The sequence below is a fragment of the Rhinichthys klamathensis genome, unplaced genomic scaffold, assembly GCF_029890125.1.
Source record: "Rhinichthys klamathensis goyatoka isolate OS25496 unplaced genomic scaffold, OSU_Roscu_1.1 h1tg000111l_1, whole genome shotgun sequence".
Taxonomy (NCBI): domain Eukaryota; kingdom Metazoa; phylum Chordata; class Actinopteri; order Cypriniformes; family Leuciscidae; genus Rhinichthys; species Rhinichthys klamathensis.
In genome coordinates, this window is record NW_026606649.1 from 7,944,493 (window position 1) to 8,232,850 (window position 288,358).

General features: G+C 40.7%; 2 protein-coding genes across 3 annotated transcripts; both read left to right on the plus strand.

The window, feature by feature from the left end:
* Positions 1-36,271: 36,271 nt before the first annotated feature.
* Positions 36,272-193,058, plus strand: nlgn4xa (neuroligin 4 X-linked a). Of its 2 annotated transcripts, XM_056254404.1 has the most exons (7): positions 36,272-36,630; positions 42,494-43,256; positions 64,394-64,453; positions 88,543-88,695; positions 158,857-159,042; positions 173,766-174,555; positions 191,284-193,058. In XM_056254404.1, exons 2-7 carry the CDS (start codon positions 42,794-42,796, stop codon positions 192,170-192,172), a joined length of 2,541 nt encoding a protein of 846 aa, XP_056110379.1. In that variant the 5' UTR covers positions 36,272-36,630; positions 42,494-42,793; the 3' UTR covers positions 192,173-193,058. The 2 variants fall into 2 exon arrangements, with proteins under 2 accessions (XP_056110379.1, XP_056110380.1); XM_056254405.1 differs by lacking the exon at positions 64,394-64,453.
* A 78,067-nt stretch (positions 193,059-271,125) lies between these two features.
* On the plus strand, positions 271,126-283,032 carry LOC130087773 (uncharacterized). The gene is made up of 9 exons (XM_056254250.1): positions 271,126-271,245; positions 271,555-271,654; positions 277,172-277,225; positions 277,361-277,389; positions 278,163-278,294; positions 279,758-279,829; positions 281,877-281,951; positions 282,375-282,446; positions 282,925-283,032. Exons 1-9 carry the CDS (start codon positions 271,126-271,128, stop codon positions 283,015-283,017), a joined length of 747 nt encoding a protein of 248 aa, XP_056110225.1. The 3' UTR covers positions 283,018-283,032.
* Positions 283,033-288,358: the final 5,326 nt, after the last annotated feature.

Genomic DNA, 288,358 nt, shown 5'->3' on the forward strand with positions numbered 1-288,358 from the left:
TTAATGATGATTTTGGCCTGTCACACCAACAAGGTAATGATGTCCCTCACGGTCGACTGCCGCCACACACCATAAAACAACATAACATAAAATCAGGCCTGTTCCTCTCTCGCTCTTCACTGTCATCGCTCCTCCTTTATGCCTCCGCTCCTCCGTGAGAGATACGAGACCGGTGCGTCTCACAGGTGTCGCTCATCATTAATCACGCCACCAGCCTCGCGCCACTCTCTCATGGCACTTGGTCTCGTCCTGCTCGCCACACATGACAGTTACAACAATTTCAAATCAACCATTCAAAAGATTACGCAAACTATAAATATCCACATTCAAATCTTTAAAAAAAGTTGCTATGACAACGTGATTAGTTTAGATCTTCTAATATTCACACTACAATGAGCAGCGTTGCCGCTCATCACACATGTATTTGGTTGTATAAATATGGAAGCGGATGTACGCACCACTTTTCTTTCGCTTCGGAGCTGTAGCAAATTAGCTCTATGAAATATTAATTATCAATCATAACTTGTTATAATTGATTATGAATATTTGGATCAGTTAATCGGGTTAACTTGATGTAGCTACATTAACATTACAACCAATTACTCGTTTCATCCAGTGAATACTCAATATTGGTTATTAATTGATTGATACAAATGTACATTTACGGGGCATGGGAAATGCCTTTCTTACTGTACTATTCAGAGCCTGTAGCCAGAAATCTATGATTAGTGACTCCAGATATGAGCTTGAGACATTGACAACTTTACGTGTGATATGAACAAGACTTTATTAACTAGACTAAACATTTAAACTACTCTAACATACACATACATACAGCATACAGTTTACCAAGGGAAAGAGAGCTGAAGCAGAATACAGGAAAGCAAGAAGTTATAGCATTGTTTGAAGTTCAGCAGATCAACAGCCTGAGCAAACCATCAGTTTAGTTCTAACACACCCTTCTTAAAAATGGGTAAGGAATGTATCAAATAATGAGACTAAGTTTGATATTTGCATGTTTCGCCCATTTGTTGCAATTTGTTGAGGCTCTAGTTGATCTTTGCTGATATGGTCTTGATGAGAGAGAACCAGTTGGAGTCAGAGGATCTTTGGTGAATGGAAAGACAAGGCCGCAGCCTGGCACAAGCTTGGGGGTCCTTGGGGACTTCTAGTTCAGCATCATCTTCACATTAGGACTTCTCATGAAGGACCAAGAGAGTAAGAGAGCAAGAGAGCAAGAGGCTAAGAGAGCAAGAGAGCTAAGAGAGCTAATCTTGTGATCAGTGATTTTTAAAGCGTGAAGATGTCACACCCTCTGGAAGTGCGTGAGCCAATACGAAGCTGTCCCTTGGGGGTGGGGGAGTTTTTACGACCCTTTGTGTTCTAGCATGGCATTTGCATGTTTAATTTGATTGGGTGTTTACAAAAAGAATCTTCAATATTCTTATAATACTAATGCATCATAAAGTTTGCAAAATGTAATGTAAATGAACAAATGGGGGACGAAGATGGGAGTTTATAGAGACTAAACATGCTACACATATGATTTTGGTTAACCATAGTATGAAAGTACCAAAATAGTTTAGAAGAGAGAATGAAGACATAGGCCAAACCAGAGAAAAGGAAAATCATGAGATGGACAATTAGATACATGTTAATACATTTATCACATGGTTTTATATAAACCATGTAACAGGACACCGGGTTCTGCCAGTGGGTAGGCTTCATTTGTGATGTTAGTTTTTGGACAAAGTTTCACAGACCTTTGTTGGGAGAGTGAGTTTGCTGGATTATTCATTAAATATAATGAATAATTTGTGTGTGTCTGATTGGTCCAAACGCTACAGAGCCGATCAGATGTCGATGTCTCTGAAGAGTGTTGGAGTGTTTTTCAACGAGCGAGTGTGTCGGTGCTTCTTCTGGAAGTCTTTCCCGGTGCTGGTGTGTTACAGCACGAGTGCAGCAGTGATCAACTGCTGTTTTAACAACATTCTTTGTGTTTGTTTGTTCTGACGGTTGGTTAGAGGGCGAAGAGGGTGAGTGCTTCACTGGTACAGGCTGCACCATCTCCTGTCAGTGTTGCCACGGTCCTTCCATGTCCACTGGTTGAGAGCACTATTTCCTGAAAGAGCAACACGGGTATGCCTGCGTCTTTTTCAAGATTCCATTCCACCCGTGCGTTTCTGGATGTGGTCGTTCCCTGTCCCCAGCTGACGGTCACAATAGATGCATAACGTGTTTGGGCTTACACCACGCTGAAGCAGCTTTTGTGGATGGTTCAAGTTCCCATTGCGGAAACATGACTATCTTGGTGTTGAGATCGAGACTCACCTTCATTCGTGAAGGTGGAGTCCCCATTCCCATGCCCCGTTCTAGCGTCCCCTCTGGCCAATCCCAGAGGAGGTCCCTCTGTAGTGGACCGACCAGCCGTTTCGTTCGGGGCTCCTCCTGAGGACAGGATGTCGATCGCTGCATCGGATGGGGAGCTGGACTCTGGAGATGACGATTCAGGGACGATTTCACTCTGGAGCTGTCTCCTTCTGGGAGAGTAGCATTGCCCGAGTTGGATCCAGAAATGTCAGCTATGCTGAAAAGGGCCGATGAGATGGTCGGGCTCGCGTGGAACCCTACACCGTGTCCCGAAACATCTCGGTTGGATGATTGGTTTCTCGGGGCGGGCCAGGCTGGTCCTCAGCCCGCCGCCCCAGTGCCATTCTTTCCAGAGGTGCATGAGGAGGTTACTAGGTCGTGGACGGCACCTTTTTCTGCCAGAAACCGCCTTAGTACCTCCTCCCCCCTCACTACCCTTGATAGAGGAGTGGTGAAGGGTTATGAGGCTATCCCTCCAGTGGAGCTGTCTGTCGCGATGCAGCTGTGTCCGGCGACCGCTACCTCTTGGAAGGGTGATCCTCGTCTCCCTTCTCGGGCCAGTAAGTTCTCGTCCGTTCTCACGGGCAAGGCTTACAAAGCCTGTGGGCAAGCCGCTTCCTCCCTGCATGCCATGGCGTTGCTGCAGGTCCACCAGGCCAAGGCACTCATGGACATGCACGAGGGTAGTCCAGACCATGAGCTCATGGGTGAGCTCCGCACCGCAACCGACCTTTTCCTCCGGGGTACAAAGGTTGCGCCTCGTGCGCTCGGTCTGGCGATGTCCACCCTAGTGGTCCAGGAGCGTCATCTCTGGCTCAACCTGGCCGATATGAGGGAGACCGACAAGTCTTGGTTCCTGGACTCCCCTATTTCCCAGGTTGGACTCTTCGGCGACACGGTGGAGAACTTTTCCCAACAGTTCTCCACCGCAAAAAAGCAGACGGAGGCGAGCCGGCACATCCTGCCCCGGCGGCCCGCTACTTCCTCCACCTGTCAGCCGGTGGCAGATCCTCCGCCTGCTCATTGCCGGGGGGCGTTCCCCTGCCGCCACCTCCCCTCCCGCTAGGCCACAGCAGCAGCCTTCACCCAGGCCTCAGCATGGAGCCGGCCGCAGGCAGGGCACCCAGCCCGCCTCAGGTGCTGCCAAGCCAGGTGGCAAGCGCAAGTGCAAGCGTCCCTGAGACGGGCCACCCAGGGATGGAGGAATGAGCTCTTCGGGAGATGGTGACGAACCACTCCCTCCCCCCTGCGGCGAGCCTGTGTCTTTCCCTTGGCAGAGCCCGCTCTGCCATCTCTGACCGGTGTTGTCTCCCCCCTCCTTAGGCCGGAGCCACCCCAGTGACACTTCATATGTTGTACTGCCCGGAAACGCCCAGTCCATGTAACCTCCACATGATAGCTCCCTACGGGCAGGATGTGGCTTCCGCAGCGTCTCCCTTTCCAATGAAAGGGCACGCTTTCCCAGTGTTATCCAAATCTGTCATGAGTGGGTCATGCGGAACAGCAGTGGACATCCCTGGCCTAAGCCCTGTCCCATCTCCACCTCAATAAATGCGGGGGAATCAGGAGGTTTCCGCTAGGCACTGGAAGGTGGCAGCACTAGGTGGCGTTTTAATTGGGATCCCAATCAGTACAGTACGTCCGACTACGTCGAACTTGCCCGGACTGAAAGGGAACATCTCGGTTACGTAAGTAACCCTCTTCCCTGAAGGAGGGAATGGAGACGTAGTTCCATCGCCACTAGTGCTGGATCACCGCTGACCCTGGGCTCCGCTCGGCTCCTCAGCAAAAAACAAGTGGTGCGTGTCTCGCACCACAATCTCGCACGACAATGTGCATTGGCTCGTTTTTTCAATACACAAAGATGACAGGCTCCCTAAGCGTGCAAGATTGTGGTGCGAGACACGCACCACTTGTTTTTTGCTGAGGAGCCGAGCGGAGCCCGGGGTCAGCGGTGATCCAGCAAAAAACAAGTGGTGCGTGTCTCGCAACACAATCTCGCACGCCAATGTGCATTGGCTCGTTTTTTCAATACTCAAAGATGACAGGCTCCCTAAGCGTGATCCCAATCAGTACGGTACGTCCGACTATGTCTCCGTTCCCTCCTTCAGGGAACGAGGGTTACAAACGTAACCGAGACGTTGTATGGAATAAAACATGGAAAATATTACTGATGTAGTTTAAAGCTTCCTAATTTGTATGTTCTAAAATGTTTTCTGAGAAATGTGTACAGCCATCCTATTTTTCCATAAAATCACACACTGTATTTCTCATTAGGATAGATTGTTACCTTCAATTATTCACACTTTCATGTTATTGACATAGCAACAGATATAATTTGTTGTACTGAAATATTTAAAGGATATGTAATATATTATCACTGTACATATCTTATGGTTAGATCATCAGTCCAATAATGTTTTCTTTCATTTTGGAGTTTTTGTTGGTCATGTGTTTCTGAATAATATTTGGCTTTGGGCAAAGTTCAGCTCTCTAATATATTAGACTATTTTCTAGTAGTTAATTAGTGATGTGAAGACAGCAGAGCTGATTGTGTTCTACTTATAGCAGTGAGCATGAGCACACAGAAGAGTCATTTAAACAATGACTTTTGGGCAAAACCTAGTCTACTTTTGGCTGCCACTGAAGAAATATGAGGACACTTCACTTTGACTAAGAGGTATTATACAATTTTGAAGTTGAAAAGTGGTACAATGGAAACTTTATGCAAGGGAATTTTTCTTTTTCTTGCACCTCAGATCACTTAAAATTGCATTTAAACCATTTCACTGAGAAAAAAAAAACAGCTTCACTGTCTTCTCCTATCCTTCAGACGAATACGAGTAGCAGAGGAGCTGGTATTTGACCTGAAATAGATTTTAATTTGTGATTTATGCTGAACAGCTGCAAGCCTCACAGTATGGACTGTAAGGAAATAGATGATATTAGCCTAGGGGCATTCGATAACTAATTTAACCCTGGGCACTAATGCTGAGTCTGACAGATCAATCTAGAATGTGTTAGATTATTTGATGCTTATGATTCATTAAATGGAACTGACAGCATTAACAGACTCAATCAAACATCAAAAGGCACAGAAGTTAATTTTAGCTCATTATCGTGAATTCCCTCCAAAAAAAAAAAAATGGTTTGGTGGTCTTAGTTAGTCTTGGACACCCCTGGTCTCGGTGGTCTTTTCAAGGTGTTCAGCTGATCTAGCTAGTAAACCATCTGCTACCAGTCTTCCAAAACCAACATCTTTCGGTTGAATATAGATGCTGTTTCTTCTTCTTCATCATGCAGGGTTTAGGCCAAATTTCTTCCAAATTCATATTACAGAGGATGCCATTCGTAGATACTGACTCAAGTGAGTATTATGTAAGATACTTCTTGGGGAATGTAAATTTAGGACGTGTGAAATGTGCTACTGTATTTATCTCAAACTTTGCTATCATTTCCTTAAATTCATCTGTGACAAATTTGCGACAATACGGTTTCGGGAAACTGTCTTGACTAGCTAGTTGATTTCTTCAACGATGCCTCGTATTATGCTAGCTATGAAGCAGGCTACGTCATTGTACGGAAAGCACACCCCCAATTGGTTGATTGGAATGTTGTTGGATCCACAAAGATGAAAATCCAGGAACATATTGCACTTGGTGAAATCAGGTTCTGCATTATGTACACAGTCACAGACACTGTTTGTTGATAGCTAAAAACTCAAACATTGTTTCTAGTCTCAGTCTCTTTAGACATTTATATTTATCTGCAGACAATGACGAGAACACAGTTGAGAGTGAGGGGAAAAGAGCAACATTTTTCTTGTATAGTTTTCCCTCAAGTTTTTCTTATAGAGCTGTCACTGTAATAGTTATGAGTTCTAACACTTCACTTTTTATCCACTGACTGAGGAATAAATTGTATAAATTAAGCATGTGTCAGTATATGTCATGAGTTATATATCATGTTAAACTTGAATTTAAATTTTTGTCCTGTATATATTTCACATTTGTAAACAGACACTTACTGTTACTGTCACCTTAATCAGTTAGTGATTATGTATAACATATAGGTCTATGCATTATTTCTAACTGGTTGAACTGGAGGTGTTACAACCTGCTTCGGTCTTCCCTATTTGGATTATGGAAGGCCTAAAGTACTGAAGCTACGTCAACATTCTACACAAGATAAATACCTATTTATTTTCCAGCATGTTTTCTTTCTTGGTAAACACATCTCTTTATATCTTACCATATTGGCTAAAATATGGTTAAATTTTGGGAGGGTCACCATGGAGAAAACAATAATTGCTTCCCATCAAATGGTCTGAATTTCTGTAATTAAATGGTTGTCAATATTTCATATTTTACAAGAGGCACACTGCCAACCACTGACCTTGCTCTTTTCCATGCAAGTCATTGCTTTTCTTATCTCAAGTGCAATAGGTTACAATGTTTGAAAAATAACTCTCTTGTACAATTGAACAAATCCATTATTGTCAGGAAACAAACAAATTACATAAAATTGCCATAATGAGATACAAGAATGTTTTGCTGTCTAGAAAAAGGGAGGTTGTTTTCAGTCCTGCTGCGCAGCATGCTGCAATCTGTAAGCGCTGATTCGCAAATCGATTGCAGGGCGCGGATAGCTTTTTGATTAAGAACCTCAATATCTTTCTCTCTCTCTCTTTCTCTTTCTCTCTATCTATTTCTCCTTCTTTCTCCCCATGCTTTTACTTTTTCTTACTATTTTCTTTCTTTCCTCTGCTCCTTCTCTTTCTTTCTCAAACTCTCTTTCAGTCTACCTTCCTAATCTTTCCTTCCACTCCTGTAAGAGGAAGTTGTCCTCGCAGACAAGGAGTATTGCTCTTGTGAGCACTGCTGTCTGGAGAAATGCATGGGTTTGTGATGTAGGGAATGCACTGAGCACAGTGTTATAGATGGGCTGCAGGTCGCCTATTGATCGGACCCAAAAACTCATCAAGTCATTCCAAGAAAATGTCCCATGGATTCAACATCCTGGACATCAGTATAGAGCACGTCCCTCTCTCCTTTAACTGATGAGTCTGTCCCATCCTATTGGAGGCCGAAGTTGCAGTCTAACATTCCCATATGTGTCTTAATGAGATGCTAATATTTTACATCTGACAGAGTGGCCCTGAATTGACCCTTTGCTAACCCCCACCTCGAACACATTACTGAGTGAGCAATCCTACTTTATATGCTGCCATCCACCGTTTCTCAGACTATCTTTTCTAATGTAAGTCTTTGAGGGATCTGTGAGTTTTTATAGTGTTAAATGCAATTTTATGTAAATTCTAAATGATAAAACTCTTTAATGTGGTAAAACAAATATTTAGAAATACATGCTGTGAATTAAACAGCCCTCTTTCAAACATATAACATCATAAGGCCACTACATGGTCTCCAAGGTAAATTAATGTAAATAATTAAACACCATTTCATTTACTTATTGATTCAGGTAATTGTAATGTCAATAGTGACTAAGTGACAAAGTTCACAGTAATGTGTTGTAGAAACAGTTCCCTTTCAAGGGAACTTCGAGCTGCGTTTGAGACGCGGTGGGAACGCTCTGCGCGATTGCGTCATGAAGCACGTGTAAAATCAGTCCAATGGAAGCCCGATACGTCATGGGTGACGTCATAGACCAGGAAACTATAAAGCACCCTTGAAAACAGACCGCGACAGCTTCTGTTGTCTTCAGCAAGCGCTCTCTGTGATTCTGTCCTTGTCTATTTATTGTTGTTTGTCAAGCCCAATATATATATCAGTATCTATCATTATGGCGAACAAAGCAATATTATAGACGTTGTGTTGTTCCCTGCCCTCGTTACATCACGGTTGGGGACACACATCAGCTTTTTGTTGCTGTTTGGGAGTGGAGCATGCAACAGTCATTTCTCGAGGGATCTGACTGTGCATTGCGAGAAGCTGTCCGTGAGGACGCTCCGCTCCCGCCGGGCGTTCTTCGAGGAGGACGGTTCGGTTCGCGTTCCCCGAGCGGGTCTCTCTGTTGCCGAGGCTCGGAGACGGCTCGTATTTCGGGGTTCGAAAACGGATCTGACAGCGGAGGTTGGGACGGGCTCCGCCCTTTCTCAGCTTTCACATGCCAGATCTAGTGTGCTGCGATTTCCAGTTCCGAGGAATTGGTATCGTTAGTGTTTTGTTTAAAAAGAAAGAGAACAAAACAAATACAAATCTTTATAAAAAGGCAGATGTTTGAGTTTTCAATGAATACATTTTCCAGCTCATAACTCTGTTGAATAAAGAGGAGCTTTTTTGAAGAAAAAAAGGAGGTTTTATCTAGTGCTGTTGCCAGTTAAATATTTACTGGCCAGCTGAACATTATGAGATTGACAATAAAGAAGAGTTTGTTAGATGAACTGTATCTTAAAACAGGAAAACTCTGTATCTCAGCCTCCTCGTCGGGGACTGTGGTTTTTCCCTATCTCCACACTGAGGTGTCGAGATCGTGGAATAAACCGGTTTGTATTTTATGTGTTTAATCCCCAGATGTCTGACTATAGTAATGTTTGGGTATTAAGTATCATAGTATGACATTGCCTCGGGTTAAAGAGACGCTTGCGAGCTTTCTCTCTCCCGAGTCGGCGTTATCGTTATTAACCCCGACGTTACCCACCAGCCATCTTAATAATGAATACATTTTTATTAGGCAGCGCTGGTGGGTAGAGTATATAAGGACATGGATGAATGTGAGGGGCGACTCTCTGAGGAGGGTCGCAGCGCTGCCAGTTCGGTTGTTTCCTGCTGGTGGCCGCAGAGTGATATATATGTATATATATATAAGTTTTTTCTGATATAAAGATAAAGGAAAATAAAGATATAATTATGTCTGTTCTTCTGGACGCTCCGCTTTCAAGAAAACTAAGAAATAAACCATTCAGCGGCGTTCCAGAGGTTTCTTCCTCACCAATCTAATGTTCCTGAGACGGCCTATTAAGCTCCTCTCAGCACAAAGTGCAAAACAGAGCGTCGCCATTCGGGCTCCTCCGCAATTGAGTGGTACCTGGGTGGCGGTCGCAGTCTAGCCAGTTAGAGACATGCAAGATCTGAGGACTGTTTTATCTCTAAAATAGCTTTGACAAAGAAGAAGCCCTGACACCGAGGCGATCAGGCTTCTAAGGGTGGTCCCCTCTGGGGTAGGGACGGTTTTGAGAAATCGTTTCTCCTCAGCGCCCTTTGGGGTGCGACTCTCTGAGGAGGGTCGCAGTACTGCCAGTTCGGTTTCCCTGCCGGTTCGCCGTTTCAGGGCACCAAGGTGTCAGTGTCCCCAAACGAGCCTTCAAATAAGAAAAAAGAAGAGCAGTCAGTTCGGTTTCCCTGCCGGTTCGCCGTTTCAGAGCGCCGAAGTGCCTGCTTTTTTCAACGATCCTCCGAGGAGGGTCGTAGGAACTAAGCTAGTTAGAGGTAGGCAAGATCTGAGGACTGTCATCATCTCTAATAAAGCTTAGACAAGAAGTCCTGTCGCAAGAAAACGAGGCTATCAGGCTTCGGAGGGCTCCTCCGGGGCAGGGACGGTTTTGAGAAATCGTTTCTCCTCGGCGACCTCTGGGGTGCGACTCTCTGAGGAGGGTCGCAGCGCTTCCAGTTCGGTTGTTCCCTGCCGGTTCGCCGTTCAGGGCACCGAGGTGTCAGCGTCCCCATACGATCCTCCTCCGAGGATCGTAGAGCGGTCAGTTCGGTTGTTCCCTGCCGGTTCGCCGCTTCAGGGCACCGTAGTGACTGTTCAACCAAGGGACGGTTTTGAGAAATCGTTTTTCCTCTGGGGTGCAACTCTCTGAGGAGGGTTGCAGCGCTGCCAGTTCGGTTGTTCCCTGCCGGTTCGCCGTTCAGGGCACCGAGGTGTCAGCATCCCCATACGATCCTCCGAGGAGGGTCGTAGAATGGTCAGTTCGGTTGTTCCCTGCCGGTTCGCCGCTTCAGGGCGCCGTAGTGACTGTTCAAACAAATCCAGAGGCCAGTCTTGAGAGACTGGTTCCCCTAGTAAATTTCTGGCAGCGTGGAAACTACTGCCACATATTTCTCAGTGGGTCCTGCACACTATAGAAAAGGGTTTCAGAATTCAGTTCGGTTCTCGTTCGCCCAGATTTCTAGGGGTCCTCCTCTCATTGGTGGACCCCGAGCAGGCTTTGGTTATGGAGCAGGAAGTACTGTCACTTCTGCAAAAGGAGCTGTAGAAGGGGTTCCTCCTCCCAGCAGACAGCCATTACTTCATTGTTTCCGAAAGAGGATGAGGGGGGTTCCCGAGGTTTGCTTTCGGGGGCGAAGCATACCATTATCGGGTTCTTCCATTCGGCCTAGGTTTATTACCCCACACCTTTACAGTATGCGTGGATGCAGCTCTGGCTCTTCTGAGACTCCAGGGCATTCACGTATTATACTACATCAATGATTGGTTGTTCCTAGCTCAATCTGAGTTTATGGCAGTTCGGCATCGAGATGTCGTTCTGTCTCATTAAGGATGTTGGGGTTGCCTCTCAACGCCAAGAAGAGTGTGCTCTGAGGACCACTTTTCTAGGTGTAGCAATTCTTACAGCCGTAATGGGGTATATCTAGGCCAGTCACTCACTGTGAAACAGTTTCAGACGGGTGGGTCTCATGGCAGTTGCGTCCAACATATTACTTTTGGCCTTCTGTTCATGAGACCCCTGCAGTGGTGGCTCAGGACCAAGGGGTTTTCTCCGAGGGGAAATACGTTTTCGCATGATCAAGGTCCCGCGGCTATGCCTTCGTGCTTCGGTCATGTGGAAGAACCTTGGTTCCTCGCCCAGGCCCAGTGTTGGGGGCTTCTTGTCGACGCATATTGCTATCGACGGATGCTTCCCTCACAAGTGGGGGCGATCATGAGTGGTTGCTCGGCGAATGGCGGACAACACACTGATGGTCTCGTATATCAGAGCAGATATCCTGTTGAGGCAGGGGCTGAGGCCCAGGGGATTGGAGACTTCACCCCGAGGTGGTGGAGCTTTTTAGGGAGAACTTTGGTCTAACTAAAGTCAAGTCGACCTTTCACATCGTTTGTACAATGCATTGCTCTATATGGTTCCCCCTCACGCAGCCAGCTCTTCTCGGACTGGATGCGATGGTGCAGGTGTGGCCGAGGCTGCACCTGTACGCATTTCCCCCGATATCTATGCTCCCGGAGGTTCTGGAGAGGGTTCGCCGGGAAGGGGCTCATCTGCTACTAGTAGCCCCATACTGGCCGACTCGAGTTTGGTTCTCGGACTTTGTCTCTTCTGGACGGCTCTCCCATGGAGATTCCGTTCAGGAGGGACCTGCTGTCCCAGGCAGGGGGCACGATATTTCACCCTCGACCGGAGTTGTGGAAACTGTGGGCCTGGCCTCTGAGGGGGCCAGGCTCATAGAATCCAGTCTCTCGACTGAGGTCGTTGAGACATTCTCCATTCCAGAGCTCCTTCCACGAGAAGACTGTATGCACTGAAATGGAAATTATTCTCCACCTGGTGTGGTGAGCGTCAGTTAGATCCTGTTAACTGCCCTGTTGGTTCAGTTCTCGATTTTCTGCAAGACCGTTTCTTTGCTGGATTATCTCCTTCCACCTTAAAAGTTTATGTGGCGGCTATTTCGGCCTATCATACCCCTCTGGGGGGTACTTCTATTGGGAGAGATCCTCTGATTACTCGTTTTCTCCGTGGTACATTGAGGTTGAGATCTGCACTGCACTCTAGAGCACCGGCTTGGGATTTAGCCATTGTACTTGAGGGTCTGGCTCTGGCTCCCTTCGAGCTTATTGAAGAGGTTTCAGAAAAATTCCTCACTTTGAAAGCTTTATTTCTCCTTGCTATTTCATCTATCAAGAGAATTGGAGATTTGCATGCCCTGTCGGTTGCTCCGTCATGTCTGGAATTTGCACCTGGTATGGTGAAAGCATTTCTATACCCTAGACCGGGTTATATTCCTAAGGTCCCAGTTAATGTTGGGGGCCCAATAGTGCTGCAGGCCTTTTATCCTCCACCTTTTAATACCCCAGATCAGGAACAATTGAACCTGTTATGTCCAGTTCGGGCATTGGATACCTACGTTCACAGAGCTGCCCTGTGGCGTAAGTCAGAGCAATTATTTGTATGTTTTGGGTCACTCAGAAGAGGGTGCCCTGCATCTAAACAGGTTATGAGCAAATGGATAGTCGAGGCTATTTCATTGGCTTATGAAGCGGCCGGTCAGCCTTCACCTATGGCTGTACGGGCCCATTCTACTAGGAGTATGGCGGCCTCTACGGCCTTAATTTCGGGTGTTTCCCTTCCTGATATTTGTAATGCGGCAGGATGGTCCTCTCCGCATACTTTTGTCAGGTTTTATGACCTTGACCTCTCCACTCCAGGGGCGAGGTTGCTTGCTTCTTAGTGTGCGCAAGGACTTCACACAGAACGGGCATTTGTCACTATGGCGTAGTGGGTATGGGGTTCCCACCGCGTCTCAAACGCAGCTCGAAGTTCCCTTGAAAGGGAACGTCTCAGGTTACGTATGTAACCCTGGTTCCCTGAGAGGGAACGAGACGCTGCGTTTGCCTGCCATACTTCCTGCATACCCTGATCGACTTGCTTCAGACTTTTTCAGAAGCTGTCGCGGTCTGTTTTCAAGGGTGCTTTATAGTTTCCTGGTCTATGACGTCACCCATGACGTATCGGGCTTCTATTGGACTGATTTTACACGTGCTTCATGACGCAATCACGCAGAGCGTTCCCACCGCGTCTCAAACGCAGCGTCTCGTTCCCTCTCAAGGAACCAGGGTTACATACGTAACCTGAGACGTTCTGTATACCTTACACTAATGTTAGCACTTTGAAATGTGGCTTTTCTCTTTTCAGTTGACTATGTATAGTCCAGTCATTTTAAGCCAAAATGGCTAGAACAAATTCAAGGCGACCAAGCACATGTGCTGCTCTCAGTGAGCGCAGATTGTGCTGAGCCCAGACCAGGAGGCGTTACGTCAGCCTGTAAAGGTTTCGGGATCTGACGCCGCCTGACGATTTATGTAGGCTACCACTGACATGTTGTCCGAGCGGACCAGGACGTGGTGACCTTTTATTCGGGGAAAAAAGGGGCCTCAGCGCGCTGTCGACTGCCATCATTTCTAGACAGTTTATGTGTAGGAGCTTCTCTCGTTCTGACCATTGGCTGAAGAACGGTCTGCCCTCGTGCAGCCTTCCCCATCCCGAGGTGGAGGCGTCTGTGGACACCACCTGCACACTTGAGGAAGTCCCCAGGTTTACACCTGACTGGTAACCGTCGGTCGCTCTCCAAGGTTTCAGAGCTGCGACGCATTTCTAATCGACCTTGAGGCGAAACAGACCGGAAGCCCAAGCTCGAGGCGGTACTCGTGCTTTTAGCCATAACTGCAGTGGCCGCATGCGAAGCAGACCCAGCTGGAGTACTGATGATGCTGAGGCCAGGAGACCCAGCATTTTCTGAAACCTCTTGAGCGGGACTAAAGTGCCGCAGCGGAAGGATTTCGTGATGCACTGAATGTTCAGTCTGCACTCTGGCGACAGTCGCGCTGTCATAGATCGAGCTAGAATCAGCCAATCGTCCAAATAGTTCAAAACTCGCATGCCCCGAAGTCTCAGGGGTGCGAGAGCCGCGTCCATGCACATTGTAAATGTACGGGGTGCAAGAGACAGGCCGAACGGTAGGACTGTGTATTGATATACCTGGCCCTCGAAGGCGAATCTCAAGAATCGCCTGTGACGTGACGCTACTTGTATCTGGAAATAAGCGTCCTTCAGATCTATTTACATAAACCAGTCCCCTTGGCAAATTTGCGCGAGGATTTTCCTGGTTGTGAGCATTCTGAACTGGCGTTTCATAAGCGCTCTGTTCAGCTGCCTTAGATCTAGAATGGGTCTGAGACCCCCGTCTTTTTGCGGTACCAGAAAATATCTGCTGTACAGGCCCCTTTCGCTCTGAGCTTGAGATAACGGCTCAATTGCCCCTTTGCTCAATAGTGAAGCTATTTCGGCTTGAAGTAGATGGGCTACTTCAGTTTTTACCGTAGATTCGACGCACGCCGTGCAGCGGCGGGGACGTCGAGTGAACTGCAGCGAATAGCCTCTTTTTGTAGTGTTCAGCACCCATTCTGATACCCCGGGAAGCTGTGCCCACGCGTTTGCATGAATAGCTAGGGGTAGAATGAGATCTGGGCTCTGGTCGCGACATAGTGGCGACAAGGGAGCTCTGGTGTGCTGTAACGCAAACACTGTGCTTGCAGTGACTGAGGCGGGGGCGCGCCGATCGCGGCGGGCAGCCTGGCCGCGCTCGATACCCTTATAGCAGTTTGCTGAGAGAGAGCGAGCGGGGGGAGCCCCGTGGGGCTTAACATGTCTGTGCGTGAATGTGGGCGCGGGACAGCGGGCACATTTACTGCACTGAAAACACCGTCGGCCTGAGCTGACTGTATGTGTGTTGGTTTCGTTTTTACAGAAACCATGGGACATGCGGTGTGTAGTGTTTGTGGGCACTGAGTCGTGGGCACATTCACTATATTTAATGCACAATCGAAATGAGTGCGAGCCCTGTATTGTGGCAGGCAGTGTCTGTGTGTAGAAATTAACACTGGGTTGTGGGCATTTTTATTACACTCATAACACCATCAGCCGTGGCCGGAGCACCAGAAATTACACTCTTTATGTAATTCATATGGGTCGCCGTAAAAACGGCGTTTGTGTGCAGGCAAGCGGGCCGTGGTACTGACTTGTTCACTGCAGAATACACTGGAACAGTCGCATTTCCTGGAACTGAACGAGCGAAAAGTTTCAGTGAAAGTCTGGCCGCGGCGAGACTTGAACACCGTCGTTTTCCTAGGAGGACTAGGAAGACTTTGGAGCCTCGGGCTTGATCTCAATCTTTGGCCGGGGCCCGCACAGCGGGGGGCAGCGGCCAGCAGAGCGAGAGCATGGTCTCTGTTCCCAGGCCTGGCGGTGCTGTGAAGCGGCGGGGGGCTGCGGCTGCGGCTGGGAGCTTCGAGCAGACGGCTGTTTAGGGCGGCCTGCAGCGGAGCTAGAGTGCTTCAGAGCCTGTGACGTCTTTTGAACCTCTATGAATCTTTCCGCGAAATCTTTGACGGAAGATCCGAAAAGGCCAGTCGGGGAGATGGGCGCGCCGAGGAACACAGAGCGCTCCGAGTCCGGCATCTCCGACAGCGTCAGCCATAGATGTCTCTCAGTGAGAGAAGCCATGGTCCGCCCAATGGCCTGTGCAGCAGATTTCGTGGCGCGAAGAGCCAGGTCTGTAGCGCTCCGTAAATCCGGCACGTTGATAGCTTCCGGGCCTTCCTCGTCTAGTTTTCGGAGAAGGTCGGCCTGAAGTATCTGCAGTATGGCCATCGAGTGAAGTCCCGACACAGCCTGCCCAGCGGCGGTGTAAGCGCGGGAGTGCATGGCTTAAGTGGTGCGGCAAGCCTTAGATGGCAGCGCCGTCTTAGCTCGCCGTCCAGCAGAGGGTGGGCAAAGATGGGCCGCTACGGCTTCTTCCACGGGAGGAAGCGAGTGGTAACCTCTGTCTTTCGCACCGTCCACCACGGAGAATGCTACAGGGACAGAGGAACGCACTCAGGGCTGAGAAGGGGGCGTTCTAGGACTTCGTGACTTCTTCGTGAAGCTCAGGAAGTAAAGGCGTGGGTCTGGAAGGCGGTGGGGCGCGGTCCCTTTGAAGGAAGCACCCATCCAGTCGGTTGTGGGCAGGCTGCGTGGGCGCCTCCCACTCGAGGCCGAGGCTCGAGCGAGCTTTCGCGGGCTAGAGAAGGCTCAGGGACCCGTTGAGTACGGCGCTTTAGCCGCGCGGTACGGTAGCGGGTGGAAGTGCAGACTCAGAGAAGGATGCCAGGCGAGTCCTCAGAGTCACCATAGGCAATAGCTCGCAGTGAGGGCAGCCGCCGTCGGCGAGCGCGAGAGCTGCATGATCCTCTCCCAGGCAGGAAACACAAATCACATGGCGTTCCCCGTCGCTAAATGTGGGGCTCGGCACGAGCCACAGGAGGATGGCATCTTTAAAAAGACGCAAGCTCTTTTAGAGAGTAAAAAGTGTGAGTCGCAGCGGCGAACACACACTTATGCAGAGTGTAAAGGATATAGACGCGGATAGTAGGGGTGTAACAATACATCGATATGGATCGATGCATCGATCAAACGTCTAACAATACGATGCATCGATACCACACATAAAATATCGATGTACGGTACCTTTATTTTGACACACTCCACATCCTCCCGTAACTTTTTTCCACTGAAATAGACGCCTGACAAGATTGACTGAACCCTTTGTCACAAAAGCCAGTATTTTCCACTGTCATCGGGAGTTCATGTTTTACAGCAGAAACAACAAGCCCCGAAAAGTCTGTTTTAGCAAATCAGTACGCAGTATTCAGGTCAGGTGACAAGGCTGCTTGTCACTTTGAAAAGACGCGCTAGCTGAGAGGAGTTTTGTCAAAGCTGACTAAAAGTGATCGAGGATGGATTTCAGCGAACTTGATGAACCCGTGATATCTTCTTCAGGGCGTAAAAGTAAAATAAAACCTGAAACTTTGTCACGGAATCTTTTATTTAACGTTACAAAGATTAACCAAGTGTTTTATTATGTATCATAGCAAATACTTGGCTTTGTTTAACTCTGAAACATGAAATGTGAAGTTATCTGCTTTTGCCACATATATATATATATATATATATATATATATAAATCCTTTCAATGAACTTTAATATAACAGAAGAGTTCATTTGCAAAAACAGATAACTCATTTTCATATATCATGTTTTTTTTTAAACTTGTAACAAACAACTTGTAAATGTCCGAATTGGGAGAGGGTGTGCGAGTTTAAATAAACTTTCTTGTTATATATATTTGGATGTATGGTGAGTTAATAAACGTAACTGGTTGTGTACACTTGGCACATAATATCTAAATATCGATTAATCGATCGATATAGCCCTGAATCGAATCAAATCGTAATCGAATCGTAGAATTTTTTGAGGTATCGGCAAATATCGTATCGCTGGCTGAGAGAATCGATATCGTATCGTATCGTGATTAAGTGTCCGATTTACACCCCTACCGGATAGCGTAGCAGGAACGGCGACTGAAGGCGGCGACATGAAGGCCAGCGGCTTGAGGTGCAGAGGCTCGTCCCGCAGAAGGCTTTTTCGACGGCGGGGCTTCTCACTCCGGATCCAGCGATGCGTAAGCTTCGCTGAAGAGATGAAAAATCAGTGATATCAGCCCATCGAGCTATATTTATAGGGCTAGGCCATGCCCGCTTCGGTGGGAAGGTGACGCAGTGGGCGCGAAGCGCCCCCATTGGATCGTCACCAAAGGGCCTCTCTCGATAGGCTGCTGCAATTGCCGCAGGTCAGCCAATAGGCACGTGAGCCGCCTTGCCTATGTCTGCATGCTACCGCAACGCGTTTTACATTATTTTTGGCTTCAATATCTCGAGGAAAAGAGGTTTTCCCCTAGCGTAAGATATTACGCAGTACGAGAGAACCTCTCGTAAGAGAACTCAACTGACTTAGTATCCTCAATATGCCCTGAGTAAGGGAAAAAAAAGCCCAGAAGAATCCCATTAGGGAAAAGTTTAGAAAAAGACCCAATTATAGCCTATTCATATGCCTATTCATTCTTTTTTCTCACGTGAATAGGGTAAACATTTTTACATTTAGATATAATCCTGAAAATTACTGAGTTGATTACTTTCATCAAGACAAACAAAAAATGTATTACAAGTTTTTTTTTAATTGTTTGTTAACATGGGCAAACGGTGCATAATCTAATTGCGTATGTGCTAATTTGCATAAATAACACAACATATCTAAACATTGGGTATAGCCAGGTGAAAATGTCTTGTAGAATCTTGTTGACATCTTACAGTAAAAGACTATAGAGGCAAACAAATATCACCATAAGGGGTAGATAAGGTCCACTCAACTGTCACTAAGCTGTCACTCAGGTAAGAAATATTTCCTTTTGTTTCTCCTACATGGATTAATTTGATTGTTTGATCCAGCCACTTTTTATTTTACCTACCTTGTGTCTTCTGCATTATCCTTACCTGTGTCTCCTGTTCTTCCCTCAGACTCATCCCCCAGAAACAGTCCCACGGACCCAGCCCCAAACCCCATCTCTGCAATAATAATTAATAATGGCTGGTTTCTAGAGTACTTCTTCCTGCCTCTATGTATTAATGCTCATGGGTAGCCTAAATAAGTATTTTACTGTTATATAACAACAAGATTCAACAAGATTTTTTTTTTCTTACTCAGGACATATTGAGGATACAAAATCAGTTGAGTTTGCTTCTGTTGCAATTTGTTCTACCTTTTTTCATGAAATGACTGGACTAATAATGATTAGTAGTCACTGCAGGCATTCTATAAAAGCTATAACTAATTACTTTTTACACATTTTTACCAATTACTAAGTAACTGTCAGGTGTGGTAGTGGTGAAATGAGCGATGACTCATGTGCAGAAATGATGGGCCTTTAATGATTATAAAAAAAAAAAACAGACAACAAAATCTACCCCGAGGGGGAAAACAAGACAGACTTGACTTGGTGATGTGATGTGCTGTGTTTGACTTGACTTGACTTGACTTGACTTGACTTAAACACACAGTGTACATACGACGACGAACCAGCACAGGACTGAAAACACAAGGAGAATAAATAGGGAGAGCAAACCAAAGCAGGTAACGAGGGAGGACAGGTGGGGCAAATAAATCAATAATCAGGCAACAAGATGGGAGGGGCTAGACAATCGACAGGAGAGGACATGGCACAAGGAAACAAATGACAAGCCATGTGCTCACACAAAACGAAACATGAACACGCAGCCAATGAGAACACGCATAAGCCACGTGTTCACACAAAACATGACAACATGAAAGCACACAGCTAGTGCAAACACAAGCTGCGTGCTACACAGCACAAGACAAAACATGACATAAAACTACATGAAACAAGGCACACAGACAAGACAAAACAGGAGTGTCAGGGCTCTGTCACAAAACCAAGAAATAGACTAGACAGAAGTGACAGAACCCTGAAACATGCCCAACACTGTCCATAACATATGCTTTACATGACCACACACACACACACACACACAAAAATGTTGGGTTCCCTTTCGTTGTCACTCCGAGTTCCGTCGGATGACGACGAATGGGGTTTCGCTTAGAAAGCCTATCGACTTCGAGTATACAAAAACGAGCCAATGGCAAAGAAATGCCATGGGTCTGCGGAATTTGCCTAGCGTAACTCCGCCTCACCTCGTGGGTATTTAAGGAGAACACTCCAGCAAATGTTGGCATGTTTTCGCTTCGGAGAAAAGAGTATCTCTTCACTCCACAGCCATTTCTGACTTCACTCTACGAGACGAGCCACTCTCTCCGGTGTTGGTGTGACGGCGATCTGCAGCGAGTACACATTGCCTGCTGATCTGTGCAGTGATCTGCCAATGAGTGTGTTTCTCCCTGCTCGCTTCAACATCGCGAAGTTTTTTTCTCCTCTCATAAAAGAGCTTGCACGCGTTTTTTTTTAAAGACGGCTCGCCCGTGCATTTCTGGTTGCGGTCGACTCATTTCCGATTTTGATGGGCACATTCTCTGCTCTGTGTGCTTGGGCTTGATCACGCTAGAGCAGCGTTTGTGGATGACTCACGTTCTCCCCGCAGGGAACGTGACCATCGCGTCATTACGGTCGAGACTCAATGATCTCGTTAGAGAGAGAGTCCCCTCATCCACACCCCGATCTAACACTCTCCACGTGAGGTGCTACTTCGGCTGGTGGCCAGGGTGACTCACAGTGTGAGTGTGGAACAAATCCGCCGACTGTTTGTCCGTGGACCACGCCCCCCTCTTCAGTGACGCAACCCCGCGAGTGTTCAGGGGATTCCCCGGGTCTATTTTCGGATGCCCCGCGGGTTTCCCTTGATGCTCCAGAATCGGATCAGTTGTCCATCGCAGCATCACAGGGCTGGCTAGAATCTTCAGGAAGTGAAGATTCGACAGTGCTGCCACTTTCGGGTGTGCATATGGCATTTGTCGAGTCAGATCCTGAGATGACGGCCATGCTTTCCCGGGCCGCTGCGAGCATCGGACTAGAGTGGAACCTTTCACCCTGTCCGAGCGCTCGCTGCTGGACGATTGGTTTTGGGTGTGGCCGCTGACTCCTGTTGGCGTCCACTCCAATGCCTTTCTTTCCGGATGTGCATCAGGAGATCTCGAAATCCTCGAAGACCCCCATGTCTTCCAGCGATCCCTCGTTGATCTCCTCCGCCCTTCCTTCCCTCGACGGGGCCGCTGCCCATGGGTACACTGGGGTCCCCCCGGTTGAACGCTCTGTTGCGATGCTACTGTGTCCTCTGAGTGCTTCCTCTCAGCGCGATCCTAAGCACCCGTCCAAAGCCTGTAGTTTTTCGTCTACACTTGTGGCGAATTCCTATAGCGCTACAGGACAGGCAGCCGCCTCACTGCATGCCATGGCCATTCTGCTGGTCTACCAGACCCAGATGCTCACGGACATGCACGAGGGCGGGACTGACCCAGGGCTCTTCAATGAGCTGCGCGCCGCCACTGACCTTGCTCTCCGAGCGCCGAAAGTGGCCGTACGCTCCCTGGGTCAGGTGATGTCCACCATTCTGTGGCTGAACCTGTCTGATGTGCAGGATGTTGGGCGGACCCATCTGCTTGACACCCCCATTTCCCAGGTCGGCCTCTTCGGCGGTGCGGTTGAGGGCTTTGCCCAACAGTTCTCAACCGCCCACGAGCAGACTGAGGCTTATTCTGCCCCGACTGCCCCGCCGTCCGAGCAGATCCCTTGGTCTGCCCACCGCCAAAGGCGCCCTCCTGCGTTCACCCGGGCTGGCTCTGGAAGCCGCAGGGGGACGCCACAGCCCTCTCCAGCCCCGCCCCCCGCTATACGCCGGGTTAAGCGGCACTCTTGAGATGGGCTGCTCAGAGATGGGACTCAGTTCTTTCCAGGAGCTGGTAGCAGGGCCACTCCTTTCCCTGGTGGAGGGCTGGGGAAGAATCCTTATTCCAGAAAGAACTGACTCTCCCGTCTCTGAGCACGCAGAGTTCTCGGACGACACGGTGCGCCGCCCCCGGGCCGTGCACCCCTCGTCCTCCTCTGTCCCAGAGCCGGATGACAGTGCGCGCCGTCCCCCGACCGTGCCGCTCTTATTCTCCTCTGTCGCCAGACCCCTGGCAGAGCAGACCCCCGTGGAACGTTCGTCCTTCCCTGGTCTCCTCTGTCAGGACGCGGTCTATGACTGTACCCCCACACCGGGCCGCTATGCCGTCCACGTCTGGGTCAGCCATACCGCCTCGCTGCTCCACCGACGGGAAGTCTGTGGTTCGCATGACCCCGCTGGTACAGTCCTTGGGAGCCTGGCTAGAGCTTCCCAACCTGTCCCGCGCGAACGATCAGGCTCGGCTACGGGGGAGGGGAGCTTCAGGGGAGTCCGCTCCACTTTGGTCGGTGGCAATGCCCCTATCATGAGAGCGGAGGTTGCCACCCTGCTGGCGAAGGGTGCGATCGAGACTGTCCCTCCAGCCGAAATGAGGACCGGCTTCTACAGCCCGTACTTCATTGTCCCGAAGAAAACCGGTGGGTTACGGCCAATCCTGGACCTGTGCGTTCTGAACCGCTCCCTTCACAGGCTGCCGTTCAAGATGCTCACCGCCAAACGCGTTTTCGAATGTGTGCGGCACCAGGATTGGTTTGCAGCGATCGACCTGAAGGACGCCTACTTTCATGTCTCCATTCTCCCTCGACACAGACCGTTCCTGCGGTTTGCTTTCGAGGGGCAGGCATATCAGTACGCAGTTCTCCCATTCGGGCTAGCCCTGTCTCCTCGCGTCTTCACGAAGGTCGTCGAGGCAGCCCTTGTTCCCCTCCGGGAACACGGGGTTCGCATTCTGAATTATCTCGATGACTGGCTAATTCTAGCTCACTCTCGAGATCAGCTTTGCGAACACAGGGACTTGGTGCTCCGCCACGTAGCCCGTCTGGGCCTTCGGGTCAACTGGGAGAAGAGCAAACTTTGCCCCGTGCAGAGGATCTCTTTTCTCGGTATGGAGATCGACTCGGTCGCCATGTCCGCGCAGCTTACGAGCGAGCGCGCGCAGTCACTGCTGACTTGCCTGAGACAGTTCGAGGGCAAGAGTGCGGTTCCACTGAAACTTTTTCAGAGGCTGTGCAATGGACGTGCTGCCGCGGGCTCCTGGACAGGACCCCACCGCCTATGGCACGTCAATTGCCTCGAGATGCTGGCTGTGCAGCTCGCCCTGCGCCGCTTCCGAGCCGTGCTCAGGGGCCAGCATGTACTAGTCCGTTCAGACAATACTGCGACCGTTGCGTACATCAACCGTCAAGGTGGTCTGCGCTCCCGCCGTATGTCGCAACTCGCCCGCCACCTCCTCTTATGGAGTCAGAAGCATCTGAGGTCGCTTCGTGCCATTTATATCCCCGGAGCCCTGAACTGTGCAGCCAACGAGCTCTCACGGCTTCAGCCCCTCCCGGGAGATTGGCGACTCCATCCCCAGTCGGTTCAGCTGATTTGGGACCAGTTCGGGGACGCACAGATAGATCTGTTTGCCTCTCACGACTCGACCCATTGCGCCCTGTATTATTCCCTGACCGAGGGCACGCTCGGCACGGATGCACTGGCGCACAGCTGGCCGCGGATATGCGTTTCCCCCAGTGAGCCTTCTTGCGCAATTCCTGCGCAAGGTCAGGGAGGACGAGGAGCAGGTCATTCTGGTCGCGCCGTACTGGCCCACCCGGACCTGGTTCTCGGAACTCATACTCCTCGCGACAGCACCTCCGTGGCCGATTCCCCTGAGGAAGGACCTCCTCTCTCAGGGACGGGGCACCCTATGGCACCCTCGTCCCGATCTTTGGAACCTCCACGTGTGGCTCCTGGACGGGACGAGGCAGGTTTGAGTACCCTACCACCAGCGGTGGTGGCTACCATCACTTCCGCTAGAGCGTCGTCCACGTGACACGTCTATGCGTTGAAGTGGAACCTCTTCGTCAACTGGTGCTCTTCTCACCGAGAAGACCCCCGGAGATGTTCGATCAGTGTCGTGCTTTCCTTTCTTCAAGAAGGGTTGGAGCGAAGGCTGTCTCCCTCGAACCCTCAAGGTCTATGTCGCCGCTATTGCCGCACAGCATGATCTTATAGAAGGTAAGTCGGTGGGGAAGCACGACCTGATCGTCAGGTTCCTGAGAGGAGCGAGGAGACTGAATCCTCCTCGGCCTCCTCTCGTACCCTCTTGGGACCTCGCAGTGGTCTTAACTGCCCTGCGCAGCGCTCCCTTGAGCCTTTGCAGTCGGTCGAGCTTAACTTCCTGTCAATAAAGACAGCGCTTCTGACTGCATTGGCCTCCATCAAGAGGGTAGGGGACCTGCATGCATTCTCCGTTGACGAAGCGTGCTTGGAATTCGGGCCGGCTTACACTCACGTGATCCTGAGACCCCGGCCTGGATATGTGCCCAAGGTTCCTACCACTCCCTTCCGGGACCAGGTGGTGAACCTGCAAGCGCTGCCCCGGAGGAGGCAGACCCAGCCTTGGCACTGCTCTTTCCAGTACGTGCTCTTCGCATCTATGTAGACAGAACGCAGTGTTTCAGGACCTCAGACCAGCTCTTTGTCTGTTATGGTGGGAAGCTGAAGGGAAAGGCTCTCTCCAAGCAAAGGTTGTCTCACTGGATAGTGGACGCCATTGCTTTGGCATACCAGCAGCAAGGTCAACCGTGCCCCCTTGGTGTGACCGCACACTCCACCCGGAGTGTGGCGTCCTCTTGGGCTCTAGCGCATGGCGCCTCGCTAACAGACATCTGCAGAGCTGCAGGCTGGGCGACACCTAACACATTCGCCAGATTCTACAATCTCCGAGTGGAGCCAGTGTCCTCTCATGTACTCGCTTCAACCAGCTAGTACCGGACCCGCTCATGTGTCTTCGCTTGCTCGCCATTCCACTCCACGGACTGGATACGTGCGATATTCTCCTCAGGTGAGCTTCCCCGAAAGCCCTGAGTTCCTCCAGCACTGCTGACGCTGGCGCCAGTGTCTATTGCCTGCGCGTCGGCTAGGTGCCTTCCGTGTGCATGGTACCTCCTCTGAGCTACCCCCACATGTGTATTTCCACTGTAAGCCTCTCTGAGCATGTGTCTTTCCCTTAGCAAGCCACCTTGCCACCCCTGGGGTTGAAATATTCCACCTGCGGCTGGACACCCCAGTGATTCCCCATATGCATCCCTCGGGTCATATGTGTATTCTTAAGTCCCCCCCTCTGGGTTGGCAGTAATTGCATATTCCCCCAAATCTGGGATATGCTCCCCAGTGTACCTTGGTATTCCTGTGCTAAATAGGAGTCCTTCGTCCGTGCTAGTCTCACGACAGGGATCACAGATTTACGCAGGGCACTGGAAGACAGCGAGAAGGTGGCGTGATTAGACTGGATCTCCATTCGTCGTCATCCGACGGAACTCGGAGTGACAACGAAAGGGAACGTCTCGGTTACGGATGTAACCCTCGTTCCCTGAGTAGGGAACGGAGACGTTCCGTCTTCCTGCCACTTTCCGCTGTACTGCGGGGATCGCCTGAGCTCAGTCTTGGCTCCTCAGCGAAGAAACATGCCTATTTGCTGGAGCGTTCTCCTTAAATACCCACGAGGTGAGGCGGAGTTACGCTAGGCAAATTCCGCAGACACATGGCATTTCTTTGCCATTGGCTCGTTTTTGTATACTCGAAGTCGATAGGCTTTCTAAGCGAAACCCCATTCGTCGTCATCCGACGGAACGTCTCCGTTCCCTACTCAGGGAACGAGGGTTACATCCGTAACCGAGACGTTTTCATGTTTTATGGGGACATTCCATTGACATAATGATTTTCACCCATCACAGATTTTTACCCTACCCATCACTATTTAAAAAAAAAAAAAAGATATATATAAACTCTTTTCCTCATAGGGACCTAAAAAAATTCCCCACAAGATCAAAATTAATTTACTGATATTACTTTTGATATTACATTTGGTCCCCATCACCTAGGGAATACCAGTTACACCACACACATACACACACACTGCCCCAGCAAGTAAGCTTGTCAGAGTTTGTTCTATCCCCTCCACACTGTGAGATGGAAGGGAACAGAATGTGAGTCAGAATGCTGTCTGTTGCTCCACAGACCTTCCCCCCAAATTTCTGTCCTTCAAAGGGCAGATTAGAAGATTCATACTGTGCACATTTGGAATTATTCCTGAACCCAAGACCTCAGTGTGCAAATCCAAACCCTGGCACTTGTATGGGTCAAAAAGACACTCTCTGAGCATGTCACATTTTTCTGTCTGTTATGATATTTAGTCCATGGGGTTTCAGCAGTAGCTGTCCCATTGTGCTGATCTGAGACCAGTCTTCTAAGCTCTTTAATAACCTTTCAGTCTGGAATCCCCAAGCAACGAGGAGGATGGTCCTGGATAAGATGAAAGGGCAACTTGTACCTAGAGCAACAAAAGACTATGGTCTGTCATGTTCATGAGAGGACAATATATCATGAGATCAACATCGATGGAAGCCGATGTTGATCTCACAGTCCTTTTCATTTCCGCTGTGACAGAATTAATTTACTGTATACATTTCTATATTGTCTGGCTAGATAACATGGCAGAAGACCAGTGTAGTTTAAAGACCATCGCGGTTCTGATGAATGAGCATTATTGTATTTGTGGAATTCTGGTTCGGTCAAGGTTGATCAGTGCATAGATGACGATAGAATTGTATTTTAAGTCAGCTCTGACTTGCTTTAGTATTTTGTATAGATTAAAGCATTTGTTTAGACTAAATGCATTTGGGTTAGGCCAGTGGCGAAACGAGCCAAGACCGGGCTCTTATGCAGGATTATCAAAGTGGGCCCCCCTACTACAGCCTGACTACAGCACGTAACGACGCAATGTCCACGAGTAGGCTGCCATGAATAGGACAGGATAGAATCATTGAGAAACAGCATATAAGAGATGAGATGACTGACAAAATCAGGAGTAAAAAAAAAAACACTGGTGAATGCGCACCATACTCATGAAAAAACACTGCTGGTGACGGCGCACCATAACACATGAAAAAGCTGCTACTACCAACGGTCGCTTCAGGTGCTTCACTCTCTTGCTCCAGCTCAATCTCGATCTCACCCTCCTGTGCTATCTTTTTAAAGAAGCTTCCTATTTTTGGTAATTTACTCATTAATTTCTCCAATTCCTCTTTTTGTGTTCACTTTTGAAAGCCACTTTTATGTTTGTAATTTGACGACGACTCCATATCGATATTGTCTGTCTCAAGTTCAAAGTTTTTACTGTTTTGCACGCAATACGCATGTTCACTTACCATATCCGGGATTCGAATTGGGACCCGGGGATTCCCCAGTCCCAATTCTCATGAAATGGCGTTTGTATGACACGCCAATTCGTATTTCCATTTTTGGCGTGCTATCAACACCCATAATCGCTTTTCAGCGTGTTTATCAACGCCTTTGACTTAACGTTATATTACTGTATTATGTATAAATATATGACCTACCCCAACCCCGTCCCTAAACCTACCCGTCACTGGGGTTAATACCATTTATGAGTCTTCTCCTACCATCCTAGGAAAAGAAATATCGCTCCACAGATATAGATATAGATTTTGCTTCGTTTCGCTCGGACATTTAACGGCGTACACATACACGCGGAATCACTCGGACATTTAATGGCGTAGACATACACGCAAAAGATTTCGGCGTGGACATACACGCGGATAGCTCAAAATGCGTATAGATAACACGCCACTTGAATTGAAAGTGGCGTGTATGTTTACGCAAAGTCATGATGTCATGTTGCAATTCGAAACAAAGTACACCAAAATCCATCATTGTTCGTTTCAAACATTAAATGACCAGTAAAATATGTTGTTGTCATTATTTATTCAAATAAATTTGCGATAAGGTAAAATGCGATCAGACTAAAAGTAGTAAAATGCGATAGGGGGCCCCGGCTGTCAATCAATATCTTCCAGTCACGAGGACCCCTGATTGGTCTGGGCCCATAAGCAACCGTGTACCCTGCTTACCGATAGTTACGCCTGTGGGTTAGGCATTTATATTAAGTCTAAATGTGTATGGTATAAATATAAACAGAACAACAGAGACAGAGGGATCTATCTATCTATCATATAAATTGCTATTTCTATTCAGTAATGACACAATAATTTAATATAAAATGACAGTAAAGAGTGTTTATAATGTTACAAAAGATTTCTACTACAAATAATAGTTATATTTAATTAATATTATATAAATATTATATTTAATATTATTTTACAATATTGATGTTTTTTTACTGACCCCAAACTTTTAAATTGCATCCGAAAGTGAGAACAGGAGAGTGAGAAAGAGAGAACGAGAGAGTGAGAGATCTATTGAGATGCTGTACCTTGGGTTTGCTGAAACCATTTTTCTAGCTGGTGGTGTCAGCCCTGAGAGCACCTATCACCCTCCGAACAACCTTGTGCTTGACCTGCAACATTTTTTTCTAGCTCCTCCTTCACTGCCTGGTACATCTTGCACTCATCTGGCTTGTTGTTTTCATCACTTTCTATGGAGCTTCCCATTTAGACTTCAGGCTGTGTCCCACGTACTTTAGGTGATCCATCTCATTGACCTCTTTGTTTCTAATCAGTGAATGCTGTTAATGTTGCATTAGGAGCTGGAGGCCTCCTTGTACGGTCTGCACTTTAGGTATTTTTCTCTATTGATCTAGTGCTTCCATGAATGTATACATGATGTATGCAATGCATAGATGTTTGCATTTCATCCTTTATTGGCCTTGACACCATAAATCCTGCCACTTGTTCTTTTCAACTTGTATGCAGCTTCTTGATACTTCAGGTGCAATGCACATTTCTTTCTGTTGGCAGAATTTTTGTCTTAATGTCGACTTCTTTCAGTTATTCTCTTGTTCAGATTACTATGGTAAGATGACTGGCAGGGCATATAAATTGTTCCTGTAGCTCAAAAAGTAGAGCGTAGTGTTAGCAACATCAGGGTCATGGGTTTGACTCCAAGGGAATGCATAAACTGATAAAATGTATAGGTCTATCTTGAATTGCAATGGATAAAAACACTTGACATGTAGTCTTGAGCCTATCCATTAGTGAAGCTGTGCCTGAAGGGTTTCGTGTCTATCCAGATCAGAATTGGCTTGCAGCCCTAACACCTTGTGAAGTCGCCATTTGGTGATCTTGATTTGGCCTTTAGGATCATTAATTCCTGATGAAGGTCCGAAGTGTTTTCTTAACCTTATTGTAACGAAGCAGGCAAGAATGAAGCGGAGAGATGAATCCAATTGCAAGCACATTTAATAATAAAACAAACAAAAGAAACTCAGACTAGGACCACAGAAAAAAGCAACCATTACAACATTAAGAACTCACAAGGACTGAACTAAAACACAGGGCTTAAATACAGAGGACCGGGTGAGTGAAACAAGACACAGCTGGGCAATTAACTAAGAACACAGGTGGAAAACATGAACACAAACGAGGAGCGGGAAAACTAGAAAGGACTAAACCAAATACACAATAATGGGGGGAACACAAGACAGACAGGAACAAGACATGAACCCACATCGTGACATAGCCCCCCCCCCTATGGGCGGCTCCCGACGCCCATCAAAACAAAAAAAATAGTTCAGGAGGGTGGTGACGCGGAGGTGGTCCCGGGGGAGGGATGGAGGGCCAGGCCCGCACAGGGGAACGGGACCAGGACATAGTCATGGTGGACCTGGGCCATGGAGCGTGGGCAGACCAGGCTGTGCAGGCGACCAGGGTGGAGCAGGCAGTTCAGGCGGCCACGGTGGAGAAGACCCTCCGGGCGGCCAGGGCGGTGAAGACCCTTCGGGCGGCCAGGGCGGTGAAGACCCCTCGGGCGGCCAGGGCGGTGAAGACCCCTCGGGCGGCCACGGCGGTGAAGACCCCTCGGGCGGCCACGGCGGTGAAGACCCCTCGGGCGGCCACGGCGGTGAAGACCCTTCGGGCGGCCAGGGCGGTGAAGACCCTTCGGGCGGCCAGGGCGGTGAAGACCCTTCGGGCGGCCGCGGCGGTGAAGACCCCTCGGGCGGCCGCGGCGGTGAAGACCCCTCGGGCGGCCACGGCGGTGAAGACCCCTCGGGCGGCCACGGCGGTGAAGACCCCTCGGGCGGCCACGGCGGTGAAGACCCCTCGGGCGGCCATGGCGGAGTAGACCCTTCGGGCGGCCATGGCGGTGCGGCCTTCACGGTCCCATCCAGGGTCCTACTGCACCCCCCCAAAATTTTCTTAGGGGCAGCCATGGGGTCATCAACAGGAACAGACACCGGCGCAGGATCAGCGGGCTCTGGCGCAGGATCAGCGGGCGCAGGATCAGCGGGCTCTGGCGCAGGATCAGCGGGCTCTGGCGCAGGATCAGCGGGCTCTGGCGCAGGATCAGCGGGCTCTGGCGCAAGTGTGTGCGCAGCCCACACACACCACATGGCTGTGGCCATAATGGCCAGTGTTGCGGTCACTGTGGGCTCAGGCAGCGCACGCGTGGCGTGAACAGTCTCTGGCTGGGCAGACGTGATCTGGGCAGTCTCTGGCTGGACGTGGCTGACGTGAAGCTCTGGCTGGACGTGGCTGACGTGAAGCTCTGGCTGGACGTGGCTGACGTGAAGCTCTGGCTGGACGTGGCTGACGTGAAGCTCTGGGCTGGACGGAACCAGCGGCGAATGGGGCCCTGGGCTAGACATCACCAACCCAGGGTCGAAGAGTGGCCAGCGTGGAGAGTGGTGTCGGGGCTCCTCTCGACCACCTCCTCTACTGAGGCCTCCACGTGTACCACGAAACTTGACCAACCGGGTCCCCTCAAAAGAGTGGCCTCTCCTCCGCTCGGTGGCTGGAGAAGAGACACTGGCGAACATGCTGCTGGATTCAGTGTTGGCGAGTTCTTCTGTAACGAAGCAGGCAGGAATGAAGCGGAGAGATGAATCCAATTGCAAGCACATTTAATAAAACAAACAAACAAAAGAAACTCAGACTAGGACCACAGAAAAAAGCAACCATTACAACATTAAGAACTCACAAGGACTGAACTAAAACACAGGGCTTAAATACAGAGGACCGGGTGAGTGAAACAAGACACAGCTGGGCAATTAACTAAGAACACAGGTGGAAAACATGAACACAAACGAGGAGCGGGAAAACTAGAAAGGACTAAACCAAATACACAATAATGGGGGGAACACAAGACAGACAGGAACAAGACATGAACCCACATCGTGACACTTATAGTGCCAGGCCTTCAAGGATCTGTGTGGCATGAGTCACTTGCTTCCCTTTAGTTAATCTGGGCTGAGGTTAATTTGGTTTGTCTGGTTTTGGGGACTTGAGTTCCTGCTCTTGCTACCATTAGCTAGTGCTTCGAGCCATGTGGTGTCTTTCTCTATTTCTCTTAAAAAATGTTCTTGTGCATTCAATGCAATATCAATTACTGTTTCTGTTTTCAAACTATCAATTTTTCTCCATCCCAAAAATAGTTCAGACTTTTGCCATGATATTTTTCTTTATTATTAATGTCATTTGCAGTTATTGCACTGAGAAATGGTGCCTCTGAGTGAAAATAGTTGTAGAGTTGTTATGCTTCTTCTGTAAATGGCCTATTATAACTAATGTTTAAGCAGAGATTTATATAAATAGCTATGTACATTTTATGTATTTAAAAGTTAAATTTGTATTTGCATTATTTTGATCACAGCTGTCTAAAGTTACGAAAAATATTCCGTACATTACCTTTATGAAGGGGATATAGAATTGTGAAATCATGATAATTCAATTTTGAACAATATTTTAGACTTAATTCTTTTAAAAAGGTTTCTTAAAAATACCTTTTTTACACTTGAATTAAAATGATGACAGTGAGAAATAAAATTACGTTTATATTAACTGCTTTGAGGCTCAGCTGAGTTAAACAGCTACAGAATAATTTTGCCATAAAGCACAGGATGAAAACCTATTTTTATGTTCACATGCAATCGTTTATGCATGCACATGTCTTCATGTACAGTGTGACTACCATGCGCAGATAATGTTTTTTTTTTTTTTTTTGCCTGGGAGAATAATCTTGCATTTAAGATGCAAGTGTGTTTATGCTTTTGGTGTGGGTGCATTTTCAGTGGGGTCTTTGTCAGGTATATGCGGAGCCAGAATCACCACATCTGTAAGCAGGTCAGTCTCGGAAGCTCCCCTTGAGGAAACCTGAAAGAGTTCTATACCACCTCTAATGATCCAGCACCATTTTTTTCAAGAAAGTGGAACCTACTCTCCTGACCTCAAAAAATAAGAAGCAAATACAAAATCTCAATTAGACAACTGGCACACAATAGCCTGCTATATATTCCCTAAAATCAATCATAATATCAAAATAAATGCTATCACCAAAATAGTATTTGCATCACCTTCAAGATAATAATTTGGTTATAAGTTATAACCATCTCATTTGCCAATGTAAGTTAATATTGTTGTTATATATTTGCTAGAAGGCAAAACAAATATGCACCCATGTGAAATGAGAATAGCAAATATTAATGCTTCACTGTGGAAGTGTTACACAAGAATGTTTTATTTATTTTCATCTGATATGCCTGATTGAACTGTGTCAACAAATTCACATGAGAGTCAGTGAAAAAATATGTTGTGTCAAAATTGTTAAACATGCAAACTATGATACGCAGTTAAATAGGCATGGAGTTACTATCTTTCCCAGCCTTTTTTTCTGAATTCATAGCTCATTCACTGACCATCTTTAAATATCTTATTAAATCATCAATAAGCAGATAGACAGACTGATAGAAAAGGAAAGTGTAAAGCAGGGATGCAATTATTCATACCATTATAAGAGGCACTTTTGAACACAAATAATTTCATCAGTCTGTAAATTATTAATGGCTCTCAGGTCAAACCACATCATCCTTATCCATCAACACGTTCCGTTTTGACATTGATCTTTTCCCCCCTTTGCCTTCCGTATCTGTTGCCTCTGAAGGACAGGAACACTCCAGTGCTTATTTTAGCTGATCTCTGAATATGAAGATCCTTTAGAATTGGACCACTCAATCTGTCCATCAGCCCTTGAGAGACTGGCAGATGTCACAGAGGATTCATATCAAAGTTTGTGCATGGAAGTGCAATGTGGAGTGCTTCTGTCTGATCTGGGAAGATTGAGACCCTGTGGTCAGTGTCTGGGCAAGGATGTTCTGTGTGGGAAAGATTGTATCCTCAGTGTGTCATTTTGCACCTTACATAGCCCTTTTTTAACTCCTCATGCCCGTGTGAGTGACTGTGAGGTGATCTATCACTCACACCTCAGAGTCACAGACATATTATACTTTATTTCATTTTATTAAAAAAGCTTAAACCCCCCCCACCCCCCCACATTTTTCAATTACCCTGATACAGAGAGCTGTTGAAACCTTATAATGTTAAATGGTGAACAGGACAAAGATACAAAAGACAACCGATGTGATCTTTCATAATAAGGCTGTGACATTTCATCAAATTACATTCTGCTGTCTCATTTTACAATAATGGCATTTTCTTGAAATTGAAACTTGAAAATCATCTCATCAAGGCATATCAATGACTTGTCACATAGTTTTTACAATTTACCTCTTGTTAAATTCATACAGAAAATTGTTGAGGAATTTGTTCTCAGAAAACAAATATTGTAGAAATGTATCAGGTCAGAGGAAGTTAATAAATGATTATTTAGTCATGCATACATCAATATTTAACTGCCACATTAATATTCATTGTAGACTAAGAATCCATATTTATCATATATGTATTAGAGATAGGGGAGTAATTTATCTTAAAATCATACACAAGAACATGCTTAACTTCATCTCTCGCTCAATCATCTTAAAAAAAGAAACAAAAAAAATCTTTATATAAATATTAGAATTTTTGATTTTTATTATTCTACCTATTTTCTTACTGGCCCCATTCAAAACTAAACAATGATGTTGTGTATTTAAACTCTCACCCTTGAACCTTGCTTAGTTAGATGCTCTCTAACAGTGCACTTTTTTTCTCTATACCACAGCCAAATGTAATGCGTAATATAAAATCAATACATACTGTGCTAAATGTCAAATACAGAACATACATTATTAAAGAACAGTCGTCTCAGTCTCTCTCTTACTCTTATTCCTTCTGACAGGCACACTTCAGGTGTAAAAGCTGATATGCCATTCCATACTGCCCATAGCACTTGGCCAGCTCTCAGCAGCCATTGATGCGGGTGTCAAGTCCGATACATCACAGGCTTTCCACTAGAGACGTGGCAATTGTTACGTGACTGCGGGATGTGGCCAGATTAAATGTGTAACTAAGTTTGGGGTCAGCGGGCACTAGACAGATCCCTGCTATTAGACCAAGAGGAGGGAGACAGTGAGGGAAAATGAGCTGCATTGACTCTTCAGCACGAGAAGTGAGACAATCTGAGAAATGAGAGACGTGGAAAAGTTTCTCAGAAGGGAAGAAGCTGAATGCTGTTGCTGGGTTTCTCAAATGTAATAGTCAGAGAGTGGACGAATGGGTTGGAGCCTTAGCACTGACTTGGAAACTAGTGAGAGTGTTTTGTCATAAGATTTATGAATTTATGAACTCAGATTTATGAAAACCAGTTTTTTACTGGTTGTTGTATTGAAACAATCTCTTTGAAAAGTCTTTTTCAGTCTCAGCCAGAGGCTGAAAATATTTATTTCCTCAGGCTTTCGCTGGGGAGACAAAACTATAAAGTATATGGTATATTATTATCTTTTAAAAGTACTGTTTTTTTTTAAACAGATATGAAGAATAGGGAGTAAACAGTGGCAGGGATCTACTCACATTAAACTCGCGTGGGCCCTCGGCTGCCATATAAATCCATTTGTTGCCCTGAGGCAACAAGCTTCATCTGTGCCGGGAGTTTGAACGCCTGGAGAAATGAGCGTCCATGGTCTTTGATCTAAGTCTCTCGTGCATGATTGTATCTTTGCAATCCAATGCACTTTGGCATGCTCTGTAAATTACACTATAGCCACAGCACCAAAGTGCATCAGCCACTTTTGGCAATTGTACCTTTTTTACACAAATTACATAACGAATCCCGTTTTTAATCTAAACATCCAATTACAGCCGCAATCAGTAATAATAATAATACTAAAATCATAAAAAGTTGATAAATGACAGAAGCTTTTCTGAGAAATAGAGATAGCCCTCCTGAAAATGACAGTCTTCCTTGTCATCCTATAAAGTTTAATGCCGAACTCTGTCTGCTCATAGTAAATGTAATGTTCAGTGTCTGTTTGCCAGAAAAAGGGATCAGGGGAATTTATTTTTATGGCCCCCTTCAGAAAGTGAACTATAAGTAATGTTGCACCTACATGTCAACTAACTCTCTTTATAGTATGAATAGATTATTAGTAGACTGTCTGCTTAAAATATGCTAACATTTAGTGTCATGGTCATCCAACAGACATTTATACTGACAAAAAGTCACTTTTCAAGTACATGTCAACGTATTCTACAAACCCTAACGCTTATTATACGAAACCTACCCTTAACAGTTTACTGATACTCTACTAACACTCTAATGCAAGTTATTTGACATTTAGGTGCAACGTTACTAATAGTCAACAGAATGTTTAAAGTGGACAATCAAAATAAAGTGTAACCTGGATCAGCAATATTTCTGTATGTAAAGGGATTTTTTGTGTGTATGTTTAAGATACTCACTATATATATATATATATATATATATATATATATATATATATATATATATATATATGCTTGTATCCAGCCTACCAGACAAGAATATGCGAGCATGCGGGGAGCATTTATTTAGAAAGTTGCAGTTAAGTATGATCACGTTAGCAGGAAAAATGGTCCATTGTCAGTATATATGATGGACAGCTCACAAAGAAATCACTTTCAAACCAAGCAGCTTTCCATTGGTCAACACTGCAAATTTGTATGACCAATGAAATCAATGTCGGGAAACTGTCTCCCTCACACGAAAATCACGACTGTGTGGGTTCCTATTGAAATTACTGGATTTGACAAAATAAAAACTTGCTGAACAATGGTAAATGTGATTGCACCTTTAGAGTTTCTCATGCAGAGAATTTTGTGCTTTTAAACAGTATGTTGAAAGTCAGAGCATCTGTAAATTTTCCCACTTCATGAATGTTTGGAGTGGGGTTTCTCTCTACAGGAAGAGAAACATGGAAAACCTAGTGTGGAGCTCGAGCTAAGTGATAACAGAACAGTTTGAGTGGAGGACGGAAAATCATGTAACTCTGCTCCACTGATAACGTACACTGTTCCAGACTGCTTTCCAATCTGTACATTGCTGTACATTTTTAATGCTTGGCTTCTTTTGTAACTATTTTCATTGGCAAATGAGAAGTATAGAAAATAAATGGCATTTTTTGTTTGAAAAGTAAACTACTGTACATGATATTAACTGGTTAAGTGTGGCATCATGACCATACTTCCATGTTGATATTCAGTACAACAGCACACACATCTTAACATAGATCTTAATATACATCGAAACAACTTAACCACAAACACCCAGCAATTATAAAGGTAATAGCAGCTGTTTAAAGGGTGATAAAGTGAATGCGGCAATCTATTGGTTGTGGGCATTGTAAATTTCATTCAGTGCAGTCCAATGGCAACTAGAGAGAGAGAGAGAGAGAGAGAGAGAGAGAGAGAGAGAGAGAGAGAGAGAGAGAGAGAGAGAGAGAGAGAGAGAGAGAGAGAGAGAGAGACGCCTGATACAGCCTCAGTCTCTTTCCCTTTAATCTCTTTTTTTCAGTCAGTGCTGCCTCTTTCTATGGAGACAATCAGATTATCTACAATTTACTGTTTCTCCGCAGTGATTTCAACGCATTACCTTAATCTATGTGGGTCATTTACATCAGATATGTTGCCGCGTCTCTGTTGAACAGTCTCCGGTGAGCCACCTCTCTTTCGGACGGCAGCATCACGTTGGATTTTAACAGGGGCAGAACGGAGTTAGATTTTTTCCCTTGTGTGGCACATACATTTTGACCGTACCCCAGGTAGTCGGGCGTCAGGACAGAAGCCGTACAATGCAGATACTGCAAAGGTAAGACACACGAGCAGCCGTGGAAGTTAAAGTAGCCCATCTCTATTTTTACACAGTTGAACTGTCTGACGCCGCGTACACGGTTATTTCCCGCTGCTTCACAAGATTTTCCCCCTCTTTCTCTCGCTCTCTGAAAGCTTCATCCATCCGGACTATGCAACGATTTTGCTTTTGAGTGTTTAATTCGCGCCGGCTACACGCGCTGCATGATTTGCATGAAAAGGGCTGACCGTACAACCTGTTTCAGTAGTTTTTTGGGCAATAGTACATTTTGCATTTCGATTTTTTCGTCATCGAAATAATAAGTAGCCTATGATCATTAAAACCCTTATATTCTGCTTTCCGATATTAGTGGTATCCACATTTAGAGTTGAAAAGCAAGTATAGCCTTCTGCACGAAAGAGTCTTTCATATGCGTCATGGGAAATGGGCAAAATGTACGCACTTGGACAGTCAGCATATGAGGGGAAATGGCTTTAGAAGGGGAATCGTGTGGCAGAACTAAGTGTTTCAGTAGGCTATAGCACTACTTACCTGTGGCTAACCAAAGCTCGGTACAGTGAGATATGCTTCATGATTGTTTTCCTCACTAGTGCACATCCATGTGTGTTAATCAGACACTCGGCTAAAGATGTGGTGGCGATAAATCGTTCGATATTTCGTTTCTCGAGAGTCATAATATTCGATCAAGCTTTGAAAAAGGCGAGGTTAGACTACTTAAAACACATAATATAGTCGCGATAAAATACAATATCAGTCTGAGATGGGACACTTAAGGTGCGCCCTGATTGAAGAAGATTTAGTTTAGCGATATGGTTTGTTTTGTTACTTAACTCTGGCCTATAGCTTTGCTGTTGGCTACAGAAGAACTACATTCTCCTCAAAAGATGCGGTGACTCCGGACTTTCATCACAGGGACCACTGTTTCAGTCCAAGCTATTCCGCTTATGCAGCGGTGAGCCACAAGGTGGTACTGTGGACATCTCCATGCGTGTTTGGGCGACGGAGTTGGCCGCCTCTCGAACATTCGCACTGTACAACATTTTAACCTTCACTACTGTCAGGATGCGCGGGTGAAATAATGTTCATACTTAAGGATGTGCAAACAGCTTCAATCATTCTAATTACGTTAATTAACTTTATGCAGGCCTATGTAATTGTGTCCGTAGACCCGAATAGTTTGACCTGTAACTTAGGCTACTAATAAAAGTTTTGAACAAATTTTTTATTTGTATACATTTTTGTATAGGCCTACAATTTACCACGTGGGGCAACTTTCTTATCTATAGTAGTATGGGATCTTGGTGTTACGTTTTATTAAGTTTTGGGCAGATATATTTAGCAGATTTAGGTGGTAATAGGATGTTGATATGAAGAGGCCCGGACTGATCATGAGCTTGAGAACCTTTTTTTTTTCACTGTTGATTTAATTAAGCTACAAATAGAATGCGATTAAGCTACCTTTGAGTGTTTAATCACATGAATTGAATATTCTAATTTAAAAATAGGCTGCTGCTTTTAAGAGCAATATTTATTCTGGTCCTAGTCGTTTAGAGGTGCAGTTCAGTATACGTTTCTCTTTCTCTCTCACTAGCTCATAGGATCAGTGGTTTGTCTTTGAATACATTTTCACTCTCTCTCTTTGCTTACTGGGGTTCCTGTCCACACTCAGTCAACTGACAGAAATATAGAAAGAGAGAATACAGCTTGAGAAAACAAATTCCAGCTGACTTGCTAGTCCAGACGCCATGTTGAATAAGTCATAGCAGGTGCATTTGCAGCGGAATCGCCCCACGTTTATCCGAAGTTCACCCAAAGGTCACAGCGGTTTCTATGCTTTATTTCTTGGTCTATCGTTTGGACCGAATCAATACACTATCTCCTTTGCATCATGAGTCACTATTTGAACAGTGCAATTGTTAGAGCCTCCTTCAAAAAGATCATTTATTATAATTAAAATGCAGAGAGAGACCCGGCACCTTCATTGAGATTCGCGTGAGTTATCTTCAGTGATCACACAGGCAGCGATTCTATTTTCTCTCCGTTTATTCTCCTTGGTGTCTTTCCTTCTTTTTATTTTTCAGACTCACCCAAAAAAAGTATTAAAATTCCAACCAATCACCTTTATCTAAATGTAACTTAGACAGATGTGGCCGTGGGGAAAATTATGATTTTAAAATGTTATGCATTTAATACTAGAATAGGGGGAATACTCATTTTTATAATAAGTAAATTGAGATCATCACTAAACTGGTTGAATATTTAAAAATGTTATTTACTGTATTTATTCATTTACTTACGTTACCATTTAAAACAAAACATCACATTTTCTTGATGCAATGAAGGAAGAGTTCACCCCAAATTAAACTCTCTTTTTGATGCTCAAAAATTGTATGACTTTCTTTCTTCTGTGGAGCGTAAAAGAAGATATTTTGAAATATGTCACTTTGAGTGTTGTTATTATTATCATTATTATTATTTCCACCAGACAATGAGGTCCAATGTTGTTTTGGACTCCAATGACTCTTTTATTGTGTGGACAAAAACTCTTCAGAACAATAAGGAGTTAACCAAAGGAACCTTTCTTTTTGGTTGAACTATCCATTTGGGCTGATAGCCAGTATAGACACATATATTCTTTGTACTTGTTTGTTGCAATAGGGTATTTTGGCAGAAAGTGCCTTCAAACTGAGCCTCTTGAATTTAAGCATTGCTTGAGGATGTAGCAATATTGGTGTAAAGTTATTGAATAAATCCCTCTTGGCTGATCTAGCTTGGACACCAGACGAAGAGTGCATACAAACTGGTGGATGTTACATGGCTTTTTGTCTGCGTTGGAAATTAAATTGCTGGCCAGACATTCAGACCCATCTGCTTTGGAGGACAAATATGTACGTGAAAGGTTTTCTGAAAGCCCAACTCAATGTCAGGATATTTGATGATCAACGGCAAAGAAAACAAGGGTTTTTAAATTAGTAGGACTACAGAGCAACAAAGGCCTCTTGATGGATAATGGTCTTAATTCTTAATCGTTTACCAGTCTATTAAAATGTGATTAATTTTTTTAGAACACTTTCTTTTTTTTTGTATCTCTTCATAATGAAGCCACTGCAGCATGTACAACACAAGCCTTGATGTCTGGGCTAAATTATGGTTTTAATAAAAAAATAAAAAAAATAGAGTAGACTTCAAACCCCAAGGTGTCATGAGATGGGTTTTTCTCAGACTACCAATACAGATCTTTTAAAGCATGTCATGTGTAATGTGTACAGGGACTCAATCCTTATGAAATTCTTACTCCTTCATTATATTCTGCCTTAGAGGAATATCACCTTTCAAATGCTCTTAAATCCCTGTAAATGTTAAGCAGAATAATATTTTACAGTCATTTACCATACCAGGGGATGTTTTCTGCATTGTATAAAGGAGATAATGCTTCTTTGTTGTTTGTTTTCTTGTGCTTTCATGTTTTCTCTTGTGACTGTCAGTGCTTTAAAACATCCTGCTGTTGTAAAGCGTTCTGTTATGAAGTGGAGAAGTAGAGATAACCCTAATCCTTTTGTAATTTAGCATTGCTCAACACCAATTTAAGTTAATGTGACTGTCTCAATGAGTCTATTATATCATCACTGCATTGTTCGCACAATTAACTTTCCATGGGTTATGCTATCTACTATCTGATCTCTGCTGAAATTGCTTTTTGATATGAGGAAATGAAAAAGTTGTATTAATCAATCTTAGATTCTTGAAGAATTATTTAGAAAGGCTTTGAAAATTACAATGTAGATAACGCTGGGTGTGACATCTGTTGAACACACCATATTTTGAAACTGTTGGCAAAATGATGCCTTTTTATATGTTGAGGATTTCAATTTAAATAAGAGGTACTGATCCAAGAACAATCTCATAAGAAGCTTCCCCACTTCGGTTTCACTGACAGAGCTATTAATGGAGGGATCAGAGCGAACAAAAGAGTTCATCAGTTGTAGTTTTACTCAGGACTTAAGTCATTAAAGTTTCCCTCCAGAGGCTCCAAGGAGTACAGCTCAGTAATTTGAGGCAAATGTGCATGAACAATCCATAAGATGATCTTGAACCTTATATAAAGCTAAACAAATCAGAGCTGTGGTGTGTGTTGTACAACTGTGTTGAAGTTCAAGAGTATCAAAAGCACCAACCGATGAGGATCTTCTCAATTCTTTTCACACCCACTCTCTTCCTCTTTCTTGTATGTGGATGAAATGCATAGAGCATTCATTATTCAAATTCTCTCGCTGGGTAGCATTTCTTTTGCGTTATCTGCTCTCAGCTTTGTGTGCTTCTTCTGTTTGTTCATTCAGGTGGAAAGATTATCGTTTTTTCAGACAATAAATGTGATGCAGACATATCGTTTTACTATTCGCATATATTTAAATCAGTGGCAAATTTGTATTCACATCTACTCCAATATATGTCTCTAAGGAAATTTATTTTGAATGCTTTTTGATTTATTCCAGAGGATCTTCCTGGAAAGATTCCTGAAAACAGTGACCTTTAGTGTTTCCACAGCAAGAGGCGTCTCAAACCAATGTTTTTCTTGTCATTTATTCTTCTGTAATCCTGTACGAATGGTTTCCTATTGCTAAATTCCCAAATTTGTACTTGAACAACATATCAGAGTCAAAGGATAATGGATAAATCTGTTTAGATTTGTGTAGATGACTCAGCCAGAGACATGATGAATTCTACTCTCTGGGCATGCTCATTGCCTTTATATATCAGGCTATTATTGATGATGATTCTGAAGAGTATTCTGTAGCTCAAACAGCTGAACATGGTGGTAGTGCAATGCAAATGTCATGGGTTCGAATCCCAGGAAATGCCTGGACTGATAACATGTTTGCTTTGAATGCAATGTAAGTTGCTTTGGATAAAGGTTTCTTTCAAATACATAAATGTAAATATGACAAAAAACAACACACATCCATATTTCAGGATTTGGAATATCAGAATGAAAACTAATAGCATTCATTACTGGATCAAGCCATCAAAATACTTCAAAGTCTCAGATTGGTCTTTCCTACATTAAATGGATAGTTCACCCCACAATTAATAATTGATTCACCCTCAAGTTGTTCCAAACCTGTATGATTTTTTTTCTGAACACAAAAGAAGATATTTTGAAAATGGTTTACCAAACAGTTGATGGGCACCATTGACTTCCATAGTATGGGAAATAAATGTTATGGAAGTCAATTGAGTCCCATCAACTGTTTGGTTACCAGCATTCTTCGAAATATCTTATTTTGTGTTCAGCAGAAGAAAGAAATTCACACAGGTTTGGAACAACTTTGCATTTTTGGGTGAACTATCCATTTAAGTAATGAGAAGGAGAATAATGTATAGATTGGACAGAATTGTAGTTCTAAAAAAATAACTGCTCAATCATACAACATGTTTCAGTCACAGATAAACAGTTTCTAGGCAAATAGATCAATATATTCCAAGCATACGTTTTCAGTACAACTAACCTCATACATAAATAGATATAATATATTTTGTGTTTACGCAACAATTCAATGCTGACAGTTATTTGAGCCTATCAATTTACCAGACCACTTACTTTATAAATCGTGGCCCAGTCAATGGAAACCTAGAGTCATATTTCATTGTTTGAATCTAGAGTATAATGATGTCTAAGTGTTAGCATTTATTTGTTATTTGAGTCTATTCATGTATTTTTTTTCCCTCTTTCAGTGCAAGGTTACCTTGGCATCTCTGATGCTTAATGCAAAGCATACACATTAATAAAGGAAATGGAATTCCTTTGTTTTTGTTTATGACAATGAATGAAAATTTACGGGCTGTTCTTTTTTTCACACAGGCAAACCAATAAAGGAGGAATTGAAAGGAGGGAGTAATTACACCAGAGGACAGCTCAGGGAAGAAGAGCCACATTTTGTTTCTCGTCAAAAGGATAGCAGTTAAAGAACGACAGAAATACAACTGAGATCCAGAATCGCCCTCATGGCTAGGGGGAATGCCGTGATTGTTGATTTGATTGGTGGGAGTGCTGTCAATCATCTGTCCGTTGCAGCCTGAAGGCCGGTTTCACCTTGGCTGTGGGAGAAGGGAGGAGTGGAGGACTGTGAATTCAAATAACTCTGCCAACCGCAGCTGGACCATGTCACGGCTCAGAGGAACTCCATGGATAACACTCACCATGGTTCGTCCGCTGGCTACTCTCCGTCTTTTTTCCTGGATTGTGCTTGCGGCTGCTTGGCTAGCCATTACACAGGGCCAGCAGCAACCCATTGTCACGACAAACTACGGCAAGCTAAGAGGCTTGAAAACATCTCTGCCCAATGAGATTTTAGGGCCTGTGGAACAGTATCTGGGGATTCCCTATGCCCTCCCGCCCACGGGAGAGAGAAGGTTTCAACCCCCTGAGCCCCCCATGTCCTGGCCTGGGATTCGAAATGCCACACAGTTTGCTCCCGTTTGTCCTCAGTTTCTGGAAGATCGGTTTTTACTCAATGATATGTTACCTGTATGGTTCACCGCCAACTTGGATACCGTTGTAACCTACGTACAAGATCAAAGCGAAGACTGCCTATACTTAAACATTTATGTTCCCACCGAGGATGGTATGTAATTTCATTACCATAACATAATGTGATGTTTGTCTTTAATTTTTTCTTCTCAACAAGTTTCATCATTGTTTGTTTGCTAATTAGGTTGTAGAAATGACATCTTTTTAGTTGTGATAGACCATCTCGGTTGTTTTACAGCACCGTCTGTTTAGTTAGCATCATCACAATGCGACCTTTGAAGATTTTCCAAACTCAGCAAGTTGAGAATTCCCAAATGGCTTTTTGTGTGTTTGTTGCTGAAACTCTGAAATTAGATTTGACCATATTTTTTTTTTAGTAAGATACCCCATCACATTTAGGTTATTGAGCAAGCTCATGACTATCAATTCAAAGTAAACATTTTTTTTCTCAAAATCTGGCTAGTATACAATTTTATTTCTTTTGGGAAAAATTTTGACCATGAATGTTTTGGATGGTGTATATCCACTTATGTATTTTTTAATTGATGTTATTTAAATTTAAATTATTTTAATAATTTACAGATATCACTCAATTGTTTGTCCTATAGGCTTCAGCTGCATGATGGTGAGTTAAATTTAGCTTGAACACTAGATTGACATTAAAAAAGTAAGAAACGGGATTAACTTGCAACTGAAGTCACTCACGGAGGTTAATTAGCCATATTTGTATCATCAAATGATATATATATATATATATATATATTTTTTTTTTTCATTACTATAACATCATGATGATAAGATATTTAGTCAGGGATGTGATTAGTCAGTCATTTGGGGAGGGAAGCTATGAATCTTGCTCTTTATTACATTTATTACTTTGTTACATTACTCTTTATTTATAAATATAACCTTTGATAAACAGAAGTATGTATTGGAACCTGAATTCTGAAATCTATATTGAAATTTGGAATAACTGGAATAATTAGGAATATTATCCATGATTCTGACCTGAAATCAAAGTTACTATATTCCTTCCTATGTATTCATGACTAGGGCTGCAACAAACGATTATTTTGATAATCGATCAATCTAACGATTATTAGAACGATTAATCGACTAATCGTCGATTATTCCGCAGACTAATCAGTAAGTTTGGAACGATTATTCAGCTTTTCCAATTAGTTAAAACATTGAGTTATACATATTCTAACTATAATATAAAAAAATAAAATCACTTCAGCTTTTGAAATAGTTGTTTTAATGAACTTTGAGCCAAATAAACAGGTCATTCTCTTTAAGTTTTCAGATTTCGGTCCAACTCAAATCACACACAAATGCTCTCTAAGCATTGTTTAATAGGCCCACTGCTTTTCTTAGAACTGAAACAGAAAAAGGGACATTTACTTCAGGACACAAAGAATGGTAAAATATTAAAGGGTCATGAAACCCCCCTCTATCAGCTCAAGTCTAGCTCATAATCTTTTTGAAAAATGCAACTTAAATGGGCGTGGATGGCTGTGAGAAGAAGGGAGGGAGTGGGTGTGGCACGGCAGGGGAGAGGGGGAACTGTCATCAGCCAGCAGTGTTGCCAGATGTACGATAATTATCGTATTTGTACAATAATTTTGACCTCTGTACAATGTACGATCAATAATGAACAATAATCTCAGAGTTTTCAGTCGTTCGTCCAAACACACATCCTACCGCTTCTCTCTCTGACCCCGAATCATTTCGCAGGCTCGCCTGCCTGCACGTACACACACACACAACACGGTGTCGCCCGGCCCGCACGTCAACACTACACATTCACAAGTCTCCCGCATTAAGCATACAATTGATATATTATCGAAATATCTAAAATGTTCATAACGACCGCTTATTTAACAAAAGGCAAGTAAAATGACCAGGGTTACATTTTAGACACACACTCTGAAGGGATAGAAAAGTCCTCAGGACTTGGTACCGCATTACTCGCAAGACGTAACTTGCATTGGTCATCGACAAGGCCGAAGTCCACCATTCTCCAATTCTCGAAGCTCTCTCGGGTAAAATGTTTGCGGCACTTGCGTCCCATGATGGTCTCTCTCCTTTACTACGCGATATCACAGTTTGACATGTCTGTGGAAAGATCCACGTGGTGTCATGAATAAGTAAGAGACCGTGTCTTCTCATAGGATATAAAAACTCAGTCTCATTAATAATTATGAGAGACCGATGAGTCATCAACGCACTACACTGTGCACTGCCACGTCACAGCCTGCGATGAAGATTTTAAACCCGGAAGACGAAAATAGCTGGAAAAAACTCAAATTTAACCATTTTCGCCCTACTATTAAATCTAACAGATGCTAACATTGTCTTCAATGTTGTTCAACACACATACCTCTGTTAAAATCTCAGAAAATTTGGTTTAGGGTTTCATGACCCTTTAATCTGCAAACAATTATTATAAGAATAAAATTACAATCTTTTTTTACATGACAATTGAGCTGACAGAGATGTTCTCATTCACCTTTTAATTTATAGTATGATAAAGTAACTGCCATGATATTCTTCCTATATCATAGGAAGGATATAACATCTCGTTTTGTAAGTCTTCATGATTATTGAACAAAATACAGGCAAGTGATAAGACTATAATAATACCTAATATACTAATAGTGTTACAATAATAAAAACAGCCCTGACTCCTAAGCTCGATCAAGCTTTATTCTATGCAAAATAAGTCATCACATTACTGTAATTATATTACTATTGATAATATTATTACTATTATTAGTAGTATTGCATTCTCTAATAAAGAGAGATTTACCGCTGGTTAGTAAGCTGGAGAACACTCACTTCTCACCGGCTCCTCTTTTGCCGGGATGTTTCCTCTTGCACACGTGCATGTTGTGCTCCCGTGAAAAGCAAGTTCCGCCTTGCATGTATTGAACACGACAGCATTCTTGATTTGAAGTTTTGTGAAACTTTCCCAAACCTAAACCTTGCTAGTTCGGATTCGTTTGCACTGTCATAATTCGCGCTGTGTTTTCTTCTACCGCAATAGCATTTGTAAGGGCTGCACTACACTCTAGCGCTACAGCGCCGTAGCGGTCAAATCACGGGATTGCAGGCCCTTACATTAGGTCACGTGAGATCAAACGACTACTCGACAACAAAGATATTTGTCGACAAATATTTATTGTCGACGTTGTCGACAACGTCGACTAATCGTTGCAGCCCTATTCATGACTGTTGCAATGCAGTAAATTTCCAACAGAATGTGTCAGAAAATGTTGACATCTCACAGTTGTGCTTTAAAAAAGTCCCTCCTGTGATGTTGAAATTCAATCCTCCTTTGTGTCATACTGAAGATGGTCATCCCCTGTTAGCTTTCAAACGCTTACCGCCCATTATGCCTTGGCTCTCCAAATTGCCCTTTTCAAAATCCTGTGTAATATGGGAACATCCTGGTATTTTTGACTCAAAGAGGGACATGCTCTGAAGTTGTCCCACTGTTGAAAGAGGATGCCAGATATAAAAAAAGCCCTTTTGTGCCATATCAAAAGAAAAAAGCATGATGTTCAGGGCTAGAATTGGAAAACCTGGATCACCTCTTCCTGATCTGTAGAAAACAGGCTAGAGACATAAATTCTCTGTTTTAGTTTCCTGCATCTTTTGTTAGCTATACGCACAAAAGAGACTACAGTCTGTTAGTGACAGAGTCAGCTTTATCTTTCAGTGTTACGAGTGAAGGCTGTGGAGGTGGCATCCTGTTTTGTTGTGAATTAATCACAATGAATGCCTCAGCCTAAAGGGACGGTCTTGGTGAAGAAACAATGCAGGCTCCCTTCCATTCTTTAATTGGGAAAGCTAACCAATTTTTTTTCTATTAGACTATTCAAAAAACCCATTCAGAGAAAAGGAAAGAAGTTGAAAAGAGGCAGTCATGACAAATCAGTGCTTGTTACCCTCATTGTTTATCTCAATGGGTGGACTTCTTTAACAAATGAAATCCAGTCTTGTTTTAAAGGTAATTGAGATCTACATGTAGATTGCAAATGGGTAACTGACACCTATGATCATGTACTGTAATTAATCCCACTCCCTGCTGCACAGCCTATCAGCCTATATATAAATTATATGACCAGACAATTGTATGCCAGACAATATTTGACACACTTTTTACTCGTGCGGATACATTATTTATTAATTGTAAATAATTTATTTAGAGATTTATTTTGGGATAAAAAAAATTTTAAAAATAAAAACACGAAACAATTACAAAGTAAAACAATTATAATAGCAATATATAGCCACAGTGATATGGTAAAATATTAATATGTTACTAGAAATACTAGTCATATTAATTATTAGTCTTAGTCTTATGTCCTACTTCACATGGATGTGCAAAACTTGATTCCATCATTTGAGAATATTACAAATAACTTCAAAGCAACACAATCTATCCTTTTTTTACCAAAGAGTTCAAATTTTGTCAAATGTGCTTATTTGATAAGTAAAAAGTGAAGAATCATAAGTATTTCTTATTTATATAAAGCCGTAACATATATATATATATATATATAAATATATATACATATATATATATTTTTTTTTTATCGCAAAACTTTATTTTCACCTTGAAGTTGTTTTTTGAATCCTAGACTTTCAATCTCATCTCATTCTCTTTCACGCCACTAAATATATCTCAGAATACAGTACATCTGAGAAACTGCTGATCTCCTGGGATTGCCACACACAACAGTCTCTTGAGTTTTGAGAGTACGAAAAAGAAAGGACGAAAGAAAAACATCAGATGAGCAGCAGTTGGTGGTGATGCTGGTGAAATTGCTTCGTTAATGAGAGGGTTTGGAGGAGAATGGCTAGAACGGTTCAAGCTGTCAGGAAGGTGGCAATAACTAAAATAACAAGGTATTACAACAGTGCTATTCCGAAAAACATCTCTGAATGCACACTTTGAACCTTTAACTGTTTGGCGGCAACAGCAGGCAAACACAATATGTTCCTCTGTCAGCCAAGAACAGGAGGCTGAAGCTACAGTGGGCATATGCTTGCCAAACTGGACATTAGATGATTGAAAAAAAAAAACCATCCCTTTGTCTGATGAATCATGATTTCTGATGCGATGCAGATGGTAGAGTCATAATTTGGTTAACCACATGAATCCATGGATCCATCCTGCTCTTTATCAACTGCTGCTGGTGGTTAAAATGACATGGGGAATATTTTTTTGGCACACTTGAGGTCCCTTATTGTCTTTTGAGCATCATTTATTCCACGTTCAACCTGCTGTGTTCTGCAACCTTGTTGACTGTGTGCATCTCTTTATGGCAAGAGTCTACCCATTTTCCGAGTCTCCAGCAGGATAACATGCCATGTCACAAAGACTGGTGATGTCATTGAGTTTAGTGTTCAATGGTCTCCTGGGAACGGCATGAATGTGAAGCTGACGAATTTGGAGCGAATGCGTGATGCTCTCATGTCAGTTTGGACCATAATCTTAGATTGTTTTTACAACCTTGTTGAATCCATTCCATGAAAGGTTCACCTAATGTGGCCAATGTGAATAATATAATTAAAATGCCTCTAATTGTGATTGCTGTCTTATTTGAAATTTGTTGAGGATCTAAAACATGAATGAAATTACATTTAGCAAAAAAAAAATTTAAGGTGAATCTTTGAGGTACCTGTAATACAATCACACATGATCATCTCTCATTTTGTGCCCCCATTGTGGCTATTAATTTGTTGCTGTCAATCACCTCTGAATAATTGGCCATTTCTTTTGGTTAATGTGTTTTGTGTGAAACCTTTATTTGAGCTGTGCGGATAGTATCGACCGCTGGGTAATGATGAGATGTCCTTTTATGTTCAGCCAAAAAAAGTGTTCAAAGCTAGTTTAACTTAGTTCTTCATATTCTTCAGGTTGAATTATTAATGAATAAAATGTAATGAGCTTCTGAACTAAGGGATTAATAAATGTGCTTCGTACATGCTAAAAATACAGATTCAACCTGTGCTCAGGAGAAGAAGAAAAAGTAGATTAATACACAGGATGATTTGGAAGTGTCAAACCTGGGCATACAGTGTTGGAGGGTTTCCCTGTGAATTTTTGTGGTATGCATATCATTAGTGTGGTGTGTCAATGTCCAACACTCTTCCTGAGCACATTCCTGTTTTATTAATTATTAATTAGTTACATTTTAAATCAAGTTAGTTTTTTGTTCAATAAAAGGTTACTGCATTGGATTTAAATATAGAGTTACAGAATAAGTATACAAAAATATGTAAAAATAGAGATATATATCTAAATAACACCAAAGTATGTAAATTATTGTTTTATTAATTCTGAACAATCAAATGTAAATAGCATACAATTAATATCAAATGTATTTTTTCTATATATTATGACATTTACATGTGAAATACAGTTAAATAATTGTAATATTGTAATATCAAACTACATTTTCATAAAATTGGAAACTAAAACCATAAAATAGAATTCCAAAAATAACATTCCATTACTTGTACTATATAAATATTGCATCATGCAGAATCCATTGTGCCATGTTTCCAAATGTAATTTCATTCATGTTTTAAATCATCAACAAATTCCAATTAGACGGCATGGTGCTAGAAACTTTCCATGGAGATTATGGTCCAAACAGACATGAGAGCATCCCACATTCGCTCCAAATTTGTCACCTGCACATTCATGCCGTTTCCAGGAGACCATTTGAAACTAAACTCAATGACATGGCATGTTTTCCCGTTGGAATGAACAATCAGAAAATGGGCAGACAGTGGCCATAAAGAGATAGACACGGTCAGCAAGGGTTGCAGATCACAGCAGGTTGAATGTGGAATTTAAATGATGTTCAAATGGCATTAACACTAAAAAAAGTGAGAGAGAACGGCAGGAAGTGTGTTATGCTATTATCATGGCAACCAAATACATTGCAAGCTGATTTGAAAATATATTCTATGAATGAAAGAATGTGCAAATCAGCTTGCAACGACAAATATTAATTTCCTTCCGTGTTATTTCATCCCACTGAGAATGAAGAATGATACCAGAGACAGCAGGAATAGGGGTTTCAACATTTCATATCGGAAGAATGGACTATTCACCATTTAAAACATTCTGTTGGCATTGGTAGACCTATTCAGGAAAAACCTTGAATAGCACTGAAAATCCTTCTGTGACACAAAAGTAGGATTTCCAGTTATGAAATGGGACATGTCTTATTTTGTGTGGTATCTTTCATTTGGTTGACAGCATTTCAAAATCATAGATATGAATATTTAGCTGTTAAAAATGCTTTTGCGACCTCTGAATGAAATTCTCCTCAGTCTTGACATTAATTAAATAATTTTATGTAAGCACATCAAGCTAATCTGTCTAAGCCAATGCAACCATAACATCACTTATACGGTCATTTATGTAAGGCTAATGCTGAAAGACTCTAGCGTAGTGAATACACATTTCTAGAATATTTTGTGTACTTTAAGCACTAGTTAGAGTCGCCTTCGGGTAATTTTCTGTGCACCTTTTTTTTTTTTTTTAGGTTATATTAAGAAGGTATTTCAGGGTATTATGTATTTGACCCAACTCATATTTTAATGTTCATTCCTATTTTTTGTAGGTATATTGTGTTTTAGTAGTATTAGAATTAGAATAGTATGTTGACATGTGATACAATGTAAAAACTAACTATTAGAATGGACACCTCTAACTATTTTGCTGGCCATAGGTTTGTTGTAGTTGTAGTTCACCATATTCTGTTGGCATTGGTAGACCTATTCAGGAAAAATCTTGAATAGCACTGACAATCCTTCTGTGACAAAAGTAGGTTCCCTTTCGAGGGAACTTAACACTGCGTCGAGAATCGACTCTTTGGGGACGCTCCCTTAGCGTGCGCCTCTGAAGTATGAATGAAACTATTCCAATCCTGATTGGTGTTGCGTCATGACGTAACATGTGACGGCATAACCGGATGCATAAAAGCTACGCCGGAACAAACACAAACTAGCTTTCGCTCTTCAGCAAGCGCTCTGTGTTGAAAACTGTCTGTCTTATTTGGTGTTGTTTGTCTCAGAAAGTATTGTTATTATGGCCAGCGAACAATTTAAAGCTTGTGTGCATCCTTGCCCTCGTTTCATCACGGGTGGGGACACACATGCTTTATGTGTGAATTGTTTGGGAGCGCAGCATGCACGGGCAGCTCTCGAGGGAGCTGCTTGTGTAGACTGTGAAGCACTTCCCATTAGAGTGCTGCGCTCCCGGCTGGCGTGCTTTGATGAGCACGGTCAGGCTCGCGTTCCCCATGGTTCTGGTCCCGCGTCCGTTGAGGCGGCGCGGCGATTGAGATCGTGGGGTTCGCAGCGGGATCTTGTGGATGAGATTGAGACTGCTGAGGCACCTTCTCACTCTTCATCCGAGGATCTCGTAGCCCCTGAGAGTGGTGCAGGAGCCTGCATCGCGGCTTCTCCTGCCCATGATCAGTTCCCGATGCTTGAGCTCTCTGCTTCCGAGGAAGTAGATGTGCTCAGCATTGATGCGGATGACCGTGATCTAGGCGCGCCAGTTCACGGCCAAGGTTATGAGGAGCTGGTGGAGGTTGTGACTCGTGCTGTGGCCAGACTTAACATCAGCTGGCCACATGATGAGCAGGGAACGCAAGTGAGAAGCAAGCTTGATGAGCGTTTCCTGCAGCACAGATCACAACCTCAGCGCCGGGGTTTGCCGTTTTTCCCCGATCTCCACAAAGAGATCTCGAGATCGTGGGATAAACCGCACTCGTCCCGTGTCTCCAATCCCAGTATGGTGGATTATAGTAATGTTATGGGGGCACGGGATATGGGTTATGGGAAGATGCCTAAAGTGGAAGAGGCTTTAGCGGGTTATCTTTCTCCTGAGTCGGCATCTTCCCTAAAAACCCCGGCGTTGCCTAGTAAGCCCTGCAGAGATACATCTGCATTAATAGGCAGGGCTTACATGGCGGCAGGTCGGGCTGGTTCATGTCTGCACTCTATGGCACTCTTGCAGGCATACCAGGCCGACCTCCTGAAAGATTTAGATGAGGGGGAGGGGCCAACTCCTGAGGATATTGCGGAGTTAAGGAGAGCCACAGATCTGTCTCTTCGGGCCACAAAAGAGACGGCCCGCGCCATTGGCCGCTCTATGGCAGCTATGGTGGCCACGGAGAGACATCTGTGGCTAAATTTATCTGGCATGAAGGAAAAAGATAGATCCTTTCTGCTGGATGCGCCGCTTTCGCCTTCTGGCCTGTTCGGCGACGCCGTTACATCGGTCGTCGACAGGTTTCAGGAGGCGAAGAAACAATCTGCGGCGTTCCAGCAGTACCTCCCCCGTAAGGCAAAATCTAAATCGAGTAGGGTGGGGCCAAAAGATCAGCCCCAGCCATCAGCCGGCTCCTCACACCGAGCAGAGCAGAGAGAGAGCGTTTCCTCTAGAGCCCCTCCTCCTGGAGCTTGGCAACAGAGGAAACACTCTCAAAAATCGAAGTCCTCCAACCAGAAGGGCGACCTGAGGGACGTCATTCAGGCTAGGAGGGCTTCGGGGAAGAGGTCCTAACCGAAGTGGTAGGACCTCTGAGGGCTGTCCCCTCCGCTGTAGGGCAACCGAGGTTGTTCTCGCAGCGGAGCCCTCTAGTAAACGATGTATGTTGCCCGCCGTCAACGACGCTTCGGGCCGCATCTCTTTCCAGCGAAAATATTCTAATAAAGAAAAAGCATCAATTATGGTCACAAAAGCCGTATCGACTACACCCTGCCGGTATTCCGCTTCAGGGAGTCGAGAAAGATGCTCGAAAAACACCAGAGGCCAGTCTCGAGAGGCTGGTACCCCTAGTAGATTTTGTAGAGGCATGGTATCATCTTCCCAACATATCTGCATGGGTCCTGCATATAATAAAATCAGGGTACAGACTGCAGTTCGCGCGCTGCCCCCCCAGGTTTTCGGGGGTAGTGCAGACTACAGTGGTTCCAGAGCAGGCTCAGGTGATGGAACAAGAGGTACAGACTCTGCTGCTAAAGGAAGCCATAGAACGTGTTCTTCCTTTGGACAGGGAGTCCGGGTTTTACAGCCGGTACTTTATAATTCCAAAGAAGGATGGGGGGTTAAGGCCAATTTTAGATCTCAGGGTTTTGAACCGGTCTCTGAGGAGGTTCAGGTTCAAAATGCTAACCATTCCTGCAATCGTGAGTCAGATCAGATCCGAGGACTGGTTTGTCACGATAGATCTAAAAGACGCTTATTTTATTTTCTCCATCCTTCCATGTCACAGGAGATACCTGAGGTTCGCTTTCGGGGGCGAAGCTTACCAATATCGGCTTCTTCCGTTCGGCCTAGCACTCTCTCCCCGCACATTCACCAAATGTATGGATGTAGCCCTTGCTCCACTGAGACTTCAAGGCATTCGTATATTGAATTATCTCGACGACTGGCTCATTCTGGCTCAGTCTCGGGAGATGGCAGTTCGGCATCGAGATGTCGTCCTTGGCCACATTCAGAAATTGGGGTTGAGACTCAATACAAAGAAGAGTGTGCTAGAACCATCCCAGTGCACGATGTTTTTGGGAGTCGTGTGGAACTCGATTACGATGCAGGCACGAATGTCTCCCGCACGTATCGAGTCAATTCTGGGGATGGTATCCAGGTTAAAGCTAGGCCAAGCCATCACTGTAAAGCAATTTCAAAGAATGCTGGGCCTCATGGCAGCGGCATCCAACATCATTCCTTTGGGCCTTCTACACATGAGGCCCCTTCAGTGGTGGTTAAAAACCAAGGGGTTTTCTCCCAAGGGAAATCCGTTTCGTATGATCAGAGTAACGCGCAGATGCCTTCGTTCTCTACAAATATGGAATAAACCTTGGTTCCTGTCCCAAGGGCCAGTGTTGGGAGTGTCTTGTCGCCGGAAAACCGTTTCGACAGACGCCTCCCTCACTGGCTGGGGCGCGGTCATGGACGGCCGCTTTGCCAGGGGTCTGTGGCAGGACCATCATCATTCTTGGCATATAAATTGCCTGGAGATGATGGCTGTGTTCAGGGCTCTGAGGAGCTTCCTCCCAGACATCAAAGGTCACCATGTATTAGTACGATCAGACAATACGTCAGTGGTAGCCTATCTGAACCGACAAGGGGGACTCAGATCGCGCCCTCTGTGCAGACTGGCGCATCAGATTATTCTTTGGTCCCAGGGGAAAATACTGTCTATCAGAGCAATGTATATTCCGGGGGTTCAGAATCAGGGAGCAGACATCCTGTCGAGGCAGGGGCTGAGGCCCGGGGAATGGAGACTTCACCCAGAGGTGGTGAAGTTAATATGGGAGAGGTTTGGACCGATGGAAGTGGACCTGTTTGCGTCTCGAGAGACGTCCCACTGTCCACTTTGGTTCTCCCTCTCACATCCAGCCCCACTGGGGTTGGATGCCATGGTACAGGCCTGGCCGAGGCTTCGCCTGTACGCTTTTCCCCCGATCGCTCTGCTTCCGGGAGTCCTGGAGAGGGTCCGTCGGGAGGGCATCAGTTTACTTCTGGTTGCCCCAAGGTGGCCGACCCGAGTATGGTTTTCAGACATAATATCACTCCTGATAGCTCCGCCATGGCAGATTCCTCTGAGGAGGGATCTGTTGTCTCAAGCGGAGGGCACAGTCTTCCACCCTCACCCAGAGCTGTGGAAGCTGTGGGTCTGGCCTCTGAGGGGGTTCAGTACCTAGATGCTGGTCTATCAGCCGGAGTGGTTGAAACCATACTTAGTTCTAGGGCTCCATCTACTAGGAGATTATATGGCCTCAAGTGGAATGTTTTTTCCGCTTGGTGTAGAGAACAGGAGTTAGATCCAGTTAACTGCCCAGTGGCTTCAGTTCTGGAGTTTCTTCAAAATCGTTTCTCTGCGGGTCTCTCCCCTTCCACACTTAAGGTGTACGTGGCTGCCATTGCGGCTTTCCATGCACCATTGAGTGAGGGGCCTCTGGGAGGCACCAGTTGGTCATTCGGTTTCTCCGTGGTACTCGGAGGATGAGACCGACAACCAGGTCCAGGGTTCCTACCTGGGACCTGGCAATAGTTCTTGAAGGGTTATCCCTGGCCCCCTTCGAACCTTTGCAGTCGGCTTCGCCTAAGGACTTAACGCTAAAAGTGGTATTTCTCTTGGCTATTACCTCACTTAAGAGGGTGGGAGATCTCCAAGCCCTGGCAGTGACACCAGCTTGCTTGGAGTTTGCCCCTGGCAGAGTAAAAGCTTTTTTGCACCCGAGTCCGGGCTATGTGCCTAAAGTTCCATCTAATACGGCTCGGTCTACAGTCCTTCAGGCATTCCATCCTCCACCTCATGTGTCGGCAGAAGAAGAGAAGCTTCATTTGCTCTGCCCCGTCAGAGCTTTGAGCGTGTACCTTGAGAGGTCCTCTTCTTGGAGAAGGTCGGACCAATTATTAGTATGTTTTGGGTCACCTAAGAAGGGGCTCCCGGCATCCAAGCAGACTATTAGTAATTGGATTGTTCAAGCTATTACTGAGGCTTACAAGGTGCGCAACTTGCATTCACCTTTAGCCGTGAGGGCTCATTCAACTAGAGGCATGGCTTCCTCTAGGGCCCTTCTTTCGAGTGTACCCCTACAGGAGATCTGTGAGGCAGCCGGTTGGGCTACTCCACATACTTTTATTAGGTTCTACAGTCTCCACCTTCCTAGTACGCCTGGTGCACACGTGCTCAGTCCTCGCTGAGTGCCTAGACAGTTTCACTCCGGGACAGGCCTATTTCGGTGCGTGGCCTAGTGGGCACTCGTTCCCCAAAGAGTCGATTCTCGACGCAGTGTTAAGTTCCCTCGAAAGGGAACGTCTCGGGTTATGACTATAACCCTTGTTCCCTGAGAAGGGAACGAGACACTGCGTCGTTCTGCCACGCCCCTTAAGGCCTGAGAGCGGCTTGCTTCATCGCTAGGCTAGTTTGTGTTTGTTCCGGCGTAGCTTTTATGCATCCGGTTATGCCGTCACATGTTACGTCATGACGCAACACCAATCAGGATTGGAATAGTTTCATTCATACTTCAGAGGCGCACGCTAAGGGAGCGTCCCCAAAGAGTCGATTCTCGACGCAGTGTCTCGTTCCCTTCTCAGGGAACAAGGGTTATAGTCATAACCCGAGACGATTTCCAGTTATGAAATTGGGAATGTCTTGTTTTGTGTGGAATCTTTTATTTGGTCGACAGCATTTCAAAATTATAGATATTAACATTTAGCTGTTAAAATTGCTTTTGCGACCTCTGAATGAAATTCTCTGTCTTGACATTAATTAAATATATATATATTTTTTTTTCTCCTGATGACTGGCATCAGGTTGAGCCTGGCACTGGTGGCTACTATTTAGGACTGGGGTGGTCTAAACTGAGGTTGGACCCACTCCTGAAAAGCTAGGTGCAGCTTGCTTTACTACGCAACCTCAGGGCGTTCCATTTAGCGTCAATGTGCCAATATCTAGTTTATTCATCAACTCTAGAGGGCGCAGGCACATCATTACCACATGGCTCAAGCTGATTGGCCTCTGTTGATCCTGCTGCCAATGTGATTTAAATCATCTGGTTCATTGTTTTTTGTAAGCTAGCCCTGCAGCGCATTATCAGAGTTCCTCTGAAACCTTCCACCTGCCTAGATCTGCCATTGTTGTGTCTATTTATGGATCAGCAGCATATCTTATGTGCTAACAGTATGTCTGTATATCTAATAGCAGTAGCAAGTCCATACTTGCTCAACAGCAGCAACAACAGCGTATAGCAGACCTAGTCTGCCAAGAGCAAATACATTAACATTGCCATATTCAATAACATGCTAAAACTATTCAGAGTTTTCATGATTTAATTTTTAAGCATATAACTCTTCAGTCTGGCTGTGGAAATCAGGTTAATGTGTAAAATATCTGTGAAAGGAGTGTTGGTGCTCCAGGTTTAGCTAAGAGCACAAAACGTCAGTTGGTGAATGTGTCCGAGCGATTACACAGCAGTGTGTAGGGCTGCGGGCAGTGGATCTCCAGCCCGTTCTCATCCTTTGGCGTCATACATGTGACGCTTTGGACATTTCGTTGAAATCGTACGCACATGGCATCCTTTAGCGTGAATATGAGACGCAGATCCCAAGGCGTCATAACCGTACCCTACCCCAGACCTAAACCTACCCATAACAGTGCGTGTTATATTGACGCTAAAGGATGCCATGTGCGTAAGATTTCGACGAAATGTCATATGGCGTCACCTATATGACGCCAAAGGATGAGAATGCGTTGGGATCTCCCTCCTCTGGTAGGACGTCAGATGAGTGGAAAGACCGGGGTACGTGTATGTGGAGCCATAGAACCATAACTTCACCGCTGGGTGACACAACATGTGGGGTCATGTGTTCATAGACACATTCATACACACTCGCATCTCAAATATATATATATATATATATATATATAAATATTTTTTTACCCAATTACACATATATATGCACATGTGCATGGGACCTCTTTTGTATATTTTTATCTGCATTGCCCATTTACATGGCTCTGATGTACTAAGATCAAGTGTGCTAAATCACTTGTACAGTCAAACAGATTGAGTGTAAGCTTTATGGGCATATTGCTGGTGATGTACTAATAACAATTGCACACAAAGCCAAATGTGCGAATAAATTGGACTCATAATTAAACAATGGCGCATGCAATAATGCCAAATGTTATCCTTGCATGCAAGTTTTGAGTATGACATTTTATGATTGTCACATACATGCCAAATAATTGAATGTGATACAGTACTTGTGTATGACAATCTTATATCAGTTTTAGAAAGGTTGTGGAGATGAATACAATATAGCCTGAATTCACAAAATAATAACAAACTGGAATCGACTTGCAGTCTTCCAGATGGGTGCAATTTAATCTATTTGCATGGTTCTGTATTTTGGCCTTTTTATGGAGACTATATAGATTACATATTTAGTGTGCATCAAAATGTTTTATTACTGATATACAACAGTTCTGGCTAAACTATATTAGTAGATAAGCTTTGGGATATTTTTCATGCAATCAACGTTTTACATGTTTTAATACAGAAAAACTTTAATAATGCAGGGCTTATATTGGGTGCAAAGGCATTTTTGTGGACCTTTAATAATGCATTATTACTTAATCAGTTTAATTATTAGCAAATCTTTAATAATTGATCATTTGATTCACATAATTAATAAGCATGGCCCATCATCAATTTCTTTTCCACCAGGTACATATTGACATAGACAGTTAGCCTTCAACTTAATTACTGAGCCACCAGGGCACTACAGGTGCAAAACCCTTGGGCTTGCTTTATTAAAAATCTGCCTTATATCTTCCTTTAATGAGGAGGTTATAAACAAAAAAATGAGAGAGACTTGTCTTATTCAAGGCACAGTCCTGCGCCGTAACTATGAGGTGACATATCTCATCCAGTATTTAGATTTAATGAATAATATGGGTATTATTCTTCTTTAACTTTTCATCTTCTGGAATCTTGTATATTTAGTTATGTCCTTGACACAATCCCTTGTCACTAGAAATGGCACGTCATTTTAAATTGTGCAACACAAACAAACTGCCTCCTTTACATGTCAATTAAATTCCCTGAGGACCTGAAGTTGACGGAAATATCATAGTTAGCAATTGCATGCTTGGTTTAATATTTCAGTGACAAAATAAGAAGTATTATTACTATTAATTTCAATCAGTAATACTTCAGCCCATGATACCTAGCTAGAAGTCACAGCAAGATTATACCACTTCATAATATTTATGTTAAGTAAGTCATTAAAGGAGCTGTATGTAAGATTGTGGCCAAAACTAGTACTGCAATCACTGTCAAATTACTGTAGAGTGGTGTATCCCCTCCCCCTCCTCCCTGACTCGAGGTTGCCAGATCGGCTGCAGGATCCAGCAGGAACGTGACGAGCTGCAGCTGTGGTAACTAGAGCAGAGCTGGCAACCCGGATGCCGCAACACTACTGACTTTGTGATTGGTCGATAGGTGGAGGGTGGAGCATCAGACCAAAACACAACATGACAACATCAACATCAGTTGAGGGCTGCAACTGCACTTTTTAAATGACAATATCCTGGCCGGACTACTGTTGTCAGTGATATAAGTATTTGAAATGTACATGATTTCTTAATGTCTAGTGACATTTCAGGGCCATTTTATGATTAATTGAAATAAATTTCTTACATACAGCTCCTTTAACAAACTTTTGATGCTGGCAGATCAGTTCATGAATGTCACAATATAATCTGAAAATGTATAAATCAAAATATGAATGTAGACTAAATTAAGTAATGAACTTAAGTATTGTAATTTTTAATATTAGTTCAGAAGTGTTGCCAGATGACATTTGACAATTATCTTATATATAATTAATGCCATGTACAGACTTGTTATGATTGAACTCTCTGTTTGATTCAAATGAAAAATTAATTTGACAGCATTACATCTTTTATGCTGAACATTTTACGTTTGCATTGTGAATCTACTTTACAATTAACATTTACAGATTATTTATATTTAACATATTATTTTGAACTTCTTAAATGAAATCAATATTTGGCAGGATTTAGGCAGCACTGCATTACATTTATTCTCTCAATTTACTGAATACAAATAAGTGAAAACTGGATATTTCTAATAATTAAATTCAACATTATTTATGTCAGTCTGGCATTTTTTGTTTCTTAAAAACAATTCTTAAAAATCAAAGTAACCTCACATTTAAAGTTTTAGCTTTAAACATGAATGACAAACCAATACGGGAGTGAAATGAATATATTATATTCATTTATGTACAGTTCTTGAATTATGCATTTGGTTATTTTTGTTCAGTGTCGGTTCAAGTTTTAAGTTTGCACCATAAAACCCTGTGAACAAACATGAAGAAAAGGTGAAAATAAGAGGCCAAATTCAACTCATAGTGGTATTTACTCCTATGGTTTGCTCACATACAGGCAGTATAAATCCAGTGAGAAACGATTTGGTGCAGAATTATCTGTTATGAGCCCCAAATATCTCTGTGATTTAAACTAGTTTACTGTAATAACAATAACTGTAACCATTGAGATTATGTGTATATTGAATAATGTAATGTTAGCACAGTCCTGTATATTGTATTAAATGTATAGCATAAGTAAGGGAATATTATACATTTTTGACATTAAGTTATTGTAGTTTTTTGCATTTTTATTTTTACAGAATGTTTTTAGGCTACTGTTTTACAAATGCCATAGATTTATATTAAATTGCCTAAAGTTTCCTAATGTTGTTTTGGAGTCTCCTATAACTTACATGCATCAAAGGTCAACAAACTGTTTCATTTCCTCAAAATATACATTTGAACATCACCACATTTTTCAATGATTCTCAAACAACTCATCAGATGAATCAATCTCTCTAAATTCCTCCTTTCCACGAGCTACTCTGCTCTGATTGGCCAGACAGCTCAGTCTACCACGTACAGCGCGCTTGTCGAAAAAAAAACCCTCCCATATAGCCATAACTGAACGCCAGCTCAGCGATTCTACACCATAAACTAAAGACAGTAATGAATAGTGATGGGAAACCGAGGCTTTCTGAAGCATTTGAGGCTTTCATCAAATAGTGCCAAAAAAAGGTTCATTACTCAAAGCTTTTAACACAATGCGCATTAGCGACATCTGGGGGTCAGACTTGTTTTCTCCACCATATCTAACAAATCACAGGAGAGCAGAAAAAGCATGTGACCGAACAAAGCTTCGGAAGTCCTTGACATACAAGTGTGGGATCAATACAGTTCTATCTAATCTCATCTAAATTAATTTGTGCCAATGAAACCACAACTCATGTCATGTGTAGCCCAGTCAACGGATTCACATATTGATCAATTATATAAATTATATAAATAAAATAAATATATATAGATAATTAGGAAGAACTAGTTATTCAACCCGAACCTCCATAGCAAGGACGACTCAAGATGTTGCAACTGTAATTCCTCACCATCAGCATTAACAAGTGCATGTCCATCAACAAACCGATTATTTTACTTATACTTATACCAAGTATTTTTCTAATTTATTGCGGTGAACATGAGGGAACTGTATCAATAACAGTGCATACATTAGCCGAGCTCTAGCGTGAATGACTGTAACATAAACGTTGGTAAAACAAATCTTGCTCCATGCTTAATCTTTACTCAACAGTATACTTTTTAGCATGGTAGTGAGGAACCATGCATGGTTTCAGTTACCATGATCCACAAACATATAGATACAATGAAAGAAAAATGGTGACCTTCAATAAGTGCAAATAGTTGCTGTCGGGCGGAAACCTTGTATGTCCAAAACAAACCGCTACTTTTCAGCGAATGTAAAAAACACAATATTTTTTAGATAATGAAACACCGTGTTGACAAAGTTTATATTGTGGCTTTATTTGGTCAGACACTTTCATAAAGTTTCAAAGTTTAGTGTAGCTTTGTGGACACTTCTGTCATTTGGCCAAAATCTAATGTTATAAAGATGAAGTGCTACGCACAGGCTATTTAAGACAGCACTGGCTATACTAGACTAAGACACTCTTCCCCTCTCCCCAAACACATAAAAAAAGTGCATTAAATATATATATACTGTATATATGTATGTGTGTGTGTGTATGTGTCTGTGTGTGTGTGTGTGTGTGTGTGTGTGTGTGTGTGTGTGTGTTTCTTGAGTAAAGAAAATGGTGTACTATATAGAAAACATTTTCTTTATTTAGGCTATCCTTGCATTGGATTACCTTTAAACATGCAGAGACAGTCCAAAATGTGTGCAGCTCTTATGGGGTTTTACCGACAGTTTGAAGTTGCTTTTCATTGATTAAATATTTGCAATAACCACAGACAGACATAAATGGTGATCAATAGTAATGATTTATGAAAACAAAGACAAAATATGGAGATATGAGGTTTCTGCCTGACAGCGACTAAATAAATACAACCTAGGCTGTGACTAAATAAATTCAACGTAGGCTGCGACTAAATAAATACAAAGTAGACAGCGACTAAATAAATACAGCGTAGGCTGCGACTAAATAAATACAGCGTAGGCTGCGACTAAATAAATACAACGTAAGCTGCGACTAAATAAATACAGCGTAGGCTGCGACTAAATAAATACAGCGTAGGCTGCGACTAAATAAATACAGCGTAAGCTGCGACTAAATAAATACAACGTAAGCTGCGACTAAATAAATTCAACGTAGGCTGCGACTAAATAAATACAACGTAAGCTGCGACTAAATAAATTCAACGTAGGCTGCGACTAAATAAATACAAAGTAGGCTGTAAAGTGTTACAAGGGCTTAGAGTGTTACAAAATATGTAAATGTTTACCTATTAAATTTTACACATTTGTTAGTTTACACATTTTACAGACGTTCACGATGGCTGAGCGAGCTCAATGCACTGCAACAAAACACAGCACATGTTGTCAAACTGATGAAGATGTTTTCTTAATTTGCATGTGTTTTCTTCAGTTGCAGTGCGCCGAGCTCTCTCTGCCTCCGTAGATGTTACTGTTGTTAATATAAGTGAATTTACATCTACTCATATTAACCCATTCCCAACCCCTATCTGTGTAGAATTTGGCTCAGATAGCAAAGCTGTCATTTGTTATTCTGAAGCCATACAATGTTCATTTTTGTGGCTGCAGGGAACACATAAAGCTGCACCATAGCAGAGCTTTGTATAATACAAGCCTCTTTAGGAGGATGGTACAAAAGAAGTCGTTACTCAGAAAGAACCATGTAAAAGGATCTCTGGAGTTTGCCAAAATTCATAACAGTGATGCAGTGGTGATGGGAAAGATTTAGAGTCTAGGACAGAGCTGTTTAGCTAGAAGTCAAATAGATCTGTGTGGTGCAAACCTAACAATACACACTACATCTACAATGAAATATGGCGGTGGAAGCATCATGCTGTAGGGCTACTTTTCATCAGCAGGAACAAAACATCTTATTACAAGAAGGAAAAATGAAAGACATAATGCAGAGAAATGATGCAAGAGAATATCATTCAATTTGATATAACATTGAACTTTGATAGTTCTTCTTAGAGCAAAACAATGATTCCAACACAATGTCACATAACCTAAATAAAATATCTAAATGTGGGGATTGACATGTGCTAACACATTTTGAGTACCTAAATACAATTTTACTGTAGGATTTGTAATTTTGTAAAAGCACAAACTTTGTGAAATCGTATCTCTGCAGGAAAGCAACTCTCTCTCTCTCTCTTTCAATACTTGACATTTACTGTTAGGGTCATAATTCATATAGGAAAGGAGAGTGAAAATGCATACTAGCAAAGTAGCTAATCATTGGGCATCCAACTGTATCATGCCAGGAAATCATGTTCTTAAATTCAGCACTATTTTCACAGGTTTTATTTATTCATCATTTTTTAGCTAAAAAATAAATATAAATAATAAAAAATCCAATCAGCTGAAAAAAGTACTGTGGTGCATTATTAAAACACAAACTAAGACAAAAAGAAAAGAAAAAAAAGACAGAAGAAGTGTATAATTATTCAATATCTGTACCGTAATCACCGCTTGGCAAAGTTATTACATGTAATGTTCTACAGTCCAACCTCATAATCCCTGTGGTGTAATGCTTATGACCCAGCATGGTGGGTGTGTTGTTCACACTCTAGTGATTTACATGCTACTTGCTTTTGTTTATACAGCTTGACATCCCACAATCCTCTGCTAACAGAAGAAATATTGGAACCTGCATGATCTCTCAGTGTGAGCCAATGCTAACACACAGTGCTGTATATGTAATGAGCCAAGGTCATTTACAGAAACAACTCAACTCATTTTGCATTTGATAAAATATTGCTAAAAGTTTTTTTTTAATATTTTTGTGGCATAGACACTTTATAATTCCCCCTCATTTGCACACCAAAATGGAAGACTCATAAGTATTGTTTTTATGTTATAATAGGAAAATAATATTTGTAATTATCTAAAAAAAGTACAGTATTTATTAATTTAGAAAGCCCCAACGATTAATACTCAATGTGTTAAAGTAGTTGTTCTACCAGATTTATATAATCATTTTCGTTTATTTAAGCTGCTGTTTTAAAATCTGTTCCCCCATTTATCCTCTTTACCTTTCCCCTGTTGTTGACAGTGGGAGCCAACACAGTCAAAGGCGATGATTTCACCAATAATGAGGGTGGCGAAAATAAAGGTATTTTCCCCCCGTCTTTTCCCCATTTTTTTTTTAAGACAAACAAGATTCTAGCCTGAAGCTTGCATGAAAGCATTTTTTTTTCTGTAATGAATTCTTTAATTTAATTTAACTTTGTTCTTAACTTTTTTGGCCATTGAAGCGCACCATCATAAAGCACACCTTGGACCCCTTTTTGACACCTCTTTCTTCTTTGGAGATTCCTAGCACAGAGCTGAAGGGCTGTGTGAAAAGGCTACCATTTGCCTGTGCAGAAAATTCAATAACATCCATAAAATAACACTTGTTCTCACATAAACATTACCTTCTCCCAGTGCTGCAAAGTGAAAGACGGTTGACGAAAGCCTGCATGCTTTTTTTCCTCTTCTCCGTAAAGAAATTATTAAACAGTCATGTTTTTTCTCAGTTTTGCTATTGTTTTTCCTTCATTGCCCGGTGAAGCATGAACACTAACCTGTGTTGTTTTGACAGTGGAAATCTGTTCATTTGTAACTCCTAGATGCTGGGTTGGAGAAACTCTTCTCACTGTAATACTAATAGCTTGCTCTTTTGCATCCCATTAGACTTGGACAAATAGCACTTTAAAACATGATGCATTGTAATGCTGAGAAAGGGTAGAGCCGTGTGAATGAAAGCAGTGAAGTATGTCATATACGTCGTATAAGCAACATAGAGCATATGGTAATTTAATTGATATATATTGGGCACAGGATGTGTTGTTCTCTTCAGGTTGCTCTTGACACGTCTGATAAATTGCTGCAGTGGATCTCACTGTTGTTTGTGGCTGGCAAGGAGTCAGCTGTCATGATCTCTGAGTGATGTGTACGATCATTGATTGCTGCTGTCCAGACATGTTGTACTTTTTGATTGCCCTCTGATACCTGTATTATGGAAGAGAGCAAACATGTGTCTGTAGATAGCTGGGGCAATACTACAAGAAACATTTTCGAAGATCCTATTTTTGCTCTTTTTCCTGAATACTATTGCTCACAAATCTTGTTGAAATATGCTGTTACTCCTTCTGTGACCTGTGTAATCACATAATGTTAACAGTAAAATCTGTAGAGTGACAGTGTGACATTGGTCCACCAAATTAGTAAATACAATTACAAAATGTACTTTTTGTCTAAGTTGAGTTAACTGAAAGGGATGGTACACCCAAAAATAAAATTTTATGTCACAATTCACTCACTTTCATGTCATTTTAAACTTTCTTTCTTCTTAAGAACACACACACACACACACACACATGATGTTTTATTAACAAAGTTCGGGAGGAACACGTTCAAATTATCTATCCAATCATCACGTCATTTCAATAATCATCATTCCAATCATCACGTCATTCCAACCTGTTGTCAACAATCAGTAATCAACATGTCTAATCAGCAAATGAGTGGAGACCTATACACAGTCGACTCACCTATGTTCCTCGAGAGTTTTCAGCATCCCTCTTCCACCCCGTCTCCTCACACTCGCCTGGTAACTTTCCTAACTAGAAATACGGGGGTAGTACTCTGGGTTCGGGCCAAATTCTGAGCTCGGAGCCCTGTCCTCCGACAGCACGCCAAATATGCATTCTACTTTACTCTGATCTGATTATTTGTAAGTGTGAACTCATGAAACACACGTTTTTGATTCCATTGACTTTCATTATATGGAGAAGAAAAAAAAAGAGACATTGTGATATTTCTCAAAACATCTTTATATTCAGGTTTGGAACAACATACGTAAGTAAATTAAATGAGTAAATGAATGACCACATTTTCATTTTTGGGTGAACATTCCTTTTAACTTAGCTTTCTAAAGATTATAATGTCCTCATGTGCTGTATAACTCAAACTTGTTACGGTGTTAAGGAATTATTAACTGATTTAGAAAGAAAATATATTTAGAAAAAAAAAAAGTTTCTCATCTGGTGACAAATATTGAACTGGTAATTAAATAAAAATGTATAATAATAAAAGTATAAACTATATTATAAATAGCCTTGGACTTTGGACTGAGTTGTATTATATTCAACATATTAAAGGGTTAGTTCACCCAAAAATGAAAATTCTGTCAGTAATTACTCACCCTCATGTTGTTCCAACTCCATAAGACTTTCGTTCATCTTCGGAACACAAATTAAGAGATTTTTGATTAAATCTGAAAGCTGGATAACTCCTCCAGCCTTCTTAAGGGATCGAAACTGGCCGGCCCAAAAGTTTTGAAAGACATCGTTAACATTAGGGATGGCCCGATACCATTTTTTTTCAAACCGATACGAGTACGAGTATTTACATTTGTGTACTTGCCGATACCGATATTTCTACCGCAAAAGTAATAGGCTCCCAGAAAAGAAGACGACTATTTTAGAACACAGGTTAGAAGACTGTTTTAATTTCTTCTCTGCTTGTTTTAACAAGTCTAAAAATAAATAAAAAATATAGCTGCGAGCAGCGATTACGGGCCCAAGCCGGTGGCACCGCAACACCGGTGCCTTTAGTTACCTAAAGGCACCGGAGTGGCGGTGCCACCGGCTTTGGCCCTTCATCGCTGCTCGCAGCTATATTTATATATATATATACAATATATATGTATATATATATATATATAAACAAGCCGGTGGCACCGCCATCCTGGTGCCTTTAGGGTTACTGTGCATGACGGGCAATAACTTAACCCCGCTTTGACTGTTGAGAAGATGTGTACTGTAGAGCTTGCATTGGTGTGGGCTCTGCAAAAGTGTGCATTGAGGGCACATATCATATGCGTGATCAACCTTCTGAAACCTAAAATGAAAAATGAGACACCCTACGGTCTCATGGACTTAATGGACACATGAAATAAGTAAGTTATGAAAGTTAAATCAATTGTGCCAAGACAGAATATTACTTGCCTGATCTGATTAGAAAAAAAGTTTGTTTGTGTGTGTGTGTGTGTGTGTGTGAAACGTGATTGAACAATGTAGACATAAAAACATACTCCGTCCTTTTGTTCATACAGGACATTATTCAAACTGTAAAGTGTTTACTTATATTTGTGAACAATCGCAATAAAACACAACATTGTGCTTTTGTCAAACTGTAGACTACAGCTGTCACCCAACCAAAATCTCTTTTTTATTTTATACAGAAATAAATAATCTATCTTTCAGATGAGAATAAAGTTAGTGTTAGTTCAAATTTTAAGGAAAACTCTGAAATATAGCACATTCATTTAAAATTCATTCAGGTTCAATTACCAAACATACAAATCTTAATGTAATTTAAAGCAAACAATACATTTAAAATATATGGGTTGTATGCCTATTTTTTTTATATAAAAAGATATATATCCAAAAAGACAAGGCCTAAACTTTAACAAGGGTTAAACAATCACTGTAACAGACACAATCATACACACACAGACACAGACACAGACACAGACACACACACAAGTCAAATCACTTACATTTTATATGCAATATTGACTTTTTTCTGTTTCAGCAGTGAAAATAGTTAAACAAAGATCACAGCAGAACCATCGAGCATCTCACAGCAACGTGTTTTCTCATTACTGAATGATTCAGCATTTTGAACGAATCGGTTGACTCAAAGATTCAATGACCAATCCATAATCTGTCTCATTCATGAATGACTCAGCCGTTCGAACGAATCGTTCGAACAAATGAATCAATGACTCGCTCATTAAGACGGTCGCCTGGCGACACCTAATGACGGTTTAGTGATATGTTTAAAAGTATCATTCTTTCAAACGATTGTTAATTAAGTCATATTTGAAACATAAGCTATATATATATACACACACATATATATACACAAAAATAAAATAAAAACACATTTGAAGCGTGTTTGCTTACTAAATTGTGAGCAGAACGAAAGTTGCAGCAAATATCAGCAACAGGAGTCAAATTTCATTAATCACGAGAGTGAAGAGCTGACTGAAAAGATGATGACGGAATAGGCTATTTTATGTAAAAGCGCCTATTTAAGCGAATCTGTCATTGTACTCTTTTGTTGTTGTGTTTTCCGTGAAAAATAATAGACTATTGAACTCACAATTCAAGCAATTGGCCCCCGATATTGCACTAATTTTAAAGTGACACTAAAAAGTATGCGGCTGCAGTGGCATTCATTACGGTGCGCGTCCATGGCGACGAGCGAGCAAAACAGAGCGAACGTTTTTTCATTTCTACTTCCATAGAAATTCATTCGAGCGCACTGCGAGCGCCACCACTATAAATGTCCTTACTTTACTATCACTTTAACTTAGCGATATAAAAGCCCCCAGCGGTGTTACACGTCAAATAACCGGTGAGAAAAAATTCTCGGAGTCACATAGCAGCTACCTATATTTAAATACAACAGGCCTACCTGATTTTGAACACAAGAGAGCAGTATAGCCCTATGTATTATTTGATATATTTATTTTTTAACTGAATAGTGCATCCTGGCTGTTTTTAAACTTGTACATTATTCTTAAATTGAAAACAAGAATAAAATGGGTTTAGTTCTGATATTTGTATAATTTTATCTAGAAATAAATGGTGTATAATTACATTTTTAGAAGATATGAGGCTTTTAGTGTTTTTTTTTTTTTACATGACTTTAATCCCTCGCCATAGCAAAACAATTAGAGATATTCAATAGATATTCACAATTATGCTTCTTTAATGTATTTTCATCATGTTGAAAAAGTTTGGTGGGAATAAAATAAACCACTTAAGAGGAGTGGGTAAAAATGTAGAGCCTGGTTTTGCAAAACATCCACATTAAGACCAAAATAGCCCACTTCCTGTTGGGCTGGCTTAAAGTTGTTTGGCCCGATGAGATCTATATGAGTACCGAGTTTCATAATATTACATGCAAGTGTGTTTGATTTATGGACCAAATTTTCTGACGAAGTTTATGGACCAAGTTAATTTAATTAATAAACTAATTATATAAAACTATTTTCAATGCACTACAATTCAACTGGTTATATGCCTTTACTTATTAATACAACTTATTTAAAAAATACAAGGCGTAAGACATTTATTTTCTTTTTTAATGCAGGCCAAACCACACAGCAGTCAAATGGTTAATCTAGCCCCCCTCCCCCTCCCCACACTCACAGACACACACACACACAGAGACGTAGGCTCAGAGAGAGAGAGAGACATAAAATGACCATTTTCAAACCAAAATATCTGACTTCCTGTTGGTTGGAGCTATTGAGTGTAAATTAGAAAGTTGTCTGGCTCGAGGAGAACAATACACACACCGATTTTTATTACTGTAGATAAAATTAATCCCCCCACTTTTGACAAAAGGTGGCGCTACTGAGTCCCTGCACCATGCCCGTTTCTGAAACTTTGCACATGTCTACTGGCTAATAAATCTGATCTGTCTGTCGAGTTTCATGCAATTTCAAGCAATTTCAGGCATGCTAAGTCTCAAAAGCATAAAAAAAGAATATTCAAATTTGATGCGTTGCCATGGCAACAGTATCTAAGATATCAAGAATCCATTCACAGGTCTACATCTGGGGTGTGTTTACATTATAGTAGTGAAGTTTGAAGCAAATCGGGTAAAAATAAGAGGGTGATTTCAAAGCATTTTGAAAGTGACACACTTCCTGCTGCCAGTTGGTGGCGCTATAACTTTGACTCACAATAGTCACATCCATGTGATCGGCCTCTTACAGCAAACACACTGCTGAAGTTTCATCAAGATCAGTTAATGTATGAAGAAGTTATAACACACTTCCTGTTTCCATTATTCGCCAAAAATTCGTTTCCTCGCCACGGCCACACCGTTCGAGATATCAAAAATCCGTTCGCAATTTGGGATCTTCAATGTCTTCACTTCATGTACACCGAGTTTGGAGACGAACGGCGGAATTCCCTAGGAGAAGTGTTTCAAATTCCTGAGCATGCGTTTCCAAACAACCCTAAATAGCCGACTTCCTGTTGGGCTGGCGTAAAAAGTAAGAGCATGAAGGATATATGAACCGATGAGATCTATATGTGTACCAAGTTTCAAATTATTACATGAAAGCGTGTTTGATTTATAGACCCAGTTTTCGGACCGCGTTCCAGGGGGCGCTGTCGAGCCCCCCTGCCACGCCCGGGTACCATCTTCAGCCCGGCCCTGATGGCCGCGGGTTCTGACCCGTGTGCAAAGTTTCAAGAGTTTTCGAGCACGTTAAGGCCCCCAAAAGTGCCCGAAAGGTTGATAGAAAAAGAATAATAATAATAAATATAGCTGCGAGCAGCGATTACGGGCCCAAGCCGGTGGCACCGCCACCCCGGTGCCTTTAGTTACCTAAAGGCACCGGGGTGGCGGTGCCGCCGGCTTTGGCCCTATATATATAAAAAGCCGGTGGCACCGCCACCCTGGTGCCTTTAGGGTTATTGTGCACGACGTGACACAAAATATCAAAATATCTGCTCGCTATCTGCCGAATGGCTCTGGTAGTTCCGCTTCAGCACTGATGATGTTGTAGAAATAGTGCGCTCTGGTTGGTCTGGATTATTGGGGATTTTTTATTTTATACAGAAATAAGTTATTTATAATTCAGATGAGAATAAAGTTAGTGTTGATTAAAATGAAGGAAAACAAATATATTGATCTGAAATATAGCACATTAATTTTATATTTATTTAGGTTCAATTACCAAACATACAATCTTAATTTAATTTAAAGCAAACAATACATTTAAAATATATGGGTTGAATGCACATTTTGTAATAAAACAAATATATATATCTAAAAAGGCCTTAAAGGGTTAAACTCTTGTCACTGTAACAGACACAATCTCTCTCTCTCTCACACACACACACACACACACGCGCACACACACACACACACACACACACACACACACACACACACACACACACACACACACATCAAGTCACTTACATTTTAGATGCAATATTGACTTTTTTTAAGTTTTAGCAGTGAAAATAGTTAAACAAAGATCACAGCAGAACCATTGCGCATCTCACAGCAACGTGTTTTCTCATTACTGAATGATTCAGCATTTTGAACGAATTGGTTGACTCAAAGATTCAATGACCAATCCATAAACATCTGTCTCATTCATGAATGACAACAATTCGTTCGAATGAATGAATCAATGACTCGCTCATTAAGACGGTCGCCTGGCGAGACCTAATGATGATTTAGTGTTATGTTTAAAAGTATCATTCTTTCCAACGATTTTTAATTGACTCATATTGAAAACAATCTCATAACATTATTTAATGCATTGTTATTTTTCTGTATAAACGATTTAATTTGATTAGCCCTACCTAGGGTACCAGCCAATAAAAAATTTTTTGATTTATTGATCAAATTTACAAATTAAAAATAAAAGATGAAGCATACATTTAATAAGACTGGACTGGGGTGCCCTGTATATATTACAATATGCAGATTTAAATATACCATTGCCCCCCACCGTCAGTTTGATGTGTGTGTTTGTGTGTGTTTGTGTGCGTGCGTGTGTGTGTGTGTGTGTTGTGTGTGTGTGTGTGTGTGTGTGTGTGTGTGTGTGTGTGTGTGTGTGTGTGTGTGTGTTTAATAAAATCATTTAGTCACTACAATTAAAACCTGAACGTGTTTGCTTACTAAATTGTGAGCTGAACGAAAGTTGCAGCAAAGATCAGCAACCGGAGTCAAATTTCATTAATCACAAGAGTGAGAGCACGCGCGCGCACACACACACACACACACACACACACACACACACACACACACACACACACACACACACACACACACACACACTCCAGCATTGCAATCTTGACATCGCAGCCTGTTCATTATGCTGCGTTATGCTGCATCACACGGGCATTCATAACGGTGCGGGTCCACGACGATGAGCGAGCAGAACAGAGCGAACGTTTTTTAGTTCATTCCTACTTCCAAAGGAATTCCCTCGAGCTGCTTTTATGATACACTCAAAATATTCAACAAGCAATCATTTAAATTCAATGATATTCAGAACAGAACAAGAATAAAAAAAACTATAAACAATAAAATAACCGAAATAATTTAAAGCGAAAGTGAAAGTAAGCTGTGTTGGGCTCACATTACTCTCTCATTCGAATCAAATTGTTTTAACATTTGCGATGTATTTGGATGCTAAACTATTCTTTATTATAGGCTTTGTACTTCACTCACGTTCCAATATCGACAGAAAAAACATCCACATTCAGACCAAAATAGACGACTTCCTGTTGGGCTGGCTTAAAACTTAGAGCACGAAAGTTGTTTGGCCCGATGAGGTGTATATGTGTACCGAGTTTCATATTATTACATGCAAGTGTGTTTGATTTATGGACCAAACATTCAGACCAAGTTTATGGACAGAGTTAATTTAATTAATAAACTAATTATATAAAACTATTGTCTATGCACTACAATTAAACTGGTTAAACGCCTTTACTTTATTAATAAAACTTATTTAAAAAATACAAGGCTTAAGACATTTATTTTCTTTTTTAATGCAGGCCAAACCACACAGCAGTGAAATGGTTAATCTAGCCCCCCTCCCCCTTCCCCTACACACACACACACACACACACACACACACACAAAACAGGCACAGACACAGAGATATGGCAAGCCATTTTAACATTTAACAGCTAGACTGGATATGTGTTGCAGATATCTGTAATTCAGTATTGCCTAGTCAAAAAGAACATTTCAGATATCCGCAACTACATTTTTCCTATCCATAATTGTCATTTCAGATATCCACAAAGACATTCTTCCTAGGACAAATGACATCACTTTTGCCATTCATTTGTATGGGGTTTATCAATACAGATATCTACAATTCAGTTGGAGATATCCACTATGTGACTTACGGATATCTGCAACTGAATTGTAGATATCTGTAATTCCAGTTTGAGATATCTACAATTTGATTCTGACTAGTCATAACTCCAGTTCAAGATATCTTTAATTAACCTAAATTCAAGATATCTACATGTTCCTTTTCAGATATCTTAACCTGTTAAGCTTCAAGCCCATTTTTGAAAAATCCCCAGATATGGCATTCCCAAACTGAAACAGATACAGTTCATGAACCCTTTGTACTAAAAGCACAAGTAAGATCTCATTTGAAAGCTGACACCTGGAAGTTTATTGTAAATGTAGAATTAATTATTGTCATAATGAAAAAAAATAGTTATAAATAGCTTCAAAGTTTTGTAAAGTTATTATACATTTATTTTTATGAAACATCTTCATGAAAATAAAATTGAAGTTGGCATTGTAGCAATCTAGAAATGCACTGCAGCTAAAGCCACATGTCTAACCATGTTATATTTAAAATCTGAAGATGATAAGTCTAAAACTCTGTATTTAGTTCAATGTTTTTCAAGATCATGTCATTTGACTTTATTTTGATTAGACTGGTGTTTATTGTCATCTTATAAGCATCTATTCAGTCTATTGCCTCTATTGTTTTGTGATGCAAAAACGAGTCCCATTCAGTCTCAGGCTCCCCTGCACATATTCACACCTCTCCAGCCTGTTTATTGCTCTAAATATGCTTTTCTTTTGTCTGCATTATAATCACTAACGACTAGCAATTCACAGTTTCAATCCCTCATTTATTTTATAAAAGTTCTCACTTCACAGTGAAACTGTATCAAATGCCCTTTTTGAAAAACGAAACATTTCAGTAAGCATTCTTATTTAGAAAAAAAATCATAAAAATTACATCGAAGTTAGGTAGCAGGTGCTCAGTACTAGCTAGCATGTTAGCTTAGCACACCCTCAATACACGACAATTTATGAGAATAAAACTATGTTTGTGCTCCAACTTACTTTATAGCGCAAGTCGAGTGTTTTAAATAACTTTCTGTAATCTGATTTGGCTTCAGATAAAAAAATCAGATAGAAAATATATTATTTTATTGTATTCTGCACAATTTGAAAGTCTATCTCGATTAGCATTACATTATACATATAATCTATTATTATGAAAATACCTGACATGACTCGAAGAACACAGGTAAATCAAATATCATTGCAATCATGTTTATTGTCTTCAAAACATCTTTATCTGCACTTTACAGCGATCTCGGATAGCTTTGTTTATGTATCAGGACTTCCTGAATGTCACATGATTATGGCTCTTCTTCATGTGATCCATATATGGACTTTACTGTGCAACAGCGCCCCAGACTTCAGTATGAATGGATAACACAGTAAATCAGAGTATACAGCGCTCAAAATGATTACATCGACGCATTTGGGTATAAATTCAATAAATATTATTCCTGTCTATAGAAGTCTGATGTAAACCTATGAGAATCTATCAATATTTCTCCAAATCTGCACATGTTTGAGCTAAAAGCCCTGAGGGACGTTGTTTTGTGAATCGCTGTCATGACGATCGCACGGGAGTTTTTTTCTGAATGAGAGCAGCTGACGCTCATAATTCATATTAAAGGTAACGACTCATTTTTTTATTTCATAACTCCTGACACAAATTAAGACATATAACTGTCACTATAAGTTTCACAGAATACAATAGTGGTCAAATACTGAAACTTGAGTCTTATATCGTTTTAATGATGTATAGTTTGTCAAGTTAATCACATTAAATATGATAGTAACTTTGAACTATTTAAAAAAAAAAACGCTTCAGAGCGCCCACGCACTGGTGACGGTTAACAGGTTAAATTAAGTTTTGACTAGGCGAAATTACGTTGTAGATATCTGTAACTGGAATTATGACTAGTCAAAATGGCGTTGTAGATATCTCAAACTGGAGTTAGGGATAGTCATAATTGAATTGTAGATATTTATTATCAAGTTATAGATATCTTGAAATTAATTTGGATTGTCATTTAAGATGTGTGACGAGTTGAATGTCGTTTTCAATGACGTCATTGCAGATATCTGTAATTCAGTTTTGCCTAGTCAAAACCGAATTACAGATATCTCTATCTGTCGTTTCGACTAGTCACAATTACGTTACAGATATCTTAAATGATAATACAAACTATCCAAAATGTAATTACGACTAGTCAGAAAGACGTTGTTGATATCTACAATGTTAATTCCGGATAGTCAAACTTAGCTTTTAAATATTAAAAGGGCTTGCCATACAGAGATGTAGGCTCAGAGAGAGGCTCACCATATTCAAACCAAAATATCTGACTTCGTGTTGTTCGGAGCTAATGACTGTCAATTAGAAAGTTGTCCGGCTCGAGGAGAACAATATGCATACCGATTTTTGTAACTGTAGATAAAACTAATCCCCCCACTTTTGACAAAAGGTGGCGCTACTGAGCCCTCACCACGCCCGTTTCTGAAACTTTGCACATGTCTACTGGCTAATAAATGTAATGTGTCTGTCGAGTTTTATGAAATTTCAAGCATGCTAAGAGTCTCAAAAGCATCAAACAAAAATATTAAAGTTCGATGCGTTGCCACGGCAACAGTATCTAAGGTATCAATAATCTTTTCACAGGTCTACATCTGCCGTGTGTTTACATTATACACATAAAGTTTGAAGCAAATCGGGTAAAAATAAGAGGGTTATTTCAAAGCATTTTGAAAGTGACACACTTCCTGCTGCCAGTTGGTGGCGCTATAACTTTGACTCACAATAGTCACATCCATATGACCGGCCTCTTATAACGAACACACTGCTGAAGTTTCACCAAGATCAGTTCATGTATAAAGAAGTTATAACACACTTCCTGTTTCTCTTTTCGCGCCATAATTTCGTTTCCTCGCCACGGCAAAACCGTTCGAGATATCAAAAATCCCCTGGCAATTTTTCATCCTCAATGTCTTGACTTCATGCTGACCGAGTTTCGTGCCGTGTGTTTGAATTCTCTAGGAGGAGTATTTCAAATTCCATTGCATGCGTTTTCCAAACAACCCTAAATAGCCGACTTCCTGTTGGGCTGGGGTAAAAAGTAAGAGTATGAAGTATATATGAACCGATGAGATCTATATGTGTACCGAGTTTCATATTATTACATGCAAGCGTGTTGGATTTATGGACCAAGTGTTCAAACCCCGTTCCAGGGGGCGCTGTCGAGCCCCCCTGCCACCCCCGGGTACCAGCTTCAGCCCGGCCCTGATGGCCGCAGATTCTGATCCATGTGGAAAGTTTCAAGAGTTTTCGAGCACGTTAAGGGCCCCAAAAGTGCCCGAATAGTCGATAGAACATTTTTTAAAAATGTATCCTAAGGAAAACAATAGGGCCTTCGCCCTTTCAGGGCTTGGGCCCTAATAATAAATAATCCTTAGGAAAACAATAGGGCCTTCGCCTTTTCAAGGCTTGGGCCCTAATAAATAATCCTTAGGAAAACAATAGGGCCTTCGCCTTTTCAAGGCTTGGGCCCTAATTAGTAAAATAATAAATGTATTAACACACAAACCACTGTTAATTTAACATAAAAGCAAGCAGCTACTGCGTGCATGGTCTGGCATGACTGAATGCGCGCAAAGTGCGCTCCCTTAATAAATCCTAAAAGCTGACAGTTCATCGCGATCTCACACATCTCTGTTATTATCAATGAAGCTGACTGCACAATCAATCTTTCATAATATCCACACTTTGTTTGTTATAATTAGAGGATTTGCCAGCATACAGAATTCAGCACTGAACAAAAAAGTCCGTTTTGAGCGGTGAGGGGAGTCTATCTGAAATGCTTCTGATTGGCCATTGCGTTCAAGAAATCAACACATATGTCTGTGATTGGCTACATCGCTCAACGCTGTAACCATGTTATGAATAGAAACTCTGGCCTGTAAATCGTTTCTATTTTGTTGTAGTTGTTCTTGTTGCTTTTCTGCAAGAGATGAATAAAAATCTTTTAGTTTTTATGTTTTATTCATAGATATTTCTAGTTTGCGGGAGTCCCGCGAATCGTTTTATTCTCCCGCACCCGCACACACAGAGTGAGTGCATTACCGCCCGCGCGCGCGCTCGGCCATCAGATCTATGATGCGTCTTCAGATGTTTAATTAGATTGCTGGTGTTAAACGATGTACTTTCTTTCCCTCCTCTCGACACCTTAGCTGAACATAACTCACAGTCTGCCTTGCTGTTGTCATCATCCCTTATATTGAAATGAGCCCAAACCGCCGACATTATACTTTCCTATGCCTCAGTTCACCTCGACAAAGCACTCGCGGCGGCCAGTTTCGTTTTGCAAAATGTACGTGGTATCGGTGCGTGGTATCGGCGAATTTTTATGAGTACGAGTACGAGTATATTAGGACAGTATCGGCCCGATCCCCGATGCCAGTATCGGTATCGGGCCATCCCTAGTTAACATAGTCCAAGTGACTACAGTGGCTCAATCTTAAGTTTATCAAGCGACGAGAATACTTTTTGTGCGCAAAAAAACAAACAAAAATAACGACTTTATTCAACTAATCATTTCCTTCTCTGTGGGCCATGATATTTCATATCAAGTGATATTGCGCAAAGCTTCTAGGTTGCACGTCACACGTATAGGCTCACTATTGGCCGACGCTGGTCATGTGTGTGATGCGTGACGTACAAACAAGAAGCTTTGCGTAGTTTCACTACGTGAAATATCACGGCCGAACAGAGAAGGAAATGATTAGTTGAATAAAGTCGTTATTTTTGTTTGTTTTTTTGCGCACAAAAAGTATTCTCGTCGCTTGATAAACTTAAGATTTAGCCACTGTAGTCACTCGGACTATTTTAACGATGTCTTTCATAACTTTTGGGCCGGTCAGTTTCGATCCCGTAAGAAGCCTATGGAGGAGTGAGCCAGCTCTCAGATTTAATCAAAAATATCTTAATTTGTGTTCCGAAGATGAACGAAAGTCTTACGGGGTTGGAACAACATGAGGGTGAGTAATTACTGACAGAATTTTTGGGTGAACTAACCCTTTAACATACTCCTAGTTAATCGCTGCATTTTTAAATCAGGCTACTTTAAAAAGTCTTGAGTCTTGTAAGTACCTCCACCAAATACTTCTTGTGCTGAAGAGACGAAGATGGTGTTTTCAGAAGGGCAGGATCGATGCTCTCCGTCTGTTTGAACATCTGCAGTGGCGATGAATTACTCTTCCTGGCTCCCTTAAGGTTGTACCTATGCCATACGACTCCCCTGCAAAATCACCCTACAGCAATGCACCAGCCTCCGCAATTCCCTGACACCTTTAAAACTCACCCAGTAAGACTCTTTAAATGCATAAAAATGAAAGAGAAAGCTGCTCTCTCTGTCTGTAGTCCCGTTAAAAGGATGACACTCTTTAGATTAGGTCTGTACAGAGAAAAAAAGCTTTTGTTTTGAAATGAATGAGTGAAAGAATATTACTTGTCAACCATGCCTTAATTGGTTAACATGGGCTCTGAATGGAGGGCCTACGGCATTGCTTTAACAGCTTTATTAAAGGTTGATGTTGAAAGCTTACATTTGAGACCCAGTAGCAGTACATGAATATCAAATACGGTACATGTCCAGAAGCCACAGTTGACTTCAGCTTGATGTGAGGCCAATAATCGGCATACAATTGTCTTTAATGATATATTACAGCCAAGTTTTTGCTTGCGTGCCTACCCTGTATTGCTGTGCATTACAAATCTGTGTTACAGCTGAACAGACTGACTGAACAGCTCAGCATTGTACAGACTGCATGGTCTTTAACAGCCATCTTACCCTACTAACACTTGAATAGATTATCCAGAAATAAAGATTCTGTCATTATTTTCTTACCTTTCGAAAACCAGTTTGACTTTGTTTCTTATTTTTTTTTATATGTTAAGAAAATAATATATTTTATAACTTCTGTATACATAGTGCTTTTGTGTCCATTGTGAAGCCTGAACGCTCGGTAGAAGCTTTGTGGAAAAGAGTGAATAGTACATTCTGCAAAATATTACCTTATGTGTTGCACAGAAGTCATACAGGTTTAGGAAGACATGAGGGTGAGTCAATTATGACAGAATTTTCTTTTTTGGGTGAACTATTTCTTTAATAAGAACTGTTGAGTCTAATGAAGAATTCAGCTCTTTCTCTCTCTTTCTTGCTCTGTATAAAGATGAGTAATGTGTGCAGTGCTGTGCAGCACATGAGGGAATATATTATCCTCCTCGGCCTGTCCTGGCAATGATGAATGTCCAGGGTGTGTGCACTGCGGAGTCACCCCCACTCACTCTCTCCTTTCGTTCCTTCCTCCCTCCCCTTTCTCTCTATCTCTCTGACACTCTCTCTATCGTTCTCTTTTATTTTATTTCTGTCTTTCATGTTCTCTCATTGTCTTTACCTGCCTTTCCTTGTCACAGCACAGTTCAACAGATAAAACCAGAAAGGGAACTTTTATAACGCAAGTGGGCCTTGAGATTTCACGTAGTGGAACTGCGCAAAGCTTCTGTGTTGTACGTCACACGTAAGCTCACTATTGGCCGACGCTGGTCATGTGTGTGATGTACAACCTAGAAGCTTTGCGCAGTTCCACTACGTGAAATCTCAAGGCCCACAGGGAAGGAAATGAGTAGTTGAATAAAGTTGTTATTTTTGTTTGTTTTTTGTGCACAAAAAGTATTCTCGTCGCTTGATAAATTTAAGATTGAGCCACTGTAGTCACTCTGACTATTTTAACGATGTCTTTCATAACTTTTCGGCCGGCCAGTTTCGATCGCTTAAAGGGTTAATTCGCCCATTTAAGACATGAAGTTGTATGCAATCCTTACCAGCACTATAGTGCATACACACTGACCCACTCTGTTGTCACCTCCCTGGTCAGAGTTCTGGCCGCTGGAAGTTTTTCAATAAAGTACTCCCGGTTATTTTCCGGGGTCACAAAACTGTGCGTTTTTACGTGAAAAAATGATTTGCATTTCAAAGCTTGATTAATTTACCACACAAAAAACACGCCGGTCAAAATTCATACCTCAGTTTTAATCGGCACTATTTTCGATCCATTTCTATCAATCCGCGCTGCTGTCAACGTCAACAGTGCGCACGTTCCGATCGCGTGATTTTTTTTCCCCAAACCACTTCAGCGGAAATCCCGCCCTGCAGCTGATTCTAAAGTTGTCATTGGTCATGTCAATCACTGTACAGATTGCCTACACCAAACACTGATCCCTAAACCTACCCATCACTGTAACCTAAACCAATGAAATCGGCTGCAGGGCGGGATTTCGTGGTTTGGGGGGAAAAAATCACGCGTTCCGATCAGCTGTTCCATAGTGTTTACACAATCGATTGACAACGACGTAAAAAGTATTAAATTAACAATGGTGCGAACTTGTAAATTCCCAGGCTGTGACCACAAAGATGTGCCGGGATCAAAGTTCAGATTCCATCGTTTTCCTGTTTCGAATATAACTATGAGACAGCTTTGGCTGGTTGCCATCGGCTACTCTGCGGGAGCTAAAATATCCAGAATAAAGGATTTTTTCGTGTGTGTAGTGCTCACTTCAGCGAAGACGATTACATCCCCAACCAAGGCGGAAAGGGAAATTAAAGAGTTTTGCTGTACCAGTACCACGGGTAAGCTCTATTTACTAGCTTTATGATCCCATGTCTAAACTGTACGGTAAACAAGCTGATGTTTAGACTCCATTATAAAACACGTGAAAAGATGTCTAATATAAAAACAGTATATAGGGATATTGGTTCAATTTGCTGAGAAAACTATTTGATTGAACACACACACAATTGAGGTTTTGTGTTGCAAACATTGTCGTTGTGCTAAAATTACTTTCATCATCTGATCCGTCTGACATTGTGCTAAAATTGGTTTCATCATCAGAAGTTTCGCAGTCAGACATGTGGCGCTATCAACAGCTGATCTGAACGTGCGCACTGTTGATGTTGACAGCAGCGCGGATTGATAGAAATGGATCGAAAATTTTGCCGATTAAAGACCCGCTCCGATGAAAATAATGTTTTTCTATGTGTTAACATGTTCTTGTGGCATTTTTCTGATGTTAGAGGACATAGCTTGAGAAAAATCAGCTCAAAGTTGTATTTCTGAGTATTTCTACATTCAAATGGCTGTGAATCAGTAGCAGACGCTAAAATGCCGGCTAAAATCGACTGGAGTTCTGACGTAGTAACTCCACTGGGCGTCTCCACACGCGACGTCTTGGAGTGAAATAATGATCGGTGATCGGTGATAACTTTGATTAACTTTGGATAATAATAATTAACGTGTATATAATACTGTTGCCCCACCGGTATTGGGGATGTAAGCTAGCGGGAGAGACAGAGCTCTCAGCAACGGGCAGGGGGAGGGTCGTCTCCGTGCCAACGGCTCCGCCCACAACGCAGAGGCGAATTGCTAATGAGCTACTGCCGCTCTGCTGAAGCGAAGTCCCAGAAAACGGCACAGGTTTTGTGATTTTGGCTAAAAATTGCATAATCACAATTTAAAGACCACTGGGAATGTTTAAAAATAGCTCAAAATATGATCGGAGTGGGACTTTAAAACTGAGGTATGAATTTTGACCGGCGTGTTTTTTGTGTGGTAAATTAATCAAGCTTTAAAATGTAAATCATTTTTTCACGTAAAAACGCACAGTATTGTGGCCCCGGAAAATAACCGGGAGTACTTCATTGAAAAACTTCCAGCGGCCAGAACTCTGACCAGGGAGGTGACAACAGAGTGGGTCAGTGTGTATGCACTATAGTGCTGGTAAGGATTGCATACAACTTCATGTCTTAAATGGGCGAACTAACCCTTTAAGAAGCCTATGGAGGAGTGATCCAGCTCTCAGATTTAATCAAAAATATCTTAATTTGTGTTCGAGAGCAAGATGAACGAAAGTCTTACGGGGTTGGAACAACATGAGGGTGAGTAATTACTGACAGAATTTTCATTTTTGGGTGAACTAACCCTTTAACTTTTTGAATGGGTCGTTGAATCACTGACTCACCTGATTTATTCAAAAACAGTGAATCATTCAAGAACGAAACACTGTAGATACTGTAGGGTTCTGGGAGATGCAACATTTCTTCTTTGTTTGGAACTATTTTTACTGGCAAAAAAGAGCAAAAACAGTCAAAATTGACAATTTTGTGTCCAAAAATAGTCAATTCATATAATCAACTTATTGTTTATTGAACTGTTGTATAAAATGAATATCACATTTTGTAATCGTGCTGATAGCCTATTTGAGAAAATAGCACTCTTGCTCATGTGCTATTGCTTAAATATATTATGTTATTAACACAACATACAAGAACTCATACAAGAGCAAATTAATATCTTGAATTTTTTTATAAATTTTGGTGGCAATTCCGACCTTGCACAATGCTATTTTACGTCAACGCCAGACTAGCTTGCTTGTTGTTAAGTTTAACAAGTTAGGCTGGCTGTATTGTTTTAATAGTGGTTTAATTTCACAGCGGTGACAAACAGTGACAAAATTTAGGGCAAGCACAATTGTTAACTGGCTGTCACCACTAAAGGCAGGTCCGGGAGACGTGGATGCTGCTCGCCTGCTCTGCAGAGTGCTTTGGTGCTTTGGTGAGTGGGAGGGGCTTGTGTGGTCTCGCAGAATTATGAAGAATAAGTTATCGGGCACACGGTGAGAATTGATTGAAAAAATATAATTAATTCAACAGGTCAAATTTAAACAAAACATTCTGTAAAAACTGGGCACTTATCTTGTTAGAGGCCAAAAGGTTCATGTGCTTGAGCACCACTTAAGGTCTACAGTATCTGTGCAAGTGCTTGTTTAGAAGGATGTCTTCAGCGATTATGTTGCATCTTGCCAACTCTGTCTCATGGTTCTCACACGTGGCACCAAAATAATGTTGTGAGGTTTTGGTTGCATGTTACTTAAAGGGATAGTTCACTTTGAAATAAATTTTTGGTATGTTTTAGCTTACCTCAAGGGCATCCAAGATGTAGGTGTCTTTGTTTCCGCAGTAGTTTCAATTTTGATATTTTTAGGTCAAACCGTTCTTGTCTGTCAGTCATATAATGCAGGTCCATGGTCACCACCTCAAAGAGCATGCACAGAGAAGTCCAAATTAAACATGATTTAATGACTCGTAAATGTAAGTACACATTGATGGCCTAAGACACGAAACGAGCGGTTTGTGTAAGAAAACGAACAGTATTTATATCGTTTTTACCACAGCCACGTCCAAGTGATCTGAGGGCGCGGGCGCTTCGGTCTGTGCGTTACAAGAGGTAAAAACGATATAAATACTGTTCGTTTTCTCACACAAACTGCTCGTTTCGTGTCTTAGGCATTCAATGTGTACTTACATTTACGAGTCATTAAATCATGTTTAATTTGGACTTCTCTGTGCATGCTCTTTGAGGTGGTGACCATAGACCTGCAAGACTGACAAACAAGAACGGTATGACCTAAAAATATCAAAATTGAAACTACTGCGGAAACGAAGACACCTACATCTTGGATGCCGTTGAGGTAAGCTAAAACATATCAAAAATTAATTTCAAAGTGAACTATCCCTTTAAGGTTAGTATGGCAGATGACCCTTACACGCCTTTAACCATGGGGCACCAGCTAAGTTAATTTACCTTAACAGTAAAGAACAATCAAGGAGAACTGTTGAATAAATACAAATTATGTAAATTGGAGGGAGCTGTCAGGTAAGCTTGTTTCTGCCACAGAATAAAAAAAATAAAGATAATTGTCACTTTTATCTCACAATTCTGACTTTTTTCCTCACAATTGTTTAATATAAACTCAAATTTCTGACTTTTTTCCTCACAATTGTTTAATATAAACTAAAAATTCTGACTTTTTTTCCTCACAATTGTTTAATATAAACTCAAACTTCTGACTTTTTTCTCAGAATTGCAAGATATAAATTCGCAATTGCGAGTTATAATGTCAGAATTGTGAGGTATACACTCTTAAGCATTTCATTATGACTCGCAATTCTGACTTATTTTCTTGCAATTCTGACTTTTTTCTCGCATTTGCGAGTTTAAACCTTGCAATTCTGACTTCTTTTATTCAGAATTGTGAGATATAAACTTACAATTTGCAAGTTATAAAGTCCAATTCTGATGGAAAAAAGACTGACTCAATTGTGACTTTATATCACACAATTTTGACTTCATAACTCGCAATTGTGAGTTTATATTATGCAATTCTGAGAAAAAAAGTCAGAATTGCTAGATGTAAAAAGTCGCAATTACCTTTTTTATGTTTGATTCAGTGGCGGAAACAAGCTTCCATAGTCAGATGACCAATATGAAGCATTTGTGACATATCGGATAATTTGTAGAGCCTCTTACTGTATTATTACTATTACTACTGTGTCAACACAAGGAAGACAGCAGTGTAATAAAATACATTTTATTAACACAAATATTATTCCTGGTATTCATTTAGTAGTTGTGTTAGTTACTGGATAATGAAATAAAGTGCATAAGATGCATACAATCAACATGATTAAGTTGTGGCAGAGTTAAGTTGTCTAATAGAACAAAAAATAAACTGTTGTTTCTCTAAAACTAATAAGGGAAACAACGTTATTCCACATTAAAGCTGCAGTCCGTAGCTTTTTTTGGGTTAAAAATTATCCAAAATACATATTTGAGAAAATACATAACCAGACAGTGTTCAAAACTATCTGCTTGCCTTAGCTCGATTCAAAGCGGTAAGCTTGTAATAATGTTTTTAATTCCAGTGGTACTGGTGGATTTCCGCGGGAGATTCGAGCATGTCTTTGCGTCATTACGTCACATCTGTACACATAAAGAGGGAGTCTCGGGTAGTAGGCTATATTGAGTGTGAGGATGCTGGAGGTGGAGATTTATAGCCTTTTCTCACAGCACTTGATATAATTAAACTTCTCAATTTGATGGCGGGTCCAGAAAGGTTCTAACGACAATCACCAGTGACAACAGATTCACCTGTTGTAAAATGCAAAAGACTTCGTTCGGACTTCGGAGTGGCTACGGAAAAAAAGAGACTGCAACCGGACCCATGCGAAAACAAGGACACATATCGGAAGGACATAGTCACGCAATGCTGACATTGTTAACATTAACAATTTGAGAACAAAGTATAATTTGCACGGTTTTGCGTGATATGATAAGCGATTGTTAGATTTAATCAGCGCGATTTACTGCAATGTCAGAACCAGAACAAAAGTGGATGTTTCTTACTTGTTCAGATGACATTTTCCGGTGAAAATTCTTATGTTGGTCATACTTCCAAAAATAATAATCTGTGATTCTGAATGCCAGTATCCACACCGGCACGGTGACTGACAGACACACTCTCCTCAAACATTGTGTTCATCTTCGCTGTGTCGTGTCAAAGTACAACTCACGTAAAGTTGATAATTCCGCGAATAACTGCAATTGCAGATTTCGAACAGAGATAGCGACAAAGAGGAAAAAACTGCGGACTGCAGCTTTAAACAAATAAATAAAATATTATTTGTTATTTACTGACATCCGCTATCCAACCTCTATGTCTATATGGATTACTTGTATGATTTCTTTATGAATTTTGGAAAATTTTCTGTGGACTTGCAATACTAAAAGTTATAAAAGTTAGACTAAAAGTTTTAGTTAAAGTCCACACAACAGTAAAAGTTGTATGAAATGATCAGCTTTTCATTAGACATCTCATATAGATTGTCATGACAATGTACAAGCTAAAAGTGTGGCCCAAATTGAATAGCACTGCATTAACAACCTGAGTGTGAACGTTCTGTGAATGGCCCGGAAATCTTTCCTCTTCATCATTCTCAAGAGCCCAAATGTTTGCCAACTTTGCAAATTTCCAATGCCAGTTGATTTTCAACACACCTGGGATGCAAAATGTGCATAGATGTGCTTCCTTCTCAGCTACAGTAAAAGCCCATCCAATATGTCTCCTTGATCTATGAGTTTGCTGTGAAGAGCCTTAAGATGTGTATCGCATCTACTCTACTCTAGACAAGTTCATGGCAGCACTCCATTCTCGTAATGTGTTTCTGGATTGTTCTCCTTCCAATAGCTGTGGAGATGAATGAATTAAATTGTTTTCTTGGAAAGAGCCCATGAAATCAGTACCTAAACTACTTCTACTGGCTCAAGTTTGCCAGTTTAGATTCACCATAATAGAGGTTTCCAATTTTGTGGGTGGTATGCTCTTGCCTGCGTTGGTAGTAATGGGTTTGCTTGCGATTTCGGGTCATAGGTAATCCTAGACCAGTGTAAAAGGGTAAAACATCAACACAAAGCTTGTGTAACATCTCCACTAAACTAGAATCCTGTGCGCAGCTATTAGTCTACCTGGTTGAGAGGCAGAATGTTAGACAGGAGGTTCTGCCCTTGGTGATGGTCCAGCGCAATAAAGGCGCTGCAACGCTGAAAGTTGTACACCAGCAAAGAGCTGCAAAATAGATGCACTCGCATTAGTGCACTGCCTGGCGCCCACTCAGAACCCGACCGAGATTAATCACCTGTCACGACGGGTTGTTTTCCACCTCTCCCTCTCTTTCTCTCTCTCTCACTGTTCCCCTCTCTCTTGTTCTCTCTGTTTTCCTTTGCGGGGAGAACGATACACAGACTTGCCGTTAATTCTGCTCGCCTGCCCACAGGCGCTGTAGGATTGTGCCAGCTCTGCAGCAGACCACGCTGTGTGTGTGTGTGTGTGTGTGTGTGTGTGTGTGTGTGTGTGTTTGTGTCTATGTGTTTGTGTTTGTGCACCACCTCTACGCAGTTAATGAAGCCATATGCAACAGAAACCAATAATCAAAGTACAGTGAGGTGGCTTTGGCTGAATACCAATTACTTACGCTGTCCCCTGTTGGACTCCACTCCAGTCTGAGAAGCCAACCAGGGCGTTCCTAATGCAGATATACCACTCCCACTGAGAGGAGGCTGTTTGCAGTGAGTATGTTTACAGAGGTGGATGCTAACAGACGCAGGCACACATACCGAATGTCATAACCCCTTTTTGATGCCATTAGCTCTCATTCCATCAGCTGTTTTGAGCGGGCTGAGGAAACTCTCCTCTTTATTATTATTATTATTATTATTCTTTGAGGAAGCTTTGAATCAATTGTGAGTTGTTAAGTATATAAATGGGTGTTTCTTCAACTGTGCACAGTTAAGCAGTGAAAAAACACAACTGAATAAGTGTAACACCATGGTGTTGAATTAGAAAATGAATTACAAAAAAATGGTAATATTATTAACTAGTTGCTTATTAGCATGCATATTACTAGGGTATTGGCTGTTTATTAGTACTTATAAAGCACATATTAATACCTTATTCTGCAAGACCATAGTCTACATCCCTTAATCCTACCCAATACCTTTAATTAACAACTACCTTACTAACTATCAATAAGCAGTAATTAGGAGTTTGTTGAGGCAAAAGTCATAGTTAATAGTGAGAATTTGACTCTTATCTAAAGTGTGACCAAAAAATATACATCAACCGTTTTACATCACCATCAACCGCTGCGAAAAAAAAAGCGTCCTAAATTGAAGAGAAACATTTGTATCTTTTGCTGTTTACAGCTTCCATTAGTATACATTCATTGATATTAATGTTCAGCCAATGCAGTAAGCACAATCGTCTAAACTCTCAGTGTGTTTTTATTGTGACTAAACACAGGGACACATCTGCATCTACATTTGCTGTCCTGTTCAAGACCAGTAAATATCTGATGTGAAAAATCTATAGTCTGGGTAAGCCTGCCTGCAATTTGTGAATTGCTATCAAAGACTTCCTCATCCTTGGGCTTCATGTCTCCTGTTTTATAATCAGCCTCCTACACATGTACTAATCAGGGGCTTTAATCAGAACAAGAGAACCCCACAAATAACCAACTCATCTGCAGCAATTACGGACTTCCCTGTGCATGAGCCACATCTTGAGGTGAATCTTGCTGAGGTGGGATTAGTTTCAATGAAAATGCGGCTTGATAATGGTATAAAGAAGCAATTTAATTTGAAACATTTGTCTGATCTTCTCATTTGGGATCGTACTATTGGATTTTCTTGTCAAAGTGTAAAGCATATGTATTCTACTGATGTTCGTTTACTGAGAAGAACTGTCACTATTAGTTGGACAAAAAAAGGTTGTTCAGTCATCCCACAGATATAACATGTTTAGTATGTCCAGATGATTTTTGTTTTTTCTACTTGCAGACATCCATGATGAGAATGGGCTGAGACCTGTGATGGTGTACATCCATGGTGGGTCCTACATGGAAGGAACAGGAAATATGATTGACGGCAGCATTCTGGCCAGCTATGGAAATGTCATCGTGGTGACCCTGAATTATAGGCTGGGAGTGCTGGGTAAGTCGTTCATTTTTCATTAAATGCTGGATGGTTTTGATTACAGAATATCTTTATGGCCTCCTGTTTTATATTCAGCCTCCTACACATGTAATAAAGATATACACATGGTTTAAAGAGGAACATGATCTTGGAATAGCTGAGGGTCATAGGCTTAAAAGTCACAGAATTTAAAATAAAGATTTCAAAAAGATCTGAATGGAATGTTGTGTAATAGTTTTTAGTTTAATTTAATTCTTCAGTTATGGTCATACAATGCAAACATAGCATTTATGATTTACTTATAATTATTTTTCCTGTTGGATTCGAATTCAGTTTCTTGGCCGGTTGTGCTTCAGTGTTATTTTAGTATTATTGATATACTATTACAGTTTTTATTAATATTTTGAATTAGCTTTTATTTTTATATTCTCAGTTTTTATTTAAATTTTGGTTTAAGTCCTTGTTGCTCTGTGCTTTTGTAATTTTCATTATTTCTGTTTAGCTTAATTTTTTTTTTTCGGTCTTTCTTACTTTTAGGAAATTAAGTACTGCTACTTAAACTTATTTTATTTAAATGATACATTCAGGCATCTAATACTTATATTTTACTTAATTTCAGCTTTATTTAAATTAATAGAAATTATTTTTAATAATTGACCTCATAAACATAATGATTCTCTCCCATAAAATAGTAGCAAATTTAGTACTTTCTAAAAGTGAGAGGTGAATGTTGCTACACCGCTGGCCATTACATTTCAGAATTTGTACTGTCTAATAAGTTTTAAAGTCCACTTTGGATTTCACACTCTTCTTTCATCTTTCGTTGCAGGACAGTTGTGCCTCAGTAAGATGTAGGATGATTAAATTTTGTTTAAGAATCTAGGCTGTGGTGGGTAAATATTAAAAAGGGATCATTCACAGTCTTCCTTCGGCATAACTTCGGCTGTTCTTACAACTCGTTATCAGCTACAGCTCTCTCTGAGGCTGGTTATATTTAGATGTGTTGGAGCCAAGGGGAAAAGGTATAGGAAAAGGCCTACTGGAAAAGTATGCACTGCGGGAAAAGACAGCAGTTGGGGGAAGCAAAGAAAGTGGCAGAGAGACCGGGGATAGGAGTGAGAGAGTGCAAGCGAGGCCTTTGTTAAACGTGTTTCTGCTTCTCTGCCTGTCATCGCTCAGCATGAAGGTGATGGAGATAGCCTGGCTGTCTCTGGCTTTATATGGAGAACAGTTTGAAGCGTGGTGGCAGTAAAAAGCAGAGCCCTATAGAGAGAGGGCAAAGTGAGATTGGAACATGTTCCCAAGCATATAAAATTGCAGGATCGTGTCCCGTTTGTACCCCCTCTTCACAGAGCGATAGCTCTTTCTCCACAACAAAAGTAATATTTTAACACCTCTGAGGTATCTTGGTGGCAGCGTGTGTGTGTGTGTGTGTGTGTGTGTGTGTGTGTGTGGCACTGCACAGACTGCTCTCTAGTTGGCCCATGCCCAGTTCGCCACCAGTGAGACATATTTCTTCTCAGCTGTTTTTAGACCTAGTGTTGTAATAGCTTTATCTAGCTTTTAGACACATGCTCACTGATTAGCCAAGGGTGAGAAGAGCATTCCGGTGTGAAAATACTATTTGCAGAAAGCCATGCACTCCTCTCTGGAATTAACTTGTTAGAGAGTAAAAATTGCTGCTGAACATATGTAAACATATTTGAGATAGACACAGCGACCTGTTATGCATTATGTGGTTGCATAACAGGGTTGTTAGTGTGATAATCATGCGGGAATCATTACGACTGCATGGGTATTCAGCTATAATCATTTTGTATAGGCTACATGGGCATTCATGTGTCAAATTCTTCTGTCAAATTTGCATCTGTAACTGCGTGTGTGTTTTCATAGTAATTGCACCATCTGCAGTGGGGCACATGTGGCCTGCCAATGATCCAATAGAAGCTGTAAGAATGAACTGAGATGTGTTACTGGCACATGTGACTCTCTCTCTCTCTCTCTCTCTTACATGGCAACATCAGCAGACTGCCGATGTGTTTCATAATACAGCAGAACAATTCTGTTTCTGCACTTAACATGTCATTACAGTGCATTGTGGGAAACTCAATTCTAATTTGGCATAATGAGGCATTTATGTATGCACAGGGGCGGACTGGCCATCTGGAGCACCGGGACTTTTCCCGGTGGGCCGCTGGCCAATGTGGGCCGGCCCGGTACACATATAAAAAATATATATATATATATAAAAAATGACGGAAATCATAATATTACATTTCTTTTCTACGCAAATGGATGAGGGAATCGATCGCGCGGCCGCGGACAACAAGGAGTGTGTTTCGTGCGCATGCATGTGAGTGTATTGCCCATGCCCTCCCTCCCTGTTAAATTTAATCTACTCCAGATTGCGTATCTTGAAACACGCCCTCTTTCACGTCCTGGAAACACACCAAGCCAACGCCGATGAACTAGCGCAGAATCAGATGAAAGCCGACTTTGTTGTCGCCTCGCATCGCCCCGTCGCCTGTGTCGCGGGAAAAAAGCTGCACTTGAACACACCGAGAGAACTACAGCCTACTGTTAGCTAGAATGCGCGTTCTGCGCCTGCGTGTAAATGAGACAACTGTCTATTTCTGCAGATATATTCGTCTATATTCGTCATTCAAAAAGAGAAACCGACGCAGCCGGCTGCAGATACACACCGTAAACAAAGCAATGCGTGCTTACCGTTCTGAATATCAATCCTGCTAAACACTTTCTTTATTCCCCTCCTCTCATGTTAATATTTAAATATTCGCCAAGGAACACTCAGGTAATATGACATAAATTAGAACAGCCTCTATCAATGCCGTTTTGACTTCTTTGCTCTCGGTTTTGCTATTATTCTCGTGCAGTGCACTGACTCGTTCACTAAGCTGAACAGCCAATCAGAGCTCCCTCTTTCACTGACATGAATCGGCCGAAAAAAAAGAGACACCCCTCGCTGCCATAGACATAATGTCTATGCTCGCTGCAGCCTGTAGCACGATGACGTAGCTGGATGGTCCAATACGTATTGGATGGAGGTGTGTTTTGCTGACGTCATATACGCATGCGCAGTGTCGATCTCTGGATTATAATTCGCATGCGCTGGTTTTAAGTGACATGTATGCTCAATATTGTACTGATATGATGTTCTAACCTGTGTAGTATAGTACTGCTAAATAGTAATTATTGATAAATAAGTAATTATTTATATAAATCGGATGCTTATCCGAGTTTCACACATAGGCTATGCAAAATAGTTAATTTTACAACATTTTAAATCACATGATTTTAAACCTTAATTTGATAGATTAATAGCATGTCCTCAGCACCGCAAGTTTTTTTTTTTTATTTTTTTTTTAAGCCATTTTATTTTATTCAGGTCACATTTGCTGTGGAGTGGAAGCTAAAATGAATCAAGTAGCCTAATTGTCTTTGTAATTTTAAAGGTACAATACAATAAAGTCTGTACACATTGTAAAATACCAGTACACATTCAAGGGAAAATGCAAAAATAATAACAGCATCAAGAAAATAAATCTTGTCAGATGTAAAAAAAAAAAGAAAAAAAAGTGCTTGATATTTTGCCCGGTAAGAGTTCCTTCTTTAATGGCTATAGCCTACTCATTTTTCCACAGTGATCTGTAGCCTACGGTTCCTCTTAATTTGCTGTTCAGTGTCTACAATACATATGGTAGGCTATAAGCTTGTTTTCGCCACAGAGTGAGAAATAAAAAAGGTAACTTTTTATCTACTCTGACTCTTTATCTCAGAATTGAAGTCGCAATTGCGTGTTATTAAGTCAGAATTATGAGATATAAACTCGCAATTGCGAGGCTACTTGAAATTCTAGCTTTATAATACGCAAATTGGAGATATAGGCTAAAGTCAGAAGTCGCAATTGTGTGTTATAAAGTCAGAATTGTGAGAGAACTATTCTGAGGTAAAATTTGACTTTATAACTCGCAATTGCGAATTTATATTCGCAATTGCGAATATAATTTTTGGCCCCAGTCCGCCCCTGTGTATGCAGCACTAAATGAAGAATCACAATGGCTACATTCACACAGCATAAGGCCCCGATCAGACAGAACGCGTTTTTTTTTTAGTAAGAGGCGTCGTAATGTTTAATCGTTTTCTATTGGTATTGAGCGTTTTGCTCGCTTTTTATGCGCCCCGAGCGCCTCGCGTTTTAGCCACCTGCTGCGTCTTGTGTTTTTGTTGGAGCGCTCTGAGCGCCTGAAGTTGAAAAAAAAATCAACTCAGCAGAAAAGTGCCCGACGTCATTCGCATTTTTTTTTCCAATTGACAATTTTTTTCAATTGTCCAATAGAATGAATGGACGCCATCCGTTGTTGTGACGGAAGTTTACAGTTGCTTGGAACGTCCTGAGACTGCAATGATGGAGGAGAAACTTGTGGTGTCTGTCGCAGGTTACACGGAGCTGTATGACATCACGAACCGCAACTACCACAATGTTAACAAAAAGCAGCAGGCCTGGTGGCAAGTTAGTGTGGCAATAGAGATGTTTACAGTTTACTTAATAGCAAACCAAAGATTCTAGAGCGCTCATGCTATAATCTTTGATTAGACTGACAGGACAGCTGATTCGGTGGTTGCTTAGCAACAGAAAAAACACACCACACTGCTCTTTTCTAAACTAAAAAAAATGAACCAAAAAAAAAAAAAAAGGCCTGTTTTTTAAATTGAAAAAACGTATTCTGTCTGATTCTAAGTCTCTAAGCCAGTTTTTGAGTGCGAAATACAGTTATGTTCACACACAATTTGGTTTTGAATGAGAGTGGCAACTGCATTCAAATCGACTCTCGGATTACATAATTTGTATCCCTATAGTTCAACCAAAAAATAAAAATGTATCATCATTTACTCACCCTCATGTTGTTACAACCTGTATGACATTTTTTTTTTTTTTTTTGGAACACAGAAGAAGATATTTTGAAGAACGTTGGTGACAGTTTTGGTAACCTTTGACTTCTATTTTTTTCAAAATATCAGACAGTCAGAAAGAAAGAAAGTCATACAGGTTTGGAAAGACAAACCAAACCTAAATTTAAAAATCATCCAAATGTTTTTTTTTTTTTTTTTTTTTTTTTTTTAGTGACCTATCCATTTAAATATTTCAAGATTCTTGTTCTGGCCATCTCTTTAAAAATTAGCACTATCAGAGCTATGAGGTTGATCATTGAAAACACAAAGGGAAAATGTTTATTTTGACACATAGCTTTGATTTTATAATGTATTATGTCACTTATTTATTTTTCAAATAAAGACAGGGGGTGATTCTTTCTTGAATAAAAGTTCAAAAGAACAGCATTCATTTGAAATAGATTTTTTCTTGTAAGTGTTTTCCATATGTTGTATACTGTAGACCTAGACACAGGGATCGTTAATTATTTAATTATAACGTCTTTGTGGTTAGGATGGTGGACAAGATTTTTTTAGGGGATGAAATTGTGCCTGTGTGTGTGTGTGTGTGTGTCTATTACTAATATTAAATAGTATTGTTTTGATTTTGTTTAATAAGAAGCCAGCATCTTTGACTTATGCCATTGTCACTATCTTTGCAGGCATTATTCACGACTGTAAGTATAAACAGGGCAATTTGAAATTAACATCTGTTGAAAAAATACGGCTTTCATTCCAAAACCGTGACACTGTCAATGTAGACAATCAGATTAAAGCTGTACAACTGATTTCTTGCTGTGCCAGTGAGAACCTCTAGTAGACATGCAAACCTTGAGAACTAACCTTGTTGCTTCTTGAGATTTTTCAGTCTATAACCCTGCAGAGAGTCCAGCAGAATTGCACTTTTGCTTTTATTAAACAAGGTATTAAAAACCCCTTCCTAAATCACCCCCTCAGTCGTTTAACAGACAGTAGCTTACACTAATAAACCCCTCTGCAGTGGCTCAATCTCCACGGAGCCTTTACCCTATTCACTTCTGTCTCTGTCAGGCTGTCTCCCGCCACTGCCTGGAAGGCTCCTACGGTTTACTGGAGGCCTGTGAGTAAAGTCTCCACAGCAGGGCAAGGACAGGCACAGCCCAGGGGAGGAAGGCCGATTGGACTAAAATGGCTTTATGAGGGACGAAGTGAAATAGAGAGATTAGGAGCGACAGGCAATGAGAAACAGAGGGCTTTTTGGGTCACATTTTAAGCAAAAGCAATATAACGCCACACTAATATTGGTGAGAATGTGCTTGAGTGTCTTTGGGCAAGTCATGCTGTCCTCAACTGCCGAAAGACAGAGATGTTTGTTGTTGTCTCGTGGTAGCTCTAATGACTGCTTTCTTTTACACAAAAACAGAGAGGAGAGGTGATGTAAGGTAACGGCAGGAGAGTTCAGTGGAGGACTGGTCCAGGTAAATGTGTTGAGACTTGAGAGTGGACAGGAGTGAGGTATCAGAGACTATTGAGTAGATTAAAGATAGCATGTCAACATAAGGAGATGAAGGGCTGAATCTACATGCAGAAGAGGCTGCCAAGGAAGTTAAGAGGAGAGTCGACATGGGAAATTGGGAATAGAACAGAGAAACTGTTTTGTGTGGCACGGAGGGGTGTGGAAAATAAATTGTAAAAGACATTGGAGCTGTGGTCTAACGATAGAGACATTGTTGAACTACAGAGAAGTAGTTCAGCCTGAATTGTGCCATGTAAAGACGGGCAGAACCAAATTAAAATATTCATACTTTTGTTACTAATGTTGCATTGAGATGATCATCCCATTTAAATATGGCTCTAACGTAGTTTTAAATGACTCCTTTTACTTTTTATTTAGCATGGAAAGTAATGGTATTTTAAGCTTAAATGTAAAAAAAAAAACGTATAATACCTAATAGTAGTACTATTAATGATAATTGTATTACTATTAACAAATAGTTGTAATGTAGACATTTACATAGCAGTCGGGATAATAATGGTAATAAGAAAGATATTTTTTTCTATTAATTGTACTAATTTTGCATGGTACATTGGCAGCTAATATGACACATAATAATGTTCCTGTAGACCCTCATGACTGTGTGTCAATGTAAAAAAAAAAATAATAATAATTTAAATGTCAGATAATTTGACCTTTTCATGATGAGGCAAGGATAGTTCAGGTTGTAAAATTTCCTCAACTCATAAAAACCTTAATGATATTTATGAATAAATCATTATATGAATATTTATGAATGAATGATATTTCATGATTTTTTCAGAAGTTTCTTGGGGGAACGTAAAATATTTTCTAGAGAACGCAGAATCGTTATTATTTCCTCCTATCTCATACTAATTTCCTTCACCACATACAGTACTATTAGGGGCTCTGTATTTCTCTACTCTATTGATCAATATATATATATATATATATATGTTTGTTTGTTTGTTAATCACACAAAGGACAGGATGGATGAGGAAGGAGGTTTAGGTTGAGAAACTGAGGTGACTTTTAAAGGAGTCTTCAAAGCGTGACACATGAAGCACATACAGTGCTGGTTAACATCTTCCCATTACAATCAGCTTAGAACACAAATAATAAGCAAACAAGCTCCTTCGAATGGACCTGATGCCCAAGGCGGGTGAGAGAGCTGATTTGTCTGTACCAAAAGAATAAAAACAAAACCTAATTATAGACAGATCAAGCCCCAGCTGATATTTCCCTTTTAACACATACACACCTCTAATGGCTTTTAGAAACGCAAACCTCTAGGATTTATATAAATGAACACAATCCTCTCAGGATGATGCAAGCCCTGTTGTAGTGATTATTCAGACATTTTGAATCACCGTGGCCCCGTGAGAGGGTCTGGCAACTCAGATAAGGAAGGCTGCCTTGAGACCCTTGTTGAAATTCCTCCATTTTGGAATTTTACCTTGTAGCACACTAATCTTTCCAACATTAAATAAGCTTACTGCATTTTTTTTTTTTAAATAAAATGATTGTTGATATGGAATTTAAGTCCTTTTTCTTTAGTCATTGCTCATAAACATTTAGCTTTTACAATAGCTTTTGTCTTTAGAACCTTTAAAGAACACAGACTGAAATGTTCAGCCTCTAGTTTGCCCTTATAAAGTTTGGATGTCTATGCTTAGCTTCTCTCGTAAAAGGTCATTGTTGTCATATTAATTTGTAAAGCCAATATTATAATGGGCTCTGAAGTATTATTTTGATCACATTCAACAAGAGAGTTTTTTTCTTTCTTAATTATTTTAAAATTCATTTTTTCCTGTGATGGCAAAGCTGAATTTTCAGTCTTTATGTACTCCAGTCTTCAGTGTCACATGAACCTTCAGAAATCATTCTAAAATGCTGATTTGATGCTCACATAACAGTTCTTCTTATTATTATTATTAATGTTGAAAACAGTTGTCGCTTAATATTTTTTGTGCACAATTTCTTTTTTTTTACACAATTCTTTTAAGAAAAGAAAGTTCGAAAGAACTGTATTTAGAAAAAAAATGTAACAATGTAGCTGTTCCTGCCACTTTAAACTGAATTTCCACTTTTATTTGAATTGTGTCATTGCTGAATAAAAGTATTAATTTGTTTTAAAAAAATATTTTATACAGTAGTGTAGTTAAACTACTTTTAATTATGAATTTGAAAGTCTTAAGTTTAGAGGTTTATGGGTCTTGTAAATGGGTGAATGGATAGAGGAATAGATGAATAGAATGCCATTTTCTGTGTTGAATGTCTTTGAATGCAATTCAGTAAATTCCAAATCACAATGCAGTTATTGGAAGCTTTCTGTGTTGCACTAGCCTGGATGCCAGCCGAACTTAGCCCCACCCACAACATTTGAGGATGGGAAGTTCGGTCTGGACTTGATCCGTTGAGAAGCAAGTATGCCCGAACCAAAGCTGTTCGGACCAATCAAATTGTCAGGGCGGGCTTTATATGATGATGGACAGCTGATCAACAGTAACGTAACCATCCACGTCACCAAAGAGCGCATGGTTTGAATTCGTTTACAACAAAGGTGGCTGCCGCTGGAGAATTGACATGTGTAGATTCAGCCATTGCGCCTGTTATAGAAGATGTAGACATCGCATTCATTTTAAAAGAGGAACATACCGCGATCAAGGCATTTGTCGATCAGAAAGATGTTTTTGCCGTCCTTCCTACGGGATTCAGTCTATCCAATTGAGTGCAGAGGCATTTTTTCCCCTGGTTCAGTTGAAACACGCCCCATAATCACAGCCCAATAGAGCAGTATCAGACTCATATTCTGACTAGAATCTGAGTAGGATGACGTCAGGCTAGTGTTGCACTGCTAATTCGATTCAAATTACTCTTGGATTGCAAGTGAACCAGTTCTTACATTCTGAGTTTTGTCCAGTCCTGCAATAACTACATCAGAAACTCAATCAAACAAATGTGTGTTGTTGTTTACAGACCTGCAGACATCAGTAAACATTCCTCCTCCTCAGATATGTGCAGTCTGTCATCATCATATCTCCACATAGAAATAGGGAGCTCAGTTTGACCTCAGAGTGGACCTTCTTCAAGAACCAGATGTACTGGAGAGATCTGGCCTTATTTTTCCCCATAACTCCAGATGGCCTGGTCCCTTTGAGAGGAGGAGACCTCACTGTGTTGATTGGTTAATCCTATAAAAACTGTCTAAAGTGCTGTGGATGGCAGCTTGTCGCTCTGGGATGCAGTGCGCTGGGGCACAAGAGGGCAAAGGGTTAATATGAATCTGGCTGCTGCCTCTCTGACTGGTGCAAGCCTCGTGTTCAGTCACGCTTACCCTGTTTTGAGCTGCTGTGCCGGGGGAGAATGCGGAACTCTTTGCCCTGCATACGTTCGGATGCTAATGTGTTGTTTGCTTGTTTTTGTTTTGAGCTGCGGTGCAGCAGTGCCACGGGATGGAGGATGTAATTGCAGAGGACATTAAATCTTGAAATTACAATCGTATCGAGAGTGTTCACAAAAAATAACTAGGGAGAAAGATAATGAGGCAGAACAGGAAAAGTCATGTAAACATGCAACGACATGACCTTGACATGAACAATTTAGGGACATTAAATTGTTTTGTTTGTGTCAGTTCTTGGGGCAAGTGCACTGGAACCGGTGACAAGGTTAAAGAGGGCTTTCACCTGCAAGCTACATGCAGCCAGTTAAAAATTGGTTTTCTTTGTCCGATTCTCCATCCATTGACCACTTTGTTTGTTTGAGTGGTCAAATATATGGTTGTGTGGTGTAAAAAGCAATACATTTGCTAACGTTCAAAGGTTTTGGGTCAGAAAATCGTGGGATCATAGGCAGTGATTATTTATTTATTTATTTATTTGAAAGTCATTAATACTTATATTCAGCAAGGATGCATTAAATCAATCAAATGTGACAGTACAGACATTTACATATTTACAAACAAAGCCAAATAAATTATTTACTTTTGAAATGTCTATACATCAACAAATCCTGAAAAGAAAAAAAGCGTATATCTTGGTTTTCACAAAAACAAAAAACAAACAAAAAAACAGGCACTAAAGGTATAATTTTCAGGATAGGAAGCAAATGATGGATGTAAGTTTCTATCCAATAAGAGCAAACAGTTGCCTGCCAAAAAAAAAAAAGCACATACTATTGTATCATTATGAAGTCATGTTGTTCTTTTTTCTTTCTGAGACTCAACACGAAAAAAAGAGTGTGTTGGCACCAGCCCAGAGGACCACGTTCCTGGGATTGGTGTGGGATTCGGTCAGGATGCGGGCACAATTGTCTCCTGCACGGATCGAGTCCATCCTGGCCACGGTGACCAGGATAAAGCTAGGCCAGGCCATCACTGTCAAACATTTTCAGAGAGTGTTAGGGCTCATGGCAGCAGCATCCAACATTATTCCATTCGGTCTCCTGCACATGAGGCCCCTGCAGTGGTGGCTAAAAACCAAGGGGTTTTCCCCGAGGGGAAACCCATTTCGCATGATCAGGGTTACGCGCAGGTGCCTTCGTTCCCTATCTATGTGGAAGAAAACTTGGTCTCTGTCCCAAGGTCCCGTGCTGGGAGCGTCATGTCGCCAGAAAGCCGTTTCGACAGACGCCTCCCTCACGGGCTGGGGCGCGGTCATTGACGGCCGCTTTATGAGAGGTCTATGGCAGGACCATCATTCCTCCTGGCACATAAACTGCTTGGAAATGTTGGCGGTGTTCCAAACTCTGAGGAGCTTCCTGCCGGACCTCAAGGTTCATCACATCCTCGTGAGGATGGACAATATGTCGGTGGTGGCCTATATAAACCATCAGGGGGGTCTGAGGTCTCGCCCTCTAAGCAGACTGGCGCTTCAGATTCTCTTGTGGTCTCAAGGGAAATTGTTGTCTCTCAGAGCAACATACATCCCGGGGGCTCAAAATCAGGGAGTAGACATCCTGTCGAGGCAGGGGCTGAGGCCCGGGGAATGGAGACTCCATATCGAGGTGGTGGAGTCAATATGTCAGAGGTTCGGCCCAGTGGAAGTGGATCTATTCGCGTCTCGAGAGACGACTCACTGTCCACTGTCCGCTGGGGTTGGATGCCATGGTACAGACGTGGCCGAAGCTGCGTCTGTATGCATTTCCCCCGATCGCTCTGCTCAAGGGAGTTCTAGAGAGGGTCCGTCGAGACGGGATCAGTCTATTGTTGATAGCCCCGTTGTGGCCGGTCCAAGTATGGTTCTAAGACATAATATCACTCCTGGACTATGGAAAATGTGGGTCTGGTCCCTGAGGGGGCACAGTACAGAGAGGCCGGCCTGTCAGCAGGAGTAGTAGAGACCATACTTAGCTCTAGAGCTCCCTCCACGAGGAAATTGTACGGCCTAAAATGGAATGTTTTCACCGTATGGTGTAGAGAGCGTGAGGTGGAACCAGTTAACTGCCCAGTGGCTTCAGTGCTGGAGTTCCTCCAAGATCGCCTCTCGGCTAGTGTTACCCCGTCCACACTCAAGGTGTACATGGCTGCCATTGCAGCTTTCCATGCTCCTCTGGGTGATGGGCCTCTGGGGAGGCAGCAGTTGGTCGTACGTTTCCGCCCCCCTTCGAACCTCTGGAGTCGGCTGAGGCCAAGAACCTGTCCCTTAAGGTGGCCTTTTTGTTAGCCATTACTTCTCTGAGGAGGGTAGGAGATCTCCAGGCGCTCTCTATTTCCAATGGGTGCCTGGAGTTTGCTCCAGGCGACATCAAGGCCATCTTACATCCTAGGCCGGGCTATTTGCTTAACCCTCTGGGGCCTAAGGTGTTTTTGGGGTCCTTGAGATGTTTTGACATGCCCTGACATTTGTCCTTTTTTCAGTTGCTTATAAACATATTAATGGCACAGGTGAAATTACACTCTATTTAGCACAAACAGGGCTACCATAATATGTGAGCAACATGTATGTACATGTTTGTATTTTTGAGAGAATAGTGTTTATGCATGGTTATTGAGAAAAAAAACTAAAAATGTAAGTTTCTAAAATAAGCCACAATACACATATTAAATATGTGTCCACAAGACTTTTGACTAATGGATCTTGTCGCCTAGAGTTTTTGCTTCAAAATGATCTTAAAATCATCCTGCCTAATCATTCACATAAAACAATAGATTGTTTTGAATTGTGAAAAAAAAATTTTTGTTTGGAAAGGCAATATGCGAATGGGCGTGAACGGCCCAACCCCTCATGAATAATTAGGTGGTTATCACCTGAGAAGACAAAGACCCGCATAATGAGCCTTTCATTCAGGTGTGTCACACAAGAAAGAATGCAAGGACAATATATATATATATACACACACACACACACACACACACACACACACACACACACACACACACACACACACAGACACACACATATATATATATAATCAAAATATAAATTAATATAAATAAAGTCAAAAGCACATTTTTAGTCATACCTGGAAACAAATCCTGTTCAAATAGGTTATATGGGCCATTCTATAGAATTGGTTCAAAGTTAGAGTTGGAAACATCTTGAAAAGAAAATTGTCTTTTTCCATAAATCTCTTATAAAGTATTATTTTTTAAAGTAGGCCAATACATTTTATCATACGTATTTCAAAGTTAAGGATTCATTATTTTGATATAGCCTAGCTTGCATTGGAACAAACACTATAACAGTTGATTAGTTTATTTTGGACAAAACATACCTATATATTTAACATATGAGCAGAAACTGTCTAACAAAAGCTTATTTGATGTCTATTTTAGAGTAAAAACTTTATAATCTATCCAAAACTAGTCAACGAAATGTTGTCATTACAGACACTATTCTATATCGCGATTAGAACAAATCTCAGTAATGGTAAAATGGTAAATGGACTGCATTTATATAGCGCTTTCACAGAACCAATGGCCACCAAAGCGCTTTACATTGCCTCACATTCACCCAGACGGCGGTGTCTGCCATGCAAGGTGCCATCCAGCTCGTCGGGAGCAGCTGGGGTTAGGTGTCTTGCTCATGGACACCTTGACACTTGGTCAGGTGGAACCGGGGATTGAACCAGCAACCTTCTGGTTTGTAGACAACCTACATGAACCACTGAGCCACTGCCACCCCAGTAGGCTATAGCAATATAGTTTGGATGTGTTCATGTAAAAATAACATGTACTAATGTAGGAGCGAGAGTGAATTAACACACAGACAACTTACTACATCAGCTGAATCCGTCGAAATGAAACTACCAGCACTTCTGAGGTAACTTTTCCAGGATTATTACGATTGTATTATTCCTCACAGCGCAGCAAGACGAGGTAAAGTACAAGATTCTTATTAAACTGGATGTTTTATCCAGCTGATGTGGGCGTTTTCATGGCTTGCCTCAACATTTGCGTTTGCATTTGCGTTTTTGCGTCAATGGGCATGGTCACATTAACACGTAATACGCTATAATTAGCTTAAAGGAAAAAGACTGACATCTCTCTCTTTTCATACAGATCACATAAACTGAGAATATTTTTTATATATATATAAATTACTTAATTTAAAAGAAGAGAATTTCAGCTTCAAAAAGAAAAATCTTTCGTGCCTGTGTGACAAGTAGTTACTTAGTTACAGTTCATTTTCGGACGCGTTTCAGAATGAACTTCACTGACAGAGAGAAGGCAAAATTCGCATCAAGTTTATTTTTCTTTATTTGACAAAAAGCAGAACACTTTGTTTTTATTGTGAATATCCACAAAAAAATAGACTCTTAACAGGATCTAATGATGTACAACACTTATATGTAAGATCAAAATCAAAAGAGTAATTTGAGTCTCTTTTGCACTGATAAGGAAAAAAGTGAGCTCGTCGCGCCGGCATGATAGCCGACCCCAGAGGGTTAAAGTGCCATCCAATGTGGCACGGCTATACGGTTCTACTTTTCATCCACCACCTCACGCGACGGCGCATGACGAGAGACTTCATCTGGTCTGCCCTGTCAGAGCGCTTAAATTATATATTCAGAGGTCCTCTTCAGGGCGGAAGTCAGACCAGTTGCTGGTGTGTTTCCGCCCAAGAAGGGGCTTCCCGCTTTCAAACAGACCGTTAGCAACTGGATCGTCCAAGTTATATCTAAGGTGCGCAATTTGCCTTCACCTTTGGCCGTGAGGGCTCACTCTACCAGAGGCATGGCGTCCTCTAGAGCCCTCCACTCAGGGGCCCCGATCCACGAAGTCTGCGATGCAGAGGGTTGGGCCACCCCTCACACATTTATTAGGTTCTACAGCCTGGACATTCCATCGACAACTAAGTGTGCCTGTGCGCAGCTTCACACTGAGACAGGCAAGGCTCGTTGTGGTATAGTGGGTACTCGTTCCCCCAAAGTGTCGTTCGACGCAGTTCGAGTTCCCTGAGAAAGGGAACCAGAACTGCGTCCCTCCGCCATGCCTTCCCCTGCCTGGGAGCGCTTGCTTCATCACAGAAGCTATCTCTCTTGTGTGCCGGCGTCCTTTTGTAGCTTCCGCTTATGCCGCCACACGTTACGTCATCACGCAACACCAATCAGGATTGGCTTAGTGCAGGGGTCGGCAACCCAAAATGTTGAAAGAGCCATATTGGACCCCCCAAAAAAAAAAAAAAATCTGTCTGGAGCCGCAAAAAAATTAAAAGCTTTATATAAGCCTTATAATGAAATCAACACATGCTGTAAGTGTTATATTAGCTTTATTAGTATCAAAATGATAAGTAGGCTACAACTTAGAGCTTAGATCGGGCCCAAAAAATCAAGCCCGGCCCGGCCCGACACATTAAACGTAATTATGAGCCTGAGCCCGATTTTAACCCGACCATTTTTTAATGCGTGGGTCGTTATAACTGACGTTCTCAACTTTCTTTCTCCCGCCCGCAACATTTATGTTTTGTCCCGCTCCCGCCCGCAAATACACTTTTTTCTGTACCTCCAAATACTTTCAAGTTGGCCTACGTGTCGCCACCATACATCCTCCTGATAAATTATTTGTTATTAAAACATTAAAACACAAACCACTGTTAATTTAACATAAAAGCAAGCAGTTTACTGCGTGCATGGTTTGCCATGACTGAATGCACGCAAAGTGCGCTCTCTTAATAATTCCTAAAAAGCTGACAGTTCATCGCGGTCTCACACATCTCTGTTATTATCAATGAAGCTGACTGCACAATGAATCTTTCATAATATCCACACTTTGTTCGTTATAATTAAAGGATTTGCCAGCATACAGAATTCAGCACTGAACAAAAACGTCAGTTTTGAGCGGTGAGGGGAGTCTATCTTAAATGCTTCTGATTGGCCATTGCGTTCAAGAAATCAACACATATGTCTGTGATTGGCTATATCGCTCAACGCTGCAAACACGTTATGAATAGAAATTCTGGCCTGTAAATCGTTTCTATTTTGTTTTAGTAGAGTGAGTGCATTACCGCACGCGCCCGCACTCGCACTCGGCCATCAAATCTAGTCCCGCGCCGCACTCTATTGCGTTGGGAGTGCTCAGCTATCTTTCTCTTTTTCCCCTTGGGATCCATGGCCCATGACACACCCGCCGGTTTGTTTGTTTGTTTGTCAGCCACCGGTCTAGCATCACGCCGATCTGACAGACACGTGTGTCACAGTCTATGACGTAAATTCTTCGTTGACAGAAATGTTTAAATTAAATATTTATTATGCACATTTTTACAACGTTGAAAAACTTTAAGAATATTTGTCATGTTTTTCCTCCTACAGAAATTATATTAAAACAAAAAACATTTTTTCCATTTTCAAATTTTTGAAAAAGCTCCAGGGAGCCACTAGGGCGGCGCTCAAGAGCCGCATGCGGCTCTAGAGCCGCGGGTTGCCGACCTATGGCTTAGTGTCATTCATACTTCAGAGGCTTCCCCCAAAGTGTCGTTCGACGCAGTTCTCGTTCCCTTTCTCAGGGAACAAGTGTTACATACGTAACCCGAGACGTTTGTCAAACAAATATTTTATCCTTTATCTTTACACAAAGTAGTAAGAATGACAGACAATCTGCATTAATGGACAGTTTTAGGCAATAGTGGCCCACAGCTGCTTAGCAGAAGGATTTTTGTAAGACAGTAATAACGTGAGTTAGCCAGTTAGATGGAAACTTTGCAGAACGTTTACATTCACAGCTATATTACACACTGCATGAAAGGGAAAATTCGAAAGACCATAATGGGGCACTTTGCCAGCAAAGATTCTCGAATGGAGCTCCAAAATAAAGTATTTGCTCTGCATCACATGATAGCAGCTGACTTGTGAATCATTACATAGATGCCACCCCAATCCCCCCGGAGGGGATCTATGTCATCTATGCAGTGCACTCAAAGATACTCATTATGACTACACTAACCTCTAGCAGTAGAGGTAAGTTAGCAGATTCAGTGAAAGTGCCAAATTTATATTTATGCTATGCATACTTTGTGAAGCCTATGTAAAGTGTCTTACTATACAGCATTGATTCGGATGTTATAAAACTTACAGATAAATAGAACATGAAAGAGACTGAGGGAACAGGTGATAGGATGTCAGCTTACTGAGAAAGGACCAGAAACAGGAAATCAAAATGCAAAACCCATTTAAATGCATCAGATCATCATTGTCATGTTTCTTGTCACATTTGTATCACGCATGATACTGTCATTACCCACAACCCCAATATCAACACATGGGTTTGATAGCTTGAACTTATCCAAACATCTGCACTAGTATGCAGAAAATGTATAGTGCATGAACAGCAACAGCAGCATGGGCTAGAAACAATCTGACTGAAAGAAAATGCCTTTGTGTCATGGTGATGATGAAAATGTAACTGCCTTGGCAATGCTGTTGCTTTGCTCAGCAAGGCTGTAATGTAAATACTTAATCTTTTCTAACTTTGCTCTAGCCGAAAGAAGGCCTGATCTTTATTCTCATGGGTTTTGAGTAGACATTATTAATGTTAGGGTTAATAATTAAATACTGTCTTATATATTCATTTATTTAAAAAAAGAGATGCAATTCATACATACAATGACTTGAATAAACATTGTCTATGATGAACATGTTCTGTACGATTTATAATGGTCCTTTACTATTGTTGTTTGTCAGACATGATCCCCCGATGTAAGCCATGTCACACTGTGGGATCTCAGTTCTCTTTAATGTCAGGCTGTTCAACAGTCAAGATTCATTCAAACGGATGCACGTAAGAAGACTCGTCCTGAGTATTACATCATCAGTCCATGACACCTTCGGTGATGGTGAGCTGCATTTACATGCGGGATTGAAATGATGGCTTGCAAACAAATACAGTCAGCATTAATTTTGATCATGGTTTATCCTGAAAAAAAAAATATGAAAAAACGAGGACAATGTATGTGGAGCAAGTGGTTCATTGTTGTCACGAATTGTTATCAGGTTCTGCGCTTGTATTGGTTTTTGATTTGATGGTTGTCGTAGGAGAAGTCTTCTGAAATTGCCGGAAACTGCCATTTATAGTTTTATCGCATTAATCGGTTAACATGTCAAACTAATAAAAACATGTACAAACTACAGATTTCGGCTTAGGATCAGAGGAATTGTTACGACTCCTCCAGTCTAATCTAAGGGCAAGAGGAGTAACATTAAAGAAAACTTAGCAAAACCGTGGAAATGATAGTGTGTGTCAAGAAACGATGAGCGAAACCAAACTGCCAATGAAAATAATGATATTTATTATACAAAAAGAAAAATATAATGAACAGCGAATGAATCATAAAGTAAAATAAGAACAATAAGGAAGCCAACAGCTCCCTACAATGTAAACAATTATATAAACAAAAACAACAAGAATAAATAAAATCAAAGAAAATAAGCAACAAGTTACCCTTAAGGAAAAGGGGACTATGGTGACGCCAAAATAATGAAAGAAACAAAAAGAAAACAATTCTAACTAAATTCAACCCTCTTACCTAGCTAAAGAAAAGGAAAGAAAAGAATTGTTTCTTCAGCGCCGAGCGCCGTGTTCTTCCCTACTCTAGCTCACAAAAACAAAACATACAAAAAGGTGGCGTTCACCTCTTACCTGATGTTTCTATACAAAGGTTAGTCTACATGTTTGTACAATGGAAGTCGTACGACATCTTACCTATCCCCCAGTCCTTGGAGCAACGGGTAACAAAAGAGCACCAGCTCTACACAAGTCGAAATCAAAACGTCATCCCAAAGTAATCAAACAAAGTAACAAAACAAACTTAAGAAACACAACTAACGTAAACAAATTAACAAAGCAAACGAGTCCCAAACGAAAACAAAAACAAATCACAATGGCACCAAAAGAACCGGAAACCAGAACGGGACTTTCGTCAGTCTGTTTCCAGCGTCTTTTTAAACTGGTAGTGAGGACGTCTCAGACAGCGGATAGGTCCACGTCACATCCCTTGACGATGATTGACAGTTTCCTGGACCAATCAGCAAGCGGAGAAGGATGACCTAAGAAACTGATAGCTAGAGAGAGAGAGAGAGAGAGAGAGAGCGAGAGAGCGAGAGAGCGAGAGAGAGCACGCAAGCAAAACAAAAAAGGAAATCTCTACGAACGTAACAGGAATATTTTAGAATTCACAGAATTTGTCTGACAGTCAAATCGTGCCAAAATAGTTGTGTGCACCCTGATTAGGATGTATTTTGAAGTGTTTTTTTTTTTGTTTTTTTTTTACATAAAGTCCATAAATGCCAGTGTGATATAACTGTCCTATGGAAGCTTGTTTCCGCCACTGAATAAAAAAAATAATAATAATAATAATTGCGACTTTTTATCTCACAATTGCGAGATATGAAGTCAGAATTGTGAGAAATAAAGTCGCAATTGCGAGATATAAAGTCGCAATTATGAGAAATAAAGTCGCAATTGCGAGATATAAAGTCGCAATTATGAGAAATAAAGTCGCAATTGCGAGAAAAAAAGACAGAATTGCGACTTTTTATCTCACAATTCAGACTTTTTTTCTCACAATTGCGAGTTTACATCTCGCAATTCTGACTTTATAACACATAATTGCGAGTTTATATCTCGAAATTCTGACATCTTTTCTCAGAATTGTGAGATATAAACTCGCAATTGCGAGTTATCAGGCCAATTCTAAGGGGGAAAAAAGACTAATTTTCCCCCCCTCAGAATAGTTTATATCTCACAATTCTGACTTTACAACACGCAATTTCGACTTTATATCACGCAATTCTGACTTTATATCTCGCAATTCTGACTTTATATCAATCAATTCTGACTTTATATCTCGCAATTCTGACTTTATAACACGCAATTGCGACTTTATATCATGCAATTCTGACTTTATAACCCGCAATTGCGACTTTTTATCAATCAATTCTGACTTTATATCTCGCAATTCTGACTTTATAACACGCAATTGCGATTTTATATCACGCAATTCTGACTTTATATCTCGCAATTGTGAGAAATAAAGACAGAATTGCGAGATGTAAACTCGCAATTGTGAGAAAAAAAGTCAGAATTGTGAGATAAAAAGTCGCAATTACCTTTTTTATTTTTCATTCTGTGGCGGAAACAAGCTTCCATACTGTCCTCTTTCATAATGAAGAAAAATAAATAAATTAGTTTGGCAGCATATTTTATTATTTTGTAAAATAAATTTTTCAAAAATATATAAAAAATTACAATTTTAATATTTGAAAATATTTTGTATAAAAAATCTAAGCCATATAGTATGGCCAATAAAATTGTGTGATTGAACCAAAAATGTAAAACAGGAAATTACATCATAGTGAGGTCCTCTGCAGACTCTTGAAATACTGTGTTATTTTACCTTTTTATGAGAAGTCAAGTTTAGTTTAGGATGTCATGTTAAGCTGTCATGTGGTAAGTAATTAATAAATTATATTTATATATAAAAATTCATGTTTTTAATATTGTTTCAAAGTAGTGATAAGGATATACACTCACATATTAAATGTGTAAAGAAAATATGTTGTTATTTATTACTTGATGGCTAACTGATGGTTACAACACTTGACATTGGTCACTTATCGTTGTCAGAATTGGTTATTCTCTCTTTCTTGTGAAAATACCTGCAATAATGTTAATTTTGCAAGTACACAGCTTGCCAGCCAAACAAGCAGTCCTAATAGCTGCTAAAGTGTGCCAAGTGTTAAATTAGTGCCAAGTGTTAAATAAACTGCATTTGTCTAGTTATGTGAAAAAAGATCCTCTTTGTTTTCCCAGAGAATGAGGGACAATAGCAACAGTGTAATGTAGTGCCAAATGTACTGTTGCACAATATTGCACATTTTCCCTTCCTATGAAAGCAAAAGTTTAGTTTGATAACCATGATATTCACAATGCAACACCCCCTCCCCCCCCCCCCCCTCCTCTCCCCCTCCTCTCCTTCCTAAAAACCCTGCAACTTCTCACTTCATTTACTTTTGAATGAGGACCAGGCTGTGTTAAGAGCTGTATCTCTCCACAGGATATCTTCTGTAGCTTCAGATGCCTACCACTTTTACATCAAAGGTTATTCCCTTTATCCAATACAGACACTTAAGCCTCTGTCAGAGGACATTACTTAAATGCTCTTATCAAGACATCCTCACAGTTGTACAGTACTGTAGTTGTTATGGAAATGAAGGTAGAGGGAACTGTGATGGGCTCAGCAGCACTATGGTCATTTGATCACACCATGCACTGAAAACATGCAATGTTGTGAGTGAGGGGAATTACTGGAACAATGTGACTTGATGAAATATGATTATTCACTTTGAATTAGGTGATATTACCATGAATTGTTCTAGCTGTACATATAAGGTTGTGACACTCCAAGGAGGCACTTATTATATTGTGTTGCTTAGTGAAATATATAGCTATTTCGGCGCATTAAGAATGTACTCTGAAGCAGATTTTTAAGAATTGGGAAATTACAGTGGCAGATTTTCATTTTGTCTCGATTTAAATTCTCCATTAGCCTATTGGCCTGATATGCATAAAGCAGATTAACATGGATTATGCTATTAGATGTATTGAGATATAAAGGGAGTGTTAATATGCAAAAATGCTGCTTAAACCAAATAGAAATGTTAAAAAAAAATGTCACAAGTAAAGCTGCTTCTTGATTTGCCGAAAGACGTGCATTTTTCACGATTCAAATTAGTTCTTGAGGTTAAAGGTTCCAAAGATACTGCTGTTTTCACTCTAATTAGAATGATTGTCATGACTGTCCCCTTTGACATCACTTACCTTATCAACATAATCATCATTTAGATCCCCTTCTTCCGATTCATTTCCTGTCTAACACTTATGGCTAATTTTAAATTATGCATACTGTTTTGATGTGGTGGTCTGATTAGGATTCCTGAAAAATGTTTTAAATATGCTGTTAACAGACATATAAAGGAACGTTAATGGCTTGACACTAATTACTGGATGATCCCTGCTGAGAATGATTTTAATTACATGAGCTTGTATCCGATGAAGGCCTTCACTATAAGTCAATATTCAGAATGTCAACATGAGCGGTGCATATAATAAGCTCCTCCAAATATACAAAATTTACAATGTGAAATGCAATGTGTTTAAATGACAGTTTAGAGATTACAGAGGGGGTCTGGAGTTTTAAGTTACTGAATAGAGAAACCCCGAAAAGTTTCCCTCTGAATTTAGTGCTGTTGTGTGGATTTTCCTGATCTTCTGCACAGCTGTTTCTTGATGTTGCTTATTTTGCAAGTGACAGATCAAAGGCTTTAGAAATTCTTAAATATGCATATTCACCGTATTAGTACACATCTAAAAGTGTAAACTACTCTAAATTAATCTTGATAGAGTATTTTATATCAGACTTTGATCAAAGACCATACTGTTAGATGAGCACTTGTTACTGTCTGTAATTGTACGTATGAGTTGATTTTTTGCCACAGCTGTTCTCCTGATAATGTTTAGAAGACACTAAGGAAATCCTGTAACAGCATGCCTTTCCCTATTTTGGCTTCATCCAAATGATACACATGATCACAATTTCATCCACCATGCTGTGATGAAAGACAAGAGATCTAATTTACAAGCAATGAGATTTTTTTTCTTGCAGGGACAATGCTTAGGGTCCCACCATGGCTCAGTTTGGCGTAGTGTTTAGTTAATCCATCTGCTGACTGTTTTTTAGGCCAAGGGCACTTTGTGGATCCTTCAGAATGAATGCTTGAATTACATTTGATACCAAGCTGTTCACTGAAGCAGGTATCTGCCCGAGGAGCTGAAACTGAGACCTGTCAGAGCAGATGTCGTCCTTCCATTGCAAATCTTAGATAAAGAAGGAAGGAAAACAGAATCTAGTGGAACGTAGAGCTTTCTAGCAACTCAAGCTGAAAGAGAGCAAAGTCTAAACCCTCCACGTCACAAATCCTTTACTCTCTTACTAGATTTTATAACATATGATGTCTGAACACTTAAAAAAGGAATTGATGCCATCAACGAGTTTTCTTCATGTGTCACGATGTATTTATATTTAAAGATCATTCATGTCTTGTGCTGTGCATACAGAGAAGCGTTTTAGGCAGTAGGAACTGACGCTTTGACATTTAACAGCTTCCATCTTAAAACTGATGCCATGTCTATGGATGTTTTGGGATCTTCAGAAAATGGGCACAGCATTTGAAAAACAAACACAAGTTAATTTACATCTTTTCTAAGGAAAAGGATTTTTTTTTAAGATTAAAGCTGGTTAAAGATTAAAGGGTCTCATTCACTGAGCATTTGTGCGTGGAATCTGCATACGAACGTTTTCATGTACAAACCATGATTCACCAATATCTTTTGTACTAAAATGTATTCTAAATTCATGCAAAAATGTAGGAACAACTGAAACTACATGTATGCAAATCACATGGTCTTATAATCAAGTTACATTTTTTTTTTAGATTTTTCATTTTTGATATATTATATCATACACAGGGAAATAATAATAAAATACTTTATATATAGAAAGACGGTGCACTACCATTACTTATGAATGGGAGAAAGTGCTACGCGTAATATGTCCTGCCTTCTAAAAAAAAGAAGCCAATCACTGTTAGTTCTTCTAAGCTCTGGTTGCTATAAAAGCAGTCGGTGTTCTCTTATTCAGTCAATCTATCTGAATCCAGCATGTTGAATGGTTTATTGGGGTGTTGGTTACGTTGATTAATAACCATTACTGGATGTAAATGTAAGCCACCTCATTTAAATTAGATTTCATAATGATTATATTTGTTATTTCAACCATTTTATAAAGTATGTTCATTTTTAAAAGAAATAACTCAATGTACAGTATTTGAGTTGAGCAGTTTTTCTTACGCAGCATGAATCTGCTGTTGCAGTTACTTCGCTTGCACACTGCATATACACGCAATATGAAACAGGTCTTATATAAGTGCACAAGAGAGAAGGAATATATACTCTATCTAATTAACAAGATGACATGTAAATTAATGTGCATATAGCTGTAGATTCCCCCTAATGCTTTAATAGAAAGGATGATTTGCATATTTGCCAATGAATTTTACAGTAAACAACTGTAAAGACTTTGATGTGGAATCATGTTCGTCATTTGTAGGATTATTAATCAGTTTTTTTTTTATCATGTCATCTATTCTGTGATCACTGACTTTGTGAATTCTAATTAATAATGAGCACAGATAAAATTGAAAGGACGACCAAAGGAAAATGATGTTCTTTGTAATAAGATCACAAAGACAAAGTCCCATACTCTAAGAAGAGTCATTTTAGACCTTGAGAGCATATGTGAAATGTTTTATTTGCCCTTAAATTTCTAAAAATGTAGCCTTTCATCCGTATTGTATTCATAGTAGTTACTGTAGCTCTCTAAACTGCAATTAGTCTGTTTCATTTGACTGAGCAAAATAAACGGGAGAAAACAGTTGTGTTGTCATGACAACAATGATTTATTTGTATGTATTCTCACTGAATAAAAGCATAATGCTCTTCATCCATGATTGTCAGGGTGCATTATGGAAGAAAACAATTTGTTTGATAATTTTTTTTTTTTTACAATGACTATAATGCACATACTCAATCCAGCTCTAACAGTAAAAAATAATCTTTCATTTAAAATTTCAACTGCCACATTTTAAACATGTTAGATGCTTGGATTTGGATCCATGGTGTTCCTCTTATTTTCATATCAGTGCTTACATTTAGTGTTAATACAACCTAGTTAATTTTAATTAGTTGTTCAGCATCCACGGTCATAGTGATGTGAAAAATGAGGCAAGTAGCAACAACACTGTCATTAAAGTGCCGAATGATGCTGCCGAGACGCATATTGAGTCTCAAGAGTCTACCCAGATGTTACAGCTGAGGGAATTCAATATATTATACAAAGAATACACATTTCTGCTATTGCCGTGGCTCACTGATAACATGTCTGCATCATTTGGTGCTTGTGTTTTGTGTGGATCTTGGGCTTTGTAAAGAACTCCAGCTTGTTGATGAAGAGGATTTGTTTGTGTTTTGACATGGTTATATATTTACTTAGTATTGATCTATCCCTAATGTGTCCTCTTCACTCCCTACCCAGGGCTGCATAAACCGCTTATATGACACAACAAAGAGTCTTAGCGGCCAAGTACTTTATACTAAGAACGAACTTTATCAAGGACCTTCTGCCAGACAAATGAATTAGAGACAAAAAGAGGCTAAATGCCATCACTAATTGGTGCCATCTTTTATATTAGTGGATCCATACTGGGCCATTAAAGTTGCTCTTTAGCTTAGCTTTTGGTGGAACAATAAAACTGTATTTCTTTGCAAAGCAACATGAAGCCAGCTGTTGATTTTTTTTTTACCCAGATAATCAAACCTTTTATATACTGTGTGTATATATATATATATATATATATATATATATATATATATATATATATATATATATATATATATATATATATATATATATATATATATATATATATATATATATATAATTATATATATATATTGTCATGGTGCAATGGATCACAGGAAGCAAATGCGAGTGAATGAATCTTTTATTGTCTCAGTCCACGGCAACAGCCAGCAATGGTGACGCAGGGACTGGATGGTCAACTCGGTGAGTGAAGACAGACGGTGCGAAGAATCCACGGTGAACGAAGAACACACTCTAGGCACGAAAACACTCCACGGAACACGACACGATCAGGAACAGGAACCAGACAGGGACACACCAAACAAAGATCTGACAAGGATGAGAGAACAGCGGTGAGTATAAGTAGTGGTGATGATCAACTGCAGCTGGTGATGTGATGATGAACAGCTGGAGCGGATCAGGTAATGCCATACAGACATGCCCCTCACACACGTGCGTTCATACAACAACGTAAACACGAGACAAGAAGGAACAGAGAAAATGTCTACCGTGACAGTACCCCTCCTCCTAAGAACGCCTCCTGGCGTTCTCAGACTCCCTTACCTGTCGATTGTAATCATCGATAAGAGAGTGATCCAGAATGTCTCTAGCAGGAACCCAACTTCTCTCCTCCGGACCGTAACCTTCCCAGTCCACCAAGTACTGGAACCCGCGTCCCCTCCGTCTAGAGTCCAGGATGCGATTGACCGAATAGGATGGTTCCCCATCTACGAGTCGCGGGGGTGGGGGAACCGGGACTGGCGGATTAATGCGAGCATAAAACACGGGTTTGACTTTGGATACATGGAACACGGGATGAATTCTCTTGTACGCAAGAGGAAGTTTAAGGCGGACTGCCACCGGACTAACAATCTTGGTGACAGCAAACGGGCCAATAAATTTGGGAGCAAGTTTATTCGAGACGGACCGGAGAGGAATGTTCTTGGTAGAAAGCCACACTTTGGAACCGACGACGTATACGGGAGGCCTCCGCCGGTGGCGATCGGCCTTGGCCTTGGTGCGAGCTCCCACTTGGAGTAGAGTCTCACGGGCTCTAGTCCAAGTGCGCTGACACCTCTGGACAAAGGCGTGAGCGGAGGGGACCGCGACTTCGGATTCCAGACTAGGAAACATTGGTGGCTGGTAACCTACACTACACTCAAACGGAGATAGGCCCGTAGATGACACTGGTAACGTATTGTGGGCGTACTCCACCATAGACAGTTGCTGACTCCAAGAGGAAGGGTTCTTGGAAACCATACATCGCAACATTCTTTCCACATCTTGGTTGGCTCTCTCAGTCTGACCATTGCTCTGGGGATGAAATCCAGAGGACAAACTAACAGTCGCCCCCAGTAATCTACAAAATTCTCGCCAAAATTTGGACACAAATTGGGGACCCCTGTCAGAAACCACGTCCATCGGGAGGCCATGTAACCGAAAGACGTGATCTACGACAGTTACCGCTGTCTCCTTAGCTGAAGGTAATTTGGGTAAGGGGATGAAATGTGCTGCCTTCGAGAATCGGTCCACCACAGTTAAAATCACTGTGTTACCCTGAGAGGGTGGGAGGGCGGTAATAAAATCTAGAGCGATATGGGACCAGGGTCTCGAAGGCACCGGCAGCGGCTGAAGTAACCCATCTGGAGGTCGATTGGAAGACTTACCAATGGCACAAACTGAGCAAGCCAAAACAAAATCGTGAACGTCGCGAGCCATACGTGGCCACCAAAACCGTTGCTTGACTGAAAAACCAGTGCGATTAACTCCTGGGTGACAAGCAACGTTGGAATTGTGACCCCACTGGATAACGTCTGACCGTAATCCCTCCGGCACAAACAAACGATTCGGTGGGCACCCGGGCGGAGGCGTTACCCCTTCTAAGGCTCTCTTGACCTTCGCTTCGACCTCCCATGTGAGTGTTGAGACAAATCTGGTCTCAGGTAAAATACACTCGGGAGTAGACGGGCGTTCGGAAAAATCAAATATGCGAGATAAAGAATCCGGCTTGATGTTCTTAGAACCCGGACGGTAAGATAGAGTAAAATCAAATCGACCGAAAAAAAGCGCCCACCGAGCCTGCCTGGAGTTCAATCTTTTGGCAGTTCTGATGTATTCTAGATTCTTGTGATCAGTCCAGACGATAAAAGGTACCCCCGACCCTTCTAACCAGTGTCGCCATTCTTCCAATGCCAACTTGACTGCCAACAACTCTCTGTTACCAATGTCATAATTGCGTTCGGCTGGGGATAATCGATGTGAAAAAAACGCGCAAGGATGCACCTTGTCGTCCACAGGTGAACGCTGGGATAACACTGCCCCTACCCCCACCTCTGACGCGTCGACCTCCACCACAAACTGACGTGAAGAATCAGGGGTTATAAGAATTGGAGCTGAAACAAAGCGGCTCTTCAGTTTAACGAACACAGCCTCGGCTGCTTCGGACCACCTGAACGCAGTTCGGGGGGAGGTCAAGGCAGTCAGAGGCGCGACTAGCTGGCTGAAATTGCGAATGAAACGCCGGTAAAAATTGGCAAACCCCAGAAACCTCAACAGGGCCTTGCGGGAATCTGGACTTGGCCAATCCACCACAGCCTTGATCTTCTCAGGGTCCATCCGCATTCCCTCGGACGACACGATGTAACCTAAAAAAGGAACAGACTGTGCATGAAAATCGCATTTCTCCGCCTTGACAAAAAGCCCATTCTCTAGCAGCCTCTGAAGCACTCGTCGGACGTGCTGCACATGCTCCTGGAGAGACGAAGAAAAAATCAATATGTCATCCAGGTAGACATATATGAACTGATCGATCATGTCTCGCAGCACGTCGTTGACCAGTGCCTGGAAAACTGCTGGGGAGTTGGACAGCCCGAACGGCATAACCAAATATTCAAAATGCCCCCTGGGGGTGTTAAAAGCAGTTTTCCATTCATCTCCCTCCCTGATGCGAACCAAATGATAAGCGTTACGTAAGTCCAATTTTGTGAAGACAGATGCTCCCTGCAACCTCTCGAAGGCTGAAGACATCAACGGCAAAGGATACGTATTCTTTACCGTGATGTTATTCAACCCTCGGTAGTCAATGCAAGGTCGCAAAGATCCATCCTTCTTCCCCACAAAAAAGAACCCCGCCCCCGCTGGAGAAGAGGAAGGGCGAATGAATTTGGCTACTAGAGAATCAGAAATATATTTCTCCATAGCCTCTCTTTCAGGAATCGAAAGTGAATATAACTTGCCTTTAGGCGGAGACTTACCTGGCAGTAAATCTATAGCACAGTCATAGGGACGATGCGGAGGGAGAGAAGCAGCACGAGACTTACTGAACACTTCCTTCAGATCCAGATACTCCGCGGGCACGTTAGACAAATCCCCTGTTTCCTCCTGCAACACAGAAACAGGTACAGACGAACAAGCAGACACAAGACAAGACTTATGGCATTCCTTATTCCACTCCAGCACAGCTTTATGAATCCAGTCCACACGGGGGTTATGTTTGATCAGCCAAGGATGTCCGAGAACAACAGGTGCCAAAGGTGAGTCCAAAATAAAAAAAGAAATAGTCTCGGTGTGATTGCCAGAAGTGATGAGCGTGATATCCTCAGTGGTGTGTGAAATGATGGGAAGTTCTTGACCAGTTAATGCATGAACAGAAATCCTGTGAGTGAGGGGTCGAAGGGGAATCTGGAAGGTGCGTGCGAAATTAGAATCCATAAAATTACCTTCCGCCCCGGAATCCAACAGTGCAGAACAGTCGTGCTGGTTGGTTGACCATCTCAGTCTTACCGAGAGGAGGGTGGAGGTAGATGTAGCTGGTGAGGTCTTCCTGGCGGAGATCCCACCCGACAGTAGCCTCATGTTTACTGTCGGGCTTGGCCTTTTACCGGGCAGTTGTATGCAAAGTGACCAGTCCCTCCACAGTAAAGGCAAAGGCCCTGGGATCTCCGCCTCTCCCTCTCCTCTCGGGAAAGCCGAGCTCGACCCACCTGCATGGGCTCGTGATCGTCGACAGGGCTGACCACGCCCCTGCCGCTGGACCGCCGGCCGTCGAAATCTCCGAGAGGGCGGGTGGAAGTTGTTCTGCGCTCGACTCTGGACAGTCGAGCGTCCACCCGCAGGGCAAGGTCGATTAGGCCATTGAGACTGGTGGGGAGATCCAGGGCATAGATCTCCTTCTGGACGTGGTCAGCCAGCCCATGCAGGAACATGTCCCACTGCGCCTCCTCGTTCCAGCCACACTCCGCCGCCAGGGTCCTGAACTGGATCGAGTAATCGGATACCGAGGATTCGCCCTGGCGGAGTTCAGCCAACGTCCTGGCCGCTTCTCTTCCGGACACCGCGCGATCGAAGACCTTCCTCATCTCCTCCGCGAGGGACTGGAACGAGGAACAGCATGGGTTCTGGTTCTCCCACACCGCCGTTCCCCAGAGTGCCGCTCTCCCAGTCAGCAGCGTCAATACAAATGCCACTTTCGTTTGTTCATTGAAAAAGGTGCGAGGCTGTAAAGCAAAGTGCATAGAGCACCGGGTTAAGAAAGCTCTGCAATGAGACGGCTCACCCGAATAAGCCTCCGGAACCGGCAGTCGAGGCTCCGACTGGGAGGGGCTTCCTGGTGGTGCGGGGGGAACGGCTGGTGTGGGGGGCGCAGCGGGGACACGTAGGCGCTGGATCTGCTGGGTGAGCTCAGACACCTGCGTCACCAAGGCTTGAACAGCGCGACCCGTGTCGCCGATCTCCTTCTCCTGGGAATTCATTCTCTGAATACTGTGATGTACAAATTCTTCTATGGACGGTGACGCACTCGCTGCTCCCATTTCGTGGTCAGATCTTTCTGTCATGGTGCAATGGATCACAGGAAGCAAATGCGAGTGAATGAATCTTTTATTGTCTCAGTCCACGGCAACAGCCAGCAATGGTGACGCAGGGACTGGATGGTCAACTCGGTGAGTGAAGACAGACGGTGCGAAGAATCCACGGTGAACGAAGAACACACTCTAGGCACGAAAACACTCCACGGAACACGACACGATCAGGAACAGGAACCAGACAGGGACACACCAAACAAAGATCTGACAAGGATGAGAGAACAGCGGTGAGTATAAGTAGTGGTGATGATCAACTGCAGCTGGTGATGTGATGATGAACAGCTGGAGCGGATCAGGTAATGCCATACAGACATGCCCCTCACACACGTGCGTTCATACAACAACGTAAACACGAGACAAGAAGGAACAGAGAAAATGTCTACCGTGACATATATACACTACCGTTCAAAAGTTTGGGGTCGGTACGATTTTAAATATTTTTAAAATAATTCTCTTCTGCTAACCATGGCTGCACTTATTTGATTAAAAATACAACAAAAATCAGTTATAGTATTAAATATTATTCCAGTGTAAATCAGCTGTTTTCTGTGTGAATATATAGTAAAGTGTAATTTATTCCTGTGATCAAAGCTGAATTTTCAGCATCACCAGTGTCAGTGTCTTCAGTGTCAAATGATCCTTCACAAATCAGTATAATATGAGGATTTGATGCTCAAGAAACATTTATTATTATTAGCAATGTTGAAACAGTTGTTGGTCTGTCAGTTGTACAGTTTTTTTTGTTTTGTTTTTTGGATTCTTTGATGAATAGGAAGTTCAAAAGAACAGCATTTGTTTGAAATATAATCTTTTGTAACATTATAAATGTCTTTACTGTCCTTGATAAATAAAAGTATTGATTTCTTTCCTCCAAAAAATAAAAATAAAATTCTCACTGACCCCAAACTTTTGAACGGTAGTGTATATATATATAACAGGTTTGATTATCTGGGTAAAAAAATCTTTATATTGATATATTGATCAATATATGAACTGAATTCTTACTTTTCAGAAGTACATTATACTATTTAATAGTATAGTAATATTTAATTAGCATTAACATTTACATTTTCAATAATATATTTTTATTTTGGTGTTTTGTATTAACCCTCTGGTTATCTTCGGGGTCTTTTTGACCCGCAAATGACTTTTGGTGAATTTTTAAAAAATGTTCTCTTTGTCCAAATGGTATGAAAACTTATACGCCTCTTAACACTGTCTAGATCTACCAAAAAAAATATATATTGGAATGATATCTGTTTTTATGTTAGCGTGAAAAAAATGCCAGCACTTGTTATCTTCGGGGTCCCTGGAGACAGAAATAAAGTGGCACACTTCCAACAATGCAAAAAAAAAATCCACAATGCACACACACACACACACTATGAGATACATTTGTAAGGCTATACTATGCATACTGCCTGCAGTGCACTGACGCATAAACACCTGCAGTGCACTGTAAACGAGACTGTATGTGATGACCACCAATTATTGTTCCTAGTTGTTCGATTTTTTCCCCATTCACTGTTTTTTTTAACTAAATTTTATTTTTTTACTGCTTTATTTGCTCATTTGTTATTGCTGTTCAGTTCATTGCATTTTGATGTTCATGTCATGTATTTTTACTCAATATGTAATATAACTGTTCATTTCTGAAATTTTTTGTTCTGTTCTGTTAGTAAAATTGTAGAATTCAAATTGTAGAATTATATTAAAAACAGATGATTGAAATAAATTATAAAATCTAAAGACTCCAACATTTGGAGTCTTGTTCAGGTTTGATTCTAATCATAATGTAACATTATTGAAAAACTTTTGTCTGTACAAAAAATGCTAAACTTTGACACGAAGTTTTTTTAGTGTGTTATAATTGTGATTTTATAATATTTAGATATGAATCCAACTGGAAAAAACTTGTGAAAAGATATGTAGTTTGGTTAATCACATAGCAAATAGCTTATAGTGGAGGTCTATGGCCATCTAGTGGTTAAAGTGAGTTTTTTTTTTATTTTAAAACTGCATTTTCCAAAAATCTTACATTAAATAATTTAAAATGATCCATGTTATCCCCATAAATGAAAGTTAGAAATCTGGGTCTTTTATAAAGTAAATTTGACACAAAATGCTGTTTTTTTTGTAAAAAAAGCCTATTTAAATAAATATTTATTTATTTATTTATAGAAATTTAAAAGATATAAAAAATCCTCCAAAAACTGCACAAATGTTGAGTAAAAACATTAATAAACAGACTAAAATTACATTTGTAAAAAAAAAAATATAGATTATTCTGTTACAAAATTAAATGTTATTGTCTGGGGTCCCTGGAGACCCCAAAGATAATGAGTGTAGACACAAATGAAGATAATCAGAGGGTTAAAGACCTTTGAATGTCTGTGTTGTATTTGACAACAGTTTTTTTATCAAATGAATTTATGAAACACTCATGAAGTGGAAATTCAGTCAAAAAGATTTGTATTTATTTTTTATTTTGCAGTTTAATAATCATAAACTCTAGTCCATATCACAATTTGAATTTTATTAACTGTACAGTCCTACTTTGGATTTATTAATCCAAAATGTATAATTCTGTGACACCTCACTACAGTACATTCCACTTCAATGACTGAATTCTGCCCGCATTTTCAGCATCACTGGAATCATAGGGCCCTCCATTTAACATCCTCTAACACCAGAGTAATAATGCTCATGGCATGTTAACATGTTATGTAACTTAAATGTCACTGTGCACCATCTTCACACTGCCTTTGTCACTGCCTGACTAATGCTTCATGTCAAAGGTGAAGGAGAAATGCATCATGCCCTCAGGATCTTCTGAGCCTTGAGGTGAAGACCACCTGTCTTAATGAGTACAACTGTCTCTGACATCCATCATCGACTCTGACAGAAAAGCATTTCCCAGGCGTGATGTTCATCTTGTGAGTGAAGGATAGTGGCCTGTAAGGGACAGCAGACTTCATCATGGACCTGTGTGGTTACCACTAAAGTGCTGAGGGACTGTACTCTCACCCCTGAAAGGGTCTAAGTGTATGATGGAGTGAACTGAAGATGCCTGAAGTTCAAAAATGAAAGTTATTTTGATAGTCTTTGGTCTTAAGGATTGGCTTAAAGGACTGGATATATATATATATATATATATATATATATATATATATATATATATATATATATATATATATATACACTCACCGGCCACTTTATTAGGTACCCAATGCTAGTAACGGGTTGGACCCCCTTTTGCCTTCAGAACTGCCTCAATTCTTCGTGGCATAGATTCAACAAGGTGCTGGAAGCATTCCTCAGGGAGTTTGGTCCATATTGACATGATGGCATCACACAGTTGCCGCAGATTTGTCGGCTGCACATCCATGATGCGAATCTCCCGTTCCACCACATCCCAAAGATGCTCTATTGGGTTGAGATCTGGTGACTGTGGAGGCCATTTTAGTACAGTGAACTCATTGTCATGTTCAAGAAACCAATTTGAAATGATTAGAGCTTTGTGACATGGTGGAAGTAGCCATCAGAGGATGGGTACATGGTGGCCATAAAGGGATGGACATGGTCAGAAACAATGCTCAGGTAGGCCGTGGCATTTAAACGATGCCCAATTGGCACTAAGGGGCCTAAAGTGTGCCAGGAAAACATCCCCCACACCATTACACCACCACCACCAGCCTGCACAGTGGTAACAAGGCATGATGGTTCCATGTTCTCATTCTGTTTACGCCAAATTCTGACTCTAACATCTGAATGTCTCAACAGAAATCGAGACTCATCAGACCAGGCAAGATTTTTCCAGTCTTCAACTGTTCAATTTTGGTGAGCTCTTGCAAATTGTAGCCTCTTTTTCCTATTTGTAGTGGAGATGAGTGGTACCCGGTGGAGTCTTCTGCTGTTGTAGCCCATCCGCCTCAAGGTTGTGCGTGTTGTGGCTTCACAAATGCTTTGCTGCATACCTCGGTTGTAACGAGTGGTTATTTCAGTCACTGTTGCCCTTCTATCAGCTCGAACCAGTCTGGCCATTCTCCTCTGACCTCTGGCATCAACAAGGCATTTCCGCCCACAGAACTGCCGCTCACTGGATGTTTTTTCTTTTTCGGACCATTCTCTGTAAACCCTAGAGATGGTTGTGCGTGAAAATCCCAGTAGATTAGCAGTTTCTGAAATACTCAGACCAGCCCTTCTGGCACCAACAATCATGCCACGTTCAAAGTCACTCAAATCAACTTTCTTCCCCATACTGATGCTCGGTTTGAACTGCAGGAGATTGTCTTGACCATGTCTACATGCCTAAATGCACTGAGTTGCCGCCATGTGATTGGCTGCTTAGAAATTAAGTGTTAACGAGCAGTTGGACAGGTGTACCTAATAAAGTGGCCGGTGAGTGTATATATATATATATATATATATATATATATAATTTCTTCCTTTCTTATTTCTTTCTTTCTTTATGTATGTATATAGCTTTTGTTATGTATATAATTTATACTAAATACATAATTACATAAAAAAATTGCATGAACAGCAGGATTTGATTAAATATTTGCTAAAAAATAATAAAATTAATCAGTGAGTATTGCTATACTAATACTTTGAAAACGTAGCTTGTAACTGGATATATAATACATATAATAAAAAGCACTTAGCTACAGGTTACTGGAAATGTATCTATTTTTAGTGTCACTGTAGTATTAGTTAGATAAACCCCAACTCTAGTTCTAATTTACTGTATACTGCAGCATTTTCTCTCTAGGCTCAGTCCTTATAGATCAGCATAGATCTGGCTGCTAGCAACAACCCTAGTTAATAATGCTGTACTCTATATGCAGACATTGGAGAATCTGGCCTGTTGTCTGCCAGCTCTTGCAGAGAGTTGGGTGTTAGTAAGAGCACAGTGTATTTGTCAGATGGCATGCGCACGTGGGCTTTGCTGCCCTGCGGATAGCGACCTGGAAGACCCTGATGGATCTGATTGCCATGCTTTTGGAGGACAGATGGCTTGTGTTGAGGTGATGTGTGTGTGTGTGTGTGTGTGTGTGTGTGTGTGTGTGTGTGTGTGTGTGTGTGTGTGTGTGTGTGTATATGCACTGACAACAGGGGGATTTAATTCTCTCTGACCCTGATCTCGGTTAAGCAGTCTCCACATTTTCCCCTGTCCGAGGTTGTTGGAATCCTAGGGATGACAATGTGTTCTTTTCTACTGTGATATATGTGTTTTTCTCCTCTGTTCAATCCCAGAGTATTTAAGGAGACCTCTTTTCCCTCTGTTCTTCCTTGGAGCTTCTGGTCAAGGGCAAATTCACATTTTATTAGACATTAAAACGAAAACGAAAAAAAAAAATCCCTCACACGTGTTTTGGGAAATCAGCTTTCACTGCAGAGTTTCATCTGTAGCTCTCTTGGCTCAGAGATACTGATGAAACCCGAGTATAAAGTTTTGATCAGAATTCACATTCATGCTTTGGGACAACATGCAGTGCAGGCCGTGTTTTATTTATGTGCAGGATGAGGAATCGGACTCGTGTCTGGATTTCTAACCGATCCTATGACAAGCGATGAGGGGAAGTATTTTGAGCTGGCTAATAGAGAAACTTCAAGAGAGAAATATAGATGTAGCTCAAACATGCACTACATTCCCCTTTCCTTTCCATCAGTGTCACATGTCTATTCTTCAGCTGAGCTGTCACTGTTCAACTGTAAAAACACTGGTGCCCTTCACCTGAGTGACCTGTCATTTTGAATGCCCTCCACCCCCCAGACACAGCCTTGATTCCTGTGTGACAGTTTAACGATACATCAGAGCAGGAAAGACCTTCATGAGCAGAGAGTGTCTGGACTCCATCACCCAAAGGGCCCTTCATCAGTCTCCCACTCACTGTTGATCCTTGTTCAGTCAAACTGAGTAGACTGGACACCTGTCTTAGTATGAAGTATGAGACAGACTGAAAGCAGACTAAAGATGATAGGTAGGGGCCTATGGGTAAGGATATGCTGTCTAACAGAAGACAAAAAGAGCAAAGACAATGAGAGAAATAGCAGGGCTTGACAATAAGGACTGCCCGATCGGGTCAGTGCTGCATCGTCACGAACGTTTATCATTTGCACGTGTAATTTAAGCTGTGCCAATTTCAATATTCAAGCGCAAGAAGGCGGGAAAGATAACCCAAATTCAGTAATCCTTGTGATATACGTTTTGTGTGAGTAACACACATCCAAAGTGCATGTCCAGAAATCCGCGTCTCAGACAGCACGCGAATACTTAAATTAAATCTCTTTCATGTCTTCTACACATCTTAAGCGGACATATTCACACAAACTTATAGCAAAATGAACAATAATGAACACCACTGACTTTTATTGTATGTCTAATGGAGGCTATCGTCTTCAGCGTCCTACTAGCATGCCCGCCTCACATGCCTGCGAGGTGATGCGGTTTGAATCCTGCTCAGAGTACCAGTTATATTGCTCCCGTGACCCAGGTGGGAGTGGGGTTTAGGTAGTTGCGTGTAAACGGAGGCCAGCTAGAAAGAGTTGTGCAGCTAAATCTCACTCCCCTGGTCTCAAGAGGCATACTAACAACTGATTATAGAGGTGGTGCTCTTTAGCATCCTTGATAGTGTGCCCTCATCCCATGTAGGTTGATGGCGATATGAATCCCGCTTATGGTGTGAGTAGGACCAGTTACATTGGTGTCGTGACCCGGACAGAAGTGCAGTTTAGGGAGGTGAGTGTAACAGGCCAACTGAGCTGTAATGGCGAACCTCACTTCCCTGGCCTCAAGAGGTGCACTAGGGACTGATGCTAAAAGGCTGCGGTCTTTAGCATCCTTGTTAGCTTGCCCCTCTCGTGAAATGCATAGGTTTGGAATTCCATTGGGGATGAGTAAGTGGTGACAGAATTTTCTTTGTTAAGTGAACTCTTTCAAGTATAATGAAAATTCGTTTTAATTCCCATGACACATGCAGACCCTGTTATTTTTGTATGCTTGTTGCCATTAAAATCATAATAGTTTTTTGTGAGCAGTTTGAAGTCAGAAAGAGTGCTACTGCTAAAGGTCTGTCTAAGATGCTCAATCCTGTTCAAGAATGTGTGTTTGAGCAGAATATAATGTTCAAGTTCTAACAACAGCTCTATTTCAAAACCAGCTGAGCTGCCAACCTAGGTGGCATTTAAGGCATAATAGGCTCTCTCCTGACTCAAATACTGTTTGAAACTGTAGGTAGCAAAAATTATGCTGCCTTTTAACATATAATTTTGGCCAGACTCTAAAGCGACATCACATGTATCTTCATGGATAAGGCAATTATGCCTTATATTCAAGATGAAAAGGAAAATAATAAGGGTATTTATTCAATACTAAAAATGTTCATAGAAAATAATAGATGCACCACATTTCACCCAAAATGTCTGTTTGCTCTGTATTTTTGCCAAAGTTATTGGATTAGCATCAACTAGGTGTGTGCGATATTGACAAAAAATTATATCTCGATATTTTCTGGGATTTTCTCAATAGCGATTATTAGACGATATTTTGCTGAGTGTATTTATTGTGTTGGTACTTTGGCAGGTTTAGGAATGTCATGGACAGCCGACTCCTAAAGTTTTTGCTATTCTTCATACTCTGTGGTGGTCAGTTCACAGCAGTGACAAAAAGATTTCAATTGATTTTGACCTAATATGGGCATTTTTACCTCTATAAAGCCATTTTTAAAACCTAATTATATGCATGCATCATGTTTTGTGTCTATTTCATAATTTGTTTCAAATTCATTTATAAAAATAAGACCCAATAGGGCTGTTACCAATCAAATGAAATCAGTATTGTAGATTTAAAAATCATGCTTTTCCCTATTATTGTTGAATCACGGAAGCTACACCAGTTACTTTGCCAAGAGATCTATTTATTATTTTTATATATGTCTCAGACATACGAGAGAAACAGGTATAGGAGATAAGGCTACATGAGAGGTGGTCTTCATTCCCAGATGTTTCTGTTCCCCATTTCTCTATCCCCTTGCCCCATTATGCCAGCTGTAAATGGTTTCTCAGTGTTTCTCCTTTTTCTCACCCCCTCATGCCTCAGTTGACCTCGTGCATGGCATTGGAGTGTTCCTGCTAGTGTTTGGGGATGCATGTATGGACTTAGACTTATAAAAATTTAAAAATCAAAAACAGATGGGTTTATAAAAAAAAAAAAAAAAATGATTGATGACCCATTATTTTATGCTTAAAGTGTTTTGTCACAAAACTGCCTCAGTTTCTCCTTCCTCTCGCCCCGTTATGCCTTTATGTTTCTCCTTCATCATTGAGATTCAACTGATTCTTTCAAAAAGCTGATTCACTCAGTAAGGAAACACCGCCGTGTGTGGCTTTGTTTCAAACTATTTTCATTGCCGAAATAGAGCAAAAACAGGCAATATTGTGTCTAAAATGTAAGTCAATTAATTTTAACTTCTTGTTTATTAAACTTGTATAAAATCAAAATCACATTTGTTATCATGCTGATATTTGGAGAAAAACTGCACTCTTGTGATATTTATTACTAAATGATAATAACGACTTAAATCACGCAGCACTCTAAATGCGCACCCGCACTAGTCTAATCTACAGTCTAGTCTAATCTACAAGACTACATCACGTAGAGTATATGCATGCACTCTCTGGGTGTGTGTGAGGGATGGGCTATACTCAATAATGTCAAATCGCACATTGTTAAAACAACAATTACGATATTAATCGCAGACAATATATACTACATTCCCCTAGCATTAACTATTTGGTTTCAACAGTAATTGTAAGTCGAATTTCTTGTATGCATGACATGGACATTGTTTGTGACCATTAAATGTTTCTCCACAACAGGAGCATTTCAGATTGGTCTCTTATGGAGATACATAATTTCAGTCTATAGACAGTAGACAGGGAGGTATTATCTCTTTATTTTGGAAGAGATAATACGTGTGTCAGCTCACTCATACAAACAAACAGGCTGAGTGAAATTTGTTGGTATACTGATGTTTGCTCGAGCAGTGGAAGTCATGTCAACAAGGGTGCTCTTCCTCACTCAGTGAGATGGAAACAAGGGTCAAAGGGTCAAAGCTAATGATAAGCCAACAATAAATCCAAACTCAGAGGCAGGGGACATTCTGTACGAGTTATTGGTCCAGATGTGATGCAACACATGATACAAGGTATCATTTCAAAGTTAGCCCTTCAAGGTCTAAGGGGTTTTAAGTCCGCCTGGCACTATGTAATTTTGCTGTTTGAGCATAAACAACATCTGCAAAGTTACAATGCTCAAAGTTCAAAGCAAAGGAAGATATTTGCTTTTAAATAAATCGTTTTTTAAGGACTACAACAAACGGCTGGTAGGGACTAACATTCCTCCCGGGTTAGTGACATCACTAACCCTAAAATTTACATAAACCCCGACCCCGGGAACACGCAGTCCATGTTGAGAAGAGGGAGAGTTGTTCTAGTAGAGCCAGTGGCGCCTCCAGAAAATTTTCATAGGGGTGGCCAGATGGGGCCACTTAAAATCTCGGGGTGGCACACCAAAACTATAAACCATAATTTCAGAATTTTATTCTACTGTTGTAGTAAACCGGCCTGTAGAAAACTATCAGAAAGACTTAAGGAAACTCCTACTGATATACTTTGGTTTATTGTGTTATATGCAATGTTAGCTTACTAATGATATTAGTAGGGCCCTACTAATATATATTATATTATATATAATGATATATATTTTATATATATATATATATATATATAAGGGCCCTTGCCTTTTTAAGTTATTATTTTGCAGTGTAAGATTACAGTTAACACCTTTAAATATTACATAAATGTACTATGATTTTTTTAATAAACTTAATGAGTGTATAAATCAACAGCAAAAAGTAATTCTTGAAAAAATCTGCACAGTAATTTTAATAAAATCTAAATATGTTAATAAAAACAAATTACTATTAGTCCTCTTATAAAATTCAATCAGGCAATCATACATTTCACAATTTTATATTTATATATTAATGTCAAGAATTCAGAAGTGCATATGAAGAGTTCAGATGCAAAACCCTCTAAATCCGTCAGACTTATTTTCTTTAAATGAGCATTTTTTATCAGGCTCCTATGTTCACGTCCAGTAGTTTCATTTTAAAGGTACTGATAAGGTTATTAGTCATTGAATAAAATAACTTTTTTTCAAAAATGTCACTTGAGTCAATTCAGTGATTTTTAACAAATTAGATTTTCTTTTGCGTCAAAAACAGCTAAATCCACTTGTGCTTTTTTCGCAAAAACCTCTAAATCCACCTCTTTGGGGCAAGACATAGTAAATAGCTGAAAAATCAATAAAAATGTAACTAGAAACACTGAAAAAGATTAGAGCACATTAATTTCAAAACTAAACAGTAGACACACCTCTTTACAGGGGGGCTGAATGAGATCTGCGATTATTTGCAAATCCCACCCCATTTCTCTGCAGTCACCTTTCTGCCCTGTCTGAATAAAGACAAAAGCCCCCCCTCCCCCCCCCCCCCCCCCCCGATTCACACAGTACAACCACATTAGCAAAAATAATTGGCGATTAAAATAGTTTAATAGTTTTAGTTTGTATAATCAAGTAGAACAGAGCAACATTCTTAAACATCAATATCTGTGCATTTTGTATAAGAAGCTTATAAGACTTAAATAATGTAAAGTAATATTATAATGTATATCTCAAGTATAATAAATCAAATTCCTTCAAAGTTACAGCACTGCACCAAGAACTGTTATGAGTGCATGCTACACTTGCGACCAAGCTATTTTCACTGTAAAGTTACCGATTTTCTTTTGCCTTGTAAATTAACGGGAAGAGTTTTGAGGTAGATAAACGACGTTCTCTTCTGCCTTTTGATGTCAGTAGGACAGGCTCCTCCATTTCATCGTACTCCATCTTAAAAATGTAAAAAATCTGAATCCAAAAACAAAACAATCTCCTCAGCCGTCTAAAAAAATCCATCTCCTCAGCGCACCGCTCTATTGAAACAGCCTGTACTGATTCGCGCGGCTCGCGCCTTCTGATTGGTTCTCGGGATGTAGTGGCTTTTGCTGCCAAAGGGAAGTGGCGTCTAGAGGCTTTTGCCGACAAACTGATATTTCTGAATGGGCTGAGGCTGAGATTTCGAGGATTTGAAGCAAATATATTTGTTGAACGTGTACTGTGTTCAGATAGCTTTCACTCAATGTCATTATCTCATTTTTGACGGAGGTGGCGTTTAGAGGCTTTTGCATCTGAACTCTTCATATATAGCCTACACTACAAAGAAATAATATACAATTAAATTATGCTTATTTCAACAGTATTGAGCAGGCTAGGTACACTGTAAGCCCTTACAGGTTGATTGAACTTAAAAAATTTATGGAAACTCATTGCCCTAAAAAAGTTAATTTTGTATTGTTGAAAAAACAGCATATTTTAAGTTTAATGTACTTAAGATTTCAAATGCATTTAATTGAAAACTTTAATGCAGTGCAATTGAAACTTTAGGTACATTAAACTTAAAATATGTTGTTTTTTCAACAATACAAAATTAACTTTTTTAGGGCAACGAGTTTCCATAAATGTTTTAAGTTCAATCAACCTGTAAAGGCTTACAGTTATGCACAGACAACATATGTGAAACCTACAATCTGTATGAATGTTGTGAGTAGACAGAACCCAAAACTTTAATTTAAATAGCTATTTACTGTAAATGATTTAATAAAGATACACCTGCATTACAAATAAGGACAAAGGATAACAATCATTTTTTTGAACTTACAATTTATTTGAATTCACTCAGTTTCAAAGACTGACAAAAACAAAGAAATATACTGGCACATGTTGGTATGAGTCTCCATCATCAGAAGCCTGGACAAGAGATTGGAGATTACTAAAATACATTTTAGCAGTGTACAGTTTTTTTCTAGATATTAATTTTATTGGACATTTTTTTGTTTAGTTGAATGCAAGCATATTTTTTTGTGAATTATATACACAATAAGAGTATGTTTTTCTTTTGTATACAAATCTTTGCATATGACATGAATTACTGATTAAACTAAAACGTTATGAGATTAACCTTAATTGCATTTTAGTGTTTCAAAGGTGTCATGACATTAATTTAGATTTCTCCTGAATGATTTAAAATTAAAACTTCCTCCTCATGGACACTCATTTCATTCAACATTTATGTCAAATATAACTGTTAACAATATAATTGTTTTTTTTTTTGTTTTTTTTATTGCTCTTACTAACATAAATGCACAGTAAGGTTTACATATTTCCAGCAGAAAATATGATAATAAACCTATGACAGTAAAAATGCATTGATAATACTTACAAAGCATGCTTTGAAGAACTCAGTTGGGTCATCACCAAGAAGTACTGGAAGCCCTCTCATGGCAACACATTGCATGTCAACGAGATCAGAGGTCTGAGGTGTGGTGGTTGCAGAGAAAACATTGTATCATTTGTCAACATGAAAGGAAGGCAATTTCTATGAATCATACTTTTGACTGTTACTTAACAGTCCTAAAGGGTTAGTTTACCCCCAAATTAAAATTCTGTCATTAATTACTCACCCTCATTTTGTTCCACACCTGTAAGACCTTTGTTCATCTTCAGAACACAAATTAAGATATTTTTGATGAAATCTGAGAGGTATCTGACTTGCTGAGGTATCTTGAGTTGCTGTATGAAAACGCTATAAGTGTATTTTAAGGCTATTGAAAGACTTAAAACTACATAAACATTCTTGATATAGCCATGGAAAAGGCTGGCTTCTTGCATAGCTCCCATGTTTAAGTCTGTAATGTTTTAACAAGTATCCCCTTTTGTCACAAGCAAATATGCAATACTTACATTTCCAGATCATCTTGATTAGCCTTGCTTTGAACTTGAATCTGCAGAGTAACAAAAAACATTAGATTGCTTTTTACATAAGAAAAAAATATATATCTTTTTTGATCTGTTATCTACAAAATTTATATCCAAAATAAAGTACTATCTAGCTATCCATTTATTTATTTAGCATGTCATGATACACTAGACTCGCATTAACTTAAATGTACTAGCTAACACCACGCTGATGAGCACGAGGTTGCATTTCTTTGGCTAGACTACACATGGGCTAGTATTTCTTGCGGGCAGTCGAATTTCAATTTAAGCTATTTGTTTAATACTTCACTCACAAAGAAATGTAAAAAAATCTAAAAGGTTAATGATAAAGTTGCGCTGTATTTAAGCCATGTTGAACATTTCTAATGTGGCAAACCGCCAAGATGCAAAAACACCATCGAAAAAAGATATCGTTTTACACAACAGACGACATTTTCGTTCATATATTTAATGAGAATTATTGATCAAAAAAGGTTAAGCATTAGATTTTAAATGTGACGATCCCAAAGAGCATGTCGTATCAGAACTAACTTATAAAAGTGTCGGTTGCGACTGATCGATACAACATGATGGCGAACGTTAACATGTAAACACAGCCTAAACTTCCATATAGTTTTACTGGCTAAATCTTATACATCTCATTTATCTATGTGTTATAACGTATTCGCTGTTTAAGACCAAAATGTACTACTACTCACCAGCAAACGTGCATGATGAAAGTCCAGATGAACAGATGAAAATGCGCGCTCCATCCACGTCAGTGACGTCAGTTCAAAGAGCCAATCAACATCTTCCTTGTATTGCGTTGCATTGACAACAGACTAAAATAAGCTAAGTTAAGTACATTCAATCTATACAATTCAATAGAATGAAAAGTATCATGCAAATCGTACAACAAACTAAAAACATGGAGTAATTGTGCAAACATTTTAGAGTTTATGTTTATTGTACCTAAGTAGTTTGAATTAAAACAATTTCAGGGATAACAGTGTATAACAAAATATATTGGCTTTTAATAATATTTCAGTGCGCAAACCGATGATAACATGAAAAACAGAGCGCACACCGCGTGTATGCGCATCGCGGGTGCAGAATGATGTGCTCAAAGCAACATGGTGACTCTGTGTGTGCAGCGGTGCAGCGCTGCGCTGCAAAGTGCGTATTTAAAAGTTCACGTCACAAAGCGAAGAAATGTCGAGCGCACAAATCCTAGTGCGATTTGTTCCTTTGTTTCAGTTTTATATTCCAGTTATTGTGCGTTTGATGCCGATTCAGTCCTTGTGATGTGTGAGTGATGATCTAGCAAGCACACGGTAGTGAGTCGTTTAAAAACAACAAACTCCAACAAAATAAAGTAATTTTATGCAAATCTACAGCCTTTTATCTACAGATCATGCATTATAATGTGAATATATAATTTGGAGAGAGTTTTACCGTGCATCCAAGAGGCGCGTGCACTGTTTTAATATGAATGGAGAATGATTGACAGCCGCAGAGGTATGGAAAACGAGTTTCCGTATACTTTAATGATGTAAATAGACTTCTGTCCCTCACATTAAGCTATGGAATGACTTCAGATGACTTTGTCACCCAAACTGACGTAAAAAAAAGCGTGAGGCGCCGAAAAGCGCGCTGTTTGCATCCCTGCTTGTCAAAACGTGGCAAAGACACATCAAAAAGCTGCTGTAACAGTAGCTATACTGTAACCATTTGGCACTTAAAAAGCACGTCACGACACATAATGCCCCGTCTTCTTTTACTAAAGTATATTTTTGACTTATTTATGAAATGCATAACTGATGCTACTAAAATTTATTCTGGCCGTTGGGGTGGCCAGTGGGGTGGCCAGGAGTCGGCCAGGGGTGGCCATGGCCACCCCTGGCCACCCCCTGGCGGCGCCATTGAGTAGAGCACATTTGTGAGTCTGCTCAAGCTGTCGCATCCATCTTTTCACATGCAATACAGTACGTAACACAAATGCAGTAGCATGTCACTCTGTAGGCATCTTACAACAGTTACCACACAAGCGATTTTATAGATTATCATGACAGAATATGCTAATTGAAAATAGTTAACTCCGCATCAGGAACATAAATTCATCAACTAACCATTCAGAAACGTCCTGTTGCATTCTACGTTGTCACTTCTTATTGAGTCTCTCCATCTTTGTCTGACTCCAGTTTAAACATAAAAGGCAGAACAGTTTCTGACATTTTAGCGCGTGCCTGCGTGAGGTAATCGGAGCTGCTAACACACACAAACTCTTGAAGCTCCGTCCTCTGTGCTGGGAGCAGTAGCTCTTTGGCATTTAAAGGGACACACACGAAACAACGTGTTTTTACTGACCCTCAAAAAGGGACAAATTTAACATGCTGTAAACAATTATCTGTGGGATATTTTGAGCTAAAACTTCACATACACACTCTGGGGTCAACAGAGACTTATTTTACATATTGTAAAAAAGGGGCATTATACCACCCCTTTATACATAACTTTTATAAGGCCAGTCATTTTTGACTGGGAACACCAAAGGTGTTACAAGCTTTTCAACACAGAAGGGAGAAGCCCTCAGTTTCTTCAGTTCTCTGTCTTGCATTAAAGGTTATGGTTTGTTGTGTTGTCTTTCTAGTCGTTTGGAGTTTATTAAAAGTATTGTTCTTTTGTCAATCTGCATCACAGATCTTCCTTGGGATTTAAACTGCACGGCAGCCGTGACAGTCACCTTAGTGAACAAAAATCTTACTGATCCCAAACTTTTGAACAATAATATATTGTTGCTGAACAAAAGACAGTAAATAGAACATTGAGGATTCATACAGGTATGCATTAGATGTCTTTTACCTTAGCCGTCTTGAGAATAACCACATTCAGTGTGAGAAAATAGAGTGAAAGGAAGAAAAAAAGAAAGAAAGAGAGTATGTTAAGAATATATCATGGTCCAGAAAAAGACATCATCCATCAGAATATGTCTATCTGACAATGGCAGAATGGCAGCAAGTGGAGCAGAAAGAGGACTCCATCAATTACCGCTGAGGTTTTTGCTGATAGATGGGGAATATTTTGTCCTCTACAACATCATGCCCCTGAAGCTTATCCAACTCTCACACAATGCTGCCAGAACTTAGTCTAATAGAGTCATATATTAAAGACTTACTTATTTGTGCCTCAGGGGCCAAAGATAAAACACCTACCCATGAGGGGTAAAGATTCAACATCTTGCAGTGGCTAATTTTATAACTGTCTATGGAAATAATTTCATAAATTTATGAATCCAATTACATTCGTACCACAAATTGGTTCAAGTGAGTGCAGTCTGAGGTCTAACCACCTCTTAACTCAGACATTCGCACACACACAAACATAACTTCCGCCTGAACTTGCATGAGAACTTATTAAGAGTTATGCACTGTACATTCCCTCAGCTTTAGGGCTATTTTTTACCTTAGGATCCTGCAAGCCTTGCAGTCCTTCTGTTAGGGGTGTCAAATAGATTCTAATTACCACAACAGAATTAAATGAACATACGCTAATGGATCATGGGAGGCATAGCCTGGCTCCAAGGATGTGTAACCAATTGCACTCTTCACGGTTCAGAGGGACTAGAGGAGCTGGAGGACTCACTTCACACCAGACCTTCTGTATGTATTACCTCACTATATCCTTTTAAACCCAATGAAAGTCTTTGAGGATTTTACTCAGAAAGAGAAAGAAAGGTAAATTGACAGGCATATGTCATGCTCTAAGTGGGGAAGGGCACTGCAGTCTGTAGTTTTTCTCTCTTCTGAAATGGCCTGGATCTGACTGCTCATAGGACTCTCTACTTAACACTACGGTATGGACACATATCATGTTCCTTCCCTTTCTATGAATTCCACAAAAAAAAAAAAAGAATTTCTGGAATGCCGTTTTTAGACTTATGGCATTTGAGTTTTCTCTCAAAGAGAATATTTTTCTAGAGTCACTTGAAGAAAGACACACACTGACTAAAATTATTTTTTTTAATGTGCTATTAAATATTTATATTGCATAAAGAATATTTTATTCATTTATTTATTTATCATTTTTGATAGCAATTTTTTATTTTTGCTGTCAAACTATGTATGACAGTTTCCAGAAAATTTAGAACATATCAATATCAAATACCAGTTATTGTCTTAATTGGACCACAATGGATGTGCAACTTAAAAAAAAAAAAAAAAGATTACCTCAAGCAGTAACAATGATAGATTTTTAATTCTTTCCCTGCCAGTGTAAAAAACCTTTATGTTTAGGCCCCCATTATATTTTATTGTATGAATATTTGAACATTTAATCTATCAAAAGAAAGAACAGGGCCTCTCCTTAAAACAATTAAAATAAAAAAAATCTAGCTTCATGCATTCTTTATTTTTATTTTACTTTATTATTAGCCACGTTGTGGAAAATTGTCTCTGGCTTCACAGTACATATGTATCACCACATAAATACACATAAGAAAAACATGCAATACAAAAAAAAAATAGTCACTAACATTTAAATTTTTTTACAGCACTGGGCACAAAGCATAATTGGTAAACGTTCCTTGTCGCTCATGGTTGCCTATAGTGTCTCCCTGATGGCAACAATTTAATCTCGCCATGAAGAGGGTGAGACCCATCCTCAACTATTTTTAAACATAAAATGTATGCTTGACTTTACGTCTATAGAGATCGTTCAAATGTCTCTGCGTCTTGCCAATTATCTTACTTGCCTCATTCACAATCCTAGAAAGCTTGGTTCTATTTACAATACTCAGGTTACCATACCACGAGGTCATATTAAAAATCAAGATGCTTTCATCCACATTTTAGACCATTTCTGAGAAAATCGCATTTTTGTCAAAGAATACGTCTTGATCGGATTCAGAACGATGATTAAAACAGACGGAGTAGATAACGTCCATAACTTTAGGCAGTTTTGATTTTTATGCTGTTTAATGTTTGATGATCACGTTATTGCATAAGCAATGCATCTATCGCTTGTTTCTGCTTATTTTTCGCATGTGTTTTGACCATGATTCTGCACTCTTTCAGAAGATGTGTAATAGTGCCCCCTACCATATAACAGTGAAAACATAGATTGCCGGAAAATTCGAGATGGTCCTCACTGCAGAACATGAAATCCACGGGGAGGAGTCGGATCCAGATCCAACTCCTCCCACCTTACATATACCTAAACCTACCCATCTCCGCCCCCTGATCCCTAAACACACCCCTAATCCCTAAACCCACCCCTAATCCTACCCATCTCCACCCCTCGGATCTTGATCCGACTCCTCCCTGTGGATCTTATGTACTGCATTGAGGTGCTACTGGAAAATTCTGTCAATGGCGGGGAAGCATTGTGTTATAAATTACGGAAAATCCCGCCAATAATCCCTCATGCAACTGTTCTTGTAAGTGTTAAACATACAATGGAGACGTAAGCACACAATGGTATTAAAAGAGAGAGAGAAAGAAAGGAAAGACTGTGGGACATTATAGACGGCCTGTGAAAGGCAGGAATCCTTGCTTATATGGACCTTGAATGACTTCAGGAGGGCAGTCAGCCAAGTACACTCATCTAAAATGCATGCAGTTCACTATATAGTGTACCAGGCTTTACGATTAATAATGTAATATGATCAGTGAACCGGGATTTCGTTTCATGGTACTTTGATGTTCAAGGTACTACTTTATTATATATCCCTTTACTACTTTGTTATATATCCCTTTGTCTATATATAATTGAGGAATATATACAGTAGTGTCCAAACGTCTGGCACCTATCAGGTGTGGCTGCAGAGAGCACACGACGGAACAAAGGAGTATCTAAAATAAACAGTCTTTAATAAATCCAACAAGAACACGCAGGAGATTTCAGGACTAAGAGTATTACACAACCACATAAAGACGATACTGGACAAATAATTTGAATGAGGGTTTAAATACACATAGATAATTAAGGTAACCAGAATGCATAACCCAATCAATAACCATGGAGACAAACTAGCAAAGGGAATACAAGCAAACAGGAACAGAACACAGTGAAAACGAAAGCAGATGATGCTTTGGATCATTTGCACATCATTCTGGAAAGGATGATCATCAGGTTTTACACAAACTTGTGGGGGCTATGCCTGCTCGAATGCTTCTGTCATTAAAGCAAATCATACAAAATATTAACATTATGAGACATTAAACCGAGGACCTGATTCTCTGTGGTCATTAAAAATCCCAGGATGTCCTTCGGAAAGAGCAGGGGTGTAACCCCACATCCTGGCCAAACCTCCCCATTGGCCTATATCCATCATCATGGCCTCTTAATTATTATACTGATTGGCTTCATCACTCTGTCTCCTCTCCACCAATAAACTAGTATGTGGTTGTGGTGTTTTGGCGCAGTATGGTTGCCGTTGCATCATCCAGATGGATGCTGCACATTGGTGGTGGTTGAGGCAATTCCCCATTCCAAATTTTCTTTACTTTGAGTGCCAAGAAAAATGCTGAATAAATGTAACAAATTATTATTATTGTTGTTGTTACTCAAACTATTATACTCATAATATAATTTGTAATGGAACTGAATTCATGTAGAAACAAGCAGCATAGAAGACTTTTCAATCCTTGTATCTTTTTATAAAGCAGGAAAAAGCAGAATATCTGTGGAGAAGTTAATTTACAGAACTGGTACATATTTCCTGCAAAATCATAAACGTTTATACAGCAGACAGACAGCAGCACTAGTGGTAGAGAAATAGACACTTTCTGAACTGCACAATTCTCACTAAACAAAGAACAGATGGTGCTTTCACTACACATCAGACAGACTCACTGATAATTACACATGCTCATTTTAATCACTGTGCCTCTGTTCCATGCAGTAGGTGTGCTGGAGCTCAATTTTTTCTGTTACACCATTCAACTGACATTTACATCTTCATAAAAACTTCTTTTTCTTTTTTTTTTAGACAATTATGTTTTACAGACAAATCTTTAATGGTCACGGTACACTCATAAATATGTTGGTCCAGATTAGTCTTGATGGAACATTGTGACAGAATGACTCAATAGCAACTGAGTCAGGGAAGATGGTGCTCTGTAATACTGAAATGTAAATAACAAAAAGGAAGGCTCAGAAACACTTGCGGCTAGACAATTACCATAAGTGGCGTAATTCTTTGTAAAACAAGCAACAGGAATGGTATAGCTTGTGCTTTTTTTTCTTGCAGAAAAATCTGAATTTCTCATTTTAGACAGAGAGTCATAAATTATTTAAATCATGCAGTCTGACATCCTGCAAGCGTATCATCAGAATAGGACCTCAGGCTGATGGCACAATTCTACATTAAGTCCAAAGTGACAGTCTGAATCCTGTTGTTTACTCAGAGCCAGTGGCGTAAACCATTTGATTAAAAAATGTATATAAACATTCACCAAATATTGTGCCAGACTGCAGTTTACGTAATCACAATGAGTGGGAAGAAGATTGGTCAGAGACTTCACTGTAAAAAAATATTGTATTTTTTGCTGTAAAAGACTGTAAAAATGTGACCGTAAAAACCTATTAATTGGTTAACAATTCATGTACTATATACGGAGAAAAACAGTAATAAAAAAACTTACATTACAGGAAAGCACTGTTAAAAGGGCAATTTCTTTAGGTAAAAAGAGCAAACCAACTTATAATTTTCAGTGAAAAACGTACTCGGTTACTAACGTAACCTCGGTTCTCTCTAGAGAGGGAACGAGTACTGCGTAATATCTTACGCTATGGGGGAAAACCTCTTTTCCACGAGATATTGAAGCCCAAAAATTATCCTTAATTTTGTATTAATGTAAAACGCTGTGCAGCAGCATGCAGACATAGGCAAGGCGGCTTGCGCGCCTATTGGCTGCCCTGCGGCAACAGCAGCAGCCTATCGAGAGAGGCGCTGCGTGACACCACATCCAATGGGGGCAATTCGCGCCCATTTTGTCACGTCCCGCAAGAAAGGGCGTGGTCTCGCCCTATAAATATAGCTCGATTAGGCTGGTACAACTGGTTTTCATCGCCGAAGCGAACCAGAGCTGTGTATGCACGGCAAGATACGCAGTACTCGTTCCCTCTCCAGAGAGAACCGAGGTTACGACTCGCATCCACCTCCTCAGCATGAACCGGGAGGGCGCACAGGGAAATGACCTGGGCCCTGACCCGTACCTGTGCCTTGGTTTGAATATGACTCTTGAGTCTTAGGCCCAAACTCCATACATGACGTGCTTACTGAAAGCGCTTGTAAGTCCCCTATGCGCTTCACTGAAGTGAGAGCCAAAAGAAACGCCGTTTTGAAAGACAGATGCTTCATGTCTGACAAATGGATTGGCTCGAACGGGGCACCTTTCATGGCTTCCAGAACCGTAGAAAGGTCCCACACCGGGACTGAAGGAGGTCTAGGAGGGTTCAGCCTCCGAGCTCCCTTGAGGAATCGCACGACCAGGTCGTTTTTCCCCTGTGACTGGCCAGACACAGGTTTTGCAAACGCTGTTATGGCCGCCACGTACACTTTGAGCGTGGATGGGGTCCTGCCCCTATCCAGCAGCTCTTGAAGGAAGGAAAGTACTTCCGTGACCCCGCAGTCTACGGGTGAAAAGCCCTGAGCTTGACACCAGGTAGAGAACACAGACCATTTCGCGGAGTAAAGCCGTCTAGTGGACGGGGCTCTCGCCTGTGTGATCGTGTTTAACACTCCCTCCGGGAGGTTAGCGGGTACCCGTTGATGGCCCATGCATGTAGGGACCATAGCTGCAGGCGAGGATGCCAAATCGAGGCCTTGGCCTGAGAGAGGAGGTCTCTCCTCAACGGTTTTGGCCACGGGGCAGTGCTGGTCAGCCGCATCAGGACTGGGAACCAAGCCTGGTTCGGCCAGAGCGGAGCCACAAGCAGCACTGGGCATCTGCTTTCCCTGATTCGTTCCAGCACTTGAGGCAGGAGCGAGACGGGAGGAAAAGCATAGAGGGGACAGCGGGGCCAGACGTGGGCCAGCGCGTCCTCACTCTTGGAGAAATATTTCGGGCAGTGAGCGTTCTCGTGGGACGCGAACAGGTCCACCTGCGCTTTGCCGAATGTCTCCCACAGCAGTTGGATCGTCTGCGGGTGCAGCGACCATTCCCCTGCTGGGACATTGTTTCCGGACAGTCTGTCTGGTCCCAGATTCAGGTGACCAGGCACATGCGCCGCTCTCAGTGAAAGCAGGTTGTGCTGAGCCCAGACCAGGAGGCGTTCCGTTAGCCTGTAAAGGTTTCGGGACTTGATGCCGCCCTGGTGATTTATGTATGCCACCACTGACATGTTGTCCGAACGGACCAAGACGTGGTGACCCTTTATCTGGGGACAGAAGCGCCGTAGCGCATTGTCGACTGCCATCATTTCCAGACAGTTTATATGTAGGAGTTTTTCCCGTTCTGACCACTGGCCAAAGAACGGTCTGCCCTCGAGCAGCGCTCCCCATCCCGAGGTGAAGGCGTCCATGGACACCACCTTCACACTCGAGGGAGTCCCTAGACTCACACCTGACTGATACCAGTCGGTTACTTTCCATGGTTCCAGAGCTGAAACGCATTCCAGATTGACCCGGAGGCGAAACCGGCCAGCGGTCCATGCCCGGGGAGGAACTCGCGCTTTCAGCCACAGCTGCAGTGGGCGCATGCGAAGCAGACCCAGCTGGAGCACTGAAGCTGCTGAGGCCATGAGGCCCAGCATTTTCTGAAACCTTTTGAGCTGGACTATCGAGCCGCGGCGGAAGGATTTCACGGCGCTGAATGTCCAGCTCGCGCTCTGGCGACAGGCGCGCTGTCATGGATAGCGAGTCCAGCAATGTTCCCAGAAAAGAGATTTCCTGGCTGGGAGACAGCGAACTTTTCGCCCAATTGACTGTGAGACCCAGATTCTCGAGATGCTCGAGTAATGTGGTCCTGTGTTCTATGAGCTCTGATTGTGATCGAGCTAGAATCAGCCAATCGTCCAAGTAGTTCAAAATTCGCATGCCCTGGAGTCTCAGGGGTGCGAGAGCCGCGTCCATGCACTTCGTAAATGTACGGGGTGCCAAGGACAGGCCGAACGGCAGGTCTTTGTATTGGTATGCCTGGCCCTCGAAGGCGAATCTCAAGAATCGCCTGTGACGCGACGCTATTTGTATTTGAAAATATGCGTCTTTCAGATCTATTGACATAAACCAGTCGTCCTGGCGAACTTGGGTGAGGATTTTCCTGGTTGTAATCATTGGCGCTTCGAGAGCGCTCTGTTCAGCTGTCGCAGATCTAGAATGGGTCTGAGACCCCCGTCTTTTTTCGGTACCAGAAAATACCTGCTGTAAAGACCCCCTTTGCTCTGAGCCTGAGATAAAGGTTCTATAGCCCCTTTGCTCAGTAGTTTCGCTATCTCGGCTCGAAGTAGATAAGATACTTCGTCTTTTACCGTCGTTTCGACTCGCGCCGCGCAACGGCGGGGGCGACGAGCGAACTGTAGCGAATAGCCTCTTATTATAGTCTTCAGCACCCATTCTGATACCCCGGGAAGCTTTGCCCATGCATCTGCATGAATAGCTAGAGGTAGAATGAAATCTGGGCTCTGGCCGCGGCATAACGGCGGCCGGAGAGCTCCGGTGTGCTGGGAAATAAACACTGTGTTTACAGTGTGCGAGGCGGGGGGGTGCGCTGATCACAGCGGGCAGCCCGGCTGCGCTCAGCTTCTCTCTGACATGTCGTAGAGAGAATGCGAGCGGGACGAGCCCCGTAGGGTTCGGCATGCCTGTGAGGGAATGTGGGCGCGGGGTAGCGGGCACACTCACTGCACTGATAATACTGTCGGCTCGCGCCGACTGAGAATGTGTTGGTTTCGTTTTTACAGAAACCGTGGGACATGCTTTGTGTAGTGTTTGTGGGCTCTGTGTTGTGGGCACGTACACTACATTTATTGCACAATCAACATGAGTCGATTTTATTTGTGCTAGCCCTGTATTGTGGCAGGCTGTGTCTGTGTGTGGGAATGGGCACTGAGACGTGGGCATTCTCACAACACTTATAACACCATCGGCCGTGGCCGGAATTCCAGAAAATACACTCTTTTTGGGATTTATCTGGGTCGCCGTAAAATTGCCGTTTGTGTGCAGGCAAGCGGGCTGTGGTACCGGCTTGTTTACTGCAAAATACATTGGAACAGTCACATTGTTTGGAACTGAACGAGCGAGAAGTTTCGGTAGAGTCTGGCCGCGGCGAGACTTAAACACCGTGGGCCTTAGCTGATTGTATGTGTGTCGGTTTCTTTTACAGAAAACGTGGCACATGCAGTGTGTAGTGTTTGTGGGCACTGGATTGTGGGCACATTCACTATATTTAATGCACAATTGACATGAGTCGAACTCATTTGTGCGAGCCCTGCACTGTGGCGGGCTGTGTCTGTGTGTAGAAATGAACACTGGGCTGTGGCATTTTTAATACACTCATAACACCATCGGCTGTGGCCGGAATACCAGAAAATATACTGCTTATATGATTTTTCTGGGTCGCCGTGGAAGCGGCATTTGTGTGCAGGCAAGCGGGCCATGGTACCGGCTTGTTTACTGCAAAATACACTGGAACAGTCGCATTTTCTCGGAACTGAACGAGTGAAAAGTTTGGGTGTAAGTCTGGCTGCGGCGAGACTAAATTTGTATCTACTGCGAGTGCTAGGATCGAACACAGGTCTCCCGTGCGAAGGCTTTGGGTTTCGCCACTGAGCCACAGGGGGAAACAACAAAAGCTTAAAATAGCCCGAGCAGATAAAGAGCGTCATCACAGTTGCGTGTGCGTCGGCGTTCGTTTGCAGGAGTGCGTGTTATACAACAGGCTCATTGCTGCAATATTTGACATTTCAGCCGCTCAAACTAAGAGGAGCTGAGAAATGTTTGATAAATGGAGATTGGCCCGGCCTCGGCGGGACTAAAACACACTCTTTCCTTATTTCGCCGGTGACGCACGCCCACGGGGGGCGTCGAGCAGATAAGAGAGCGTCATCACAATTCTGTGTGTGTCGGTGTTTGTTTCCAGGCGTGCGTGTTATACAACAGGCTCACTGCTGCAATATTGATATTTTCAGCCGCTCAAACTAAGAGGAGCTGAGAAATGTTTGAGAAATGGAGATTGGTCCGGCCTCAGCGGGACTAAAACACACTCTTTCCTCATTTCGCCGGTGACGCACGCCCACGGGGGGCGGGGGCGGGGTAGCTTTCTTATAACGTAAAGAAAGCCCGCCGCGGTTTTGATGCTGGCCCGTTTCCCTGACGACTCGCGGGCAGAAGGGGGGGAGGTCCACAGAGCTCGCCCCATCCTCACTGTCCGATGCCAGGATAGAGCAGCTGGTCTTCTCTACAGATGCAGCTATCTCGTCGTCATAATGGCGGAGGCGGCGGCGCGCGGCGGCCGTTGTCCGTCAGTGAGCGACTCGACTGAAGCTGGTGAAACTGGCGGGCGAACCGGCGAGCTTTCACGGGCTGGAGAAGGCTCGGGGACCCGCTGAGTACGGCGCTTTACGGCGCGGCACTACAGCAGGCGGGAGTGCAGACTCGGAGAAAAAATGCCAGGCGAGTCCTCAGAGTCACCATGGCAATAGCTCGCTCAGCGAGCGCGAGAGCTGCATGATCCTTACCCAGGCGGGAAACGCAGATGAAACGGTCCCCGTCGCTGAGTGCGGCTCGGCACGAGCCACAGGAACGAAGCATCTTTAAAAAGACGCTGCTCTTTTAGATAAAGAGAGAGAGAGTGTGAGTCGCGACAGCGAACACACACTCTCAGCAGAGTAAAAGGATATTGACGCCGGAAAGCGTAGCAGGTACGGTCGACTGAAGGCGGCGAGGTGAAGGCCAGCGGCTTCAGGTTCAAGGCTCGTCCCGCAGAAGGCTTGTGTCAACGGCGCGGCTTCTCACTCTGGATCCAGCGATGTGTGCAGCTTCGCTGAAGAGATGAAAATCAGTTGTACCAGCCTAATCGAGCTATATTTATAGGGCGAGACCACGCCCTTTCTGGCGGGACGTGACGAAATGGGCGCAAATTGCCCCCATTGGATGTGGTGTCACGCAGCGCCTCTCTCGATAGGCTGCTGCTGTTGCCGCAGGGCAGCCAATAGGCGCGCAAGCCGCCTTGCCTATGTCTGCATGCTGCTGCACAGCGTTTTACATTAATACAAAATTAAGGATAATTTTTTTGGCTTCAATATCTCGTGGAAAAGAGGTTTTCCCCCATAGCGTAAGATATTACGCAGTACGAGAGTACTCTCGTAAGAGAACTGTAAACTAACATTCTGAGAATTCCCTGTGTGACATTACATTTGATGTTTTTTTATTATTTTAAAGGGGTCCTATTATGCTTTTTCACTGTTTCAACTTTAGTTAGTCTGGAATGTTGCTTTTTGAGCATAAAAAAGATCTGCAAGGTTACAAAGCTCAAAGTCCACTCCAAATGGAGATATTTTATTTAACAGAATACACTTTCCAAGAACTACAACAATCGACTCGTTTGGACTACAACGTGTTTTTATTTTTTCGGGCTTTGTGAAGTCATAATGTTACTCATTTAAATAATCCACACCCATGGAATATGCAAAAAGGGGGACGAGACCTAACTGAGCTGCATTAGAGAATACAGTGTTGCAAGTTAAAGAGATGCTGTTTTGTCCACCCCTTTTCCAAAAATTATTTGTTTGACCTTCCTTAGGCTGACGAGAGTGGTTAAAATTGATTTTGACACTGTTCCTGAACATTATAACCCCAACATTTATCTGTGTGCTGCACATTTTAAGGAGAACAGCTTCCAGAGCCTATGTTGAGTACAATGCAGGCTACGCAGAAAAGCTTCTCCTGAAATGGAGCAGTTCACACTTTGTCAGGACAATCTGTTGTTTATGGTATTGTAAGTATGTCTTATTATTTGTAGCTGTGTTTTCTATTAACAGTTCCTATTCTATGTTTTATGTGGTTGCTATGATGTAAACAAAGGACAAAGCATTGCCTCCGATTCACTGATATGATGTGTCGATATAGTGTTTACTGTAGCTTTTGTAAGACTGTTCACCCCCTCTTTGGAAAATTAACCAAAATTGATCGATTACTGTTTGTGTTACCATAGTTTTCTGACAAATGTCATGAATAAATTGTGAACAACGTATCTAAAATGTCGTCATCATCATCATCATTGGTCGGGTCCCCTGGTATGGAGCTCGACAATATGTTTCCACAAATCTCTATTCTTGGCGATGCTGATGATCACTTTTGTTTCCTCTTCCCATTTCGACATGGGTGAGTGACTGACTGCTCTTCGCTGCGGGGAGAGCTATTTGATTCCGGGCTTTTTGACTTTTGTTGTACTCGTCGATATAGCTCTGGATTTTGTGTCTGAAAGTTAGGCGAGGGGCTCCTCACTTGTTCTTATCACTGACTTCTGAGTGATAGATGGAGTAGATGTGGGCTGGTTCGCTCTCTTCCATGCGAAGACAGTGGCCCACGAACTCTAGCTGTCACTTGCGGATGGTCACGCTGACTAGACGTTGTTTGGTCAGTCTGTAGAGTTCCTCATTTGTCATATGGGTGTCGGCTTGTCTAATTCCCAGCATTGTTCGGTAGCACTCTCTCGCAAACTCATCCAGTTCTTCCTCTAGAGCTTTCGTTAGAACCCATGTCTCGCAGCCATAAAGCAACACAGATAGGCAAGTTGAATTAAAGAGCAGAGACTTGAATTCTATTGTTGGCTTGGGTGGTGGTAGTCTAAAATGTATAAATGTATTTTTTTTTTAAAACATATAACTCTAAAATGTCTGTGAAATCCGTGCTTGCAAAGTCCGTGCAGGAAAGCTTTTCTGGACGGTCCTCTTGTCTGTTAACATTCTTAAGTCTGAATCAGGCTTGAATTGGTTTGAATTTGACACCATGCTTAATTTTTACATCTGAGTAGAGCTCGCGGTAATGGTAAGAGGCGTGACATTTCCCGAACACACGTGTAAGTAGTACCAATCACAACACACAGGGTCAGCTAACCAATCAATCACAGCACATGTCGTATTTCAGAAGGAGGAGCTTCATCGAAACCAGAACTAAATGGCACGTTCGGGCCAGATAGGGGAGAGAGGTGCTGTAATAATGTAAAATATGTGAATAATAATGTGTTTTTTGAACAATCAACCATGAAAGCATATTCCAGTACACCCCAAAAACAAAATCAAGACTTAATAGGGCCCCTTTAATAAGTAAGTTTCTTCTTTGTTTTTTTGTTTTGTTTGTTTTTTCTTATCAGTTATGTACATTAGGAGGGTTCTGTCACATCTTATGATGTTTAATTTATGTTTATTGCATTATTTTAGTGTCATGTTTGTTACCATGATGGTGTTTTGTATTTGTGTGTATGGCACTGTTTGCAACTTCTATATTTACCTCATCTTGTGATGAACTTTGATTGACCATGTGGTTTTCTCTCTACCACTAGTGTTATTATGGATGTGGTGGATGTCAGTATATGTTAAAAGTACAAAATAGATTTTAGTAGCAGAATGGCCTTGCTAATTCAGCAGAAAAGGTGTTGTTGGATATACTGGTTTAAAATGTTTTTTTATTTTTTTTATTACAGTTTTAAATTGTAAAAATTACAGGTTGTTCTGTAAATCTGTTTACTGTATTCGTTTACATAATTAGTCTGGCAACCACAGCTGCCATTTGTCTTGTGTAAAAATGACAGATTTTTTACAGTGTTGTTTTAACTTTGGCATTTTGAGTGTGAACTGTAATCCAGCTTTCATTGTACCAATGTCCTAATACATGTTGATTTCACTATATGTGCATTTTGAAAGCTTCCCCAAAGCTGTAAATAGCAGCTTGCTATGTTAAATACACCCACTGAGATATCTAATGCCTTTTTTTTTACACCAGTCCTTCCGTTTTCTTACGGTAGTCTGAGTAGTGTGGAAAAAATATGTGAGTATTAATGGTAATCCACTCAGCAATAATATCTGTGGCCACTGGCCAGAACATTATGAATGATTGTTTACCGTTTCTCTTGGCAGATCTGACATTAAATTTTTTTTTTCTTGCATTATGATTATGCTAAAGGTTTGAGAAGATTAAGATCCTTCATTTGAGCTGGAAGAAACAAGTATACATACAAATTAATGTACTATTTATTTATTTATTTGTTTATGATCTTGCGCATCTTTCTCCCAGTATCTGTGCAAAAAAAGATGGGCTTTGTTTACTTGTTAAGGCTTCAAATACACAGATAAAGAAACTATGCAGCAATGTCAAATAAACCCTTTAAGGCGCTTCTTTATCAAACAGACAAAAAAGGATTTCTGTAAAAGCCAAGTGTTTATCCCTTTGTTTGCTTCTACCAGACATGATTTACTCATGTACATCTGTGCTGAAACATAAATGCACATTGAACAGAGATATTATTTTTTATATATTTATGTAAGGAGCAATATGAATCTCAAAGTAACACATTGTCAGTGTTTTTATCAGTTTTATAACCCATTCGATCACAATCATAGTGGAATTAAAAAAGAATACATTGATTTAATGTGCTGTTCACTAATAGCAAACTATTGTCGACATGCGGCCAGTGAATTCTGAGATTTCAGAGAATTCAGTGAGATTCTTTGATAGTTTGGTAGTTTTCATAGTCTTTTTCCAATTATAGGTGGTGTAGTTCAGCAAAAAAGGAAAAAAAGGAAATAATACAATCATTCATAGTCATTGGTGGGATTTCTTTCTAAATGTCCTTGCAAAAATTTTCATATGCGTTTTTTCGTATTCGTCATTCGGTGGCTCTGAATTGTCAAAACACCTCTCAAAATGCTTGCTACGGATGCGAAAACCCCAGAAAATCGAACCCAATCAGATTTTTTTTTTTTTTTTACCTGACGAAAGTTTCAGAGGCAGTGTGCAAACGCGATTGACACAACATGAGGTCCTATTTATTTTTTAACATGCAAAAATTTCTGACAAAAATTCCGGACTCAGTGTGCAAGGACCTTAACACAAAATGATACATTTGGTAAAGTGCTGGGTGTTGTTATTGTCCATGCGATTACACTAAATTGGGACTAAAACTTTCAAGAGTCAAAAAAGACACAAAAGTACCATACAAGATTAATAAAGTTTTCTGAAGCCGTACAATAGCTTTGCATGACATTCAAATATTTCCCCCCAATTGACAGAATTTGTTTTCAAGGTTAAAGGGGGGCACTATTATGCATCTTCTAAAAGAGTACAGAATCTCTGGATCAAAACACAGGGGAAGAACAAGTAGAACCAAGCGATATAAGCGGTATAGGACTGTGAAAGCTTTGAGGGTGTTAACCCTTTAGGCACCAGAGGTTTTTTCCTAAAACATTCGATTTTGACATCTTAATTTTAAAAGGCTATATCTTAAAAGTGATAAAAGATAGAGACTTTCTGTAAATTAGAGAAATATTAAGGATGACCCAAAGTTTATGTAGGGATTACATTTTCCCATCTAATTAGCATATTATGACGTCATATGGTGGCGGCAATCTTGGATTATAGAATTTTCATGAAAAGTCACATGTTTAAATGATAAAATGCAGCACTTCTTTCCCCCCAAAATGTCCATCACCTTCTGTATGCTATATTGCACAATACTGAATGCTCAGGTATATAGTAAGTAGTAAACAAACTGTGTAAATCTATACTAATAAATGGTAGAAACAAACCGAATGCATGTAGTGGTTGGCCTTTTGCTGTAGAGATTTTCCATTTACTAAATACAGTAGACACTCTGATTCCATGTATGGGGCACATATATATTATTCATATGACATACAAACACAAGTAGACAAGACCTGTATAGTTCAAACGCTCACTCGCACAGATCATGAGTGAGATGATACGAGCAGCGCGGCCAGATCTGCCTCGCGCGCGCTGAGTGTGTACAGCTCAGACTACGGTCATTGTCATTGCGACTCCCCACCCTGCCTCCACGTTGTCTCCTAACTGTTCTATGAATACTTCGGCCTCGTCTAACATACCCAGTGGTATTAGACAAAGTCTCCACCACAATACTGTCGCCGCGATTGCGGAGAGGCTCTGAAAACATGGCTCACTCCCACACTAGCTCCGCTTTTGATCGCACTGATTCAATGCGCACTAACTCGAACATTTTGTATTAGAAACATGACGATTTTTTTGAGTCGGGGATGAAGTATGACATGTCTGCCATCCAGTGGAGGGGAGGTCGAACTAAATTTGACACCCAATTTGACAAAATCGGCCGTTTTATTCAGTGCCGCATCTTGTCGAGTAAACTCGACCGTGGCGCCTAGAGGGTTAATGGATACTATCTACTTCAGCTATGTTTTGATCATCGTTCTGAATCCCATTTGGATGTAGTCTATATGACAAAAAAAGTGATTTTGTTCAAAATATAGCATTTTTAATGAAATTACCCACATTTTAATGTTGATCAAAAATAATCCATGAAGTTAGAAGTGTATTGTTGTTTAAAAGCAGAAGTTATGTTCTTTCTTTTGACATATTGCTTGTTCAGACATTCATTCAACAAAATATTCTGGGGGCCATGACATCCATCCATCTTCTTCCGCTTATCCGGGGCCGGGTCGCGGGGGCAGCAGTCTAAGCAGAGATGCCCAGACTTCCCTCTCCCTGGACACTTCCTCCAGCTCTTCCGGGGGGACACCGAGGCGTTCCCAGGCCAGCCGGGAGACATAGTCTCTCCAGCGTGTCCTAGGTCTTCCCCGGGGTCTCCTCCCAGTGGGACGTGTCTGGAACACCTCCCCGGGAAGGCGTCCAGGAGGCATCCGAAACAGATGCCCGAGCCACCTCAGCTGACCCCTCTCGATGTGGAGGAGCAGCGGCTCTACTCTGAGCTCCTCTCGAGTGACCGAGCTTCTCACCCTATCTCTAAGGGATCGCCCAGCCACCCTGCGGAGAAAGCTCATTTCGGCCGCCTGTATCTGGAATCTTGTCCTTTCGGTCATGACCCAAAGCTCATGACCATAGGTGAGAGTAGGAACGTAGATTGACCGGTAAATCGAGAGCTTTGCCTTAAGGCTCAGCTCTTTCTTCACCACAACAGACCGGTACATCGACCGCATTACTGCAGAAGCTGCACCGATCCGTCTGTCAATCTCCCGTTCCATCCTTCCCTCACTCGTGAACAAAACCCCAAGATACTTAAACTCCTCCACTTGAGGAAGGATCTCTCCACCAACCTGAAGTGAGCAAGCCGCCCTTTTCCGACTGAGGACCATGGCCTCGGATTTGGAGGTGCTGATTCTCATCCCAGCCGCTTCACACTCGGCTGCAAACCGTCCCAGTGCATGCTGAAGGTCCTGGTGTGAGGGGGCCAACACGACAACATCATCCGCAAAGAGCAGAGACGAAATCGCGTGGTCCCCAAACCTGACACCCTCCGGCCCCTGGCTGCGCCTAGAAATTCTGTCCATAAAAATTATGAACAGAACCGGCAACAAAGGGCAGCCCTGCCGGAGTCCAACATGCACCGGGAAGAAGTCTGACTTACTACCGGCAATGCGAACCAAGCTCCTGCTTCGGTCATACAGGGACCGGACAGCCCTTAGCAAAGGACCCGGGACCCCATACTCCCGGAGCACCCTCCACAGGCCGCCTCGGGGGACACAGTCGAATGCCTTTTCCAAATCCACAAAGCACATGTGGACTGGTTGGGCAAACTCCCATGAACCCTCCAGCACCCTGTAGAGGGTATAGAGCTGGTCCAGTGTTCCACGGCCTGGACGAAAACCGCACTGTTCCTCCTGAATCCGAGGTTCCACTATCGGCCGTATTCTCCTCTCCAGTACCCTGGCATAGACTTTCCCAGGGAGGCTGAGAAGTGTGATCCCCCTGTAGTTGGAACACACCCTCCGGTCTCCCTTCTTAAAAAAAGGGAGCCATGACAGTTTTTTGAAAATGACCAAAAATGCTGGCGCTGGGTGGCAACTTAAAAGAAAAAAAAAAATCAGGCAGGGTGTCACGAATTGCGTGGAAGCAAAGGCGGTAGTCGGATCTAAATGCAGCAGTAGACTTTATTTAATACAGACTTGGGTATACTCGGAACAGGCAAGACACTCGTCGTACGTAAATGCATACAATAACTGACAAAGACAGGGCAGAAACACAGGGCTTAAATAATCAGAGACAAACGAGCAGACAGGATAACAAGGGGGCGTGGATAACAAGAAACACCTGGGATAACTAATGACAAGACACTAATGACACTAAACATGACAGGACACAAGACCCACATTATGACACAGGGAAAGAGTTAAAGTGATTGTTCACCCCAAAATTAATATCCTGTCATTATTTAGAACATTTTTCAAAATGAGTAAAAATATATTTTATATTATACAGAAGAAAAAAATACTGGTTCTGAATGACATAAGTGTGAGTAAATGAAAAGAGAATTTTCATTTTTGATGAACTATCCCTTTTCACTCCGAATCTGGGTTGGTAATCACTGTGACCGTATCATTGAGTCAGTGAATTGAACTTAAGAACCGTAACATTCCATTTTGTGAACTAATTAGTCAGACCTTTTTTGTGAACTGGATCAACTGATTCATTGATTCATCTGACTTAAAATAACTATTCATTCACAAAACAGTCTACTTCTCTCATAAACAACATAACTACATTCACTTTCACCACACTGAAAAAAGTATCCAAATATAGGCTTTTTTTATTTTCTTTTTTATTCACCTTTTGTGTTCCACAGTATAGTCAAACAAAATCTGGTCACTCTTATTTCCCTGAGAACACTTTTTGCAATAATTATCCCAATAAATATAATCTCAACTGGAGATTGAGGTCTAGTGTAAATGTACTGATAGAAGTTGGACTGAGATTAATGTCCCATCAGCCCTAATGGTGATCATTATAACCTGCAACTGTACCTTAGATATCCCGTACCAGACTTTATTACCGCTCTTCATATGTCATCCTGAAACAAAGACAGTGACCAATAAAGCCTTGAATAAACTTCTTGGTATTGTGTATGTGTGTGACCTGACCTCAATTGAGCTAATCCAGAACGCCTCTCTCACTTCTCCTTCTTAGTAAATGAACATTTCATCTGAGAGCCAAAGGGATTCCTGACAGTGAGCACAATTAGACACTATTACCATCAGCCTGTCAGAATACGGGCTTTCTTTTCCTTTATCCTTCCATTCTTTCCCCTCTTTTGCATATTTTGATATATGCTGCTGCTGAATGTACGCATTGAAGACAAAAGGAGGATTTAAGACATTAAAGACAAGTTTTGATGATTGTGGCTGTTATTATTCAGTCATTATTTTTAAGGATGTCATCATCACAGAGAAATTAAATCAATATACATTATTTTGCTCACAGTTATTCTCCTGAATATGATGTAGTTAAGATAGACAGCATTCAAGTTCTAGCATGTTTGTGTCTTGATTAAAGCTATGTTTATGAAACTCATAGTCATAAAGGTCACAGGTCATTGGCAAGCCACAAAGTAAAAAGAGCTATTGCATATTGCAAAAACTTTTCAATAAATGTGTACAAAGTTTTGAGCTCTCAGGTTTTTAAGATTTAGCTACAAGGTGTTTTCGATTCATGCTTCAGCTCCCAAAGTCATTAAAAATCTAAAGGACAAAAGAAATAGCTGGTTTTCGATATACTCGTATGTGTACAGAAATAAATATTTATTCAAAATAAATACAAACAGAGATTATGTACAGTCCCTTTTGTTTCCAAGTATGGCAGTAACATCCTATAACAGAAAACAAATATTATCTAATACATTCACATAGAATGTGTAACTTTTGATTCAGCCTCAATATTACTAATACTCTTATCCTTTCTCCTCCTCCTCCCCTGAGGTTTATCTGTATAGTTTATGGTTGCTTATATCCTCCATCCTCTTACAGGCCAGTATAAAAGGTACATAAAAGATTATGTGACTGTGTTACATTAAATTCCTGAGGTTTTAGTTTTGGCTGATTGCTTGAGCCAAAGCTGTTGTTGTTTATTTTTCACACAATTGTTTAATCCTTTGTTAACTTTGGTGTAGGAATCATTCAACCAAAAAAGGAAAATTCCATCATAATTTACTTAAATCCTGTATGATCTTCACTCTTTCGTGGAACAAGGAGATGAGTTTCTGTAGAATGTAAAATAATATATTTTGAAGAATGTTGGAAACAAAACAGTTTTGGGTCCCATTGACTTCAATTGTATGGACAAAAAAAGTCAATAGGAACTGAAAGTGTTACCAACATTCTTTAAAATATCTTCTTTTGTGTTATGCAGAAAAGGGAATGCATACACAGGTTTGGCACGACATGAGGGTGAGTAAATGATGACAGAATTTTCATTTTTGGGTTTAACGTCGGCTTTGTGTTCCACCAAATAAACAAGCACTATATCTTAAGACACTTTTTATTTTTTGTACTGCTCTTATCAAGTAAGCTACCTTCTCATGCTCTTAGGTTCCCTGTTTACTTTATTGCCCCCCTAGAAGTCATAACTGTCATTGCAGACATATTTGGGAATTGCTGCTAGAGTGTATTGTTCTGCTTACATCGCAGTGGTGACATCAGCGTGAGCTTCCTTTCCTTCCATACAACCTGCTGAGGTGTGTTTGGAATACAGTTGGAAGTGTTTTAGCGACAGCAGCTTGCTGTGAGTCTGGCAAGATCTTTTTATTACTGTCGCTCAGCCTTCTGATCTCTCCATAGTATTTGGAGAGGTGACCTACATTTCAGCGTGCAGTTCTCGCTGGCTTCACCATTTAATACAGCAAAGGATTAGTGAGGGTCTTACTTTGAACAACATACCGGGAACTGCATCAATCCTTGTTGAATGTTACGGAGTGTCTATCCAAACACTAATACAAAACTGTCCAGAACATGTGGCCAAGTATTAATGTAATACTTTGTAAAGGGGAAAAAAGAAAAGAAAAGAATGTCACATTAAGCTTTAGAATGAGCTCTATGCATCTCTTTCTCTTTCTCTCTCTCTCTCTCTCTCTCTCTCTCTCTCTCTCTCTCTCTCTCTCTCTCTCTCTCTCTCTCTCTCTCTCTCTCTCTCTATATATATATATATATATATATATATATATATAAACTACTAAGTCATTAATTATTATGTTATTTTCCTTTCCCCAACCTGGTTTTATCTCACGTAGGGCACCAAGTCAGGGACTGCCAGTGGGGCTCCTTCAGTGAACAGGTGCATGATGCGCTTGTTGAGCTTTATGTAATATTCAGTATTTCTGACCCTTTGAAAAGCTCCTGACTTTCTTATATCTGTGATGTCTGCAGCAAAACACATTGCAGAAGATACAAGTTCAATGAAAACATTTTTGGAGATCAACGAAAAAGTGCGGAATTTACATGCCAGTCGACTGTCCCATTCTTATTGTCAGCATTTTTATTGCAGTTTTCCATTGAATGCCTTGAATCACGGCTCACGGCTCATGCTGTGAAATACTGTTTTATTTTCTCAGTTCACTACAAATGTAATTTTTAAATGTTTCCTCACAAATCAAATGAAGACTTTAACATCTTTTTTGAAATCAATTAATCACCATCATGATTCATTTTTCTCCCTTTTTCCTTTGAACATTCCTTCTTTAATGACATTAATAGATAAAGTGACATTCTGTTCTGTCATATTACTGTGTAAGAACTATTTGGGAAAATATACCGTATATTTTAGTATACATGGTCAGACTTTAATCTAGTCACAATTAACTGCGTTTTAGATTAAAAAAAAATAATAATTTGACAATTGTTTGAACAAATTAGTTTATTACAATTTAAATTAGAAGACAAATTTTTTTTCTGCTGTCAAGAAAGTAATACAAATACTAGGCCTATTAATACTTTAGATTAAAACAATTATGGTGGGTTTATAAGTGAATTGTATTACAATTTAAACAGAAGACATTTTTTTTTCTGCTGTCAAGAAAGTAATACAAATACTAGGCCTATTAATACTTTAGATTAAAACAATTATGGTGGGTTTATAAGTTAATTGTGTTGTGGACTACTGTTTTGAAAGGAAGTCTGAACTGTTGTGTAATGACTTAACATTATGGAGAACAGAAGTTATGAGTAAACTAGATGGATGAAGTTCACTACTCCTGTCCCGTAGCTTTATTGCTGCTTACTAACTCCTGACAGATACCACAAATTAATTGAAAAAGAATATATATATAATTGATTGTCATCATTGTCATATTGATATAGTCATCAAGGAATTAATGTTGTATACGGTAACACTTTAGTTTAGGGTGCAATTCTCGCTATTTATATTTCACTATATTTAAAGTTGCTTATTAGCATGCATATTACTAGGATATTGACTGCATATTAGTGCTTATAAAGCACATAGTAATGCCTTATTCTGCATGACCATATTATCCCTTAATCCTACCCAATGCCTAAACTTATCAACTACCTTATAATCAGTAATTAGGAGTTTATTGACTCAAAAGTCATAGGTAATAGCTAGAATTGGACCCTAAAATAAATTATTAAATTATTGTATTAATCTTCAAGCATTTTCCTAAAAATTTTCCTTTTTTTATATACAAAAATAAATGGTATTTTTATGCTTGGTAGGATATTTTGAATTGTTAAAATAACTGCATCTCTTAGTACATCAAACTTTATTTCAGATGTTCAAATAAAATAACATTTTAATGATGTATCTCACTATCTCCTTTATGGTCCTTTTCAGTATTCATTCAGTCTAGTGAGAGCGTCCTTACCTATCCAGGCATTAAAGATGTCTGTTCAAAGATTCAGGCTTAGAGGTGGTCTTGAGTAACACATGAATAGACTGTTGTGAAATCAGGTTTAAAAATAAGAGAGACACAATAGTGGACAAGGTGCAGTGTGCACCAGGTGTGCCTCATCTTATTGCCAGCATCATTCCATTTTGTTGGCAAATTCACTGGAATCATGAAACTGAATGAGGGCTAGCTGTAGGATCATGATTGTATTGAGGAAGGATTCTTTACAATCTGCACGCTGACATACTGTATTTTCCAATTGTTTCTAGCAGAATATTTCTATAAAGGTGTACAGTAAGATGAATTCCTCTGATTTTCTTTTTTATCCTTTCCTCACTGTCATTATGACATTCTGTATTTGACCATTGGCTTGGGTTATCCAGTTGAGCTACAGTACCCATGCTGTTCAGGGCTTTGTAATCCCTCTACCACATCAAGCCCCTTCTGTGTAGGCATGACCAACTGGATCTGTCCCTCTATCAAAAAGCTACAGTGGCTAGTTTTGCTTCCCATGCTTCTCATCCTATTTGTCCAGAGCTGTCTGGGACCAGCCCCTAAGCGGGTCTACGAGGAAAGTGCCTTTGCCTGAGGCCAGGATCGGAGATCCAAGACTGGGCAAAGGAACAGAATTGAGACCCTTGAGGCTTTTCTGGGTCTCGCTAATGGGTTTAAGACAGTCAGCTAATTTGTCAACCTGTTTGTGATTTTGTACACATTGACAAGCCTGTTAAAAGAGGTTGGCATGCATACTGTAAGCCGATCAGAGAAATTTGGTTTATTTAAACGTCTTTGAGGAAATATCTGTTGCTGTATGTTGTCACTTTGATTTAGTGTCTCTTCAAATAAGGAGTGATTTTGTCAAACAAAGCCTAAAGACAAATCACCATTTAATTAGAAGGTCCTGCCCTTATTTAGCAATCCAAATTTTGATTAGAATCTATCTTTTATCCACACGGAGATTTCCGCAAAAATGCCATCAAGCCATAATTTTTATGTCATTTGAGTGAATTACCCTTAACCATGGAAATATAGGCACCTGTAGTGTTACAAATTTATTAAATGTTTAATTAGGTTCCAATACAATAGTATTTAAACTGTACACAGTGCTTTCCATTTTGAGGCATAGATGATGAGATTTAAAGAAGATTAAGTCAAGCCATCCTGCTTGCTGACATTAACCTTTTGTCACTTCTCAAAGTACAGCTGGGCCTTTTGTCTCTATGATAATGTTAAGGTTTGAGTGATCTAATCAGGTTGATTGGATCACCATCTATACATGACACTGTTATGCTGATGAGATCAGGACTGGGGAATTTCCGGTAACGAGCTGAATCCTGTACTTCATTTACATGCTTTGTTTCAGAGAGTCTCCACCTCTATGTAATCCCTCCCCCTTGAAAGGTATATAAACTACAATATATACTGCCTTAGTTAGACTTGACGATGAGTGCAGCTACCCACAGCTTGTGTTCTCAATAAAGAATCCTGCTGAAGATACAACCAAGTCTCCTGGTCTTCGCCTCTGAGTTTCCTACACTTTAGAAGAAAAAAGTTCACCACAGTTCCACATTCAACTTTGAATGAGCAGATAAATTGTATCAATTAACATGGAAGTAACCTCAGTATTTTCCATAAAGGCAGTCAAATAACCCTATTAGAGTCTAAAATGCAACCTTGAACTATCATCTGTTCCTTAACAGCATGTCTCTTGCACCCTAAGTGGTGTTTTTTTTTTATATATTCTTTCTTCACAATGATGACTTTAGTGAAAGGGTAGTGGGACAGATTGGGTCCAGAGGTAAATAATGAGACAATTTCGAGGGCAGCCATTAGTGCCCTTAACATGAAGTAACCGTGGCATGCCATTAAGGGTCTCTTTTTAGAATTCTGTGCTTGGCCTATTCAGATGTCAAGTGTGGTGATTCTTGTGTGTACATGTCTTTGTGAGGGGGAGGGAAGGTGTCAAGCGAAAGACAATTAGAATGAAAACAAGTTTTAATCAAATGGCCTACAGATCTCTGAGAAATAAAAGGTTATAAGGGAAAAAAAGAGAGGGAAAAAAAACTATTTTTTTATTAAAATAATGGATGAAAATATGCAATGCATTACTTGAAGGTAAACAAATTAAAAGCTTGTTGTTGTTTTTTTCCCCCTGAAAATAAATAATTATTATTTTGTATGTTTATTGTCTCACTAGGGTTCCTGAGTACAGGTGACCAGGCAGCCAAAGGAAATTATGGGCTATTGGACCAGATCCAAGCACTCCGGTGGATCAAAGAGAATATCCAGGCTTTCAAAGGCGACCCAAAAAGGGTGACTATATTTGGATCAGGAGCTGGGGCATCCTGTGTAAGCTTGCTGACCCTGTCACACTATTCAGAAGGTAAAAAGCATTTTGTAAGAAACTGATAATTAGACATAGTACAATGTTATCAAACCATTTTTTTTTATCAAACCATCAAACCCATTTCTGACCTGGAGCAAAAAAATTCAAATGGAAAATTGTGAGATAAAATAATAATGAAGTCACATTGTGAGATATAACGTCAGAATTTATGGGATAATGTACATCTGTCACCATTATTTAGTTCATGGACTTTTAGTTTGTATTCCTTCAGTTCCTGTTTTCCTTTGTTTATATTCCTGCACTTCCTGGTTGCTATGGATTTGGTCATTATGAGTTTGTTTGCTTCAGCTATGTTCAATTAATAATCTTGTTTGAGTTCCTATTTGAGGGTACGTTTACACGACAACGATACGCTTAAAACTGAGAAGTTTTTCCTTTGAGTTTTCTGCGTACAGACGGCATCATTGTCAAAACGATCCCCATTCACATGAATCTGCGAAAACGACTAAAAACCCTGTGTTCTGCTGCCAGACCATTAGATGGTGATGAAACATTATACTGTAGACTGAATGTAATATGCATGTGCATGACGTCATCGTTTCCACAGATTCGCGTTTTTTGTTGTTTAAATGGAGACGGAGACCGTTTTCAAAAACTTGCACTTTCAGGCACCCAAAACATTTACACGACAACGAAGTTCTACGTTTTTAGTAACAGCCCCTAAGATGTACCCTCATGCTCATTCTCTGTCTGGTCACGTTAATGGTAAGGTGTGTTTTCCTGCCCCGTATGTGGATTATCTGTGGATTATCATTAAAGTTTGCGCTTATACTTCATCATCTCCCTGCGTCTTCAGTCTGTCTACACACCGCCGTGAAAACATTCAGCTGGTTGTTATCACAAATAAATACATATTTTCTGGTAACACTTTACAATAAGGTCTCATTTGTTAACATTAGTTAATGCATTAACTAACATGAATTAACAATGAGCAATATATTCTTACAACCAGGGTTCTAAATTAAATTTTTGGATCACCAGCCAATGTGGCTGGTAACTTTCTAAAGTTACCAGCCATTTAGAATTTCCACTAGCCAAATTTTTTCCGGTGAAAATAAGAGAAATTATGAGTGCCACTGAATGCATTTGATCATTTTATTAACATTGTTGGCATGAAAAACACATATAAAGTACAATACAACACAGAAAGTGCAAACATTTCATTTCAAGTTTGGGATCTATCTATCTATCTATTAGGGATGTGCACGAATATTCGAATTTTCGATCCGTAATTAGAAAGACAAATTTCCACTTGTGGACAATAAAGGAACTAAACTAAACTAAACTAAACATTATTATTCAAAAAATAAAATACTATTCGATTTTTTTTTCGCAGTTATAATTAAATACACTGGGTGGAGCATTTAACAAGTGGATTGTATTTGACCACATAATGTCGTTGTCTGCCTCGCGAAGTTTGGAATTACTTCGATGAAAATGATAGCCTATTACAAAATGGAATTACTTTTAATCAATTATTAATTAAACTGAGTTATCATAATATCACCACCACAATGAGAAATCACATGAAATCCAAAGAAACAGCAGTCGACTGAGGAGGCAGCTGTCCATCACTGCATTAACGACTGGCAGCTGTACCCCGATATCTTCTGCTAGCAAAATGATTTTGAGATATGCTTCCTTTAAGTTTTGTTGAGGGATACAGGTTTAAGAACAGAAAACGTCTCAGATTACTACTGTAACCATAGTTCCCTGAGAAAGGGAACGAGACGATGCGTCATCGACGCTTTGGGAACGCCCCCAGCGTGAATGCGTCTGAGCATCAATGTCAACTAGTCCAATGGAAAGAATGAGCGTCACGGGCGGGTGACGTCATGACCAGGAAGGCATAAGAGCACATCCGGTGAAACGCGGCATTAGCTTCAAAAAGTCGAAGCAAGCCGATCACAGGGATGCAGGAAGTATGGCAGGGTGACGCATCGTCTCGTTCCCTTTCTCAGGGAACTATGGTTACAGTAGTAACCTGAGACGTTCCCTTTCGAGGTAACTCGCGATGCGTCATCGACGCTTTGGGAACGAGAATACCCAAAACGCCAGAATTCCAAGTACCTGAGTGTCAGTCTGTTGGAACTAAGCACTAAGCACCTGAGAACCTGGGGCAGCATCCAGGTCCAAACTGTAAAACCTGACGAATGTGAGCGGTGAGGACCAGCCTGCCGCATCACAAACGTCTTGGAGAGAAACCCCAAATAACAAGGCTTTAGAGGCCGCCATACCCTCGTAGAGTGAGCTCTGACCACCAAGGGACACGGATGGTCAGAGTACTCGTATGCAAGTGAAATAGCCTCGACTATCCACTAACTAACCGTCTGTTTAGAAGCAGGAAGACCCTTCTTAGGTGATCCAAAGCAAATAAATAACTGGTCGGACTTCCTCATTGAAGATGTCCGATGAACATAAGTATCCAGTGCTCGCACTGGACACAAGAGGTTCAGCCTTTCCTGGTCCGCAGATGTAAAAGGAGGAGGACAGAAAGCCTGCAGCACAATAGGCCTCGGAATCAAGGTCGGCACCTTAGGGACGTATCCCTGTTTCGGATATAAGAATGCCTTGACCATCCCCGGTGCAAACTCAAGGCAGGTGGGGGAAACCGAAAGGGCCTGAAGGTCTCCAACTCTCTTAAGGGAAGAAATAGCTAGCAGAAAGATAGTCTTGAGGGTAAGAAATTTCTCTGAAACCGAATCTAAGGGCGGAGCCCTAGACAGGCCTTCTAGTACTATAGCAAGATCCCAAGCTGGCACCTTAGTGCGAGTTGCAGGCCTCAGCCTCAATGTGCCACGAAGGAAACGTGTAATCAGGGGGTCTCGACCCAACGATGTACCCCCCACCAGGGCGTGGTAAGCCGCAATGGCCGCCACGTAGACCTTGAGCGTGGAAGGACATAGACCTGACGTAAAGCGCTCCTGCAGGAACTCGAGTACTGTGTTCACAGAACAGTTAACTGGATCCCACTGATGTCGGTGACACCATACAGAAAAAACTCTCCATTTAAGCGCATAAAGTTTCCTAGTAGCTGGAGCTCTGGAGCTTAGGATGGTCTCAGCAGCCTCAGCTGAGAGACCACTCTTTATGAGTTGGGCCCCCTCAGAGGCCAAACCCACAGGTTCCAAATCTCTGGACGAGGGTGAAATATTGTGCCCCCGGCCTGAGACAGAAGGTCTCTCCTGATCGGGATCTCCAAGGGAGGACCGTCTAAGAGATGGATCAGGTCCGCAAACCAGATCCGACTCGGCCAGCGTGGTGCTACAAGCAGTAGGGTTATTCCGTACTGGCGGACTCGATCCAGAACTCCTGGGAGCAGAGCAACAGGGGGAAATGCGTACAGACGTAGCCTCGGCCACGTCTGCACCATAGCATCCAGCCCCAGGGGGATGGCACTACAAAGTGCAGTAACTACATATTTGGTCAAAATTGAGTTTAGACTGAAAATGGGCTTCATAACACCTCCTTTGTCTTGTGACAAAAGCTCTTGGTCCAACTGGGTCCCGTTTTAGAGAAATCACTATGTCAAATTTGCAGTAACTACGAAATCCAACCTAATACCGAGGCTAACCGCAGTAAGTGTAGATACTACGTTCTGCCTGTGTTTACCTGGCTTTGACGCAGATACTGCGGTCTGCCTAGTAGCCCCATCCAAAACATTCCATCACACACACCACAAACACGATAGCTGCTAGAAATATATGGTAAAACTGACACAAATATCATGGCACAATCCCGAGGAAAAACCATGGTGGAAACTTTCTTTGAAACGCAAGTATCCAAACAACGGTAGGAAGATGGATAACATATGAACAACTAACCAGTCAAATAACATCTAAATCTATTAATTATCATAAGCCGGTTTAATAGCGAGCCGCTAGCATATTAAACCATTTTAGCCTACCTGCTCCCTTGAAGACTGTAACATCTATCCAGTCTGGAAATGCTGTCATAATCCAAATACGATCCCGTCACTGTTCTGTTTCTTGCCTTCATTTCTTCTTAAGCTATTTTCGTTTCAGGCAGCTAGTCCAATTGTTGTGAAGTTAACAAGATTACATTTAGTTAGTCGACTGGAGCAAAGTCACTGTTAGTTTAGCATTCTAGTGCTAGCCGATCTCCTGAGGAGAGCCGTGTAGCACCTGCAGCCGCAAGGACGGTCTTGAATTAAATGTCACTTTATCTTGGTTGTTTACTTCTCATTACACACGCTACATCACATGGTTTAGGTAAAATATCGCGTTGTTTAATTGATAGCCAATGAAGTTCAAGCTGAAAGTCATGGGTTGCGAAATAACCATCGAGATCAGTCGACTTTTTCCGTTCATATCTTCTACTCTCAATGATTACATTGGCAGTCACTTATTTTGACGTTAATAATTAACGGTTAGATCTAGGCTGGGATTTAATTGGATGAATTTGTTTTGGTATTTAATTAATGAATTTTCTATTAAAATGAAAATCCACAAACCAAAATACCATTGATTGTGTGTAAAATGTTAAGGATGTTTGGAAAAATTACAATGTTGATGACAAAAAAATGTTTAGGACTGCGATGTGACAGGGACATTAGGACAAAAAATTATTATTGAAGGTTACAAGCAATTTCAATACTCTCAACCTATTATAAACATCTATAAACAAACCACAAAACAGATTAAAAGACATAAGGAATACAAAAATGTGGAAGTCTGAACACATCTAAATTGTAGATACTGCACTTTGCTTTTGTAATAGTGCTCTAGTTGATCAAGGTAATTCAAAGGCAGAGTGCAGTATCTACATTTTTGGGGTCAAAGGTCATATCATTGGTCTTTTTTTATATATATATAATTTTCCTTCCTAAAAAGGTATTAATTGAAAGTATCAACACTATTGGACCTGCTACATGTTGGACTGGCCAGTATGAAAACTTTAGAGGCATTTTTCTCAGTTTCAATGGTGGCGTAGTTACTGCACTTAGCCTTTGTAGGGCAGTGTAAAGGTCTCATGTACAGCAGGCCAAAAGGTATCACGTTGGACGCTGCCGCCAAGAGACCCAACAGTCTCTCGAACTGTTTCACAGTGCGTGACTGGCCTAGCTTTAGCTCTTTGGTGGCTGTCAGGATAGCAGCTACACGAACGGGCGATAGAGTGGCCCGCATCGTCACTGAATCCCATACCACACCAAGGAAAGTGGTTCTCTGTACTGGAGAAAGAACACTCTTCTTGGCATTGAGCCTCAACCCCAACATCTGCATATGAGCGAGAACGACACCTCGGTGCCGAACCGCCAACTGCTCTGATTCCGCCAGAATCAGCCAGTCGTCGATGTAGTTCAGAATACGTATGCCCTGAAGCCTGAGAGGGGCTAGAGCTGCAGCCACGCATTTCGTGAACGTGCGGGGTGATAAAGCTAGACCGAAAGGAAGAACCCGATATTGGTATTCTTTGCCCCCGAAAGAAAACCTTAGGAACTTCCTGTGCTGAGGGAGGATGGAGATATGGAAGTAAGCGTCCTTCAGATCTATCGTGATAAACCAGTCCTCGGATCTGATTTGAGTCACCATCTGTTTGAGTGTCAGCATCTTGAACTTAAGTTTCTGTACTGAACGATTCAACAGACGAAGATCTAAAATGGGACGCAACCCCCCATCCTTTTTTGGAACAATGAAATAACGGCTGTAAAAACCCGACTCTCTGTCGGGTGAGAACACCTGTTCTATAGCTTCCTTTGCTAACAGGGCCTTTACCTCTTGCTCCATTACCAGAGCCTGCTCGGGATGCACCACTGTGGGCAGCACCCCGTTGTAACGAGGAGGACGAGAACCAAACTGGATTCTGTATCCTTTCTCTACAATCTGCAGGACCCAATGAGAAATATTCGGCAGAAGCTTCCACGCTGCCAGAAAATTTACTAAGGGAACCAGCCTCTCGAGGCACCGAGGGTGGCAGGGTTGGCAGAACGGGCTCGTGAGGACCCCGAAATGGAACGGGCACCGTATAATGAGGTGTACACCGCTCTATTTCGGTCGGGGCTGTCCTCACAGGCCTGATGCATGAACATCAGGACCTTTTTTTTTTTTTTTGAGCCGAAGTCTTCTTCGCCTGAAGAGCGGTCCTCAGATCCGGCTTCGACTTAGAAGACTTCGGCTGAGAGGGTTGCGTCTGTCTCCAGTTTCCACGTGGAGGTGCACGAGACGCAACACTCTCTTTCTGATGCACACGATATGATGAGCTTGATGGCTGGGGCTGCTCACGCCCAGCAGCCCCAGGGGGCTGGACACAGCGAGGGATAAACTTTTTGAAAGCGTCCGCTTGCTTTTTTGACTCCTGAAATCTCTCGACGACCGCGTGGACTGCGTCACCAAAGAGACCAGAAGGTTCAAGCGGAGCATCTAACAAAAAAGCACAATCTTTTTCTTTAATCTCCGAAAGATTCAACCATAAATGTCTCTCAGTAGCTACCAAAGCTGCCATAGACCGCCCAATTGCTCTGGCGGTCTCTTTAGTAGCCCTGAGAGAAAGATCGGTAGCCCGACGAAGTTCTCGAATATCGTCATGACTAACTCCCTCACTATTATTCAGATCCCCCAGCAGGTCAGCTTGATAAGCCTGAAGCACTGCCATAGTATGCAGACATGCTCCAGCTTGACCTGCTGCCGTATAAGCTTTGCCCACTAACACCGACGTGGCTTTGAGCGGTCTAGTGGGCAAAGCCGAGGCTTTCAGAGACGATGCGGGACCAGGGGAAAGATAGCTGGCTAAATTCTGTTCCGCCTGGGGCATCACCTCATAACTATACTCTTTCAGCCCTCTAATTCTTGAATAAATATTAACTTGAGGGCTGAAAAGTCGTGATGAGAATGGCTTATTCCATGATTTAGAAATCTCATTGTGAAGATCAGGAAAAAATGGAAGCCCTCGTGGTGGAGATGAAGCAGTAGAAGATAAAAAGCGCTCATCTAATTTACTCTCAGGACGAGCGCCCCTATTATCAGATGGCCATTCAATCTTTAATTTATCTACAGCCCGCGACATAACATCCACCAGCTCATCATATGCTGGGGAAATAAATTGTGAATCTCTTTCCCCCATGTGTGTGCTTTCACTCTCCAAACTCATAGCATCGACCTCCTCGGAGGAAGAGCAATGAAGTAATGGAGGGCTCTCTCCCCGGGCGGAAGAAATCGCAGAGCGTGCTTCCGACACCGGGGGGGGGGGGGGGGAGCGCTGGATCTTTCGGGTAAGGAAGGAGAAAGAGCCCTCGGACCCGTCTCCAACCCCTCCGAAAGATCCTTTTGCGATCCCCAGGAATGCATTCTCCGCGCTGCCTCGGCAGACGCGGGTCCTGATCCCTGCGGATTGCGAGCCTGCCCACTCTCTTTATCAAAGAGCATAGCTGCCAACTCTCACGCATTGGCCGTGAGACACCCGCATTTGATTGGTTTCACACGCTCACACGCCACACTCCCGATTTCTCACGCAGAAGTGTCAACCCGGGCGGTCAAATGCCTGGAAGATGAGTTTATCTATATATCTACCCGTTGAGCCACTCGTGATCGACTAGTTATACCGCAAATTCGTAAAAAATCTCCCGTTATCTAGAGCGAGCGTGCATGCGAGACAGAGATTGTGCTCCAAACCGCGTAGAGCGAGCGAGAGACCTTGCGCGAGCGAGACCGCCCCCCCCCCCCCCCCCCCGTCAACAAATCTCACTCGTCTCTACGACCCCCCCCCCCCCCCCCCCATCAACAAATCTCACTCGTCTCTACCACCACCAATCAACAAATCTCACTCGTCTCTACCCCCCCCCCCGTTCAACCCCCCCCCCGTCAACAAATCTCACGCCGAGCAAAACTCAAAGTTGGCAGGTATGAAAGAGTGACAGGCGAGAGCGGAGCATGCGAAGCGGTAGCATTTCACAATGCTGGCACTCAGCCCCCTCGAAGGTTGAGACCGCATGCTCCACTCCCAAACAAATGACACAAAGCTTGTGTGTGTCCCCACCCGTTAAATAACGCGAGCAGGGAGAAGCACACTGTTTGTACACTTGTTTAGTTTCCATCCTTTTCCGCAACAGACAACAGTAAATAGACAGAGACAAAATGACACAGATCGCTTGCTGAGACACAGAAGCTAATGCCAAGTTTCACCGGATGTGCTCTTATGCCTTCCTGGTCATGACGTCACCCGCCCGTGACGCTCATTCTTTCCATTGGACTAGTTGACATTGATGCTCAGACGCATTCACGCTGGGGGCGTTCCCAAAGCGTCGATGACACATCGCGAGTTCCCTCGAAAGGGAACGCAAAGTGCTGTTACTTCACTTTGCACACACACACACGCGTCTCTGCAACGTCTGTGTCAGCGCAGAGCGTTTTCTCACTGGAGCATGTGGATATTATTGTTTTTCTCAACATGAAGGTGAAACAATATAAACACGATAATCATATGCTGACTCGAGTATGTACGTTCTGTACGATAACTGCGCAGTCTGCTTCTTTTTTTCTTTTTCTTGCGTTTTCCCCGTTTGCGCTGCTTGAGCTTAAATGCTTTTGTTGTTTATATTTTTTGTTTACACATATTGTTTAATGTTTTCAACTAAACGAAAACCTTAAGATATATAGTAAGCTTGTTGTGTATATTGCCTAATGTATAAGCTTGTTCAGAAATAATGACAAAAACCTTAAACTTAAAAAAATAGCGTAGGCTATCTCTCGTTAAACGACATTTAAATTTAAACCCAGAAGTCTGTCCCAACCACCGCCGCATTTAGTTTAATCTTAACTTTTTACTTTAGCTACTTTACTAGCTCCCTCCTCTTTCAGTCTATGCTCCCTGCTCTGGCTCCGTTCGTTCTTCATCTTCCTTGTGTTTTCTGGTAGATGGACGCGTACGTTTCATACGTTCGTTTCCATGATCAATTCTCGCGCTGGTTTCACTGCAAACTGCGCGCAGCCAATGGGCGTATGAATCGTCATCACGTAGCATTACGGCACAGTGTTCATGGGAAATGTAGGAAGTACTGCCAGAGGGATAAATGACCGAGAACAGAGCCTGATGCATAACCGGCCAAACTGGCTAGTAAGTTTTTGTTAATTTAGAACCCTGCTTACAACATTTATTAACATTTCTAATGTTAGTAAATAACATTTTTTTCATGTTCATGTTAATTCACAGTGCATTAACTAATGTTAACAAATACAACATTTGATTATTATTATTACCTTTATTTAACCAGAAAGAAAACTCATTGAGATTAAAAATCTATTTTCCAAGAGCGTCCTGGCCAAGACAGGCAGCAGCACAGTTAACAAGGTTGATCTTGATCTGCTGACAAATGAAACTTTATTGTAAAGTGTTACCTATTTTCTTGTTGTCACGCCTGCCCACCTGAGTGCCTATGATAGCCACCAGATGGCACTTCTTCTGTCTTTATTATCTCATCATGGGCTGCATTTCCCATAACCCATTGCCCGGATTTCCACCTGTGTGCCATTACCCTTGTTAACTGCCTATGAGCCCTGTGTATTCATTCATTCATTGGAGTCTTGTTAGTGTCACACAGCATTTCTGAGCGCTCTCTGGTTTCCAGTGTAATGGTTCTGACCCAGTTTCCTGGATTTCCCTGTGGAATTTTCACAACATAAATAATGACAGGTACATAGAATATTGATTTGAGAAGAAGCCGGTTTAAAATTGTACCTGTTTATTACCTCATAATCCATTGCAGTGTACATAATAATCGTACTGAAAACAGGACGAACACTACAACATACAGAAGTCCTCCGGTTTCATTTATAGTAAATACTGTCATTAACCTCTCCTTGAACTGCCACCTTAACGTGGTGGAGGGTTTGAGTACCCGAACGATCCTAGGAGCTATGTTGTCCGGGGCTATATGCCCCTGGTAGGGTCTTCCAAGGCAAACAGGTCCTAGGGGACAGTCAGATTAAGAGCGGTTCATAAACCCCTTATTTTGCAAGGAAAAACTAGGACCGTGACGCAGCCGGGGCCCCACCCTGGAGCCAGGCCCGCATGCGAGCTCAGCCACCATGTGTTGGAGTTCACCCCGGTGAATGAGAGGGTCACTTCCCTGCGCCTTTGGGTCGGGGATAGGTCTCTCACTGTCGTGTGTGCCTACGGGCCGAATGGCAGTGCAGAGTACCCGGCCCTCTTGGAGTCTCTGTGAGGGGTGCTGGAAAGTGCTCCGACTGGGGACTCCGTCGTTTTACTGGGGGACTTCAAAGCCCACGTGGGCAGTGACAGTGACACCTGGAGAGGCGTGATTGGGAGGAACGGCCCCCCTGATCTCAACCCGAGCGGTGTTCTGTTATTGGACTTCTGTGCTAGTAACGGTTTGTCCATAACGGACACCATGTTCGAGCATAAGGGTGTCCATCAGTGCACGTGGCACCAGGACACCCTAGGCCGGAGGTCGATGATCGACTTTGTGGCTGATCACCACCTGGTGGTGAGTTGGATGGTGGGGGAGGAAGCTGAACCGACTCGGCAGACCCAAACGTTCTGTGAGGGTCTGTTGGGAACGTTTAGCCGAGTCCCCTGTCAGAGAGATCTTCAACTCCCACCTCCGGCGGAGCTTCGACCGGATCCCGAGGGAGTCTGGAGATATTGAGTCCGAATGGGCCATGTTCTTCACCTCCATTGTCAATGCGGCCGCTTGGAGCTGTGGCCGTAAGGTCTCCGGTGCCAGTCGAGGCGGCAATCCCCGAAACCGGTGGTGGACACTGGAAGTAAGGGATGCCGTCAAGCTGGAAGGTTCATGGGAGTTTGCTCAACCAATCCACATGTGCTTTGTGGATTTGGAGAAGGCATTTGACTCGCGGCATCCTGTGGAGGGTGCTCTGGGAGTATGGGGTCTGGGGCCCTTTGCTAAGGGCTGTCCGGTCCCTGTACGACCGGAGCAGTATTTTGGTTCGCATTGCCGGCAGAATGTCAGACTTGTTCCCGGTGCATGTTGGACTCCGACAGGGCTGCCCTGTGTCACCGGTTCTGTTCATAATTTTTATGGACAGAAATTCTAGGCGTAGCCAGGGGCCGGAGGGTGTCAGGTTTGAGGACCACACGATTTCGTCCCTGCTTTTTGCGGATTAAGTTGTCGTGTTGGCCCCATCATACCAGGACCTTCAGTATGCACTGGGACGGTTTGCAGCCGAGTGTAAAGCGGCTCGAATGAGAATCAGCACCTCCAAATCCGAGGCCATGGTTCTCAGTCTGAAAAGGGTGGTTTACCCACTTCAGGTTGGTGGAGAGTTCCTGCCTCAAGTGGAGGAGTTCAAGCATCTTGGGGTCTTGTTCACGAGTGAGGGAAGGATGGAACGGGAGAACGCTGCATTACACAGCGTATATTGACGATGGTCACAATCGGGGAATAACTGATCTTGGAATGTCATGGCTGATCAGTCAGAATAAAGCATTTCAGAGAGCCATTTAATAAGAGATATTAAGACCGTTTTGAACATTTGTTTCGAAACATGATGCGTTTTCTCTCGTAGTTTTGTTCATTTGAGATGACAATCAAATTCAGATCTGGATCAAACAGTTCTTCAGGTGATCTCAGCCCGACTGAAGACAAACTTTGGAGCGGTTCACATTTGTTGAGATAGCAGACTCAGCAGATGAAATAACCAATATCTTTATGCATGAACTCTTCTGTATTACAGACAACACTGTTTGTTTGTCTAGCGGAATGAATCAGATAAACTGGAGGTAAAATCTGTGCACTAGGACGTCATTGCAAATCAATCAATATGCACCTACAGTATTTATCTGAAAATACCATCTAATTGCTCTTCTGCTAAATAGGTGCAATGAAACATTAATTCATTTTTGGCCAGACGCATAAAAATAGACAGTATAAGTAATGATTTTTAGAAAAAAAAAGCCAAACTGTTGTCCCACTGTGAGAGAAACGCCCCAACATAAACAGAGCACTTATGACCAATGAGAGAGCCACATGTGACTTGCATTTACAAATTTTAGTCCAGGGTTGTCCAAACTGGCCTTATTTGTGGGTAAAGCCATTTGTGGTGTTGTCCGAAACCTTAGTGGACGTTATTGAGTGCACTCATTCAATCCCACGTTGCACCGCAATAACAGGTGTACAGCTGTTGTACTTTCAACGGCTGCTCCTTCAAGTGAACTTTAGTGGACTAAAGTAGGGAATAGTAATGGTATTAGGGCTCAATTTCGGATTCAGCCCTGGAATGTTTAGCTCCAACCCCAATTAAACACACCTGAACTGCTTATTGAGGTCTTACTAGGCATTCTAGAAAGTTCCAGGCAGGTGTGTTGAGGCAAGTTGGAGCTAAACACTGCAGGACAGTTGGTCTCCGGGACCGAGTTTGGACACTCCTGTTTTAGTCCATTTATGCATGTTGCCTTGTTAAAGAAAACCAAACCAAAACACACACACACACACACAAAACCCTTTTAATCCCTGCTTTGGAAAAAAAAAAACGAACAAACAAAGTTATGAAAATGTTCTAAATTGCAATTATCTTTTGGTAAAAGGTTCCATCTGTTAACATTAGTTAACTATATTAGTTGATATGAACTAACAATGAAAAACACGTATAAAGCATTTGGTAATCTTAGTTAATGTTAATTTGATCATTTACTAATACATCATAAAATAAAATGTCATATCTGTTCATATTAGTTAATGAACATGAGCTAACATGAACTGACAATGAACAGTTGAATTTTTATTAACAAACATTAACAATGAATAATAATTCTGTAACAAATGTATTACTCATTGTTAGTTAATCCAATCACTAACGTTAACTAATGAGACCTTTTTTAGTAAAGTGTTTCCATTTGTTTCTCTCGTTCTTTGAGGTAGAATCTTCTGTCCCAGTGTGCCTGGCCGCATGTCATTTTCATTGTAACAACAACCCCTACAAGGCATTCATCTGAAACTCAATTGTTCCACTATAAAAATAGATTTTACATTCAATGTCCAGCCTGGCTAGATAGCAGATGAAATCTAGTAATGGATCAAATGACCTCTGGCTACAGTTACTCTAGCACTAACACAACACCAAATAAGGAAATGCCATATTTGATCAAAATAACAGGACAAGATGTACAGTTCTCTCCCGGTGTTCCGGTCTAAAAGGTCGGCCATGATTTATGAATGAATTACATAATGTAAATTGTGAAATAAGCAAATGCTTTTATTTTCACTTGTTACTCCTGCTTTTCATCTGAGCCCTTTGTCTACAGATACATGCCAGGCATTCTACAGAGTATAATGGTGTACCATAAGAAAATACCTTGAGCTTTTTTATGTTTGCCATATGACATAGATGTTCATCCATTAGCATTTTTTGCAATGCATCTTGCAATATGCAATAAGTAAATATAACCAACTTTAATTGTATGCTTGATACTACTAAGAAGAAGAAGAAGAAGAAGAAGAAAATTAATTAAGAAAATTAATCATACATTCTTCAGGATATCAAACCATTTTCTGATCTACAAAATAGCGTATTTTAAAACAAAAAGAAAATGCAGATATTTCCTGTTTTTATTCTTCTCATTATGTTAGGATTCCACATGTACAGCTCAATGTGCATGACAAACCCATGATGCATCTGGGCTTGATTTGGACTTATTTTAACAGTTTAAAACATATTATAAGTATTTACTTTATGGGAAGGGTCTGCTAAGCCCCACTGTCTAGGCATTGATATTAATATTTTTAATGCCCAATATTTTTCAAAAAGCTCTAGACAGTCCTGACTTTTTTCCCTTGATATATTTTCATATTTTTGACATTATAAACTTGAGTGAAGGCTATTTTTCACTCAGTGTCAGTGCGTCAGAAGCCTTGGTTCAGCCTAGTGAGGTCCGTGCCCTGAGGTATTGCTATTTTCTAGGACACAATCTGTGTCAACGTGTTATGGCCACGCCTGGCTGAGCTGACAAAGGTACAGCTACAAGACACAGGCATATTAGTTGCCGTCTGACTGATATTACTTACCCATAACAATATGACGGGATAAAAATCCCAGGCCTCAGTACAAAGCATTATTTTCTACATGCTTTCATTTTCAAGTCCTTTTTTGGCAAGGTCCAACTGAAGTCTCCAATGAGACATTGTATTATAAAGTATGAAATAAACAAACACCTTGATATTTGTTTCTTCAATTTCATTATTGTTGTGATCATTGTTTTCCTTCAGTTCTCACTTTGAATAGTGTTGAAGGAATAGTTAAAAAATGAAAAAAATATGTAATTTACTCACCCTCATGTCATTTCAAACCCATGACACTTTTATTTACCTTTAAAATACAAATGAAGATATTTTTTATTAAACCTGATATATTTATGTTCCTTCCTTTAAAAGTCCTTTCACCCAGAACTATGCTTCAGAAATTTCATTAAAAGACATTGTAAAAGTAACCCATATGAATCAAGTAGTTTAATCCAATGTTTAATCAAGTAGATTAATCCAAAAATACATGATTGATTCATCATCAGATTTAATTTAGGCTTTTATTCACATAAAACATCAATCAATGCACATGCATAAAGCACATCTCATATGGAAGTGCAATCGTGCTTGTGCGACACATAAGAAACAAACCTCATTTGTTTCGCGCACGTGAACTAATTCAAATTTTTGGGCAAATTGTTTTTTTTTATATTAATTGCTGTTTCTTTCAATTTATTTTTATTTTCAGATTTGTTTCAGAAAGCCATCATCCAGAGTGGGACTGCTCTATCAAGCTGGGCCGTCAACTACCAGCCAGCCAAATACACCCGCATACTAGCTGAGAAGGTGGGCTGCAACATGCTAGATACTATAGATCTGGTGGAATGTCTGCAGAACAAAAACTACAAGGAGCTGATTGAACAGTACATCACACAGGCCAAGTACCACATTGCTTTTGGTCCAGTTATCGATGGTGACGTCATCCCCGATGACCCCCAAATTCTGATGGAGCAGGGAGAGTTCCTCAACTATGACATCATGCTTGGCGTCAACCAGGGTGAGGGTTTTAAATTTGTGGATGGCATCGTGGACAGTGAGGATGGTGTCTCTGCAAATGATTTTGACTTTGCTGTGTCTGATTTTGTGGACCACCTCTATGGTTATCCCGAGGGCAAGGATACGCTCCGAGAAACCATCAAGTTCATGTATACCGACTGGGCTGACAAGGAGAATCCGGAGACCAGACGAAAGACTCTGGTTGCACTCTTCACCGATCACCAATGGGTGGCACCAGCGGTAGCTACGGCAGACCTTCATGCTCAGTATGGATCTCCAACGTACTTTTATGCATTCTACCACCATTGTCAGAGTGAAATGAAACCTAGCTGGTCGGATTCAGCACATGGAGACGAGGTGCCTTATGTGTTTGGAATTCCCATGATTGGCCCTACTGATCTCTTTAACTGCAATTTTTCCAAAAACGATGTCATGCTTTCAGCGGTGGTAATGACTTACTGGACAAATTTCGCTAAAACGGGGTAAGTTAAACACTTTTTTTCCGCTCTGTTAATTAAATATATACACTGCATAACTGAACTAAGGCTCCAATCAAAAGTGTCAGATATTTGCAGGAAATTATTTGAAACCTTTTTCATTTGTTATCATGTCTTTCTTTTTCTTTTTTCATAAGAAGAAAAATATGAATGCATACATATATTGAAAATGGTATCTTTTTTTTTTTTTGCTGCTTTTCCTTAGCATTATAACTTTGTTCAGATGTCCATTAAGATCTCTTAAGATTCTTACTGTAAATAATTGTTGTTGTTAGCCACAGATCACAATCTTCAGAGGCCTTTGCAGTCTCCTCGCATATCACAATTTAAAGACTCATTATTGTCATTCAGATCATATTTTTAATGCTATCAGACCAGCTCTTAACTATCCTTGAGTTATGGGGTTCTTTCTATGCTTTCCTCCCATACGGCATCACTGTACTCAGTGCAAGCCCAATTCATCCCAAACCTCCTCCAGATATAAGTGACTGGGGCCTACTCACACTTTCAGGGCTCCATTCACAGTTTATAGGCAGAAGAGCCTCTGCTGTTTGGCACCACTCCAGCTGATACCTGTGTGTCAGGAGATAGATTGGCAGGCTCATCAGTACCTCACGTCAGGCTGCTCTCCCTTCACTGGCTAAGTGTTTCTCTCAGCGCGAGTACTTTAAAACAGAGGAGGAAAAACGAAAGCAATTTCAGCAGCACTTGGAGAATGCTCGCTTTGCAAGAGACACTCCAGCCTCTGGTAAACACTCCAGTGGTGATATCAGCCTCTCTGAGTGTTTCCAAAAAAACAGGGTGAATAAATACCGTGGAGGGAAATGTGCAGAACGTAATGTCTCATTTGTAGCCTTCCTTTGTTGCAATGACTGTCAAGCTCTGATGCTCAGACTGGAGAGAGCAACATGGGTCATTAATGAGGAAAATTAACATGCATTGGTACTCAGTGTTACGACCCGACTTAAAATTAAAACAAATAATGTCTAGGGTCAAAATATAAGGCAATAATAGTAAATATCAATACAACATCAAATCAATAAACTGTTGGAAATGAGGTTTGTAGAGTTGTGGAAATCATATGGGGACACAAACTCAAGAACCCACTCTTCAAATAAAGACAAAACAAAAATGAGAGACAACTAGACAAAATCCAGGAGCTCCTTAAATAGGTTGCCACAGGTGCAGCTGATTTTCATTAGGGCAATCCTGCCCACCAAGGAGGAGTTAGTCCTATAATTCTCACAAAAGAAACTGAAGTTAAAAAAACAGGGGCAGGGCCGTAACACGCAGGATGTCAAGTGGACACATATTTTTGCAATGCTGGCTTTGTGGATTTGATGTGTCGTATATGTTGTACACATACGTTTTATTACACCAACAACATCCTTTTTTTTCTGAGGAACACAAAATAAAACATTTTGAAAAAAGTTAACTTAAAGGTGCTATATGTAACTTTTCTTCTAAAATGAATCCTTTTTTTATTGCCTGTGTGTGAAGGGGTTGTAATCACACCAGTGTTGGGCAAGTTACTTTTAAAAAGTAATTAGTTACAGTTACTAGTTACTACTTCCAAAAAGTAACTAAATTAGTTACTCAGTTACAAATTTTAAAAGTAACTAGTTACTTAAGAAAGTAACTATTGCGTTACTTTCAAGTAAAATTAAATTTTAAATGCTCAAATGTGACCCCACCTCTACCCCTCTTTAACGGAACTTACAATACATGTGCACGTTCAATTATTTAGATAAATCTGAATATTATAATGAAATGGACACTTAATACAATACATTATTAACAGAAACATGAAACATTGTACACACATCTAAAAAAAAAAATGTTGCTGTGGGACAAAGTGAGACTAGCCTCCAATCAAATGCCATGTAGATATTATGTTTATATAGTGGATCAATGCAAATAACACAATAGATGTTTTGGAACTTTTGATATTTATTGCCCCGCAACAGGCCACAACTGGGCAAAATTAAATTAAGCTTGTTAAGCTCGTCGCCATACCTGTCTCTCGTTGACTGACTGGCTTGCTTGTGTTGTTCATTGTGTGTCCTGTCCTGTCCGACTATGCGTTATGATGGGTCGTTCGCAATTCATGAGCGTTAGCCGTTAGTGATGATGGATCGACTCGTTCGCGAATGAGCTTTTGATGGGTCGTTCGCGATTCGCCGGCTCTTTTAGGTGAACGTCGGGAGCTGGCTCGCATATCTGAAGAGCCGACTCTATTTTTACAAATTTAGCCTAAAGAAATTAAATAATTATGTAAAAAAAATTTAAATATTATAGTCAAAGTCATTTAAAGAGCCGTTTGTGAGCCAAAAGAGCCGGCTCTTTTCAGTGAGCTGAGTCAAAAGTGCCGAATGCCTACCACTATGCGTGCTTTCGAACACCCGCCCAACTCTACCTCTGATTGGCTTACAATGACATTTTACTCTACCTCAGTCGTCAGCATTTATGCGCTTGTCTCGTGCTCTGCCCACTAACCAAGGAAGAACAGTAAAAAAAGTATTTGCCTCTCGCTCAGAGATCTAGTTGGTCTGATGAAAAAAAAAACCCAGCTTCATCAGTTATAGTAACGCGCCGCATTTTTTGGCAGTAACGGGAACGGCGTTATTAAGATGAGAAGAGTAATCAATTAGATTACTCGTTACTGGAAAAAGTAATGCCGTTAGTAATGGCGTTATTTACAACGCCGTTATTCCCATCACTGAATCACACATTACAATGATCCACTTGTCGGGTTTTGCTATTATCTCTGAAGGCCAGTATTCCTATTTCTATGTGAAGTCTCCGGGTCGGATTTTCTGCGAAATCCATCGGATGTGACGTGCATGCGCGCTCCCGAGCCCCTCTCCTTTTTATATACAGTCTATGCGACGGCACTGCAGCTGACGACATGGAGTCTGATAACACCAAAAAACGACCTGCCTCCAGCACAACACAGACTACAACACAAACTCCACATAAATATAAAAAACAAAACAAAATGTATCTGCAAAAATGTATCTCGTCAGGCCAAACGTGAATCGGATCGACTTAGGACGAAAACATGGATCAACATCGGCAGAGCGTTTGAATTATGGAGAGACCTCCGCTATTTTTATTGTGGTAAATTTCAAGTTTTCAGATATGCTGAAATAATTGATGTTTTATTAACAAGGTTCGGGAGGAACACGTTCTAATGATCAAACAATCAAGTCATTCCAGCCAGCTGTCAGCAATCAGTAATCAACAGGTCCACTCAATCAGCACGAGTAAAGCCTATAAATATACTCAGTCGACTCACCCATATTCCTCTACAGTTTTCAGCATCCCTCCACCACCCCATCTCCTCACACTTGCCTAGTTATCTTCCTAAACAGAGATACGGGGGGAGTACTCTGGGTTCGGGCCCAATTTCCGAGCTCGGAGCCCTCCCCCCGGACAGCACGCCAAATAAGCATAACCATCTATTCTCTGATCATTTGTAAGTGTGAACTCGTGAAATAATGGTAAACTGTAATGAAATAGCAAGGTAAACTATAACATACATGAGACATGAAATGAATACAAAAGACTGTTCCAGGATAACAAAAAGTAGGTGCTTTAGGATGTAACTTTTATTTTATGTAGGCTACTAGATCTACTGTCTAACGTCACTCATCCCACTACTATCATATTGTTTATAATACACATTTCCAGACACGTTCAGTACAGTAATGTTACTTCATACGATCTTACTGTTACACTGAAATTGTTCAGTCTAGTTCACTTACCGTTTTCGTTATCATATTATACATTCACCTATGTTGACATTGCTGATTGTGAAAGATACACGAATAGTTAGTGAAATGCCTTATGCTATAACAACACATGTCGGCTAAATGCAGTCAATGTAACGTTATCATGGTACGAGCATGGAGCATTAGTTCAACGCCAAGCTGATAAAAGAAGCCTATTATTGTAACGTTGCAGTGGGAGTTTACATGAGTCTCCAGCATGTTGTGTGATGCTTTCTCCGGTCAGTTGAAAGTCTCAGTGTGGCCGGTACCATGAGTGCTCGCTCTTGAGTTCGAGCACGAGCAAGAGCACGAGCGCTCTTGTAAAAATTGGTTGCAATCTGAAACATCACCGATAGAGACCGCTAAAAAATACATATAGAACCTTTAACTGTTTTTGTCAAAAAAAAAAAAAAACTTTGGTATAGGCCTACTTATTTATTCCGTAGAACATAAAAGTCATACATATTTTAAACAACCTGAGAGGGTACATTTTAATGACATAATTTTAATTTTGGGATGAACCTTTCCTTGAAAGAAGGAAAAAACTAAAATGTCAGTTGAAAGAAACCCAATTTAGGTTGTTTTGCATCCCATGGCTCAATCAAACATGAGCAAACCCAACCAAGGGCTATTTTCACCTAGCATGTTGGGTTTAGCATTTTGACGCATTTAGATGACTGACATATCATCCTTGTTTATTGCGTTGCGTAAAATACTTACAGCACAGTAAAGACTTCATAGATTAAATAAATCTTTATTTCACAGAGTAAATGCACCAATTCTGCGGCACAGAGAACTGCTCTCTCCTTAAGATGATACAAAAAGCTCTGTAACTCAACAGCTGTGTTCTAGTAACTCCGCCGCTGGCTTGTTATGTCGGAGGGTGGGGGAGGAGTATATATTGTTCCAAATGTCAGTGAGATTGACCCAGCCACTTACCCGGCTGGGTAACACAAAACATACCCAACACTGGAAAAACATAACCCAAAGACTTGCCCTCAACCAAGTATTTGGGTTGAAATAATAGGCCATCATTGACAGTGAAACCTCAGAAGAGGTCTGTCTCCTGCTGGAGGCAGAATACTTCCACTGAGTGTTTTAGAGGAGTAATAAGATATAAGAGGTGATGTAAATGACTCTATATTTGCCACTTCCAGCCTGAATGCTTGTGCAATTCAGTTGTTTATTGTTACTGGTTAACATAGCAGTTAGCTTTACAAGCAATGAAATATATTGTCAATACTGTGCATTACATTACAAATGATGATAATGGCTCTACACAGATATTAGTTCCAGGAAGCATAAAAGAAAATGTGGAGATTCCCCGTTATATTTTGCACACACCATTAAGTGGATCTTTAAGTAAATGTATTTCTGCATCGTGGAATCACACCGTTTGCCAAATTCTGGCTGGGAGAGTCAAATCTGTTAATAAAAGTGAAAATCAATATGGATTCCAGGCATTACAGAAGTATACTCACTGGAAATGAAGCATAACATTCCCTGATGCTGTCTAAGCATACAGTGGATTTAACCATGGGAAAGGCTTTTGTATTCAAAAGGAAGTAACATTGGCTATAATGTGATCAATTTGAATATAAGCCTGTGAAGAGAGTATACTTCAGGCAATAATTAAATAATATGAGCACTGTTTTATTGAATATCAGCTTGGCTGTGATGCACAAGGCCGTGCAGTATGTAACGTTTTCGATGTCGCCAAGCAACACACAGACTGACAGCTTGTTTGGAATGCTGCAAACACAGACAAATGGAGTGATACAAACAGTGAAGCATCACAGTAATGTACTAAACATCAGAACTGTTGGTTGACCACATGTCCAGTCAGAACTGTTGTAAAACTGTTAGCTGTTACAACATTAAAAAAATGATGGGCTGAATAAAAAAAAAAAGTCTCTGCTTTCTAATTATACAATTATGTTCCCAACCTTTCAACTGTTAAAATAGTGGCTGTCAAAATGGCGGAAATCAATCAATAAATACATACAACTCAAAATAATCTGACTTTTTTAGACACAATTATGATATTTATAGACATCAATAACAGATTAAAAAAATATATATATATATATATATATATATATATATATATAAATATTCAAATAGAAAACAGTTATTTTAAATTGTAAAAATATTTCACAATATTACTGTTTTAGCTGTATTTTGGATCAAATAAATGAAGCCTTGGTGAGCAGAATAGACTTTTAAAACATTAAAAAAATATTACCGTTCTAATAATTTTGGCCGCCACTGTATATATATATATATATATATATATATAAGGTGTGAGGGTTGAGGAGACGAGGCGAGGACTCAATTGCAGGAAAATAGGGTTTTTAATAAGTATAAAAAATAAAACAAATACAAACAAAAACTACCCCGAGGGGGAAAACGAGACTGACTTGAACAACTTGACTTGACTTGAAAGTAGCACACAGCAGGAAAACACAGTGTAAATACGACAACGAACCAGCACAGGACAAATAAATCCATAATCAGGTAACAAGATGGGAGGTGCTAGACAATCTCTGTTACCTTAAATTATATGTTTATCTCTGTAAAGCTGCTTTGAAACAATCCATTGTTAAAAGCGCTATATAAATGAAGATGACTTGACTTGATTAGACATTCGACAGGAGAGCACATGGCACAAGGAAACACATGACAAGCCATGTGCTCACACCAAACGAGACATGAACACGCAGCTAATGAAAACCCTCATAAGCCACGTGTTCACACAAAACATGACAACAAGAAAGCACACATCCAGTGTAAAACACAAGCTGTGTGCTACACAGCACAAGACAAAACATGAAAGCACGCGGCCGATTAAAACACAACGCGTGATACACAGGACACAACAACACATGCAGACGGAAGAGCGCACGGCTCGAGCGAACTCGAAACTGCGCTCTCACGTAACAAGACAAAGCGCATGAGAACGAGCGCATTCCGTGTGCTCACAACAGAAAACAAACACGCGGAGCATGGATGTCTGAATCCCGACACAGAACTGAAACCAAACTAGACAGGCGTGTCGGGATCCAAACACCATGCCCCGCACATATAACAAGGCACGTAGACAAGTGAGTGCACGGCTCGAGCGCGCTCGAAACCGCGCACTCAGACAATGATGAGACAAAACCGGGAGTGTCAGAGCTCTGTCACAAAACCAAGAAATTAACTAGACCGAAGTGATAAAACCCTGACACTTATGGAGAGAGAGAGAGAGAGAGAGAGAGAGAGAGAGAGAGAGAGAGAGAGAGAGAGAGAGAGAGAGAGAGAGAGTGAGAGAGAGAGAGAGAGAGAGAGAGAGAGAGAGAGAATTTTTTTTTTTTGAATTTTGACAATCCTTTTTATTACACAAATATGACTATACAAAACATTCACAAAAAAAGGTCACATATTTTTCAATCTAATACAAAAAAACCTCACATCAACACTTCTGAAATAACCAGTTCATTATCAACTAATGAACACAGCACATTATCACAGCACCACTCAATTTCAAAAATATTCAATGTACTCATTAGTTTATAAAAATTAAACTCGATTACAAGTCGTGATTTTACCATTTTTTTAAAAGCTGATATAAGTTCTTGTTCTCCTTTCTGTTCAATTTTATTTCTCCTAGTTATATAAATGGCTAATTTTGCAATACCAACAATAAAATTAAGCAATTGACATTTGTATTTTTTCTTAATAGTATACATACAACCAAGAATAAAATCCTGCTTTGTAAAACATACCTCAAAAGATTCAAAAAGAAGCTCTAGAAGGCTAAACAAAAAAGAAAGTCTGTTACAAAACATAAAACAATGAAACACAGTCTCCCTTTCATTGCAAAAAGGACAATTCTCACTTACATTTGGGTTCAACATTGCCACAAAAGAATTTACTGCTATAGCCCCATGGAGTATCCTCCACTGAAGATCGCCAACTCTCTTAGGTAAGGGAGGTTTGTACAGAATCCTCCACACTGGTTTTGTTGTTTCAGTAATCTCTAAAGTGTCTCTCCATACAGTATCACTTCTATTCTTTAACCATTTTATATTCATCACTTTCACAATACTTCTGTACAATGCTTTCCCTTTAGCTTCAAAAAAATCAATTTGCACATCAATTTCCTTTTTCAACCAGGGATTAATATCGTTAAATGAAATAAGATCAGGTACAATACTTATATCTGGAAAGAAATCTTCGCAGTCTGGAAATATACATTTCTTATTATACTCTTCAAGTAAAGTTATTTCTTGTACATTCAAAGCCCCCTGCAGTTTATCTAAAAACCGTTTAATGTATCGTGCAGATTTTACCTTTAAAAAGGCTGAAACTGCTTCTACATCTTTAAAATCAGGACCTGCATTATTTATAATGTGTTTCAACTGTAGAGATCCACTTCTGTACAACAAATATTTTAGACCTGGTATTTCGTCCCCAGATACATCAAGACGTGCTCCACACACAATGGGCTCTTCCAGGAGCCAGTAAAGGGACATTAATGGTTCCATCCATTGAGGCTTAAACAGACTCCATATTTTAAAGAGACTTCGATAGAAAGCAGGAACTCCTCTAAAATCAAATTTTTTTGAATCCATTAAAAACAAAACATTGTCCAGGCCGAGTCCACTTATTCTGCGTAAAATGCATTGAGCCACTGGTCTCCATACCAGTCTTTCAGATCCCAGCATACATTTCTGCACAAACTGAAGACGATAAGCAGCACATCTACTTGCCAAATGCACTAGACCTTGGCCTCCATCCTCTTTAGCCAGAAACAAAACGCTTTGGGGGATCCAATGCAAATTGTCCCAAAAAAAGTTCACAGTTTCTGCTTGAATCTTTGGTAGGAGACCAACAGGAGGGTCAACGCATGCAAGTCTATGCCAGAGGGAAGAAGCCGCAAGATTGTTAATAATGAGTGTTCGTCCTTTAAAAGACAACTGAGGAAGCAGCCATTTCCATTTTTTTCAAACGTCCTGTTACTTTATCTGCCATTCCTTCCCAGTTCTTCTGCATGAAAACTTCATTGCCCAAGAAAACACCAAGATATTTTAACCCATCTTTTTGCCATACTAAGCCTCCTGGTAGAATGGGATTTCCTCCTTCCCATTTTCCAATCAATAAAGCATCACTTTTCCCCCAATTTACAGTTGCTGAAGAAATATCTTTAAAAGCATTAACAACTTCTTGTAACATTTCAACATCATTACTATCATTTACAAAAGCAATAACGTCATCAGCATATGCAGATAAATAAAAAGCATTATTACACTGTGGCAATGTTAGACCCTTTAACTTGTTTCGTAACATAGAAAGCAGTGGTTCTATAGCCAGCACATATAATAGCCCAGACATGGCACAGCCTTGTCTAACCCCTCTCTGTACTGTAAAGGGGGCACACAAACTACCATTAATTTTGATCACACTCTCAATTTCACAATACATTGTTCTGATCATACCAATAAAACTTGAATTAAACCCAAAAGCTTGTAAAGTATGCCACAAATAATGGTGTTCAACCCGATCAAATGCCTTCTCTTGGTCTAGAGAAATAAGGCCAATATTTATACCAAACAACTTTGAAACTTCTAAAACATCTCTTATTAGAGTTATATTATCAGAAATTGATCTATTTGGTACACAATATGTTTGATCGTAGTGTATCACCTTCCCTATTATTTTACTCAATCTTGTAGCCAAAGTTTTGGACAGGATTTTGTACTCTGAGCACAAAAGAGAAACAGGCCTCCAATTTTTTATATTTTGAAGATCACCTTTTTTGGGCAATAGAGTGATAACTGCCCTTCTGCAACTGAGCGGAAGAAACCCATTAATAAGGCTTTCATCAAACACTAATAAGAGATCTTCTCTTAAAATGGGCCAGAAAGTTTTATAGAATTCAATGGGTAACCCATCGATCCCGGGGGATTTCCCATTCTCCATACTCATCATTGCTGTATAAAGCTCTTGCTCTGTCAAAGGTTGTTGCAAACTTTCATTGCTCTCTTCATCAAGTTTTGGCAGACCTTCAAAAAAACTACTAAGTGTCATCTTTTCATTTATCAAATCAGCTGTATATAATTTTTTATAAAACTGTACAGCAACTTCTCTTATCTCAGAAGTTTTAGTTAGCTCCTGTCCTGTATCAGAGACCAAGGAATGAATTATTCTGCTTTGACTGTTTTTTTTCTCCATACTGAAGAAAAATTTGGAAGGTGCATCCATTTGTGTAACTTTCTGGAAACGTGAGCGAACCAGCGCTCCCTGTGCCTTAATGTCCAACAGGTTTGCAAATAAAGTTCTCTTTGATTTCAGAGCTTCAATGTGTTCTTTTTTGCCTGTAGATTCAGACAAACTGTACAAATCAACTATCTCAGTCTCTAAAATATTCAATGATCTAGTTATTTCTCTTGTTACATTAAGAGTGTATTGCTGGCAAAAACTTTTAATTTGTATTTTACCGCAATCCCACCATTGCTGTAAAGAGCTATATAAGTGCTTTTCTTGTTTAAAAACATCCCAGAAAAAAATAAAAGAATCTTTAAAATGTTGGTCATCAAGCAAAGATGCATTAAAATGCCAATAGGCACTGCTTGACTTCACATGGCAAACTAGGACAGAACAAAGAACTGCACTGTGGTCCGAAAAACCTACAGGATTAATTTGACAAGATTTAAAAATATTGAACTGGTGCTTAAAGCTATAAAACCGATCAAGACGTGCCAAAGACAATAAATTATCTTTACAATGAACCCATGTGTATTGTCTTAATTTGTTATGCATACATCTCCAAATATCACAAAGATCAAAAGTTTGAATGAGTTGCTTGATAACTCTTTGAGATGCAACATGTGGTTCTAAATGATTTCGATCTATTTTATCACTCTCGGTACAATTAAAATCTCCACCTAAAACTAAAACATCATCTGTATTTAGGCCTTTCAGAGTAGTGTTGACTAAATTTAAAAACAAAACTCTTTCCACTCCACTATTAGGAGCATAAATATTTTTAAAAAACCATAACAATTTTTTCAAATTTAACGATAACTTTTAAAAAACGACCTTTTTCAATTTCAACAAATTCATAAGATACTGGAGTCATATTTTTACTAAATAAAATTGCAACACCTCCACTAACAGAGGATTTATGACTAAGAAAAAGTTGTCCTCCCCACTCTCTTTTCCAATCCACCTCATTTCTTTGATCACTGTGCGTTTCTTGTACAAACATGACATCAACAGACTTCTGATTTATAAATTCATACAACATCATCCTCTTACGAACTTCTCTAGCTCCGTTTAAATTGAGAGTTCCAATTTTTAGCTGACTCATGGTTTTATTTAGGTTCAACAAGAAACTAAGATGAGAAAAAACAGAGAGTGTGCATACGGTCAAAAAAAACAAGCTTAGGGGATTAAACCATGGCATTCTTCTCATCTCTAGGAATTTGTTTTTTTAACTTGTTTACAAACTTCCGTAAACGGTACACTTCGAGATCTGAGAAAGCCCCGTCCTTTATCAAATATCTGGTGTCTTTCACAAATTGTGCACGATTAGGAAAATAATCCTCAATCTGCACGCCTTTTAGCCCTTTCGTTTCCTGAAGAAAAACACTAATGTCTTCAGCTTTGTACAAAACATTTACCGCTTCATTTTGGGAACAAACAGAAATCTCTGAACACACAGAAACGCTAGAATCAGAATCATCATCATCCGAAGCTATGATTTCATCTTCAGCTGCGTCACTTTTTTTTATTTGTTTACTGATTTTATCGTTGCGACTCATTCTTCTTTTAATTGGAGTTTTGAAAGTAGATTCAACTTCCATATCCAATTCACAGTCATTCAATCTCAGATTTTCCTGTACAATTTCTCTGTTTTGTTCTACAAACACCGACGATAATGTACTCAACCCTACCGCGTTCTCGGCCGCCAGAGACTCCGCCACAACACCTCCATCATCCGCAGGAGAACAGGACGCCCGCGCATCTGCGCTGTTCGCTCCCTCGAGCGGCTCGATCGGTGTAACCGCGGGAGTCGCCGCTGCACTTGTCTCAGACACGCTACTTTCATCGACAGCGCTCCCTGCTTTAGCTGCATCAATCAGCTCTGTGTTTTTGTTCACTTTATCTGGGCAATTACGACTGAGATGCCCAATTTTCGAACAACCAAAACATTTGATCGTCGTATCAGATGTTGCGAAGACAGCATAATCAAATCCTTCTATTTTAAATTTAAAAACCAGGTCAAGTTCATCTTCGCCATTCTTCAGAATCATAAACACCTGTCTCCTAAAAGACACGAGATGTTTTACTAAAGGCGATTTACATCCGAGCTGAATTTTTTTGATGGGGGAAACTATCTTTCCATAACGGGACAATTCCTGCACAATTATCTCATCTTTCACAAAAGGAGGGACGTTTGAAATCAATATTTTCTTGGCGGGAGTACTCAGAGGAAACACCGGCGTGAGTGAACCTTTGATTACGACACCTTTTTTATACTATTTCGTTCGCTTTCTCAGTAGTGCTAAAAAAAAGCACAAACGCATTATTCATTCGCGAAGCGGACACAATGTTTTCATGACCCACAACATCTCCTACAGCCAAACAAACATCTTCCACGTTAGCGTTTGAATCAATCTTCACTCCATGACGCCGAGTTAAATTTTCAAAAGCCATTGTGTTTGGATTCGCCATGCTTCCCAGCAAATGCTGGAAGCAGACTATCCTCACAAAAACAAAACAAAATACCTCAACAACAAACAAAAAAAAAAACACAAACAGAAAACACTTACAAGAAAAAAGAAAAAGTTTGAAAAAAGCACTCTTACCAGCCACAGTCGGCTACCACTCACTTCCACACTCACCACGCTCCGCCCACTCACTCCCAGCATGCACTCGAGAGAGAGAGAGAGAGAGAGAGAGAGAGAGAGAGAGAGAGCTTGAGTGATCGAATGGAATTCAAGCATAGGCCTAGTTCAGGTAGACCACTGATCGCTAAACAATATCAGCTGACCCTCAGCTGATTTGTTACTCCACCTACTCTAATCACCTATAGTATTTAAGGTCATTCAACGAATGCTCCGCAGTCTGTCGCACAGACATTTACACCCACCTCTACCCCTTCACCTCCTAGCATCTTCATAATAGAGCATTGGATTCTGTATATAAACTCTATTTACGTAATCATTGTATCTCCTTCTGTAACATATGCTAAGAAACATTTGGTTAGTAAAAAAGCTTGGGGGATTTGTGTCTCAAGGATGTATCACAAGCTCTCTAGTATGGCAGCTCGAGCACCTGAGCCTAAGCATCTCGCCAAATCCAAAGATTGTCAATAAATTTCATTCTCAAAGGGGTCCTGACTGAAATTTTGTAAAATGCAATAAAATCAGGAATCTGTGATTTGTTTACTCTCTTTAACCTTTATTTATCGGAAAAAAAAGTTCAAAGAAAAGCTTTTCAAAGTTTTCACTGACGTGAAAGTGTATTTTGTAAATAGAAACAAATTTTGATTTGGATGGCTGCTCCACACTCCAAAAAAGTTGTGTCACATCACCTTTCCTTTTAATTAGACTTTTTAAATGTTAAAAAAATTCGGATACTAATTCCCAATCTCACCTGATACAAGACAGCTGCTCAACAGTCTGTGGTCATCGTTGTCTAATTGTCCTTTTCATGATAGACCATACATTTTCATTAAGCGACAGATCTGGACCGCAGGCAGGCAATCAAGGACATCCACTCTATGGCGTTGAGTGTCTAGAAACCACTCAGTTTTAGCATGTGCAGAATGTCATCTTGAAGTCATCTTGATGCCATTAAATGTCTCTGTACAATCCCAATATATGCCAACACATCAGTGGTACCTTCACACATTTGCAAGTCACCCATGCCATTTGCACTGATGCACCCCATTCCTTGACAGATGTTTGCTTTTGTAGCTGTCACTGATGCAACTCTGGATGGTCCCTTTCATCTTTGGGACTAAGAACTCAATGTCTGTTTTTCCCAAAAACAAGCTGAAATGTGGACTCATCTGACTGCAGCACAGTCAGATGTTTTGGATCATCTGAGATTTTGGAGCATCTGAGATGAGCTCAGGCCAAGAGAACTCGCCGGCATCCCCGTATAGAACTGACGTATAGCTTTCTCCTTGCATAACAGAGATTCAAGTTGCATTTGTTGATGCAGCAGCAGACTGCAGTGATAAGGGTTTTCCAAAGTACCCCCGAGCCCATGTGGCTGTATTTAACAGAGTAGCATGACAGTTTATCATGCAATGCCATCTGAGGGCTCAAAGGTCATGCACATTCAACAGAGGTTTCCTGCCTTGCCCTACATGTACTGATATTTCTCTAGATTCCCTGAATCTTTTCACAATAGTATGTATGGTAGAAGGTGAAAGACATCAATTCTTTGCAGTCTTGCATTTAGAAATGTGATTTTTGAATTGTTTGACAATTCTCTCATGATATTTGGCACAAAGTGATGCGTCATGTCCCATCTTAGCTTGCAAAGACTGAGATGCTCCTTTTACACTCAATCACAATACGCTCCCCGATTATCAATTCAAATACTTATTGTGGACTGTTTCAAAAGAGTTTGACTCATATATTCTATAAGCTTTTCACTTTTATTTTGCCTCTGTCCCAAATTTTGTGTTGCTGCCATCAACATTTAAATTTGTTTCTATTTACAAAGTACACTTAAATTGGTCAGTGAAAACTTTGAAAATATTTTCTTTGTACATTTGTCAGTTAAACAAAGGTTAAAGAGAATTAACAAATCACAGATTCTTGATTGTATTGCATTTTACAAAATGTCCCAACTTTTCTGGAAATGGGTTTTGTATATATCATTTATTTATTTAAAAATAAAACATGTTCGCTCATAATCTTCAAATAATTTTAATTTGCCGATCTCCTTACATGACATCTCCTCTCTGATGAGAACACTCTCTCACTCCCAACTCATCACATATGGACACTTGGTTAGGACCCCTTGGCTTTTTAACGCATAAGGTATACCTTTAGCGTCATTTTTTTTACGTGCAGGGTACTCCATTCCTTTCAGTTTTTTGCCTTATGTGGTAGATTAAGACATTTAATTATTTGTATGCATTTGTAAAAGTTGAAATAATTTTATAAATATTAATACTTTCATATATTTTTGCAATAAATACCTGTGACTGTACTTTTATTAACCCCAATCCCAACCCTACCAATTGGGGTTAATAAAAGTACAGTCACATGTATTTATTGGAAAAACTGACCAGAAAAAAAAAAAAACAGTATAAAAGTATTACAAATAAGTATCTTGCATTCCAAGACCTTTGAAGCTATACGATATCTTTATGTGAAGAACAGAGTGGAACTTAAGGTTTTAATAGCTGAAAATGATCCTGCTTCATGAATGCATACTGGCTCTGTTCCAAATGGCACCTTAAACACTTGCGGTCTTCCTACGAGTCCACATTTCCGTGACATAATGCCGCTTTGACTGTCGTTCCTTGTCCTGTCCAGTGCAGCCTTGGCAAAAGTGTGCATCAAGGGCGCTTATTGACCGCAAAGCTTGGGAGCACCCTTCTGAAACCTAAAATGACTAATGGGACACCCTACGGTCTTAAAGGACATGCGCACGTGGCAGCCCGAAAGTGTATATGTAGTGTGTAATTTGGGACAGGGCCACTGTCATACCTCATTCAAAAGATACACTCAAACATTAGCATGATGCAATCGGTCACAAGACACACTAGAGCCAATACCATTTCGCTTTCAAAGCAGACATTGTGCTTCTTATGGCAGCAATTTTTGAATGTGTCAACAGGATCTGAGCTTTACGTCGGATGGAGACTGATCGCTTTTGGGTCTCACAAATCAATCATTTGGCCTAGGAACACTTGAAATATTTTTACTTTTTGAATCAATTGTAACTGTTATATTCTGTGTTTTATATTATATAATATACAAATGGTTAGGTGGGGTTACATGCTCAAAATGCCTAAATATTGTAATGTAAATAAAATTATGTAAACATAAATGTCATAGTGGAAAAATTATAACCAAATAGATAATTTCATCATGAATTAATACATTATCATGCTTATTGCTTCTGTGTATTGACGCCAACATTTTCTCTTCGAAAGCAATGGAGTACACTGCACAACGAAAAATGCTAAAAGGATGCCCTGTGTGTTAAAAAGTGACGCCGTAATGTCCAGTAGCCAGATAAGTTTTAACTTTTCCCTTCCAGCAATCTGTCAGTCACTTGAAATAGTCGCAGCAATTAGCAAACAACAACAATGATCCATTCAATTTCCGATGGACAAAATCAATCCTACATGACATTTTTACATGTTCGATAAACCATTTCACTTGCATACACATCACTATATGAAAGAAAGGATTAACGTAATTTCTGTTTCACATCAACTTTAAAATGTTCAGTTATGTTTGTCTAATTATTTTGTGCACTGAGTTTCAGCCCTCTGCACCTAACTGTGTGATTATATAAGTGATACAAGCAAAGTGGATGTAATGGTAAATATGATGTACACACTGTGCCACTTTAGTGAAGTACTGAAGTACAAAACTCAAATCTAATTGAGCTTGACGATGACACCACTGTTTTCTGTAGATCTAGCTGCCTTATAGACAATTTGCATTCTTCTGTAGAGCTACTTTACAGTGGAATTTGTCTCATATATAATGAAGTTTGCATTTGATGGTAATTTTCCTGTTTATTACTGTGAAGCTGCTTGGAAACAATCAATTATATAAAGCACCATATAAATAAAGGTGATTTCAATTACTCTGTAACACAGCAATGTTAAAGCACACACTGCATTTTAAAAGCTTTTTGCTTCTAAATTGTCAGGCAAATATTGATGTTTTTTTTTTAATTCTCGTTTTAGGGATCCAAATCAACCAGTTCCACAGGACACCAAATTCATCCACACAAAGCCTAACCGTTTCGAGGAAGTGGCCTGGTCTAAATACAACCCCAAAGACCAGCTCTACTTACACATTGGGCTGAAGCCAAGGGTGAGAGATCACTATCGCGCAACTAAGGTTGCTTTCTGGTTAGAGCTGGTACCTCATCTTCATAACATCAATGAACTTTTTCAATATGTCTCGACCACGACTAAGATACCTCCTCAGGATACTACACCATTCCCATACACTAAGAGACTAGGTAAAACATGGCCGTCCACTACACGTCATCCTGGTGTTCCTCCCGCCAACACCAAACAAACTACAGACCAGCGTAAAGGCAATGATCTGGGTGACGACTCAGCGGTGGTTATCGAGACAAAGCGAGATTACTCTACTGAGCTCAGTGTGACCATCGCGGTGGGTGCATCTCTCCTCTTCCTCAACATTCTGGCCTTTGCAGCACTTTACTACAAGAAGGATAAGCGTCGTCACGAATCCAACCGACGAGGGCCCAGCCCGCAGAGGAACTCTGCTCCGGCTAATGTGGTGGCTAACACTAATGACATAGCACATTTGCAGAGCGAGGAGCTGATGTCACTTCAGATGAAACAGCAGCAGATGGAGCATGAGCACCATCATGAGTGCGATTCACCACAGGCCCACGATACTCTTCGTCTCACCTGCCCGGCCGATTATACGCTTACTCTGCGACGTTCGCCCGATGACATCCCGCTCATGACGCCAAGTACCATAACAATGATTCCTAACTCTCTGGCCGGAATGCAGCCCCTGCACAATTTCAACACTTTTGGAGGTAGTCAGAACAGTACCAACCTGCCCCATGGGCACTCCACCACCAGGGTATAGCTTCTGAAAGATCCTTTTCAGAACTAATGGACATGGTCTGCTAAGGCATTGGTGGTTAAGGACCTTTGTTTGTCATGGCAAACTGTGCTGACTTTGTTCCACTTTGAGACTTATCATGGTGGATGAGATGTTATTTTCCTATGAAGTCTTCTTGCAGAATATATCAAAGTCAAAAATGACCTACTTGCGAAAAAAATGAATGTTACTAAAGTAATACTTTATTTGGAGCCAAGCTTGTTAAAGGCAGGGGACTTTACACCAAAAGACAAGAACTCTTTCTGAAGGACTTTTTTGCTTGCATAGACAATATACACACAAACGACAGAGGTTAAAGGATCTAACAAAGCTTTGTTTGTGCCATAACATATGTCATATACCAAGAGCAACAATGAGAGCAATGTTATTATGTGAGAATTATATTTCAGACGAACACATTAATATTATTTTCTGAGAGTTTTGTCACATACCGAACATGTGGACTGATCTCAAAAATCCCAGCCTGAAATGTAATAATGACAAAATTTGTAAAAGTGACAACATGTAAATACTTGTGAATCAAATACAAATATTAAAATAATTACAAAAGCTTTTATTGTTGTTTAGTTCAAAATATGACTATTAATGAGCTTACGCTTTCGTTAAGGTGCGTGTAAATAAATCAGTCATTATCTTTTCTTTTTCTTTTTGAAATCATGTCTGTGCTAAACACCCTTTACACCTGAAAAAGAAATAAAAGAGAGGACAGCATTCTTATTCCAAAGCCTCTAAATATCCATTTCAGTCATTTGAGTGTTCCTTTGTCCCGATGTTTGACGAATATTGCATGTTTGACTGCTACTTTACATTTGACAAACCCATACCGTGACCCCATACAGATGTTAAAAATGAAAGACTGCATCTAATTACATTACAGAGCTGGGTGAATTTGCCTATTTAAGCTGTTCATAGACTGGTTGTAATGTTTTTTTTTATCATTTGGGGGTTTGATGAAGGAGGGTGGACTAGATGTAAATCGAGCAACTTCTACCCACATCCCAAATGCATTTGTTTTACTGCATACATCTCTCTTTTTATTATTATTATTCTGTATCATCACTGCCTGAGCTTCAGATGTGACCAGCATTGTATAATTAAAAATATCTATAAATAAATAACACAGGCAGTGGATTTGGGTATCTATATTAGTTGGATATGTTTGTAAAGAAGTATATGTTAGATATTTCTATTCGTAACATGCTAGCAATATATAAAGTATTGTGCCAGGCTTGTGATATTTTGGGTTAAAACACAAGTGAATGAGTGTAGATAAAAATAATTATGATTACTATAAATAAATACAAACAAACAAACAAACAAAAAAAATAACCCTGATATCTTTCAGTTCTGCATCCTATAACAAAGATGTTGAAAGCGCAGGAGAGAATTTAAACATAAATTAATAAATTAGTTCATAAAGTTACATTTGTATATTATATCAGTTCATGATATAAGTTAACCCTGGTTCTTGAACTGTCAGTACAACAAGGGTCAAATGTAGGATTCTAAATAATAGTTTGTCTTATATTGTTTGCAGTTTTTGCCTTAAGTGATAGATATTTCTGGCTGGACACCTGTATAAAATTTTTCTGCCGCATTTTTAATAAAATATCACAGTATTTTCTAAAAATGTGTCTTCAGATTTATTTGACTTTGATGAAACCGTGCACCCAGGAAGACGATAACAATGTGAAGCTGTTTCCTTTCACAATAACCACACATTTTAGCATTAGTAAAAAATTTATTCTATTTAAAATGCAAAATATACTTGCCTTCTTATAATTGATAAGCCCATTCAAATTATGTCCTACTCTATTTTGTGTTTTAAATTACAGCTTGTGGTTAACTTGATATTTACCATTCTAAAGGCTATAGCACTTCGATTTTTTTTATCCCAGTGCACATCTTGTTCATTTTAGATGATCACTATTTGAAAATGATTCATTTTTGTGGTTGTTACAAGATAAACTGATGGCCTCTGTTCTTTGAAAAGTTCACAATAATGTCAAGCAAATCCGAATCAATTAGACAACAGGGGGGAGAAATCTCACTCATGCTCACCCTTGCTTTCTTTAACTTCCCTCCTATCATATTCTCATTTAAGAAGTAAAGCCTTTCAATGAGACATAGGTCCTGCGTAACCTTGTCTTACCAAAACATCCTACATGAAACAAAATCATATTCTTTAGTCATTTGCTCCTATATCAAACTATGACAGCTGAGAACAAATAAACAAACGTGAAAGCCTGTTATTCAATTTCCATTCCCCCATCCGTCTTGACAAGTGATGTGAACAATATTTCTCATTAACATTCTATGAATATACAAACAGCTCTGCTGTTCTTGTCCCCTGTCCTTCAGCTTCAGTCAAGTCTTATTTTTTTTATCTAGAAGTTGTCTTAGCTTTTGAATAACATTGCTAGATGCACACACGTTTTTTAAACGACTGATCAGCTGTGCTGCACATAGTCCACAAATATTTTTTTTCTACTGCCAGGTCATCTGTTCATGTGCCAGAGCAATCCTCATTTTCCAATTTGCAATTCCTTTTGTTCAACACCCAACTCAGATTTTGAGATAAGGTGGGATTTAGAATGGCATGAATTGGTAAAGCCTTCCATTTTCCTTTAGCATTTCTGAATGTATGTATTGTGATATTGAAGTATTAAGTGTGTAGCATTGTAAAAGAAAACGGAATAGTGCTACAGCAGTAATGTCTTAGTTGCATTACCTGTAAATATGGAATAACCATCACAGGTGCTTTTAGAGCAGGGGTGGGCAACTCTGGCCCTCAAGAACCACTTTCCTTCAGAGTTTAGCTCCAGTGCTAATCAAACACTCCTGAACAAGCTAATCAAGTTCTTCAGGATTACTAAGCTGCGTATAACTCCACTTTTAGACATACACTCACAAACTTCCCTAAGCACTTCCCCTTGGGGGAATCCCTACCGCCATTTTGAAGTGCATTCAACTTAGTCAAGTGGATGAGGGAAGTTTATTTGGACAATTTCAATTTCAATTTTGACAGCGAGACTATTAAACATGTACACTTCAGACAGATCCATAGACCAATGCCCCATGATTGTGACATCACAGTAGATCGCGCTTAATTTAGACCGACCCCACACAATCAAGTGTATGATATTGGAGTTATTTGGTATTCAACTGCATTTAATACTTGTAGCTACCTTAAGCTACCTTAAATTATAGTTTATTGTATTGTTATAATTTTTATTTGTGTATTTTTTATATTTGATAGTTAATATAAATATTTGAATATATTTAATATTTGTTAATATTTCATTTTTAACAGCCCAAGCATGCATACAGGGTGCATGAAACAAATTCATAAGGAAAAAATAAACTAAAAAACAAATCAGCTCCATAGCAGATTCCAAGTTATCAAGGGTTTAGTTTGTTTCATTTAAACACATTTCAAGGGTTCCGCCAGTAGTGGGCACTCATGCAATGTAAGCAATGATGTACATCCCAGTGAACAAGAAGGAGGGAAGTTAGCAAGGGAAGGGCACATAAAATTGGACTCAAACGCAGCCTAGAAAGCTACAGGCAGATGAGCTTGATCAGGGTTGGGTAAAGTGAATCTCAAGGGCCAGAATTCCCTAGCCCTGCTTTAGAGAGGATTTCAAGAAGTGAACAGTTGTTGTTGTTTTTTTTTAATTCCCCCTTTCTCGGATTAATTTAAAATGTGGAAAAACCAGAGGTAAATATCACCATTTTCTCAACGGGGACTTTTATTTTGTAGCATGTTTAATTTCCTTACTTAATGGTTGTATATGCCATACTAATACTTAAATAAGGAGAGCAGGGTGAAGGGAGAAGAAATCAGTCTCGCTGTTCTTACTTCATTGAGCTCTCAACTCAGAGTTTATCAACTCTGGCAATCTAGCCATTGGAACTTCAGAACACTAAATTGAATTCTAAATTGTTTAGTCAAAGCAACAGACTTTGTGATTGGTTACGATAGCTGGTTGAGAAAAAAAAAACTATACATATGGAACTTAAAGCAACTATACATCAAATTGAGCCTTCTATGTTTCCCTGTAGGAATCAGCATGGAGTGCATCTTGAGGTGCAATAAATTGCTCTGAAATTCTTCCACTCACTTTTATTGCTGTTATTGATCTTTCCTAAAATGATGTTAATAAATTAGCTTTTGACTTAAAACTGAAGTGACAGGAGAAAAATCAAAAGCTTAAATAGTTATTTGCAGTTACCCAGGCATGATACATGTCCCTACGTTCCATGTCGAGTCTTTAAAGTCCCCCTGTAGTCAAAAACGTAACCCCTTAAAACTCATCTTTGATCACCAAAATTACATATTTAATGTTTTCTTCATGCCTTAACATAGCTTGAATGTAACACCCTTGCCTTATTTAGTATACACGGTTCTATGAATATGCAAATTAGCCCCGCCTCCACTCACTCACACCAGCTCAGAGATCCACTCATTGACGATCACATGTTGACGTGATTGGTAACAATGTAGTTTGTGACGTCAGAAACACCAGCGATTTCAAACTGTGTTTTTGAGTCTGTCTTTGGTTCACTGCAGTTTTAAGTAGAAAATATTTAGCAAATGGTGTTGACTAATAAATTTGCACATGGTTCGTCATAAAGCGTATTAAAAACATGAAACTTTGTCATGAAACTTTAGATGACGCAGGCTGATAGGTCCTTAATTTATTAGCAATCACGTTGTTATCTACATAGTGCAGCTGATTGGTCGCTGTTGCATCAGCAGCCAATGAGCTTGCTGCTCAACATTCAAATACTTGGCATTGTTTGCTGTTAGTAGTCTGCAGCATGCTTCAGAAACCCTCCACCTTGCCCAGCTCCACCTGTATAGATCTGCTACAGGGGTTATTTAATGTATGTTAAATGTGCAGCAGCAGTATGTTATATCTAGATGCTCACAGCAGCATGTCTGCAAATGTATTGGCAGTAGCAAGTCTGTTCTCTGCCCTGCTGCAGCAGCAGCAGCGTTGCAGATCTATTCCACCAAGACCAAATACATTACCATTGCCATATACATTACCATGTCAATCTCTCCGAGAGTTGGCATGACAGAACTGGAATATAATGGATTCTTTGGACCTAGTCATTCTACCAGCAAATAGCAGGCTATGACACCTTGTGCCTTTGTAATGTACTTCTTGTTTAATAGATACTTTTCAAAAACTAAACGAACAAGCTACTACTGTATTTTCCTGTACCTGTAAAAGATATTAAATTTTGTATGTTCCCCATGCACATACTATTATTATATAACATATACTGCCGTCGCATCATCCAGGTGGATGCTGCACATTGGTGGTGGTTGAGGAGATTCCCCCTTCTATGTAAAGCGCTTTGAGTGCTGAGAAAAGCGCTATATAAATGTAATGAATTATTAAAATGAATTATTACTTATTTTAGTTATTACAATAACTGGGTAATAACTAACACTGAACCTATCCCCAACCTTAACCCATGTTACCTTATATTAACCAGTACTTTCTTAGGTAAGTACACTATAAATACATGTAAGTGTGCGTATTGTAAACTAAAGTGCAACCATCATATTCAGCTACAAATAATTAGATATCAAGTATGTGTAGTTTCTTTAGAATTACACAGCAATTGCATTGTAGCTATATTGTAATTACAATGTAATTCCACCAAATTACATTAACTATAATTTATAGTGTGACACGATGAGAGAGGCATTTGAAATAAAAAGAAAACTCTAAAGATACAATATAATTTTAGACAATACCACATTTATTTATAGTAACCATCAGATTGACATTATATCCAAAATAAACTATTTTTACTCCCTCAAATCTTGTTTAGTTAAAAATGTCTTTAAACAGGATAAAAACTTGCAGCTTGATAATTGAAAGCCAGATCATACACATACCGTCCTTCATCTTGAAATCATATGATTCGATTCACGTCTTCTTTTGGTGTTAAAGGGAAGTGGCGTTTGGAGGTTTCAGCCAATGAACCGGTATTTCTGAATGGGCTGAGGCTGGAATTTAGTGGGTTTGAAGCTAAAGTATTTGATGAACGTATAATAAGTGCGGAGAGCATTCGCTCAATATCATTATATCATTTTTGACGGAGGTGGCGTTCAGCGGCTTTTGCGTTGGAAGTCTTGATTTTACTTCCAGCAGGCTCTGATTTCTGAGAGACGTAGCTATTGATTTTTGATCTTTGTGCTCATTTTATTCATAGAGTTTACACTCATTATATTCACACACTCATTACTGCGTAATGATTTTAGAGTTGTATATATATAATATTGTGCTGTCCCCTGGCTCACCTGTTATCTCTCTTTTTTTTTAAGTTGCCAGCCAGCACCAGCACTTTTTATTATCTTCACACAAATGTATTGGCCCCCAGAATATTTATATATTTATATATTATATATATATATATATATATATATATATATCAAAAGAAAGAACAGAGCCTACTACTTTTAAACAACAACAAATATCTGTTGTATTCTAGCGTAATGCATTATTTTTCTGTCACTTGAATGTGGCAAGTTTCATAAAAAGAAAAACATGTTTTTGTCAAAGACTACATCTTGATCAGATTCATCATGGATATATGGAGTAGATCGAGTCCATCAATACCCATAAAACCGATAAAACTTGCACAGTCCTATACCTCGTCCTGGGTCGACATTTCATTCGGTAATGTTTGGCAGGTTTGATTGATATGCAATTTAATGTTGATGATCGCGTTATTTTACATATGCATCTGCTTACATATGCTATTGATTGTTTCTGCTTCTTTTCGCCTGTGTTTTGATCCGGAGATTCTGTACTCTTTCAGAAGATGCCTAATAGCGCCCCCGAACGCATAACGGTGAAAACACTGAAAGCTGGAAAATTACGTCAATTGTAGGGAAGCATTGTCTCATACATGATGGAAAAATCCATCAATGGCGGGGAAAGAGTTATACAGCAAAAAACGAGGACTGTCTGAGGAATATTTCTCCTATTATTCGGTAGAATTCGTTATTCGTTTTGAAGCCATTATCCGTGAATGTATTCAGATTTAGGCACATCCCTAACCTCAAACCACGCTTATTGTTTATCAGAGGCAAGAGCAGCAAGAGAAAGGAGGAGTGAGTGGGCCTGAATATTCTTGACTCAACTGGAAGTTAATTAAGCCAGCTCCAGCATTCCATCACTCTCCCTGCCCCCTGTCTGTCATTCATGCGTGGGTCCTTCTAAGCAGTCATTACTGTGGCATATCGATCCAAGCTGTGACAAGGTAGCCATTCAAAGAGGAGGAGTGTGAAGGGAAGAGACCTGGGGTATGGTAAGGGAATGTAGCATGGTCATGTGTATCCACAAATAAAATGTCTGCAATACAAAGAAATATATAATTTTTTTTATTTTACTTTTGAAGAATAATAATTCTACACACCTATTCTCCCACTCCAAAAAACTCACTCTTACCTCCATCGTCTGCACTTCTCCTTCTCTAAACACAAATTAAGATTCAGGTAAATACCTCTTCATCGAATTCAGCTGATTGCCTTTGCTCCCTCAGTGGCAAGACCTTAATAGATGAATATGAAATCTTCTGAGCCAATATATATGCTGAACAGTTAAGTGGAGAGGAACACTCATCTGTGCCGCCCTGCCTGAGTAATGAATAAAGCACGGAGAAACTTTTTCCTCTGTTTTCCTTTCCCTGTTTTCCCTCCTATCAATACCACATCATCAACTTTTTCAGAGTTGAGAATTTCTTACTGGTGCTCAGTCTCTCTTTACGTAAATGGATGACTAATTCCTCAAGTGTAGTGCTAGAAAGAACAATGAACAATGAGGCAGTTTGTCTTTTAAGCAAGCCAGTCTCCATCTTAATAGACAAGGGCCACAACACAACGTTGATCATTAGCGAACATGAGTGTGTTGGAAAAATCCAGCCTGCATCATTCATCTGGAGAGTGAAAAGGAAGCAGGAAACTGCAACGCAGGCTTCAGTAGAACGACAGTAAAACTCTTAGTTGAGGATAGGACTTTCGTGTTACTCCCTTCTTAGGATAAATCACTTTGTTTTATTCTTCATTTGTAAGTCTCTTCAAATAAAAATTTTAACTTTAGATTTCTGTTTCCCCATTTGCAGACCAAAACTCATGGACTATATTTTAACTCTTATGAATTAATACAATAGTTTTGTGTGAGGAATGTGCAGGTTCATATAGTCCCTTATCACTGATAATCACATCCTCTGGCAGAACACTTCAATATTGTACTCACTTTAACATGATGCTTCGACAGGAAACATTATGTATGGAAGCCCATTTCCACAACATCAGAAAAAAAAAGTGGTAAATCATAATTATGACATAAAAAGTATTATGATATAAAAGTCATAATTTGGGGATAAAAAGTTGAAATGATTAGGTGAAAAATCTAAATTCTAAGATAAAGTCATAATTCTGACAAAATGTCATCATCTCATACAAAAAGAGTATCATCATTTTGACAAGTCATCATTTAAGAAGTCCATTATTTTGACTTATCTCATATTAATTAGTTTATCATAATTTTGAGTTTTCTATGTCTATGACTTTTTTTGTCATAAGTATGATTTACATGCATGATTTATGCTACTTTCAGGTTTGATGTCAGTGATGTCAAATGGCATTGGTTCTCACTCAAAAATATCTATATAATTGAATTACACTATATCATATAAATATAATAAAACATTGCAGTTAAATGTCTGTGTTTTGCATCATGCAAAATCATTTCAGAGAACTATCAAAGCTTTGATGGAATCCTCCAAACTGAGGTGAGAATGTCACAAGAGTAATGAGGTAAAGGGTAAAGGAGTGATATTTCCCTTATGAGACTGTCCTGTATTGAGATTGTTTCCTTTTATGTTTATTTCTCATAAAATTCACCACAGGCAGACAACTTTTGAAGAAAACACAATTTTGGGGAAACTTGATTTGAGGTTGACATGCTTGAGACAGATGGAGTATATTAGGCTTAGTGCCATTGTTACTGTAAGGCGGATGCCAGGAAGTCTGGGCTACCCCTCGAGAAAACAAAAGACTCTCCTGAAAACGTCTCGGGTTATGACTATAACCCTTGTTCCCTGAGAAGGGAACGAGACACTGCGTCGAGAATCGACTCTTTGGGGACGCTCCCTTAGCGTGCGCCTCTGAAGTAAAAATGAAACTAATCCAATCCTAATTGGCGTTGCGTCCTGACGTAACATGTGACGGCATAACCGGAAGTATAAAAGTGACACTGACGCACACACATACCAGCCTCGCGATGAAGCAAGACGCTCTAAGACCTCAAGGGGCGTGGCAGAACGACGCAGTGTCTCGTTCCCTTCTCAGGGAACAAGGGTTATAGTCATAACCCGAGACGTTCCCTTTCGAGGGAACTCTACACTGCGTCGAGAATCGACTCTTTGGGGAACGAGTGCCCACTAGGCCACGCACCGAATAGGCCTGTCCCGGAGTGAAACTGTTTCAGGCACTCAGCAAGGACTAAGTACATCTGCGCCAGGCGTACTGGGAAGGTGAAGACTGTAGAACCGAATAAAAGTGTGTGGAGTAGCCCAGCCGGCTGCCTCACAGATCTCCTGCAGGGGCACTCCCGAATGGAGGGCCCTAGAGGAAGCCATACCTCTAGTTGAATGAGCCCTAACAGCTAAAGGTGAAGGCATATCGCGCACCCTGTAAGCTGAAGTAATCGCCTGAACGATCCAATTACTAATCGTTTGCTTTGATGCCGGGAGCCCCTTCTTAGGTGACCCAAAACACACCAATAATTGGTCCGACCTTCTCCAAGAAGAGGACCTCTCGAGGTACACGCTCAAGGCTCTGACAGGGCAGAGCAAATGGAGCTTCTCTTCTTCTGCCGACACATGAGGTGGAGGATGAAATGCCTGAAGGACTGTAGATCGAGCCGTATGAGTTGGTACTTTAGGCACGTAGCCCGGACTCGGGTGCAAAAAGGCCTTCACTCTGCCAGGGGCAAACTCCAAGCAAGCTGGTGTCACTGCCAGGGCTTGGAGATCTCCCACCCTCTTAAGTGAGGTAATAGCTAAGAGAAATACCATTTTTAGCGTTAAATCCTTAGGCGAAGCCGACTCTAAAGGTTCGAAGGGGGCCAGGGATAACCCTTCAAGAACTATAGCCAGGTCCCAGGCAGGAACCCTGGACCTGGTTGCCGGTCTCATCCTCCAAGTACCACGGAGAAAACGAATGACCAATTGGTGCCTCCCCAAAGGCCCATCACTTACAGGTGCGTGGAAAGCCGCAATGGCAGCCACGTACACCTTAAGCGTGGAAGGGGAGAGACCCGCAGAGAAACGATCTTGAAGAAATTCCAGAACTGAAGCCACCGGGCAGTTGACTGGATCTAACTCATGTTCTCTACACCAAGTGACGAACACATTCCACTTGAGGCCATATAATCTCCTAGTAGATGGAGCCCTAGAGCTAAGTATGGTTTCAACCACCCCGGCTGATAGACCAGCATTTAGGTACTGAACCCCCTCACAGGCCAGACCCACAGCTTCCACAGCTCCGGGCGAGGGTGGAAGATTGTGCCCTCCGCCTGAGACAACAGATCCCTCCTCAGAGGAATCTGCCATGGCGGAGCTATCAGGAGTGATATTATGTCTGAAAACCATACTCGGGTCGGCCACATTGGGGCAACCAGAAGTAGACTGATGCCCTCTTGACGAACCCTCTCCAGGACTCCCGGGAGCAGAGCGATCGGGGGAAATGCGTACAGGCGAAGCCTCGGCCAGGCCTGTACCATGGCATCCAACCCCAGTGGGGCTGGATGTGAGAGGGAGAACCAAAGTGGGCAGTGGGACGTCTCTCGAGACGCGAATAGATCCACTTCCATTGGTCCGAACCTCTCCCATATCAACTTCACCACATCTGGATGAAGTCTCCATTCCCCGGGCCTCAGCCCCTGCCTCGACAGGATGTCTGCTCCCTGATTCTGAACCCCCGGAATATACATTGCTCTGATGGACAGTATTTTCCCTTGGGACCAAAGAATAATCTGATGCGCCAGTCTGCACAGAGGGCGCGATCTGAGTCCCCCTTGTCGGTTCAGATAGGCTACCACTGACGTATTGTCTGATCGTACTAGGACATGGTAACCTTTGATGTCTGGGAGGAAGCTCCTCAAAGCCCTGAACACAGCCATCATTTCTAGACAGTTTATGTGCCAAGATAGATGATGGTCCAGCCACAGACCCCTGGCAAAGCGGCCGTCCATGACCGCGCCCCAGCCAGTAAGGGATGCGTCTGTCGAAACGATTTTTCGGCGACATGATGGTCCCAACACTGGCCCTTGGGACAGGAACCAAGGTTTCTTCCATATTTGAAGAGAACGAAGGCATCTGCGTGTTACTCTGATCATACGAAATGGATTCCCCTTGGGAGAAAACCCCTTGGCTTTTAGCCACCACTGAAGAGGCCTCATATGTAGAAGGCCCAAAGGAATGATGTTGGATGCCGCTGCCATGAGGCCCAGCATTCTTTGAAATTGCTTTACAGTGATGGCCTGACCTAGCTTTACTCTCTGAAACCATAGATAGGATGGACTGGACACGTGCGGGAGACATGTGTGCCCGCATCGTAACCAAATTCCATACCACACCCAGGAACGTTATTTCCTGAGCTGGTTCCAACACGCTCTTTTTCGTGTTGAGTCTCAAATTCTGAATGTGGCCAAGGACGACATCTCGATGCCGAACCGCCATTTCTCGAGACTGAGCCAGTATAAGCCAGTCGTCGATGTAATTCAGTATACGAATGCCCTGGAGTCTGAGAGGAGCCAGAGCTGCATCCATACACTTCGTGAACGTGCGGGGAGAGAGTGCTAGGCCGAACGGAAGAACCCGATATTGATATGCTTCGCCCCTGAAAGCAAACCTTAGGTACCTCCTGTGACATGGAAGGATGGAAACATGAAAATAGGCGTCTTTTGGGTCTATTGTGACAAACCAGTCCTCGGACCTGATTTGATTCACGATGATGGGAATCGTCAACATCTTGAACCTGAATCTCCTCAGAGACCGATTCAAGTGTCTCAGATCCAAAATCGGCCTGAGCCCGCCATCCTTCTTTGGAAATATAAAGTATCGGCTGTAAAACCCTGACTCTCTGTCTGGTAGGGGAACACTTTCTATGGCCCCTTTGACCAGAAGAGCCTGTACTTCCTGTTCCATAACCCGAGCCTGTTCTGGAACCACTGTAGTCGGCACCACCCCTGCAAACCTGGGAGGTGGGTGACCGAACTGCAGTCTGTATCCTTTTTCTATTATATTCAGGACCCATATAGAAATATTTGGAAGAAGATGCCACTGTTCCAAAAAATTTACTAAGGGAACCAGCCTCTCGAGGCTGGCCTCGGGTGTCTCTCGAGCATTGTTCTCGACTTTCTGAAGCAGCGAACGGGCAGGATTTTTCGACCATAGGTGGCGCTCTTTTGCAAGCTCTTGGGACGAACGCCACGGTGTGCGTTCGCTGGAAATTGATGCGACCCGAAGCGTCAGTGACGGCGGGACGACATCTTTTTCCAAAGGGCTCCGCTGGGAAAACAACCTCGGTTGCCTCACAGCGGGGGGGGGGGGGGGGGGCAGCCCTCGGAGGTCCTATTAACTCGGCTAGGACCTCTTCCCTGAAGCCATCTTAGCCTGAATGACGGCCCTCAGGTCGCCCTTCTGGCCAGAGGATTTAGAATGGGAACGTTTCCTCTGTTGCCAAGCTCCCGCGGGAGGGGTTTGAGAGGAAACGCTCTCCTTCTGCTCCAGGCGATATGCGGAGCTGGTGGACGGCTGAGACTGGCCACTTGGACCAGCTTTCCCAGATTTAGAACGTCGGGGGAGATATTGTTGAAAAGCTGCTGATTTTTTTTCGTCTCCTGAAACCTGTCGACGACAGTAGATACTGCGTCGCCGAACAGGCCAGAAGACGAAACTGGGGCATCTAATAAAAAGGAACGGTCTTTATCCTTCATACCCGACAAATTCAACCATAAATGCCTCTCCGTGGCCACCAAAGCTGACATGGAGCGGCCAATTGCACGGGCCGCCTCCTTAGTGGCACGGAGAGACAAATCTGCTGCTTTTCTCAATTCAGCAACATCCTCAGGTGTTGGCCCCTCCCCCTCATCTAAATCTTTTAGGATGTCGGCCTGGTACGCCTGCAAAATAGCCATTGAATGCAGGGACGCACCAGCCCGACCAGCCGCCATATAAGCCCTGCCCACCAATGCAGAAGTGTCCCTACATGGTTTGCTGGGCAGCGCCGGGGTTTTAAGCGAGGATGCCGCTTCGGGAGAAAGATAGCTCGCTAAAGCTTCCTCCACCCGCGGCATCCTGCCATAGCCCGCCTAACTCGCACCCACAACGTTACTATAATCACACGAAGTGCTGTGCGATATACGAGACGAGTGAGGCTTTTCCCAGGATCTCGTGATTTCTCTATGGAGATCTGGGAAAAAAGGCAAACCCCGGCGCTGAGGTTGTGAGCGGTGCTGCAGAAATCTCTCGTCTAATTTACTCTGACGAGTCTCATCCTGCTTATTCTGTGGCCAACTGATGTTGAGTTTGGCCACCGCACGCGTCACAACCTCCACCAACTCCTCATAAGCGGAAACATGAGCTGGCGAGTGTGACTCATGATCCGCGCTCCCGATGCTGAGCACATCCACTTCCTCGGAAGCGGATAGCTCAAGCACCGGGCACTCGTCACAGGCAGAAGAAGCCGCAGAGCTTCTGCACCGTGAGCGAGTGTCAGAGAATCTGCAGATGATGAACGAGAAAGTGCCTCGGCAGTCTCGTTCTCATCTGCGAGATCCTTTTGCGATCCCCACGATCTAAGCCTCCGCGCCGCCTCAACGGACGCAGGACCTGAACCGCAAGGATCGCGAGCTTGACCATCTTTAGAGAAAATAGCCAAGCGGGAGCGCAGCACTCTTAATGGGAGTGCTTCACAATGTTCACAGGCAACTCCCTCAAGAGCTGCCTGTGCGTGCTGTGCTCCCAAACAATTCACACACAATGAATGTGTGTCCCCACCCGTAATATATCTGGGGCAGGGGTGCACACATCTTGTAAATTGTTCACTCGCCATAATAACACTTTCACTCAGGACAAACAACAGTAAATAGGACAGACAGTTTCAACCTAGAGCGCTTGCTGAAGAGCGATAGCTGGTATGTGTGTGCGTCAGTGTCACTTTTATACTTCCGGTTATGCCGTCACATGTTACGTCAGGACGCAACGCCAATCAGGATTGGATTAGTTTCATTTTTACTTCAGAGGCGCACGCTAAGGGAGCGTCCCCAAAGAGTCGATTCTCGACGCAGTGTAGAGTTCCCTCGAAAGGGAATTAACATTTGAACTCTCTCTTGCATATGTAACAGCAACATCCGAGACGCACCACACAGTGCAGCTCACACCTCACTTTTACAGTCTCATCATCTCCTCCTCCCACCCTCTTCTCCTCCTCACCTAAAACTCACTAAAACCTATGCAATGTTAAGTGTGTACAATACATAACTATATGTCATGATTCCTGTCTTGTGTTCCCCTTGTCTTGTGTGGACTTTTATGTTATTTCCTGTTCTGTGCAATGTTTTGTAGTCCTTTGTAGTTTTTCTTGTTGATTAGTTCATGATTGTTCCCAGGTGTGTCTTGTTCGCCAATCTCCCCTTGAGTGTATACCCAAGTGTTTCTCATTTTCTTTGTCTGGTTCTGTTCTGTTGTCCTTTGTTGGATGTTTCGTGTGAGTCGGTTCAGTTTCTGGATTTTCCTGTGTTTGGATTATTTGGATTTTGTTCTTTGCCTGGTTTCTTGTCATGCTCTGTCTGTATTTACATTCTGACTGTTTTGTTAATAATAAATGTCAAACTGCACCTGTATCCAATGCCCTGTATTTACTGAAACAGCCACCGTTACACTATACATGTTTGGTATCATTTAACATGTCTTAGTGTGCCTGGTAAAATTATCTAATTCTCCCAGCCATAATACAAAGCGCCAATAAGTTCTAGAATATTATAAATATTGTGTGCCCCTTAAAAGGTGTGCCCTCCCCCAGATCCTCCATTCAAACTACCTCCTGTATGTAAATAAGTATTCTCTTCTACAGGTATCAATAAACCATTCAATCACAAACTGTGATCCCACAGTTGTGAACCACTCAAAAGGGGACCAAAATCTAATTATAATGACAGACACCACCATTTGGTAAGCATATTAAATTATCTGGGTATATAAGGAAAATTGGCAAAAGCTTCAAGGAGTCTGTAAGTAGATGTCCCACACGATCGCTGTGTGTAGTTTTCATTCCCAGGTAAATATTTCTACAATTCCTCGCTTTCCGAATTGTTGCTATTGTATATGATTGACCAATTATTTTATTCGATGAATTGGATTTTTAATTGGATTTTTAAGCGTGAATGCGACCGTCTAAAGATATTAGTCAATTGCCTCTGTTTAGTGACCCGAAGCTGGCGAGTTTGTGATCGGAAACCGCCATTGGACCTGTAGACGGGCTTACAATACACATATATTACATGCCTTCCTCATGTTGTCCAGCTCTGTCAGCTGCTTGACTGAAAAACTTTATTTATACCAGGAAAAAAAAATTGTTTATTCAAAACTTAATAATTAGTAATTCAGCTGTGGATTTTTAATTATATACTGACATCTGCCAATGTCCAGTAATAATTTCATTTAATGATTTTTAATAAATTGAATTTTCATTTTGTTGCCATGTTGATCAAAAATTGTTTTCTTTTTGTTATATGCTCTGATGAAATGGATATGATAAATGTTTATGGTTTCATCATTTTCCCTCTCTGTTTTGTTTTTCTTTCACTCTGTCTTTATCTCATACACACAGACAAACACTCTCATACACATCATCCCAAAACAAGAGAGTCCCAATTACAAATTAATAACATACTTCATTATTTCTGAGCGGCTTGTTACAACATGTCCAATTGGCAACAGCTTTCATGGACCTTCTGGTGAAAAATCTCCACATCAACTGTAAGATTTCACTGGCTTGTTTAGAACTGGATAATTAGTTAAGTGATTAAAGGATAAAGGATTGCCTGCTTGAGATTTTTTATGCATCTGTATCTAACCAGCGTATATTACCCCCATAAGATGTTTTGTAATCAATGTTATTAAAAGACTCAGTGTATATGCATCAGTTCAGGATATTTGTAACTTAGATTTAAGTATTATAGTTCCACCACCTCATAATCAGGTTTATTAACTGCATGAGTAATAGGCAGACTCTGTATCTCTCAGCTGAATAACTAAACGAGAAAGTAACTTCAGCGTAAGGTGGATTCTGTCACGATTCTTGAAATCTTATCAAGACAAGCTGTCAGGGAGAAATGGAAAATAATTCACACTGAAGAGTTTGGCTATTGAAATCCCTCCCTCTTTCCCTGTTTCTCTCTTTCTCTCTCTACTAACGGTATGAAGTCGCTCTGTGTCCCCTTGGAAAGGCATTTCCATGGTTACTGATGTAATATGCAATCTGCCACAAGCTAAGTGGACAGAGAGGAGGAGGCGTGATGAATGATGAGGTCTAAATGTTGACATGTAAAAGCGGAAGCTTATCACACACTCAAAAACTCCACAACATAACCGGCATGAATAAGTGAATGAGTCTAGCACTGGACCACATATTAAACAGCTTATAAACTGATAACAAGCATTCCATTACATTTAAGGAATTCAATAACTTAGTATAAATCTACAGAAATCAATACATATCTAAAGACTGTCATCAATTATTAACCCCCAATCGCTGACTGTCTTTCTGCCATTGAAGAATGTACTGATTAATGTACTGGTCATCCTTTTCCATGCAATTAAATTGACAACTAAAGTTCAAATTTTTCCAAAAGGACTCAACAGTACCATAAAAGTATCATAAAGTGCATATATTACAAAACTTCTGAAGCATTTGTTTCCAGAACAACCTGAAATTGGTTATTCACTGTAAACAAAATCATAGTTTTCCTTTTTGTATAATTTAGGCTACATTTTATTTGGGTTATGTGAACTTCATCAACTGACTCATTTATATCTGACTCAACAGAAAGTTTATTCATTAATCAGACATCATGACTTCCCTCATGAATGCATCAAGGGGAGCTGCCAAAGTGAATAACGTCCTACATTTCATTCGGTTCTTTACACTATGGTTTCTCTTCAGAAGACTTAAAGAATAGAACCGCCATATACTGTAGACCACTTCAAAGATTTTTTTGGTGCTTTTTCATGCATTTTTTTTTTTTTTTCATTTTGTAACTTGACAGTTCCACTTACTCATTTTATTCCATTTAAAAGAGTGTTTTCTTTCAAAATTGTAGGACAGAGAGTTCCACCTAAGAAAGAACATATAAGTTTGGAACAACATCAGGGTGAGAAAATTATGAGAGTTATTTTATTTTGGTATGAACTGTTCTATTATGTAATACTTAATGGTATTGTTTTGTTTTTTTGCACTGATTACTCATTAGCTGTGAAAAATAACAAGATTTGAATGTAATATTTCATATTCAGACCTAGCCTGACCCTCTGAAATACTTTCTGTAAAATAAATCATTTCAGTTAGAATTCCTTAAAGGGAAATTTCAAAATTCACTTCTTCCTGTTCAGTGCCGCAGGGATACTTAATGGCTCCTCTCAGCGATTTGTCAAATTCAAAACATTAGCCCTCATTCACAGCCCGAGTTAAGCTGAAATCTAATTCCTCTTAATGGCTGGCTGTGCATGCACTACACTGTTAGCGGGGAAGAGGAGCAACAAAACAGAGTAAATGTGCTCATCGCTCTTCCTGACTGTGTTGATTAGATTAAAAGCTGTAAGGCTCCCCTATTGCCTCTGATCCAGGACCAGCATTCACATCTAAAATACAAATCTTACTTCTTATTAGGCGGACTGCAAAACCAATCTGAGATCAGTGTGATAAGGCAAGTTAATTTAAGGTTAAGTGTTGTCTCTGCTGGCATTACTGGTGAAAATGACCTAGTTGGACACAAAGGGAATGGTGATACGCAGTGATACAGAGTTCACTCTCAGCAGCTGGGCAGCCAGCTGTGATTTTTTAATATGCTCATTTTTCGAAATGGTTTGCTTCCCATCACCAGCTCATTTGACTAATGTAAGTCAATTATATGGACACAAGCAGCCAGTGCCATCAAAGATACAGCGAATGACAGCCTTTTTGTGGGGGGTGGGGTGGGGTGGGGTGGGGTGACAGAAAGGAGAAATGTAATAATATAATTTTCAGTTCCCTGAATTTGTAACAGATGTAGCACCATCTTGCTTCCTAAGCCATATTTGTCATGTAGTGCTTCCAGCTTGTTTAGCTGGCTGATGGCGGACATGTGTGCAGCGCTTAAGCACTATTAGATGATTGTTATTGGATGTTATTGGACAGACTATCTATAGGAATATGAGCTGAGCAGCAGCCATACATTAAGAACACTTTATGTAACATCACCTACAGTATGGTGTAATAATTGTACAGACATGGTCATCTACTTTGCAGCACCTATCTTTATCTCAATTAGGAAACTTCTCATAAAACAGATGGACTGTTTATTGTGTTAAATCATTAACCCGAGTCTTTAATAGACATTAATATACATTGTAATTAGTTGGACTGGTGCAGCAAGAAAGCTGAGAACACAGCTGGCAGTTCTTGCTATGTATGACAAAATGATGAAGAGATATTATTTATATTTATTTATTTACTTTTATAATTTTTGCCCTATCATATAAACTATTTTTGCCCCTTTCACCAAGGGGATGAAAAGACAGCAATGATTTATAGGGAATCTGAGGGATGACACATGCCGAGCAAGGCAACTTTTTAGTGGCCCAGAAGATGCAACTGAAATTGGGTTACTCACAAAATGCAAAGGGCTTCGTTTCAGCCTTACAAACTCAATCAGTCATCCTATCCCTGGAGGTCATTTTAATAACGCCACATGACAGGGATTTCTTGCCAAACAAAATGCAATCTTTTTACCTACTCTTTTGGGAATTTTTCAAAATACAGCATCCTTCGAATAGTTGGACTGTAATCTCTGGCAAGATACAGGCTGGAAAAAAAGATTAGATTTAAAATGGCAAGCCATCTGTGTAATGTGTTATTATATGATATCAGTGATTAGATAGATAATATGGTTACAGTTATGATCCAGTGACCTGTAGTGGACTTCTGGAATTAGGAATCTTTTTTTTCTAGTGTAATGTAAACGTCTCGGTTACTAATGTAACCCTCGTTCCCTGAAGGAGGGAACGGGAGACGTTACGTCGACGTGGGATCACTTCAGGGAGCGCTATCATTTTCGAGTGTCTACAGAACGAGTCAATGAACGTTGGCACATTGTTTTTCGCTGAAGAGCCGAGATTGTGACGGCCATACAGCGATGGTCAGCAACAGGGGCGACGGGATGTAACGACGTAATTGGGATCCCTGTGGAAAACGCCATGGTTGCTGCCACATCCAGCGCCCTACGCAATACTCTCAGACCCCCAACTGACTGGGGCGGAAGGCCTGCGTAGAAGGAGTTCAAACTGCTGTTCCGTTATACCCCACACAGTGTAACTCTTGGATAACACTGGGAAAGCATGCCTTTCCAGGGGAGAGGGATGCTGCGGAAGCCACATCCTGCCCGAAGGGAGGTAACATGTGTAGAATACACATATGGACTGGCCGGTTAGGGGCATTATAATAATGTTTTATTATATGGTATCAGTGATTAGATAGATAACATGGTTACAGTTATGATCTAGTGACCTGTAGTGGACTTCTGGAATTAGGAATCCTTTTTTTTTTCTTTTTTTTTCTAGTGTAATGTAAACGTCTCGGTTACTAATGTAACCCTCGTTCCATGAAGGAGGGAACGGGAGACGTTACGTCGACGTGTCGACGTGGGATCACTTTAGGGAGCCCTATCATTTTCGAGTGTCTACAGAACGAGTCAATGAACGTTGGCGTCTGTGAATCGCGTCACGCGCCCCGCCCCGCAGCGTGGGTATAAACGGGAAGCGGGCGCACGCACACATTGTTTTTCGCTGAAGAGCCGTGATTGTGACGGCCGTACAGCGATGGTCAGCAACAGGGGAGACGGAACGTAACGACGTAATTGGGATCCCTGTGGAAAACGCCACGGTTGCTGCCACATCCAGCGCCCTAAGCAATACTCTCAGACCCCCAACTGACTGGGGCGGAAGGCCTGCGTAGAAGGAGTTCAAACTGCTGTTCCGTTATACCCCACACAGTGGAACTCTTGGATAACACTGGGAAAGCGCACCTTTCCAGGGGAGAGGGACGCTGCGGAAGCCACATGCTGCCCGAAGGGAGGTAACGAGGAGAATACACAAATGGACTGGCCGGTTAGGGGTAGTACAACATATGGAATGTCACTGGGGTGGCTCCAGCCTGAGAAGGGGGAGGCTACACTGGACAGTGACGGCAGAGTTGACTCTGCCAAGGGAAAGACACAGGCTCACTGCAGGGAGCTGGTCGTGGAAGAATACGCATATGGGATCGCCACAGGGGTCACCACATATGGAACCCAGCCTAGTAAAAGTTATACAAGCATAGAAGCACTAGGCCTGGTGTTGGACGCTCTCCAATGAATTAAAACATGAAGTCAAAGCGGATATGAAGGCATTTGTCCTCTCCATCATTTATGCTGAGAGTGCAGATGTGAACTGCAGGCAGGCCAGAGTTTCCAAATGGCACAAACTGAAGCATAAGTGTACAATCCGTCTCCCACCTGATGATGACTCTTTGAATCTTCATATGGAAAGGATAAACTACCTTACATATTGCCATCTCCATTACAACCTGCAAGAGCATCCTTCTCCCATTGGTCATGGTTGGGAACTAGTGAACGGAAAGTGTCGACCAGTGGGTCACACCCTTCCCCCCTTGCTCCAGCAGCTCATACCTCATGACTGCTCAGATGAGAGTAGCAGTGATGATGAGAGGAGTCAGTGTGGAGATTCAACAGATTCAGATGGAGAGACTTTTTAGATAATTAAATAATTGTTCAAAATTGTTGGGATAATTGTTTTAAAAAGCTTTAAACTGTTTACCATGTTGTAAGTCGCTTTGGTTAAACATGCATAAACCAAATGTAATGTAATGTAATGTCATGTCATTAAATTTTTTTTAATAAAAACAACTCCAAGCTAAAGAATCTCCTCTGTCTCCCTGCTTTCATTGGTTCCACCCGAGACATCTGATGACCTATGTGTATGTTGTAATTTTACTGTCCATAATTGAACTCAGTATGAGCAGAGCTTTCATTTGAGCCTAATATTACAGTTGATGATTTAGAAAAATTGACATTTAAAGAGCCAAAAATTGGTGGCCATCTTGAATTTGAAGGTCAAAAATAGGTCAAATCAATAAATCTACATCATTTATGAATTTCTTGACCCAAATAGTCTCAGAAACCATGTATTATGCACAGTGTTGTGCAAGTTACTTCCAAACTGTAATACATTATATATTACTTGTTACTGTTATTTAAAAGTAATTCATTACCTTACAATATTACTGTCTCAGAATTGTAATGCGTTACATTACTCCTGTATTACTTTTGAGTTACTTTCACCAAAATAACTATACAGAAGTAGAACTTAACATTCTAAATGACTAGGGCTGTAACGATATGCGATATGAAACCGAAATCGCGACACTCAGATCCACGAACCTGCAGAATCGCGACACACCTCTTCCAACTCCCAGCGTTATCCATACCGTCCAGATCCAATGACATCTTTAAATTACTATTAGTATTATTTGAAGTTAACTTAACATTATAAAATACGTAGACCTACACCACAAAACTAGTTGAGGATAAATTATTTAAAATTTGGGAATTCCAGCGTTATGGACATGACATTTGCAGTCAAAACATGAAATATAAATTCTCAGAAAATGCATTAATACCAAAATATTGAAACGTCTGTTTATCCATAGGCTCCTCCCTGAAAGGAGTCCAGACATTAGAAAAATATCAGTCTACACATGCGTTTTATATTTAATATTAGGGAAATAGACAGTCATGCGTGACAAAAAAAATCTTTAACTTTTAGGAGGCAACGATTTTTTTTGTTGTTGTAATTCTGTGAATTACACTGCGCAAATCGGATGAAGAAGGGTTGGCTCTCCACAGAACATAAAATATTCATTTTATTTTATTTTCGTGTTCGCATTTATGAGGAAAAAACAATGTCACAGATGTGACAGTTCTCCATTACGGACGCGACCGCTGAAGCGGCACTAAAAGACTGCTTTAAAACTTTCACAGAGACCTTACACAGAAGACACAAACGCCTTTCTTTAAAGTGAATTTCGTTTTGTATTAATTGTATCTTAATTGTAATCAATGTTTCATCAACCAATTACTTGGATAAGTTGGATTTAATAAATAAGAAGTAGGCTAAATATAGCAGACAATTAGCCTATATAGGCCTAATCACGACACGGAGGTGAACTGGAGCGCGTCTCATAAATGAACCGAAAATCAGCGTATAAGGTAGCCTATTCACGGACCTGAAAAATATATCTATATTGAAATGTCTACTTGTAAACAGAACAATTCAAAACGAAAGAAAACAGACTCTGCTTATGAAATGAAATGTGCATTTCTCTCTGGTGCATTCACTAGCTGCGAAGATCGCGAGTCAGCATCGTCAACTTCATCTTGACTTTATTAATAAACAATTAAAATGTCTCCTTGCTATATTTGACATATTCATAATCATTGCTTTTGCCGGTTCTTTGTGACAGCTTTTAGGTGCTTTATCGGCAGCGCTGCCGCCCTTACATGAACGCGTCACCACCACATCAAAAACATGATTGCGTGATGAAAACATGAAAAATACCACATAAACATAGCCTAACTGTTTAGAAAGGAAACACAGAACGAATAGCATAATGCGCGTACGTCCATCTCGCGAATGTAGAAGAAGACTATACATTCGCGAGATGGACGTTCATGCCATCTTCACCATTAACCGCTTTTCCACTGGCCAGCACAAGCACAGAGGCCGAAATCATACTTCACGGCACTCCTGTAAAAAATAAATCGCTATACAAATATATCAGACGCTGCCATTTAGTCTTTATTTACAGACTTGGACACCACACGCGGCTATTGACTGACCACGAACAGGTAATTTAGCCTACTTGCATTTTTCATTCGTTAATGTCTCGCGGTCTTGCTGGTTTTTTTTTGTGTGTTTTTTTACAATTAAAACTAAAAGTCTGTTGTAACGCAAGCCTTACTGAACATGTACCGAGTAAAATATTACTGAAAATTGATTAGTAATGCCTTACACTACTGCGTTACAGCAAAAAGTAATATGTTACTGTAATGCATTACTTTTGTAACGCGTTACTCCCAACACTGATTATGCAGCACTGTGGGCAAAACCATTAAACGTTAATTTCCAGCTTGGCTGACGGACACCATTTTGGATATAGGACTCTCACAAAATTTTCCCACATTTTTGTGAGGGGCACCCCAGCGAATTTTTTTTTCTTTAACCTTTAGAGATGACAAATCCAGTGAGAAACGAACCTTCACTCTCCACGATCACGGAACTGCTATAGATGACCCAACTAAGAGGGTATAGGTTCCCTCAGGAACCTGATGATCAGGTCTTGCTTTCCCAGCGACTTACCCTCAACTGCATCGTGATGTGCGGCGATAGCGCAACATACACTTTAAGGGTGGAGGGAGACAGCCTTCGCTCCAACCCATCTTGCAGAAAGGAAAGCACAGCTCTGATCGAGCAAGTTCGGTGGTTCTCTTGGTGAGAAGAACACCACTCAACGAACAGGTTCCACTTCAACGGATAGAGGCGCCTCGTAGAGGGGGCTCTAGCGGAAGTGATGGTGTCGACTACCGTTTTGGGTAGGTCACCAAGAACAGAGCTGATCCTGACCTCCCTGGGGCCCTAAGCAAAAATCTGTTAAGGGGCCCTCCTACCTAACCCATGAGCCATGTAAACCATTTGCCATTGCCACATAGTCACACCTGACACCCCAGTTCTCCCACTACAATCCTCCCTCGTTTAGTTAGTACTAATGAAAATGTAATTCCTGATATCAGAAATAGACATATTTTATATTAATATCAATAATTCACATTTTAAACAGTACAAAATAAATTATTGATATCAAAAATGCATCCTGTGAATTAATAAAAGCTAAAATGGCTTGCCATTGCATGTCACTTTGTTTTAAATGATAAAAGCAATAATTGATACTTGATGGTTATTATTTACTGAGGGATGTGCATTCACATTGATAAGTATGTCCAGCCAATCAACATTTTAAATGCAATATAGTCAATGTCAATAGATTGCTTTCCATCTTGCTTTATTGCAGAGTTGTAACTTAACTGACTTGGAGACTAGATAATCATCGTCTTGTTTTAAAAGTATGAGCGCCTAATGAGGAGTGCCATCACGCCCATATTGTACTGGTAACTGGTCCCCATAGATGTTTTACTGGAAAGTGCGCTTTTCATTTCGTTCACGCGCATATGAACTCATGTTAACGCGCGACGCAGTTATCATTTCCGAGCTGCAGTTTATAAACAAACACCGTTGCCCTTTGCATTATCAAACGTAATAAATATTTCTATCTCCCTTTTTCTTTTTGTCAGGCACAAAGGCACAGAACACAGCCCTAGAAGTGGCCAGCATTAGCAAGCAAGACACAGAAAGACCAAAAGATGCACTGCTGCTAGGTTAGACAGACAGACAGACAGAGAGAGATGCACATCAACTTAACTTTACTGTTCTTTGCTGACATCAAACTTGGAGAGGAGAGAACACAAGTCTGCCTGATCGCTGTTCCCGCAATTCACTCACATGGTGTTTTTCTCTCAGTCTTTCTTTTCGTGACCAGAAGGATAGTTCCGCTTAATTATCTCATCGATGTTGTTAACTTTGATTGACCGGGGCGGCAAACAGACCTACCTGCGCGGTCCCGAAGCGCCTCCATATCAGCTGGACCACCTGGTAATAGAGTCGCCATTCTCCCGGTAGCACCTGCTGTCTTGCAAGCTCGTCGGCTGCACGGTTGAGCAGGCCCGGAATATAAATGGCACGAAGCGACCTCAGATGCTTCTGACTCCAAAGGAGGAGATGGCGGGCGAGTTGTGACATGCGGCGGGAGTGTAGACCACCCTAACGGTTGATGTACGCAACGGTCGCAGTGCTGTCCATATGTACCAGTACATGCTTTCCTGGTAGCTGCGTTTTGAAGTGGCCCAGAGCAAGATGTACTGCTAACAACTCGAGGCAGTTAATGTGCCAATGCAGTTGAGGCCCCGTCCACAGACCTGAAGCTGCATGCCCATTGTACGTGGCCCCCCAGCCGGTGGCAGAGGCATCTGTGGTGACCACAGAATGCCTGGACACCTGTTCTAGGGGAACACCTGCCCGTAGGAACGAAGGGTCCGACCACAAGCTGAGAATTTGCACCCGGCACAAGCCGCTCTGCCACGCCCATCTCGGGACTCGATTGTGGAGCCAGTGTTGGAGCGGCCTCATATGAAGAAATCCGAGCGGCGTTACCGCAGCTGCAGATGCCATATGCCCCAGGAGCCTCTGAAAAAGTTTCAGTGGTGCCGCTGTTTTGCGTCTGAGCAAGCTCACGCAGTTCAACACTGACTGGACACGGGCCTCTATGAGGTGCGCTGTCACGTTGATTGAGTCCAACTCCATACTGAGAAAAGAGATCCTCTGCCCAGGGGTGAGTTTGCTCTTTTCCCAGTTGCCCCGCAGCCCTAGGAAGCTGAGGTGACTGAGCACCATGTCCCTGTGATCGCACAACTCCTCTCTCAACTGGGCCAGGATGAGCCAGTCCTCGAGGTAGTTGAGAATGCGAACACCATGCTCGCACATGGGAAAAGTGACCACCTACGCGACTTTCGTGAAGACACGGGGTAACAGGGCCAGTCCGAAGGGTAAGACTTTGTACTGATAAGCCCATCCCTGGAACGCAAAGCGAAGAAACGGTCTGTACCGAGGGAGAATCGAGACATGAAAGTACGCGTCCTTCAGGTCGATCGCTACAAACTAATCTTGGGGACAGATGCACTTGAAAATGTGTTTCTGCGTAAGCATCTTGAACGCCAGCCTGTGAAGGTACCGGTTCAGGACACACAGGTCCAAGATTGGTCATTACCCACCGCCTTTCTTGGGTACAATGAAGAAGCCGGTCTTCATATCGGCTGGAGGGACCGGCTCGATCACGTCCTTTGCCAGTAGGACTGCGATCTCTGCCCTGAGCACTAGGCTGGGGGGCGCCGGGCGAACTGAATCATATAGCCGAGTCTGATGGTACGGATGAGCCAGCGACACGGGCTGGGAAGCGCTAGCCAGGCTCCCAGACACCGTGCAAGCGGGACCAATGGCACCACAGACATACCCGCGGAGGGGCAGCGTGGCGGAATACAGGGACCCGACTCGGACGGCATAGCGGCTCGAAGTGGAGTCTGAGAGTGTGGTGCAACACGTACCTGCTTCCGTCGTGGGGCAGAGTGATTGTGCGGAGGCCTCTTGTGTGCGTCCGGAACACAGCCACTGCTGCTCGCTGGCTATGAAAGAGGGGCTTGAGGGTGTCAAGGCATAGCGTCGTCGACCGCCAAGTGCACCCTCTTGGGACCCAGATGTTTCAGAAACTGCTCTTTTATTGAAATTGTGGGTACAACAGAAAGAAAAGAAAACAAAAGATTCTCCGCCTGGCCCTCCACCTGGGGAAGGAGCGGCGCGTTCACCATCTCCTGAAGAGCAGTCTGATCCACCTCTGGGTCGTTCGCTTGCCTCCTGGTTTGGCAGCGGCCTGGATGGGCGGGGCCGACTTCCTGCAGCTTGCTCTATGATGAGGCCTGGATGATGGCTGCTGTGGTGGCTTAGCGGAAACGGAGGATGCTGCAGGAGGTCGACCTCGGCGACGAGCAGTCAGAGAGTCTGCGGACGGGTGGAGGCAGCAGGGGTCCGCCGGGGCAGAATGTGCCAGATGGCCTGCGTCTGCTTCTGGGCGGCTGAGAACTGCTAGGCAAAGCTCTCAACCACATCGCAGAATAACTCAATAAAAACACTTTATCAATGAAAATGTCACAAGTAACAGAAATAAGCACAGATGTCAGAGCATGTCAGAGCACCTCCAGGGCCCAGAAAAGACCTCAGACCCCAGAGGGTTAATCTCTCTCAGCAGTGCTGAGGCACCCAGGGAATTGCCGCGACGAACAGCAGAGGGATCTGCTGTGCACTCTCAGGGGGTGCCCACCGAAACCGACACAGAAATTTGTGCTGTGAAAACAGCAGTTTGTTTGAGCTGTAATTCAGACAATGTGTGCGTGTGCCCACTTCCCGTTTATACCCGCGCTGCAGGGCGGGGCACGTGACGCGATTCACGCACCCCAACGTTCATTGGCTCGTTCTGTAGACACTCGGAGATGATAAGGCTCCCTGAAGTGATCCCAATTACGTAGTCATGTCGACGTAACATCGGACGTGTGCGACTGATAGGGAACTCATATTTAATTTTATTTGATGTTTATATTGATCCTGAGTGTAGGGCATATATCAGTGTTTCTCAACCTCTCCTGCAGGGACCCCCTGACAGGCCATGTTTCTGTTTTAACCCTGAAATGGCACACCTGATTCAAGTCATTAAAGGCTTAATGAGTAGTTGACTAATTGATTAATTGAACTATTCCTACTCTAATTACTCATTAAGCCTTTAATTACTTGAATCAGGTGTGCCATTTCAGAGTTAAAACAAAAACATGGCCTGTCAGGGGGTCCCTGCAGGAGAGGTTGAGAAACACTGGCATATATGGAACACCATTTACCTTAGACTTTTGAATATCAAAAAACTACCATAATACATAGTATTATAATTGTCTATATATTTTTGTAGCATATGACATGTATGATATGTATATATATATATATATATATATATATATATGCATAAATCTCATTAAGTTTTTGGGTCCCACTTTATATTTTTTTTAAATAATTATTTGATACAGTGCACATGCATGCATCATTGTGTACATGTTTTGCATTGTATTTATATTTAAAAGTACCTGCTTGTAATGACAGCTGTAATTAATTTCTGTACTTACATTTATAAAAAAACACGGTTGACCCTTAACATTAAAGGTGAACTAAGTAACTTTTTTACCTTAACCGAACAGCTTTGGAGTCATTGTAATGTTTATATTACTGATTTCGTGTTGAATGGTGGTCGTCTCGCACCCCCCTGGTGCCTGTGAGCCGCAAAACCACCCTTGCAACTTTGGGCCGGCGAGCCGCCGGCCTCAGTGTTAGGAAGTATCGTGTGATATCAGGTCTCGCGAGATAACGAATTGCTTTACGGCAAAAAACAGATCTGATAAAATTCTGATAAAATGAGCATCAAACAGAAATAACCCGGCGCCGTATACATGTGGTGTTCGAGGCGCACATACAATACAGACTGCCGACAGTTAAACAGGGCGCGCGCAGCTCTTAAAGCAGAACTAAATAAGAATTCCGTTTTTGTCAAACAGCGACCCCTAGAGTCGCTGTGGAGTACTTGTACTGTCGTGAATAGCACTCACGCAGAGATGGCTCGCACTCACGGCCGGATCCCCTCCCCCTGTACACCGGTACCTGTTCAGTTGGATGGACGCTGTAACGAGTGGAAATAAGGTATGGCCCCTTTAAGAGCTGCGCGCGCCCTGCGTCTCGAACACCACATGTATACGGCGCCGGGTTATTTCTGTTTGATGCTCATTTTATCAGATCTGTTTTTAGCCGTAAAGCAATTCGTTACCTCGCGAGACCTGATATCACCGGATATCACACGATACTTCCTAACACCGGCTCGCCGGCCCAAAGTTGCAAGTGTGATTTTGCGGCTCACATGCACCAGGGGGGTGCGAGGCGACCACCATTCAACACGAAATCAGTAATATAAACATTACAATGACTCCAAAGCTGTTCGGTTAAGGTAAAAAAGTTACTTAGTTCACCTTTAAAGGGGCCATACCTTATTTCCACTCGTTACAGCGTCCATCCTACTGAACAGGTACCGGTGTACAGGGGGAGGGGATCCGGCCGTGAGTGCGAGCCATCTCTGCGTGAGTGCTATTCACGACAGTACAAGTACTCCACAGCGACTCTAGGGGTCGCTGTTTGACAAAAACGGAATTCCTACTTAGTGCTGCTTTAACCCACCCTTAAATCTAACCATAACCCCAAACATGTCCTAACCTTCCCCATATCACAAGTACATTGTACCTAACGTTTTTATGTAAGTACATTGTAGTCAAATTCACAGGTATACTGCATGACCATATTTTTGTTTTAAACATTTCTTGACTATTTCAAAACAGTTCTGTGGGTTTTTCATCTGTATTTTTTATACTACAGTAGCTCTAGAAATTCACAGCATGTTTTGGAATCTTGAGCAGCGAAGGCAAAAGAGACGATGCCTCCCACCGAAACTTCCTCTTTTGATGATGCAGTATTACTTTAGAAAAATGAATAGGTTACACGCTATTTGATCTCAAATTTCATAATAGTTATGTTGTTGTACTGTTTTCTCTGTCCAAATGTTCTAGATGGCACTCCAGTGCAGTGTGCAACAGCTCAAGCCCATAACCATGTATGATTGCTATTATTTTAAGCAATGGCAAAAGTGCATTTCTTGGAAAATTTAGAAAAAGGTAATATTATATACACATATACAGTATATATATATATATATAAATTATTCAATCTTTATTAATAATTATATTTATATTAGTAGTTTCATAGCATATATATATATATATATATATATATATATACACACACATATATACAGTACAGTGTGTGTATATATATATATATATATATATATATTATTCAATCTGCATTAATATATTAGTAGCTTCATAGCATTTACTGTTAGACTCTAATATCAGTATAAGTTTCATATCAGTATATATATATTTAAATTGCAGTGTTTGATCATTTAAAAAAAGTTTAATATTCTTAGTTATGTTCTATAATAAGTTTCATAATTTAAATTATTTATTTCATATCATGTCACTTTCATATTGTTTGCAAAGCAGTACTAAAAGAGAATAAATTGCAGAAGCTCTGCAGCATTTTACCTATTTATGAGCATGGATAGACTTATCTCAAGACTGTTTTTCTCAAAACATCTTTAATCTGATTTGCTCTCACTGTGGTGTTCCTGCATGTTGAAGGATAACATATCACTAACCTGTTTCTCTTTCCTCACAGATACTTGGTTATTCCTCAGCCTGGTATGTGGTTTGCACTTGTAGGAACAGCATAGACAGCCATTAGCTTAGCACTATTCAAGAATTTCAAATCAAAAGGTTGAGGCAGATAATAAGCATGGGTAATGAAGACATGAGATGTAAGTTGCTGTACAAGGAACTCTACAATGCACACAATGCAAAATCCCACGTGAGAAAGTAAACTCATATTGACAAGAGGTAGTTTTCTGAACAAGGTGTTTAGACTGCTGTCCATATTTCAATGGAAATGTCAGAGGGAAAGTCAGGTAGACGATGAGAGGTTTACGAGAGAACAACGTGAACTACCCTTATTTTCATATAACGCTTGTTTTTTAACTTTTCACTCTAAGCAGACATTATGCTCACATCATAGTATAAAACTAACAAGATCTAATTGAATATCATTAATATATTTCCCTTGTATTTGAAGAGCCATGAATTATTGACCTTATTGATGGATTGAGGAATGCTGTTAGCTGGTGAATGGGTCATAAGTAATACTTGTGCAGGGTGCTTTTGATCTCAGTTCTATAGAAACTATGTTTTAAGAAATGTATTTATTTGTTATGTGATTAGTGCCATAGGTGTCTGAAGCTCAATACAGGCTCTTGTAAAAATTGTGCAACTTGCACTACCATTCAAAAGTTTGGGGTCAGTAAGAATTTTTTTAATTGAAAGATATCAATACTTTTATTCAGCAAGGATACATTAAATTGATAAAAAAGAATTGTCTTGAAACTAAAGACTTTTAAATTGTTACAAAATATTTTTATTTCAAAGAAATTATGTTCTTTTGAACTATTCATAAAATAACCCTAAAAAAATGTACCATGGTTTCCAAAAAAAACAAAAGATAAAAATAAGCAGCACGACTCTTTTCAACAGACAAAATCAGCATATTAGAATGATTTCTGAAGGATTATGTTGCACTGACTTAACACGGACTGACACCTGCTCTTATGGCGACGTGGCTATTAGCGTTCCCACAGCGTTACGACGCAGCTCGAGTTCCCTTGAAATGTATGTAACCCCAGTTCCCTGAAGAGGGAACGAGACTCTGCCATACTCCCAGCATGCCTGTGATCGACTTGCTTCAGCCTATCAGAAGCTGGCACTGTTATGATTCAGGGGTGCTTTATAGTTTCCTGGTCGATGACTTCACCCGCCTATGACATTCCGTCTCACCATTGGACTGATCCCATACATGCTTCATGACGCAATCATGCAGGGACGTTCCCACAGTGTTTCGACACAGGAGTTCCCTCTTCAGGGAACTAGGGTTACATATGTAACCGGGACGTTTATGGAAGTCAGGCAAGGGCATCTATGCGTTCTCCGGCCCTTCTCAGAAGATTAGTCGACTTTGTATCAACAAGGTCATACATAATTATCATGACTGCAGTGTTGCCATATTTTTTTTTTTATGACACAGAGGAAAAGAAAAAGGAATTCTATGGGTTTTGAGAGCCTCACATGAGGCGCATAGCAAATGGGGGGCATTAGGATGCATCCAAGTGCACTACTGGGCTGCTGAGGGATACAATCAGGGGCATGTTAAGAGCTTAAATGAGAGCAGGCTCGTCCATCAAGCGAGAAACAAGATGCAGCATGCTGACAGCTGCAGGAGATTGCATTGATTTTCAGTTCACCACTTCCCGCTTCACATCTTTAATGTACACAAAAGGTGATCGCTTTATGCTTCGTAAAATCTGTGTCCTCTACATAGCAAGAAGGCCTTGTCCAGGTTATGAGAAGCAAAAAGTAAGAACTGCTAATTCATCAAGATTTCATATGAGGAGAGACACTGAAAAAAATGACGCACTAGATCACCCTTTCAGCGTGTTCTGTGTCTTTTTGGACGGTAAGTGTGAAGCCTTGCATTTCAGTGCAATATACTTAATTATTTACAGGTGATTATCTACAGGTTGATGGATTCTATCTGCTCTGATGGAGTTCAGAAAGAACTGCTGCATAAAGCACATTCAGGAGTACGGTACGGCACACAGAATCACAATTGAAGAAAGGAAGAACAGAATGATTCAAAGGTGAAAACAGCAAAGCTAAATAAAGGCAAAGTCATCAACTTTTTTAGTGTTATTCTGCTCTTACTAATGCATTTTTTTTTTTTTTTTTTAAAAGCCTTAACCTACTTTATTGCTCAATGCTATGGCCATGCACTTTGAATCCACATGCTCAGTCAGTCATGTTGCTCCGAATTCTTCCCAAATTGAACAGCCACAGAGGTGAACAAAATCACACATTGCTGCGTGAACTAACTGGTTGAGCAGGATTATTCATATTTTCATTTTAATTTACATTACAGAAGTGTAGAAGTTTATTTTTGCATTTAAAAAGTGTAAGAATTAAACAAAGTTGTGTTTTACTATGCAATGTTTCTAGCACAGTTTCTATAATGGTCTGTGAGGTTTTTAAGTTTTATTGATATGTTTTATCATTATTTTGTTTTTAGTATTGTTCTATACTAATAATAATATTGTGGCCACTGACTGTGTACGAGGTTTCTTTGACAACAGTAGAGAAACTGGAAGCTTTAATAAGTTCATACATCAGGAAAAGGTTGGGAGTTCCACGCTGCCTCAGCAGAGTGGGACTTTATAGTAAAGGAATATTGCAGCTACCAGTCTCCACTTTAACCGAGGAGTTTAAGTGCGCCAAGGTCACACAGGAAATGACATTATTAGAGTCACGCGACAAATGTGTAAGGGAGGCAGCACCTGTGTTAAAAACTGGAAGAAAGTGGTCAGCAAAGAAAGCTGTGGAAGATATAGAGGCCTGCCTTCAAATTGGTGATATCGTGGGGCAAGTACCTCATGGAAGAGGGGGTTTTGGGCTCAGTTTAGCTCCTCCTAAATGGCACAAGGCAGCCCCAGCTCAAAGGAGGAAGCTGGTAGTCAACGAGGTGTGAAAGCAGGAGGAGAGGATGAGGTGTATAAAGGCCATTTCCCAGGCCAGGCAGGCTGGATGAGATGGGAGAGTGTGGAACAATGCAAGATGGGCTGGCAAGACCTATGGTCAATGGAACAGAGTAGGATCAGTTTCCTTATCAGGTCAACATATGATGTTCTCCCATCACCACAGAACCTAAACCTCTGGTTAGGAGAGGATCCCTCTTGTCCTTTGTGTTCATCACCTGCCACATTAAGGCACATTTTGACAGGATGTAAGGTGGCTCTTAGCCAAGGACGGTTTACTTGGTGCCATGACCAGGTACTGCGATATTTGGCTTTAGCATTGGAAGACAAGCGTAACATGACCAATGAGTTTCCACCTGTTCTAATAAAACATTACACATAGAAGACAATATTCCTCCGCCCAGGAGAGCAACCACCAAGAAAAGGTGTTAAAACCAATTCTCGCCCAGGACAACTGGAAGATGCTAGAGACTGGAAAATGCTGGCAGATGATGATCAACGGCTTATTTTTCCACCTGAGTTTGCCACCACTAACCTTCAAACAAATATTGTCTAGTGGTCTGGATCAGCCCACCTTGTTCACCCGATAGAGTTAACAGTGCCATGGGAGGATGCTGTAGATGAGGCGTATGAGAGGAAGAAACTGTGGTATGCTCATTTAGCCACTGAAGCAGAACAGCGAGGATGGAGAGTCCAGGTTTATCCAGTGGAAGTGGGTTGTCGAGGATTTGTGGCACACTCTACAACCCGGTTTCTCAGAGACGTCGGATTCAGTGGCCAAGAGTTGGGTCGCACAGTGAAGAACTTTTCTGAAGCAGCAGAGAGGAGCAGCAACTGGCTGTGGTTAAGACGGAAAGATTCTGGCTGGCTGTGTACAGGCCGCCACACTACGGTTTGAAGAATTCTTGAAAAACTTAAAGAATCAGTGGATTATTTGTATAGTTATCATAGTTATTACAATCCTGTGTACTGTATTTTGCATGAATGAGGATTTGTGTTGGACAGATATTGTTGTGTTTTGCAGTAGGTAGGATGCCATACGGAACCGTTGCAACTGAACCTGCATTAACCCTCTGGGGTCTAAGGTGTTTTTGGGGTCCTTGAGATGTTTTGACATGCCCTGACATTTGTGCTTTTTTCAGTTGCTTATAAATATATTAATGGCACAGGTGTAATTACACTCTATTTAGCACAAACAGGGCTACCATAATATGTGAGCAACATGTATGTACATATTTGTATTTTTGAGAGAATATTGTTTATGCATGGTTATTGAAAAAACTAAAAATTAAAGTTTCTGAAATAAGGCCACAAAACACATATTGATTATTTCTTCACAAGACTTTTGAAAATTGTATCACATAGCCTAGAATATTTGCTCCAAAACTATGTGAGAATCATCCTGACTACTCATTCAGATAAGACAATAAAGTATTTTTACATTTTTAATGACGTGTTTTGTGTCAGAAAGCTTTATGCGAAGGGGCATGATCTCTCATTAATATGTATGCATTTCACACCTGAGAAAGACAAAGACCCTCCCATAATGGCCCTATTAGGTGCTATCAGGCCATATCATTATGAGGAGCCTTGCACAAAGAATGAGGAGATTTAAAAAAGAATGGCTTTTAGATTGTTTGGATTTATTTACAACACAACATAATCCAAAGATACACAACAAAGGACAAAAAAGCGCATTAGTAAACACACTGATCTAAAGACAGAGGCTTGAACAGTCACACAACTTTGTGCCATTGAAACATAGTACATACCTGTCATTTCCAAGGTGTTTGATTTTTCATTTTACCATGTTCATGTACAGAGACTGTTGAATGTTGAAGTCAGCAGGACTCATCAGTGGCATCTCTCCCTGTAAAAAATAAAAACCTTTGAACATGCTGATATCAAGAGAAACTATATGGCTGCACGACTTTGGGCATGCATTGAAGATTTTTCTGGTTAAAATTGCGATTTAATTATATATATATATATATATATATATATATACACACACACACACAGTGCTTAGAATAAGCGAACACACCCATGCTAAAGTTGACTACCCTTCACAATATAGACATGGTTTTATTTCAGTTAGCCTAAATGAACATTTATACATAAATAATATATTGTATTTAGACAGTATCACATATTTTACCGGAGGCTGAAATATATTTCACTAAATCATTATGTAACCTAAGCAGTTATTCGCATCAAAATAAATTACGCATTAGGCAGTATTTTAGCATGATAATCAGTGTCATAAACTAATCTCAAAACTGAGTGAAATATATGTAGTAGGCTAATATCACATTTAAAAAGTTTACACGAGCGTATAGGCCTACGTATAGGGATATTGTGACTGTGAGGTAATCTTTCCTATGTCAAAAGCTAGCCAAAACTAGGCAAAATATAGTCTGAAAATTCATTTGAGCTCTATAATCAGAAAAGGAATTCTATAACACTAAACAACTTACTCCGAACTTGTATCCTCGGCGGGGTCAATTCGTTCTTCAAAATGCAGCCGTTCGTCGTCCGAGTTTCAAATTCCTCTGAGGAAAAGGTGAATCCTTCCTAGCTGTCCAGAATCATCTGAAGGAGTAGCGTGCCATTCTCAAAACGCGATGAACTATCAGTGAATCTGATGAAGAAACGTGTTTTTATGCCATTGATCGCTGCTGGGCGTGTGCGATGCATAACGTTAGATCACCTATTTACCATGTGAAAAGCTCTGGGGGGGTGGCGGCCTCAGCTTATTAAAGATAATGAAGGGAGAACGAAAAAACTGTACCTCTCCTTGGTTTCAAACGGATTACATAAACTGGACATATTAATTTTTTAAAATAAATTACTTCATTTAAAAGAAGAGAATTTCAGCTTCATAAAGAGAAATCTCTCGTATCTCTGTGACAAGTATTGACTGAGTTACAGTTAATTTTTCGGACGCGTTTCAGAATGGACTTTACTGACAGAGAGAAGGCAAAACGCGCATCAGGTTTATTTTTCTTTATTTGACGAAAAGCACAACACTTTGTTTTTATTGTGAGTACCCACAAAAAAATAGACACTTAACAGGATCTAATGATGTACAACACTTATATGTAAGATCAAAATCAACATAGTAATTTGATTCTCTTTTGCACTGATAAGGAAAAAATCAAGCTCGTCGCGCCGGCGCGCCGGCCGACCCCAGAGGGTTAACAGCGACAGTGGGGCTTCGACAGCCTTAGTCAAAAGTGTTGGCGCGTTTGGTCGGATTGTTAGGTAGTATGCCATACGGAACCGTTGCCACTGAACCTGCTTTAACCCTCTGGGGTCCAAGTTGTTTTTGGGGTCCTTGAGATGTTTTGACATACTCTGACATTTGTGCTTTTTTCAGTTGCTTATAAACATATTACTGGCAAAGGTGTAATTACACTCTATTTAGCACACACAGGGCTACCATAATGTGTTATCAACATGTATGTAAATTTTTTGTATTTTTGAGAGAATATTGTTTATGCGTGGTTATTGAAAAACTAAAACTTAAAGTTTCTGAAATAAGGCCACAAAACACATACTAAATATCTGTCCACAAGACTTTTGACTAATGGATGTTGTCGCCTAGAGTTTTTTCTTCAAAATGATCTGAAAATCATCCTGCCTTATCATTCACATTAAAATTTAAAAATGACACTTTTTGTTTGGAAAGGCAATATGCGCAGGGGTGTGACCTGCTGTGATTCACACCTGAGAAGACAATGGGCCCGCATAATGAGCGCATAATGGGGCTGCATACTAATGACCCTTTCATTCAGGTGTGTCACTGAGCCACAAGAATGTAATGACTATATATATATATATATATATATATATATATATATATATATATATATATATATATATATATATATGCCTATATAATACAAAATTGGTTCACAGTTCCAATTATTTATTTATTTTTCAAATTGTGCTTGCAAATTGTATAATATCAAATGTAAAAATTTATAGTAATTGTGCAGTTAATTATCATACTGTTTTTACAGAAAGTTTGGGAATGTATCCCAAATGTGTCACTAATAAAACACAATACAAATAATTTAAAGAGGAGGCTTATATTGAGCTTTTAAGATTTACCTAAGATTTATTTATATGTAGCCTACATATATTTTTGCTATTTTAATAAAAAGGTTACAATTACAACAACAATTAAAATTTTAACTATATTTCAAATGTAATCTTTCTTTGTATTATATACTAATGTATACATTTTATCATACATATTTCACAGTTGCGGATTAATTAGTTTGAATATAGCTTACAATCGAACAAATACTATAATAACATCTTAGCAAACAAGCTTATTTGATGTGGCAGTATTTTACAGTAAAAACGACATCTTGTCTTTCATATGTAACATATCGTTTTTATGATTAGGACATAAATGTTAATTTGCAGTTTAATACGTTGCTTATACAAAAATATTTTATTTCAACATATTTCAGTCGATTTTTACTCATCTCAGTATTGGAATATAGTTAGGTAAAAGCTGTTCATTCATTCACACACAAAAACGCGATTCAAACAGTCTTTTTGTATTCCATATCGCGATTAGCACAAAGCACTTGAAAATAAAGAATGTACCTATTTCCTCGGCTGGATCCGTTGCTCCTCCAAATGAAACTACCTGTAGCCTACTTCTGAGGTAATTTTTTCCAGGATTATTATTAAGATAGTACTATTATTCCTCACAGCATCGTAATATGAGTCTCTTTCTGTGGGTTATCCAGCTGGTGTGGGCGTGGATCGCCTCAGAGCATTTGTGTTTGAATAGAGCGCGCGCTCCGTGGGCGTGGTCAAATTAACTTTAATGAGCTGAGACGAGAACGACTATCATCTCTCTCTTTTCGTACAGATTACATAAAATGAGAAAAATTTTTTTTTATATAAATTACTTCATTTAAAAGAAGATAATTCAGGCTTCATGCCTGTGTGCCTGTATACCTGTTTGACTGAGTATTTGCAGAGTTACAGATGATTTTTCGGACGCGTTTCAGAATGGACTTCACTGACAGAGAGAACGCAGAACGCGCATCATGTTTATTTTTCTTTATTAGGCGAAAAGCACAACACTTTGTTTTTATTATGAGGTTCCACAAAAAAAATACAAACTTAACAGGATCGAATGATGTACAACACTTATATGTAAGATCAAAATTAACAGAGTAATTTGAGTCTCTTTTGCACTGATAAGGAAAAAAGTGAGCTGGTATCGCCGGCGAGACCGCCGACCCCAGAGAGTTAATGAAGACAGTGGGGCTTCGACAGCCAAATGGGTTGGCACGTATGGTCCTGGTTGCGGTGAGATAGAAAGCACAAAAGAAAGAAAGAAGCGCAGATGTATAGGTAAGTAAGCTGGGCTGAGTTGAGTGGGGGATGGAGGGGGGTGACTCTGGGATGCCAGAATCACTGTCGAGCCCTCTTGAGGTGTCGTGGGCTAGTAGTGAAACACTGAGGACGGAAGGTGCCCACATGAAGACCACAGAGATGTACCCTACTCAGCTCAATCCAGACGGTTGTCATGCTGATCCGCTGGGGAGACCGCACTGTGGTTAATCCCCGGAGCCAGCATCGCAGCCGTTGTGTGTGCTGACACGCAAGGAAATATACTTCAGCCATTAACACCAGACAGAAGGATATTCACATCACCATATGAATTGAAGCGTAAATGGATGGAGACGCATAGGTTACTGTAAAGCTACGTCTTATCTTGGCGAAAGCCGAGTGCAAATCAGCATGAAGTTTTAACATCTACTCTCGTGTAATGGAAATCATAATATAAACCCCCATAAATGAATGTGATCATTATAAAACGTATTGGTTACGTATGGTAACCCTCGTTCCCTGAGACGACGAATAGGAATCTTTGCTAGAGAGGCCAATCTACTTAGAGTGAAACGAAACGAGCCAATGCACATTGTCGTGCAATCATTTGCATCAGCTGCTCTGCCACGCAGTGCGGGTATACAGCAGGTTCGACTGCACTTCAGTTTTTTGCTGAGGAGCCGAGCCGGTGACCTGGCTGCCCCAGCGGGCCGCAGCAGATTTGGCGACGGGACGTGACCGACGAATAGGAATCCCTACCAAAGGGCCACAGCTGCTGACCCCATCCAGTGCCCTGTATAAGCCTATTGCCCCTTCTTGCCTGGCAGGACGATAGAGAGAGTCCATCACTGCTGTTCCGTGATAACCCATACAGTGAGACTATTGGATAACACTGGGAAAGCGTGCCCTTTCCGTTAGGAAGGAGGACGCTGCGAAACCCACATTATTCTCCGAAGGAGTTATGTGGAGATATACATGTGGACTAACTCGAAGGTTGTACTGCATATGATATACTGGGTGACTTGGCTCAAGGGAAAGACACAGGCTTCCGTTTAGGAGCAGCCGTGGAAGAACACATATCCCGAAGGGGGCAGCGCAGCCGAATTGTCATCCCTGGAGAATTCTGACCCACCCTCCGATGCAGCGACCGACATCTGGTCATCAGGGGGAGCGCCGAAGGATACGGCTGGTGCACACCTCGTGGATGGTCCAGCGCGTTTCCTCTGCGGCTCTACTGGCTGCGGAGCGTGGGGGGGATGAGGGTTTTTAAGGGGTTGGTTCCCCGAAGGAAGCGCGCTCACCGTGATCCTCAGGTCACCTGCACCTTTGCAGGAACGAGAGTCTCGACCGTAGCTCCGAGATGGTCATCTTCCCACAATGGGTGCATGACTCATCCACGAACGCTGCCTCACCGTGTTCAATGCCCAGACATGCGATGCCGCGTTCGTGACCATCCTGCGATCCCAGGTAACGACCGCATCCAAAAACACACAGGTAGAGTGACATCTTCAAAAAGACTTGCTCCACCCGTGTAAGCTCTTTCAGGGGACTGTTCTCCTTGGTACTGAAGCATGCAGGGGAACGGTCGCAGCGAACACAGACAGGTAAGTGTGCAGCCTGTCGTGCACTGTCTTTCTCACCGGCGGTCTTACCAGCCGTAAGAACGGCCTTTCAGCGCTCTCACGCCGCATCGTACCAGCTGTGAAAACAGCCTTTTGTTTTGCTCTGTTTGAAAGGCAAACAAAAGATACAGCAGAAGATTGTAGAGAACAGCATCGAAACGCTCGGCACTCCAGCTGGTGACCGTTACAAGTACTATGATATAGTACTACTGATTATTTGTAAATATTTATTCAGACTGTATATACTATATTATATGTATATAAAAATGATTCTGAATATTTTTTATGAAAAATCATTAAAAGTTTAATTATATGCAATTTACTGGTAATTACCTAGCCTGGGAAAACCCATACAACTTCCGGCAAATTTAGATTGCCCTGCAAGTTAGTCTGGCAAAGAGCTCATTCAAGCCCATTTCCCAATCCGTCGAAATCGGGGCACCAATCAGAAACGCTGGGGCGGGCTTTACACGATGACGACGGCGCAGCGACGGTGAAGCAGATTTTGTAGCCTACATTACAAAGATGGATGCCGCCGTGGAACATAACTCGTTCAAATCAGCTATCGCGTCTGTTTTAAGCGATTTGAACGTTAAAACCCGAGCAAAGAACAACACTCGGAGATGTTTCTCCGTCGCTCTGCATACATACGTCATCTCCATCCCTCTGATTGGTTTTAGGTCTATCCAATTGCGCCCAGAGGCATTTGAGCGACGTCCGTTTGTGACACCTCTTTAGAAATGATTTGTCTATGAAGCTTTGCCAGACCATAACTCAGTTACTACTGAGAATGGTCTGGTTTTAACCAGGCTAGTAATTACCAGCATTTTATGCAAAATTCTCTTTAGCAATGATAAAAAAAATGTGTTTGAGCCACAGCCTTTTGTGCAGCGCTTCAACATGTAGCGCAACATCGCTTTGGGTGGCCTGACATCTCTCTCTCCTTTCCTATGATCACTTCCTGTCATTGTTTAAAATGTCCTATTAATAATAAAGGCAAAAAATATAACATTGGAAAAATAGAAAAAAAAAACCTGGTCGGGTTGGGGCAGGCTTGTGTTGTGTGTGATGTAAAATCTATACCTATGAGTTTAGTCTATACACACCAACTTAATTCTCAATGCTTGGCCACAGAACTGTTCACTATTCACTGCCTGAGGGCAAGATAATTTCCCACAAACAACCTCCAGAGGCTGACATCACCTTAGGGCGCTTTCTAGATCTCATCAATCAGTTCTACAATTATCTGCAAAGTTGGTAAGGCTCTGCCTCTCCGACCAAACATTTATCAAGGCATCACTGAGCCACCTAGAGAAATGATTCAAAGTGCCTTACAGACTTTTCAACACACCCTTGTTCCTGCTCATCATCTTTGAAAGTACCTGAGAGAGAGACACGTCTCTCAATTTCATTCTCCTCGCTTCCTTTTATAAGACAGCGCAACATAGCAGAATAAATGGCAGCTTCATCTCTTGCCCGTGAGCTTACCAGAGAGAGCGAGAAAGAGAAATGTGAAAAAGAATAGGACCAGAGGTCTTAAAACACAGGAAACTGCCATGTTTCCCACAGTGCTCAGCCACTGAGCGAAGGAGAGCTGTCAAACAGAATCACAGCCTCGTATTTCTAAACGCAAGTTTCAAACAGCTCAGTTGTATGTACGTGGCTTTAGGCACTGCTAGGGACACCTAATTGGGTGAGAAATGAGCTTGACAGCTGTGAATGCAGAACCAGTGACTCATAGCTGTGCTGATTCTGTGTTGTTCTCAATGTGAAACAACAATTTCCATGTGTGGTCAAATTATTTGGTGATAAACCAAAAAGCAAAGGTACATGCTAACACAAAACTATGTAAAAAATTATACATAACCTGTGGCTTTTATTATATAAAGTTACCATAAAATTCAAAATTTGTAGGCCTATTTATTATAAAAGATTCATCATTATTTTTAATTAAATTCATGTTCCCAAAATAATCAAAGTAACTTCCCCTCTTCTCTGATGAAGTGTTTACTGGTGTAAGGACGGGACAACCTGTCACTCACATGAGATCACATCAGCAAACCACAACAAACCAACGATCCAATCAATTCTCGATGGACAAAATTAAATCCCACCCTACATGTTTTTCTTGTTCGAGAAGATATGTTACAATAGAGAAGAATATACTAGTGCATCTTCTATTTCATGTTGACTTTACCTGTTTAATACGAAATGTATTTATGTTGTTGCACACGACAAGCCACACATTATTATTAGTCCTCCATTCTTGTGCATTCTGTCACCCCGTGCATTGCAGGTTCACTAAATACACCAGGAGTGGCAAATCCTGCTTCTAGAGAGCCAATGTCCTACAGAGTGATAATTTTTATCAAGCTTGTATATTTAAGTTCCGTAATTTCACTTAATTCAAACTTACATTCAAAAATGTTTTTTTCCGAACTGCAGGCACTGCAATGCATTCTCTATGGGTTCTGGGAGGGCTCGCACTAACGTGTTTACGTCATCATACATATCCTTAACTTGTGCAGCGATTGGTGGGAACAAACATACACTATTAAAAATCTTTAAGATTAAGTGACAAATAATATTTGAAAACAATTTTGAATTTGAACAAGAAAAAAGGAAACACTACTTTAATATCTTTATCAAATGTGATTAAAAAATAAAAATAAAAAAGAGAACGAGAGCGAGAGAGACTGTTGGGACATCTCGCGAGTTGAGGCCAGTTGAACTTGAACAACGTCATGGTGATAGGGTGACCACCTGCTAATAAGCCCAAGGGGGGACAAGGGGTATGTTTCTGAGGGACAATGTGGGACACTGCCTGGCGCGCGGCGGTGCCCCCACCCCACGGGCAGACTCTGATAGTGGTTTACCCATTTCTAGCACGCACCTTATGGTATATTAATAATGCCCTATTCCCCTAAACATGTGTAATTGCTGATGTATGCTCATGAATAGGCCAACCAATGTGTATTTTTTCTAAATAAAGATTCATAATATTTTGAACATTCAATGAATTGACAGATGCACTTCCACTTACGATTTACTTTAGCTATTTAATTTTATTTATTTGTCATTACAATTTATTCACTTTAAATAAATAATAATATAAAATTATAGGATTAACAGGAATTGTAGTTGCTCAACACCACAGGAACAGTTTAAAAAAAATTCTTAACTCACAACTCCAGAGGTTCACGGAACGAGAAGGTGGGCTCACTGCGCTGTCATGACAACAATGAAAAAGTTGACAACAACCTAGTCAGCAGTTCAACTGAGGTCACGTGGGTGTGGCAACAGTAGCGTGCTGAACTGTCAAGTAATGTTCGTTTGGCTGCCTGGGGCTCGAGGATATAGAGCGGCCGACTTTTTTTTTTTTTAGCAAGCATTGTTTGTGCGTGACACGGTCTCAATTTGCGGGACGTATGAATTGGGCTTCAAACGCTGTGCGCGCACGCGCTACAGGTGGTCGCCCTACATGGTGAACACAGTTAATTCTATCGTGTCATTAAAATAAATACCATTCAGCCGTCGTAGTAATCCGGATAAATTGTCAATTAAAGAGTTAGGGCCACCAAGTAGCAACAGGAACAACAAGATCTAGGATCTAGGGTCTTGGGTGAAGAAGACAAGCAGAGGCTGTCTAAAGAGGTATTTATTTCTGACCATTTAAATACTTGAGTGTTGGAAAATCTCACTTTGTTTTTGTAGCAGTCTTTTTTACTCCTAGCATTGTACTTTGAAATTTGTACATTCCATTCGAACACCAACACAATCTTTATCCTACACGTCAACGATTCAGTCAACAATATTATTTGTCGCCACCTAGTGGAATCTTTAATAAAATAAACTATCTGAGTGGATTGAAAATACATTTACTGGTCAAAAGCCCTTGTCAAACTCCATTTGAGCTTGAATTTTGGTAAAATGTTAATTAACGTAATAACACACACAAATCATCGCTGTCGGACGGAAGCCTTGTATGTCCAAAACTGTTACTTTTCAGGAAAGAAAACCTGTTTTTTCCCCAAAATAATTTCCAAGCTCTTTTAATGCTTTTCATTGGTTAAATATTTGTAAAACACATTGACAGATGTAAAGGGTGACCAATAGCATTAATTTTTGAAAAAAAGATGGAGATATAAAATATGGATTCTGCCTGATACATCGTTGCTGTCGGGATGGAAACCTTGTATCTCCATATTTATATTATAATAAATAATTTATTTTATAACTAAAATACATGTATTTATTTTGTCAGGTCTGCGACACAATCTTGGTCCACGCCAAAGAAAGGTTCTCCTTTACTGACCACCTTGTAAGTGCCACGCTGCTACAAGGAGAGATGTTTCAACAGCATGGCCATACATTCCCTGCTGAGGCTCTGAACATCACTGTCAGGGCATACCCTATGGTAAATAAGGCGAAGCTGAAGACTGAACTGTCTCTCATTTATGAGAGTCCAGAATTCAAGGGCTGCTGTGGTGCACTGGCGCTGTACCAGGTTTTGCTGAAGTACAACCTCCAGGATACTTTTTCAGAGACTCTTGCTCTGTTGAACATCCTCATAACCACTCCCATGACAACTGCTGAAGCTGAGAGGTTTTTCTCAACCTTAAAGAGAATCAAGACATTCCTGAGAAATGTAATGGGACAGGAACATCTGAATGCACTGGCTATGCTTTCCATGGAGAGGGAACTAGTCAGGAACATGCCTGCTTTCAATGAGAGAGTAATTGATCACTTTGCTACTTTGAAAGAGAGAAGAGCAAAATTTCAGTATAAGTAAGCAGTGTATTAAGCGAGTAATGTGATGTAAGCAGTGTAATAATAGTGAGTATAGAAACAAACAAGGAGATTTATTGTAACAAGGAGTCACTTTATTTTTCATTAATATTAAAGTTGCCTTTAGATGGTTAAGCTGTTAATTTATCCATTGCATGGGTGGACCTTATCCTTATAGATCATCCAAACATGTGCCCCGCCCTGAGAGATTTTGCAGGAGCCAGTTCTACTTTCCATGTATTTATCCATCCATCATTTTGCGTGTTTTACGTGCGTTATGTTAATTCCATTTTCATGACTGGATTCCGGGATTCCCTCTGCATCACGTAAATCATTCGAACATCACTATATGACTAGGGATGCACGATATAGGATTTTGGCCGATATTCGATATGCCGATATTTTCAGACTAATTTTGCCCGATGCCGATACCGATACCGATATATTTGTGGGGGTTTTTTTAAGTGCAAAAAAAGCTTATTAAAGCTTCTATTAAAGTTCTCAGTCAAGAGCAGTGAGTGATTTCCTCTTTGTGTTTTGTTGTTATATTAACATTAACGAGATAGTTCTCCCCAAAATTTAAATTGTCATCATTTACTCTCTCAAGTTTCTTTCTTCTGTTGAAATTATAAAAGTTATTTGGAAGAATGTGGCTAACCAAACAGTTGCTGTACTTCAGTGACTTCCATAGTATATTTAAGCACAAGGAAGAAATGAATACAGGTTTGGAACAACATTAGAGTGAGTAAATAATGACAGAATTTTTATTTCTGGGTGCAGTATCTCTTTAAGGACAAGCGGCAGCATATTATTACTGTCTCTTTAAGAACTGCACGCGACGCGTCTAATATACACGCAATTTTGACAAGCAGATTTTCTCTGTTTGCTTTCACTTTAGACATAACCAACTTTGTTTATGTAAACCGTGTGTGTATTTGACAGTATCAGCGCAATAAGACTCGAAGGATTAGTCCTGTATGCAGACTCTGTGACAGGCTTTAGTTCCTGTGAGCGTCGGGTGTAACGCGCTCAGAAAAGCGGATGTTAGAACAGCGCATCAGCACGTGAATGACATGTTTACCTAGCAAGACTTTGACGCACATGCAAATAATGAACCTTTGTGAATTGCGGTGTCCCGTGACCGTGAGTGTAACTCTACCTCTGCGTTTACATGTGATGTGATGTGAATGTACGTCGCGTTGTGCAGTATGTTGAGATGAAGGCGCCAGAATTGAACTGATAGAATGCACGATACTACATAGCTGCCAACTCTCACGCATTGGCCGTGAGACACCCGCATTTGATTGGTTTCACACGCTCACACGCCACACTCCCGATTTCTCACGCTGAAGTGTCAACCCGGGCGGTCAAATGCCTGGAAGATGAGTTTATCTATATATCTACCTGTTGAGCCACTCGTGATCGACTAGTTATACCGCAAATTCGTTAAAAATCTCCCGTTATCTGAGCGAGCGTGCATGCGAGACAGAGATTGTGCTCCAAACTGCGTAGAGCGAGCGAGAGACCTTGCGCGAGCGAGACCCAATATCTTATCAAATCATTAGCAACAACAATACAAACCACCTAAATCACAGCATTTATGGCCTTCAACTGAACAGAAAAACAGTCAAAAACGCATATCTAAATGTCAGAGCACGTCACATGATGCATCTGAACGAATCACGTTGTCAGAAATTGACATCAGCCAATGAGATTTCGGTTTTAGAGTTAAATGCCCATTGTACTTTCACGATTGGTTGCTGATTAAAAGGAAATGACCATATTTGGATACCACAACAATGTACAGGAGAGAGAGCTTTCCAACAGAGATGTATGTGATGACATTGACATGCAGCGATCGTGGAGCAGCATGTTGATTTAACGACAACTTTTGTTGAATTTAGGAGAAATCTACTGACGCAAATAGACAAAGTGTAGTAAAATAAAGTCCTAAATGTGTTTTTTTGGAAAAAAAATTTCACCACAAGTCTGAAAGAAGACATGTTATTGAAGACAAATAGCCCAAAATCTTCAAATTAACCAGTGAAAAAACCCCGGATGTTTTTGTGTCTCGCCTTAAGCTGTTCTTGTCTTTACTAAAATCAAAATTAGGCTAATCAAAGGGAAGAGTGCTCTTACAAATCACGAGGGAGCGAATTGACCGCTGATTTTGGCTAACGTAATAGACGCGCTGTTTTTGCTGATGCTGAATCGTCTTTAGTATACAATACATTCATTACAAATGTAACTTTAAGTTAAACGTGTGTGTTTAAACTACACCTGGGGAAACTCACTTCACCTTCAGAGGCTCTGGGGAAGCTCACTCTCTCCAGTCGGGTTGCAGGGCCACCTCACCGCAGCAGACTCGCTGTGTGTGTGAGCCGCCAACGCCGCTCTGCACGTTTGAATCAGGGACGCAGGGGGGAGGGGCTAATAATATATTTAAAATTAAAAATTAAATTGTTCACTTTTGGTAAATGTATTGTTTACTTCACTGTTTTGAGAAGCTTGTGGACATAGTGGCAGGTTGTTTTTACAAATACAGTTTTTGGATCATCAAAGTTAGGGGGGCAGCTGGGGGGGCACGGCTCTAGAGTGGGGGGGCACCTGCCCCCCTGTAGATCCGCCCCTGGAAACACGCCACCCTATCGGCAAGACTCATCGGCAGAAATATTCATATCGGCCGATGCCGATGATGGTCATTTTAAGCTTTTATCGGCCGATACCGATGTTGTCCCGATATCATCGTGCATCCCTACATATGACAGCTTAAAATGCTATCTGATCTAATAAAAAATATATACAAGTCAAACCAAAATATTTTCTTAATAAAATACAATTATTAACTTTTTCATATAAAATAATGGCATTTTTCAATAATTAAAAATAAACAAATTTTTGAGTTTGACAACAAACACACCGGAAAACACAGCTATACAGCATAGTTCAAAACAAAATAATAATTAATAATTTCTGAACATTGACTCTCAGTCTTTATTTAGATGTTTCTCATGTTTTCTCAATAGAATTCATAAAAGTATAGAATATAATAGCATATTTCTAATAGGGGCACATTGTAATGCAGTGTTACAAAATGCCACAAGTGCACAACTGGGGTTTAAACCCTGCTAGTGTCTTCTGCTAGTTAGCGAAGCATTAAAAAACTATATCAACTGTTAAACAACCTATTGGAGATTAAAATAATATCAGATTTGTCTAATTTTAAATAAACACAAAAAATAGAGATGAAAAATTAACTTAAGTAAGAAATGTACTTTTACTATGGTTAAATAAATGTTCAGTGATATCTTACAAAGATTTCTAAATTTTGGCCCAATTTTTTCTCTATATAATGTTGAAATGGCAACTAGTAAATACACCAAGTTTCGTCATGCTGGCATGTGTGGAAGTATTTAAAACAAGTGTGTTACAACTAGTGTTACGTTGTGCCCCGCTCTCCCCTACGTAACGCGAGTAAATGTAATTCGTTACTTTCCACCTCTGCTTCATATATATATATATATATTAGGGGTGTAACGGTTCACAAAATTCACGGTTCGGTTCGATACGATACACTTGTGTCACGGTTCGGTTCGGTACGATTCGGTACGTTTCCGATACAGCAAAAAGAAAGAAATGCCAGAGAAATTTCCTTGATTTAATCTTTTTCATTATATTTTTATTAAAACTAACATCATAAAGTATGATATTTTTTAACTTTGAGCAATGATGGAGCTATACTTGACTTTTCTTAGGAGCTTATAAAACAAAACAGCTCCTTGGACAAAATTAAATGTAATATTGTAGTAGTTATAAACAAAGGTTTATTTTAGTTCAGATTAACATTTGAGGGCAGCAATTGTATTCATAATGTCAAAATAAAACCGACGTGATGTTACTTGAAAGCATTATACTATTCCTGCCAAACTTCCATGGTTACAGTTAGTATTGTTACTACAGTAAACCCATGGTGAATGTTGCTGATCTGTGGACACTGGATAGTTCATTCATGGCACAATGTTTCTTCCTGGTTTCCACGTCAGCGCTGTTTGATCCGTTAATAACGGAGAAATGCGAATGTTTCTCACTAGATCTTGCAGCGATGTTATTACTTCAGTGGCGAATTCAAATGCTTTCTTTACTGGATTTGGCTGTGTAGTAACAGTGCTGATGATTAAGATCGGCTCGCGCTGTATTTGTCCAAACTGATAAACGGTCCTTCAACCACACAATAACGAGTGGTTTCGTTCCGCTTACATTACATTTGCCATTTGATGTTGGGCAATGTTGTGGTCACGCACATTATGAGCGCGCTTGCCACGCGTGACGCGCCTTCATTTGAAATAACGAAATTTTGGTCGGCAGGAAAAATGGTCCAACGAACCGTTCGGTTCAAAAATGCGTACCGAAAACCGAACCGAAAGCCTCGTACCGAACGGTTCAATACGAATACGTGTATCGTTACACCCCTAATATATATATATATATATATATATATAATAATGTTCATAAATCATTTTCATAAACTTAAAATCATTTTGTTTCACTTTTTAAACTTTTTTTTTCCATCAACAAGAATCTGCCAAGGGTCTTCTTTAAAATGAGACCAAACTTAAGTCTAGTGTTCCCAAGCTTCAGATTTTTATGACAGTTTTTTGATATATATATATTGTGATGGATTTTTTAATAAATAAAATAGTAAACTGTATACCAAACTAATCATGATTCAAACATCTAACCTTACTTCTCCTATAGGCTTAACACTTGAACAAAATGTACTCTGAAGTTTGTGTCGAAACCAGTGGAAAATCCTGAGATGCTGGCTAGACAATATCAAAATTATAACAGTCTATAGTGAAGGAATACAAATTAGTCAAATGTTTAATTTAGGTTTCCACTACAATAGTATATAAACTGATAAAGTTTAGTAGACTGATTTCAGATGATTATTGAGTCTCCAGCAAGAGTCTCCTTTCCTGCCAGTCCTGTTTTCTCCATTGTATTTTAAATTAATCAGATCACTGAGATTCTCACCTCTCAGCCTAGATGTTGAATCGTTAGGTTGATTGGATTAGCTGTCGGGGAGACTTTCACCTTTTGTCTTTAATGGCTCTGGGATGGCTCTTAGGAACCAGAGTTCCTGGCCACTATCAGCATTTGAATAGTTATGCTGATTCAATTGGATTGGTAATGCCCTCAGAGTAGGGTGTGTTCCTACTTCATTTGCATGCTTTGTTTCAGAGCGACTCCACCCCAATGTAAACTCCTCCCCCTCTAAATGTATAAATTGCAAGGGAACATTTCCCTTAGTTAGACGATGTTGGAATGACTGCAGCTACCAGCAATAAAGAACTTCTGCTTGGAAAACGTCCATTGTTTCCTGGTCTCCTGAGCTTCTAACTTTTCTGCAAGGAAAAAGTTCACAACAATAGTCTCATGACATATTGAGTAATCAACTGAACTTCTAACCTTTTCCATTTTTTTTATGATTTGAGATCTAAAATCGCTTCTACCTTGTAACAGAAGGGTTCGCATATGAAGAACCAATCAAATTGTAGGGAAATTATGTAATATTTCATGTCATTTTTGCCATGCTCCTATTCTATAAAAACTGTTGTATTATTTTTGCTGGTGGGATTCTCTCTTTTTTCTTTTTTCTCAAAATTGCCTGAGATCCTCCGGCCGTGATTAAAGCATATTCGAAGGCATTGAATATGCATTGAATATCACTAATATATAATATATATATACACTGTATATATATATATATATATATACTGTATATATATATATACTGTATATATATATATATATATATTAGTGATGCGCGGGTCGGCTTTTTTTCCAACCCACGGGTCCCGCTTTTATGAAATTATTTGACCCGCCCCACACCACTATATCTATTTTTACAACCCGCTCATATTACAAACAAGGCACTGTGTCCTGAGACGCTACTGGGGAATGCCTCAATGTGACTGGTGTCTGAAGCACTGTATTGGCCGGCGACAGCAATGACGCCACTACTAGTGTGATCGTGAGGTATAAAACGGCACCTAGAGAACATGTCATCCGCTTCTTCGTCTGAAGGGCCCAGAGATATGGCAACAAGACACAGTGTATCGTTCGCCTTCTCAGGGAAGCAAGGTTACATTTGTAACCCAAGACATTCCCTTTCGAACGGGAACTTGCACGGTATCCTAAGACACTACTGGGAAACAAATGCCCACGCTGCCATGCTGAGGTGAATGCCTGCCGAATTGGCTGTGACTAAGCACAAGACAATTAACTCAATGGTCTGAAATGCCAGCGTTAAATTTCCCAAAGGTATACATATAAAGTCTCTATAATTTGCCCGTAAAGCAGCATCCAATGAGAAGGTATTGCAAATTGGCAAGAACCATTATCCATTGGATCCCAGAGACGGGTATCCTGGGGAGCAAGACTCAACATACCGACCCTCCAAACGGGGAGTGACACTGCTCATCCCGAAAAAGGGGTCGCCAGGACCTACAGAGAGTAGTAGCTCTTTGGAGGCTGAGTACTCTGCATTGGGCCCCAATGAGGGGAGTACCTACCAGCTCTATCTAAAGTGGATCTATTGGGGAGGCTCACAAGTCCTTCAACCTGATACCACCTCGCTTATAGAAAGGCTATTTCAGGGAGGCCTACTGTAATCCAGCCTCAGGGAGCAAAGTACTCTGCAAATCGACCCTCTCAAACAAGTGGAGTACTCAATTGGCTCAACCACAAAGCTCCTTTATTTAGTAAGAGGAGCGGAGTACTCTGTATAACAACCCTCTCAACCAAGGGAAGTACTGGTCGAGCTCTGGAAGAAGTATCAAGGAGGCTCTTGAAGAGTTTTACAACGAGATACTAAGGAGCCATTAGTACAGGGGTGCCCAACCCTGCTCCTGCCGATCGACTCTCCTACACAGTTCATCTCCAACCCTAATCAAACACACCTGCCTTTAATTTTCAAGTGATCTTGAAGACCTTAATTGGTTGCTTCGGGTGTGTTTGATTAGGGTTGGAGATAAACTGTGCAGGACAGTCGATCGGCAGGAGCAGGGTTGGGCACCCCTGCATTAGTACAAACACAAAAGTCACTAAGGGTACTACACCAGCTGAAGGTCCGCTGTCAAGTAGGCCCAGAAACACCCAATGACTCAATAGCATATCTAGACATTAGCAGAAAATCCATGAAGCAGACTGCTTACACAAGCATTTCAGCTTGGCATAGCTCCTGTACATAGCCCCAAGGAGCAACATACTCAACATAACAACCCTTAGCCAGCACGAGGACGCTGACACACTGTATCATTCTTTGTTTAAATAGTTCAAAGTTACTATGATATTTAATGTTATTACCTTGACAAACTATACATCATTAAAAATATTAGACTCACATTTCACTATTTGACCACTATTTTATTCTGAGAAACTTATAGTGACAGTTATGTCTTAATTTGTGTCAAGAGTTATGTAATGAAAAAATTAGTCGATACCTTTAATATGAATTATGAGCGTTAGACGCTCCCATTTAGAAAAAAAAACCTCCTGTGCTGTCATCATGAAAGCGCTTGACAAAACAATGTCCCTCAGTGCTTTTAGCTGCAAAAATTTGCAGATTTGGAGAAATATTGATAGATTCTCATAGGTTTATGTCAGATTTCTATAGAGAGGAATAATATTTATTGAATTTATACCCAAAATGGGCCGATGTAATCATTATGAGCGCTGGATACTCTGATGTACTATGTACGATGAACTAAGAGCGGTGATGTACACTATTTTCCTCTTTTTCTACTGAACACTGGTTAGAAAAAAAACATTTTCTGTCAGTGAGTGATCAGAACTGAACTATTCAATCGTGCAGTTATCTTTCGTGGAACTGTGATTAGTGAATTTTCCTGCAAAGGGATTCATAGACTTTCTTTTGTGCGCATACCTGAACTTTTTGGACCTGTGAGCTCCTAAATGGACAGAGTATAACTTGTTCCTTTCTTTTCCTGGATTTTTGAATTGGATCTTGGATTTTTGAGCTGAATTGGAGAACTTTTATTAAACAAGGGGAATACTTAATTATGCATTAAAGCAGCCAGACTATCAAGGGGCTATATAGATAAAACCTACCACTCGAGAATTGTCATAGGCATGTGCTCGGAGCTCTAGTATTTTATATTAGAACCCTCTAGGCGAGGGGAGCAGCAGAGTCTGTTTGCAGCCATTTCTTTCTTCTCTGCTGCTCTTCAGTGAGGTCATGGTGGTAGCAAGTCCTCTCCTGTCCGTATTCCTCCCACCGATGCCACAAATGTGATGCAGAATGGACGTCCAGCGGCGTTTCAACTCTTGCCAAAGCTTATGAGTTTCAGGGCAACAATAAAAAACAGTTTGCTTAGTACAGAAAACAAGAAACACATCTTATCAACTTACCTTGGCATCACCACCACATGACTGGCAACACCACAAAAGGTGATTATTAATTGCCTTGATCCAAGGCAGCATATCATTGTTTTTAGCAGCCGCAGTCAACTTCTTCAGTCCTAATGAATAAAAGCCCAATGAGGGAAGTAAAGGGATGAGAGAGGAGGGGGTGGGGGATGTTTCAACATAGTCTGATTGCAATTAGTAAAAAGCTTACCTTTGGCAACATGCCATGGGTCAAACTGATGCTGGATGTCAGAGTAGTTCTCTCTCATAAGCTTCCTGATAGAAGGAGAGTGGTCTGTGGTGATGGTATCCACTACGACTCCTGCCTGAAGCAAACGCTCCAGACACCTCCAAAACCCCAGTGTCTCCATGGCTGGTGAACTGGTTGCCTCTGTTACCTTTATAATGACAATCAGTATAAATGCATACAACTGCAATGAGAGTACAAGCATTATATACATTGCTGGGTATTTACCTGAACTAACTCAACCATGATGATTTCCTTTGTTTCATCACTCATGAAACTGTATGTAGTGTACTTGGCACTAAATCCAGGTGAATCCAAACGACCATCACCGCAGATTGAAATACCTCCACCAATTGTCTGTAGTTGTAGATTTCTCATTATCTCTTTGGGATGGTCTTGGTATGCATACTCAATCACTGGTATGAGGTAGGTGGACTGCAGGGAGTAAAATGTTGTCTTCTTTGGAATTTGGAGATTCAGTAGCTCAGCCCAATCAAAGATTTCTGTGTAAGTTGAACCTGTGAACAGGATGGATGAGGCAACCAGCAGGTTGTTTTCTGGCATTCCACAAAGTTGAGGACATGACTCCCATTCCCCTGAGTGTCCATTTAAACAGCTCCACTTGATGTGTATGTGCGTCCCAGCAGTGGTCACTTTCTTGTCTTCCTCTTCAATTAAAAAAAAACACACTGGTGGCATGTTGTGAAGAGCTGCATTAGCCTGGACTCGTTGACAATCCATTTTTTTTCTGACCAGTTCTTGGCTCCTGCCGTGGAGGATATGTCAGACTTGGAGGAGCTAGAGGTGCTGCTCATTGGAACAAAGGAGCTGTCAACTGGGTGACTTGATGGGGCTTCAACTGAGCTCATACTCAGGTCCAGTGGGTTGTCATCTTCAGCTATAGCTTTCTTTTCCTTTATAAACAACAAAATACAAATACATATGCAAGTATATCTACTGTTTCAATGGCGCAGTGGACAACAAATGTCTATTGCCGGTGAGCCTGAGAGCAGAGAGACTGTATTGAAAGTAACTGTGATCCTGATTCTTTTCTAACTCTATCCAGAAAAGTAATTGTTAAATATTGAAAGATACTGCACTGTCCTTTTATAAGAGCGTATAATCCTTGTCATCAGTGTAATCAAAGTATGTAAAGCTATGTAATGGAAGTCATATATGTCATACAACTATTAGTATTTATTTGAGTTCACTCTTTTACTTGTGCTGATGCTGCACTATTGGTTCTTCTATACAAAATACATGAACGTCATTATAATACAATTGTTGTCAAAGATTAGAATATGAATGAAACACTCCTATAAATTCACACAAATACCTCAATTTGGCTCAAATGTCTGAGAGGATGGAAGGCAAAATAGAACCATGATGAAGAACGCTGTTTCCGAGGTCGTGGTGCTGCCTGTTTTGGAGTGGTGATGAACAACTTCAGTGCACCAGAACACTCAGTTGACTCCTTGTATAATTCTGGTCCAGAGGAGTCCTTTTTAGGGGTGGACTATGGCAGTGGTTCCCAAACCTGTCCTGGCGACCCACCAACACTGCACGTTTTCTTTGTCTCCCTAATCAAACACACTTGATTCAACTCATTAGCTCATTAACCCATGTGATAATGAGCTGATGAGTTGAATCAGGTGTGTTTGATTAGGGAGACAAAGAAAACGTGCAGTGTTAGTGGGTCGCCAGGACAGGTTTGGGAACCACTGGACTATGGTAAAGTGCACATCTCCTGTATTTCGTTTGCAGATAACAACAGCAATAACATATATAAAAATAATGTATTGCTACACACAACATAAAGACAAATAAACAACTTTAGTGGATTGTAAAGACAATAGGCAGACTGTTTGACAGACTGCTGGACCAATTCATAAAATAACTATACCGTTAGTTACACTATTGTCACTCTCCACAATCCATTGAACTGTAACATTATCTCCACTAACGTTGTCAGTGTCAATCTATCAGTTATGAAAGGGACTAGCTTCATTAGCTAGCTAGAGTAGCCTAACAAAAGTTATTACCTGTTCATCTGTAGCTGTTGGTGCATCTGGAAAGACGGCTGTAACTGCATTCCTTGTCAGTGAAGAACCCCGTAATCGAAACGATCACAAGTCAAAGTCGTCTGGTCTAAAATGATCACTACAAATTCGCAACTTTAGTAGAGTCTCTGCCGGTGTCTCGTTGTCCAAGCCAGCAGCAAGAAGCCACAGTTGGTTCCTTTCTGGATCTCTCAATGGAAATTTGTGGAAACTTTTTGGTGACCATCTATTTGGTTTATTTTTACAATTTCGAAATGCACACCGAATCACCATGTTGCCAATTCCTTCGTTTACAATCGAATGTTTCAATATCGTTGTTGAAGTCTACTACTAGCTAGCTAGACATCCCGACTGTAGTGCGCTTCTGTTCTGTATTTACTTTTCGGCGCAGTACTACTAACCGGAGTAAAGTAAAATTCCGCCGCTGCTGAGAAACTAGTTCCTGTAAATGTAATGCGATCATTGAGATGCAAGTGTACTTTGATTTCTAACATTATTCTCTCAACAGACATTTACATCGATAGTCTGGCATTATAATTTATTTGCTTTTGGTGTACTGTGGATAAATAATACCCAGGCTAACTTGGAAATGAGGTCCGATGTCCAAAATCCTGAACCACCCCTTTAAGTAGCCTACTACACCATTACTGCTCTCTGTGAAAAGCTCTATGGAGTATTGACCTCAGTAGAGTGCCTCTATAAATTAGATGTTTCTCTTTTAAGGGTCAACGTCACAGCACGGGCCTCAGCAGAACGACTCTACAAGTGAGAGGAGGCCAAATCGTCCCCTTGGAATTATAAGGTTCTATCTGACATTTTTGTCAAAATTGAGTTATTCACATATTCTTATTCTGTGACAACTTATTTACATTATGTGATGTGTTTTTTTAAATTGTGTACATTGTGGGACGTTTTATTGAAAAAACAAAAAGGTTCTATCTACAAAATCGAACTCTAACTTGGCTCTATAAGGTTCTATCTGCGTGAGCCAATCAGCACTTGGAATGCACAGAAGAGGACCAATCAGAATCAACTTTATATGTCATGTCGCCAACTTTTCCTTGAAGACAAAAAGAAACCCAATAAAGGCATAATGCTATACATTTACAGTAAATTAAATATTCACTAAATTGTGTAGTGTTATGAAGTGGCTTCAATTTGGCCATTTTCTTTATAGTGTATTGGTTATTATTATTAATTATCAATGAGGTTATTATTAATAACTATTATTATTATAGTTATTATTATCTGAATTATACAAATATGCAGTGAGTAAATTGAATATTTAAAAAAAACATTTAACATGCAAGTGTGTGTGTGTGCACGAGTGTGTGAAAATGTGTGTGTGAAAGTGTGAAAGTGTGTGTGTGTGTGTCCGAGTGTGTGTGTGTGTGTGTGTGTGTGTGTGAGTGTGTGTGTTTGTGTGTGTGTGCGTGTGTGTGAGTGTGAGTGTGTGTGCGCGTGTGTGTGTGTGTGTGTGTGTGTGTGTGTGTGTGTGTGTGTGTGTGTGTGTGTGTGTGTGTGTGTGTGTGAAAGTGTGAAAGTGTGTGACTGTGTGTGTGTGAGTGAGTGAGAGAGAGTGTGTGTGTGTGTGTGATTAAAAAATTAGTCTGACATTTTTTGTGATCATATAGTCAGTGAATCATTTTTCAATGATTATTAAACTTTATGAATTAATTTGCTGAAGCATGTCGATTTTCTTGTAGTTTTTAAAGTCTTAAAATGTCTTAATTTTTACAATTTTAAGCCTTAAGGCGAGACACTACAGGTGAATAGGCTAAAAATTTTAACTTACAGATATCACCATGAAACTTTACCAGTTGATTACTCACATGAATTGGAGAAAAAAATGTATTGCAAGTTTTTTGTAATTTTTTGTTTCAATATGCTAATCAGGCTATATCTAATTAAATATGCGCTAATTTGCCTATATTTTGAAGTGACGTTTTTTGAAGATGAAAAAAACAAGGTTCAAAATTATTTTTGCATTTTGTTGATATATTCAATAAAAAGACATTTTCAGAGGGGATTATGAATATCTCCTTTTGTTACCCTGTAAATCAGAAAATACTGCCAATAGTCTTAAAAAATTGATTTCCGCCCTATTTTTAGGCATAAAATGTCATACAAATCAGGCCAAAAATGATATATCAACAAATCCCTCTGAACAAACCTTCAGAATATAGTTAGGAATAGGACTGTAAAGTTTGGTGTATGTAGGTGCTACTGAAGTGGAAAATCGTCACTAGGAGTGTGAGAAAAAACTCATTTTGAGAAAACGGCCTTTAAAGATTTGTATGGCAAAATTCCACTAATTTCTATTGAAAGCCATGAATTACAGACAAAATATGCTTTAGGTCCAAGTAAAATCAATGTATCACACTGTTTAACATCCAAAACTCATCATTGCTTCATCCATCACTGATCATAACATCCAAAACAACACTTCAACACATCAAAACAACACATCAACAGTCCATCACACAGGTGAATATGTTTCTGCCTGAGGAACTCACAACCACTTTAGGATCCCACAATTACAGATTTGTTAAGTATTATATAGTAGTTATATTATACAAAAACTGAAATGTGTTGTGTAATGTAATTGTGTTCATGCGACGAACAACCGTATAAGTCCAAAAAAACAAAAATTGAGATAACCATGTGACTTGAATGTATGTGTGCCACTTTGTATACAGAATCACTTTGGGGGGGTGTTCGCGCGACCAAAACTCTGTATTTTAAATTTTAAAATAGTCTCACGCGGAAAAACCGTTTATGTCCACTAACGAAAAATGGAGACGCCGGTTGCTTTCATGTCCGCTGCGGACATTAAACGGCAAAACCTCGGCAAAAAAAGGAGAGCGAACATGAATGAATGGAAGGACAGAGCAAGGAAGTCTTTGAGGGATGCTGGGAAACCATATGTGAACCGGAGAGGAGAGCAAAAACGAGGAAAAAGTCCACCGAAAGAGGTGAGTGAAAGAACCGTATACAAAGTATCTAACTTAGCAGCTACTGTTACAGTCAGAGGGGCGTGTAGGCTCCTGCGCGTCGTCTAACGTTACTACAGTTCATTCATATAGCTCACTCTGTTTAACGGATCAATTCATGAATGGGTCGAAATTAATGCTGTAGGCTACTACTCCTTATAACCGAGGATAAATGAATCGAAACATTATAGCTGCGTTTGATGTCTGGCTAGCCAGTTACTTTGTAACGTAGCTGGTTACAGTCAGGGGGCATATTACTGGGCGTCTAACGTTACTAATGTTCATACAGCTCTGACTGTTTAGCGAATCAAGTCATGAATGGGTCGAAATGAAAGCTGAGAAAATTAGACTTTGATTGCTTTATGTCTCTGAAATAAAAAAGTCATTGACGTGTTTAAAATATTTTGATATACTTTTTGGATCCCATGTTACCATTTATGCAACACTTTGTTTTGTGATATTGTATGCTATATTTGTTTGTTACTCATTTTTTAATAAATAAAAGGTAATAATAAAAAAATGCATTGATTGTGTAAGCTGTTACGTTATATATTATAGGTAGTAACCTTAATAGCTGCTAATAGCTCTAGTGTTCTATAGCTATATGTAACAAAAAAAACTCTAATGTGACTTTGTTTTTGTTAAGGGCAAGGTGTGCAAGGAGACGTATCCCAGGCAGTGTTCAAGCCTAACAGAACAAAGAAAACTCCAGCTCTTCACAGAGTTTTATGCTGTCTCTTATGAGAGGCAGCAGGCTATCATTCTCTCTGGTTTGGAGCAGGTAGGCTAACTTAAGCAATTCATGACCATATCATGTCAACAGTATGCAATGCATCACAATGTAGGCCCATGAAATAACCAGTGAATTGAATACTACTGTATGCCTTCAATTCACTAAGACTGCACATGTGCCTGATCACTGTAAATGTTACATTTTGTGAGGATGGATGAAGGATGATCAGCATCAAGTAGGCCACCAAGTGCATTACAGTCAGACCACAGCGCTTTGGTGCCCTAAAATGCTTATTCATTCTCCTAACCAAAGCCTACTCACGTACTTAATGACCTTAACCTGACAGCTCTACAATACGGCTAGCCTGCTACGCTATGGTAAATGTCTTTTTACTTCATGTCTTTTTACTTCTAGCACAAGGTGAGTCGCAGACGACCACGTGGGCCTGACACTGAGATTACTAAGAGGAAGTACACCTTCAAGTACCATGTGCAACAAGGAGGCCAAAGACTTGCTGTTTGTAAACTCACATTTATGTCAGTCTTTCAACTGACCAACAGTCGCCTACAGGCAAGTTTTATATAGCCTAGCCTTTTCCGTTTGTTAACTTTTTATTACATGCATGATTTTAATTAGATACATTGTCCATAACATATTTATTTAAAGTTACTTATCTTTGAAAAGGTTATTCAAGAAAAGTTAGGCAGTCAGTCTGAGGGAACAGAGCAGGTAGCTAAAGTCAGGTCTCCATTAGAGGACTTCAGAGGAAAACATAAGAACAGGTAAGTAAAAAAAAAACAAATCTTGAAGGACCTCATGCTCTCGTCCTGTTAGTTTTTAAAGCTGCACCATTGTCACACCTACAACATTCCCTGGTCTAATGGTGCACTGGACGCTGGCATTATAGAGCGTTGGGTGCCTTGCCACCCTATAACGCCAGTGTGCACATACCGTAATGGTTAGGATTCAGCTCACTGTTGTTGCCCAGTCAGGAAACATATTTTTGCACTTTGAAATCGATATCAGAGATAAAGTGCTATGCAAATGTAATGTATGATTATTCTTTGTATCATTACAACATGTGGATCTTAAAGGGATACTTCAGCTCTGGAAAGATTAATGTGTATTTAAAATGGGTCATTTATGTAGTAGAAATGTGAAATTATTTTTGAATGGAGCCTTCTAAAAGCCAGAAAATGTATTTTTGATTTATGGGGATGAAAGACAACAACTCCCAGATTGCAATGCTAAAATGCACACATCAATCAATCACATGTTTAGCATCCATGTAAACACTACATTCAGATTCACAAATCGGAATAAATTCAGTTAGATTGAAACAAAAGATGTGCATGTAAACAATGACAATTTTTGCGTCATCGGAGGATTTTTCCCAGACAAAAAATACATAAATCTCTCATCTCAGGGGGATATGAGGGAGAAAAGCATTGTAATTCGAAAATACTAAAAAGAATTCGGTTTTCTAATGATACAAAGCTTAATGCTAAATCTTGAAGTATCCCTTTAATGACTGTATGTGAAAAACAAAATCCTATAGTTTAGAGGAATGTTTATAATTATACATTTATGGTCACAGAAACAATGCAATTGTGCAAAACAGACCAGCATAGTTTATTATATTTCCCTTGTTCATGAGTTGTGGTGTTTATTTTTTAGGCCTCATAGCATTCATCCTGCAGTGAGAGAGGGTATAAGAGAGCATATCTTGAGCTTCCCACGCCAACCGAACCACTACTCACGGATGAAGGGAGATGTGGAGAGGGAGTACCTGAGCCCTGATTTAAACCTGCTCCGCATGTTCCGCCTGTACAAGGAACACAATCCAACATCCACTGCAAAGTTCTGGCTCTATAGGGACATCTTCAAGCAGCAGAACCTCAGTTTTGGGCAGCCAAGAAGTGACACTTGTGCGAAATGTGACGCCCTGTTTTTAAAATTAACAGCTGCTACAACAGAAGGAGAAAGGTTGAAGATCGCAGCCGAGAGTGAGCTTCACCACCGGAAAGCTGAAAAAGCGTACACCCAGTTGCAGGCTGACACAGAGTGGGCCAAAGCCAATGATGACTGCCATGTCATTTGTATCGACATGCAGGGGGTAGTGTTCACGCCAAACCTGACACACTCCAACGTGTACTATCAACGGCAGCTGGCCAACTACAACCTCTGTATCCAGGAGATGGGCACTGACGATCCTCCTACAATGTGCCTCTGGCATGAGGGCATCGCTCACAGAGGTTCCATCGAGGTGGCAAGCTGTCTTTTGAAGTGGGCAGAAACATCTTTTGCTCCCCTAGTCCAGGCAAAGGAACGGAAGCTCGTCATCTATAGTGACCGATGCTGTGGGCAGAACAACAACTGGCGAGTCCTAAACCTCATGGCCCTGCTCGTATCTAGAAGGTACTTCAGTCAGATAGAGCAGAAGTTCATGGTGTCTGGTCACTCCTTCCTTCCCTGTGACCGTTCCTTTGCCACGCTGGACAAGAGGCGTAAGGTGTCCACACTCCACACCCCCAGCGATGTCGCCGAGATGATCCGTGGAGCCAGGCAGCAGCATCCATTCAAAGTCATTGAGATGAAATGTCCGGACTTCAGGCAGCTCCCTGATGCAACATTAAAGCGTCCACCTGGCTTGCTAATCACATCCATGATGTGGTTGAAAGTGACAGGTAAAAAACAAAAGAGTAGGTCTTCTGAGATTAACAGTGTTGGGGATATGTGCGTGAAAGAAGAATCTTTATTGAATTTCTTGTTGAATCATGATTTCAGCTGCTGATCCATGGTGTGTCCACACAAAAGGGAGCCACAGCCTCTACGAGGGATGGAAGACCTGGCTGATCACCAAACAGAGGAAGAATCAACCACCTCCAGCTCCCTTGTTCTCCACCACGTATGCTCGTGCTTATGAGGACCCTCTGCCCGTCAAGAAGGAGAAGCACCGGGATCTTATGAAAATGCTAGCCTACATGCCACCGGAGGCCCAAGCATTTTATGGGGCATTAGAATGCGAAGAGTAGCCTGGTATGTGTAGGTCATGTGCAGGGTAAGGTGGGGTATATTGTGTATATTGTGTAAAATTAATCATAATAGTAGTTGTAGTTTATCTTGTATGCCTTATATTATGTTGTATAATAGGAATATATAGTTATTTATTTAGTAAATGAATGAATGGGGTGATTTATGAAATGTATTATAAAATGGTAAACTAGCATATGGAACCATAGCAAGGAATGATGATGATGTATGTCTGTATTGTAAATATGTATTGTTTACAGTTATTACTGTTGTTTATTGTTTGTATGTATTGTTGATTGTATGTACGGTTTATTGTTTGTAATGACGTTTATTTTCTGTACTATAAGTAGGCCTATGTATTGTTCATTGTTCGTACTGTATTGTTTGTGTTTTTGTTCTGTGATTTATGTTGGTAAAAAAATTAAAGAAATTGAAAGAAAGAAATGTTTAATATTTTCTTTAAGGTTCTGTCACTGTATTAAAACTAAGATAAAGGAATCAAATCTCCAGTGGTTTAAGTGATATGATGAATTGGACTTATACTGTTATTCCACATTAACTGGACTTATACTGTTCTTCCACATTCCAGAAATGTAAATTACTCTAACTTTTTATTTTTAAGATTGATACTAAAAAATCTTATCTCATTAGAATTGTGAAACTTTTGTTGTCTATCTTCAAGTAAAAAAAAAAATATATATATAATATTCAGAGTCCAAATTAAAAAAATGTCATTATTCAAAATTTGAAAATATGGACTTATATGGTTCTTCGTCTCAAGCCCTCAATTGTTTTGTATATATAGCGTGTAAAGTATAGTATTATGTGATGCATGTATATAATGTCAGAGCGCGTCACGTGATGATTCTGAACGAATCACATTGTCAGAAATTGGCATAAGCCAATGAGATGTGCATTTCGAGTTAAATCACCGGTTTTACTTTCAAGATTGGTTGCTGATAAACAGGAAATGACCATATTTGGATCAGATAGCGTTGCAAAGGAGAGAGAGAGCTTTCTAACGGTGTGTGATGACAGGGTGCAGATCGCGATCGCGGAGCAGAGGGATGATTTAGAACGCCAACTTTTGATGAATTTATGTGAAATCTACACACGCAAACAGACAAAGTGTAGTAAAATAAAGACCTAAATGTGTATTTTGGACTTTTTTTCAGCACAAGTCTGAAAGAAGACATGTTATTGAAGACAAATAGCCCAAAATCTCAAAATTGACCGATGAAAAAAAAAACGATGTTTTTGCCTGCCGTGTCTCGCCTTAAAGGTCAAATAGTTAACAATTTCATTGATGGGGTCTTAATTACAACAATAAACGTTAGCATGTTATTTCAGCCATACTGATGTATAGAGAGAAAGCCATTTCACCTGGCCCACTTTAGCTGGAATAAAGTCCTGCTCAGATGTATTACAGTAGCTGCTTTCTGTCTAAACAAAAGAAAGATTAAAGTAACAATTTCTGCAATAATGTGTTTAATTACCCACCAAATTGGTAACGGAAATTAAGATTCTGCACTGGACAAAATATTTAGACCTACCTTGCTTAATTTGAAATGTCCTAAATACATGGAAGTGCTAAACAATATGAAATAAATGTCATAGAAAGGATAAAATTTTACTTTCTAATACATGTTGAGACATTGTTACAACATTAATTTTATATTTAATGTTCAAATAATGTTTTGGCAGATAGAACCTTATAATTCTAAGTGAAAAGTGTTTTTTTAGAATTAGAAGGTTCTATCTGCGTTTGACCCATTCCAAAAAAAAACATTTACAAATTTGAGAGGATTTTGATATTGTATATTTAGAATACATTTAGGGTCCCTGTTATTTTCATGTTTGAAAGAAACTTGTTCCCCATATAAATTTTCCTATATCTAATGCAAAAACTTTGAAGCTCAATATCTCAAAACTGCTCAGAACGCAGATAGAACCTTATAATTCCAAGGGGACGAAATAACTAGACTACTCTAGCGGCGATCTAAGCTGATGAGACTCTAGAAAGAGCCTGCACCTCCAGCTACTGTACACGCAGAGCAAAATGGCAGGAGCCTCAGCAGAACGACTCTCATGCTATTATAAGGAATCACTGAGGCGTTCCCCAGTAATATCTTAGGAAGCAGTGCAAATTCCCATTCGAAAGGGAACAGGAATAATGCTTGATAGGCCACACAAGTGTAAATTTTTTTATTTGGAAGCCTTGCCAACAGAATGAAAGCCTATTAACAAAGATTGCATCATTTTATAGTTAAATGTCCCTGAGATAAAAAAATTGCAGTTTTAATGGTTTAAAAACGTTTTTGTCCTTACGGTCCTGGTTATAACTATTTTGTGTACCTACTACCTAGTGTAAAATAGATTTATTAAAGGAAATGGAGTGAAATAGTAAAATTCCAATACAAATACACACCTTTGCCAAAATGTATGCAGTTGGCATTGTAGTGGGACGTACTGCTGCGTCCAATTAACCTAATGCGTTCGGGCGTGAGTTCAATCATAATGACGCGGGACCATATAAAAAGGGTTTTGAGTCACTGTTTACGTGTGGGTGTCGTCTGCGTGGTGCGTCATTGCCCGGGCACCGCCCCTCCTGGATCCTCATACGTTCTCGCTTGGAGCTTTGAGGATAAATCACGGCTGTGGGCTGTTGGCAGCTGCTACTCCCCTCTGGCGTTCCTCTTGCGCGGTCCCACGTCTGGTGATGCGTTGAGCTTGAGGGTAAATCGCAACTGTGGGCTATTGGCAGTTGTCACTCTCCTTTGGCGTTCCTCATGGTGTGGTCTTGTGTGCGCTTGACGTGGACGCGCGACTTATGAAAAGAAGGAGGAATAGACTGGTCAGTGACACCTGCGGGGCAACACTGTTTGACGCTGCTGCTGTATACACTCGGATTCCTGCTGTTTTGTACGTCCGGACTTTTCCCGGCAATAACATTTCGCAGCAACACGTGCGCTTGATTTATGCGTCTTGTGTGACGCCTGCTCTACAGCACTCGGCTTGTGATCGCTGGGTTGTTTTCCAACTAGCCTTTCAAATTGTGTGATTTGCTGTTTATGTATATATTTTCTGTGTATTTATTTATGAATGTTCTGGTTTGTTGATTTAAATGTTTATTATTTGTGTGTCTTTTGTGGTTAAGTGTCCTTGTTGTATGTTGAGACCCGTGCAGTAATTTCCGCTCTCATTACAAGAGCCGAGGCTTCAAGGCAGACCGCTAGTAGGCCCTCACGTGCTGTGGTGGAGGTTTTGTCACTGAGTGCTGTGCGTTCATGCTTGACCGTATTGGAGTGTGTGTGTGTGATACCTGTGCACAGGGTGGTAAGAGTGATTTATAGGGGCCTTGTGCTCACTACAGTAGTGTACCTGCCATTGTTAAGCCTCGGCTTCCTCCTTCACTTTTTGAGTGTTGCACGATGACCCAGTCTTTTCATGCTGTCCTAAGATTGTTGTTGACTATAATAAAATCTTTTGTATTTTTGTATCCACGTCTCTGGCCCTTCCTCGATAATGACGTTCCTGTGTGTCCTTTTTGTGGGTTATTAAATTTATGAGTATTAATATTTCCCTGTTAAACAGGGTGGCGTAGTCGTGCATATCTAGAGGTAGTCATAGAGAGCCCCTCAGCTTAAGCGGCCCCCCGCTACAGCATTAACAGGCAAATAAGTCAAACTAAACTGAAAAAGACAAATTGTCCATAAGGTCGCACAAGAGTCAATTAGGATTGGAGCTGAACTCTGCAGGATAGTCACTCTCTTGGAGCAGCATTTGACACCCCTCCTTTCATTTGACTGATCATTTCAGCAATCACCTGCTGGCCCATGTCACATTTTTAAGGACATTACATAAAAGATGCCAATATCAAGGTTTTTCTCAGCATATCTTCCTAAAATGTCATAAAATAAAAAAAAATATTTTTCTGTCCCTTAAATGGCAGCCCTTAGTAATAGTTTTACCACAACAACCACTCTTTCTAGATAGTAGTCCTAGATTCACATTGTGAAATTGATGTGAAATTGTTGAATCTATTTGACCTCTTTAAACATTAGAGTGAACATAATCAATCATCGCCTTCCTGTGGCTTTCTGACCCCTCATGTTCACACACGCATATGGCCGCATTTTTCCATTCACCATGACCTACTGTCAGTGCCTGCCAGACTGATTATTATTGTCCTCAAATAACTTGCATGCAAAACACAACACGGTTCCCTTTAGAGGGAGTCATTCCTATGAGAAAAACTCATTACTGGAAAGTTTTCTTTGGAAGAAAGATTTTGAAAAAGTTCTCCTTTTTGGTGTTTGTATTGTCTTTCTAATGCTGCAAAATTCATATTTTTGTTTTGCTATAATTCTGGACCTTTTTTGCCTTATATTCATTTCATTTACTTCTTCTCTATTAAAAATAAAGGTTATTTGTTGGTGTCATGGATTGTGATTGCTAGAACACACACTCTGATGCTAGAACACAATGATGAAGGTAAATATGCAGTCTTTAAAAAATCCACAAGGAAAACCCACATAAAGAGAGAAGCGCAACACATCCAAACATTGACAAGACCTGACAGTGATGAACAGAAAGAAAGGAACTTAAGTACTACAGCAAATAAGGATAATTAAAAACACACCTGAACTGAATAGTGAATCGAATCAACAGCTATGACAACCAACTAGGGAAAATGGTGCAGACTGAAAACAAAAGTCCAGGTAGTGTGTGGGTGTGACGGTACGCCCCCTCCCAGAAGGTGTGACCTCAAGTTGGTAGATGGATGGAGGATGAAGGAGGAGGCTCTGGAGGAGGATGGACATCCTGTTAAGGGAAAACAATAAAAAAAACAGGGTGGTGCAGGAGGTGGAATAGTCCAACGGATGGCCTTGAGCAGGGACAGGCAGGTGATGAACCAGGCCATGGCCAGGACTGTGCTCCACGTGGGGATGACCGGAAGTGACAGCAAAGTAGGACGGTCCGAGGGAGCCTGGTGAGGCCGAATGCCAGATGGTCCTGGATTCGAGGGTGGAAAGAGCGCAGTTGCTGGAGCATTCTGAGGCCAAAGGAGGAGCAACGGACTCCCCACGGCCATGATACTCTCATGGTGTACCGTATGCGCCCCGGCCCCTGCTGCCCCGGACCATTGTTGAGGTTGACCTCACTTTAGGTCCCTCCCAAAACAAATTTATCTTCCTTGACATTTGATTAGATAGTAATTAGGGGTGTAACGGCACATATGCATCCCACAAATTTTCATGTGTCTTATGTGTACAAGACGAATACAGCATTGTAGCCTAACCCCCATTGACTACCAATAATCGCAATAAGCTCTGCGTTTTGTTACTTTCAATAAGAAACAAAGTTTAATCTTTCAAATTATGTCCATTTTATCACGAAATTCAAACAATAAATGCTGTTTTGGTGCTCTTTAATGTGGTGTGACAGATCACTGTATAGACGCCTTAGTTCAAGCGGCAGTGTGGAGCACTAGTGAACGCAGTCATCTCTTCCTCAGTAACAGAATAAACATGAATGAAGATCTAAAGGTTGGAAGATACAGTACGAACTGAAACGTATCATATCTCGTGTAATACCTCAATCGGTGTTTCAACGGCAGGAAAGACATCAATAAAACAGCTTGTAAACAATATGTCACGTAGCATTACATTTACCTTAGGAAAGTCATTCAGTGTCCACAGCTTGTTAGTTCGCTAGAGAAATTAACGCTTTCGCTAAATATATGCACTATTTTAGCCTATTATATTTTACTTAACCTTTAAATGATGTCTTGATTATTTAATGTAACCTGTTAATGATGTCTTAATTATTTAATAGCCACTACCGGTGAAGGGCTATTCCCAAATACGTGAACTCGCATTCTGTAGCCGACGACCTCCTTAGTGTCGCGATGTCATAGAAAGCGTAAAACATCACAATGATCTCACCGGACAAAGAAGCAGTGAAACATCTGCTGTATGTCTGCTGTGATGGCGACATGGTCCTTTTGAAAACTTATGAGGACTCCTAACAGGCTATTGTTAACCCTCTGGGGTCTAAGGTGTTTTTGGGGTCCTTGAGATGTTTTGACATGCCCTGACATTTGTGCTTTTTTTCAGTTGCTTATAGACATATTAATGGCACAGGTGAAATTACACTCTATTTAGCACAAACAGGGCTACCATACTATGTGAGCAACATGTATGTACATGTTTGTATTTTTTGAGAGAATATTGTTTATGCATGGTTATTGAAAAAACAAAAAATTAAAGTTTCTGAAATAAGGCCACAAAACACATACTAAATATGTGTCCACAAGACTTTTGACTAATGGATGTTGTCGCCTAGAGTTTTTGCTTCAAAATGATCTGAAAATCAGCCTGTCTAATCATTCACGTAAAACAATAGATTGTTTTAAATTGTGAAAAACATTTTTTGTTTGGAAAGGCAATATGCGAATGGGTGTGAACGGCCCAACCCCTCATGTATAATTAGGTGGTTCTCACCTGAGAACTCACCTGAGTTCTCACTACATTCAGGTGTGTCACACAAGAAAGAATGTGAGGACAATATATATATATATATATATATATATATATATTAGGGCTGTCAAATGATTAATCACGATTAATCACATCCAAAATAAAAGTTTTTTTTACATAATATATGTGGGTGCACTGTGTATAATTATTTTGTATATATATATAAATACACACACATGCATGTATATTTAAGAAAAAATATATATTTTTTATATATAAAATATTTATATTTATATATAATATAAATTATATATAAATCTATTTACAGTATATACATGAAAATATTTCTTAAATATATACAAGCATGTGTGTGTATTTATATATATAAAATAATTATACACAGTGCACCCACATATATTATGTAAAAAAAACTTTTATTTTGGATGTGATTAATCGTGATTAATCATTTGACAGCCCTAATATATATATATATATATATATGTGTGTGTGTGTGTATATGTATATATATATATATATATATAAAATCAAAATATAAATGAAAGTCAAAAGCACATTTTTTTGTCATACCTGGAAACAAATCCTGTTCAAATAGGTTTTATGGGCCATTCTATAGAATTGGTTCAAAGTTAGAGTTGGAAACATCTTGAAAAGAAAATTGTCTTTTTCCATAAATCTCTTATAAAGTATTATTTTTTAAAGTAGGCCAATACATTTCATCATACATATTTCAAAGTTAAGGATTCATTATTTTGATATAGCCTAGCTTGCATTGGAACAAACACTATAACAGTTGATTAGTTTATTTTTGACAAAACATACTATATATTTAACATATGAGCAGAAAATGTCTAACAAAAGCTTATTTGATGTCTATTTTAGAGTAAAAACTTTATAATCTATCCAAAACTAGTCAACGAAATGTTGTCATTACAGACACTGTTCTATATTGCGATTAGAACAAATCTCAGTAAGCTATAACAATATAGTTTGGATGTGTTCATGTAAAAATAACGTTTACTAATGTAGGAGCGAGAGTGAATGAACGGCACAGATGCGATGGACATCTGTAGTAAACAACATCACGCGCATTCATTCATTTACACACAGACACGCAATTCATATTTAAACAGTCTTTGTGCAGTTTACAGACACTATTCAATAACATGATTAGAACAAAGCACTTAAGAATAAATGACTTACTACATCAGCTGAATCCGTGCTCCTCGAAATCAAACTACCAGCACTTCTGAGGTAACTTTCCCAGGATAATTACGATAGTATTATTCCTCACAGCGCAGCAAGACGAGGTAAAGTACAAGATTCTTATTAAAGCTGCAGTCTGTAGCTTTTTTTGGGTTAAAAATTATCCAATATACATATTTGAGAAAATACATAACCAGCCAGTGTTCAAAACTATCTGCTTGCCTTAGCTCGATTCAAAGCGGTAAGCTTGTAATAATGTTTTTAATTCCAGTGGTACTGGTGGATTTCCGCGGGAGATTCGAGCATGTCTTTGCGTCATTACGTCACATCTGTACACATAAAGAGGGAGTCTCGGCTAGTAGGCTATATTGAGTGTGAGGATGCTGGAGGTGGAGATTTATAGCCTTTTCTCACAGCACTTGATATAATTAAACTTATCAATTTGATGGCGGATCCAGAAAGGGTCAAACGACAATCACCAGTGACAACAGATTCACCCGCTGTAAAATGCAAAAGACTTCATTCGGACTTTGGAGTGGCTACCGAAAAAAGAGACTGCAACCGGACCCATGCGAAAACAAGGATACACATCGGAAGGACATTACATGTAGTCACGCAATGCTGACGTTGTTAACATTAACAATTTGAGAACAAAGTATAATTTGCACGGTTTTGCGTGATATGATTTAATCAGCGCGATTTACTGCAATGTCAGAACCAGAACAAAGGTGGATGTTTCTTACTTGTTCAGATGACATTTTCCGGTGAAAATTCTTATGTTGGTCATACTTCCAAAAAGAATAATCTGTGATTATGAATGTCAGTATCCACACCGGCGGTGACTGACAGCCTCACACTCTCATCAAACACTGTGTTCATCCGCGCTGTGCGGTGTCAAGGGTGTTGAAGTACAACTTACGTAAAGTTGATAATTCCGCGAATGACTGCAATTGCAGATTTCGAACAGAGATGGCGATAAAGAGGAAAAACGCCGGACTGCAGCTTTAAACTGGATGTTTTATCCAGCTGATGTGGGCGTTGGCATGGCTTGCCTCAACATTTGCATTTGAATAGCGCGCTCTCAGTGGGCGTGGTCATATTAACATGTAATACGCTATAATTAGCTGAAAGGAAAAAGGCTGACATCTCTCTCTTTTCATACAGATTACATAAACTGAGAATATTTGTTCCCTTTCAGGAACGTCGAGCTGCGTGAAACGCTGCGGGAACGCCTCCTGCGTTGTGCGTCGTGAAGCAAGTATGGAATCAGCCCAATGGTGAGAAGGAACGTCACGAGTGACGTCATCGACCAGGAAACTATAAAGCACACCCATGAACACAATGGTGACAGCTTCTGTTGTCTTCAGCAAGCGCTCTGTGTGTGAATCTGTCCCTGTGTTTTTGTCTGTTCTTAGTGATTGCTAGGCAGGAGTTTTTCACTTAAAAAACTATTTATATTCACATATATTATTATGACGAGCGAGCAGCAATATAGAAAGTGTGTTCCCCCCTGTACTCGTTTTCTTACGGGTGGGGATACACACGATCTGTGTGTTGCTTGTTTGGGAGTGCAGCATGCCCAGTCAGCTCTCGAGGGGGCTGATTGTGAGCATTGCGAGCGTTTTCCAATAAGAACGCTCCGCTCCCGCCGATCAGTCTTCGTGGAGAGTGGTTCGGTCGCGCTGCCCGCATCTCGGGTCCCGCTTCTGTCGAGGCAGAGCGGCGGCGCCTGTCGTGGGGATCGCAAATGGATCTGTCAGCGGGGTTTGAGACGGGCTCTGCCTTATCTCAGCCTTTACCTGCCAGTTCCAGTGCCTCAGTTCCGGGTGTGGAAGCACGCATTGCGGCTTCTTCCCCCCAGGCTGAAGCACCAATGCTGCAGCTATCCAGTTCTGAGGAGCTGGATGTTGTCAGTATTGAGACAGGGGATGTTGAGGACTCGTCACCTCATTCCCCTGAACATGAGGAGCTTATGGAGGTGCTCACTCGTGCTGTTTCAAAACTAAGCATTGAGTGGCCAGCTGTTAGGCAGGAATCTGTTTTTAAAAGCAAGCTTGACGGACGATTTTTGCCTTCCGCGTTCAGCCTCCACGGCGGTGCCTTCCGTTTCTTCCCGACCTCCACACCGAGGTGTCGAGGTCGTGGAAGAGACCCGCTTCCTATCGTGTGTTTAGTCCCCAGACATCCACATATTCTAATATCTCTGGGGCTAGGTTATATGGTTATGGGGCGATGCCCAAGGCGGAGGAGACTCTAGCTAGCCATCTTTCTGCTGAGTCTTCCACGTCTCTTAAGGCACCAGCTTTACCCACCAAGCCTCTCAGAAATACTTCGGCTCTGGTGGGTAAGGCTTATTCGGCGGCTGGTCAGGCTTCGGCGTGTCTGCACACGATGTCAATATTGCAGGCATACCAAGCCGATCTTTTAAAAGATATGAGTGAGAGTGAGGAGGTCAGCACTGACGTGGTTCGAGAACTGCGTCAGGCTGCAGATTTAGCTCTGCGTGCCACCAGGGAGTCGGCTAAACTAATGGGCCGTTCTATGGCAGCCCTGGTGGCCGCAGAAAGACACTTGTGGCTCAATCTTTCTGATTTGAAGGATAAAGAGAAAGCTTTTCTTTTGGATGCTCCACTTTCTCCGTCTGGTTTATTTGGTGACGCGGTAAACACGGTCATAGATAAATTTCAGGAAGAAAAGAAACAAGCTGCAGCTTTTCAAAAATTCCTCCCACTAAAAATTCACGTCCCAGGGTCTGCTGGGCGAGGGCAGACCAAGCCGTCGACAAGCTCCTCACATAGGGCGCAACAAAGGCAGAATGTCGCGTCTCGTGCCCCCCCCTTCTAAACAGTGGGAACAGACGCGACAGTCTCAGGCGAAGCCTTCTAGTGGTAAGACTGATCTGAGGACAGTCATTATGGCTAAGAAGGCTTCATCTAAGAAGAAGTCCTGACGCCACTGGTGTCAGGATGCTGAGGGTGGTCCCCACCGTGAGAGGGAGGTGTTCACCGCTTCAGAAGGTGCCCGCTCTCTCACGGTGCCCTCAGGGGTCCCTTCTGCCAACCCCGCCTTCGTGTCGGGGCGCAGACGGGCCCAGCGAGCGCTTTCCCGAGGGACGCTCGCCCCCTCTGAGGAGGGGTTTAGTGCAGTCAGACCAGTTGTTCCCTGCCGGTGCGCCGTTACAGGGCGCTGTGTCTGCTGCTCAAAATATTCCAGAGGCCAGCCTCGAGAGGCTGGTACCCTTAGTAGATTTTCTGGCAGAGTGGAAAAGCCTTCCAAAAATATCTCAGTGGGTTCTGCATTCGATAGAAAGGGGTTATGCCATTCAGTTCAGATCTCCTCCTCCTCGATTCAACGGGGTCCTGCCCACCGTGGTGGGCCCCGAGCAGGCTCTGGTAATGGAACAAGAGGTGAAAACGCTCCTTCAAAAGGAGGCTATAGAGCGGGTTCCTCCTCCCAGCAAGGAGTCAGGTTATTACAGCCGATATTTCATCGTTCCAAAGAAGGAAGGGGGGTTGCGTCCAATTTCAGATCTGCGCCTATTAAATCGTGCTGTAGCCAAGCTCAAATTCAAGATGCTTACGCTAAAGCAAATCGTGTCACAAATCAGGTCCGAGGACTGGTTTGTCACGATAGATCTGAAGGACGCATACTTCCACATCTCCATCCTTCCGCAACACAGGAAGTTCCTGAGGTTCGCTTTCGGGGGCGAAGCGTACCAGTATCGGGTTCTTCCGTTTGGCCTAGCTTTATCTCCCCGCACGTTCACGAACTGCATGGATGCAGCGCTAGTCCCGCTGCAGCTCCAGGGCATTCATATATTGAACTACATAGACGATTGGTTGATTCTCGCTCAATCGCAGCAGCAAGCGGCTCGGCATCGAGATAAATTAAATGAAATGTGGATACAGAAATTGTATTTGATCTTGCTTTTTGTGGGTCAATTTGACCCATATAGGCAGCTATTCAAAAGAATCTGTTCAGACCCAAAATACAAAACACTTCATTGTTGTATGTCAGGGCTCTTCAACTCTAGTTCTGAAGTGAAGTTCTGAAGATTAACAACTTCGTATTTTCAAAGTTTGACTTTTCCAACTTAAATTGTTAACCTGTTAAAACCCAACGCCCCCGGTACCGGGGGCAACATCTTGTTATGATGTTCGTACGTTATTTTTAAAAGCTTCCATATAAGGTATCACCCAATACATGGTCTCATTTGAAAGCTTAGAATCTAGTCTTTACAAAGAATACCATCACTTTCGTTTTTATGATACATATCAAATGAAATATTAGCTTAAAAGTTGTTGAAACCGAAGTGCCCCGCAGCGGGACACCCCCCCTCCGCGAAAAAAAATTCATAATCATATTACTAAGCAACCACTGAATGGAACAACACAAAATAGGTATCATTTTAAAGCTTAGAATCTCAGCTTTTTAATGCATATAATCACTTTGATTTTCTCTGAACGAGAGCTGACTAGTCCCTCTAACTCTGATGCCCCCGCCCGCGGGGGCAACCTGGCTGCGAAAATATACATTATCATATTTTTTCAAAAATAATGCCTCGATTAACACAAAATTGGTGTCATTTGAAAAATTAGAGTCTGAACTTTGCAGTGAATGTAGCCAATTTGATAAACTCCTAAGTAGTGCTGAGTTATTCGCTGATAAATAGGAGGGGGAAAAAATCATACTTCATACTTCATACTGCAAAATGTTAAAAACATCATACAGCTCAGATAGTCCTGTGCCATATGCTCCGAATGTGGAAAATGACACATCATTATTTACAGCAGATGCTTACGATAAAAATGAATCCAAACTCAACATAATCCATCACTCAGAACTAAAGATATTCCTCATGGAGTTCTAACACATTTCTAACACAAAAAAAATCCAGACGCACATGGCTAAGCAAGGTAGCTTAGACTTGGCCTTTTTACTCGTATCTTCATGTAACATACATCAATCATGAAATATTACACATCGATATTTACAGCAGGAGCTCACGATTACAAAGAGCCCAAACTCAATATATTCCATCAATCAGATCTAAAGATATTCCTCATGGCGTTCTAACACAAATAAATACCAGAGACGCAGCTAGACAAGTATATACTCAATGCACTAGCGTTTGGTTTTCGCGTATAACTTCATGAAGCATGCCTAGATCGTAGAAAATTGCATATATTTATTTTCAGCAGACTCTCACGATTAAAAAGAGCCCAAACACAACATAATCCATCACTTAGATCTAAAGATATTCCTAATGGAGTTGTGACACGCGAACCTCCACATGCGCGCATAGAGCCTAGTATGTAGATAGAGCATTGATGTCGCGTTTTTTAACTCAACGAATCATGCAGAAATTGTGGGAAATGGCACATCATTATTTACAGTAGATTTTAAAGAATATAAAGAGCCCAAACTCACCATAATTCATCACTCAGATCTAAAGATATTCCTCGTGGACTTCTAAAACGAAGTTGCACTATGCGCACCCATGAAGTAGCAGTAGCAGCGATGCTATGCTATTTTGATGTGACGTTGCAGCTCATAACTCCACGAAACATGCATGGATTGTGAAAAATTGAAAACCTTTATTGACAGCAGATTCTCACGATTACAAAGAGCCCAAACACAATATAATCCATCGCGTTGATCACGAGATATTCCTCATGAAGTGATGAATACTTGGCTAAAAAGTCTCTTGTCTTTCCGGGGTGCAATGTGTTTTCCAATGTTCCCGGAGCCATCCGTGCTCGTTCTCAAACGTGGAATAACACAAAATAGGTATCATTTTAAAGCTTAGAATCTCAGCTTTTTAATGCATATAATCACTTTGATTTTCTCTGAACGAGAGCTGACTAGTCCCTCTAACTCTGATGCCCCCGCCCGCGGGGGCAACCTGGCTGCGAAAATATACATTATCATATTTTTTTCAAAAATAATGCCTCGATTAACACAAAATTGGTGTCATTTGAAAAATTAGAGTCTGAACTTTGCAGTGAATGTAGCCAATTTGATAAACTCCTAAGTAGTGCTGAGTTATTTGCTGATAAATAAATAAATAAAAATTTCATAATTTATAAAATACTTTTTTTACTATGTCAAAAACATCATACAGCTCATGAAACATTCACAGATCGTTGAAAATGGCAATTAATTTTTTACAGCATATTATTACAATTAAAATGAGCCCAAAATTAACATAATATATTGCTTTTATGATAAGAAATTCTTCATGGAGAACCAATTTTAAAAATGCCCATTAGGGGGCGTCAAGGGCTGAACAAAAATGCTATATTGGTTCCAAATGCTGTAACTTTTGATTACTTCATCCAATGACCACAAAATTTGATCCAGCTGCAGGTCACATGTAGAGGTACTTTACCAAAAAAGAATTTTCCTTCTACCTGTTTTCCTTCCTGAGTTATTCCATGACAAATAAGAAAGATATGCAAAATCATAATAAAAATTATATATATATTCTGTCTTTTATCAGCAGTTTCTCAGCAGGAGAATGTCCAAATGTAATGTAATTTATATTTTTTAAAAATTTGAAAAGTGTTCTTTTAAACGATACCTACCTTTTGACTCTCCTTACTATAGTTTTGAAGTTATGAGTCTTTACTTTTGTGTGTGTCACTCAGAAAAAAACCCTCTAAAAACTCTAAAAAGTCCCTCAGTGCTTAACAGGTTAATCTTGAATACTTCAGAGCACAGACTTAAGTTTGATTTATTGTTAAAGGGAACACGTCACAGAATATTGTAGAAGTAAAAATAAATAAATAAACTTCTATAACTTTTTTTTAAACTTTAAGTTTATGAAAATGTAATATATATATATATATATATATATATATATATATATATATATATATATATATATATATATATATATGTATATAACAAAACATGTTCAACTCTAAAACTTCAAGAGAATCAAAGCTAAATATCTGAACAAGTTCTGTGTCAAATTTCAGGTAAAAAAAAAAAGTACGATTTTTTTATGCACATAAATAAACATCCAGATGACATCCAGACTCCATCGGCAACCATATAAGGACTCTTCGATTTCCATATATTGTTTGAGTGATATGAACCATATATTTCCATACTTTTCAAAATATTTATGAAGTATACAACCTATTCAGAAGTAAATTGGGCAGTAATGTTAATATTTGGCTTGAATTAAATCTCTAAAACACATATAAAAAACATACGGAAAGAGTCAGTGTTATGGAAGCAGACTCAAGAGATGGATAATGAAGTTAACAGGAGTTGATTGACAACGAGCGGAGACAGAATGCAGGTGATGCCGAGTTCACACTACACAACTTTAAACGTCGGCAGATCGCTGTGCTGTTCAGACTACATGACTTGCTCTGGAGTCTTGAAGTCTTTGTGGTGTTCACACTACGTGAATAATCTGCAACAGGGGGTTACACACTACACGAGCTGACAACAACTCGGTCACCCAACGACACTATCCGGTCCCCAAACCACGTTTTGTCACGAAAACACACGCGAGAACTGGAATGGAAAATGACGCAAAACAGGAGTTGTCTATTTGAAAATGGACGCCGGGACAAAATTGGCGTTGCAAGTTGTTTGCGCAATGATCTCTTCAGAACCCCCCTCAAAAAAGAATATGGGTGAAAGGATGGATAAGCACACACCGGCACATACTCAATGAGACGCGAGTACACACACACACAAACTCTCCACGCACATACTCATATATGAGACACACACACACACACAATACCCATGTGGATATATCGATCAAAAGTGTGACAAAATTTCTCAGGTTCGATGTCAAAAGCGCGCAATGCAGTATTTGCGGTAAAATAATTGCTGCAAAGACCGGTACCACGACAGATATGATAAAGCCCTTGACTCGACTGGTAAATGAAGAGATACCTTGTTGATCACTCTGACAGTGTTTTGCAATAATAACTGAATGTACACTGCCGTTCAAAAATGTGTTGGTTGGTTAGAATTTTTTTCTGAAGGATCATGTGACACTGAAGTAATGATTTTGAAAATTCAGCTTTGACATCAGGAATAAATTACATTTTGAAATTTATTCAAATAAGATTTTAAATTGTAATACTATTTCACAATGTTACAAGTTTTACTGTATTTTTGATCAAACAAATTCAGCTTGGGTGAGCATGAGCTCTTTATCAAAAAAAAATATGTTCCTTTATGCACTGGCTAAGGAGCATGAGTCAAACTGAAAAAATAAAACCAAAGGTTTTCTGAGGTAATGTGTTATGTAATCTTGTTAAAATGGATTTCATAAAATTGGTATAAAAAAAAGTATCGTTCAGCAACCGGTATCGAAAACAAGGTATCGGTATTGGTATCGAAGTTTTTTTTTGAACGATACCTAGCCCTACTTATAGAATTGTATATATATTCATTGGTACATCCTGCTCAAATAATTTAAATTAACCAAATACTGCCTCTTCATAGTCGAACCTCTGTGCTAATACATATTAATGAAACAAATGTTTCATTAATATGAAATGTGAAGAGGACTCTTCCCTTGGGAGACTTGTTAATGACGACCACAGAAGACCTAATTGCAAAATGAAAACCATAAAAGTAAATGAGAAACCACACTTGTGTCTCTTCGCGATTCAAGATATTACAGCTGGAGAAGAATTGACTTACAACTACGGTGACTCAAACTGGGCATGGAGAGCACAGGTGAGTTACCTTATTATTTATATATCCAATATGCCACCTACCTGGAGAAGAGTTTATATTTCATGCAATTTGTTGCAGACACTCCAAACAAGGAAGCGGTAGTTGAATTTGTTTCTATCTTGGTTTACTTAGCAGGTTAACAAGGATGTACTACCTAGCGTGAAACCTGAGGTAGGAATTTATTAAGCGCATACTGTTTAAATCTTATCAAATGCAAAAATACATATGAGTTGTTGTGGAGCAGCTGTTGAACTTTTAGGTGTGGCCTATGCAATTGCACATTACAACTTGTAACATTTCCCTTTGTAGATTGGGAGTAGAAAGTCTGCTGCTGCAATAGTACATGCTGATTCAGTAGGGACTGAACTCACCACAGTCACAACTGCAGACTCACAGCCTGCTGACACAGGTATAGACCACTACAACTCTAAAACCCTTTCCTAAAACGCTGCTCTTTAATTGTTCAGGCCAATTTGTTTTTATGAGATACATTTCCTATGCCAAAGGTTTGATCACACCAACTGGTTTTTATTTATGGAAATATCTTTTTTTTTTTTTTTTTATTTGTTCTGCAAAAATATCACAAGGATACAATACAAGGAGGGGAACGAAACCCACTTGGGTTTATACAGAGTTCCACTCCACTTACATGAATAAACAACAAAACAAGAAAAAAAATATATATATATATGTATAAAGACACGCAGACGAATGAGTTGAATAATAAAAGAGGGGAAAAACATTTTCAGAAGCCTGATTATCCTTTTAACTTAAAATTACAGATGTTGATGGGTAATGGTAAAGGAGGATCAAAAGTGAAGAGCAGCATATGAAATATACTGCAGAAAACTATAACCAAATGCTGTCATATTAAAATCAAAAGGTCTTTCAACTGTCTTTTAAAGATAAACAAAGAAGACATAGATCTTAAGGACAAACTTAATTTACTCCATAATTGAGGACCCCTAAAGCTGAGGTCAGTTTTATAGCCCGAAGTTCTAGAAAACGGTAAGACAAGATTTATTTCACTGTGCCTTGTTTGATGGATATGAGTATCAGAAATAAAAGTAAAAAAGTGTTGTAATGTTGGTGGAAGGTCTTCTCTCTGGTAAATAAACTTATGAATAAATATGCATGTGAAATAAACATTGACGTTCTCAATTGGTAAAATCTTGAATCTAAGAAATAGCGGTGCCGAAGGAGCATATTTGGACGAGTAGGAAATCATCCGCAAGAACTTCTTTTGAATTTTAGAAATTCTTGCAAGATAAGTGGGAAAAGTAGCACCCCAGACAATATTGCAATAATTCATAAAGGGGAATAAAAAGCTATAATAAATCGTTAAATGAGCAGATGAGTGAATTGAAGGTAAAACAATTCTTAGAATATTTAACATTTTAGAGGATCTTGTACAAACTAGATCAACATGTTTAGACCAAGTTAAACCTTCATCAATCAGGACACCGAGAAATTTTGTTGAAGCCACTTGAATAACTGGAGCTCCATCAATTTCTATACAAGCATGTTCTTTGGGGTAGAATTTATTAATATTGTGAAATATCATAAAATTACATTTTTTGACATTTAGCGTTAGCTTGTTAGAGCGAAACCAATTTGATAGTATTTTTAACTCGTCATTAACATGTTGTATCAAGGTGACAAAATCCTCGTGCACTGCAATGAGATTGGTGTCATCAGCAAATAATATGGGTAAAAAAAATTTACAACAAAGGAATAAATCATTAATATAAATTAGAAACAATAAAGGACCCAAAATAGAACCCTGAGAAACCCCAAATGAAATTTTAGAAGTTTTAGAAAAGAAACCATTGAGATAAACAAATTGTTCTCTGTTGATAAAGTAATTGCGGAACCAAACTAAGGCAGTACCCTCCACCCCATATCCATTAAGCTTAGAAATCAAAATATCATGTGAAACAGTATCAAAAGCCTTACTTAAATCAAGAAAAACACAGAGAGCAAATTTTTTATTATCAAGGGCATTTGAAATAAAATTTACAAGCTGTATTAATGCATGTTCTGTTGAATATTTTTTCCGAAACCCATATTGGTGTTTATATATAATGTTATTAACAATTAAATGTTTATTTAATCGTTCTTAGACGAGTTTCTCAAATATTTTAGAGATACAGGGCAGAATGGATATAGGACGATAATTGCTAAACACCTCTATATCACCTGATTTAAAAATGGGAATAACTTTTGCAATTTTAAGAGCTTGGGGAATAATTCCGGATTGAAATGATAAAGAAATAACATAAGTAAGAGGTTGAATGATATGATCAATGGTCTCCTTGAGGAGGATACTCTTAATACCATCGTGGCCAGGGGCTGAGTTTTTTAAAGAAAAAATAATATCACGGAGCTCCTGCGTAGTTGGGTGATCAAGATTAGGGAGGGGAGCGTACCGCCCATTTATTTGGCTACATGGATCATTATCAGTCTTCTGGATATTGTGAGCTAAATCAGACCCAATTTTGGTAAAAAAAAATATTAAAACCATCAGCTATATCAATGGGGTCTGATAGACACCTATCATAGTCCCTCATCACTGTAGGTGTAGATGCAGCCTTCCTATTGCGACACAGTACCTGATTTATAATGTTCCAGGTTGATTTAATGTCATTAGAGACACGATTAAACTGGTCAGCATAAAACTTTTTTTTAGTCGCCTTAATTAATCTTGTGAATTGGTTCCTATATTTTTTGTATGTTTCTAGGTTATGAGGAGTGGGCTTGGTGACAGACTTGCGATACAACCGATTTTTCTTTCTAGATAGTTTCCTCAATTCACCGGTAAACCAGGGTTTATCTCTAACTACTTTGGATTTCACAGCTATCAAAGGAAAACTGGATTCCAGAGCAGAATTAAAGAGAGTCAAAAATAAATCATAGGCTTTAATAGCATCCTGCAACAGCATGACCTCGTCCCATATGATAGAGCTGATGGCTGATTTGAATATTCCAATATTTTTATGGGTGAAATTTCGATATTTAACATGCACATTATTAGTAGTACAAGCATCAAAAACAGAGTGTATCATTTGAAAGACTGGAAAATGGTCAGACACGTCACACCATAACAGCCCTGCTGACACTTTATAGTCACATGAGTTGAACAAAATATTATCTATAAGAGAGGCTGAGTGTGTAGTGACCCTAGTAGGTTTTGTAATTAAAGGGTAGAAATTTACAGAGTACAGGGTGTTAAGAAAATCTTGTGTAGCAGTGAGATCGGCATGTAAGATATTCAAATTGAAGTCACCATGTAACAGACAGAGCTTACCGTAAAACTTCAAATAGTAGCCCGGGCTTTTATTTACCCAAATCGTCGAACTGCACCGGCTTGTATTTGAGACAGGCGTCTATATGAGACAGGCCTTTATAATTAATTTAGTGTTGAGATGTTGTTCATTGAGTGTATAGGCCTGTCTCTAATCTCTAGAAATCTCAAAATGCTCCACATGAAACTGCGGTCTTCCGACCTTTTACTATCGCGTCAATTGATTTTGATTAATATGCGGGAGGGAGAGAGAGCAAGACAGCGCTCGTGTTATTTGAAGACGGGAGAGTGCGCGCGCGCGCGGCCGGGGGCGCTCTCTCTCTCTCAGCTCGTAACGCGCCCTGTCAGGCGCAGCAGTCATTCTATTCTACATCACTCATCGATCAAAAAAGGCTTTGGAGGGACAAAAATGTGCTTTGGCGGCCGCCAAAAAGCGGGCGATCTGGCGGTTTTAGAGGATTAAATACAACCCGAAACTAAAAAACAGACCCGGCCTCTATTTGAGACCGGCCTTTATTTACCCAAACCTGCAGCCACACCAGGCGTGTAAAAGAGACAGGCGTCTATTTGGGACTCGGCTATTATTTGAAGTTTTACGGTATGTTCCTTTGAAATAATATCTAAAGTTGAATCAAGTGCATCAATAAAAGTATTTATATCTGTAGCCGGTGGTCTATAAATACATCCAATCACAATGCTTTTCCCTTTAAATAAAAAACATGAAGGAATTTCAATAAATAAGGATTCTACTAATGTTAAGTTGAAGTCAATACTTAAATCCTTTCTGAGAATATACTTAAAATCATCAGACACGTACAAAGAGACTCCTCCTCCTCTTTTCATTTCTCTACAAGAGTGAATAGCATTATAGTGTGATAGATTATAGAGATGTGATGTATCATTATGGAGCCATGTTTCCGTAAATGCTAAAGCTGAGAAGGAGTGTGACAAGGTAGATAAAAAGGATTTAAAGTGATCGAAGTTTTCTCTGAAGCTACGTGCATTCACATGAATCGTGGAAAACGAAGTTTGGTCAGAATATGTAGGAGACGAGCAAGATAAGAAATTAAATTGCTGTTCGGTATAATATTCACACGACAAGTTAACAGAGTTCAAATAATTATTATTGGAGTCAGGATTAAAAAAGGTTTCATAAATTCGAGAGTTGTTGACCATGTTCAGCTCAAATGGGTTCAGAGTCCGTGAATCTATTACAAGTGCTTCGTGATTCCAGTCACTTGTTATGAAACTGGAGTCAATTGTTGACATAGTAAGGAAATGATAAGATAGTACCTTGTAAGAACGACATCACACCAAAAGGACTCACGTTCCACCAACACGTCAGTACTAATCCTTTCACTCGAAGAACCCGAACAATCCATCGGCAGCAGTGGAAACAGGAGTTCTTGAGACTGAGACGATTCATTTGTATTCATCCAACTGATTTGATTCCCGTATCGCCAAAACCTTCACATCCTCTGGTCGTAATCCATTCATCTTGATCCACACTTTACAGTTCCGGGTCCATGTCGACTGAATCTTTCCATTCTTACGTAGCAATCTGGCGTCTTTAGCAATTTCGGCGTTCTTCTTTGTGAGATATTCGTTGAGGTAGACTTTCGTGCCCTTCAATTTCCCCCCTTGTCCCAACAGCACGACTTTGTGTTTATGGTTCACAAAGCGCACAATGATGGCAGGAGGCCCAGGAATCGTAGAGTGACGCTTCCTAGGTAGCAAATAACAGGCGGAAAAGTTTTCACTCTGAACTTCAATATCTTTGCTCACCAAGAAATAAACAACCTGCTGTTCCAGAGATTGGGTCTCTGTCCCCGGTGCACTAGCCTCGAGGGCTCCTTCCTCTGGATCCACCACCCTCGCATAGGTACGGTGTTTCGTTTCCAAGCCAGTTATAATAAGGTCGTTCATTCTCGTGTGTTGTTCAAGATCGTCGATTCGTTTCTCCAACATAGCAATTTTCTCATCTTTCTTCATCAGTAGCAAATTAAAAGCAACTGAATATCAGCTGACAGTTTCTCATTCAATGCCGTCAAGTTTTCCTGTTTAGTTACGTTTCTCAGCGTTAAGCTGATCAGTTCCAATTGTTCCTCCACTCTTTTCATCTGTGCAATCGTGGGTCCCCCCATACTTGCTTAGGTTGTTTTCAAAAGTGTAGTTAGTATGATAAATTAATGTGGTGAAATATCAACAAAATCAGAGCTCCATTCAATAGCTAAGCAGCGTGCTGAGCTGCGTGCCGCCATTTTTTCTAGATTATTTTTTCTTTATTTCCACAGTTTTAATGAATTGCATTAGTTCAGATGTCACAGTGGATTCTGTTTTGGATTTATCTATTGTATGCACCCATTGTGTACACACAATTAGAACAGACAAAGTTGTAGCAAAAAGTTAATTTAACTTCTGTTGCACTCATGCATCCATTAAAAATGATTGAATTACATGCCTATATTACAAAGATTAGAACCACGTATGCAGAATAAATGCAGTGGTGCTGTCTGATCAATACTTATCCTCCTCTGCAAAGATGTCCCATGTTTTTCTCAGTGTAAATGCCCTCTTACTATATTTCACTTTTGTTGTCATCTGTGTGGTTTCCTCTCCTAGTCCCCAAAACACACTTCACTGGCACAGACACCCTGTCCAACATGCCCGTCTCAGGTAAACGCAACTGCCCCCCTACCCCATCACACATATCACTGTTGCAGGTCTCAAACTCTAGACTGATTGATTAGTTATTGTGTAAGGGAAGTGAAAAGTATAAATAAGGACTAACAAATTATGTTGTTCTTGCAGATGATAATTTGCAGAGTGAGCGCTCGAAGGTAAGCGCATAAGTGCCCCAGACTGGGTCAGTTTGTGGATCTGCACTATGTATTCATGATTGTCAAAGTTTCCACTGTCTGGTTCCAAAGTCAAATGAACATTGAATTATACTCTTGCATAGCCCAAAAACGTCACTTCCACATCTATTTGTTTGCTATACTAATACTTCAAACATAATATTGGCCCACATAAGTATGGACACTAAAGCATTTCTCATGTTCTGTACTTTAAATTTGAAATTACACAATGACAATGTGGATACATGGTGTTTTGATGTAAGTAGGAAAGACTTACACATTTGTTTCTCATCAAAACAGTGCTATAAAGTAGAGTAAGGTAATTACTTAACAAACTATAAAGAGATTAATACACATAGGTTATGTTGGTAGCATGAGCATGATGGTTTGAGGCTGACTTGATAACTCTGACTTTAGTTAAATAACTAATCCATACCGCATGACCGTAACAAAGACAAGTCTGGTTTCCAAACCTGCATTTCTTTGCTGGCACCCTGTCATATTTACATTTAAAAGGTTTGTGATGTGTTTTCATTATATTGTTTCAAAGTACTGGTGTACAGAACAAAAGAAATTCATTTTCAACATGAAAATCTTATCATCCCTAGTGTCGGTCTGTCTGAAGTAATAGACCATTCCAGGTTACTTAAATCCAAATTAATTTATCAACCTTTTTGTAGTATTGCATTTCACTCTTTTTTTTTAAACAATAATTTCTGGTACACTGATTGTTATATTTGGTTCAACAATTGCAGGCCAGGATTGACAAATTAAAAGAACACCACAATAGGTGTGAAACTCGGTATGAATCTACGGCAGAGAAGCGAAACGCTCTTCAAAGACAGCGAGTCTTACTCCTACTGCAATTGGCAAACTTGGATAAAATGGTGAGTCATTTTATTGTACGTTGACAGAACTTAGGTAAAATATTTTCTGTTCTAAAAACTGTAGCAGGTAAACCTAGCCTGGCTAACGTCAGACCAATTCTCATTCGAGACTTGGTCTGGGAACCACCGGTTCATTTTCTCGTATTTGAGGCGTGGTTTACGAATGCCCAGAGCCGTTTATTGGGCGCTACGAATGTCTATCAAATGCTCTTGCTTATGAAATTGTTTAACAGTTGCTCTTTTTTCAAAACAAACTTGCGTTCTAAACTACTTAAAACACTATCTAAAGCTGCATCGAAAGGTAATTTCGCGTCTGATGCCATGTTGGATCCATAGAAACTTTGGTAACACTTTACTTGAAGGGGTGTACATAAGACTGACATGACACCTTCATAACCATGACATGACATATGTCATGAATATGAAGTAGGGTTTATGCATGTTTATGACAACTGTCATTAAGTGTCTTTCGGTCAATAATGACATTTTGAATGCAAATATGACATTGTTTAAGATGTCTTTGTTATGACACCTTGACATAAACCATAACATCATAACCTGTCAGTGTCTTTGTCATGACAACTTGACATTAAATTAAGTTAAACTGTCATGTGGTTGGTTTTGACATTGGCTGTCATAAGGCCATTATAACTGTGTCATGAATATTTTTCGTGACCTCAACTACAGTGGTACAAATTGAATTTTTCATTAAACAGTTATAATGGCTTCATGACAGCCAATGTCAAAACCATCCACCAGACAGTTTAATGTAATGTTAACCAATAAAGCTAAGTGGTTTCTTAAATTTGATAATTAATCTGCTATGTCATGTTTATGACAGGTTGTGTTGTCTTAGTAATGTCAAGTTGTCATGACAAAGACACTGACAGGTTATGATGTATTGGTTCATAACAAAGACATCTCAAACAATGTCATATTTGCATTAAAAAATGTCATAATTGAGCGAATGACACGTAATGACAGTTGTCACAAACATGCATACAACTTCCTTCATATTCATAACATGTGTCATGTCATGATTATGAAGGTGTCATGTTAGTCTTATGCACACCCCTTCAAGTAAAGTGTTACCGAAACTTCTTCGATGTGTCGCATAGATGTCGTCATTGTCTTGCTGATCCCTCCCCGTTCTGTGATTGGTTCCCTTTTTCAGGGGAAAATTTAGTCCATGGTGTCCAGGCTGCCTTAGCAGCGTGAATCAAATTGCGCGCAAGGCAGCCTGGGAACACCCAGGCTAAGGTAAACCAGGATTTGCATGAATTGAAAATAAGATTTACCTACTGCTATTTATATATTTGATGGAAAACATTTTAAACATTACTGTTTGTAATTAATAGGCATAAGGGATATGGAACAACAGTGATTTTATAATTGTATGTACTTTAGTTAAAAAATCATTCTACACTCTTTCTGTAGCATTGAATTTTTTATTTGATTTTTAGCTGGGCCCAGAATCGCATCCAGTCACTCAACCAGCAGAAGATTCTGTGATACCCTCACCAACAGACACACAGGTAATAAGACAGGTAATTTTTTTTTTTGTTTCAGAGCTGCACAGTATACATTATATTGTAGTAATAATTATTTCCCAGCAACAATGTTTATCATAATGTGTTTGACAGAACGATGCGAGGATGGCATTATTACAGGCTTTGTCCCAACCCTGTTAGGGCATACTGGATTTTTTTGCACATTTACGATACGCATTTACAGTTATGAATGACAAACTGTAATATAATTATATCGGTTTCTACATTTTAAACAACTTACCACAAACGATGGATACAAACACCCTCTAAACAAACCTGAAAGTTTGGTTGGCACTTTAACCTAATAGGTAGTAATGAGTATTTATGATAGCTTTTGGGGACATTGACCTGTATTTTAACTGTCCTTATGGGGACACTTTGGCTTAGTGAGGATAGAATCCTAGTCCTCTTAAGGATAACCATTGGAACTGATATGTAATTTCTTGCTGATATAATTTTAGTATATTTATACAACTAAAAACTATTATGATCCTGCTATGTTTTTTGCAAACTATAAGGTGCACCGAAGCAGTTTTCCTATATAGTTCATTGGGTACATCCGTCAATAAAAACCATTATAAATCCTAAAATATTGTTTGTCTAATTACTTTGTCCGCTGAAATTTGGAGACCATGTATTTAAATGGCTACCCTCATACACTGTCCATAGAAGATGGATAGAAACATTCTCTAAACAGAAGTTGGTAATAACCTCAGGTCTTTATTTCAAATCCACTGTGCTTGTGTACAGAGCAAAAACAATAAAATATGTGTTGGCCCCAATACTTACAGAGCGCACTGTAGATGTGTTAACTGGTTCCCGGATTTGAATTTCTGTGTCACATGTCACTCTAGCAAAAGGAAAAGCTTTGTTTCCCCTTGTTTTTGTTTTGTAAGACTGTTATTCAGTCTCAATAAAGTGCCTAATCTGTTTTGTAATTTCATAGCCTCAAATGATAATTATTTTTTATTGCAGGTATGGTCAGAAATTGACCATGAATCTCCTTCAACCAGCGAATGTGTACCACCACTGAAAAGAACAGAGAGTGTATTTGTAAGTAACAACATTAATTACTTGCCTAAGTCTGTCAATTAGGGTTACATAAAATATCTACCTTTTAAGTCACTATTCTTGAAAGTTTGTGGTCTGAAGATCACATTTAACTGTGACAGGGTTTAAAAGGTATACGACTCACCAAGAAATATTTTGATTGTGTACTGCTCTGCATACAACTGTTTCACGAGTTCACACTTACATCAATTAAACAGAGTAAAGATTATGCGTATTTGGCGTGCTGTCCGGGGGGAGGGCTCCGAGCTCGGAATTTTGCCCGAACCCAGAGTACTCCCCCCGCTGTTGTAAGAGTATTAGGACTATAAGTGAGGAGATGGGGTGGTGGAGGGATGCTGTTAAACTGTCAATGAACGGAGGTTAGTTTGCTGTATATATACACAGCGCTTAACTCGTTTATTAGGCACCACTCTTGTCTAATTAGGTTTGATTATCTGAATGTGCTCCACGTGTGTTTAATTAGGTTTAATTATCTGAACGTGCTCCTCCCGAACTTTTTTAATAAAACATCATATAATGTATAAACGTTAAACCAATATGCCTCTAATGATCTCTTTGTAAGAGACAAAACCACAGTAAGATTATTTATCGAAATGTCATGATGAGAGTGCATTATACAAGAAATTCCCCCAACTCACGCTCAGCCAACATGAAATTGTAGGGTATTATTTTTGCTGTTGTGCTCATGTATAAATTGAGGATAGAACGAACAAGCGATGTGTGATGTTATTTGATACCTTCTGGGGACATTGACCTGTATTTTAACTGTCTTTATGGGGACACCTTGTTTAAGGGTGGATTGCATTATTTGGAAGGTGCATGATACCTTCTGGGGACATTGATCTGCATTTTAACTGTCTTTATGGGGACACCTTGTCTGGGGATTGCATTATATGCATGATAATATAATTTGTGTAGAATTCTCAATACCTTTATATTTGTCATGTTTGACTGATTCCAGGTTGCCTTCCAAAACAACATGGACACAGATTCCAGCTCTGTAGAAGATGGGAATGTGTCCCACTCCAATCCCAAGGTAAGAAAGTATAGATGATGGCCACAGTTCATAAAAGTTTGGAGAATTCATTTATTTTATCTTGACTGATTTTCGTAACAGTTTAAAAGGCAACCCTTTCAATGTTTGTTTGATACTTTAGACCCATTCATACTTGATAACTTGCATTTATTTTTGCAATTAGATATTAAACTAGGTTATTAATCTGTTCTGGTCCATGCCTAAATTCTAATACAATCACATCGCAATTCAAATAAGTTGGATCATTACTTTAGAGAAGTGACTACTAATTATAAATGTAGAGAACAGAAAATCATTGCATGCACATAACAAAAATGATCACTTGTACATTTTTTTTTTTGCAGTTTACAATTGTATGTACTTTAGTAAAAAAAATCATTCTACACTCTTTCTGTAGCATTGAATTTTTTATTTGATTTTTAGCTGGGCCCAGAATTGCATCCAGTCACTCAACCAGCAGAAGATTCTGTGATACCCTCACCAACAGACACACAGGTAATAAGACAAGTTGTTTTAGAACCATTTAGTTTCAGAGCCGCACAGTATACATTATATTGTAGTAATAATTATTTCCCAGCAACAGTTTATCATAATGTGTTTGACAGAACGATGCGAGAATGGCATTATTACAGGCTTTGTCCCAACCCTGTTAGGGCATACTGGATTTTTTGCACATATTTACGATACCTATCTACATTTGTGAGTTATGAATGACAAATTGTAATATAATTATATCGATTTCTACATTTTAAACGACTTACCACAAACGATGGATACAAACACCCTCTAAACAAACCTGAAAGTTTGGTCGGCACTTTAACCTCAAAGGTAGTAATGAGTATTTATGATAGCTTTTGGGGACATTGACCTGTATTTTAACTGTCCTTATGGGGACACATTTATTGCTAATATAATTTGTGTAAAATTCTCAATACCTGCTACCATTATATTTGTCATGTTTGACTGATTACAGGTTGCCTTCCAAAACCACATGGACACAGATTCCAGCTCTGCAGAAGATGGGAATGTGTCCCACTCCAATCCCAAGGTAAGAAAGTATAGATGATGGCCACAGTTCATAAAAGTTTGAAGAATTCGTTAATTTTATCTTGACTGATTTTCGTAACAGTTTAAAAGGCAACCCTTTCAATGTTTGTTTGATACTTTAGACCAGGGATAGGCAAATTCGGTCCTGGAGGGCCACTGTCCTGCAGAGTTTAGCTCCAACCCTAATGAAACACACCTGAACAAGGCAATCAATGTTTTCAGGATTAGATAGATACAGGCAGGTGAGGTTTTTATCAGGGCTGAAGCTAAACTCTGCAGGACAGTGGCCCTCCATGACTGAAGTTGCCTATCCCTGCTTAAGACCCATTCATACTTGATAACTTGCATTTAATTTTGCATTTATTCATGCAATTAGATATTAAACTAGAGTAATTGCGTGCATGTAACAAATGCTTGCTTTTACATTTTTTTTAGCAGTTTAAAATATAGGGTATTTTTTTGTGGATGTTAGAAGGAAATACTTTTATTCTACAGACATTGGGAGATATTGTAGTTCTGTTTCAGTGGCAGAGACCTTTTATTTAGGAAATTTTATTTGCTGAATTCTGATTAATTTCAGTTTAAAAAAACAAATGCTTGGATATGATTCTGAAGACTCACTAAGCAGCATGGAAATAACAGAGGATGAATATGTGCCAGGGTCAGATTGTGAAAGTGAGACCAGCTCAGAGGGAGGCAGTATATTAAAGAAAAATGCTGCCACCATGGCCAGTCCTGCTGTTAAAGATGGAACAAGAAAAACATACAAGGGACCTAGAAACCGGAACTCTGAATCTGACACATCTGGGGAAAGCTCCATAACTTCACTTACAGTCATACACAGTCAAAAGACTGACGATGGATCTAGAAGATACACCAAAAAACATTACTGTCTCTTTTGTGAGAAACCACAATCCAAAATTGCCAGGCATCTGGAACTCGTTCATAAAGATCAATCTGAAGTCGCTAAGGCCATTTCTTCTCCAAAGAACAACAAGGAAAGAAAGCTCCAACTGACTATACTAAGGAAACATGGGGACAGAGCACACAATGTAGAAGTCTTTAGAAAGGGAAAATGTGTCATTGTTCCATGTAAACAAGCGAGTTCTCCAAATGTCAATCCAAATAAATTCTTACATTGTGCAAATTGGCAAGGACTTTTCAAAAAAAGATTTCTTTGGAAACATGAAAAGGTGCCCACTTCGAGGTGTTCTTCCAAAACCTGGTAGAACTCGAGCCCAATCGATTTGCGCCTTTGAATAGAAAAGTTTGAAGAAAAATAAACATGATGCGCGTTCTGCGTTCTCTCTGTCAGTGAAGTCCATTCTGAAACGCGTCCGAAAAATGAACTGTAACTCAGTCAATACTTGTCACAGAGATACGAGACATGTGTCTTTTTAAAGCTTGTATTCTCTTCTTTTAAATGAAGTAATTTATTAAAAAAAGAAATATTTCCAGTTTATGTAATTCGTTTGAAACCAAGGAGAGGTACAGTTTTTTCGGTCTCAGTTCATTATCTTTAATTAGCTGAGGCCGCCACGCCCCCAGCGCTTTTCACATGGTAAATAGGTGATCTAACGTTATGCATCGCACACGCCCAGCGATCAATGGCATAAAAACACGAAGTTTCTCCATCAGATTCACTGATAGTTCATTGCGTTTTGAGGATGGCACGCTACTCCTTCAGATGATTCTGGACAGCGAGGAAGGATTCACCTTTTCCTCAGAGGAAGATTGTAACTCCGACGACGAACGGCTGCATTTTGAAGAACGAATTGATCCCGCCGAGGATACAAGTTCGAAGTAAGTTGTTTAGTGTTTTATAATTTCTTTTCTGATCGTATAGAGTTCAAATGAATTTTCAGACTATATTTTGCCTAGCTTTTGACATCTTACAGAAAAGATTGCCTCAATATCCCTAACATTCGTGTATACGCTCGTGTAAACTTTTTAAATGTGATATTACTCTCTAAACATATTTGTATATTAAATATAAATAGTTTTGATTAGCTTATGACACTGATTATCATGCTAAAATACTGCCTTATGTGTAATTTATTTTGTTTGCGAATAACTGCTTAGGTTATATAATGATTTAGTGAAATATATTTCAGCCTCCGGTAAAATATGTGATACTGTCTAAATACAATATATTATTTATGTATAAATGTTCAGTTAGGCTAACTGAAATAAAACCATGTCTATGTTGTGAAGGGTAGTCAACTTTAGCATGGGTGTGTTCACTTATTCTAAGCACTGTGTGTGTGTGTGTGTGTGTGTGTATGTATATATATATATATATATATATATATATAATTAAATCGCAATTTTAACCAGAAAAATCTACAATGCATGCCCAAAGTCGTGCAGCCATATAGTTTCTCTTGATATCAGCATGTTCAAAGGTGTTTATTTATTTTATTTTATTTTTTACAGGGACGATATGCCACTGATGAGTCCTGCTGACTTCAACATTCAACAGTCTCTGTACATAAACATGGTAAAATGAAAAATCAAACAAAGTGGAAATGACAGGTTTGTACTATGTTTCAAGAATGGGACAATGTTGTGTGACTGTTCAAGCCTCTGTCTTAAGATCAGTGTGTTTACTAATGTGCTTTTTTGTCCTTTGTTGTGTGTCTTTGGATTATGTTGTGTTGTAAATAAATCCAAACAATCTAAAAGCCATTCTTTTTTAAATCTCCTCATTCTTTGTGCAAGGCTCCTCGTAATGATAGGGCCTGATAGCACCTAATAGGGCCATTATGGGAGGGTCTTTGTCTTTCTCAGGTGTGAAACGCCATACATATTAATGAGAGATCACGCCTCCTCGCATAAAGCTTTCTCACACTAAACACATCATACACATTCTAAAAGACTTTATTGACTTATCTGAATGAGTAGTCAGGATGATTCTCACATAGTTTTGGAGCAAATATTCTAGGCTATGTGATACAATTTTCAAAAGTCTTGTGAAGAAATAATCAATATGTGTTTTGTGGCCTTATTTCAGAAACTTTAATTTTTAGTTTTTTCAATAACCATGCATAAACAATATTCTCTCAAAAATACAAATATGTACATACATGTTGCTCACATATTATGGTAGCCCTGTTTGCTAAATAGAGTGTAATTATACACTCTAAAAATACATGTGCCATTAATATGTTTATAAGCAACTGAAAAAAGCACAAATGTCAGGGCATGTCAAAACATCTCAAGGACCCCAAAAACACCTTAGACCCCAGAGGGTTAATGCAGTTAAAGCTGTTACAGGCTTTCAGTGTAAGACAAATAAGATAGCGGTGCCAAAGCTAGCCAACAAACTTGGTCAGAGCCTCATGAAGGTTGCCGACATTGTAAGTTGTGATGCAAGGATCTGTGGTGACACAACAAAAGTTCAAAAAGCAGAGGACTTCAAACACATCTATCAGACACGCTGGAGGGAGATTATCTCATGTCATGCTCACAATACCCTGGAAGAAAAAAGGTACAACGCTCCACTGATCTTGCCATTTGCAGATGATGTCAAGAAACTCCATATTTAAAGGAGAAACAGCAAGAATACTACAGCACACTTTTTAATGCACCGAACACCAAGACCTGGGCAAAACTGGCTAAAGTCACTCTTGCACCAATGATCATCTTAGACAGAAAAAGGCAAGGGGAAGCCTGTCTGATGCCAGTACAATCATTCGAGTCTCGAGACAAATCTACTTTAAATATTTATATTGCTGACTCTCTCTCAGAAGTTGAACAAGCACTATGCAAGTACTTTAGTCGTGTAGAAATCCGTGGAAAGCGCGGAAGGTAAATTGCAGTACTTTTGGCACCGGAAATGATCAAATCCATAGAGTTGCTGGTTAAAACACGTGAAGTTTGCGGTGTTCCGAAGGAGAACATCTACATGTTTGCAATCCCAGGCTGCGAGACATCATTTCGTGGATCAGACTGCCTGCGCTGCTTTGCCGTGGAGTGTGGTGCTAAATGTCCAAAAGCCCTTTCGTCCACCAAGTTGCGCAAACACATCTCTACAATGTCCAGAGTTCTTAACATGAACGACACCGAAATGGACCAACTTGCTGATTTCCTGGGACATGATATTCGTATCCACAGGAAATATTACAGATTACCAGAGGGAACACTCCAGCTGGCAAAAATCACCAAAGTCTGGATGGCAATGGAGCAGGGAAGGCTTAACGAATTCAGAGGGAAAGGTCTTGACCAGATCAGCATCAATCCAACAGGTATGTAACCTGTTAATCGAGTTTAAACTACCTGTCAAGCGTGTCCTAGTGACTTTGGAAGAATCTGTGCATATCTCTGAATACTAAGACTATATTTCAGAGTGCGTTGAGCCTGATGCTGGGATGGAGAGTGAAACAGAACTGTCAGATCATTATCATGATGTGACGTCAAGTGAGCCAGGTAAAGATTTGTAAACACATTTTTTAAAGATGTTTGTCATTTCCATTAGTTAAATAATAATTAAATCATGCCTTCAAGCAGGCACTTCAGGAGTGAATAGCAGCAGGCCAGTAAACACGAATGAAGGTAAGATGTATGAACAGGCAGTTAAATGTTTAATGGAATCAGAATATCAAGAATTCCCCCCAAACAGCCTATCAGTAATTAGTAGTTTGATTTAGAAATGTATATGATTGTGTTTCTAAAGGATCTCCAGAGAGGACACGGGAGGTCATGAAAGTAACATCAGGTAAGGAACCTGTCCAGTAATAGTTTTTATTTGCTTTATTTATAAAAGGTCAACAAGATCATAAAGAATAGTATAAAAATAATCCAGTCTTGCACCTACAACACATGCAGTGCAATTAATGTAATTTTATTGTCATTAGTTCCTAGGTAGAGAAAGTGGAGTGAGGTGGAGATTGCGGCTGTAGAAGAGAAAATGATGAAATTTATTCACTCGGGAGTTACTCCTGGAAAAGTCGACTGCATTGCATGCATTTACAGCAGCCCCCAAAGCCCTCGGTGAACGAGACTGGCAGGCGGTGAAGTATTATATAAAAAACAGAATCACAGCATATGAGAGAAGGACCACTAAAAAGTAAGGTTGATTTTGGTTGTTGATTCTGTTTTTGCGTTTTAGTTGAATTATATGATCTGTTTTTTTGGTCTCAATACCATAGTTGGAAACATTATAATGTAATTTAAGTTTTGAAAGAGTTAAAACGGCTCGATGTTGGTTGTAAATTTGGTGCTTGGACTTCCTTGTTTTTAAGTCTGCAGGCAAAATGCTGTGTCAGGTGATAAGGAGTTGGTGTAAATGTTTTTTCTAATTGCGTAGATTAGTTTTACTGTACAGTAGCCATTCGACAGAGTGCCTATAGTTCTCTTAC

Excerpts from the sequence above, each read along its gene's own strand:
- nlgn4xa (XM_056254404.1), top strand. The coding sequence starts at position 42,794 with ATGTCACGGCTCAGAGGAACTCCATGGATAACACTCACCATGGTTCGT. Across the intron at positions 64,454-88,542 it reads TGAGGGTGGCGAAAATAAAG|ACATCCATGATGAGAATGGG; the intron begins GTATTTTCCCCC and ends TTCTACTTGCAG. Across the intron at positions 159,043-173,765 it reads CCTGTCACACTATTCAGAAG|ATTTGTTTCAGAAAGCCATC; the intron begins GTAAAAAGCATT and ends TTTTATTTTCAG.
- LOC130087773 (XM_056254250.1), top strand. The coding sequence starts at position 271,126 with ATGAAAACCATAAAAGTAAATGAGAAACCACACTTGTGTCTCTTCGCG. Across the intron at positions 271,655-277,171 it reads CTCACAGCCTGCTGACACAG|TCCCCAAAACACACTTCACT; the intron begins GTATAGACCACT and ends TTCCTCTCCTAG. Across the intron at positions 281,952-282,374 it reads TGTCCCACTCCAATCCCAAG|CTGGGCCCAGAATTGCATCC; the intron begins GTAAGAAAGTAT and ends TTTGATTTTTAG.